Raw genomic sequence first — 236616 nt, 5'->3', positions numbered from 1 at the left:
AAGGCCAGGTTGGATGGGGCCTTGGGCAGCCAGATCTGGTGGGAGATGTTCCTGCCCATGGCAGGAGAACTGGAACAGAATGATCTTTAAGGTCTCTTCCAACCCAAACTATTCTATAATTCTATTCTATGATTCTATTTTATGATTCTAAAAGCTGATCAATCAAGCTGTACTTGTAAGACCATAATTTCCACTATAGCTTATGACACTCAAGGAGCTTGTTTAGCATCAGTAGATGTTGTCACTCACCTTTGAGTCAACAGCAACCACAGTTCCAGCTACTCTTTTTCTCACAAAATGTCCAGCCGAGTTATTATATCACTCCAGTTGTAGAGATATGCCACTTTATGACTGATGGCCAGGATAAACCAACAGGTCCAACACCTGGTATCATCTTGTATGTTATTCTCAACAAATTTTTCACGTTGCAGCAGAAAGAGATTTGGGTACTTTATTAATTTTAACATGGAAGAATGAAAATAGTTTAGAGTGAAAAACTGCACTTGCTTCTAAATGATGATGCTTTTGCTTCTATGCTCAAACCCATCAGCTGTTGCCTCATAAGAAAGGGAATTCTGTCAGTACATTTCATTTAATGAATTTTTAAAAATTACAAATTATAATATCCCAAACCAAAAAACACTCTGCTGGTAGAAGTTCTTACTCTTTCAAAGAAAGAAGGCTGTTATATATACATTGGTATATTCTTTGTAGTGAAGGCAAAGCATGAAGTGAATTTTATAAGCAATAATATATCATAAGTTCTGTGATTCTATGATTCTATAAGTATTTAACAATACTTAAATGCAAGTAATACATATATAAGACTCAAAATCATTCTGAGCATTTCTTATTAAATAGTTTCTAAATTCTGACTACCTGCAGGGAAAGAAATTTTCCTGTGATAAAATGTATCCAATAAAAAATATTCCCAAGGATCCAGTAAAGATGCAACTTTTTCCTGGCTATCAATAATACTGTGCATATAGTGAATCATTCACTGGAATTAAGACCAAGTCTATTGCTATTCATTTTTGCAGGATAATGAACTTACTCACCACAATTCATTCCAGTCATGGAAACACACAGTCGCAACTGGATTTTTTATTTCAAAAACTAACAGAGTCTTAGGAAAATTGGCTTTTCTCCGTAAAACCTGAGCTGATCCACTCAGAACAGGCAATCTGTGCACTGGAATATGGCAGTTTGAATGAGGTCTCCTCTAGAGACAGTTTCTATAATCAAATACCTGTTCATGAACCAAATGAAATTAAATTTCTGGGAAGTCCTTCATGAACACACAGCATTGGGTACCATTAGCAAGTAAGTTCAAGCATTTACTTGAATCTGATTCTCAAACTGCTCTCATAAGCACCAGGTATTTTCTCCATTACAATTACCACAGTATTATTCCAAGGCCAAACAATTCTTCCACTCAGAAGTTATCACCTTCAAACTTCTCAAGCAACTATGGTCCACTATCCAATGGGTTTGCTATATTATTTACTATTAAGTTACACCCTGCTTTGATGACATGCTTTAATGCGTAATAGTTGTCAAACTGGATCTGTTAAGTAGGTTACTAGGTACAGTTTTCATCAGTTCCTTGATGCATTATCTTGTTAAGGAAGCAATTATAAAATCACTTCTGATGGGGAACACAAATTATATTCACTTAGAAAAGGCCATTAGAGTAAACAGCATAGGATTTTAGCTGATTGCTTTCGTGTTTGTGACAAAAAATAAGATCTAGAAGGGCATTGGATCCAATGGAAAAAAAAAAGAAGTGAATGAAAAGCCCTTGCTGTCTATAGGCATATGAAAAATTGGCTTGAATATCTTTGGGATTTTGACACAGAACACCTTCTAAGACTGGCTAAGCAGCTTCCTTCTTCCAGTGGTTGAATACCTTATCAAGTTGTCCCCTAAACCAATTCCCTTGGATCACGCCATCATTTGTCAAGACTACCCAACAGCCTGAAACAATTAAGAAAAGATATGCAAAATTTGTGAAGTTACGGAGAAGAAACTTTCATTGTTTGCTAGTTAGGTTTGGTTTTTATTGTTACACCATCAAGTACAATACAATTTTAACAATCTATGGCCAGATATGAAGAGCCTAATTATTGTGGATGACAAACTGTAATTTTCAGAGTAAAAAGAGCAACGTCAGCTCTCACTGAACTCATAAAATTTACCCGTGAAAATATATAACATCATATCAGATCACAGCATCCTACATGTTTCTGAGAAAAAAAGGGTTCCTCCCTAAGGAATTTTCAGTTCTATAGAAAAAAAGAGAAAATATGTAATAATACTGGTCACTTAAGTAACTCAATTTAATAAGTCAGTGAGTAAACTCAGACATTTTCTGGGGCTTCTCACTTAAAACTGTTTGAATTTTACAGCAAAACTGTGTTAATCAGCCATTTTATTAGTTTTGCACTTTTTGAAGGAGGTCACTAAGCTACACTGTCCCAAGCTGGTGAATGGTTAAAATCTCTTTCATGGGAATTAAATATTTTCTGATTAAATAAATACATTCTGATAGTGATCAAAGACTTAAAGTGGGTTGCCTGAAAAAGAAAACAGGAAGAACTAAGCTAAGGATTGCTTTCACGCAAGAAATGTTGTATACTGGATTGAATCAATACCTATAAATTTTCTTCTTGAAGTATCAATTGTTTATTAAATGCCTAGACAGACTTCCATTTGGGAAAGAAGCAAAGAAAATTAAATCCTGAGTAGCAAAATTAGTGCTCTGACTTCACGGGAACGCTTGCTCCTGGGGTGGAGCTGGCAGATACTCCCTCTATTAGCGTCTCAAGATGTGAGAGCCGCGACACCTCTTCTGCCATTTCCCTGTTACCAAGCAGAATTCACTCTCAGAAGAGAAACTAGCCCCTGCGTTTTCAGTTAGGTTAGAACTTATTACAAGGTCCTCTCCATTCTTCCAATTAACAATATCATATATTTATCTTTATAGCTACCTGTTTGCATAATAATGTACATACATTCGTATTCTTTCATATATTGTCAAATTAACACTTGTCTTGATTTAGTTTTGCATTTTAATTTAATATGAAATTACATATAATTACTTCATGTAATAAATTTTAATTCTGAGTACTGATGAAGCTGAAGGCCTCTGGCAAAGTCTGGGTCTTAAAACTGGCCTGAGCACCTTTCAAAAGCTCTATCTTCTAAGCTAGCACATACAGACCTACTTTCAAACAGAATTCAGGTTACTTACATAGCTTTTTCACTGCTGTTTCAAACTCTTTGTCTTTGAAATCAAGTTTCAATGTCATCAGTAAATGTAGGGTGGGTTTCTTCTTGTACTTTGTCTTCTTTGTCCTTCAAGGATTTTGAAACTCAGCTGTACACACAAGGCACAAGTTTCGGTGAAACAGTATCTCCTGGTTTAATCAGTACAGACATTCTTTCCTCCTTTCTTCCTTCCATCTACCTGATCTTTATTTAAAAGATTTATTCTAAAATATTTTAATTATATTTTGTACTTGATAAAACAAATAATACAGCACAATATGCTACACAGTGAGGACTAATAAACCAAAATGAAATAAAGTCTTTTCTTCCTCTGATTAATTTAAAAATTCCCATCACCTGGGACTGGATATACAGAGTGCGTATGAAAGTCAACTATCAGGACTTCACATTATTGACAAAGAAAGTCAAAGTAATGCACATGCTGCTACAATACCTAACTCATCACAGGACAATTTAGGCTATCCAGAAATAAAGGGATCAATTAGGTTATCTTGTCATCTCTGACTTAAGAAACAGATTCCACATCGTATTTCAAAGCAATGGACGTTGCATAGGGACATACAAATCAATTTAAAAAGAGATTGATTGATAAAATTGCACATCTTCGACTGTCACTGATACCAGGGATGGAAGTTACACTGTTGACAGTGGATATTACTTCCTTCTTTTATATTATTCTTTAAGAAATGAGACATTCTAACAGGGAGGATACTCGTCAATGCTTTCCTTAATAAATATCTACAATTCAATGGTAATATAAATGCTGAAACTATTCCGTACTGGAAGTATTATACTAAACAAATACAAAATAAAAAACCCCAACAGAGTAACCAAAAGCCCTAAATACTCTCATATCACTTTGGTTCATGATTAAAAACTCAGAAGGAGGGAGAATGGTCTTGTTTTGCATGCTGTACTACCCAGTAGTACGTGCTGCACTACCCAGTAGTGTTCAGCAGTACACTGGTTTCTTTGTAGTGCGTCTTTTCAACGGCTACAAAACCACACAGCAGCTGCATTTCACAGCAGTGTGTTCTCTGACATAGTTACATTTATGCCATTGTACCTCTCTTCGGAGAACAGATTTCTTAGAATCGTAGAATCCTAGGATCGTGGAATGGTTTGGGTTGGAAGGGACCTTAAAGATTAACCAGTTCCAACACCTCTGCATGGGCAGGGACATCTTCCACTACATCAGGCTGCTCAAAGCCTTGTCCAACCTGGTCTTGAACACCTCCAGGGATGGGGCATCCAAAACTTCTCTGGGCGATCTGTTCCAGTGCCTCACCAATCTCACACTAAAAAATTTCTCCCTAATATCTAATCCCTCTTTCAACTTAAAACCATTACCCTTGCACTCCCTGATTCAAAGCCTCTCTCCAGCTTTCTGATAGGTCCCCTGTAAGTACTGGAAGGCTGCTAGAAGGTCTCCCTGGAGCCATCTCTTCTCTAGACTAAACAAACCCAACTCTCTCACTACAAGAAAGACATTGAGGTGCTGGAGCCTGTCCAGATGAAGGCAAGGAAGCTGGTGAAGGGCCAGGACCACGAGTCCTGTGAGGAGTGGCTGAGGAAATTCGGGTTGTTTAGTCTGGAGAAGAGGAGGCTGAGGGGAGACCTTATGGCTCTCTACAACTCCCTGAAAGGAGGTTGTAGCGAGGTGGGTGTTGGTCTCTTCTGCTAAGTAACAAGTCATAGGACAAGAGGAAATGGCCTTAAGTTGCACTAGGGGAAATTCACATTGGATATTAGGAAAAATTCCTTTACTGAAAGAGTGGAGAAGCACTGGCACAGGCTGCACAGCAAATTGACGGAATCTCCATCCCTTGAGGTGTTCAAAAAAAGTGTGGATGTGATACTTTGGGACAGGGTTTAGTATGCATGGTGGTGTTGGACTTGATGATCTTAGAAGTCTTTTCCAATCTTAATGATTCTAAGGTTTTATTTTCGTCTATGGAAGAGTTATGATCACGTGTGAAGAAGTAAAAGTAGTATGAAGCTAATACAAATTTGATGGCTAGAAATATTCCCCAAGCTGGATACTTGGATGGCTGGTGACACACAGTGTCTTTAGCCAGAAAGTCTAAGCATGGGTAGTTAGGAAGAAGGACTGACTCAGCAGGCAGGCCATCTCATTAGCATTTTAGATAACACTTGATGTTTAATTTTATGGTATTTTGTTGCAATGATGTTTACATGTAGTAGAAAATCTTGTGTCTTTCCTTGCATAAGCCCTCATTCTCTTTTTCTCCCTCCGGTAATGAGGTTTGTGTAGGTATCATCACTAATACTCACTGAAAACATGTAATGTCATTAGCAACGATGAAAATAGAGTTTATACATCAAAATGAGAAACGGTCAATAATAATTTAATCACTGCCTGCGATGAATCCTGCTGAAGCAGAAACACTGAGAGTTTTTTCTTTTAACTAGAGGGTGTATCTTTTCTGTGACTCTGGAAATAAAGCATCTTCTGTTTCATGAGGACTGAAATCATGATATTCAGACATTTAAAATCTCTTTATGTCACGCTTTTTTTGCTGCCGATAATGTGGATTTGTTCATTACTAGATACTTCTCCCAGTCTATTGCTGAAATCTTCCAGGATCTATTCTTGATTTTCAGTTTAAGCATTTTATTTTTCTTGCTTCTTATCTTTATTTCTACTGTTAGCAATAATTTTTATCTGTCTTAAGTAGTTATTTTCCTCCTTTTACTAGGAAATGTGTTTCCCACTTATCTTTCCAAGAAATCAAGATTTCATTCTGAAACCCTTTCTGTCAATTTGAATCTGTTCTGCTGTGGTTAAGAAATGATGCACTCCTATTCTGATTATTTTGTACCGTATATGCCTCAGTCGCCAAATGCAGCTGCTGCCAATAACAGTACTATGTCCAACTCTGTTCCAAATCAGATTTGGTGAAAATGTGTGATAGGATTTTGTATTATTTTAGCTATGTTGTTTTGCTTGTGTTTTAGTTGCAGGATTCTTGGATTCTTCTATGCCATTTTGATCTCTGGAAAAAGAGGTTCATAGGAGTGGTTTGCAAAGACGTTTAAAACTGCAAGTTGTATGCACAGCCAAACTAGTTCAATTGTACATGTAGTGATGGTGAGTGATCATAGGAATGATCTGCCTGCACTTTCAAATGCCCTTTAAAAATGAAGTATTTTATCTTTTATCCAAATGAATGGCTTTAAGTTAGAAGGGGGAAGATTTAGACTAGACATTAGGAAGAAATTCTTCACAATGAAAGTGGTGAGGCACTGGCACAGGTTGCCCAGGGAAGCTGTGGATGCCCTCTCAAAGCCAGGTTGGATGGGGCCTTGAGCAGCCTGGTCTGGTGGGAGATGTCTCTGCCCATGGCAGGGGATTTGGAACTGGATGATCTTTAAGGTCCCTTCCAACTCAAACCATTCTATGATTCTATCTTGCCTTGTATCACCTTCTAACACTTAAAAGTATAATAGGCATTAAGCGATATAGATCTGTGATACATTTATAGATGACAGGGGTTTCGTGTGGAAGTAAAATTAAGAGGTCTGTAGTACATAATTAAAGACCATATCATTATATAGAGGATAAAATAGGTTGAATTAACATTGGATGAGAAATCACGTGTATCCCAACCCTAAGGACAATCACAGACTTATTCTCAACTCCCACTGGTATCCTATGCAGCCTCAGGTCCACTGCTCATCTCCTTTCTGCTGTCTAATGATACCCAAGTCTGTTTTCTGGATCTGCTTTAGTGAGAAGCTGCGCATAGACCTGCTCTGTCTTGCTATGCTTTCCGTTATCCCTGCTTATTTCCTTCCATGTATATGTATGTCCTTCCTTTTTTTTTCAGGGTGATGTATTTACAGAGGTCTTTCTTCCATAAGTAAGGACCCCTTCTACATGCTTGCTTATCCAACAGATGACTGTGATGCATAAATGACACACATATCCTCTGTTATAGCTTAAAATCTGTATTCTCTGTCTGCAGCTTCATTCTCACTTTGTTGTCTTTGTATTCTTGATTGTTACGAGACAGAATATACCGAGGAGTGTCCTGTTGAAACCTGTCAACAATCATCTAGTCTACCTTTTACTTAGTGTCTTTGAGTTCAACATCATTTCTTAATCTATTTTCCCTCCCAGGGCAGATCTCAAGGTCCTTATAGAATTACAAAATACAGTATATCTGTAACTAAGAACTCACTGACAAGCATCAAGGGGGAGAAGAAAATCATCCAGAAACTTGAGTCAGCTACCCTGACATGCTGCGCTGCTGTGGTTTGGAACATCCTTGCTCTCTTATCAGTAGTCACAGATCAATCCATGGATCAGTGGAGTTTATGGGGTTACCTACCCTCCTTTTTGTAGTAGTCCATAGCCTGTGGTGAAGGACTAATTACAGGGACTTTGGGTACAGAGGGACAGACCTCATCAGGAGGACAGTGCTGTATTGCTGGAGGAAAGTCTTCTTCAAGAGTTACAAGTAGTTGCTGGTGGCTGGAAAGCAATTCAAAGAAGCATTTGGTTATGATGACCTGATTTTATTAAAAAACGAACGAACAAAACTAACCAAACAAGTTGGGTAGGATTAAAACTTTATTTTTGGGAGTAGCTCTGTAAGCCTAAGATGGAGGAAGAGGAGCTGAGTTTTACTCAGTGATTTTTTTCAGGACAAAGAAATTGAGAGATCTAGGTGCGCTATTGCAAGATCCTTTTTAAGTAATGAAAGTGAGACTGTACTTTATACTGACATTTATTTATCTCTGACAGCTCTTCCACCATTAACTTATTCTAGTATCAAAATAAACTATTTCTTCTAACAATGTGTTCATTTTCTTCTACATAAATACAATTTATTAGACCATTTCAAGTACTGTGATATTCTGTAAGGTTGGACATGGGAAAATCTGTTTGCAGCTTTTCCCCAGAACTGTAAAATACAGAGACTGTGGCTTTATTGGTGTATTTTCACTTCCCTACAGGATGTGCTTATATTCCAGTACACAAAGGACTTAGAAGTTTTAGAGGAACAAATACTCTTTTTGTGGTGAAGAGTGTTTAATCTCAGGAGATAAAGGCTGCACAAGTAACACGGGACAGTGCGAAATCAAATACTTAGATTTTACTAGTGGCCTCTCTCACTGTTGTGTTGTAAAACAAAGCTCATTACAGTAATAGAAATCAAACAGGATTTTTAGTTGCCCCATGTCTTTTCTGGGTTTCACAGTTATGGATGCACTGTAAGGTTGAAAACAACTGAAACTATGATTTCAGGGAAAACAAAGCTGAACATCAAAGTAAAGACAAACAAAACAAAAGTGAACAAAGAAAGGAAGACTAAGTCCACAGATGGCTGCTGTCTTTTAGAATTAATTATAATGGACTGGAACTTGTTTTCTTTCAAGCCACTTGAAAGCTGTGATAATTATAGAAGTATTTATAAGCCGAGTTGACTTCCTTTGCTTATTCCTGGGAGACCATATTCTTGCTGTATGCTTTAAGCAGCTTTGTCTTCTTGTTAGAAACCTTATTATGTTTTAAATGTTTACTAGTTTCTCTAGTAAAGGACCTAAAACTGATCAAGAGCCTGTTTCTGCCAGTACTGCCAAGTAGTTGAAACAGAGTATTCACAGTAATATACTGTTTCTGGCTTGATTTCTCCATAGGATAGAAGCGTTGTAGATTATTATTATTTTTCTACTTGCAGGCAGGGTTACTAGGTGTTGCAGCAGCTTTCATCACACTCAGACTAGATGCTCTAAGTATCATTTTGTGATAAGTCATATTCACTGTGGTATTCATTCTGGACGCACAAAATTTCTACTGCTTGAAAGTATTGAGTATATTTGCTCATACTAAAAGTTTTCAACAGGTATTCAGTAATGCATTTAAGCAAGTTGAGGAGGATAAAAATACATTCCTGAATCCACAATCTCTGTGGTCCTAATAACACAAGTCTGGGAGGAGTGTTTTGTACACCAGAAGTCTGTGCTGCCATGCAGTGAGACCTAGACAGGCTGGAGAGTTGGGTGGAGAGGAACCTAATAAAGTTCAGCAAAGGCAAGTGTAGGGTTCTGCAACTCAAGAAGAATAACACCCTGTACCAACACAGGTTAGGGGTTGACCTGATGGAAGGCAGGTCTGAGGAGAAGGACCTGTGAGTCCTGGTGGACAACAAGCTAACCATGAGCCAGAAATGTGCCCTCGTGGCCAAGAAGGCCAATGATATCCTGGGGTGCATCAAGAAGAATGTGGCCAGCAGGGCGAGGGAGGTTCTCCTCCCAACTACTCTGTGAGTAGTGAGGCTGTGTCTGGAGTAGTGTTTCCAATTCTGCGCTTCCCAGCTCAAGAAAGACGAGAAACTACTGAAGAGAGTACAGTGGAAGACCATGAAGATGGTTAGGGAGCTGGAGCATCTCTTTTATGAGGAAAGGCTGAGCAATCTGTGTCTATTTAGCCTGGGGAAGAGAAGGTTGAGAGGGGTTGTATCAATATAAATATCTAAGCACAGGTAACAAGAGGATGGGGACAGACTCTTCTCAATGGTGCCCAGCAACAGGACAAGGGGCAACAGGCACAAGCTGGATCACAGGAAGTTCCACATCAACATGAGGAAAAAATTCTTTACTGAGAGGGTGGCGGAGCACTGGAGAACAGGCTGCCGCGGGAGGGTGTGGAATCTCCTTCTCTGGAGAAATTAAAAACCTGCTTGGACGCGTTCCTGTGCAATCTGCTGTAGGTGAACCTGCTTTAGCAAGCAAGTTTGACTAGATGACCTCCAGATATCTCTTCCAACCCAAACCATTCTGTGATTCTGTAAGCACTTGTCAATCTTATTGACCCTGAGGTTTGTGGGTGTGCTCCTACTGAAAGCACAGCTGTTTTTATCAGTCTGTTTTTGTGTTGAGTTGAGTTGAGCCTGGATTTTATGGTGACTTTTAGTGGCCAGATTTATTCTACCTGTCTTTGATTACTTAGTGGAGTTGCATCAGCAAGGAGCATAGTTGGTCAAGGTCCCTGTATAGTCAACAGGAATAAATTGTTCTCTTTGCAATGCATTAATGCCTTGGCTGCGTAAAATTGCTCTGGAGAAGTACCTTTCTAGCTCTGGTAGCTACGGTGCAAGCCTGTGGTGTGTAGGCTTCTGACTTATACACTACAGTGAGTTGTGAAAAAATAGTACAAAATGCTTAAATATTCTTTTACTTGAAATGTATCTGGTACATGCATCTGCTTTGATTTAGGCATAAAAAATACTTATCCTCCAGATTCATGATATTGAAATAACTTGAAATATCATAGTCCTATTTAAATGTCTCATATTTTTACAGTATTTAATTAAGAAATAAGAATTATGGCTACAACATCTGAAATTGCTAGAAGGCATCTAATTTAATGCCCAAATTATTGCCCTGCTGCCTGGCATATTTACTCTATTTCTGCTTTTCCATAATTATTTGTTTTCTGTTCCAAACCTCTTTCTCCTTATTTAATTTTACATTATGAACAAAACACCACTGGTGTACCTCACATCAATTAAACATGAGGCTAATGAAGCATTAGACACTACTTAGACTTCTGTTCACATCCATAGAACCATTAAGGTTGGAAAAGACCTCTAAGATCATCAAGTCCAACTGTCAGCCCAACAGCACCGTGTCTATCAAACCATGCCCTAAAGTGGCACCTCTACATGATTTTTGAACACTTCCAGGGATGATGGAGACTCCAACTCTTCTCTCGGCAGCCTGTGCCAATGATTCAACACTCTTTTGGTAAAGAAATTTTTCCTAATATCCAGTCTAAACTTCCCTTGGTGCAACTTGCTTTATCACTTCATACTCGAGAGAAGAAACCAGAATTCACCTCACTACCAATTCCTTCCAGGTAGTTGTAGAGATGGATAAGGTCTCCCCTCAGCCTCCTCTTCTCCAGCTGTAGTGTAGAAGCCAGGATGAGGAGTTCATTTATTTTTCACAAGATGAACCCCTTCAGTAAAAGTTAGTATGATGTAAAGAAAGAGTACATAGGTAGGAATTAACAGAGTCAACTTCCGAGAGAAAAAAAAATACATGTACCATCCGTGCAGTGAGTTTGACTCCAAATGAAAGTCCTTACATGTGACAAATAAGTACTTATATGAGAAATATTTTATGCCAGACTCAACATTGCCAGTCACGATTCTGTATTTATTTCTGAAGTTTAGTGGTCATCGCTCCAGACACAAGTGCTGTTTATTTGTGAGAAAATAAGCAAATGCTAGTCCTTCCTACCATGTCGGTTGACAGAAAGCTGTCTTTCCACAGTGAAGTATCATATGCATTTGTTGCCATGAACACTCCTCCACAGCAATATGTAACAAGGCAATTAACCAGCTGAATCCAAAATCCTCATCATAGAATCATAGAATAGTTTGGGTTGGAAGGGATCTTAAAGATCTTTTAGTTCTAACCCGCCTGCCATGGGCAGGGACATCCCACTGGATCAGGCTGTCCAAGGATCCATCCAACCTGGCCTTGAACACCTCCAGGAATGGGGCAGCCACAGATTCCCTGTTCAACCTTTGCCAGTGCCTCACCACCCTCATGGTGAAGAAATTCCTCCTTATGTCTAGTCTAAATTTGCCCCTCTCCAGTTTATAGCCATTGCCCTTAGTCCTATCACTACAAGCCTTTGCAAACAGTCCCCCTCCTGCTTTCTTGTAGGCCCCCTTCAGTCCATTAAATCGTGGTTTGGAATATACAGCTGCTGCAGTCAGCAAGATTTGTGTATACTTCGTCTATGACTCCAAGGATTAATGATTTTTATTGTCTTTTATTGTTGGCATGTCGTTTGGTTAATCAAAGTTGTAATACAACTGCATGTGCACTTAACGTATTTTAGAAGTAAGAAGTAAGAAAAGAAACAGGCAGTCTCATAAAGGCAAATGTGTTTTTTTTGCTGTACTTTCTGTCTATATTCAGCACTTCAGATATTAGAAAATGTGTCTTATTGTACATAACAAAAAATGTCACAAAGACCAGACATCAGTATACGGCAGTGACCTCATGAATATTTCAGGAAAAAACAGATGGTTTGTATTATTTTACAAGGATAAATCACTCTCAGACCATAAAAATCTTGAGCGTTAAGCAAAAGGAAGTCTTAATTTTCTTCTTAGTGGATGATAAAGCATTTTTCAGTAAATTCTAATTACTTCATAGAGAGACTTGGAAGACCAATATCAAAATAATGAGTTATTCATAAATTGGATTTGTTAGATGCATTGTGTCAGCTAGCATTTAAAGTAAATTACTTATTTTATATACAGAACATGTTGCAATAGCCTCCTCCTCCTGTTAAGAAATCCATTAAACTCCTTGGTGTATAGTCAATTGGATCACTTGCTTACTGAGACATTCATATTTCTAATAAAGCGTAATTGGGCAATGCAGTAGGATAGAAATGTAAAAAGATGTTTTTCTTTTCTATACCACTAATTTATTAAAATCTTCTACAGACATGCAATTTCTTAAAGCATTATTTAACTTAAAAAGCTTCAAGAATGCCTATAATTAAGTGAAGAGTAGTTCTGTAGTTCTCACACAGCAGCAAACTGTAAAAAGACCCCTGAGCTACATCTGTAATGCAGATGGTGTAATGAAAACAGGAAACTTTGAGTGAAAGCTGCACCCAGTAAGGGCTTTTGGAATTAAAAAAGGGATACTTTGAAATCATCAGAACCAATACTCCAAAAATAGTGCAGGAGTGAGAAGGAAAGCTGTTGAGAAGGACAGTGAGAACAGTGCAGACAGGGAGCCCACAAGCCAGCTTCCACATTTTACATAAAGTAAAGCTGGTAATTTGGAACTGAATGATGACAGAACACTTTTGCTTTAAGTAATCATCGTATATCCTGAGGAGAACCACAATCTTAAAAGTCTGTGTTTATCTTCCTGTATATGATGTCTACCTTAACACAATACCTCATGTATTGTCATCGCTTTATGAGACGTTGTGTGTAAATGACAGAATTAAGATAAACAGATAAGAGATCATTATAAACAGATGTGTGTCACAGGAAGGTTTGCACCCATGGTGGTTTTCAAAGACCTAAATAAATTCATTTAAAGTCGGTTTTAATTATACCGGTAGGACTGCTGTGTGCTGATAGGGCATCAGTCAGGCCTCAGTTTCTGTGTTTTGACATAGCCAAGAGGCTTTTAGTGTGCATGATCTACTTATGCAACATATAGGTGTGTTAACATACATTGGCGACTGATTAAGGAAGTAAGGAAAGTCAAAAAAACCCAAAACAAAACCATATGAAGAGCCAGAATCTCTTCTCATTTACGCTTACATTATTGAAATTGTTTGATGTAATCTAGGACTTACACCGCTGTCTGGAAAAAAATTGCCCAACAAATTGATTTTGTAAGAAATAATAATTTTTAACAATAGATAGATATTAAGCAGAAATTTTTAGGTAAATAAAAAAATCCCAGAGCATTGACATCAGATTGTGTCTCACGGTTACAGAAACTAGCTTGTTAGATGTGTTTTCTTTGGGAAAATTAATTATCTTATCTCCATTTCTGTAACACAAATCCAAGTCTCTAGCTCTGATTTGTTGGTGGTGGGTTTTTTGTGGTTTTTTTTTTTTTTAGTCTTAAGTTAGTATTATAAGGATTTGTAGCAGGTATAGGGAAAGACAGTGTAATTTTAGAGGTCTAAATTATATCTTTACTTGCACTTCCGCTCTTTTTTTTTTAGATTTCCAGTTTCCTAAGTCACAACATGATCCATGTGAATTGTCTCAGATTGAACACCGTAATTTCCAAAGAACAGAAACTCTTTTTGCCTTTCATGTAAGAGAAGCAGACTTCATATCAGGAGCAGACGTAACACCAGTGAGTCCACCTTTACTCTGAGAAACACATTTCTCAGATGGTTGCAAATCCTGAATAGTAATTTTGGCAATATTTGTTTACTCCATTGGGATGTGAAGTAGAGTTAGAGTTTCAGCAATAGAAGCTGACTAAACAAGCAGTTCCTGGCAGAAAAGGCAAATGTCAGCAGCTTTACAGTAGAGTCTGCTGTTTATAATCACAAACAACAATGGAATCCAGTTCTGCTCTAAATCACATTTGCAATAATTTCCCTTTACAGAATGCATTTCTTAGAGTACAGCATAAAGCTTCTGCACACTAGATTGCTGAATTAAGCTTTATACTGAAAGCTGAAAAAGTTATGACAAAGTGATACATAGTGTTAGCACTTCTCACCAGGAATTTTAAACTTAACCTGTTTTGGAAGCATTTACTTAGATATCTTTTGCAGTCCACCTATACGCCGTGATTATTCTCTCTGTCCAAAGCCATTTGCTTTACTTCTGGTAGTTGGCAGAACACAGAAACCCTGCTCAGGGAAGGATGGTATAAGGGGATGTTTTGTTGAAGTCAGTAGAGGTTTTCACAGAATCACAGAATCACCAGGTTGGAAAGGACCCACTGGATCATCGAGTCCAACCATTCCTAACACTCCCTAAACCATGTCCCTAAGTACTTCATCCACCCGTTCCTTAAACACCTCCAGGGAAGGCGACTCGACCACCTCCCTGGGCAGCCTCTGCCAGTGCCCAATGACTCTTTCTGTGAAGAATTTTTTTCTGATATCCAGCCTGAACCTCCCCTGGCGGAGCTTCAGGCCATTCCCCCTTGTCCTGTCCCCTGTCACTTGGGAGAAGAGGCCAGCACCCGCCTCTCCACAACCTCCTTTCAGGTAGTTGTAGAGAGTAATAAGGTCTCCCCTCAGCTTCCTCTTCTCCAGGCTAAACAACTTCAGCTCTCTCAGCCGCTCCTCGTAAGACTTGTTCTCCAGCCCCCTCACCAGCTTCTTTGCTCTTCTCTGGACACACTCCAGAGCCTCAACATCCTTCTTGTGGTGAGGGGTCCAGAACTGAACACAGTATTCGAGGTGCGGTCTCACGAGTGCCGTTTTAGGGAAGATGAAGCCTAAGCACAGGGCCTGTCTGAAGCATTAACCTAAGCCCTAAAGAACCAAGTAATTCATCATGGATTTTGCTTAAGTGAAGTCTTTGTACTGCTAGAAAAGAAAGGGATTAGGCAGCATATGCAGGGGCCATGGGCCAAGCAAGCGGGATCACTGATTCTCCACGCTGTTTAATAATTATCTCATTTCTGGGCTCTATTTTGAACAGCACCAGTCGGCCTTTCCTCAGCAATACTCAGATTTAGTTTGGCAGACAGTTCATTCCAGCAGCAGCGTCCAAAAAGGGACAAGGGGTAGTACTGCATAAGGTTTGGCTCCTCCCAACTACACATTAGCCCAACAGGCTTTACATCCTCCCAGATAACCTCGTGTTACACCCCAATCATGCTACACCAGATTCATCATCAGCCTAAAACAACTCCTGCAGATTCATCTGCAACAGAGAGGGATTTCAGAAACTGATTTAAGGCAATGAATGTACATGGTACTCAAAAGAGCCCCTGACAGGGATCGATCCTTGCGATTGGTCCGTGGGTGCAGTCAGATAGTCTGCTAGAAAAAGGAAACACAAACAAATATGAAGACAAGCAGCATGAGAGATACTAATGAAGCTGATTAGATATTGCTTTGGGTTTTTTTTATGTCTGATTAGAGCAATTGACTGAATTTTTAAATTTCAGTCAAATAAGCTGATGTTCTTTTCAAAAGATTTGCATTATGTAAGAGTCATTTCAGATGTCTCAGCAAATTTAATAGAATGAAAATATTAAGAGAGGAGTACAGGTCCTGAAGTGCCAAACACTTGAACAAGGGTCAGGAACACTCCAAGTCTCTCCTCCACTAATGCATTTGGTTTGGAAATTTCCCATGGAAATACTCATTTGAGCGAAGACTCTCCTGCTGACAAGTGTTACCAACAACTTTTATGGCATGTTAGGAGGCTACAAGCAGGTCTGGAGACTTGATGACTCGAACTATAACTTTCTGTTGAACAATGATTGTGTTGATAAAATTTATGGTGTATGACCTTGCTGGTAAGAAGTTAAAACTCCCTGAAGGAACAAGACAGCAGAGGTGAAAGACGTGGTGTGGAATGTGCACACCACAAGGTTCAGCTATTGTACTCCTATGTAATTTCTGACTGTCCTTTGGCTGACTGACTGTGTGCACATTTAAGTATTGATGGGCCACAACCCAATATTGATTGACAGTTGACTGAACGTGAGCCGGCAGTGTGCCCAGAAGGCCAAGAAGGCCAATGGCACCTTGGCTTGTATCAGAAATGGCACCAGGGAGGTGACTCTGCCCCTGTACTCAGCACTGGTGAGGCCGCACCTTGAACACTGTGTTCAGTTCTGGGTCCCTCGCTACAAGAAGGATTTTGAGGCTCTGGAGTGTGTCCAGAGAAGAGCAACGAAGCTGAAGGAGCTGGAGAACAAGTCTTACAAGGAACGACCGAGGGAACTGGAGTTATTTAGCCTTGAAAAGAGGAGGCTGATAGGAGACCTTATTGCTCTCTACAACTACCTGAAAAGAGGTTGTAGAGAGGAGGGAGCTGGTCTCTTCTCCCAAGTGACACTGCAGAACGGCCTCAAGCTCCACCAGGGCAGGTTCAGACTGGGCATCAGGAAAAAATTTTCACAGAAAGAGTCATTGGGCACTGGCAGAGGCTGCGCAGGGAAGTGGTTGTGTCACCACCCCTGGAGGTATTTAAAAGATGAGGTAGATGAGGTACTCAAAGACTTTAGTGGCAGATAGGAATGGTTGGACTCGATGATCTAAGAGATCTTTTCCAACCTAGTGATTCTAAGATTCTATGAACAGTAGTGTTCAGTCACAGGGAAGCTCAGGAGTTACCATGACTGGAAGGTTTCTGGAAATTCCAGATAAGTCATGAGAGATGAAGTATAACTACTCTGTTAATTGTTTATTTTACTATAGTCTGAACTCTGTTTGGAGCACTTCTGGATAATTTCTAAAGCTGTCAGTCTCTCTGCAGTGGCACAGACTTAACAGACACCTACAACCAAGTGTTTTGTCTTATAGAAAGGAATATCTGTCTCCATGGGAAATCTGAAGAACTCTCTATCACAGATGCAGGTAGTTTGGGGAAAAGTATATGTGGAGGGGCAAAACTGGTTTTCACGTGGAAGCCAACATCCTTGGTGACAATCTAACAGGTCCTTGTCTAGGTGGAAAAAAAAATCACCTAAAAGCAATAATGTTCTCTCCATTTTCTCCAGTTAAATACTGTAAAAATGCCATAATCATTAATAAAAAGTGGAAAGCATAATGCTGCATGTTCGTATGAGGGACTGGTGAGGACTGAAAAGATTGAAATCTCTTGGGAATTAGGCCTTTGTTTCAGAGTAATGTATTTTAAGTAGATACTTCAATTATATATATATATATATATATATATATATATGCACTTATATAATGAACATCATAATGGATGTGGAAAATCTGCTTAATCGCTCATTTTTAAATGAAGCACCAAAATCACAACTGAATGAACTTTACTCAACTTCAGGAAGTGCCATTTTGGCACTTTAGGTGCCGGCATGTCACACAGCATTAAGAAATTTTACCAAATGTGAAGAAATTAATCTCGCACCTCCTCAATCTATTCCATATTGCTGATCGGGATATCACAGGCTGAAGAACTTTTTATTGTTGATAGCAGTTCAGCTTCCTATAAAACACGTTCTAGCTGTGATGCAGAAGGACTACATTTTAGGAAACTGTTTTATTTCTGCTACATCACTTGTTTTAATCTACAGAACTCAAAATTGCAAGTCTGTAAGCTCAGTTTTCTTTGCTTTTGTGAAAGCAAACGTAGTGTGTGTGTGCAGAACAGAGGCTTTGGGTGAATTGGTCAGCATACTAAAAATTCCTGCTGGTCAAACATGTTCTCTATGGCAAGATTTTCCTGCGCTTGTAGAACAGTACTCTGGGAACAGCAAAGTGATTTAGTGATGAGGATGCTAGTTGTATCACACCAGCACAGCCAAACAGCATATGCTGCAACTGGAGAATTCAAAGCTTTACTTTGCAGTAGTTAGAAAAGCATAGAGTCTCTCTCTCTCTCCTTCTCCTCCCCCTTCTCCCATCCTCACAAATTCTTTATATGAGGAGCATGCCCAGCACCATTTCAGTTCCATTTTAATCACAGAAAAAAGCTCTTGTCTGTGAAGAAAAATAATTCTTAGTCAAATTCTGCTAGTTAATAACCTTTAGGAAGCAATCCATCACCACTGAGCACCTGTACTCTAACATGGCTTCATCCTAGAAGCTGTAGGGAAGACTTGATGTGACATACCTGAAGAGATTTTAAAAGTGTAGAAGACTTCTTCACAACTCAATCCAATAAAAACAACTCCTTCAAAAGCAGAAACTTCCACAGGTAATTCCATTTTCTTATAAATCTTTCTGCTTTACATCCACCATAGGTGGCATAAAGCGACGGAGGCAACCACAGAAGCTCCAATATGTTGTATGTTCTGTGTTTGGCAAAATGGGTGCAGAGAGAGGGAGGAACGTTACAGGTGCTGCAGCAGGAACTCTCCAGGGAAGGCAAGGACATAGTCACCTTGCACCACATTTATTTGTGAACACAAATACAGCAGTGAAGAAAGAATGAGGGAGCAGAGAGAGTAGAAGCTGTGTGTGCCTTTGAAGATATTACTGACTTTATTCACTCTGCAGCTCTGACAGCTGAAGTACCTACAGTGTTAATGTGCAGAAGAGATGATGAGAGCATGTGTTATGCGAACAAGACCATAGTCTTCTCATGTAATCAGGATACAGGTAAGACTTTGAAACGTGGTGGGAAAATAACCTAAACTGTCTCAGCCTTCTCGTTGTGCTTTCATTCTTCAAACTACCTGCTGAAATGAAGAGGTTTATTTCAGTGGCAATATTTCAGTGGCATCATAAAGTGCTAGGATGAGGTAGTCTTTCCCTGACAGCTGTCTCAGGCTATCCACAGGTTCCACAAGACAACACTACCTTACCTTAGCTTTAAATTCACAGGGATGAAAGCAGCAGTAAAAACATACAGCGTCACCATCTACTGAATACACAGGCAGATTTTGGAATCTGCCTATTCACAAAGGTACTTTTGTTGATCATTTTCACTGAAGTGCTACCACTTGTGTCCAGTTCTGGAATTCCCATCTTAAGAGGGATTTGGAACTCTTGGAACAGGTCCAGACGAGGGCCATAAAGATGATTAGAGGGCTGGGATACCTCTGCTATGAGGACAGGCTGAGAGAGTTGGGGACGTTCAGCCTGGAGGAAAGAAGGCTCTGGAGAGAGCTTAGGGCAGCCTTATAGTACCTGAATGGGCTATGAGAAAGCTGGGGAGGAACTTTTGACAAGGGCATGGAGTGATAGGACGAGGGGGAATGGCTTTAAATTGGAAGGGGGAAGATTCAGATTAGATATTAGGAAGAAATTCTTCACGATGAGGGTGGTGAGGCACTGGAACAGGTTGCCCAGAGAAGTCATGGATACTCCATCCCTGGAGGTGTTGAAGGCCAGGTTGGATGGGACCTTGAGCAGCCTGGTCCGGTGGGAGGTGTCCCTGCTCGTAGCAGGGGGAGTTGGAACTGGATGATCTTTAAGGTTCCTTCCAATCCAAACCATTCTATGATAACAGGACTAAAGAAGAGCACAGTTAATAACAATATGTAATAGCGTGCATTTTCTCCTGAAAATATGAAGCCTAACATTTTAGTGCATTCAAAAACACTTAGTAGTAGTGAATACTTTTTATATACTTAAGAGTTTCCTAGTAACATAGAATTAATTCATAGTTGCTAGGAAAATTATTTCCAGGTGGTTTTATCTGCAAGGACAAGAGAAGTTTTCTGATCTGCACTCTTGAAGAATGACATCCTGGTTTTACTGAAATTGGATGGACCCCATCAGGTGGCCAGTTTCATCTGATTCCTATTCATGAGGCAGAGTTCCTTGTTGATGGAAAAGTTCAGTGAAGGCAATATAATTCAAACTGCTTTATCTGCTAACACTTAAATTTTTTACAGTTCATAATCCAAAGGACATTTCTCTAACAGATGTTTTACCAGAAAAACCTAATTTCAAATAAATATGTTGCCATTTAAAAGCTCTTTCTCACCACACTATATAACAGGCTTATTCTTCTTAGAAATTTTCTTTTCTAAATGTAAATCTTTAAAATTACAAAGATTTCAAGAAAAATAATAACGCTAAAGAGGCAACTTGTCTTCACATATTTCTAACTTACTAATATAGTGAATACATTTGAGGGTCTCAAATACTAATCTACGTGACCATCAGGAGTAGCATTTGTGACAAAGTCATTGTTGAGAATTAAACAGCATTTCTAGCCAGGTGTTATTTTTCATTCTTATACAAGGTAGGAGTGTATCTATAGATGATACATCTTTGCAAATCAAATTCAATTTCTAATTTTGACTTTTAAAAATTAAGGCATTACCGGACCAGCATGTTTGTCAGCTAACTGGCGTTTCACTGCTACAGAAGCTTACAAAGAATGTAAGCAGGTTTAAATTACTTTTACAATATTTGCATGCATTTTCATTTGTGTTTCATTCAGTTTGAACAATGAAAATGTACAGACATTCAAAAGCTACGCACTGAACATCATAACTCAATTCTTTCCTTTTAAGTTAAGACTTCCCCGGGACAATCGTATTAATATTAATGTTTCACTGTTTGCTGTAAGTAAATAACCTAAATTGCCACCCAGCATGAAGAAAATACTCCTTTTCAATTGGAGCATCAGTAACTCATGAAGGAAGGACAGGATCTGCCCATTGCTTTTATACAATATTCATTTATAAGACAGCTAGGGGTCTACTACTAAATAACTCAAAAATGCCTAAAGAACTTCCTCTATAAGAAGCATGAGAAAATTTCCCTGAAATATTACCAGATTTTTTTTAAAGTCTGTGCTTAAAACTAGAACTTTCAAAAGTGCTTTTTGTTTAGTCCTTTCCTACCTGCCATTCTGTAATTGCCTGATACTTTTCTCCCTCTCCCAAGTGTCATTTAAAATGACTATGACATGCAGAGCACAAGCTCTGTCAGGTCAGTAATTTTCAAAGAACAAATCACTGTACTGCTAGTCTAAATCTGCCCCTCTTCAGGCAATGAGGATAAACTGAAGAGGAGTAGATTTAGACTAGACATAAGGAAGAATTTCTTCACCATGAGGGTGGTGAGGCATTGGCACAGGTTGCCCAGGGAAGTTGTGGCTGCCCCATCCCTGGAGGTGTTCAAGGCCAGGTTGGATGGGGCCTTGGGCAGCCTGATCTAGTGGGAGGTGTCCCTGTCCATGGCAGTGCGGTTGGAACTGGATGATCTTTAAGGTCCCTTCCAACCCAAACTATTCTATGATTCTATGATTCTACCTCTGGATGAAAGTTCTTCAGCAGAGAAAATCCAGGACACAGTTTTGGTTCCAAGAATAAACAGAAATTTATGTCAGCTTCATGAAAACGTAACACAAACCATCTTGCCATGTGGCCGTGAACTTACAAAACAAAGATACAGCATAAAAATTGCGCGAACGCTGTACAAATAAAATCAGTGAAATGCTAATTATAATAGAAATTCTTCACTTACACCACTATAAAAACGCATAAAGTATAAACTAAGATAATGCCAAATTTTATTCTTATTTTTAAATAGAAAGATGATTCAGGAAGACGCATTAAATACAGCAGTGAAACTGTTATTTGAGAGGATTCTCCCATTATCCGTATTCATTGACTATCTAATTATAATAGGTCTTTTTATTTCAGAAGGAGTAATGTCGTCTGTAAAACTAAGGGCATCAGAATGAGATTTTTGTGTTGAAAATGCAACTGAAATGTTTCCGACAGGTGTTTATTCCTGATACAGGATAACTGCTTGCTTTAGAGGTCTATCCTGTATGCTTAGCTTCATTGTACAGTCCATTTTATGAAAGAAGTTTGAGCTACAAAAGCTAAATATTCTTTTATTGTTTTATTATATTAAAGTAATGTTATAAAGTACAAACAATTTCATTTACAACAAGAAAAAAAGCAGCAGTCCTACACTTGGCTCAAAGTCCTTATCTATATAAAGAAGCGTCCATTTAACTGAGCTGAAAAAAACCTGAAGAACCTTAAGTCCATTAAACATGAGGTTCTTTGGTCTTCTTTACATTCACTATAGGATTATCCTAAAAGTCTGCCCCTCCTTTTGAAAGGCACTTTAGCTGGTTATTTTGTGACTCCTGGTTTTTAGATCATCCATTCTGCATGGACTGGTTACCATACAGAATTATTATATGCAGGAGTCCAGCTATTCAACAGATAAACAAAAATGACAAATCTCAGGCTTTAAGAATATAAAACATCCAGCATGTACAAGCAAAGTCCTTGCAGGTCACAAGGAACATCAAAGCACTGGCTGTTGTTTATACTCTATGGTGAATATTAAGAGGAAAAGAAATGTTTTCTTTGTAACAGGTTATTGAAAAAAAACCGAAACCATCCACCAAATACTAATACATCTAAGCCTTCACAGCTGCTCCTGATATAAGTTTTGTGAAATACCAATGTGAAATGTTAAGCCGCTTGCTGCATAAAAACAGGTTTCTTCTAAAAATGCACTGGATTCTTCCAAGTCACACCCAAGCTTTCCACCCAGGGAAGAGTTGGCTCAGATTTTTCGGGTCCATGGCCTGCTGTATGAGGAGGTTCACCTGCCCTCCCACATTGAGCACCGTTCCCTCCTCAACACCTTTCAGCTTCTCCTGAAGTCTCATCAGAACACGCTCAGCCACTTTGTTAAAACTCTGGTCATCACTGCTGGCGGAATAAAAAAAGAAGTAAGAAAACAGTAAAGCAAGGGAACAGCGCAGAAAGCAAGACAGTAAGGAAAAAATCTTGCACCTGGCTTTTCTTTTATGTTCTTGTGGATCTGTACCGAGCGTAGAGCTCATGTCAGCCTCATCCTCTGGTCTCTGCTGCAAGTACAAAGCTTTCAAGGGGTTCATGGTCCAGTCGAAAAGAGGATCATAGAGAAGCACCTATATGGTAAATAAATCTCTATTTAATTTAAACTGCTAATCGCAGCTAGTCCAGTGCCATTACAGAATTGGGCTAAACTGCTTAGTAGACAAGCCAGCAATAAAACTGCATCTATCATTTGCAGCTATTTGAGTTATTCCTGCTTGACTTACTTTTACCACTCAGTCCCATCTCAGCAATGAAGAGGTCATTTTTCAATACAGTTCTAGGCACCTGATTATTTTTTAACGCATTGTATAAACTACAAAGTCAGTTTAATGCTCATCTTTGTAACTTATGCAAAAAAGATTTCATTCCATCGGCTCTACTCATGCTAGGAATCTTGCACTATGGCTAGATGCATTTAGATACTTTAGATGGAAATTTGCAAACTGGTCTTGGTTTTATTGAAGATTACACAAAACCATAAAACTGTTTGATTGGAAAATACCTTTTGAGATCATCAAGTCCAACCGTACCTGTCCACTACTAAACTATATCCTTGAGCACTTCATCTACATGTCCTTTAAATACCTCCAGGGATGGTAACTTAACCACCTCCCCGGGCAGCCTCTGCCAGTGCCCAAGAACCCTTTAGGTGAAGAAATCTTTCCTGATGTCTAATCTGAACCTCCCCTGGTGCAATTAGAAACCATTTCCTCTCATCCTATCGCCTGTCACTTGGGAAAAGAGACCAGCACCCACCTCGCTACAACCTCCTTTCAGGCAGTTGTAGACAGCGATAAGGTCTCCCCTCAGCCTCCTTTTCTCTGGGCTAAATTAACAAATCTGACCAACATATCTTAATGAATTAACAAATCTACCTACCAACACTACTAAATTAAAATTGAACAAATAACTCTACAGAAATATTTGCTATAGTAATGCATATGAAGACAAAGACAAGAAACTGAAGGTAGTCTGGCAGGTTACTGTCAGAAAGAATGAACGAATGCTTACCTCTACAATAGTCAGCAAAGCTTCTTGAGAATTTCTCATAACAGCCATTGTTTTCTCACAGCATCTAGAAAATATTTTACCATATTTTTAGGCTCCTTTCATGGAATGGTATTTTCATCATTTAAATAATGGATATTTGTACTCTTCTTAAAGGTTCATTTCTAACAAATGAGTAACCTCTCTGATGTATCCATTTGGGAAAAAAAAAAAAAGTGGAGCAATTTAGAAATGTAAGACCAGAAAGAGATTGAGTAGTTCACTTATACATTCCCTATGGGAAAGAGATTACACGTTTCACTTGTCTGAAATGTTTCTATACATAGAATTAACCACCGAGTCAACAGTGATCACCAATGTGTGCCACGAGGGCAGAATCGCTTGGCCGGATGAAAACTTGTGTGCCAGAGGAGTTCAGCAACATGAAGAATCTTGTTAGGTGTAGGAATGATTCCTTTGCATGAAATGAGCAGATCCAGTAGCTTGAGACATTAAGCTACTTCTGAAATCCATCCAATGACTCTAGACACAGAAGTGGTTCCCTACATTCACACTCAAGTAAAGTAACCTTTTGGAAGGAATATGAAGAATTCCTTATGTGAGCGATACTCCAGTGAAAGAGGGATTAGGCCTCCTCTCTGCTTCAGGATGAGAACACAAACAAGGTGACTCATTTATGCACTTACACCTATACTGTTATTACAAGACATTCTGGCTGAGGCAGAAACAGTACCTGCACCAGTGCTTTTTACACTCTATTTACTTAAGCTAGAGCCAAACAATTCATGTTTTTCTGTACCATGGGACAAAAGATTCAGAAGTAACATGAAACTGTGAACGTGACAGCCTCATGTTTACAACAGAAGTAGCAGTGACTGGACCTTCACAGTACAAAGGTATATTAGGAACTATTTATTAAAGCTAATTGCTACCTTACAAAGAAAACACTTGTGCTATGTACTTTTTTAAAGACATGAAATTTGGGGTTTGCAAGCACTACATTCTTGAACATCATGAAAGGCTTTAATGGGAGAAGTGGCCTGCTTTTTACGGCCCCCCCGGCTCATTCACAGGAGATAGAAAGTCAGCCCTTTTGTGAGTTTTCTGTTTTGCAGCTCAAATCTGTTGTGGGATTTATATTTGCCAAGTGATATTAAATATAAGATCCAAAAGAGGGAAAATACTGCAAATGATTTATATAAAGCTGAAAAGAAATTAAAGACAAAATAGCTGAAAGAAACTTAATAGCTCTGAACGTATTGGTCTGAAAGAAATACAGAGCATTCCAGGAAAAAAAATCAGCAGTCTAAAACAAGGGATGAAATTCAGCTGTGGAGCCTTTGGAAGCACTAAGCCATCCTCGATTTCCAAAGAGGGTGACAATAATCCATTAGTTAGTGAAGAATATGAAAAGCTGGGCAACAAAAATGAACTCATAATTGGTTACATAAATAACAGCGAATGGGTTAGAGGACAACATTTATGTTTGGATATCATCTGTAGAAATCAGTGTCCTTTCAAGCATCAGAACTACTTAACATGTAAGAATTGTAAAGCCAAAAGTACTCTGGTGCTTCCTTACCCCCTATGCAATACAGGAGCACTTACCTCCTGAAGACTCCTTCCACGCCAGTAATGCCCATTCCATCCACAACGTCCCTGGTTAATCTAAATGGCACAGTTTCTGGTGTTGGTAGGACTTTACCTTGCTCAAAAGCAACCCCTAAATGAGAGGATAATAAATGTTTTTAAAAACACCAAAGCAAAGAAAAACTAAGGTTCTCCTGTCTGTCGCACTTACCCAGATCTATATGCACGAGTTCTGCTGTTTGTTCATCTATCAGGATATTCTGAACGTGCCTGTCTCCAAGGCCAAGTATGTAGCCAACTAAAAGAAAAAGGTAAGTGCTGAAAGAATATTTACATGCCATAAAAAACAGGGAATATTTAATAAAGAGAAGATGATTACAATCAGTGTTAACACGTGCCAACAAATCAAAAGTGAGAATGCTTCTTCCTTAATGTATACATATTACTCCAGTAAAAAGCAAACGCCATTCCACAAATCCAAAAAGAAAAAGTTATCTGGATGTAGTTGCAAAAAGGTTGTTTTCGCACATATGCATATTGTTTTATCTACTCCACAGACTTTTTTGCCAAACAATTTCACAACTTTCAAAAAATCAAAAAAGATAAAAAGCAAGCACACAATAAAATCATAATTTGTTAGTACTGTTAAGAAAATCTTTTAACTCATGCAATCCAGAAAATAGCACTGGACATAATTCAGTCCATAAATCAGTTGGGGGAGCTCAACTATACCTAAATAATTTCTAAGGGATATTTGTCTAAGTTGATTTTAAAAATCTCCAATGACACAAATATTAAGATCTTTCATGTAGGACTATTTCAGTGCTTCACAGTACTTACACCTAGAAAATCTCCAAGTTAATTCTCCTTTGCTGCAAGTTAAGCCTGTTACTGTTTCTCTGTTAGCAAGTGGACATGGATAACAGTATTTGCTATAAAATTCTTCCATTGAATTCTGTTAAACTGCAGATTTACTTCATTTTTACAACCAAAAAAGGGAGTGTATAAAGAACATGTTAACATCTAAAACAGGATCTACTACAATGTATAAAATCTACTATCAAATATCTTCCAGAAACGCAATACAGAACTGAGTCATCCAGAAGAAATCCATAATCCAACTACATTTATTTCCTTAAGACAGGAAAATCAAAGGAAAAATGCCAAAGTTTAAACAATCATTTCAGCTATGGCTAATGATGCCACTACAAAAAAAAGATTAAACTTTTCAACTCAGTTACAATATTTGAGGCAACAGTTGAAATGAGTAAATGCTAAATAGAACAACGGAATTCATCAGTTAGATAATGTTTAAAAAATACCAGGACCTAAAAATATAAACCACTATATTAAAGAAATACAGAATTCCATTCTATCTTTCTACTGCAGCATGAATCAGAAACCTTTATTACAAACTAATGCTGGTGTTTCCTTACTGGCACGTTCGACCCCCTACTTCCCCCTTTTCTGGCACGTGACAAAATCAGAACTTCCACTACCTCTGAAATGGTATAAATTCTTTGTTTACATCATCTAGAAAGCCAATGTTAGAAACCCAATCTAATACCTATGGAAGATGTAGCCACACTGCGAATGTACGCCAACCGTTTCTCAAACCACACAGCTGGATCCAGGAATTTCTCCATGCAGAAATAACGAAAGACAGGCTGAAAGTTCTCGCAGACTTTCATGAAGATGCTGTATTTCTCTTCAGGACGCTTCTTTTGTGCATCCTTTAAACAAATAAGAGATGTTTTTCCCATGACTGACTGCTTTGGAAGGAAATTACCTCTTCCTTTCAAAAGAAATACATTCCTCCTTTCTACCCCTCTCCGCTCTGTCAAATACTGTTGTCACTCCTTTCCCTCTCTGAGCTATAATGAATTTCTTTTTTACAGTGATCATAAATATCTATTTCACTAAACAATTATATTTTCATACACAACTTGGGCTACATGCAAAAACCATACTCCCACTTTTTGGGCTTGGGAGGTGTCTGCATTTTATATGCAAATACTGGTAATACTGTATTTTCTTGGGGGATGCTTTCCCTTGCACTCTGTTCTGGTAACTTTGCTCACCTTATGGCTCATGTCACTGTGAAAAAGTCCTCAGTAATTCACAAGCAAAAGCTTCACATAGGGAAAATTAAATATATTTTTATCCTGTTAATATTATACAGATTTAAAAGGAGATAATTTCTTGCACATCATGACTATATAAAGTAACAGGTAAAGCTGTCTGTGATTTTCTAAACACGTGGTGAGGTGGTTTGTGGAACTGAAGTAAAGCAGCCACCTATCACCAGAAGAAAGAATCCTCCCCTACTTGTACCTACTGAACCTGGTGTCTTTCGGTCAGTTTAACCTAAAGTTCATCTTCTGGCTTAGCTCCCTGAACTGACTCACTGTGAGGGGCAGAGTACGTAGCTGTCACAGTGGAGAAGCCAGACCCCTTCCCACCGCCTCCCAGCAATTAAGGCAGTACAATAATCTCAGTTTCATTCTAAAATCGTATTTTTATTTTCAAGGACTAGTATTTAGAATTTTGGTTTATTCATGAAAAGAAAACGGGTTTTTCAATGCAATGCGAAACAGGACAAATATAAATTAATTATGTAACATAACTTTATACTGACTTTATTTGGTCTCTAATGACAATTTTGGAATTCCAATAGATTTATATTATAGAAAATGATGCACAGATTTATTGGAGATTCAGATCTTTATTGCAACAGTCATCCATCCAGTAACTTTTGATTTAGTAAAAACTCGCCACTGGCCATATTCATTATTATAGACTAAAAGCACAATATATAATTCTCTGTAAATTCTATGCCCCAAGAAAAAGCAAGAGCCAACTTTTTTTTTCAGTTATTTTCACTCACCATCATTATTTTCTGACACTGGGAAGCGCAGTAATCTTTTGGCCTGTATCTCTTGTGAGCTCCCTTGTGGACATTGACAAGAAACTCCCCAATGGGAGTTGTTCCCGAGCACCACTCAAGAACACCACTTCTCTGAGAAAGAGGTACCACCTGTAAAACAAACCCACTGCTGCATTGGGGAGGGTGACACACAACTACGAACATGCATGCTGCTACCAAGCACGGGGTTGTGGAAAAAGACAAAAGATCAAACCACAATACATGGTTTAAATACACATGTACACATATATAAAATACCGTCAGGATATTTCTACCTTTTCATGGTTTCAATACAGGATGGGGGATGATGTGATTGAAAGCAGCCCTGTGGAAAAGGACTTGGGGGTGTTAATTGATGAGAAGCTCGACATTAACCGGCAATATGCGCTCACAGCCCAGAAGGCCAACCATATCCTGGGCTGCATCAAAAGAAGCGTGGCCAGCAAGTCAAGGGAAGGGATTCTGCACCTCTGTTCCTCTCTTGTGAGACCTCATCTGGAATACTGTGTCCAGTTCTGGAATCCTCAATGTAAGAAGGATATGGAGCTGTTGGAATGGGCCCAGAGGAGGCTACAAGGATGATCAGAGGGCTGGAGCACCTTCCCCACGAGGACAAGCTGAGAGAGTTGGGGTTGTTCAGGCTGGAGAAGGCTCTGAGGAGATTTTAGAGTGGCCTTCCAGTACCTGAAGGGGGCTACAAGTGAGCTGCAGAGGGACTTCTTACAAAGGTATGTAGTGATAGGACTAGGGGGAATGGCTATTAATTGAACAGATGCAGATTTAGACCAGACATAAGAAGGAATTTCTTCACCATAAGAGTGGTGAGGCACTGTCCCAGGTTGCCCAGGGAAGCTGCAGCTGCCGCCTCCCTGTAGGCGTTCAAGGCCAGGTTGGATGGGGCCTTGGGGAGCCTGATCTAGTGGGATGTGTCCCTGCCTATCACAGTGAGGTTGGAAGTGGATGATCTTTAAGGTACTTTCCAACCCAAACCATTCTATGATTCAATGATTCTACCAAATACTTGCATTTTTTTCCTAGCCCGGAGAACCTTTCACTAAAAACTTCAGTACAATTTAATGATCCTACTCCACTTCCATGTTTGTATCAGTATTCTCGCTGACCTGTGAGTGCCAACAGCTTGCTGCAGTTGAATGGGACAATACACACAGTGTGCAAACTGCATGTAAACAGTAAAGTCTGGAATAAACACATGGTATGTGTGTAAACACATGAGGCTTGTCTTAGTCTGCTTCCCATCCCAGGGAAGAGTTTCTTACTTAATAATTAGCTGTAAGAGTTACTTCAACTGCAGGAGCAGACAGAACTGAACAAAACAAACAATGTTCTGTCCTGAGAGAAATACCTACAGCCTGTTTCCTTCAATCCTCTTTTTTTATGAAAGTCTCTATCTCATAATTCAACCCTCATTCTTTTTTTCTCTGCCAGGTTGGACGAGGCTTCGAGCAACCTGATCTAGTGGAAGGTATCCCTGCCTGCGTCAGGGTGGTTGGAACTAATGATCCTTAGTCCATTCCAACCCAAACCATTCTGTGATTCTACAAATTTACACACACAGAAACCTGAGTCTTTATTGTAAGTCATTCAAAAAATGTGGCTCTAACTCCACCTGAAAATTCTTAGAACTATGTTAACAATTCAGATAATCTCCTCCAGAATTTCTGGAGTGCACATTTCTCATTTGACAACAAGAACTTTTACTTAGAGAGTACTTATTCAGAGGTCACATTCATAGCTATTATTCTAAGCCTAAGCACATAAATGGAAGAAGGAGAGGGAAGTTCCTGTTCAAACACATTTTCTGCATTCACAGTATAAGTATTATTTCTGTATTCCCAAATCCAACAAAACTAACTCTGCAATTCAAATTATGAACGAACAGACTCTAGACGGGACTTCTGGATTCAATTGTAAGGAATATTGCAGGACTAAAATTTATTAATAATTAATTAAGGAATACAGCAAGACTAAAATTAATGAGAATTCATAAACAAACACATATGCTCAAGTTTAATGACTAGCAACTTGCAGTTCAAGGACAGTGCATGACAATTTCTTTTCACTTATAAGCTCATATAAAGAAAGCTTTGAAGTGTATTTTAATATATATTGAGTATTAGAATTTTTTTTAGGATTTGGAAAAAAAAATGTAATAATTGTTCTAATTGTAATAATTAAATTGTATTAATTGTTTATTACATACCTTAAAGCACAGTGACTATTTTAATAACAAATAAATTTAATGTACCTTATATGGTCTTTGGGTTAAAAAGACATGAATGGGGAAATATGCCTTATCTATAGCAAATACTCTTCTGATGCAGCAGCTGTTCAGCATTACCTTGTATCTTCGGATAGTTAATTTTCTCTTCCGTGTTTCAGTGTTTTGCTGGAGCAATGTATTGCACATCTGGAAAACCTGCTGCATAACAGCATCTTGTCTCAGGTCATCCCGCCCCTTTAGCATAAACAGAAAAAGCAGTGAAAGAACACATTTCAGTATTTAATTTCTTGTTCAACAACTTTAAGAAATAATTTTTAAAAAAATTCCAGAAAGCACAAGTTACTTCTCCACAGTAATCACCTGTAATAAAATATAATTAACAATTGTTTTTTTCTCTGCATTTGGTTTTCTAATAGTGCTCAGCTGCTTAAGCAGAACCATCATTAAGTTAAATCATCACCTTTTTCTTCTTTTTTTTTCTGACAAATGTTCTTTCATTAAGGATTAAATCAACCTGCATGCCTTAAGCATGCTTTCAAAAAACAAGACGTTTCATTCACCATATTTTGCCATCCAGTACATAGCTGAAGCAGCATCAGCTGGTACTGCAGTTCCGATTACTGGATGCAGATATTACAATTCATGCTTCTCTTAAAACACTTCAAAACTAGGCCACACTTAAAAGCAAAACAGAATTCTGCCAGCATCTGCTGCATGTTTACATTCAAACACATAGAGAATGAAATCAATTGAGTTTAAAGAGAATAAGTATTTTTAGAGATTTGTGTTTCCACGTGTACATTTTTGATTGTGTCTGAACTGTAATTCTTTTTTACATGGAGAAGAAGTTAAAAAAGGAGATATTTAGCACAAAATGCTGATGGCTTTTATTCACTGTGCACTCCAGGTCACTATGGAGACATAACCATGCAAGTCACAGGTCTGGTAGTTGTTAGGTAAGCTATTGTGTATTACACGCATTGTTGAAAAATAATGACAAAAATAGTTTATATTACGTTATGTTATGTTATATATCATATCACATCACATCACATCACATCACATCACATCATATCATTACATTGTAATTTCCTTTATTAAAGCATTTCTGAACTGAGAAAGCTGACACTGAACCGTGAAAAGTCTGTTCATGGTACAGAAGAGATACATGAGAAAACTGACACGAGATCTTAAAAAATCCCAAGCCTCTGACATGTCATCATATTAGACAGAACCTACCTTAACCAGCTGCCTCCTTTCTTTACCATCTGATCCTACACAGTCTATTATTTTAGGCAGATTCAGGCCTCCTGCTAAACGAAATTCTGGCTTAAAAGACCTTATTGTGACCAAATTTTCATATTGTCCTGTGGGATCCACCTGAAATGATAAATCAGTTTAAAAGTAATATAAATATTACCTCCATTTTACTCAGAGAAAGTGGTGATGAGTTGTTTGCAAACCTCCTTAGCAGACTACATGCTAAATATTAACATAAGCATTCCATCACCTACAAGGATAACCACAGGCTAGAAAAATCTGCTGAGCAAAGGCGAGACTTTGATTTCTTGTTTTTCACCTGGGACCTGGTGCTGCAGACTTGCACAGAACATGCTCTGAAACAATTTCAGCATGTCCCAACTAGCATTCTCTCAAGAAAATCTTCACATACAGCTAGGGGGGAATTAGGCTGCAAATGAACCTAATCTACAATCCTAAAACTGTCACAATCTACAGGATATGTACCCTCAGCCAGCTTCCATATCTTCATGCCACGATGCAGCCCTGCTCAGCTGAACAGAAACATTGCTCCAGCTGTTTATATTGCATACCTCCAACTATTTGAGATAGTATGTACTGGAGAAGAAGAAAGGCAAAGAAAAGGACAATCGAGTCGTACAATGGAGAAACGCCTGGGGCCAACAGGAGCTCTACAAACAAATGCTATTTAGTACATGTGGCAATTTCTGGCCTTGAAGTCAAACAGCAAAATGTCCCTAGGCTTGTTGTATTTAGCTTTATAGACACAGCCTGAGGAACTTAGGCATAGGGAAGTCTGGCTTCATAACATGCACATTTTAGGTGGCTGGCCCACAAAGCAACTGTGCATTCCTGAAACTGGTAAGTTTTCTAGGTAGAGCATGTGGCATGCAAGAATGAGTGCCTATGCACCCATCCCATCAATCACTTACGCTAATAAGAACTGATCATTCACCATTATTGAATGGGAAAAAGATATAGGCTGGCCATTTAGGAACAGCCAAAGAGGTCTCTCTCTCTCTTTCTCTCTCTCTCTCTCTCTCTCTCATTCTCCATCTCCATCTCCATCTCCATCATCTCTACCTCTACCTCTACGTCCACCTCCATCTCTACCTCTACCTCTTCAATTTCTATTTCTGGAAATTAAGCACCTCCCTGAAACTCTGAGCTAGCACCTACAAAATAAGATCTTCTCTGCAATTTAGGTAGTTCCTCACCCCTTTGGATAATGAAAGAAAACTCAGTGGTAACAGTGGCAGTGGCAAAGCCATCTTCCTACAATAAGCCACTACACCACAAATATAAGACTCGGGATCAAGGTCTTCCAAAGCCTAAGGAAACCATCTCATGCTGCATCTCCCACCTGACAGAAAAGTACCCCTGGTAGGCTAACCTGAAAAGAACATGGGAATTTGATGAAGAGATACATGCCCTGACTGCCATATAAAAATGTGAAGTTGATTCTAATATTTGATACTATGTTGTATATTTATTTCAATTTCAGTCACCTTAATCTCCATGGTAGGAACAACAACATCTTCCAGGTTCTTCAGTTTAATAATTGGCTGGTCAGCTGGAATACTTATTCCTTCTGTAACTAAAAGGAAATAATATTTTTAAATTCGGAAGTATAAACATACACCAAAGTTCATAAAAAAACCCAATTTATATTGCTTTTGGGACCCCAAACCTCACTGCATGCTTCTCGTCAAGCTCATGAAGATGACCAGGGGACAACTGGAGTTTTCTGAAGTTTCATACTTAGGGAGTCTGAACCTTACAGTGCAAGTACTTACTATGACTTTTTAATCCAGACTAAATTCTACATTTATTAAAAATAGAATACAGGGCTAATATAGCATCTCCTTTAACTAAATATCAATGTGTAGGAATACACTTCTTAATCCAAGAAAATATAATATATCTTCACTATTAGATAAAAAATACTTTTCCCAAGACTTACATCTATGGGTTTTCCATGGAGTAGCATCTAGATTTGCTAATGTGATGTAAGCATCACAAAGTGCTTCAATGTCTCTAACCATGCGAGCTCTCTTTTTTCTTACAATATTAATTATATTGCTAGCAGCCTCCATTCTGTCCTAAAAAACGCAATAGAATACAAATATCAGATCTTGCAAACTACACCTTGTAAGAATAAAGATGCATCACAACATGCAGTCAAATAAGTACAATTGAGATACATCTTATGAAAACAGAGAAAATGGGAATTATGGACAGCCCTTTGTGAGATGAACAGAAATAATTTGAAGCAAAGATCTGTGCTGTCTTATCGAAGATAATGAACAAAGTTCAATATCATCTTCGATGGAGAGGGAGCAAATCTGTCCCGGCAAAGTGCAAAAAACCTGCAAAAATTCTTCAGAAAAAAGGGACAGGCAGTTTTGGACGTTCATCCACTACCTTCCTGCTTTCCAACTGCAGAAAAGCCTGCAAAAATCTGAACGTGCCCCTTCTGTGCCGAATTCTCAGAAGAGTAAGCCAAGTTTAGCATAACCCTACTCCTAAGGATGGGACCACAAAAGAACTACAGGCCTGAGAGAAAGGTAAAAAAAAAAGCCACCTAAAAATGTGGTGAAAAGTTATATCAGTATGGAGGGTAGGAAGGTAATGACAACCATGCTAAGCCTATAGTGACGGGGAAAAGAAGAAGCATTAATCTAGAGATGATTCCAAATACAGGTTCCGACAAAAATTAAGCAATGATGATGCTAACATGAAGCCACAATTCAGTATCACCTATCATCATCACTTTTAACATACAGAGGTCATATAAAGGAACAAAACATACACTGCATAAGCCTAAATACTTTAATAGAAGAGATGTTATCACTCAAAGCAGGAAAAAAACCTCAATTCAGTATGTACTTTCAACAATAAATTCACTCGAGTCATTGGTGCAACTAAAATGCCTTTTATAGAATCACACATCAAGGATGTTTATCACAAAACTCTTTGATATAATTGGGACTATTTCTTGTGGGACATGTTAACCATGTTTCATGCAGCCTGATAATTCTTTCAATAACTATTACCAATGTATGCACAAAAGGAGGGGGCTTTTCTTATTAAAAATACTTTTTTCCCCTCACTCTTTCTTAACAAAAGTTAGCTGATGAGCTCTAAACTAAAATACCGTTTGACATAATTTTTTTTTTAGTTTTTTAACAAAATGAAAGGACTGAATGTGATTAATAGAATGGAATTTTTTGTAGTTACCACATCAAGCTGGGAGATTTCTTTCGGTACATTTTTAATTAACTTATTTCTTCTTATTGCATCTGGTTTTGTAAGGAGTTCATCTTTGCTAGCATTTGCCAAAGCTAGTATTATAAACAAAGAGTGATGTGGATGATCCCGTGAGACTCTAGACATCAGCTGTCAAGAAAAAGATCCCATTATTGAAAACTGTACAGAAGAAATAAAAAATTACTTAATTAACATTATTAGTTCTTTTGAATGTTTAAGACTCCCAATAAGAACTGAAAAGTAATACTTAGATGGTATTCCCACAACTAAAATACGAAGTATATTCCTACAACTGCATAGGGCTACTCTTATACAATACAAAAATCAATTAAGTAGCAAGTAAAGAAGTCCCAAACCTTTCCCCCTACTACGCAGATTTTTCATCATTAATTGTTAATACTTTATCACCTACATCACTCATTATCTATAACTGCAGAAAGGAAGACACCTTTTGCTTTCAGGTGTGCACTACTACGCCAATCAAGATACTTTTAGACACGAAAAACATCAATTACATTGTTCAGAACTTCATGAAATCCTAAACCACCCATCATCTTGGTTCCCATCCGAGCAGCCAGCTGGTACATCAGAGGCAAAAACTTGTATGAAGGGATCTTCTCTGCATTTTTCTGCAATAAGAGAATAAGCAGTTAGCAAGTTCTACTAAACACAAAGAAAATGTAATTGTAAAACACCAGGAAAAGGCTAGCAATTTGGGGTTTGCAATTTTTGTTAAACTGAAAGTAATCATTGCTGTGTGATCAAATGGCAATCCAGTAAGACATCATCTTGGTCCATGTCTCCTGAATGTTACAAGTCCTTCATAAGAGAATTACTAATTTCTACACTATTAGAGCAGAGCTGAGATACATTGACTCGGAGTTCATTTCTAGATTCTTTGTAGCAAGAGAAATCCTAATTAAAAAAAAAAAATCACAATTTAGTTCAAGACAAGAAACAATTCTGTGTTAAAAATATGAGTCAATGAACATTCTCTATTTTTCAAAGTTCATTATAACACAAAGTAGAGAATTAAATTATACAGATATCTGTTATAACCAAATCATTCAGATAAGAATTAACAGCATTCCTACACAATTCTGGAAATGACAGAACCAACCTGAGAAAGAGAACTTTACTAGTCCCTGACTGCTATGTTACATAGACAATCTCAAAGCACAACCTTTTACCTAAAAGTATATATAATATAAACTAGAATAACAACATACTAAAGGTTCTTGAAGATGCAAACTATCCAAGGTATGTAGAGAACTAGGTAACAACAGTGAAAGATCATGAGATATGCTTAATCATACAGACCTGTTAAATTAAAATGTTAAATTAAATTAAGTTAAATTAAAATGTATTGAGAATTACAGCTCTGACTGATGAAAAACTAACTGATGAGCAACAATGACTGGAATAAATGACTTTTGAGGGAAAAGATAAGGAGATACACAGGAAAGCACACTGCACAGCACTATAATTCATCTTCTAGAAAGACAGGAGAAGGAGAAGAAAGGTGGACAACTTAATGTCAAAGCATAATACGGAAAAGCAACAGCAGAAATATACCTTCATCATTTCATTGACTCTATCAACTCCAGAATTTTCAAGCCACAGGGAACAGAGTCGGAAGATCCACATATCGTGTTCTTCTCCACTTAGTAAGCAGCTGATGTAGTTCTCCACTGCTTTACACAAGAAACGTTTACGATCCTCAGTTAGGGCATGTATGGCGCACTCATCCAGCTTAAGTTCTCGCTGAACTTTCACTGTGTATCTATGTGAAGAGACATTTTTAAACAATTTCTCTCTTAATGAACTCACAAGCAAGGCTGTCTCTACTTCTCCTGCTTACTAATTTAACTTTTTTTCACTTGTGTTGTTATACCAGCACAGTAAAATAAACAACTGAGGAACCAAACTGTGGGAGCTATTTCTTTCGTGTATGTCTAAACAGATCCACCACTCTAAGTGAATTTTCAGTCAGTGTCTTTTTTCTTTTTCTTGATTTAATCTCAATACTGGTGGAAATGTGAATATCCATTAAAGATCATTGTCTAAGCATTTCAGTTTCCAACTGCTCGAGTTCAATTTTTATCTGCTCACTTTCAATTGCTTTTACTAAACCTTTAAGAATTCTGTATTAAGATGAATGCTGCTCTTTCACCGAATGCATAATGGAGAAAAATCTCAAACTCATTCATTTTTCACTTTGTCATGTTTTCGCTGTCAAATAGACTAAACAGATCCAAAGAATAAACGTGAATTCTGGCCCACGATCATTGATACTATTTAACTGTTGTAACGCTCCTTGGCTTAGCTATCTAGCACTCCCCTAGAGCATGTTCAGGCACACTTCAGAAAGTACTCGCAACACGCACTACAGACTTGGGCACTGTTTTGTGGAGGAAAATTCAGCTGTGCAGATGTGATCCACGCTGTACCACTTGCCTAGAGGGACAGAGAATTAGTAAAGATGGAACCCTTTGTGGCTCCATAGTAACACCTCTCCACTTGAATGCTCACCTGTTTGTCTGAACTCTACGCTCCATGATGAGGCCAACCTCCTCCTTGGCCTTCTTCAGTAATGCCTGCTTATTTTCAAACTCTGAGGATTTCATGTAATTCTCAATTCGCTGGTACTGATTATCTGAGAAACGAGCCAAAGATAAGAAAGCTTTCATCTTTCCTTTCTTCAGGTCATCACTGCTGTCTCCGCTGTGGCTTGCAGCAATTTCCACAGCCTAAAAGGGAAGTTACAATAATAAAAAGACTGATAATCAGATTAATAGTGCTGCAAAATACTTGATCAAACTCTATTATCACAGAAATGCAGAATGGATGAGGTTGAAAGGGACCTTGGGAGGCCATCTCGTCCACTCTCCCTACTGAGCAGGGTCATCTGCTTGAACAGGTTATTTGATGTCATCCCGATGGAATATATACGCATACAAAATAAAACTACTGAGTACTTCCCTTTGAAGTGAATGAAATCTTTGAGGACTGTTTCAGTGCCAACAGTCAAAAATATTACCCTGCATGAAACAGCTTTAATAACCATACAGGAGTCTCCTACCGATATCTATTTTTTAGAGTAACTAGGATTGAAGTTTTACCATAGTTTTACATCCTTATATCATATGATGGTGAGAAAAAAATAGAAGACAGACAAAAAAGCACCCAAAAGAGAAGGAAATTATATGTAAAAGTCATTGATTCAAAACATCAGTGTGAATAAACCACGTGGAGTGTAACTATGTAGAGTTTCACAAATTTCACTCACGAGCAAGGTCTACATGGAGATACGGTACTAGCAGCACACAGTTGATACTGCAAAAAGAAATGATGAGTGCTTGTAGTGTGTGTCTCTCTGTTAAAGGGCACTGAGGCATCCATCTGCTGACCCAACCGGGAGTCAGGAGAGGCATGTTGCCCTCCAGAAGCTAAGGTCCAAGATGTTGTTGAGAGCATGCCACAACTTGTCAAGAGCACACACATTGGTATTCACATGAGCACGAATGATATTGCAAGCTGGAACCTGGGCAGAACTAAGGAAGACTACAAAGCCCTGGGGGTGCAAATGAAAAGTGTTGGTGCTCAAGTCATGCTTCGCTCCATTTTATCAGTTAAATGAAAGAGTGAAGCCAGAAATAGATGTAAATCAACCCCTGACTTTGTGGCTGGTGCCACTGTGTACCATTGTGAGGGTTTTGGCTTTTGATCCTCCCACTCTATGATTCTATAAAAGTAGCACAAAATAAAGAAATGCAGAGTTTCATTAATAAAAATGTTTCTACTACTGACTAACAGTAAAAAATAATTCCAGTACATCAAAACACTAGTACGAGACTTTCCAGCACTTGGAAAGAGTTTGTTAACAATGCAATCCCCATATTGAAAACAAGATAAGAAAATTATTTGTCCTGAGAAGGAAAGCATGGGGATGGGTGAAAGGGAAACAGGACTGGCAGTTGTTATCACTGAACTTCTAAGCCAATATCACACAAAAGTTTCATTGTGAATTCTATAAAGTCATATTCTGACTCTTGTATAAGACTATGATGTTATATGTTACGTGAAACTATAATATAAGAATCCAGAAAAATAAAAGCTGCATCAGAAAAAAAAAAGCAACATGATCTCAATAATCTAAGAGGTCTTTTCCAACCTACTGATTCAATGACTCTATCATCATAACATATACTTGACATTTTAACAACATTTTAGCACAGCATTGTCTCAAAGACTGCACATTTTAAAGACTGGATGTACCTTTTCTAAGTATTTCTGCATGATGACTGTAGGGTTTTCCAAGCATGTTTCTGCCAGCCAGGTTCCGCATAGCCTCAGACACTCTGTATACATCAATTTCAGATGAGGATCATTCTCAACCTTTGAGAAAGCAAGTTTGGGGGAAAAAAGAAAAAAGAGGGAGGTATCAAACAAAAATACCTTTTACATACGAGGTAGGCTATTTATTCATAAAACCTGAGTACAACGTAATCACTTGGGCCTATTATACATAATGCATCTACAGAGTAATTTACAATGCACTCCTAGAGTAGTCAATAATCACCTTCTAGGTTAGACTAAAGGAGAGCATATATTTTTAAATACCTGATAGTATGAACAATGAAAACAGAACACAACAATGACAAAATGCAACAGAAATCAAATAAATTCACAGCATATTTCCAGAACTGTTATTTCTAATATCCTCATTTAATGTAAAGTACCATAGCACACTCTGTAGGAAACATTCAGTAATTGTGATAACTATGTGTCATTGTTATATATTACAGATGAAAGTCTACATGGAAACTTGGTTAAAAGTGATCTGAGACGATGACTGAACAGATTTCCACATGATTTGACTCCAGACTGGAAGCTCAGCTTTAGCTGTACAGTAGGACAAGTTTCCAAAATACTTCTAGTGTAAGGTACACATTAAGAACCACCTGGTCAAGACGGCAATGCTGACTGCGAAATACTGAAGGATATCATAGGCAATAAAACAACAAAATCTCCTTATGTGGACAGAGTATAAGTAACACTGGAAGGTCAGAGCAGGACTAAATTTTTTGAGGCCTTCATCAACCGATTAGGGAAGCAATTATGAAAATCATAGGAGGAGCAGCAACTCTTGATTTTGCAACTCTGATACATACGGAGAACTTCTCCATCTTTTCTTAAATTCCTTAATAAAGTATATGGATTAAAAGTGAACGTTTATTACTCTCCAAAGAATACCCAAAGAAAACCATTGTGGCTAAACCCAAAGGTAAAGATGGTGAAGAAATTTTTAGCACATCAGTACACAAAATAAAGTTTTGTCCAAGCAAAACGAAAATATATTTACAAAACTATAAAATGTCTTGTCAAATGAAAAACTAAAAACTGTCAAAAGCCCAAAGAAATTGAAGAAGACTCAAAAACTAAGAAAAAAACATTTTTAAAATATTTTAGGAGCAGCAAGCCAACAGACAGTCCACTTGATAAAAAGGCAATACAGTTATAAAACAAATAGTGCTCTGAGAAGCCAGGACAGAAAAAAAGTTAAGTTTTTTGTATTTGTGTTCACTACAGAGGAGATGGATGAGTTCCACTGCAAAGGAATTCAAAGGTCTATTTGCTACTGAAGGGCAAAGGCTACTGAATAAGCAGACAAATTGAGAGCTATTAACTCACCAGGATCAGAACGTGTTTTTCCAAAACTCCTGCAGTAATTCACAGAGGAAATAACTGAGCTACTAAATGAGGCATAAAAACTTTTGCTTGAAATTGCCTCAATGTAAGAGAATGGCAGGTGATAGATGTTTATACATTATATAACGTACCTGAAACCAATCTGCATCTAATTTTTTTATCATGCCTTTAAGAATATTCAGTGCAAGACTCTCTTCCTTTTTAGCCCAGAAAACCTGAGCTTCTTCTAGTTGCCATTCAGAAACTGCATATCCTGCTGGATTGTATTGTTTGATCTGAAACATAGCTCTTTCTGGAAGCTGAAATTGAACAAAACATTACAAACAATTCTTTATGTCAAATACATGTATCTCACAGCATGTTTTGTTTTTACACTCTATCTGCATTTGTTCTACTTGTGCAGCATATTCTGTCTATCCAAAGGTAAGAATTTATTTGCTGCAAAGAGATGAAGTTATTTCTCTGTATATTTGCAGAAAATCCTGATTTGCAACAAAAATAGACTATGGAATTAGAATTCATAAGCCCCAAAATAATCAATGTGTAACATTTTAAATTGCTTGAAGGTATAAAGTATTAAAATTCTACAATCAGTACTCACTGAAATACCGGATTTATAATTTTAGCTTAGTGATTATTATTACATCTTAAGATACCTCAGAAAAAAAACCCAAGAAACGTGACACCATCATACACTAATTCTTTTGTATGCCTACCTCTTCACTCATATCACTGGTGAAGTAACATTTTCATTATCAAGTAATCTATCACTACGATAGCCCAAAGAGCAAACTTCCTTTTAACCATATTAAAGATCGACACTAAATTGTATTTTCACAAGTTGTCCAACCAACAACCTAATCAATCAGACTTTTCAATAAGCAAGGTAAACTACTACAGTGTAAGAATATCTGTAAGTGGCAATGTAACTTTGGGTACTTAGTGGTCAATGAGATAACTCTGTACGGCATTCTCTTCCTTCTCCTGATGGATGGCAGTGCGCCAAAGAAGAAGAAATGCCATTACTGTCAAACTCTTCTTCCCTAATAACTTTCATCCATCCAGACACTTAGTGTTGCCAACTACTGGAGTGTGAAAGACTGATAAAGCTCAGAAGTATGACCAAAACATTGCACATGACCTACAACACGGAAGGGGTCAGAAACACACTGGCTCAATCCTTTGGAACCTTCTAAACCTCCCAAAATATAGTGTCCCAATTTTAACCTTGCTCTGTAACTAAAAATCAAAGTGAAAAAAACCCTGACTTCTCTTGAGGCCTTTACAGTGTTTGTGGCTGGGCAGGCATAAGACAAAAGAACTCTTAAAGAGTGATTTTCCCAAACAATTCCAGAGGTGCTGAGTAAGCCTTGTAAATTTACGAAATAAAAGACAATTGTTCTACTTATTTCATCATGATTCATGAAAGAGTACGAACCTTCCTGAAATCAAATTTTAATATAGTTTCACATATGTGAAGCATTAAAACATCTTTCCAGGTTATACATTTAGGGGGAACTATTTTCTGCAGAGGTTGCTGGAGGGTGTTGTTGCTGTACAAATTCTTGCTGAGTAACTTCTCTAGCTACACTACTTAGAACAAGCCAAGCCTGACTCTGGACCTCAAATACATTAGCAGGAGCAGAAAACACTGATACTGCAAATCTTATTAAATCATTCACAGAGAGAGAACTAACACCATGCAATGGTGCTTTGAGAGTATAAAACCTTGGAGAAAACACTGAATGTACAAATACAACAGAGTTCTTTCATAGAATCACAGAATGGTTGGGGTTGGAAGGGACCTTAAAGATCATCTAGTACCAATTCCATAGCCATGCAGAGACACCATCCACTACATCAGGTTGCTCAAATCCAACCTGGTCCTGAAAGCCTCCAAGGATGGGGCATCCATGACTTCTCTGGGCAACCTGTTCCAATGCCTCATTACTACCACAGCAGAAACTTTCTTCCTAATATCTAATGTAAGTCTCCCCTCTTTCAGCTTAAAGCCGTTCCCCCTCGTCCTATCCCTGTATGGTTGGACTTGATGATCCAGTCGGTCCTTTCCAACCTAGTGATTCTATGATTCTATGATTCTATCCCTGCACTCCCTGATAAAGAGCCCCCTCCCCAGCTTTCCTACGGGCCCCCTTTAAGTACTGGAGGGCTGCTACGACGAAGGCTGCTTCTTTTTACAGCTTTACTCTGGAACACTACAACAGTACAACACCAATGGACGTGTATACATCAAACTGCACCAAAATAAAGAAACAGAGCAATAACAGCATTCTACAGTAAAATTTAATTTTTCTATTATCTAATTCATAGAGTAGCTTATAGCTATGAACAAAATTCAGAGAACATGCTCATAAAAACAATTTATGAATAAGTCCTACATAGTTTAAGTCTCCAACTAACTGATTCATTGAATAAAATTAGATTACAGTTAATCTTTATTACTGTTTAAAAGTGAAGGTCTTCCATAAACTAAAATGCTAAATATCCATCACTCATCTTTCCCAAAATAAATTACCTGTGTATTTTTAGCAGTTCTTGCCAATCTAGAAAGCTCCACTAGATGTTTGGTCAGGATGTCTTTAATACATTCCCTCTTGGTATTTTCAATCTCCTTTTCAAGTAAGATCTCCAAAATTACAGTGCGCAGAGCCATGATAGGTTCCTGGAAACGGAAGTCACTGTCCTTGAGAAGCTGGGAATGTCTCTGCCATTTCAAATAAATATCGTTCAGTTGTTGAGTAGTAACAGATCTGCAATTGTTACCAAAATGAAAAAGATCTGTTGTAAATTCTTGCTAAATATTAGTGAAATGCAAGATGAGTAACAAAAGTAAACTGCTGAGGTAGTTCAAAACCTACAGTTTAAAACCAAGACACAGTCCATAAAACCCCGCAACGATTGCTATGCAGAATAAACTGTCAGACTTACAGTTTTAACTAACATGAAGATCAAGATATCAACATTAGTAAGGTCAACAACTCCACTGTAAACATCCTTGATTAAGCTTCAAACACTGTTGTATAAAAAGTCCATCAGCAAAGAGAATTGTATTCAAACATAGGGCTACTTAAAACATTAGACACCAAAGACTGCTATTTTATTTTATAGGTCGCATATGGATTAATATAAGAACAAATTCCAAACTCTGACACTGTACTTGTGTTGGTTGCCATTATATGTATTATTTTCTTAGTTAATTTATTAATTGCATATAGCAATGGTTTACAAAATCCTGGACATGCTAAATGACTGCGGGATGACAATAAGCTCCCAAAGTGACACAACTGTAGCAGAAAAAAAATTCAATGTCAATAGCTCTACAGAAATGAATACTCTCCTGTGATTAAAAAGCAATGTAAAGAATTCGATTAGAACACTCATGGTAATAGTGGCCCATGAAGAAAGAGATTCAAACATGAAGAAAGAGATCATCACAGAAATGGAAAACATTTTCAAAAAGGAAACCAGAAAAGGATGACTCAGACACTTTGGAAAACCAAGAGATACCACTGCTGCATTGGAGTATACTCCGGTATTCAAAATAAAGGAAAGAAAACATTATTGTAAATACTGGCATATCAAATAATTAAAATTAGATCATGAATAAATCCAGTCTGGATTTAAAGATAATCTAGATTTGTCTTCACATAGTAAAGCTAAAATAAAAAGCTAATTTTAAGATAAAGTTTAAGATGTTAATTACTAAAATTTGTTGAGGTTATTTTATTTTTGTGCTGGACTTGCTTAACAAATATTCTGAAAACTGAGAAAGGAGTAGAAAACAAGCTTAAAACGTACCTGGAGAATAGCAGACCTATATTTTCCAACTCTCCAATTAGTTGCAGTCTGCAAAGAGTTGGATATAATGAATAAACAGACTCAAGACTGCCTTTGCACAGCTCTTCTACTTCATTCACTCTACGGATTTAACAGAGAAACAGTAAATTATTATTTTTTTAATACCCATAAATAATTCCAAATGCTTTACGTAATTTTCACACAGTGAGCAGAATTTAAACAGCAAAACTATTCAGGTCAGAATCACTTTGTATTATCACTGAAGTTCAAAAAGTTAAGTTTGTTAATAAATGTGATAGCTGAGCTAAATAAAGAAGAGCAGCCGGCATTCAAATCCACTTAAAAAGGACTGAAAAGTAAGTGATGTACACTACAGGAAATCTGTCTTCATTTAACACACAAATTGCATACGAGGAAAAGACAAATTTTAACAACTTAGAAAGGAAGTTGCAATCCAGTAGTGCTTATTTTATTCCATGCATGAATCTTTGTTTAAGCCCATAAAATCCCATAGCACACTTTTACACATAAATTGTAACGACAAATACACGCACATACGCTCCGTCTCTCACTCTAACGGGAAATATTTGCATAGAGTTACCTGGCATCTTTAAGACTATCATAGAAAGCAGAGAATTCCTTATCTCGTAAAGACTGAAGAGCATCATACAATGATTCATGGTACCCTGGTCTTCCTGTCTCATCTCTTAAAAATAAAACAAAAGTAACATAAAATAAAAGTATCCTTCTTTACAAAGAAGTCAATTTTATCTTTATGACAAATACTTTCAGTAGTACATTTAGTAGTACAGTAATTGTCAACATGTTCAGAATACAGAGGATATGTTCGCGGTTGTATCAAAAATATGACACAAGTAATTTGGTTTACTTGACAGAAGAGATGTGGCCCCACTGCATATTCCTCCACGCTGCCTGGTAGCGTATTTCCTGTAGCTTCGCACACCACTCAGTGTTTTCATGTTCCAGTCCTTTTAAATACATTGAAAGAGTGTGGCAAAGGCCAAAATTCTGCAAAGCCTGGAATTAACAAAATTATTGAAAGTTGGTTTCCTCATTTAATAGATTGAATTGGCTTTTTAAAAGAGTTTCATTTATCTTTGTTTAAAAAGTAGCCTTTGTGGGTATGGCAGAACCATCAGTATTTCAATCTTGGCACTGTATAACATGAAAACCTATTGATAAGACTAGTGATCACATTATTGATACCTGCAACCCTGGAAAAACGGTTTCATTACTACTGTGGCAGACATTCTTTGAAATAAATTTCTATGCTGTGTATTAAACAAACTATAGCCTTACATTCCTGCATTCCATCATCCCTGGGTAGTAAGCCAAAACTGATTTTACTTCTTAATGAATTGTTGTTCCTGGTGGGGATTTGAAAACATTTCCTACCTAAAGTCCTATCCATCTGAAGACCGTAATGACTTTATAATTGTGCCAAGGTTATGTGTGCAGCTGTTATCAAGGAGAAACACAGTGGAATTTTAACGATGCTAAATAATTTGGAGTAGGAAAAGATGAGTACCACAGGAAAATGAAATTAGGGGAAACACTTATACTTCTGCTGTTATTACAGAACCAGTATAGGCAAAAAGTGACCTATTTTTAAAGGATCATAATAAAACAACATAAATTCTGTTTATTTATTTTATCAGAAGTACTGTAGCTTCAGCAAGATACCTGCCATAATGGAGAAGTTTAAAGAACGAGATGGCAAAAATAACCAATTACTTTACTTTCTATATCCTGTCATTTTAGGAGCTGCCCAAATTAAATCAAAAATTAAATATATTTATCTTGACCTATTTCACAAAATTTATTACTCAAGACAGGGGTTATGGGTGAGTGACGAGAGGACTAGAAGCCTTTGTGTTTTCAGGACAAATGTTAGAATCACCCTTAGAGTACAAAATTTCCTTCTAATATCTAGTCTAAAGTATTTACATTGAATTAACTTAGATTATGCAGTTTTACTGCCTATGACAGAAAACTGGGTTTGATGACAAAGAGATCTCTTTTAGTCCTAAAACAATTTTGCATTTACTACAAATGACTTTGAGTATGGTAGATATCAATTCCTACATTCATTTCCTATTATAAAATAAAATTACCTCTATTATTCCTGCCTGGCGAGTAGATGGAGGGAGGCTTGTCTCAAGGTCATATGTTACAAGAGCTTTCTCCCATACTGCTTCATGCTCATACGTTCTTATCCTGTAAGTCAACAAGAAGTTTTCAATTTAAGTTCCTTACTAATTAATGAAAGCAATGACTTTATATAATATAAGAACATTAATAAAATATACCGTGCTAATGGCTGCAACATTCTTCCTCCACCACAGCCATAGAGGCTATCAGGTTCTCCAATGCTTCTATATATGTCCATGAGAAGGTCCTAGAACATGCATCACAAGCCAAAAATTACCTCTTTCGGAACTAGTTCAAGTGGGTTTTACATGTATCATGTAAATTTATAAATTCAGGTCTTTCCACATAACATGTTGTTATCATTGCTTAATTTTCCCTTATGCAACACCTGAACCTGCCATTGTTACAGAAAGAAAAGTCTTACAGCCTAGCAAAACCCTTCAGGACTACCCAATTTCTCTGTTATTTAATAATACTGCTGGGCCTTAGGTGGACTGGCTGAAAAGCAAAAGGCAGGAGGACTGAATGAGCATCAGACACTGCAGCTAAGAAAGCACAATTGTGGAATAATTAACTATTGAAGGAAAGAACTTAGATAAGGCTACTAAATCAGATTTTACATATTAAACAAACTTGTAAGAATTTATACTACCATTGTTTTGGTTATTACAACTTCCTACTCCAACTCACTTGCTGATTTTTAATGAACACATCTATCTGACAAAACAAACCTGAAAGATACTTGGCTAACTACCACCATGAGATCAGTCCTTTAGGGGAACAAAATTTGATTTGCTGTGATTTAAAATTTGCCAGTTAGTTAGTGTTTCAGGTAAATGAGTCCTCAATTTAACTTGTACATCCAGGTTACTGACTTCAGTTTGAATCAGAGTATGAGGAGAACTTTCAAACATATTTCTTGAAGTCCAACTAGATCTGCCTTCAGCTCAGATGAGACCTACTTGTAATTCTACAAGGTCTGCTTTCAGATTATGAAGCACACGCAGGTACCTGTAAACTTATTCCAGTTTCTTCTTTACTTTTTTCATCCAAAATACTAATAGTTGACCTTTGACTTTCTTCTTCAAATGTCAGACTCTTAGCTGCTTTAAAGGATGACCTACAAGAAATGTATAAAATGCTAAAGTTAAATGAACTTTCATATGAAGAACTAAAGAAATGCTGAAACGGAATTTAAGAACTAAGGGGCACAAACACCAAATCAAGATCAAGCCCCAGGTTATTCAAAATGGCTCTCAGTCAAAATGATAAAAGCAGTCAGCTGAATGGAAAATAGCAACAATCAAGACATTCCAACATGAAGGGGGATTTTTTTTCTCCTCTGAAAGAAAACCCACCCTGTAGTGTCTAATCATTTATTAAATCAAATTGCTGTTGTGACTGCCTGAAGCAAGAGTATTCTCTTCCAGGAAAGAATAAGAGCAACTAAATAACAGTTATGCTTATGAGCATACTTTTATTATACATTCACTATCTGAGAGTTATTAGTTGCCAAAACAAAGCTAGTTCCATGTTTGGATCTTCCTAGACCTGAAGACAATGATAATTGTCCATTATATAAGAAAGCTCCTTCTACAAGAGTCATTCAGCTCTAGACTAGAGATTATGAAATTATAGAAGTTAAACCCACACAATTCTGGTCATCATTCTGTGGTTTCTTCCTCTCCTTGATTCACTTTTGGACATAATTTAACCACTAGCACACTATTAACATACAAGAAACAGACTGAAAACTGTTTAATTTAGAAAGTGAGATTCAACACATTTTAGTATCTACAAGCATCAGCCTTACTGAAGTTTCTCAGAATGCACACTACTAAAAACACTTTCTGGTTAGAAGTCAAAATGGCACTATTTCGAGTGTGTCACAGCTAGCAAACTAGCCACGTTGGGACTATATTCAAGGACTGGGAGAAATATCTTCTAGGTCAGTACACATGCCTAAGGACTCTTTTTTTTAAGTTTCTTTGACTTTTCATGTAACAAAACACTACAGGGACACAAAACCATGATCCATTTTAGCAGAAAAGTCAATAAATTACATTCCTTGAGCCTTGTACCTTTCTTGCTGTTTGTCTGTGTTTATCTTGTCTGCGTAGATTTCTGCATAGAGCAAGGCTGTGAAGTGAGCAGCGCAAGACTGTGCTGCTATAGCAACCTCAATATAATTCAGATCCAGCCAGAAACTGTCATCAAAGACTGTACCTGAAAGAGATCTGATTAAATAAAGACTTTAATATTGCTGTAACAGGCCTGATCTCTCAAACATTAAACAAAATAAATCCAATCTAACTACAAAGCCTTCCAAAGGCTAATTTTATCTTAGTTCTCTGAAAACCAATAGCATAAACATTTTACCAGACAAAAAGGTCTTAGATAACTCATTCAACATAGTTAGAATACTTTATGGCTAGCCATACTACTTCTATAACAAATGTAAGGTCACAACTACATCTTCATTCTTTTAACTGACATGTTCTCTACCACATCCCTCTTCCTTCATCTAGAGCACCAACGGATCTTAAAACAGTCATAATAAAATTACAGCAAAATTTTGGAAAGCTATAATTCACCTTTTTTGTCTTCTTAAGTAATCAACAACAGCAAGCATGGCTCGTCGAGATACTTTATCCAAACTTTTAAAATTATGGGTTTCTTGCTCTAGGACGTGTATGAAAAGAAAGAATATAATGAAGTTTCATCATAACACATACATTTACAAAATAGAAAGATGCATTTTAAACTCAAGAAAATAACTAAAAACTTCCTTGGATGGCATTTCCAGAATTAAATTAATAGTTCATCACAAAATGTATTCCCCCTCCTTATAGGATGTCAGTAACTTTACAATAGTTCACACCACAATTTTGTTTATCAAATTATCTTTGTCTTAATAATTTTGGATTCTGTTTCTTCCCATAGAATTCAGAGATGATCCAACATCATTGTAGAAAGCTCTATAACAGACCTCTTCCCTTAGGCATGAGGCATATAAAGTTATTACAAAGCTAAAGAAATACTTACTACTAGCTTTATTGTAGATTTTATAGAGAGTGAATGCTTGTACAAAAAGCAGCATCTCCAACAAACAGAAACATACTTTTAAAGAATTTATATTTCCATGCATTGCTCCTGGATTAGAAAAACTAAACATATATCTACAAGTTTTGCTGTGGTTGCTGGGTTACACTATTTTTCATTTTTCTGGACATTTTAGTTTAGAAATAACAAGAAGCAAGAAATAAGGAAAGCACAAGCAAAGGTTCGATCACTACTACGCTACAATAAGAAGTAGAACTGGAGATTTCCCCTAAAGAAAGCAAAAGCCACACAAAAAAAAAAAAGAAATATCTGGCATTTTGGTTGTTCCAACAAAAGAACAATGCTTACTTTTCACTGCTATCAAAGCCCTTATAGAAAGAATACCAACTCCTCCTTTGTAAATCATCTCCCACATGCTTAATTTCCAAAAGACATGCAATGGGGACATCTGATTGTCAGTTCCTAACGCATCATGACATTTTGCTGTCCAGATCCACTCCCACACGCTGCACTACTTGCAAATGCAGACACAGCGTCTCACAGACAGGGTCTGTTCTGTTAGCACTGTATAGTCAATGCCCCATGGAGTTTGCTTACTTCTTCTTACATAATTTGATCAGACGAGTATTTGAAAATTTCCAAATGAATTATTTGTGGGTACCAGGAAGTATTAAAAAGCTAGGAGAAGGAAAAGGCACTGGGTAAGGAAACTAATAGAAAAATGTTATTCAGGATTTCTTGAACAACAGATGAAATGACTACAAAGGTAACTATGAGCTGCCAGCACGATATTCATATTCACTTGAAAATAAGAAGCTTACAGACAGAAAACAAAAACGGCACCTTTTCTTTTCAGATAGAAATCCTAAATTCTAAGGAGAAATAGCTGAACATGTATTTTGAAAGATTCACTCAACCAAAAATTACAAAAAAACAGATTCAATTGACACATGACTTTGGCCAGACTGACACGCACAAAGTCAAAAATATTCTCCATTTTCGGTTTCATAGATCTGACTTTTGTCAAGCAGCTGGCAATTTACAGTGTGGTTTGGTTTCTCAGGCGGAGCAGTGACTGGCATGATGTTCACATTATTTATGCTTTAAATTTCCAAAATTAACAGCCAGTTCCTAGAACTTACATGTAAAATTGGATTGACAGGAAGACCCTCGTTCAGAAGTACTTGACTCTCTCATGTGTAACTGCGTGGTCTTTGCCACAGTTTGGATCCTGATGGATTGGAATGAAATTTCTCTAGGTTTTCTGGTAAGATTTTTACTTGTTTTGATAGGGTAACAGTTTTTCCTTGAAGAAACTGGTAGTCACCAGATGCTTTAAAATTTTTATTTTGAATACTGCTGATATTCTATCATTCCACCTTTGGAATGAATGTATCTTTGCTCTGTTGGCCAGTGCAGCTCCAGTTTATTTGTGAACAACTACACAGACAACGAGCAACATAAAACTTCACGTGGGGGAAGTTTCCTACTAGGACAGTTTTTCATCTCAAGAACTCCATTTCAAGCTTTTATATGTTATTTATGTTTCTCTTATTGCCTCAGTAAGATACCTTGCATAGATCACAATGTTTGAGGAGGACTCTATATTGTGCCCATTGCTGTCACTGAACTACCTGCAAGTTTATATATCTTGGAAAAATCCCCGCATATTTTTCATAGAACCGTTTGGGTTACTCTATACATCTGAGCACAAGTTTGTGCAGTAGTTTCCATGGCTGCTTAAAGGAAGGAAATTGTTAATTCTTTTCTATCTTGCAAAGTGGGACAGTAATGAAAATATCTGGATCACGTGAACGGCTTGTTACCTGACTACAAAAATGTGAAAGAATACTGCTCTAGTCTTTTTGGCTAGGCTAGTCAGCATCTATAAAAATCACTTTAAAAGATACCTGGTGTCACTGGGCTTATTTACACCAATTTTTGCACAAACTGCAGTACTAAGGGTTTGTTTATCTCTCTGGCAACCTGAAGCTTGCACGACTTGCCTGTAAAGAGACTGCAAGACATTGTACAGACTCATTCCTTTGGTGATTTGTCACTGAAGAAGGTAGTTGGAAGATCTAGCAAAGTAGCTACTGCACAAAAAAATATTAATCTGCAGTTACTGTATCTGTGTTAAGTAAGGGACATGCACAAATAAAAGAAATACATTATTTCAGCTCCTGAAAATAGGTGTGTATACCATTCCCATAGTCTACTAACAAAGATCTTATTTTTTACACAGGTTTCTGCTAATTTTAACCACGGTCTAATTGGAAAGGACAACAGCCAGCTTGATTAGAAGATGCACTATTTTTATTGGAATTTACTGCGCTACTCATAGTCTGCTGCAGTTCTTTTGGTTATGAATGCCTTTCATTCTGCTGGAATGGAACAGATCCTTTGAATGTACAGGGAAAACATTATCAACATTCAGCAGAACCTAAAGCAAGGGTTAATGTTTTTTCCAAGGGGAAAATCCAGGTGAAAACTGCCTTTAATCCCTCTTGTTTGAATAAGAGAGGAATTTAACTGCCAGTAAGTCATTTTAAGAGACAATCCAAGACTCGGTCTTGTAGCACATAACTTTGCATCAGATCTACATTCAGAAAGTAATTAACGATATCCAATTGTGAATAAGGAAAGAAGATACACAGAAGAAACAGCTGTAGTCCTGCCAATGTACTACTTCAAAATGACTGGTATCTCCACCGACAAAGACCAAACAATTGGACAGAACTTTCTAAAATTCTGTCTGCCTACAAATGCACATCATATGTTCGGTGTCAGCAGATAAATTTTTCACAACCAGAATCCCTCTTTCAGCTGAAACAAAAATCTTATGGCATTACCTGAATCAGAATTTGGAGGTGTGGTAGATCTACTAGGTGAGGCAAATCTGCAGCAGGCTGTAAAAAACTTCTGGATGTGAACCGACAAAAGATTTCTCCAAGATTCATCTGAGTCATGAAGAAGTATATCATGAATCAAGTATGGAAGCAGAGTTTGACACAAGTCTGTTTTCACCTAGAAAACAACCATGCACAGCAGCTGCTAAGAAAAACAACAAAAAGCCGCTCTTTCTCAGGTTATAATCAAACTGATATCTACTCAAATGAAACGTAAAGCTTGAGAAAGAACATGCAATATAAAAAAATGTAAACTATTCAATATGACTATGCTGGCATTCAGTTAAGTTATAAAGTTTATCTATTCTCAAATCTTGTATTTCAAGGGTGTACTCTATAGCTATCTGAATTATTCTTAAGAAAAACCAGTAACTCAGTAGCAGAAATTACTATTTGCTATCAAGATGAGTAATCACATATTTTTGTGCATCACAGTGCGCATAAATATATATATACGTATGTATAATTTAGGTCACCTCACATAGTGGCTTCATTAACTGGAGAACTTCATTTCGTACACCCCCACTGTCCAGTATTGAACTAGTTAGGTGCTTGATCCAGGTCTCATGACTTTCTCCCACAGGAATCCACAGATTTGCGTCATCCAGACCTTCTAAAGGAGCCTCCGTTTCCTTAGTAGGTACTACAAAACACTAGAAAGTAAAGATACACATTGCAAATATAAACAAATTCTAAGGCATTAAAAAAACCCTCATACTGCAATCTGCACTGCTTAAAACATTTTAAATATTAGCTGCGCTTCAACTGACTTTACAATACCAGTTTTGTTCATGTAAATGTAAAGGTTTCCAAGGAAATCCGAAACTATTAAAAATGAAATTTTACTGGCAACATCAACAACATCACATTAGACATTTAATTTAGGCTACAAATAAAAAGTTTCCCAATTACAAAATACCTAATTTATGGTTAATTATGCACCTTTTTTTCTGACCTATTTTCCACTAAGTTTTTATCTCAAATGATACTGGAATCCTGAGAAATAATGTATTACATTACCAAGAGGTAATCAAAAATTGTAAGTCTAAAAATGAATCTACACACAGCTTTCTAATGTCAAATTAGTAATTTCCTATGTGAAAAAGCCACAAAAGCTGAAACATAAAGGAGAAATAGATGTACAAAAAGCAATCACGTTTGCAATTAGATTGATGAAAAATCCAAATTTTGCATTCATCCAAGACTATCTAAAAATATTTTTGAATTTTTTAAAAAAAACATGTATTTTTATGTTTTTTCTACTCCCTGTGCCATACGAATAAGGTATATCAGAAGAGGTACCTTTTTTCTAGATATTCTGAAAGGCTGTAGATAGATTAACATTGGATCAGCTTTATCTTTGTAAACTTCCCAAAATTCACAGCCAGACTCGGTGGCTAATATGTTTTTCAAACAGGAAACAGCAGCAGCTCTAACATCAATACTGAAAGAGTAAGACAAACAATGTCATTATTATTACTTGCATTCAGATATTTTGTTTTCAAAATCACCGAAACATACAAGACAAATAATTCCACAATCTAATAATATGTGCATCAAATCTGAAAATTTGGACTAGGATATTCCATTGCATATTTTGTTATAATGCAAAGCCTCACTATTTACTCCACAGCACTGCTGTCTTCTACAGCGCAGAAGAGACTCTCTGGCTCGAGTCCAACTAGAGAACTTCTAGGAAACATCTAAGCTTGACTGGATAATTAATCTGAGCCTTGAACGCTGGAAATTAACAGGGGCTAGTAACACTTTCAGAGTGTTACTCTGAGATGATCTGAACAACATACAACCTAATAGCTCCTATTAAGCTTTGAACTAAATAAATTAAATAAGTAAGTATACTCACCAGTTATCTGTTAAAGCAACATTTATTTGTGTTAACATTATGAACACCCACTGAAGGTTTTTTTTTTTCAAGTAAGTCCGCTGCTTTAGAATCCAGTGCATTTTCAGCATGCTGAAGAGCTATGGTGGAGAAATCCATGGGACCTATTTCTCCCAAGCAACTTCCAACAGCCTCTGCAAATGCAGATAATTTTATAGTCTTAAGCACGTTAAAACAAGGTCTCGCAAACTAAGATTATTATGGGGTAAAATCTGCAAACAATTATAAATAATCACTTGAAGGGCTTATGATTAAATTTACATGCATACAAGTCTTAAGCTGCAGAATTTGTAAGTAATACAGTTATGTTTTCTAACTCAATTTTCTAAGAATGCCTATGGCTCTGGATTTTTGCAGTTTAAAGCTACCAAAGATTTTATTTTTGCACGTATGAGAAACAGGTAGGTTCAAAAGGTCAGAATCACAGCCACTAAGAGACACCCATTTTCACTCCATAAATACAAACAGCAGCCTGGAAACTCAGTAAGAATTAACCTACATTTTACACAAAATGATGTATCAATGTGTTCCTCATTTGCTTTCCAGATAAAATATTTTATAAAACTATACGACTACATAAAAGAAAACACAAACCAACATTGACCTTGAAAACAGTTTTAAGAAAGGAATGTTAATGTTCATCAGAAAGAAACCAAAATCTATTTCCCTGCTCTTTCCTTCATACACAGCATATATCTTGAAAGCATTTCCATTTTCTAGAACATTGTTTTAACTGCCAGAGCAAATAAAGAACAGACTGAAGATAAACAGGTTGTGTTTTAAACCAAATTTAAGTCATCTAAGGGAACACAATGCAGAAAAAGCTGAAACTCAGAGCTTGCAGAGGTGATGAAGAATGTGTCAATGTGAGCTTCAACTGCTCAGCATTTATAATTATCAGATATTAGTCTTTTAGACAAAAAAATATTTTAAGGCAAATGCTCTCATCAGTTGTATTTCTGTCTACTTCAGGCATCTAATTTCACTAAACACCACCTTCATCAGGATTCACCCGACTTGGAGAAGAGACAATTTGGATTTTAGTTTTGATGCTTTGAATCAAACACTATTCAGGTGCTCAATGTAAACAGTGAGAATAACTTTAATAAAACAGAAGAGGCTTTAAGATGAAGGACAACTATTTTAATTTCCACTAAGACATGCCTTTCAAATTTTCAGATTATTTCTCTTTGATTTTTCTTAATATTTTTCAACCTAAGAAAATGACCCATGCAACAGATGACTCTCTATTCAGTATAGAAGAGATCAGGCTATAAGCCAATGACAATTTAAATTATTAGTCAAAGCTGTAAAGTACAGTGACTAAAAATCAGATATATCGCCAATTTTAACATTCCCGATGGCTACCTCTGGCAACAAAGACAAAACAGCAGTGGGATGTAACACTGAGAATGGCCATAGCTTCAGCCCGGGGTGTGCAATGACAGCCCGAGGATGCCCGTGGGACTAATTAACTCACCGAGCACTGCTTTTTCACCTGTATGGTTAACTGCCATCTTGGACAGCTGTAGTAAGCTCACAACCAATTTCACTATTGCAGAATCTTCTGGGTTTTCTATCAATCAGAAAGAAAAATAAACGCTGCTTTATCATCTTTTATCTACAAATGTCAACATGCATTATTAATACTGAAGCAAGCTGGTATTAAACCGTACATTAAAAAATTACTCATTCTTATTCATCAGGTCTTGAAAAAATTTCTATGCATTTGATTATGCCAAAGTATCCCCAAATCTAGAATACACAAATGCTGTTATCTGCAGGTTTTTAATGTAAAAATGATAATGCAATCCATGAAATATTAGATTAAGTTAGTGTAAGAATGTTATTTGAAACAGTGAAGTTGTACTGTGCGACGCCACCGACAGCACTTAAGCTCTTATCACCGTTCTGTTCTAAATCCAAATCCAAGAAATATCCCAAAATAAATTTCTGCCAGGAATTTTGGAGAATTTCACTAGTTTTCAGTTGCTTAATTAACTTTGCCAAATCATACAGTCTCAAGATGGATATTTCCTTACATATTGTTCTAGGATCTTTTTTATAAAATAAGCATTCTAAACAAAATGGTTTTGCTGTTTCCAGGAATAAGGTCTAGGAAAAAATACGGTGACTTGCCAATGTAAAAAAATAAAAGCAGTATTTCTTTAAAAAACATGCTGCTGCCCTGTTGACTCGAATGGAAACTTGGAATCAAACTTGTTCGCGCTTTTATAAAAATGAATACACATGTGGTCAAACTGCAGTAGTTATTTCTCAAATATATCTATTTCAGCAGACAGTTTTATAGCCTTTATCAATAATTGGTTTTTTTACTTCTTTTTAACACCTACTACAATAATAATAATAGTAATAAAGTTATTTGTAGTGCTCAACAGACTTACAGAATAAGGCCAAATCAAGGCAACAGGCCCACCGAGCCTGATAGCCCACCTCCAACAAAACAAGAGTATTTCTTTTCATAGTCTGCCAGTCAGCAGATTGGGGACTTCTAGGCAGACCTTCATACCTAATGAGTTCTATGAGATATGTCTAACTGCTTTTAAGGTCCATTACGCCTCTTATCTCCACAATAAGTGGCAGTAAGTTCCATGCTGTATATAGACTATTTGAAAAAATACATGGTTCCTCTTGTATAACTGTTGCCAGGTGATTTAGTCTGTTCTTGTACTGTGCTAAAAGTGATAAGTGCTCCCCACTTGGCGTCATCGTAACATTCATCAGTTCACGCACTTCAATCTCTTTTCCAAGCTCACAAGGCTCCAACTTCTAACGGAAGTTGTTCCACACAAGCTTATTGCCCTTTTATTCTCTCTTCAAGCAGAACTTTGAAAATAAAATTGTAAATTATATTGAAGATGTGGGGATATAATGCACTTACACCATGGCCTTAGAACAGATTACAGTTCTTCCCGAAATTTTACTTTGCATTTATTTACAATTAATTACATCAGCTCTTTTTATCTTCCTGCCATGCATACAAGCCGATGAAGACCTGATGTAGAGGACAGAAGTGATATGGTCTGGCACAAGTATCTGAAAACTAAAATACAAAGGAACTGGACTGAGGGCTGAAACTGAATGCTGGGATGTGGCAAGGTTCACAACTAAACTATACTCTACTTTTTTAGAACATCCGTGAGCTTTACTTTCTAAAATATTATGCCTTTAATATAATTTATTTTCATTACTTTTAAAAGAGTAAGGAGATTCATGTACAAGAAAATTCATTAAGCAGCCATAAAGCAATACCCTCATCTTCTATGTTATCCTGGTTGTTCACAATCAATAGAGCGTTAAACTAGATACGAAGAAGGAGGGGGACAAATCCAGACTTGATAGAAAAAAGCCTGGGAGTGACACTCTAGTGTCTGAGGGATGGTGTGCTAGCGAGGCCCTTCAGTCTGCCACCTCAGAGAAAGTGGGGGACAGCACTGCAAGCGGCACCAAAGATGCAAAGGTTATTGATGGACTAGAAACAACAGTGAGTAGTCACTTAGAAATTAAAAGTCTTCCCATCAGGAGTGTGGCTGAATCAATAGCCCAACTAAGTGCATCTACACCAATCCACGCAGCATGGGCAACAAACAGGAGAAATTAGATGTCACTGTATGACAAGAAAACTATTGCCATCATGGAAATGTGGTGGGATGACTTACATAACTGGACTGCTTCCATAGTTGGCTATAAACTCTTCTGGTGGGAGAGGCAAGGAAGAAGAGGTGGTGGGGTAGCCCTCTGTGTCAGAGTGTTTTGATTACCTTGAGCATAATGATGGTGATGATACAGTTGAGTGTCTATGGTTAAAAATTGGTGGAACTCCCAATAAGGCAGATATCATGGTGGGAATCTGCTATAGACCACCCAGCCAGGAAGAAGAGGATGTGGACATAATGTACGTAGACTTTAGTAAAGCCTTTGACACCATTTCTCACAGTATTCTGCTCAATAAACTGGCTACCGCTGGCCTGGACAGGTGTACCCTCTACTGCGTAAAAAATTGGCTGACTGTGCGGGCCCAAAAAGTGGTGGTAAAAGGAGTTAAATCAAGTTGAAGGCTGGTCACAAGTGGTGTTCCCTAGGGCTCATTGCTGGGTCCAGTTCTGTTCAATATCTTTATCAATGATCTGGATAAAGGGATTGAGAACACCCTTAGTAAGTTCACGGATGATACTAAGCTGGGAGGAAGTGTCGATCTGCTTGAGGGTAGGGAGAGTCTACAGAGGGATCTGAACAGGCGGAATAAGTGAGCTGAGACCAATGGCATGAGGTTCAACGAGGCCAAGTGCAGAGTCCTGCAGCTGGAACACAACAACCCTGTGCAGTGCTACAGGCTTGGGGAAGAGTGGCTAGAGAATAACCTCAAATCCTGTGTTCAGTTTTGGGTCCTTTACTACAAAAAGGACATTGAGGTGCTGGAGTGCGTCCAAAGAAGGACAACAAAGCTGGTGAAGGGGCTGGAGAATCAGCCTTATGAGGAGTCGCTGAGGGAACTGGAGTTGTTCAGCCTGGAGAAAAGGAGGCTGAGGGGAGACCTTATCACTGTCTGCAAGTCCCTCAAAGGAGGTTGTAGCGAAGTGGCTGCTGATCTCCTCTCCGAAGTGACAAGCAATAGGATGAGCAGAAATGTCCTCAAGTTGCATCAGGCGAAGTTCAGTTTAGACACCAGGAAAAAGTTCCTGGGCACTGGCAGAGGCTGCCCAGGGAGGTGGTTGAGTCACCATCCTTGGAGGTATTTAAAACATGGGCAGATAAGGTGCTCAGGAATATGGTTTAGTAGTGGACAGGTATGGTTGGAGTTGATGATCTCAAAGGTCTTTTCCAACCAAATGATTCTGTGATTCTGTAAGTATCCTGTGCCAAAAACTTGAAGGATTTTTTATTCTCTCTGCCACATAACTCCTCATATAATATTTATAATACACTCCGCTAAAGATACATCAGATTTTGCATGAATAATAAATCCCATTTTAGACTGCTTGTGAAATTATAATAAGGTGATACTGCTAACCATAGAAAAATCAAGACATAAAATAAAACATTCAAGGTCAAATTAGAATAGGGTTATATCATTACACACCTAAAACCACATACAAAAGAAATAAAATACATAGTCAGATGTCAGTACCTTGGAAATTTTTCAGGAGATCTTTCATCTGATCTTTATATTGTTCCAACTTTTTGCGTAAATCATACAGCCCTTCAAGTCGTGTCACGGGCAGTGAATCACAAACACCAACTGAGAGAAAGTGATTAATTTCCTGCAAAACCATATTTTCTATTAAGCACATATACGATAAAAATAAAGGCTTCAAGTAAAGAAGTTGCAGTCCACAATGTAGATATTAATACATGCAAAATAAGAATAGAGGCTTACAAATATCTCAGTGTCTGAAACTTGCAATAAAAAGAATCTCCATGTCTAGATAAAATCTTTCTCAACTATTTAGATCAGACATTAGGAAGAAATTCTTCCCTGTGAGGGTGGTCAGACACTGGCACAGGCTGCTTAGTGAATTTGTGGACGCCCTCTCCCTGGAGGTGTTCAAGGCCAAGTTGGATAGGACTTTGAGCAGCCAGGTCTGGTGGGAGTGGAGTTGGAACTAGATGATCTTTAAGGACCCTTCCAACTCAAACCATCCTATGATTCTATACCTACAGAGAGAACATTAATTTTCTTCTGAAAGTTTGCTTTACAAAAATCATTTTGTCATAATGTATGTTTTACAATGTACTTACCTCCAAAAGTGAATACGGTCCTTTACTGTATTTTATTTTCTGTTGAGTTGCTCGCAAATCTTTAAAAGCAGGATATTCAGGAAAAGGATCTAAGCATTTGATTGCGTGGTACAGATTTTCATTATCCTTATTATCTACCACCAGATACTTCAACAGGCCTAAGACCTGAACGTGAAAAGTAAAGGAAAAACAAAATAGAGAAATATTTTTGAGTCATATTTCTTATTCAGGTTATAAAGTTCGTATTTCTCCGAATTCCAATAAATGAGAGCTCTGTAAAAATATTAAGATGACTTATCTATACTGTTAGAAATTATGAACTGTTCAGATTTGGCTAATAAAGGTTCACAGATTCAAAGCAGAAATACAGGACCTTACAAAAGCACTAAAGCTCTTTTAGAAATCTGATCTTTTATCGACCACGTAAACAGAGAGTTAGAAAGTTAAGTGATACAGTAATCTCAGCAATTATGATATAAACACATCTCAATCACTGCTTTAAGCCACAGGAATTAGATATGGAACACATATTTGCCCAAATAGAAGTACAAAAAGCAAAGACACTTTTAGATAAAAAATTAAAGGTAACAGTGTTATAGCGCAGAAAATATTTTTAATATAAATCTACAAAGCATTGATAGAAGGAATCAAAATCGAACATCTGTATAGCTAGAGCTTTAACAACAGTGAACACGGAATAAAAGGCTAACAGAAAAGGAGTAAGTGTAATAATAAGGAATAACTCAAAACTACCTGTTCCTGAATCTCAGGCTGGTCCATGGCATTAGGTACTAGAGGTATCAGGGTTCCTACAATAACATGAAGGTGGCTCTCTAAAGCATCTTTGCAACACGTAACCGCTATGTGGCAAACATAATGAAGAAGATCACAACAGAGTGAAAAGCTGCGCATGGATACATCTCTGAAAATAACCGGCCTGTCACAGGAAACAAAAAAGTGAAGTTCAGAAATACACATTGTCATTATCTCAAGTACTAGCTTATTATACAACAGCGAAGAATGGGGGAAAAGGACAAACAGATAAATATTGTAAGAGGAACTGATTCTAAACTTTAATATTTATCAACTCAATCAATGTTGACAGAAACAGAACAAACTGGAAAACACATCCTCTCTCTCACCTAACCATTAGTTTAAGAAAAAAGCAAAACAACAACAAAAAAGATTTAAGTTACAAAGGACACCTGGGAATTATCTAGTCCAACTTCCTGCCTGAAGCAAGATCAGCTTCAGATTCTCAGGGTTTTGTTGAGCTTAATTCTACCACATTGCTTGGATGGAAAACCGACAGCCTCTCTGAGCAACCTCCTTCAGTATTTGACTATTCTCACTAAGGAAAACCTTTTGCCTTACGTCCAACCAGAACTTCCCATATTGCAGGTTGGTGGGTGCTACCTCTTGCCCTTCGAGTGTACTTCTAGCAAAAATCTGGCTCTACATCCTCTAGAAGTTATCTTCCTCTTAAATATTTCTCCTCTAGAAACTGGAGAACGGAAATTAGATCAACTCCATTTACCCCCTCAGGGGTGTTCCACTCAGTTCATCGCAGTTTGTCATCATCTCTCACGTCCTGGCTGGAGTGGCCTCACGCTGGACACAGTGGTACTACTGCAGCTTCATATAACTTGGAGGAGAATGACTACTTCCCTCAACTTGCTGGCTACGCTCTTGCCAGCACAGTTCAGCACACAGTCAGCATTCAGTGTTGAAAGGCACGCTGCTGACTCATTCAGCTTGTCCTCCAAGACTCCTGGGTCGTTTCCTGCAAAGCCAGTCGAATTCCAAACCTACACTCAGGCATGGAGTTATTCCATCCCAGGTGAAAGACTTATGGATTTTCTGTGTTCAACTTCACTTGTACAGTTAGATGAAGTCCCCCTGAATGGCAGCCTTGCCCTCCACTGCATCAACAGCCCCTGCCCCAGTTCAGTGTTGATCCCAACATGTCTCATAACAATGGCATTGGCCATCAAATCCACACCTCTCTTCAATATTTCAGAGTATGAAATGCTTTGAACAAGCAAAGCAATCAGCTTGCACTGAAACTCAATGACATTTAGGTGAATAACTGTCTTAGAAATCCAAAGCCACACATTAAGTAAGAAAATATCTCTAGCCCTTACGAAAGATAAGAATCTCTAAACCTTAAGCCTGATGAAGTACCAGGTTTCACAATCTCAAGACAAGCAGAGATAACATGTGTCGATTCTCACTCATTTTGTTAGCTTCTTATTGGTGAAAATGTAAATGTCAATACTCTTCACTAACTAAATTAGCACATTTCATTTGACATGTGCTTGCTTTGCACTTGACCCCACAACTTGAATTTTTCTCCCATAACCTTTAAATTCCCAAACACCTCTTCTGGCATCAAAATCTCCCAACACTTCTTACTTCTACAATTTGACAGCCTACTTTAAATACAAAATTCTGCGGCATAGTCAACATGCAAATACAAGGATAGTGCAGAAATGTCCACATTTTAGTGTGGGTTCTGAATTTAAATTCCAAAAACATCACAGACAGGCAATTTAATTTTTTCTTTCAGTAAAGTTCAATTATTTCTACAAATGCATTAATACCTACTAGCAATACTGAAATGCAAAGTTATAAGAAGACAGGAAGAACAACACACAATTACTGCATTTACCTGTTGTTGATGTGGTGAATCAGGGTGTAAATTACATCTCGGAGGACAAAAGCCCATGCTCCTCCTAAACCATCTCTAATCTCTTTAAGAAGCAGACTGACAAACAAGTGATAAATTATAAGAACCCTGTGTTTCTTGTAAATGTTGTTTGTATCTGATGCATGCTTACAGAGAGCCAGAAGGATTTTCTGGAATGAATCCTAAAAATGAATAAAGTATGAGTAAAAAATAATTCATAATGCCAATATAGTTTATCAAGAAAAAACTTGAGCGATAAATATTGTTTTTAAAGTACGTCTTTGTTTTAAAGACAAAAAGGTTTATTATTTTTACTGCTTTAAACTAAAGAAGGACCTACATAGAGACCACCTCTCCAAGCAGGACTACAGCCCCATACCTCCGATTTTCTTTTTTTCTTTGCCCCACATGAGAAAAGTTATGCACATTTTCCAGAAAACCAAACAGTTATGGCAGTTTTCAGCAGCAGGAGAAATATCAAAGTATTTTATATGCCTTCATTTTTACCTTTAACAACTGAAAACCAAATGTCTAAAAATATCACAGACTATAAGACTTCATACGGTCAGTAAGGGAAGCAAACTTTAATATCTAAATTGTAGATGATATTTAGATAAAATTGTCCCAATGTAATTATTTTAGACTGTTCTTCAGACACATGGCAAAGAAATAACTTGTATTTGAATTCTGTCAGATACATGGATTTCTACAGCCTCTAAAGTATTCCTCTCTATTTATACACTATTTTAAATATATTATACAATGAATTTAATAGTTCAAGCATGTAATATTTGTAAAGGTTACTGTGTCTTTGAATTTAGTACTTGTTTCATTTCAGAAGACAAACAAAAGAACAGAAAGGTTTCTAAGGTTGTATTTTCTCATTGAATCATAGGATGGTTTGGGTTGGAAGGGACCTTAAAGATCACCCAGTTCCAACCCCCCTGCCATGGGCAGGGACACCTCCCACCAGACCAGGCTGCTCAAGGCCTCATCCAAGCTGGCCTTGAACACCTCCAGGGACTGGACATCTATGACTTCTCTGGAGAACCTGTACCAGTGCCTCACAACCTTCACAATAAAAAATTTCTTCCTAATAGCTAATCTAAACCTCCCCTCTTTAAGCTTAAAAATTACCCCTTATCTTATCCCTGTGCTCCCTGATAATGAGACCCATCCCAGCTTTTTTTCTTCATATATACATAACAGAAATGGTATCTATATAACCAAAATGTAACCGTAAAAGAAATTTTATGTTCTACAGAAAAAAAATTGATCATTACATTCTTACAGGGCTTTTAGAAAGAACTGCTACAAGACTTTTCAATTTGCTTTTATGACAGTTGCTAATATAGTCCAAGGTTGCCTTAATCACAAAAGATGGAAAATGAGGAGGATTAGGAGCAGGATCCAGTTCCCTAAATGGAAAAAAAAAAAAAGAGATTTATTTGAATTTAATCCCCAAAATCAAACCCCATGTATCAAATAAGTCTCACTAAATAAATATATAACTCCTAGCAAATATTTTCTGCTCTCCATAAGTAAGAATCACCAAAAGCATCCAGTAAAGTGACATGCATCTTATTTTTCGCTGTCTGTTGTTCCTCTATGGCTGCCTTCTAAATTGTACTTTCTTAATATTCTTTTCTTATTTGTGAAAGATCGTATTGCTAAAACCCACACATCTGCCTCACCTAAGGTACTTTGTAGGGAAATCTAATTGCAAGTCATGGATAAAGCTTTTGCATTTTGTAATTATAAGAACAAATTGGTTGAGAAAAAAGTAATCATTCATCTCCCTTTTAAAAAAAAAGGGTAATCAACTTCTCTGGGACCTTGGAAATAAAAGAAATGCACTATGACAGTAACAAATCAGCAAAAGCTAAGTTTTATGATTCTTATTCTTAACATTTGCCTCTTAGGAAGAAAAGTTTTGGTTACAAGCAGACACCACAATCTGTTAATAAAACAACTAAAACAAATTCCTTGTACAAATTTCTGAAATTCTCAGCCATTTAACTTTTGGCAGATTCTCAAAGAAATTATTTGGTTTCTTTCAACTTAATATTTTTACAATAAAAATATCTCCCTCAATAACTTCAGAAAGTGTAATGTCTTTCCAAATCGTTTGTACCTAAACACAAAAATCTGAAAAATTATTTCTAGATATGACTATCCAAATAGTGATACTTTAAAGAGTTCAACAACGACTGAAAAGCTCACAAAGAGAAGGTATTTATGGCATTAGAATACTTCTATTAATTAGGAATTTATTTGGTATTCCTTAAGCAATCTCCTTACCAAAAGCAAGAGCCGCCACTACAAGAACAGTTAAGAAACGGTTGACTTCGCTTCTCAGTGACTTCTAAATAATTAAAGACCTTTAAAAGAATCCCTTGAAGTTAGACATCAAAACCTGACCAGTTTCACAGCGAGGGCAGCCCATCCAAATTTAAACTTATCTAGACTGGCGTTGCTGTAGTCCAGCTCACCAACATACAATGGCATTCTCTTGCTCACCCATTCCTTTTTTCCATTAAGTGAAGTATTATAGCGGTTCCCCTTACTGATACTGCGGAATAACTATGTGAGAAAGTATGCCTACGATACAGCATTACTAATGACAATAAAGTCATTTAATTCTCAACTTTGAGGCCACCTCTTCTTGTGCCTGAGGGCATATTTTAATGCACAATGTTATACAAACACACTCTGCGTATAGAAAATCCACACACGCATACCTTATATATTTACTTAGATGAGCTCCTTCTTCTACTGTGTTATCAGGTGGCTCGTGTAAGGTCATCAAGAGTTCAACCACAATCTCTGGTAAGTTATTATGAGATAAATTGTCAATTTGCTACAAGAAAAAAATAGTGTTTTAATAGGAAAACAAATCTCTTAGCTAAAATAATTTAACTTATCTTTCTGAGAAAATACATTTTTTTCTGGTCTGGATTCTCTATTTGTTTAATTTTCCATGACATACAATTCATTCAGAAATTAAGGCTGGTTAAGACTTATCCATGGCAGTCACATGAAAAACAATTTATTTTCCTACGGAGAAAAAGAATCTGTTTAATTTTACTATTAGTTCTGGATATAGAGTCTGCATCTGGGGAAGACGGCTCCTCACAAAGCATTAGCAAAATATTTTAAGAGGAAAACATGACTTACTTAAACAGACAGATGACAGGGAAAGTCAGGGTTGTATAATGAATGGTAAAAAAAAAATTACATTTAAAAAATATATACTTCAAGTCAACTGTCTGCCTGAAAGTTTCTACTGAATATCTACTTGAAAACCGTGGGATAAAAATTTGTCTAGCTTGGCTTTTACATTTTTACAGAATACATAAAAGTTTCTTTCAGGTCTGTTAAATGCCATAGAACTCAATTTGGACATTTAAAATAGATACCTGTTTTCCTAAGCAGTTTTCATCTTTAAGCATGTCATAGACTTTAGAAGCTGTGTCTTGTTGCTCTGCTACTTCAATCTTTCCATGGCTTTGATAGGCAAAATAAGGGAGGATATTCACAAGTATCTTGGGAAAACAGTCTGCTAGAACCTGTCTCCAATCTTTTTCAATCTTGTTGGCAAGTGATTTCACATCTTCAAATTGACTTCTAATCACCAGGTGTGGAACCAAAACTTTATAACAAGACCTACACGCAATAAATACATTTACAGAATGTCCTTGCACTGGATTTTAAAAACAATCTCAAGCATAATATAGCAAATACCATTCCTCTACTGCATAACTAAATTTGTAGTTAGTATTTAGCTACTGTTATGCAAAAAAATCGTACCAGCATAAATAGAATATACAAAACACTCGGAATATATTTTAAATGCCTTCAATGTTATAACAAAATCCTGATGCATTACCACATTTAGAAATCTGAAACCCCATGTCATAATTGTAAATAAATCTAAATAAACTGCTTTCATATCACAAACTCACCTGTAGAATTCCTCAAGGCTAGTATAGTTCAGAAGAACATAAGGGAAAGCAGATAGACTGTATCCACTGTCATTTATTCTCAGCCACTCCATCACCAAATAGTCTAAATGGGATGTCATGAAGTCTTCTGTACTTTTATAGCCGAAAATGTCAGATACTTTTTTCAAAACCTGTGCATGAAATAATACTGCAGAGATAGCATGCAGAGTACATGGTATATGGCAAACTGACAGTCCTACAACCTCCTCCACACTTTTAACGGATATTTGTATAACACAGCTTCTATTTAGCATAAGCAATCATAGAATCATAGAATAGTTTGCGTTGGAAGGGACCTTAAAGATCATCCAGTTCCAACCCCCCTGTCAAGGGCAGGGACATCCCACTGGATCAGGCTGCCCAAGGCCCCATTCAACCTGGCCTTGAAAACCTCCAGGGATGGGGCAGCCACAGCTTCCTTGGGCAACCTGTGCCAGTACCTCACCACTCTCATGGTGAAGAAATTCTTCCTTATGCTTTTATTAATTGTATTGCTATACCTTGAAAGGCTACAATCAAGGAACAACTACCCGGTATGAAGTGATATGCAAAGAAAGGATAGCCCCACATTTTGTGCGGTAGAGACTGTGTGTTATACCAAGAGGGAATGAATATAAAGAAAGGAGAAAGAAGAGAGAGTGTGCACTAAAAAAATGACTGGCATAAAAGGCTGCAGCATAAACAGAAATTACTTCAGCATGTCCCTATGAATTTCAGTACAGAAGTCTACAAGACAAATATCATCTTCCAATATTTTGCATTTATTTTACGTATTTTCCACATTGGAAAACTCACTTTACTTCCACTGCATTCTTTTAAATGGGATCTGCAATCTTCATGATAATAATCTGTTTGTATTTGAGATCTGTGCTTTTAACATCCAAGATTTACAAGATTTCATTCAGATAAGTTAAGTCCCACATTAGTCACGCTTTTACAAATTCAGCAACTTTCAATACAAACAAAAGCATTTTTTACCATTCCAATTTTAAATTAACCTTAATTTATAACCTAAATACGACATGGAATTTTATACTTGCCTTTTTCACAAGGTGAGGTTCTAACCCATTCTCTTTCACAGACTGGCAAATAGCAAACAAAGCTTGCTTTTCACAGACCGGACTGCAGCACAGAACCATAGTTATAAGCATCAGCAAACCTGCTTTTCCATTACACTGTTTGTCCAAAAGGTCTTCAGGACTTTCATCACCAGTAACCTTCAATAAGAAACAATGAAGAACTCATACAAATACTCTCTTAAAGCAATCTCCTAATTAATAAATGAGCATGAATAATTTAAAATTAAGGGCATTGCCATGAATACTGCTGAAAATCTTCGTTTAGTTGCTTAAAAATTGCCTCCTCCACCTGTCTGCTCCACTCCTCAACCATAAGTCACTGCCTCCAGCAAGCCAGCACACATGCCCACACCTCATAAGCTCCAGTTAATGTTGCAGTATAAGCAGTTTAAACACAGGTGACACACTTAACAGAGAAATGACGGAGGCATTGACAAGACAAGTCTCCTTTCTGCTCCTCCTTGATGCATATAGGAGAGAACTGCCTTGCAATAATTCAGGTGCAGTTCTTCCCCAACTGCAACGAAAAGGCAGAAGCTAACAGACAACAGCAAGCTGAGGTGTCTGAACAGGGAGGCAAGGCAACTGAGGTACAAGATGAGACAACAAAGAGCTGGAGGCAACGATACAGAGAGATTAAATAAGATGACAGAGAGATGAGGTCTCAGCTGCAAGCCCAGGCTCCAAGACAGCAGGCAAAGGGAAAAGAGAAAATGCGGCAGAAAGATGACTTGCAGATAGACGATAGCATGACAGAAAAAAAAAAAGGGAAGATGTAGATGACTTAGCATGGTAGCAAGGAATAAAAAAATTAATAGCTAAAGAATTTCTACAGTAACATACATGGCTAGATTTCCAGTCACTGCACTGGAGTAAAACTTTTCCTTCACTCAAATTTTCTTCTGAGTAGTTTAATTTTTTAAGCAAATTCTATTTTTGTGAAAACCACTGCTAATACCACTAGAAACATCTTAGTGAAATGTACAAATATGGTTTTATAGTATTTAAACACATAATTTGAATTTACATTGCCTCTTATTTACTATTTATATGTTGCCTAGAATATTGAGGCTCCAATTATCTCTGATTTTGAAGTGTTACAGTACTGAAACTCACAACAACAAATAACGAAACAGAAACAACAACAAAAAAATGATACAGAAAAGCAGTCTAGAACAAACAGCAAAAATGTTTACAAACTTCTAATGTGGGTAAAACAAAGACTGAGTGGGTGTGTAAGGCATTTCCCAACCGCCACTTTGTGCACAACCTCAGATTATCAGAAGTCCAGAAGAACTAATATTCTCAGAAAACTAAAGATGATCATTTAAAAAATCCATTTTATGAATAAGATGAAAACCAGGCAAAATTAATAACTAGATGTTGGTACCAGATTTCTCATTCCTTCCTGGACTCTGAGATATGCATTCTCAAAAGCCTTCTGCTGGAGCTTCAGGGGAAGAGGTTTTGACATTCCAGAAGAATCTCTCTGTTTCACATCTTGAAACAAACTTCAAAATAAGAACAATAATTATTAGCATAACATTTAGGCTTACTGAACTACTGCATATTGTGCTATCAAATACTAAGATTCTGATTTTCTGAATATAATTTTTTCCTCTTAACTTGCTTGTACAGCAGTCTTTCCTTCCTCTCCCTCAAACACTATCTAAGAATATTCATTGGGCAGAATCATAGAATAATTTGGGTTGGAAGGGATCTTAAAGATCATCCAGTTCCAACCCCCTGCCATGGGCAGGGACACCTCCCACCAGAATGGAGAAGAGCCTGAAAAGATTTAAAAGTTTCCCAATCTCTGCCAGTGCAGGAAGCCGAACTTCAGTTGTTCATCATAATGGAACATTTTAAGTCACGAAGTACATTGAGAATATATTTATTGAATAGATGCATATGTAAAAAAGCTTTCTTACTTTTTGTAGATGAAGGCCCAACCCACATTGCTCTTTGTAATGAAAATGGGAACACCGTAACAGATTGGACCAAATGTCACTCCAGCCATTTCTAAGTGGCTGTTAGCAGATACCCGAGAAAGGCTACTGTATGCTTGCTTGTACGCATAATAATTCCTTGAATACTGCAAATGACCACAGGTGACCTAGGCAGAATTAGAAGTAGTGACTGTATTTAGTCACTTCAATGATTTCCTCTTTCATGAATTTTTTGCCGCATGAACCCCTGAAAACATCCAGACAGCTGAAGATAATAGGATAACACTCAGGATAACTGAATGTTGTACGAAGAAGTAAACCGTATTTTCTTAGAATCTTGAACCTGTGAGCTTCATTTGATGTCCCCTAGTCTTTAAACTGGAATAGACTGCCAAGCTTCACTCTGTTCTGCTCCAGATTTTGTAGGGTTATCTTATACCTTCTGCAATTCAACTATTTTTGTGTTGAAGAGCTCCAGTTTATGCAACCAACAGCTGTGCATAAAGTGGTTCACACTTTTGAACGTCCCTCTTCTACTCCTCTTCCAGTTCAATTACACCCTTGCCAACATACGGAGAAAGAACTATATACAGTATTCAAATCACAAGATCCTTTGAGAAAGTTTTTATTGCTACACAAATTACCAATCTGTACCTAGATGATAAACAACTATTTCCTATTCGAGTTTTGCATAATAAAATCCGTGCAACATTTGCTATCATCTATAGGTTTTCATAGATACATTGTTTATGACTCTCTCAATATATCTCTCCCTCTCACATCACAGAATAACTGAAATGTAGAGAAAGTTTGAACACTTTAAACAAATTAACTTGGTAGGCTTTTACATTCCATCAAGATTAAAAGCCCCAGAAGTATTGAAAAGAGCAGCTATGCAGTAGCAGAACTAAGATCCAGTTAAGTGAAATTAAGCATTATTCTTATAAACAGAAATGATAAACAGAAATCTACATTATCACCTGGTAATCGATTTTGCAGCAAGAATGCGAACTTGATGGTGACTATCTGTGAGAAAACGGGGGAAAGCATCACTCACAGGTAGATCTTCATTCACCACATTAAGGATTGCCCACTTGCAATGTGGATCAGCCTGAAGAAAGTTAATATTGTGGTTTAAAATGTACAAAAGACCTAAAATGGAATATACACTGATGTACACAAAATATGTTTAAATACTGTTTTTAAGTACACCTTAGGTGTATATTTAACATGCTAATGAATGTAAGAAAATCTGGGATTACCTCAAGCAGGGCTTTCATGCAGTTTAAAAGGGCCACTCTTACTGGCGCTGTGCATTCCCCTCCTTGAGATAAATACCTAAAGTGAGGAAGATTTGAATAAAGGAAAAATTTGCCAACAATTTTAAGGAAAAGTCTAACAGGCTACTTTCTGCTGCTCACAGTTGGTTCTTTTGTGCTCAACAGGCACATATGGGATGATTTGACGTTTTTATTGGTAATTTACAATTGTAAAGAATAATCATTTTTGGTTGCTGAAGTCACCACTTCTTATAATTACTGATGCCATTCAGAGTACAATCAGTTTCTCCTAGTATGTGACAGTGAGGTATTTATTGATCTAATACCATCTTAAGGATGCTATCATTCTTTGCTATAAATGTAACACAACAAAGAAAATATGGGAAGTTAAATGTTGGATCAAGATATTACAGGATACCAACAGCAAGACACAAAAAAGCACTATAGCCTTCACACTGACAGCAATGTTAAAAATTTTACACCCAACAGACTTCTGCATTAAGTAGGTAAAACATACCAAAAGGCTCCAACAACTTTTAGAAGTTGTCCTCTGGCAAGCCCTGTCTCTTCGGTGTGTGCATTGGACCGAGCCAATCCTGCTGCTATAGGAAGCAAATTATTTAGAATCACTTTACAAACTTCTTGATCTCGACGGTACAAAGAACACACAGTACTGTGAAAGAAAGAAAGAAAAAATATCTTGAAACACTAAACAGACCCAAAATCCTTTAGCTGTTGAACTAATATAGCTACAATATATGATGAATAGTTTCTCTCTTACGAAAGAGGCCTAAGAAGCGTAAGAATATCATCTTCAGGCAAGAGGTGTTCTTCAACAGGGAGCTCCTTCAAAAGGACCAAGTACTGAGGAAAAAAAAAAGAAGAACCAAAATAATACTTATGAAAATAAGTAGACAAAACCTATCAAATATTTTCAGTAACTCTTAGGTGAAATCATGCAGCGAGGATACCTATTGTCAGCTCTTACATCTTACATGCTGACCATCTTTTCATGCAAAGGCTGTCACACAATAATATGGGTCAGGAAATTTTCAGTTTTGGCAGTCAAAAGTATTTCCTTTGTATACCAAAAGACCTATTCTACTACAGACACCATTTCCAGCTATTTAACAAATTATTAGTGATAAAGGCAAGTAGATTTACTTCTCAACTCTATTTTCTGGCTTACAAATTCTTATTGCTTTTTCCCTGACCACAGTACAGTTCAAAACATTAAAAGCAGCCGTTTTAATGTCTCCTCATGTGACCGATGACAAGAGAAAGACAGAAATATACAATTGACAAGAATATATAAATTCAAAACCAGAAGAAATACAGGTGGGTCTGCTAAAAAAAACGCTCACACTCACCATGTGCAGATGCAATGGCTTAGCACTATCAAAGACGCTGCGATCAGTGAGCATTAACAGCTTTCTCCGTATATCAGAGGCTCGGAAGCTCAGTGTCTGAATTTGGACATTAGTTACGCAAATACATAAGAACCGCAGAATTTCAAGGAGAAGTAAATCCTGCTTTGTCAACTGTTCTTCAGCTAGTGGGCTCAAAGCACCTGAAAATAAGATCTTCACGTGAGAAATGCTTCTCCAAGAACAATACAGAAGTTGATAATCATAGAATCATACAGCGGTGTGGGTTGGAAGGGACCTTAAAGATGATCCAGTTCCAACCTCCCAGTTAAGTCCTTACAAAACTAATTTATGTTCTCTGAACAGAGAGAGTACTAGCAATCTTTAATTTGTTATTAAGCAGTTACTGCACCAGTAACAGATTTGGAAGTGTTTCGCACTTCTACAAAGGTCCCTTCTAAACTGGAGGCTTTGAATTTTATGTGCCCATACATATGGCTGATTTCTCCATCCAGGCTACAAAGAACTCAGTGGAACCACCTGCAGCTGTGTTCTTTTCTGTCGTTAACTGTACCCTAGGATATATTTTAAACTGAGGATTCAAAGCTTACTAAACATTGAAATTATGACAATTACTACTATGTTAATATGCTCACTGAAATTTCAATTATACGCTAAACAGAATAGTCACAAATGCTATTTTCCTGTCACATTTAGAACTCCTGTGATCTTCTGCAATTGCAAACTTTATTTACTAAAGTTATTTATCAGATGGTGGGAGAATACACTTCTAAAGGCACTTCTTCATCATGACAGGGAAAACAGACCAGCTGCTGTTTGTGTTGTTAATGTAATGCCCGATTCCTTCTCGTTGAACAATAAACAGAAGACAGTCCTGATTGAAAACTAAGATGCACACTATTTTATAAATAAGAATTTAAAACAAAAAAATTAATTTTATGAATTAAAATTGATTTTATGATTTCAATTAAAATTCAATTAGTTTTAATTGCTTAATTTATTAATTCATAAATTTAATTTAAGCAATTAAAACTAAAGAGAACATCAGTACATGAAGCTCCTAACAAGAACACACAGACAGATTCATGCTTTTGTTCCTCTGCAGGTCCAGAGAGATAAGAAAACTGATCTTGCCAAGAATTATCAGGAATTATTATTACTGTTCCCTGATCGGTAAAAGGAGTAAAGTTAAATAGGACTACTTTTAAGAAAATTAAGCACAGTGTAATGACAGAGACAGGTATCCTACAGACACACTTTCCATTCTCTTTGCCAAAATTTCTGCCTAACTTTGAACAAATTAGCTAACTTCTCTGCTTGCATTTTGCATTTATAAAATAAAAAATAAACTTCTCCTTTCCAAATGAGCTAGAACACTTCATTAATATCTTTAAAATACTAATGAGTTACAAAAGAATTATTATTTTTATTATCATCATCATCAAAGTCCCTTGTTAAATCATTATACACTTCAACTATTAACAATGCAGCACAATTTTGTAGCTCATTGTCATTCAAGCAAAGAGCATCCTGTAAAAATAAGCTTTTGCACATAGTTTTGGACACAGAGAAGACTTACCTGTTACATTTTGCATCTCACCAGATTCATTTGTATCACTGATGTCAGTCACCGAATGATCATCAAATAGATCATCAGATACCTGGTTATCTACTTCCATTATACTCTCCTCAGGATCATCCCCCATTAGATCCCCTTCTCCCAGTTCACTTGGTTTTCCAGGAACTGCCATCTGACAAAAAACACCACACCCTTTTAAAGGTGGTTTTTAAGGACAGGAGAAACACCACAGGCATAACACAAGGAAAGACACTCCAATTTCCCAGTGAACTAGAATGGGTGAAGACAATAAGGGCTACACTGAATTGACAAATGTCATCCTCTGTGATAAACCTGTCTTCTATCCATGTGAATTGTTTGATTAGAACTATTCTCGTCAGGACACAAGCTTCCTAAGACAGATACTAGTCTTTGTGATTTACATGTTGCCAAGACATTGTCAGTATCTGAAAAAGAATTCTCTCTACAAGACTTACAAATTTCTCACTACACTTCATAATTACAGAGAAATGAAAGGAAGGCATAGATTACATGTTTGAGGGCACACCAATTACTCCTTTCCGTACCAGATGACAAGTTAACAGAAGGTAAGACTCTCAGCTTCTCCTCAGCTGAAAAAACACAGGATTTTTCCTTCCTAGACCAGATTACAGGACAATGTGCCAAAAAGAGTTTTTAAGGGCTGTGCTAAACACACTATTACTATTCTCAGTGAGAAAAGAGAGTCATTTATAGTTAGGAGATTTAATATATATAACAAACACCTTCTAAGTGTTTTAAGGCACATAAATCCATCAAACTACAAAATAAAAAGAAGCTTTTCACACTTTACAAGTGCATTAAAGACAAATGTCAGTGTTACAGAAATTCTTGTTGTGGTATAAAATCTGTATATATTTCTACCTCAACACAGTGTTAAAAAAATTTCCAAAAATAACATAATTTGTTTTTTAATGTGAGGTGGCATGCTAACCATGATCAAGTGTTTTCCATCTGCTCTCATCTTTCCCTTACACCTGTGTTCAAATGCTAAACAGAAATGTTTCCAGTTAGGAATTCTCTATAAAACACAATGTATTTTGATTTTTTTTTTCAGTAATAAGCATCTCATTTGGCTTGACTCCAAATTATTATACTGTGTAAACAATCCCCTCACAGAAGACCACCACATTTAGAAACAGACAGAATGTACTTACCAGACTTTTGCAAATATCCACGAGATCATTCATAAATTTTGAACTTAATAAACGCAGGAATATACTAGAAAGCATCTTATTAGCACTGTTCTGTAAGAAAGCAAGACGTACAGATAGTTTAATTCATTTTTTTTCAGGTATCGTATGTATGACATTCAACTTTGTAATCTCATTACTGAAGAAAGAAATATAAATTCATTTATAAACCTTACCTTGGTACAATTGCATAAACATTTCGTACACTGCATTATCAAAGTCCTCAGTGAGTTGATGTGGGCATCTTCATTTAGTTTGTTTTTAGACTGAGCAATGCTTTCTCCAGCATAATGAATGAGAGACTAGTAAAAATACAACAGTTAAAATACCTCAGTTCAATTCCTTTTATACATTGGCACATATACAGCGCACACACATAGAGGCAAAAGGACAGGATTCTCATTCACAGTCATTTATACATTCTTACTCATACACATACTTATAATGTGCATCAATGAGTCTGGATTACTTTTTTTCTTTCTTGGATTTTTGTTTCACTCATTCTGTTCCAGAACTGATAAAATATGGCCTAGGCCTGCCTGAAACATTGGTATTTTCACCACAAAATAAAAATACAGCATGTGTCCATAATATGTAAATTTTGGGTTTCCTCGTTTAAGCAAGAAACCACCTCAGATAGTAGTAGTAATAATACTAGTAGCTGTCTTCATACCTGCTTAAAGGATCTTAACAAATTCCTGCATAAAAGACCTAAATATGAAAGGCCTTGTTGTCCTCTTAGTAGCTTTTTGTCCACATGTCCATGATTATTTTACTCTTCTAAGAAGGGTGACTCAGAAACGTATCAATATTTAGAATATTTTCCACTGTAAAATTGATGCATTGCTGTACTGACAGAATTTCAGTGACTCAGCCGCAGTAACATACTTAAATCTCTCTCAACTGTCTTTTTTTAAGCAGGAACCAGTGGAAACATTCATTTTCCAAGAATGTGTCAACATGAACAGAATTTTTTAAAGTACTGTGTATTTAATGGTTTATTTCACTTTTAACAGCTCCCAAAAACACAGTTGCTTACCTTGGCCTTCTGGAACAACTCAGACTTACAGGCATCCTCTTCTTTAAGTATACCAGTGTAGCAATAGCAACCAAGAACACCAATCAAGAGAGTGACACATCGGACGAGGTGTTCTGCAGCAACAAACTTAGACTAAATAAAAAACAGAGTATTTAATGATTTACCAGTTTACTTGATGATAAACCAGTGGTTTATTATTAAACTTTTTTTAAAAAAATACAGAATTCTTTAGTTTCTTTAAAACACTTTAATACATAAAGTCACCAAAATTAACAAAGATTTGCATCCTAGTGTTTTGCACTGCAGTTGCCTCAACACACTAACATGTCCTTTTGGCTCTCCATGTTATAATATTCTCTGTATGGCCCATGGCCTTACATTGCCTTCCTTCACAACACTTTGCACACACTTCCATTTCTATACAGCTTCCACATACTTATGAAAACTATAGATAATTTACCAATCATGTAAAGAAATACAGATTTTCCTATTTCATTTTTTTGGATATAGTTTTTTAAATACTTATGGTTCATTGTTAGCAGCAAAAGGAATGAAAATCTAAACACTTTGCCTTGAAAATATATTGCTTGGGAGCACAAATATAAGGATGTAATGGTAATTTCTAACTTACCTTAGGACTATAGCTGCTTAAAAGCTTTTCTGACATTGATAAAAGACAATTCTCCAGTGTTTCCCTAAGATTTTGGTTGATGGCAAGTCTTGAACCAGTCACATTTTTATCTGCAACATTTACTGCAATGTCAGTGAAAATATCCATTTCATCAAATGTTGTTTGCAGATACAGCTCTTCAACTTCAGAAAAACTGTTTTCTTCTTTCCCCTGCAAATGTTGCACACTTGAAGAAGAGACATAAGTTTTACTTTAGCAGCCAGTATACAAGTCTTTAAAACTATCACTTCAATGCAAAAAATAAACAGAAGCAAACCACAATTCAACCCTTTTGCGTCTTCCTGGTTGATCTTCAGTTTCTGAGGTGACTTTCATAGAATTGCAGAATGATTTTCAGAAGGAACCTGAAAGATCACATAGTTTCAACTCTCCTGCCATGGGCAGGAACACCTTCCACTATATCAGGCTGCTCAAAGCCTCATCCAACCTGACCTTGAACACCTTTGAGGATGGGGCATCAATGACTTCTCTGGATAACCTGTTCCAGTGCCTCGCCACGCTCAAAGTAAAAAATTTCTTCCAAATATCTAGTCTAAATCTACTCTCTTGCAGCTTAACACCATTACCCCTCATCATATCACTACACCCACTACTAAAAAGCCCCTCCCCAGCTTTCCTGTAGGTCCCCATTAAGTCCTGGAAGGCTGCTAGAAGGTGTCCCCACAGCCTTCTCTTCTCTAGGCTGACCAACTCCAACTCTCCCAGCCTTTCCTTGTATGAGAGGTGTTCCAGCTCTCTCATCATCTTTACGGCCATCCTCCGGACCCGTTCCAACAGTTCTATACCCTTCTTCTGTTGCAGATTCCAGAAACGGTCACAGGACTCTAGGCGGGGTCTCACGAGAGCAGAGTAGAGGGGGAAAACTGCCTCCCTTGACCTGCCAGCCATGTTTCTTTTGATGCAGCCCAAGATATGATTTGCCTTCTGAGCTGCAAAACATACTGCTGGGTCACGTTAAGCTACTCATACACCAGCACTCCCATGTCCTTCTCTTCAGAGCTACTCTGAATTCACCCTCCACCAGCCTGTGTTTGTGCTTGGGCTTGTTCCAACCCAAGTGCAATGTGGAATGGATACTATCATTTTAACTCTGAAAAATGAAGCCTGCACATGTATCATACGTTCTCTGTAGATCATACAGCAGCATCTGTTTTGTGTTAAGATGGCTGACCTCAACCTATTTGATACAATTACAGCAGATATGACACGATGCCCAAGGAAGTTGTGGACGCCCCATCCCTGGAAGTGTTCAAGGCCACATTGAATGGGGCCTTAAGCAGCCAGGTCTGGTGGGAGGTGTCCCTGCCCATGGCAGGGGAGTTGGAACTGGATGATCTTTAAGGTCCCTTCCAACCAGAACCATTTTATGATTCTATGATTAAGAGGACACTGGACATCATCCAAGAGCTTGAACATATGCATCAGTGAAAGATGCAGGAGACCTTCATAGACTGACCTGGACTCCAGCAATGTGTGGCTGGGGCGACAACTATACCTGGAGTGGCATGAGGACATATGGACAGGAAGCATTTAGCCAACTTTCTACTTGGCATCTATCTTCAAGAGAACTCTTAAGACATATGCTTCCTTTAGAATGGAAGGTAATGTTAAAAAGCATGAATACTTATCTGTACAAAGTTACAAATCATTCAAAAAATATAATTGGATTGAGTTACAAAATACCTAATGTACTTAAGGATAAAGAGCTGCATATTTAGCTGTACTGCTGAAGAGAGATGATACACACATTCCTTTTAAGGTATTTTCTTTTAGTACCTGAAGCTTTGACTCTGCCAGCAAGAGATTATTTTAAAATCCGCTTAAAACATCATAACAAATTGCAAACGCTTTATTATTTTTACAAGGTCTAAAACATGTACTGAAAGATACGAAAAAGCTTGAGGAATTATGCATTTCATTATCTCTGCTTGCTACAACAAAAAATATAAGAAGCTTAAGTGTCTATAAGGTTTGATTTAAAAACATACCATTTAGCATCATTTTGGAAAAAAATCATGGCAGCTCTATTGTTCTTCATTGTAAGGCTCACAAGAATGTTTTGTACAATAAGATGTGGAAAATCACTGCAAAAAAAGAGAATTGTTTTGTATTTTCTTGCAGTCAAGCGAGTTCTCGGGATTCCTGAAGTGCACTCAAACATTAACGGGTAATACAAAGAAGCTTAGGTTTTCACTTAAGATTTCTAACAGATAGTTCGTATTTCTGCTCTGCTATGGACAGATTACTAAACTATGTCCACAGAAAGACTTCCACAGTAAGCTTAAAATCCCTATAAACTCTACCAAAGCATTAACATAATACAATTCTGCAAATTTGCTTTTCCCTGTGCAATTTTCTGTGTTGTAGGGTGAGCTTACATGCAAAATTATGCCAAAAAGACCTTACCTGCAGAGCACAGGAGGTAACTCTGCACATTCTTCCATTTCTTCCTCCAAACAGCAGGATAGTATCCATTTCATTATTGTTTCCTTTAACAGAGAATTCAGATTTCTTTCACAATTATTTTGTTCCATTCCTACATCCAAATTTTCTGGCACTGAATAGGTGGACATCACTAATGATAAACAACATACTGCAGAACTGTAACAAAAATGGAACACAAGGCATTTGTGAGAAACAACATGGTGCTTGAAGATCAGCACCCTGAAATCAAAGTCAGTATTTCTGCATGCTCAAGGACAATCAAGTACATAAGCTACTGGAAAATTCCTTTATTAGAATCTCGGCATTTTCAAGAGCCACATTTTGGCTATTACAGACTTCCTGTCTACTTTAAAGACTGTTTCAGAATACTCATGTCAGAATCAAAATATATTTAAAAGAAAACATACATTTTAACTTAAAAAAAACCCCACTTCTTTCAGTCAGACTTAACATTTTTAGTCCATTTTTTTACCTTGAAGGCTTGCATGCTGGTCCTGAAAATATCTTCCAGAGATCTTTATCAGTTACAACAAGGTTTCCTTGAATCATAGCTCCAAGTAGCCCAAAGCTTTCCACTTCAGTTTGCTGGAAACTTATGCTACGAATGGTAAGAGACCAAATCTTTGCCCAGGTTTTCTGGAGCTCCAGCCTTTGTGCATTTTTCACATCAGTTTTCTGGGTTTGACACAAAGCTACCTCTGTAAGACACTTCAGCACATACGGGGTCCTTTCTCCGCGGCGCTGCTGAGGCAGTAACTGGTGAAGTACATTGAGTAAGGGAAGTAGCTCACTGTTAGGAAGACTCATGGGATACTTTGATATTAATCGAGCTGTAATCTGTAACCTTGAAAACACAAAGCGAAGCGATTTAATGTCAAACATACATAAATTTGCACCTTAAAAAGTAAATGAACAAAGTGTTCTCTGATTTATATCTTCCATTACTGAACTGATTTGTTTACTATCTAAGGTTGAAGATTCAGTATTTCTACTGTTTTCACTTGTGAAGTGTGCTTGTCTAGCCTCACTATCACTAATAATTTCTTACAAGCTGACCTCACTGATCTCTAAGTTCTTGCAAGCTAACCTCACTGATTTCTGTCCGCAAGGGAAAAAAATTTTAAGCAGGAAAACTATTTTTCTCCTTCTGGAGTAGTCTGTTACACACTCTGACCCAGGGAGTGACCTCAAGGGAGAAATTACAAAAATAGGAAACATAACAACATCTCTGCACATAACAAAAATAAAATTTATCGAATGAACAAGATGTTAAGCTGGAAACGGTAAGTTGGAAGGGTTTTGCTCACAGCAATGGTTGCAACTCTACTCACATTAGTAAATCATGGTACTCACAGTATTGCTTGGAGATTGCCACCTCTGCACAGAATCGCACGTTAACTTGTCAATTGAACCCTAAATAGCCACCTTGCCTCAATGCTGCGAGTAATAAATATATATACACACACACACACAAAGCTGCCACCCCAGCTCAGGACCCAATTCACAAGCTGCTACTCTGTTCTGCTATTTTGTACAGCAGTTTCCAAGAAAACCCAGGAAGACAGAGAGGAAGAGTAGCAGCAAAAAACACCTAGTGTAATGTATTTCAGCTAACAAGCCAACATCCTTGGGCTTAGGACTACAATTGGTAAGTTCTAGAAGAGTCTACCTGCAGTCTTTTAATGACCTGACTCCTTGCTAAACTCTCTGTTACAAAGTCCTCCTCCTGTAGCAGTAAGTGGAAGAAGACATGTAGATGTACCTCATGTCAAATAAAATACCTCTCAACCAAGGTCCAGGCTATGATCCAGGTCTCGCATTTCAACAGTTTTCAGGCCAGGTATTATGGAAAACTGAGTGAACTAGTCCAAAATGGCCAAACTGTTGATGGTTGCTGTTCAATGACACAGACAGCTTAAGACAGCAGCAAATCGCACATTAATTTGTGACACTGGAACCAGTTGCCCAGGGACGTTGTGGCTGCCCCATCCCTGGTCTGCTGGAAGGTGTCCCTGCCCATGGCACAGGGTTGGAACTGGATGATCTTTAAGGTCCTTTTCAACCCAAACTGTTCTATGATTCTATAACTGCCTAAAACTCATAAGCTGGGTCATACACACAATGCTTGCATATAGACTGGTAATATCTAGCGCAAAAGACAGTTAAAAGTTCAGAGGAAGTAATATACTACAACACAGTTTACCAGACCTCATTCGTTAGTTCTCAGGAGACCAAAGATATACAGTTTTTAAAGCAAGAGTGCCAAGAACGCTACTCACTACTTCCCGAATGCTCTAAGAATCTAAGCCTAGTGCTTAGATATATAATTACAGGATGTGCAAATACCTAATTTGGAAGCACAACATATTCAGGAGAACACTTTAATATAAAAAGATGTCTGCAGTGACATTTGTTTCATGTAAAGATGTTATTACCAAGGTATGACATCAAAATCCTTCTGGGATCTTTGCAGGTTGTCGCGAATTACTTCCCAGCCTAGTTCAATCCTCCTGCGCTTGCTTGGTCCTGCTTCGTCACTGGACTCTCTTTGTGAAATGGCATACGATTGGGTAATTTCCAGAACTTTGGTATCCTCTGCAAAAACCTTTTATAATAAGAAGTTAAAAAGTATGCAAATTAAAAAAAGCAGCCTTTAAAGGAAAACTGAAATGACAGACTAAACTAGTTCATTTTTATACTATGTATAAAGCCTCTTAACAGGCAACCAGAATTAGTATTTGTTATTCTTTACTACAAAAGAATGTCTGCTTATAGTCTAAGAAGTAACACTAACAAAACCCAGTATAATTTAGGAGTCCACAAAGTTCTGAACTGCACAAAAATTATCAACTAAACACAACAGAACTTAGACAAAACCTACTAATACTTCAGTAAATTATTTGGAGGAAATGCTAAAACCATGTTGTTTTAAAAAACAAAACATACAACACAGTAAATATATAGTCATCTGTATATTCAAAGCAAAATGTTACCTGATGACAAATATCAGCCATTAACTCAATCAAATTTTCCTTTACAGCAATATTACGTGAGCCTGAAGAATACCTTCCTCTACTACCAATGAGGTTTATTTCGTTCACCAGCAGATCATATAGGTTATGTAAGATACTTCGCCACTTTGTTGAGTCATATGCACCTGTACATGCAAAACCAATTGAAAGATAACATGTACCACCTACTTCAAACAGCATATAAACCTACCTAGACAATGCAATATGCAGCCAGAATCAGAGTAAAGCTTAACAAATGCAGGCCTGCAAATCAAGTCTTATGATGGAGAATGAAAAAAAGTAAAAGAAATTAAGAATTTAATCCACGTATACAAGTAATTAAGGTAGCTACAAAGTTTCTACTAATTCTTTATCTAACTAAAGACTACAATGAAACGGATACATTTGGACTAATTATAAAACCTTTTGCCAGTTGCGGATAAAGTAAAAGAAAAAAAAAAGTTTAAAAAATTATGCTATAACTGAAACAGGCCACAACAGACAAATACAATTACTGAGTGATGTTCTCTGACCAGTTTTATACAGTAAGTCAGATTTAGACCGTAGTAGTTAATTGTGGGCTTAAATAAACCTGGTAAGATAGCAATACATATGGCAATCTAAACTATTATTTCCCTTCCCCAAACACTTTGAGTTTTGATTAAGTAATTAAAATCACATTTGATTAAACAAAAAAATCATTCTTTACAGGCCTTAATACAGTTAATATTGCCTTAGTGCATATTATTTGAAAACTTATTTTCACTTTCATTTAATATTAACCTATAGCATAAAACTACTTACAAGGAATCATCACTCCCATTAACATTTCCAAGACTCAGTATCAAAATTCAGAAAGTTGGCACAATAATTCAAACAATCACATACAGTGAGAGAAAAAAAAAAAAAAAGCAGGGAGCTTCTTATTGTACCTTTGTCCTGAGTTTTTGCACCCTTTGGGTGATGAATATGAACTTGGAGACGAAATAACTCAATTATTGATTCCTTCAGGGAATCCTTTGGTCTATACTGAGTGCATATATAAAGCATTGTAGGCAAAATTTCTTCCCCTGCTTTACAAATCCGTATGCGACAGTTGACAGCAAACTTATTGCAAAAGATACTCATTGCTCCAACAATATGATCCAGGCCTGCAGTATTCTTCTCCTGCCTGCAAGATAAACCAAACCATCAAACTGCCAGAAGAAATAATTTTATTTCTTGCCACAGGAATTGTTTAAATGCAAATACTAGCAAGTAACAATACTCAGAATATTATTTGCCTAACAAAGGCAAAAGTTATTAGTATTTTAATGACCGTATTAAATAGATGTTAAAAGACAGAACAAAACATCTCTAAAGAAATATTACTTGCTATTACTCAAGTCGAATGCCAAATACTTAAAATTAGTTATTCTTTAAAAGTAGGTATTAGCATAGAAAAGGAGTATTTGCAACATACCTTGCGCACTGCATTGCTTTTGAAAAGAAGATGAGCATATCAGAACTCAACTTATCGGTCTGGAAGCAGTACCCTCGTGTAAGTGTGTGAATTATCCTTGCCACCAAGACTCTATTAATCTTTCCAGAAGGTTTGAGGTATAATTGGCCATACAGGATCAGCAACTCTACGAACATATTAAAAAAAAGTATATATGGTATAGTGTGTATACATGTCGTAAATATGCAAATGTATGTATAAACACATATATTACAGAGGATTACATAAAAAATGCTTGAAGCAAAATATTGCATTGAACAGACAGAAACCACCACTCTGAATTCAGCTGCATGTTTATTCACAAAAGTAAACTGGGAAAAAAGAAATAAAATGTGGTCTTGTCTATACTGGAAGTAAAGTCACATTCATTCTGAGCAGGGATACAACCTGCTTTGTGTTACGCTGAGCAAAGCAGCCACGGTCACAAAATCAACTTTCACAACTACTTCTACATTCAGCCTCTACTCTGTACTGATTGCTCAGCACGGTGGGCTCCATGTGTCGCAGAATACACAATAAAATACTCAGAAAACAACTTACAGCCACTTGTACGTGAACAAAGAACTTGGTGCAGCAGGAACAGGTAAACTGAGCAGAACAGTAGTAACTGAGGGTCCCCATATTTCCATTACATGCAGTTCAGCTACTTCACCCCAGCCCACAGATCAACACATCCCCGGCTTTGCAATCATTTACAAGTTCTCGTAAAGAAAGGCCCCTTCCTCAGATTTTTGCTTTCTTATCTCAAAGCCCATTTAGGAATCATCACACTGTCCTTTCATCAGCATCATGCAAATCATGGTAGCACATTACTGAGCCAACCATCACCATGAGTCTAACATAACACATACAAAAGCCTGGCTGCCGTTTCATTTATGCCACCCACAAGTGACACGACACTATCCCTCAGAACACCAATGGACAACATCCACTGCAAAGAACTGCAGTGGGAAACAACACTGATTCAGTCCTGTGATCTTGGCAGCAGCTCTTCTGGGACAATACTTCGAATGAATGGACATCCACCTCTCAGGGCTCCCTTTCTCTAAGGAAAATATATATAGGTGGGTGTATATATATGTAGGTAGAATGATCTTTTGAGAATTCCAGCCACTATTCCTGCACAATCAGTCATTTTTTAAGAGCATGGTCTAGTATTTTTCAGTATTTTCGTGACGGAACTGGTATTCCTAGCACCTCCCTAGAGCTGCATGTTCCTCAGCCTCTGTCAAGCCTCATCTAAGTGAACTATAAGTCCTGTCTACAAAGCCTCATGATCCTCTCAAACACAGCTTTCATGCTGTTTTCCATCTCCTCCTCCATTCAGCCCTGCAAGTTGCAGCATCCTTTCTGGGATGCCTGCAACAACATGGGGACCAGAGTGAGCGTGAAGAGGTAGGGGAAAGCAGCTGCTGTGGCATTCTCCTCTGAAGTCAGTCTGTTGGTCATTGAATATACGTGATAATGCACAATAATTCTGTTGTTTACTTACTGCCATCTTTCTCACAGTTCTTAGGGTATCAAGGACACAGCTTTCAGTAGGTGGCAGTAATACTGGGATAGATCCAGTTCTGCCTTAATTCATAGGCAAGCGAAATCAAGGTCTCAAAACCCTAAGATTTGCTAAACAGGTGGCACAGCAAATAGAGCAACTGGACATTTAGATTAAGGAAGACACGGTGTAATTTGTCAGGCAGCAACAGTGGAAAGAGGCCTTCTTGACAGTATCATTTCCTTGTGTTTTGGTGGCTGGTGTTTAATGGAAGGTGGATCGAGCATCTTCTCCTGCTTTCAGTGCCTGAGGCAGGTACTGGATGAGGTCTTTTGAGCACTAACGGACTATTTAATCCATTTTTGCTGTGAATGTGCTCTGAACAAAGGAACTACTTTCCTAGATGAAGGAACAGTTTAGGCTTGCATCCTATGGAGATCACACACTGCCCACATCAGTAAGTAGCTACCTGGAATTTCTGCTGATGCAAAAGTTTACTAGTATGTTTTGGATGGCGACTTGGCATGCTATGATCCTTAGAAGCAACAGCATACTAGCAAGAGGAATGGAACACCCTTTTCATCCTCTCTTCCTGGTGAGCCCCTATGTTATAGACTACCAGATGAATAAAAGTGCTTCTCACTTATGAACCATCAGTGCCGTGAAACACAAGTCACTGTTTAACACCACACAGGGTCACGGTAGTGGAATATCCCTGACTGGTAGAGGTTAAAGGAGCAAGACGGCTCCTCCATAGCTGACGCAGGAAAACTGAACATGCAGCCTTGGCACTATGCATATGGGCGTGTGTGGCAAGGGGGTGTCACCACAACTGCCTGCCACCTTACTCAATAACGGACACACTGAATAAATGGCAACCTTTCAACACACTGTCATGGTATAGGTCAGGACAGACTAAATGCACATGTTAATTTGCGTATTTATTGCCTCAGAAACCATTATACAAACAGAACACTACAGGGGTGCAGAAAAATGGTTCTCTCTCTTTCCCCTCTCCTTGCTGACAAGAGCAGTGGTTGTCAGTGGTCAGAAGCAGAAGGGTGTTAAGCATGCAGGTTCTGGCTATGAGGCCGGTCCCAGGCATCCCTGGAGGTCCTCCACAGTCTAAAGGTAGAACCATGCTGACAAACCACCACTCCTCTGCCCCTTCAAGCTGAGTCAGATGAGTTTTATGAGGTGGAGAGCATCTTCCAGATTGCTTTGTGTCTACCAGTCAGTGGAGTGCTCCAAGTTGCTTTTCATAGAATCATAGAATAGTTACTTCCAGTTACTGATACTAGAAGGCCGCTAAAAAGTCTCCTCGGAGCCTTCTCTTCTCCAGGCTGAACAAGACCAACTCTCTCAGCCTGTCCTCATATGGGAGGTGCTCCAGCCCTCTGATCATCTTTGCAGCCCTCCTTTAGACCCGTTCCAACAGCTTCATATCTTTCTTATGCTGAGGATTCCAGAACTAGACACAGTACTCCAGATGAAGTCTCACAAGAGAAGAACAGAGGGGCAGAATCCCCTCCCTCGACCTGCTGGCTACACTTCTTTTGATGCAGCCCAGGATATGGTTGGCCTTCTGGGCTGCGAGTGCACATTGCCGGCTCACGTCAGGCTTCTCATCAACCAGCACCCCCAAGTCCTTGTCTGCAGGGCTGCTCTCAATCACATCATCCCCCATCCTGTACTGAAACCACAGACTGCCCCGACCCAAGTGTAGGACCTTGTACTTGGCCCTGTTGAACCTCATGAGGTTTGCACAGGCCCATTTCTCCAGCTTGTCCAGGTCCCTCTGGATGACATCCTGTCCTTCTGGTGTGGCAACTGCACCACTCAGCTTGGTGTCATCTGCAAACTACCTGAGGGTGCACTCGATCTCGCTGTCTATACCACTGATGAAGACGTTAAACAGCACTCGTCTCAGTATGGACCCGAGGGACACCACTTGTCATGGATCTCCATCCGGACATCGAGCTGTTGACCACTACTCTCTGAATACAACCATGCAACCAATTTCTTATCCACTGAACAGTCCACCCATCAAATCTGTATCTCTCCAATTTAGAGAGAAGGATGTTGTCGGGGACCACGTCAAAGGCTTCACAGAAGTCCAGGCAGATCCCATCCATTGGTTTTCCCATGTTCACTGCTGTGGTTACTCCATCATAGAAAGCCACTTTTCACTGAATGATGTAGCGAGTCACTGGACCATTTAAGCAGGCTCAGCCATGAGATGAGACCAGCTAGTGTTGCTAGATCACTCATTCTTGTGTAAGTTTGATTCTGCTATTTCTGCCAATGATGTCATTTCTTTCCCTGAAACACCCACCTAACTGTGCTTTATCTGACATAAAGTTACATCCCTAATACCTGCACAGCAGCATACCAAACACCAAACTGCGGGCTCTCCAGCATTCTTCTCACTATTCAAGATCAGTAGGCCATGACACTCTGTGCCCCTTCCTCTGCATCTCCCTAATACTCATTCATTTAATAGTACATAGTGGTAGGTTACTTACATCATAAATTATATCATTTGTGAACATCTCCAAACTCGAGGCTTCAAGATAATAGAAGATATATTATATATAGTCAATCCCATATTCATCTGTCCATAATTCCATCATTTTATTTTTGAAGTAAGATCCATAACCAGATGCAGTTATTGCTGATGTACTGTATCTTCACAAAATTTCTTTTTCAAGACCCACTACAGTGCTTTTAGCAATGGCAGAAACTGGACAAGCCTCCAGGTGGCTCACAGCCATTTCTTTAAAATAGCTAGGACATACTGATTCTCCCATACTAGGCCTGTCCAATGCAGTCTACTTACTCCACGTTTCCCATCTGGTAATCTAAATGACAACTTTCACGCATCAATACCTTTTGTGGTTTAGCTTTTCTTGCTAATGAACAAATTTCAAACACCTTTATTACTTGTAGAATAGCATCTTTAGACAAAGCACTCCTTGGTTGCTTGCTCAGAGACAGATGGAATCTCACCTTAGATATTTCATGAGTACATTAGCTTACAAGTAAGTCCACTCTGCATTCCCAGTCCAGGACTCTTTTGATTGCAGTAACTTGAATAGTTCAATCTGATTGACAGTTGTTGATTTGTTCTTTGGTGGCTTTTCCTTTGGGGATGCAGCTAATGACATGGCATACCCATACAGTGAGGGTAAATCCTGTGTGATCAGGATGTCTATCCAAACAGGTAAGCCCTGCGTGATCTTTTCCCACAAGATGTCTATCCAAACAGGCCTCCCTCTTCTCTGCCAATTCCTGTTTCTACTGTGTAAGCCAGTCCTGAAGAGTCAGGTAAAACGCGCACCATTTCCTCTGTAATGCTGCATCAATGGCCACTCTCATGGCTTGGACTTTTGCATACTGACTTGGCCAGTCTTCATCTTCATCAACTGCTATCACCTGTTGGTCAGCATTCAAAATGATAGCTTTCCATCTTCACCAAAAGTCAACAATTGGGCAAGAATTGCTAGTGAATGGGGCATATTTCTAATTTTTTGAAAGCCTGTCATATGCCAGGGTTTCTTGAGCATTTGGTAATACTTTGGGTGACACCCTAAAAGTCATGATGTTTGGACATCAACTCGTCCAGTAAGCTTGTGCATCTCTGTTTCCCCTTGTGAGTCCATTTATTCCAGATCACACTTCTCGTGTGGAAATTAGAAGGCTTTTCTCCTTTCAACAAACACTGAAGTACCAGCAAGTGAGAAGCCAAAAGTATTTCCAATTCTACTGCCACTACTTCAAATGCTGCCCTGATTCACCCGTAGATGGCCAATATTTCTTCTTCTGATAGGGTATAGTTGGTAGCCTACAGTCAGATTCTGTTACTGTTGCTTAGGTTGTCCCTCAGACCACTTCCCTCGTGATTTGGTAGAGTGAGCAGACTGTATCCAGGGATGTGCATTTGCCAAAGTCTCATCATCCCAGGAAAAACTTGTGCTTCCTTTTTATTGATCAGTGGTGCCATTGCTGCAACACTGTAAATTACATCAGTAGGAATGCAGCAGCACTCATCTCGTCATGTGACACCAGGAAAATATTTCACCTTATCTCTTTTGAGCATGAATCTTGCATTTAGTAGAATTCTAATTCTCTCTCTGTTTTTGTTATGCACCTCATGGGCAGTGTTTCCCTAAATGACAATGTCATCAACATCCTATAAGTGTTCTGGGGCACTGCCCTCTTCCAAAACCTTTTGTACAAGTCCATGACAGATAGGCTATGCTTCTATCCTTGTGGCAGAAGGTTCTAGGCATATTATACTCACCTCCAGGTAAAGACAAATTGTGGTTTACACTCAGGGGCCAGGGAACTGGAAAAAATTGCATCAGCTCTGTCAGTGGTCATATACTGGCTAGCATCTCTCCTTCGAGTTCCTAGTGTAGTTCTAGTGTACCTGGAACTGCAGCGTTCAGGGTTCATCTTAGATCACTGAAATATCAATTATCTCTAATTAATCTCCAGTCCCCTTTAGATTTTCACATGAGCCTGACAGAATCGTCAAACAGCGAATGGATTTGAGCAACTACTATTAAATTTCCAGTCCTTTCGTAAGACCATGTACAGGGCTGAGTACGTTTTGATTGCTCCAACGCTGTCGCCACTGCACTGAGTTGCAAGCAGCACCAACTTGGGAGCTGGTCTCTTCTCCCAAGTGACAGAGGACAGGACAAGGGGGAATGGCCTGAAGCTCCACCAGGGGAGGTTCAAGCTGGATATCAGAAAAAAATTCTTCACGGAAAGTCATCGGGCACTGGCAGAGGCTGCCCAGGGAGGTGGTCGAGCCGCCTTCCCTGGAGGTGTTTAAGGAACGGGTGGATGAAGTGCTTAGGGACATGGTTTAAGGGAGTGTTAGGAATGGTTGGACTCGATGATCCAGTGGGTCCTTTCCAACCTGGTGATTCTATGATTCTATGAACTGAGATGAAGTCTGTCGCAGGCCTGACTTGTCCTCCTTCTGAGAGTCAACCAGTTGAGCAAAGAGGTGTCCTCATTCATTGCTACCATGGCATTACTACAGTTGCAACACCAAATGTCCACTGATGTCCTCATAGGTCCCTAAAATATAGATTCATTAAAAGGCAGTGCCCAAGGTGCAAGAGCCACATGGCCCCATGACCAATCCACAGGGTTTACAGTTTCCTTTAGTAAGACTGAGTTCAGCTTCTACTACACACAGCTTCCACTGGCCTCACGTGACTCCTCTGATAATGCTGTCAGTATATACCGATACAGCTCCTTATAATTTTTAAGAGTACAACTATCAGCATCCAGAAGCTCAGATCTTCCAGTAGATAAGAGCACGTCAGGAAGTCGGTATCTGTTTCTCAAATCTAACTGAATACAGGCAACAGCTGGAATCCATGTTCTTACTTTCAAGTCCTACAGCAGAATAATGACTCAATAATTTTTTCTCCATTGTACTCCAAGAATTATAAACAAGCGTTAAGGTGGAATTATCAAAAAAGGCTATGATAACCTTCACAAAGCTCCAATATACTTCCTTTAATAAAACCAAGTTGTTTCATTTAATGGATTGAAGTCTGACTTCCTCTAGATTTACGGCCTTTGGTCCTGCTTCACTTCAGTAATTAAATTCCACTGTGCTCCTTATGATCTAATGTCAAAATTTCTTCTGTCACATTTCCAGTTTTCATCCGTAGAAAAAAAGACTCAGCTAGCTTCCATGTTCCTAATCTGCCTAACCACCACACAGCAACTCCCACAGTCTCCTCACACAACCTGTATATACCCTTCCAGAGACATCCAGTCTATTTCCCTTCTCTGCCTTTTTCAATATCTTCAACATCCCTGGCTTCTTTTCTCATTCCCTACCTACCCACCCATCCAGTTCTTCTTCAGATGCCATTCCTGTTATTGCTTTGAACTCCAGCTTCCAGTCTCCCTATCTGATTGGTCCCTGCCATCACACTTTGCTCCAACCTGCACGCTGATAGCCCTTTTATCTTCCACTCTCCTCACTGGCTCCTAGTCTCAGGCAGCTTTCCTATATAGTTCCAGCTTCCCCTTCAATCCTCAATTTCCAGTTCTATCTCCAGGGCCAAATGGGACTTATTTCTTTAACTTCTGAAATCTCACACTCAGGCTCTCTAATTATTCAACCACATTTCCCATCATGAATGGTTCCATTTTAGTCACTCTGCTTTGCCAGCCTTCAGCAGGTTTTTTTTGCCTCATGTTTCACTCCCAGTAAAACTCAAACTTTCTCTGTTTTATTTTATATGCAATACGTGCCTTTAACAACAGTGACTCCATGTTTTTTTAGGACCTTCATAAGCCAACAAAACCCAGATAATAAAGTTTAACAGTAATACATTAACTATATCAAAACTGTACCAGCCAATACTTCATAATTTGCAAACAATTGCACACTGTCACCGGTTTTACTGAGGCTGTTTCCAGCAAATAGATTCCATGGATTTATACACGGTAAGCCCTATCAGACCATGCATACATAACCTGACTGCATAGAAGTAGATATGTTTCAGTAAGCAATAGACAAACAGCATAAAGAAAGAAAAAAATCAATTCCTAGTGTCTGCTGCTTCTTTATTTCAACTGTAATCCTTCAAGACTGCTACTGTTTTACTCCATGCCTTGTGTAGTATTTCACACAACAGGGCATCAAACAAATTAAAATGCACCTAAAAATGCTTCGGTAACAGGAAAAGACATTTGTGAACAGAGTTATAAATGTTACCTGACCATTGCTTCTGGGATATCTCACACCAGTATTTCCTTACTGAAAGGATATCTTTTAGCAGTATACTACTACAGTCAGATCCATAAGCAGCACAACTTGCTTGGTCTCTTATAATTTCCATTACGTAAATCAGAAGTTCCTGACATTTCAGTCTGGGTCCTCCTACATGAAGAAACAACATGAGACTGTAATTAACCCAAAGTGTGAAAAATAAATTTGGAATCATTTGTAAACATTTACTTAAAAACAAACCAAAACCCTACAGTTCAGAAACAGTTCTGTTAGAAATCGTCTGTTCCTAAGGAACTACTTAAGAGAGGATTTATCAGTTATATATACACGAAATAATTAGATAAAAAAGCACTGTGGACATTAACAGGGTCATAGAAGGAGCACAAAGCACTGATCCACATGAAGACATGTAAGTTGAAAACACCTGGAAGTGAGCAAGATGAACCCTACCCTCGCAACTTAATTCAGAGTAAAAATTCAAACTTGAATGCAAAGCACCAAAACAAAGCAATAATTCTATAGGAATATTACTGACTTTTATTAGCACATCTGATGAAATATTTGACCAAACTTCCAACTTCTTGCATCTTTTTCTGTCTCATAGTTTGGGTTGAAGCAGATGCATTTGGTTTTGTCAGCTGCAAGTTTTTCATTTCTTTCTGGAAATATTTCTGCAAGACACTACAAAAATAAAGAAGTATTAAACAAGGAGCTGCACATTTATGACTAAAGCAAAATAGGTAAATGTTGTTTTAGCCTAAAATGTCAGTTCTTGTTCTTCTCATATTTCTAATTATCAAAGACTAAAAATGCTGTAATATATTACAGTCTAAGCATGATAGAAATAATTCACAAAAGGAGCTACTAGTTTCAAAGATAATCCAGAAGCAACTTTAACAGGCATCAAGCTTTCCTTTAAACTTTGCATTGCCAAGCATGCAATTTATAATTAGGAAAAAAACCCAATGCTATGTCTTTTTATTTATACCGCAACATTACACAACAAAACAAAAAGAATTATTCTTCATTGTTTTTATTGGGGAAAACCTTTAAGTCCTATTTCTCAATCACTGAAAATAAGCATATAAATTAGATTTTAGATCTCAGAATAGATTAAACTTTTCACTGGCTTTGTCATTTTAGTTTGTGGCCTGTTATTTGTACTCAGTTTAGAGTCTCTATTTTCGCACTCCTGCTAAGCTATAATTGGCCATCTCAAAACTGACATATAAAAATCTATCAAATACTTTCTACAATATTTTTGGTACTGCTATGACACAAGAACTATTCCAATGCTGTCCAATTAAAAAACCATAACTGAAGGCTGACCAGGCATCAGCCTGTGAAAACTAATACCTCAGATACACTTTTAACATGAAATTTAACACTGCTCCCAGCTGTTTTAAGAAGTCATCACACTCATGCTTAGTCCAATCCTGTAATACATCTAAGCACATTTTATCAAAGATGGGCCTCTACAGCAGTTTCTTCTCTGCACAATTCACAGTCCTTCTACTGTTTTTTGAAGAACTTATTATCACAAAAAATTCCAATGAGCTATCTATAACCTACATATGACTATACACTGAAAATCAGATTCAGAAGGTAATTATCAACAAGAGAAAGTAACTATTATTTCTGCAAGGAAGAACTGACAGTTAATGATCTGTTTCCCAGAAGTTATTTGTATTCATTCATATTCAGCTGGCTGTCAACCAACACCCCCACGTCCTTCTCCGACAGGCAGCTCTCCAGCCACTCTTCCCCAAGCCTGTAGCGCTGCACAGGGGTGTTGTGTCCCATGTGCAGGATTTTGCACTTGGCCTTGTTGAACCTGACCCTGTTGGTCTCAGCCCATCGGTCCAGCCTCTTCAGTTCCCTCTCTGTAGAGCCTCCCTCAAGAAGATCAACATTTCCTCCCAGCTTAAGTGTCATCTGTGAACTTACTAAGGGTACAACCCCCTCATCCAAATCATTGATAAATATATTGGACAGAACTGAGCCCTGGAGACACAACTTGTGACCAGCCCCCGACTGGATTTAACTCCTTTTACCACCACTCTTTGGGCCTGGCCATCCAGTCAGTTTTTTACCCAGGAGAGGGTATGCCTGTCCAGGCCAGAGGCAGCCAGTTTCTCAAGCAGAATACTGTGAGAAAAGGTGCCAAAGGCTTTACTAAAGTCTAGGTGTATTATATCCACAACCTTTCCATTATCCATTAAGCAGGTAACCTTGTCATAGAAGGAGATCAGGTTTGTTTGGCGGGATCAAAGAAAGAAAAACAATAGAACTACCTAAATACAGCATCCCAGTTGACTTGTTTTCCTTGTTTAGAATCAGAATTCCGGTCCAGCTGGAGAATGGTTTCAGGATCACGGAGAAGTCGCTTGAAATTTTCAATTTCCTTCTGGAAATGTATTTCAAGCAAAAGAATTAATGATTCCATTAGTTGATAATTGAAGCACACACAGCAAAAGAAAACTTGTTACCCTTCGCTCCAAAGCTTTCTCATTTTCAAGGCGACGACAACAAACAAGCAGATCATGTAATGCAAGACTCATGGTTCAGTATAAAAGAAGGGTCATTTGTACCTGCAAACACAAGAAAAGGATAAAACTAGTTATTTTATTTAAGATAGAACCAAGTCAACCAGTCCAAGACTGCAGCAAGGTCTCATATCAAGAATGTAGTCAGTTCCAAATTGATAGCTGCAGACAGTAATGGCAGAGACCCTCTTCATGCAACTCTGACTTGCTCCTTTTTTGTAAGTGATAACTACCTTAAAGGAGAAGGGACAGGACAAGGGGGAAGGGCCTCAAGCTCCACCAGGGGAGGTTCAGGCTGGATATTAGAAAAAAAAAATTCACAGAAAGGGTCATTGGGCACTGGCAGAGGCTTCCCAAGAAGGTGGTTGAGTTACCATCCCTGGAAGTATTTAAAAGATGGGTGGATGAGATGCTCAGGGGCGCAGTTCAGTGGTTGATAGGAATGGTTGGACTCAATGATCTGAGAGATCTTTTCCAATCTAGTGATTCTGTGAGCAGATTAGAGTTAGCCAGACAACACTAGGCAAAATTATAATAAGATGAAAATAACACAGAGCCAAACACACCCAAGCAAACACAAACTTTCAGAGCTAGCGGTTAACAGCAGCTCTCTTAACCTGATCCTGCCAGAAGGTAGCACTTTGTAAACTCTCTTCCTCTCTCATATCCTACATTTTGATAGATACGCACTATCACATTGACATATCCCTCTGGTCTCAACATGTCAAAGGATGGATGTTCAAGTATCAATAATAAGAGGCAACAACTTTTTCCTTCTGTGACCACTTAAAATTATGCCTCATCATCCTTCAGCAGATGTTGGAATTAGCTAGATGTGGCATTTCTGGTTTACGTGAACTTACAGTGATGCAGATCCCAACAATGACAACGTATACAACTTCCACGTTTCTCCTTTTACCACACTAAAGCAGCCCCAAGAAAAAAAAATCTCCACCTGAGAAAGATAGGACGAGATGGAAGTCACTGCCAGATATGCTGTTGAGGCTGCAATAAGCAACTGAGAATGAGTGTTCATGATGCAAAGTGCTATATCTCGAGCACTTAAGTGCTAAATATCCATTTAGACAAGTAAAATTTCCCACACCTACTGTCTTAGAGCATATTTATTGCCTTTGCCTTCAATCAAGATCAGGCTGTGACTAAGTACGATCAGAGATGTGGTGACTGATTAGTTGTGTACAAAAAGGAAAATGTCATGTAAATGTGAAGGTTGGCTGTGCAGTACAATTCAGCTCACTGATGTGGTTAAGTGTTCTTCTGCTCACTTCCTGCTTCTGCTGAAAGTGAAACAGAAAGGAAGAAGCAACTTTTTAAACATGAATGGCTTCTAAAATGCTGACGGGCTGTAAAATGGTTGGCTGAGAACTGTGGCAAGATGATATGTTGTAGGGACTGGTTATCAAGGAGGAAGAAGTCACAGGATCATAGAATGGCTTAGGTTGGAAGGGACCTTTAAGGATCATCTAGTTTCAACTTCCCTGCCATGGGCAAGAACACCTTCCACTGGATCAGGTTGCTCAAAGCCTCATCCAACCTGTCCTCGAACACCTCCAAGTACTGGGCATCCATCATTTCTCTGCACAACCTGCTCCAGTGCCTCATCACCCTCACAGTCAAAAATTTCTTCCTAATATCAAATCTGAATCTCCCTTCTTTCAACTTAAAAATTAACCCTCATCCTATCCCTACACTCCCTGATAAAGAGCTGCTCCTCAGCTTTCCTGTAGGCCCCCTTTTAAGTACTTAAGGCTGCTAGAAGGTCTTCTGGAAGCCTCTCTTCTCTAGGCTAAACAAGCCCAATGCTCTCAGCCTCTTCTCACAGGGCAGGCGCTCCAGCTCTCTGATCACCTTTGTGGCTCTCCTCTGGACTTGCTCTAAGAGATCCATGTTCTTCCTGTGCTGAGGGCTCCAGAACTGGACACAGTACTCCAGGTGAGGTCTCACAAGAGCAGAGTAAAGAGGCAGAATTGCCTCCCTCGACCTGTTGGTCACTTATTTTGATGCAGCCCAGGATACAGTTGGCTTTTTGGGATTCAAGCACACATTGCTGGATACTGCTGAGCTCCTCATCCACCAGGATTCTCAAGTCCTTCTCTTCAGGGCTGCTCTTAACCCATTCTCCATCCAACCTGTCTTTGTGCTTGGGATTGCTCCCACCCAAGTGCAGGACCTTGCACTCAGCACAGTTGAACTTCATGAGGTTCGTACAGGCCCACATCTCAAGTCTGCCCAGGTCCTTCTGGATGCCATCCCTTCCCTCCAGTGTGTCAACCGCACCACACAGCTTGGTGTCATCAGCAAACTTGCTGAGAGTACCCTCAGTCCTCTCAGAGCCAGTCCTCTCATTTTGTTTTGACAGGTGTAACAACAACAGTGAAGAAGTTGCAAGACAGAATCCATCTACTATTTTGCTTACTATAGTTCTACAGCTGCCACGTTATTTTATTTAACACAGAAACAAGACAACCAGCCCAAGACTGCGGCAACGCCTCATGTCAAGAATGCAATCTATTCCTCAGGTGACAGCTGCAGACAGTAACAACAGAGTACACAGGGCAAAGTATCATAGAATCTTTTGGGTGGAAAAGACCTTTGAGATTACTGAGTCCAAAAATGCCTGTCCACTACTAAATCATATCCCTGAGCACCTCGTCTTTTAAACACCTCCAGCAGTGGTGACTCAATCACCTCCCTAAGCAGCCTCTGCTGGTGCCTGACAACTCTTTCAGTGAAAAAATTTTTCCTAATATCTCATCTGAACTTCCCCTGGAGCACATAAGGCATCATAGTCTAAAGGAAATTCTTCATTTGACCAACACAGGACAGTTGGCAGAATGCAATACTGACGTGCTGGAGGGAAAAAACACCAACAAAAACCCCAAACCAACCGTTTCAGCTACATTTAGATGTAATACAGGTTGTTTTTCTCTAGCTACAGTATCTAAACAGAACAAACCTTATTTGTACACTAAGAAAAACTCCACATTTATCTAAGATTCTTCTGGAAAATGAAACCGCCTCTAAGTCAGTCTGCATATGACCAACTACGTCTACATGTAGCAAAACTCTTTCAAAGAAGGTAAGGAGCGTACCACAAAACTCAAGCCAACAGCAAAAATCAATTTCAAACTGTTCCCTATTTGTTTACAACTTGATACCCTGCAGTAGCTAATGTGACCAACCTCAGGTGTGAAATCCAACATTTAAATTCATAGAATCCTAAAATGGTTTGTGTTGGCAGGGACCAATAAAAGAAGGCACTGTTACAAAAAGTGGAATATTTTTGCTTTAAGCTAAAGTTTCATCTGAGAAATGGTAATTTTTTTTTGAAAGTTAGACAGAATGTCCCTCTGATAGCATGTTTTCTTTCAAGCAGTGTTTTTCCAGACATTCTTAATTCTTTGAAGATAACAGCATCTTGTGTGAAGTATGATCTGTGCTGAACAAATGTCTCTTCTTCTGAATCACCTGTTTGCAGTGCTTCGCTATCTCAAATGCAAGATCAGGCAGAGCTGGAGCCTGTTCCAAATCAGCAAGATTTTTGACTGTTGTGAAGTTCATAATAATTAGTCCTTGGAAAGTAATAGAACATGCATAAGATCTCTGGAAAAGTTTATACACAAGCATGTAAGTGGGAAATACATTCCATCCCCAGCTCTTGTTTCTCTGTACACGACTGATGGAGATCTCTCCCTCCTGTTGCCAAGGCCTGATAAAGGATGCTTGCTCTCTAAAACTCCAAAAATGAGTCTTAGACAGTTTATTCACCAGCATTTTCAGCATCTGGACCTTAAAGGTCATCCAGCTCCAACCCCCTGCCATGGGCAGGGACACCTCCCACTACACCAGGCACACACCAAGGCAAAACAAACCAGGGAGAGGTGCCTGCGAGTGGCTGCAACAGCGCTGAGGCGGGCGGGCATCCCGACCCCCAGCCCCACGCCACGGCCAATGCCCCTCACCTCACGGGCAGGGGGGCTGAGAATCGAGTTTGCCACCTTCCCGCAAAGACCCGAGCCCAGAGCATGGGAACGAGAAGGGAGAGAGGGAGGAAGAAGGAGAGAGGGAGGAAGAAGGGAGGGAAAAGGAGGAGGAAGGAGAGAGGGAAGAAGAAGGTGGGAGGAGGAAGAAGAGGGGAGGAGGAGGAAGAAGGGGGGAGGAGGAGGAAGAAGGGGGGAGGAGGAGGGAGAAGGGGGGAGGAGGGGATGACAGAAGAGAGGAAAGAAGGAGGGAATGTGGGAGAGAGAAGAATGGGGATAAAAGGGGAGGACAAGCAGAGGAAAACCGAAGTAAAAGACTGAGAAAGGGGAGAGAAGAATGAGAAAGTGGAGGAGAAAGGGCGGAAAAGAGCAGGAAGGGACAAACAGCCGGTCGCGGAGCGGTCCCACCTCCGCTCGGGCCGTGCAGAAGAGGCGCGCACCGCCCTTCTCCCAGCGGCGCAGGGCGCACGTGGGGACTCCAGCCACAACCCGGAAGCGGAGGTACCTCCGCGCATGCGCACAAGGGGCTCTGGACAGAGCCCGGAAGCGGGTACGGCGGCCGCTCACGCGCGGACGCGAGGCTGCGCGGCAGAACCTGGAAGCGGATGAGGCGGCCGCGGCTTCCGGTAGAAGGGGCCGGGCGCGGCGCTGGCTGGTGGAGTTTCCGCGCCTTCCCCCTCGGTGCCGGGGCACCCCGCGGCCCCGGCTGGGTGTGTGTACCTCTGCCTCTTCCCTGCGGTCCCCCACGCCCCCTGCGGGCCATGTTGCTGCCGTCCGACGTGGCCCGGCTGGTGCTGGGTGAGTGAGGTGGGGAGGGCGGCGGGAGGGACTCTCGAGGCGGGGAGGGGTCGTGATTAGGCCCCCCGGGGAGGGAAGGCAAGAGGAGGTAGCGGCGCAGAACCCTAGGGGTGAGGAGGGGTCGTGGTGAGGCCCGTTTTTTCCTTCTCGTAGGCGCCCCTTTTCGTCCTCGTAGCTCCCCCCCCGCCTTTTCTTTCTCTTAGGCCCCCCCCCTTAAGTATTAAAAGGCCCCAATAAGGTCTCCTTGGAGTCTTCTCTAAACTGAGCAACCTCAGCTCTCTCAGCCTGTGCTCATAGGGCAAGGCTTTGATCATTTTAGTGGTCCTCCTCTGGACCTGCTCCAATGGGTCTATGTCTTTCTTGTGCTGCGGGCTGCAGAGCTGGGCACAGGACTCTAGGTGGGTCTGTGCAGAGCAGAGGGGGAGAATCCCCTCCCTCGACCTGCTGGCCACACTTCTTTTGATGCAGCCCAGAACATGTTTGGCCTCTGGACTGTGAGCACAGATTGCCAGCTCATGTCAGGTTTCTCATGGGCCCTCAGGTCTTTCTCTGTAGGGCTGCTCTCAATCTCTTCATCCCCTAGGCTGTATCAATACTGAGGCTTTCGCAGTCACATTCTGCCAGGTAGTCCAGGTCGAACATTATGTTTAAAGTCACAGTGGTTGTTCCCAAACTGTATTTAACTCTTAAGTTTGTTTATGTGTCTGAAATATGATCTATTTTTCTGGTTGTATTTTGGATCTGCTGAAAGACATTTCGTAGAATCCTAGAATGTTTTGGATTGGAAGAGACCTCAGAGAACATCCAGTTCCAACCCTCCTGCCCATGACAGGGACACCGCCCACCAGGCCAGGCTGCTCGAGGCCCCATCCAACTTCCAGGGTTGGGGCAACCACACCTTCCCTGGGCAACCTATTCCAGGGCCTCACCACCCTCAGCATGAAGAATATCTTCCTAATGTCCAATCTAAATTTTCCCCCTTCCAATTTAAAACTATTGCCCTTGTCCTGTGACTCCATGCCCTTGTCAGAAGTCCCTCCCCATTTATCTTCATGCAAACTTAAAGGCTGCATTTTTCTGTAGGCATTACGGAATCAAGGTGCACCATTTTGAGGGTCCATGGAAATAGATATGCTAAAAAGTATATATATATATTCTCCATTGTATAGTTAGGCACATGTTTTATTCGTTCTTTTAAACATTGCATATTTAGTTCTGTTCCAAGCAAGAAAGAAGAGATATTTTCTTTTGTGGCTCTTTGTTCTAGAGTCCTTTATTCAGATTGGTCTGTTTCTGTCTTTTAATGTTTAGGATATTTGAAGATAATAGCAGGGTTTAAAAATTTTCATTAAAGCAGAAATGTATTTGCTGAGGAATGGAATTCAGGAAAAGGAAACTTTTTCAGTATATTTCCTTTTACGTGCTGAGACTTGGGTTGCATAAGAGCACAAGTTGCAGCTGGTACAGCTGTTTGAAATGAAAATTACAGACGGTGATGGGAAAATTTTTCTGTTATTAGTATTTGTACTATGCCGACTTTTTAAATAAATCTTGAGTACACTCTTGTAACAGCTGCACAAGTTTTACCTGTTTTGAAGCAGGAGAGTTGTCGTTACATTTAATGCATTTTATTAACACAGTATTGTAGAATTCCATTTCATTATCGAACTGGGTTGCTCAGCCCATATGAGAGTTAGTTTGTCAGCCTTCTGAGCCAAGGACTTTTATTTTCTTGTCTATACTAAAGATCAATCAGAAATTGTTCATATTGCCTCACTTCCAGTATTAAATAGTTTGTAAATACAGTGTAAAATCAATATTTTGTACTTCTGGTTTTAACTGTTGAAGAAATACTTTGCAAGATATATGTTCCCTCAAAATAACTTCACTTTCCTTGTCTAACATTCAGATCTTTTCCTGATTATCTCAACTTGGCATGCAGCTGGTTATGTTAATTCTTTGATACCTATTGAGATGAAGTAATGAATAAAATATCAACATTTTCCACCTGATTGATTGCAGGGTATTTGCAACAGGAAAAACTTCTAGCTACCTGCCGTGAATTTATTTTGGAAAGCTCAGATCTGAAAGAATATGCAGAGCACTGTACAGAGGATGGGTTTATTCCAGCCTGCTTGCTGGTGAGTTTGTATTTGCAAAGCAGAAAGCTAAATTGTCTTGCATCTGTGGAAAAGAAAACTGCAATATGTCAGTGCAACAATTGCTTCTCAAATGCTGCTTAAAATATTTAGTTAGATTGTTCCCTCTGGTTTCCAGTTGGTTGTTTTTTTTTTTTTTCATCCTGTGGTGTTAGCAGCTATTTAGTTTCTAGTATTTAATCTTACCAAGAAACATTTAAGTATAAAATATGCAAATTGTTTTCAGCATGTTACTCTTACTCTGCTTTATAGCTTTGAAGTTAATTTATGGAAGGGTGTCGCATAGGTTTTGTTTTGTTGATTTCAGGGCTGCTCTTGTAATTTATTCCTATCTTAGACACAGCAGCCAGTAATGTTCCATTTCAACTACATATTAAATATTTAGATAAGATACCTCAGCTTTATCTAAGGCTACCAAATTTGGTTGAAAGAAACTGTGTTTCAGTTCATCTTCTCCTTTGATCCGTATGTGAAGTGTGAAGGTACATATGTAGATGTGTGCGTATAGTTACAGGGTAGTTGGATACTTTGCATTTTTAATATAGTATGCAAGTTACAGGTTTTAGATATTCCTTTGTATCAGTCTTTAGTGTTTATATGTGCATCTTCCTCCTGTTTTCTGTATAATTCTTCTAATATACCAGTTAATTATATGTGTGGTCTGGAATTTGGTCCACAGTATTCAAAATTTGTGAAAATCTTTTTGGAGATGCAAGGCACCTATTCAAAACAGACCATTGAACTTTTTAATTTACAAGCCTTTAGGCATCTGTACTTTGGGGGTAGGAATTGAGAACCAAACTCTGCCAGCAAAAATTAGAAAAAACAAATGTAAATAGATTATCCAGATTCCTGAAGCTTTCTATTATCTTCCTTTTCATTGTAGAAACATTAGTCCTGCTTCTCATAGAAAAGGGATTATATGGTAGCGTCTAAGAAAAAATTCTTGCTGCAGCTCAAAATCCTTGCAATAAAGGGCTGTATTTGTCATACCTTGTGGAGATCCCACTAGTAAACAAGACAAGAAGGCACAACAAATGATAGTGGTAACCTTAATTCTTTGTTTTGCCTAAAAAAATAGAACAAGTAAATATGATGTGAAAGTTAATTCTGTGTGACTGTAAAGAATTCTACTTGAGACGGAAGTTCTCTTCAAATTTTTATCTTTATATTGTGTTCCAGGATGATACATGCTCATTGCTCTGTTAAAGCTGTTCATCATCTTATTTTTGTGGTTTTATTCCATAATAACAAAGGAGAGTGGAGGTCATGCAGCTCTAACTGCTATACTAGTGTTGTGCAATGAGATCAAATACTTCAGATTTTGTTTGTAATGGCATTTTGTTCCAGAGATTGCTCTGTACCTAGTTTGAGACAACTCAGCACCAGCAGCATAAAATACAGTTCCTAGTGTTGAGGGTCAGCATGGTGTAGTCTTCTAAAGAACTGCTTAAATATAATGTGGTACAGCAGGTGAAATATGAGTTATTAGTGAAGGCTCTGATTTTTTTTTTCCAGTCCCTGTGTGGAAAAAACTTGACAACAATTCTTAATGAATATGTAGCCATGAAAACAAAAGGTAAGCCTTCAGAATGAGATTTTATTTTTTTTTTCTTACTTATCTGTTACAAACTCCTTGAGGAAGTGGTAGTATCTCTACTGTTATATGGACTTGGAGCAATCATCCTTCTATGCTGGAAGTTGAAGGTTTCCATATGATGCAGACAGAAGCCAACTAGATCAGCTTCTTGTAAGCAGAATTAATTGAGTATCTTGGTTTGGATTTGCTGTCACGTGTTTTCACTTCAAATTTGAGCAGAACTTCTAATGTAATAAAGCACAGAGGTACAATAAAGTGTGCAAAAAGCATGCGTTTATGCTTGTGAAATTATACTGTTCAGTATTTATACTATAAATAGGAGGAGGAGATGCTGATCTCTCTGGTGACCAGCAACAAGACATGAAGAAATGGAATGAAGCTTCATCAGAGGGAGTTCAGATTGGACATTAGGAAATGGCTTTTCACTGAGAGGGTGGTTAGTCACTAGAACAGGCTCCCCGGGGAAACGGTAATAGCACCAAGCCTATCAAGAGTTCAAGGAGCATCTGGACAACGCTTTTAGTCATATGGCTTAGGCTTAAGTAGTCCTGCAAGGAGCAGGGAGTTGGACTTTATTATCCTTATGAATACCTTTTAACTTGAGATATTCTATGATTCCACAAAGTAACCAGGAATAGTCCTGTGGTGTGAAATGTTTCTTGTGTTGTTTTTAAAACTAATAAAAATCATTTCAGAATAACCTAATATTTTGACAGAGTTGGAGCATTTCCTGTTTTTAAAAGCAGTTGCTGAGCTTCTGAACGTTGCCAAGTTTTGCAGTTTTCTGATGCATGTTGTGTGATCAGATTTTAGTGGTGCTTGGTTCCAAGACTTGAGATTTAATACAAATCTTGTTTGGAACACTTCTGAATGTTTTTTTTCCTTTCACGGTAGATTTAATAGAAATGGTAACTAAGGTGCAAACATATTTCTTTGAAATACTTTGTACATGGCACCTTGAAAAACTATATGAATTGATCTGCTTGCACTTTAATGGTCTGTGCTTCAGAAATACCAAGCGTTTTTACCTGTTTGGGTGAACATCTTGAAATAAGCCATTACTTTTAAAAGCATGTCTACCAGGTTACAATTTTCAAAAGCACACAAGTGACTCAGAAACGTGGATACCATTTACAGAACTGAGTTAAGTCAGGTTAACATGTGTTTGCCACAGTCACACCATGTGCAGATTCTGTTGAGAATCATCATGAATGTCTTTGCCTCCATTTCATTTAGGCTTCTAAAACTGAGAACTGTAGCCACGATATCTCTGTGTTCATATAAATCAAAGCTCTTAAATACAGATTCAAGTCTCTCTAATTAACAGAATATTAAGAAGGCAACTAGACACCTGAAGCTAAATGGTGTTTGAAACACCCCATAGTTATTATTTTTGCTTGTAGCTTTATTTTTTCTCAATATGTGTCGGTTTTAGGCATCTAAAATGTTTTTATGGTTTATTTTAGAAACAACAAATGAAGTTCCAGCAATGATGTCATCTCTGTGGAAAAAGTTAGACTATACGCTTTCTCAGATCAGGTAATATAGTTTTGAAAAATCAAGAAAGTAAACTTTCACCCTTAAGGGTGAGTCCCTGTATTGATCAACTCCTGCTATCATTGAGAATGATTTTGCTCTCTGTTGCTTCTAGAGATAGCAGAAAAGATAGATATGCGAGAGTTGATAGTTGAGTAGACACTTCACCTCTTAAGGCAGGATTAGCAGATAAGGAGGACATCAGTGTATGTGGCCTTCTCTAATGAAACAATATACTATGACTCATTGAGAATGCAATGCCATTGTAGTGACTTGATCAAAAATGTAACAGTAAGCATAATTTGAAGCATCTGTAACCATTGTTTGAAAAAATAGAAAGAACAACTAGTAGATTGAAGCTTTCTGAAGTGATGTGTGGTTGGGGTCAGACTGGTATTAACCATGTGATATAAATACTGTCACTGTGTAGGCGAGTGTTTCCATTGTGTTCCATTTATTTATGTCACCTGCTTTATTTTTTAGGAGCATGCAGAATTCCACGGGATTTTCTGCTAACCAGAGGAGTAAGTAACTGAGCTGGTTCATGGGATCAGTAGGATTTATGTTCAAATTATCTGTTTTGGCAAAAGATGGGGGAATGCTGCAGCAATTAGCAACATATCCTTACTCTTAAAATGTTGCCAGATCTCTTCTGTGGTAGTTTTTTTCAGCATGTCTGTTTTCTTCAGTGCAGTTTGTGGATGACTGTCATGATCGAGAAAGGAAAATAAGAAAAGCTGAGCTTTTTGTAAGGGGCTTAAATTCTCTGTGTAGCATTTTCTTCTCTGCTGAAAACTTTTTAGAAGTGTGCATGATTAAAACGTTTAAAAAATGCTGCTTCAGTCCTGAAATTATTGACTTAAATTTGTAATTCACAGAGGAACCAAAAACTTAACCAGTCTAATCATGATACAGTTTCGTTTCTGTAGGAGGGAAATATAAAAATGTATTACAAACTTGAAACAGTTATTTATGCATGCAAACATATATTTAAGCAAAATATGAAAAGATACTTGTTCTGTCTAGAATTGTCTTTCATTACGAAAGCTGCTGAGTATACTCTCATAAAAGAAGAGTTGTATTACTTTAAAGTATCTTTTTCTCTCTGTAGTACTTCTACTGAGTAACCTGTGAGAGAAGAGAATGCAAAATATAGGTAGTGCTTGTTCTTGGATCTGAGATTCGCTGGATTGGGTGGTGTTCTGTTCTTTAAATTAGTCAGATTTAGTCTGATAAATAAATGTGAACTTACATTGGTTTAGCTATTTCTGTTAAGGTCAATTATATGAGTGGTATATTATGTAATGAAACATCATTTTGGTATGAATCATTCCTGTAAGTATGTAAGCAGGAATACAAGCGTGGCTCCAATGTCTACGCAAGTTGGCCTTAAAGCTTGAATTATTTTGATTCAAACCTGTAAAACAAAATACAAGGAGGAGTGTTGCTTATTCTTTGAGTTTCATGATTAGTTGTTAATGCAAGAAAAAGTTTCAAAGGCGTGTCCTTAATTAGGTGTTGGAAAATCAGCAACCTTTTAAAAAGTCCTTTATCATATATTTTCATCTTGTCTTTATTATTTCCAGCACGTACAAGGAGTGGAATTGTAGAAATGAAAAGACAGAGAATGCTTCAGCAATCAGCTCCTGCAAACTCGGGATTGTTGTCAGTAGCCCATCAGTCAGGGCCGCAGAATTCCTCTTCTGTTGTATCTCCTCAAGTTATTCACAGGCCAGTGATAAATCAAAGCTTGTCACAGCCAAGACTGAATACGTTGTTTGTGCACCAATCACAAACCCAAGAAAACAAGTTTAGCAGTAAGTTACACACTTTTTTTTAAAACCCTTTTTTTCGTGAAAAATTTATAGATATAGACAGAAGTTGTCTAAAACCAGGGCTAGTCATATTCCACCAAAAAAGTTTCAGAAAATTCATGGTTTCTTCCCTTAGCTCTCAAACTGGTTAAAGTGATTAAAATAAAAGGAATGCCCCAGAGAGAAATGGCTCTTGAATACTTGCTTGCTATTGTGAGTTCAGAGATGAGAAGTGCATTAATTTGTCGTTATTATATCTTCACCCAAAACTGCTTTAGCAGATAGGAGTGATCCGCATCAAGTGGATGTTTTTCTTGGGATGTATTTAAAAGGGGTGATTCTCATTTTCATGATAATACCAAAATGATTTTGTATAAATTCCCAGGAACCAATTGGAACATAAGTGATGTGAAGACTTTTGTAGTGCTTTAACAATGTCACTGAGAAGGTGCTGGCATTGTGATCTCTATTTCTTTTCATTATAAAGCAGGAGAATTCATACACATTCAAGTTCCAGCATCACAAGAACGAAAGCTTCATTCAAACTTGCTGTCTCCAGGAAGACGAAAAAGGTAAATGTGGGAGGGTAGTGGGGTTGTTTTTAAGATCAGTTAGAGATTGTGGTGTTCTAACCTCTAGTGTAAATTTTCTTAGATGGTGATGTTTTTCACATTTAATAGGGACTGATAGTGGCCAGTGTGTGACGTTTCACAAAGGAAAGTCAAAGAACTTAAGATTTGACTGATAGGAGGCTACTTGTGCTTTATTGCATATAGCCAGTCTTTACATTATTCTAGTATTGGACATCATAAAATAATCTTGGAGCCTGAGAGTTAGTATTCCTTCCAAAATATTCTTATGAATTATGAAAATTCTCTGTATTTGTATAAGTGTGCATTTTTTTCTGTTTTTAACTTAGAAAAAATATTGGCTTCAGTGAACTTTATCAGCAAAAATTTTCATATTTGCATTAAAGGTGCCATGAAAAATTTTCTTACACTAGTTTTGCATTTCTTTGATTCCAATGTCCTTTTGGTTTTGTTGAGTTGACTGGTCTTCTTGTATTCTGTTTGTTGTCTTTATCTCTGACTAAATTGCGGTCAGTTGTTTTGCTTATCATTTTTCCAAATTTTTACTCATTTATACCTTTTCCAAGTCCTCTATCATGCATCATTTTTTTGTATGTTAGTGGTTTTAGTGCTCTGGTTATTGATGTTTTCAGAAGAGCCTACACTATGATTTCATGTAAAAATCATTGCATTTCCTATTCATCATCTAGATTCTTATAGAACCCGACATTTGTTTGCTTCTTTGGCAACAGATGCTCCTTGGGAGATCTTTATTTTCAGTGTGATACCCAAATCTTTTTCTTGTTATTAGAACATATACCACCAGTAACAGTAATGTGGACTGGAGGGATGGAAAATACTGAGTAATGAGCCTGGGTTTCAGTTTGTCACTGCGCTGTTTACCGACAATCTTTATATTTGTTTGTAACTTCTGTGTAGTCGGACACAATATATGAAACATAATGAAACAGGTATTAGCTTTTATTGTATTTCCAGTATATAGATAATTTTCTGTTGATTATCATAGAATCATAGAATCATAGAATAGTTTGGGTTGGAAGGGACCTTAAAGATCATCTAGTTCCAACCCCCCTGCCATGGACAGGGACACGTCCCACTAGATCAGACTGCCCAAGGATTAATTCTTTCATTTGTAAAGAAGAGAAACATTTGATTTACTGACCATTAGGTCTATTGTTTGCTATGGTCTCACAAAATCTATCATAAATTTCCGGGTATGTTTCAGTGAATCTCAGAAGAGGAAAAGTGTTGCAACATCTGGACCTCTTTCAGCAACTAGAAGTTCTCAAGACCCTGATGAATTAATAATAGAAAAAGAAAGTGAGCCACTTGAAGAATTCATAGATGGTAACTTCCCAGTGAGTATATACTTGTGGAGGGTATTTAAATTTAAGAAACAAATTCATACTAAGGAGGACTAGTCTTTTACATGTTGTTTGTCTTGGATATTATACGAATTTACTTTAGAAGATAAATGTATTGTTTTGTATTTGAACTAGTTCTTCTGTTTACTAAACTAGTGAGCATGGCATGGCTACATAGAGTTTAATTCCTTGATTTATTGGCTTTGCTAAGATGCCTGTAAGCTGTCAGAATACAGTAGTTTTTTAGAGAATGGAAACCAGAGAGCAGAATAAGCCTTGCTGAAGAGTTAGAAGTGCAGGATGGTTTTCTTAGCCATGTTATGCAGATGGAGTTTGATTGTCTCTGTTACAAAGGGTCTTCTCTGTGTTGAATTGATTTTTATTTTTTTCTTTACCAGTAAGTTGGCAGTTCATGCTTCTTTTGTAGCGATGATATAAATAGAAACCTGACCACTTTAAAACTGTTTTTCAGCAACTGGTTATTGAAAATGCCAGAGAGAAAATCTTGAGCAACAAATCTCTTCAGGAGAAGCTTGCTGAGAATATTAACAAAATCCTGGGCAGGTAATAAAAGGAACCTCTAAATTTCATACGTATTCTTAATTGATTTATTTTTGAGTTCTGAACTCAACTCTGACTAATGTGTTCCAGTGATGGCAATGTAGCTCAGGCTCCTAAACAGACAGACAGTGGTCCCACGGAACAGGAGACTTCAATAGATGAAATCCTCGGGCTTCAGGTAGGTGTGGATTGCCCCACTTATCTTTTTTGAAGACTGGGTACATGAGAATGATCAGTTATGGGAACTATGCTGAACCTCTGTGTGCTGTCTGATATCTGAGGTTGCTCTCTTTACTTGCTAGGCTGTACTGTAAAGCAATCTAATGGATGGCTTCTACATAGGGGCGGTTTCACAGCTTCCCTTGTATTCACTTTTAGCTCTTACAGTGTTGTATGGTAGTGGGCAGTTTCGAGAGGCTGACCTGATGGGATAGTAGTGTTTTACTCGTTTGAATTTTGGGCTGGTTTAGCACCTGGATTCATTCCCAATGCCCTGTGTAAGGTAGCCTAAGCATGCAATAGAATCAAAAGCCAAGGAAGTAGGACCTCTTCTGGCAGTGGTTAGCTGTTAATGTTATCCCTAGACTGAGATCTAAGTACCCTGTCTCACAGTCACCAGCTGCTTTCTTGCACTGTATCTTTGGTACCAGTAATTGGGTACCAACTTCTGACTGAGGGTCTGACCAATAGCATTGTGAAAAGAAAAAAGGAGTTTAAAATATCTTACAGTCTCCTAATGTGTTTGGTTTGATATGATTTTCTGATTTGCTGTGTGATAAACATGTATTGTCTGGCATAGCAGGAGAATTGTCTTTGGAACCTAAATAAGGATGCTTTTTCTTCAAATTTAATATTTCCTTGCTTTTAGATGAAATGGACATTCAACTTCTGCAAGCTAAACTTTTAGAGTTCTCCCTTCATTGTCCTACAGCCGTTGAGCTGGCAATCAGAGTTACAAAGGGCTCTTAAAGAGGGAGTTATAATCTTCACAGTCCTTATGAAAACAGCAGGAGAGTACAGGCGGTTGACTGTTTACAAAGTAGACATTTCTTTTAAAATCTATTCTGGCACTTCATGATTTTTGCCAAAATATGGAGCTGAAAAGCCATATTCTGTTTTTCTGAGCAGAATAAAATGAAAGCAGTATCTCAGTGTAGAGTAGCTGAGAAAAAAAATAATCAAGCGTATCCCATGGGATATCCACCCTTACCACCACCATATGGAAAGTTGCAGAGTGCTTAGGGGATCTCCATGAAGTCAGGAGAGTCTTTGTATTTGAGCACTTGAATATGTACTCAGTGCTTTTTCTTCCTAGGCTGCTATCAAATAAGTCAGCTTGAAACAGGAACCTTAGAGCAATATCCTGTGTAGCTGTGCCTTCCAACTGCCTTTCACAGAAGAGTAGTTGGAAGTTATATCACAGAATATGTAATGGGTAAATTAAATAAAACTTCCCTTTGTGTAGTATTCGTCTTCTAGATAATAAAACCAAGAAATTGCGATTAATTTGGGGATTTTTTTTTTTACCAATAGTTGGGTAGTGCAGGCTCGTAACATTTGTACCATCTTCATATGCTTCCAGAGAGGCCCATGGTTTAGCCCTTTTCAAACAAACAGCTCTGGTCGTTATATGGAGAACACTCCAATATGCACGTGCAGGGTGTAATGTCTGACAAAGATGTTTAGGTTCTCGGAGATGTTATTTCTTAAAATTCAGTCACTAAGATTTTAACACATTAAACTTGTGACAGAAATCTTTCCTGCATTAGTCTTTAGGTTGATGTGCAGAAGTAATAGAGCTAAAAATAATCGGAAAAGAAAAAATTCTTGTCTTTTTTTTAAGATATGAAAGTAGCTTTCTAACAGTTCTGTCTACTTTGTTTCTCAGGGTGAAATTCACATGTCAGAAGAGGCTATACAGGACATTCTAGAACAGACAGAATCGGATCCAGCTTTTCAGGCACTCTTTGACTTGTTCGATTATGGTAGGCTCTACTATTCTCAGTTGTACCATTACCATGAAGCGTCACAAATAATGGGGTTTTCCTAAGTATTGCTTGAAGAAGCAGAGGTAATCCAGTTGGCCTCTTATGCAAGAGAAAGGGACTGTCTCAATTCAGAATTAGATTTTCATGTACATTTACAGATGACTTTAAAGTACAACATTTTCTTGTGGCTGAAATTCTGGTTTTGTGCTGGATCACTGATTGTTTTGTTGCTCTTATTTTCTGGTCTAAAGGATGATAGTTCAAACTTACTTTTCTATGATGTTGCAAAATTTTTCTGTTTGTCTGATCAGGGATATCCTCACATAAAAGATAAAGATGTTTTTATGCTATTTCTGGATTAGTAATGAATATAAACAAAAAGTTCTTTGAGTTTAGGGTGGCATTTCTCGAATTTGAAATCTCCATGCTTCATCTAAAATGTAGTAATCACATCTGTGTGTAAAATGTCATATTTAATCATTCTTCATCCTTTATTTTGAAAATAGGAAAGAGCAAGGTAAACAAGAACTTACCTGCTGGTATTTCTGGCCAGAGCGGAGTGGAAAATGCAATCTTGGTGGATGAGGATAACCTGGAAACACTTGAAAGTTCCTTAGGAACAGAAGAAACTAGTAGATGTAGGTGGTTGGGTTTTTTTCTTTAAGATTTCTTTTAGTCTGTTTGCTTCTCATTATGAAAATATTTTCAGACAATTTGTTCATTTCAGATTCTTTGTTCTAAATAGTAATATCCAATGTGATATTTACATTGCATGAATATACAGATATGCCTGGTCTATAATAAAGTTTCAGTCTGTTAAATTTACAGTAGTCCATCAGTGTACTTACAAGTTGTACTTGGCAAGTTCCTAAATGAAACCAGGAGATCACAGGATGTTCAGGGTTGAAAGAGACCTCTGGAGGTCGCCTAGTCCAACCCCCTTGCTAAAGCAGGTTCATCTACAGCAAGTTGTGTAGGAACATGTCCAGGCAGGTTTTGAATATCTCTAGAGAAGGAGATTTCGTTACTTCTCTGGGCAGCCTGTTCCAGTGCTCTGTCACCCTCACAGTAAAGAAGATTTTCCTCATGTTGCTCCTGTGTTCCAGTTTGTACTCTTTGTTCCTTGTCCTGTTGTTGGGCACTTTGAGAAGAGTCTGGCCCCATTCTCCCGATACCTGCCCTTTAAATATTTATAAGCATTGATAAATCCCCTTTCAGTCTTGTCTTGTCCAGGCTGAAGAGACTTCACTCAGCCTTTCCTCATAAAGAGAGGTGCTCCAGTCCCCTGCTCATATCTTCAAATATCCATTTTCTCATTTGAAACTGAGATACTTCGCGATATTTGTTGTGGAACACACTAAGATAATATTTTACATCTAACATCTATCTTTTCTCACTGTTCTGTAATGGATTGGTTAATTAATACACAAAAAGAGTCTGGAAAAAAGGGGCATTTAGTCTGTCTACCTTGTTCGTAACGTCAGTAGCAGACACTTAGTGAAAGCAGACCCAAGAGGTCTTTATACTGAGAGATTTTTTTTGTGCTTCTGAAAATCTGATTTAGTGATTTGAGCCATTGCTTATTAGGTGTACGCTTATTATTTATGTACACACTGATTTGATGAATTGCCTAATGTGTATAACTGTATGTTTCGTATACTTTCCACTAAACTTGAAAGTAAGAATGAGTAGCATTATTCCTATTTAGCTTTCATGTGAAACAGTTGTCCATTTAACTAATAAGTTGTTTCTAAAAAGCTATAAAAGGACCATCTGTTCTAATAATTACGGAACTAATTTTTTCTCTGTTTTACAGGTGATAATTCTAGAGAATTGCTATCCTGTAAAGGTTTTCAGTTAGGAGAAGCATCATGTGCCTTGAAGACCAACATTAACGATCATGACACTACTAAGAAAAATACAAACCACGAACAGCTTCATGGAAACTGTAGACCAAGGAAGCAGACTGAAGTACTTAAAACTGTTACATCTGAACATATTGGAGAGCTTGAAATCTCTTTTGACTCTGTGCCTGGTTTGACTGAACTGAACAAGAGACAGAGTTCTGATGGCGAATGTAGTGAGCAGTGTGGAGAGTCTTATGATAAAAGAGAGTCGCCCGTGGTGGTATCTGACAGTGAAAGAGCTATGGAAATTGAAAAAGGCCCACTGAGTCATGGTGCTGAAAGTAGTCCTAATTTAGAATACACTCACTCTGGTCATTCACAGATTACTTTGGTGTCTTTGGCAGAAGGTACTACAGCCAGTGAAAACAAAACGCATTCTGGAAGTAAATGTCACTTATCACCAGATACATCACTGCCTGAAAAAACACTTGCTAAAAGCCCTTCTGATGGGAGCCCTGGCCACAGCATACTGCTGAGAAAAAACAATTCATTGGTTTCTAGCCCATCAGCAGATACAGAAAAAGAACAGGCTATAACAAATGATACCACTGCCTTAGCTGGTGTCTTACAGGAGAACTCCTGCCACCACTCTGACCATCAGGAACAGAGTATGCAGTCGGACTGTGCCGCAAGGTCTGCAGTGAAGATTTCCAATCCTGACAAAACAGAGTTGCAGCTTGAAGTTGTGGATACGTCTAACAAACCTTACTCAAATGATCAGCAAACACTTGATAAGCCTTATAAGAAAGATATTAACCTTCCTTCAGGACTGTCAAACTCAGAGGGAACGCAAGTGGAAATGCAAGAACCTTCATCTTCTACAAAAGTAGATGCTGATAATATCTATTTCTCCTCTGATGATCAAGCATGTACAGAAATTTCTGTAGTATCCACGGAAAATAATCTTACTACATCTGAAATATGCCACTCTCCTCTCCCAGAAACTGCATCCTCTACAGATGAATCGGGTACTGAGGCCAAAAGTATAAGCGGTGTTTCTTCTAGTAGTCAACCAATGGATGTGGATCCTTCTAATATAATGTCCCTCAAGATCATCATTAGTGACGATCCTTTTATTTCATCAGACACAGAGTTAAATAATGCTGTTTCCAGCATCACAGGAGAAAGTTTGCCAACTATAATATTGTCTTCTCCAGCCAAATCTCCAAGCAAAAGTACAGGGCTGTCCAAATGTCTAAGCTCAGAAGACACAGAAAAAAGTGTGGATTCAGCTTTGGCAGAGCAGAATCTTCTTTTGTTTAGACCTAAGGATCCTGTGGTCACGTTAGGTAACTCCCAGAATGAAGATGGCTCTGTTTTTTCAGTTGCAGATAAAACTAATCTTTCCAAGGAAGGGGGATTTATACAGTTGATGCCGACAACAAGCACAGCTTTTGGGAATTCAAACAACCTTTATATAGCCACCTGTGTGACGGACCCAGCTGTAACACCATCAAACGTGGTTGTATTGCCCAGCAATTCTATGCCACTTGCTGCTCAAACTCCAGCTGTACAGCAGTTACGGACTCCTCTTAGATCCAGCAATTCATTTGCAGCAAACCAGCCTGTCTCCCCAAATTTTTCACAAGGTAATCTCATTATTAGAAAAACGACTGAAAATGTGTTATTTATATAGCATTTTTATTCTTTTCTTTTGTAAGCGCATTAAAAATACACAGATTTTTAAACACTGTTCTATCTGCCCATTTGAACTAGCCAGGAATTCTGTATTCTTTGACGGTATTAGTTGCTACTAAAAATGAAATAAAAATTATGAGGAGTCATTGAGCAGGCTGCTTTGAAAAAAATAATAAAAACCAGCTTCATATTTCAGAAGCTTAAATTTTAGCAGCGATAAATTTAGGAAGCATGTTTTGATGTATCCTGGAAAAGATTCTGTTTTAGTTAAGTAAATCTGATTGTTTTGATAAGTTTCCTGTTATAAATAGAATGCTGCGTGTTGTGGGTACCCACATTTAGTTTAGATGACTAGCTGGATGTAGATGCTCCTCTCAACATTACTTCCTTTTTTGTTCTGTTTTATTTTTCCAAAGACCTCGTTTACACTAGAAATACTTTTAGACAAATACAAAAGTGTGACATTATTTCTTTCCATAATACAAAATCTCTCCTGATGCAAACATTTTTATTACAATAGCGATGGGAATTTTGAGCGCTTTTTAAAATGTTTAACCGAATTATAAACTGCTTATAAGCAACACATCGAGATTTCTTTCCAAAACTAAAAACAGTTCGCAGTTAGATGTGAATTTTGGTGTGTAGTTTTTTTGTTGTGGTTAGAGGTCAGTGCAACAGTGTGTGCAGGATTCTAGCATGCTGGCCTCTTCTATATTTGTGATTTCTTTATGCAGCTATTGGCTTCAGGCTTTGTTCACAGGGAGTGAAATAGAAATTTGCCTGATTGTATGCATTTTATATTTTTCCTGGTGGTGCTCATATGTCTGAAGAACTGTGTGGAATCAATACTTCTTTCACTTTTTGAATTTTTCTTTGACTTTACAATTAACGTGGTTTAGTAGTTTCCTTTCTTTTATAATTCCAGTATATCTGGCAGGAGGACACTTTTACAACCAATTATTTGGTATAACTATTGGTAGTGTTGGAACAGATCCAAAGGAGGGCCATGAAGATGATCAGAGGGCTGGAGAACTTCTGCTCTGAGGACAGGCTGAGAGAGTTGGGGTTGTTCAGCTTGGAGAAGCGAAGGCTCTGTGGAGACCTTATTAGTGGCTTTCCAGTTCCTGAAGGGGGCTACAAGAAAGCTGGGAAGGGACTTTTTAAAAATGCATGTTGTGTTAGGATAAGGAGCAATGATTATTAATTGGAGAGGGGCAGATTTACACTAGACATAAGGAGAATCTTCTTCATGATGAGAGTGGTGAGGCACTGGCACAGGTTGCCCAGGGAAGTTGTGGTGGCTCCATCCCTGGAGGTGTTCAAGGCCAGGTTGGATGGGGCCTTGGGCAGCTTGATCTAGTGGGAGCTGTCACTGTGCATGGCAGGGGGGTTGGACTGGGTGATCTTTAAAGTCTCTTCCAACCCAAACTGTCCTATGATTCTGTGATTATATCTGCAGGTCATGGAGTGATAGGACAAGGGGGAATGGCTTTAAATTGGAAAGGAGGAGATTTAGATTCGACATTAGGAAGAAATTCTTCACGATGAGTGTGGTGAGGCACTGGCACAGGTTTCCCAGGAAAGTTTCCCTGGTGAAGCCCTTCCCGAAAGGTGTTGAAGGCCAGGTTGGATGCGGCCTTGAGCAGCCTGGTCTGGTGGGAGGTGTCCCTGCCCATGGTGGCAGGGTTGGAACTGGGTGATCTTCAAGGTCCCTTCCAACCCAAACCATTCTATGATTTTATGATAACTAATGCAAAACTAATATTGTAATGATTTCAGTGATGAAGTGGGAAATTTTGGCCTGAATAGTCCATGTTAGTCTCATTGAGCCTTTTTTTTTTTCATTTCAACAGCTGATCTCACACCCACTGATTAATTGAAGTCTTCATGTACATCATTTAACACCTCTTACCAGCCAGGAATGTATGTTAGGTATATGCATATTTAGCCTTTCTCAGCTTCTCGTGTGCTCAGAAAGGGAAAGTGGTGTGGGTGCACTGAAAGAAAGAAAAATTCCACTAACAACTTTTGAGCACAGTAATTGTCAGGAATAGGGTGTAAATAATAGTTTATTTTTGCTAAGCAGCCAAGTGAACTATTTAATGCTGCTTTTTCTGGTTTCAGTAAATTAACTTGAAGTTCAAACCTTAACATCAGTATGTTGTCCTTACTTCAAGATTAATTAAAATTGGTTGGTTGGAAAAGACCTTTGAGACCATTGATTCCAACCATACCTGTCTACTACTAAACCATATTTCTGAGCACCTCATCTACCAGTATTTTAAGTACCTCTAGGAATGGTGATTGAACCACGTTCCTGGGCAGCCTCTGCCAGTGCCTGAGAACCCTTTCAGTGAAGAATTTTTTCCCGATGTCCAATCTGAACCTCCCCTAGTGCAACTTGAGGCCATTTCTTATTGTATCACCTGTCACTTGGGAGAAGAGACCAACACCCACCTCGCTACAACCTCCTTTCAGGCAGTTGTGGACCACGATAAGGTCTCCCCTCAGCCTTCTTTTTTCCGGGCTTAACAACCCCAGTTCTCTCAGCCACTCCTCATAAGACTTGTTCTCCAGCACCTTCACCAGCTTCATTGCCCTTCCCTGGACGCACTCCAGCATCTCAATGTCATTCTTGTAATGAGGAGCCCAAAACTGAACACAGGATTTCAGGTGTGGTCACACCAGTGCCGATTACAAGGGCACAATGGCTGTGAACTGTGAACCACTTCTTAAAAAGGAAGACAAATCGGATTATTTACTTAAAGTCTGGACTAAAATAACAGCTACTTACCCAGTTTCCAGCAGTGACATGGTAAGAACCATAAAGTATGTTTAAAAAGCCGGAGCTTTTGCTACAGGTTTGACTGTGTATATTTTTAAGTAATCCTATCTTGAAGCTTTGTTTTCTCTGAAGTCTTTTTGTTTCTGTACAATTGTAACACTGATATTTTTTTAGGTTCTGCCATTATAATTGCATCTCCAGTGCAACCTGTTTTGCAAGGAATGGTGGGAATGATACCCCTCTCAGTAGTAGGACAAAATGGAAATACTTTCTCAGCACCTGCCCGCCAGGTAATGCATCACAAATAAATATTTCAAAATTAAAACTGAAGGGTTAAGGTGTCTTTTGGTAAATTGTAATGGAATATTATGATTCTTTCAAGGTTCTACATATGCCTGTGACTAATCCAGTATGCAGTAGAAGTGTCCCAAAACTTCCCATTCCTCCCAAATCACAAAAGATTCCTGGAGCAAGAAACAAAACTAATACAGGTACTCACCTTGCATTTCTGAGAAGGAAAGTGGGGATTATAAAGATGTGTTGATTCTCACTGATGGTTTCATAAATTCCAGTGCTTCTCTGCCAGGAAACTGCTGGGATGGCTTTGAGAGAGGCCTGTAACCTGTAATTGGTAACTATTTGCTCGATTTATAAAGAAGATTCCCAGCATATTAAATAATGCCAGATTTGGGATCAAGCTTATTTTCGAAATTTAAATTTTCAGTTAAAGAAGTACTTTGCTTTATATTTCTAGTTATTTTTCATCTCATTGATTGTAAGCACAGTTTACTGTTGCCATCAAAATGAAGCCACATAGAAATATAGAGAATACAGAAGTTATTAGGAGAATCAACATTTCCACACATTTATGAGGGAAAATATTTAACAGATGTGTTGCGCATTTATAAAAAAAATACACTGTTTTATCTTTCCTATTTCAAGGATACATTTCTATATATTTATTTAGTTGTGGCCTAGCTTTAGTGAATTGAAACAAGACTGGAGTTGTTAATTTCTCAATATTGGGAAGGGTTAAAGAAAAATAATTGATAGTACAGTATGAACAGAGTTATAAGGACAACTTGTACAAGAAGAGTAGGCTTACACATGAAAATGAAAACAGAATGAAGCCGCAAAACAAGAAGAAATCTAGGATGGTGTAGGCAGTCTGCATTCTGCTTTGCTGATAGATAACTGAGAGCTCCCTGTGGTTAGTTCCCTTCTTCTTGTAAATCCCCACTGTCCATTTTTAAGTCCAGCTTAATTAGTTTTTCCTTGCCTGGACCATGTATTATCTAAAGGTAAACAGCAAGGAAACTTTCTTGTTTATGGTTACTTAGTGACCTTTGCTTAGCTGGTAATCCATACGTTTGAAAACTATGAAAAAGTTGCAGAGTTTTGCTGCTGGGTTTTTCTTTATGGATTCTCTGTCATGTGAAATGTCATAGAATCGCAGCATCGTTTAAGTTAGAAAAGATCCTTTGGATCAAGACCAGCCATTAACCTAACACTGCCAAGTCCATGGCTGAACTGTGCCCCTAAGTGCCACGTTTACAGATGCCATTGGACTGACTGTGAGGTGATTGAGTCGGAATGCTGTAGTTATTAATGCTTCATCTGTTGTTCCAGGAAAACTGGTACCAAGTGTAGCTGAGCCTCTGAACCATACAAATTCTCGAATGCAAAGGTCAGTAGTGCTGGGCATGCAAACTTGCTTTCTTTTCCCTGCTGTGCATTTCTCTGTACTGTATTGACTGGGAGGAGAACAGCCTTTTTAGCAGCAGCATAAGCATTATCTCTTTCTTTTTTCCTCCCCCTTCTGTATGCTAGGAGTATCCATGCAGATGTGTGTCAGTACTAGTGCAGCGACATCCGAGTGACAAACCTGTGCTAGAATTCTGCTGTTACTGTTCCTGTATGAGTTTTGTATGGCTTTGTGTTTATTTTCACCCATCTCAGTCATCAAATAAAAATTGTTTGAATGGCGTTCCAGGTAGCAGAAATTACTTGTTATGTTTACTGGAAGATTTTAATGAGTAAATCCTTTTTTAAAAATATACTAATGAATATAATTTAATTGCTAATCAGGATAGGCACTAGTGTTGTGTTGGGTGAGTGAGAGAGAAGAAAGCAAGACATCAGTAGTAACTCTTTATCATTAATAACCTTTGGAATCAAAAGGATGTTGGAATGAGCAAGTGTAGAAACAGAAATATTCTCTCGAAATGTAAAAGGTAAAACGTTCTTTTATTATAAAAATTAAATGGGAGGTGTCCCTGCCCACAGCAGGGAGGTTGGAGTTGAATGAGCTTTAAGGTCCCTTCCAACTGAAACCATTCTGATCCAGAACTCGGTTACAATGTTGGAAAAGTGGAGGAAAACAGGAACAATAAAGTCAACTTATTGAAAAAGAAAAATAAAACCCCAGCATAGACCAAGGTTTATAGGGTACATGCATGCAAAGATTAGTTATTTTAAAAAGCCACAAGAGCAAGATTTAGAATAATATAATTTTGATAATTCAGCCTTCTGTTAATTTTAATCAATCTCAGGCATATTTTGCATTGCGAAGAGAGCAAAATGTTCCCAATAAGGAGACGTAATTTCTCACTTCTACTCTCTGCCATCTGTCTCGTCTCAAACTGCTACTGCCTGTACCTTCTTTACCATCCCTAAGATACCACACCCTTCCTGAACCACAACCACTATTCTGGGATGGACTGTCCTGTTGTGAATGTGCTTAGTTTCTTTTAGAACTCAAATAAAAAAAAAAAAGCATCCACAAATACCCCAGGGTTAAAAAGTTACCAGGCTTAATTACATGCAATGTCCAAACCTTCTTGTTTTGTTTTGAACCTGACTCCGGTTGTGCTTGATGTCCTTATTTCTTCCACTGGAATATACAGCAAATAGTTTCCTTCTCTTTGGCTTTTTTCCCAGAGCTCTGTTGCGCTTCCCGTCAGTCATAGGGTCATAGAATCACTAGGTTGGAAAAGACCTTTGAGTCATTAAGCCCAGTCGTACCTGTCTGCTACTAAATCATCTCTCTTTCCAGGCTGAAGAGCCCAGTCTGCCTAATTTTTCTTTGTACAGACTTTGTTTTGTACCTTTTTGTGATCTTTTTTGTCATTCTCTTAGCTTTCTGCCATTATCATCTGTTATTCTTGGTCTTTGTGTGTTGATAAAATACTTTAGAGAACAGAGAGAGCTTTAAATGGATGTGTGGGGAGATAGGTGGGGTCTTTGAGCCAGCTGAAGTGACCTTGCATAGTAAGACAAGGATGTTGCTGAAGTGTTTTCATCTTATTTTCAGGACTGGAAATTCGGACAGGCTTATCACTGCAGAACTAGGAAGGAAAGTGGAGGAGAACTTACTTGTGGCACCAGGAGAGAGCACGAGCTCAAATTCAAGACCAAGTGAAAGTCATAGGAGAGTGCTTTGCTTTGATAACATCCTACCCACTTCAGGAGGGAACACTCAAATTCAGACTACTAAGAGTTTATGCCAAAAAGAAAGAAACGAAAATACTGTATTTGCTGTTGACTCAGCATCATCCTCTGCTAAGGCACAGTTGGCAAAGAGAGAGAAAGATAAAACATTGCCTCGAATTCTGTGTAAGCCGGAAGTTGGTAGCAACAGAAGCGCATCTGCAAAGGAGCCACAGCCTGAGCGAAAGGCAGCAACTGCAGCACCTCCTTTAGATCCCTTCCACAAGACTACAGCAAATAAAGAAAATGAATTGCGAAGAGATACTGATGAAAAACAGAAGAACCAGGACACTGCTAAACTCTCAAACGGCCAGCAAAGTGTTAGTTTATGGAATGAGAAGACAGTTGCTTCAGTGCAAGAGCTCAACAAAAAACAAGGGTCACTGTCAAATGGGACTAGCAAATCTTCTGTGTCTGTTTCTTTGTCTTCGAAGGAGCCAAAGCGAGAATCAGGTAAGGTTTCCAACCAAGGCCTTTGCCTCTCAAGTCCATTCACAAAACAATGTGTGGAAATGCTGCAAGACATTCAGTGGCATAGTCCGACCAGTAAAACAGTTGAAAATGGAGAACTGCCAGTTCCCCGTACACCATCTGGAGTTGGGGATAGGCATACGGATGATACTACAGATAGCGTACGGACACCGACCTGTCGGCGCTTCAACGAGGACAGCACAACGCCCAGAATAATGGTACCCCCTGCTACGCCAGACTTGCCTGCCTGCAGCCCAGCGAGTGAAACGGGGAGCGAAAACAGTGTCAGTATGGCTGCTCACACACTGATGATACTGTCCCGAGCAGCTATTGCAAGGACTAGCACTGCAACTCCCCTGAAGGACAATACTCAACAGTTCAGATCTTTACGGAGTACCGTAAAGAAAAGGAAACTAGAGGACTTGAATGAGAGCGAGAGAAATTCTCGTTCTTCAAATAGAAAAGAGCTTCAAAGCTCTCCAACACCATCAAAAAAGAAGAAAATAAAGGCAAGTACAGGCATTTCTCTTTTAATTTAAATTATAAATATCTATTAGACATCTATATAGATATTATTTGTAATGGCATGGTTCAAAGTCCTGCTTCGAATCCCCGACATCCTATTTATATTTGTCAGTTCTACCAACTTTGCCTCTTGAGCTTACCCTGAACCAACAGTTTTTTTAAGATTACTGTAGTCTTCAGATAGACACCAGTAACTCCTGCTGACTCTGCACGTACCTATGAAAATGAAATTATTTCTCTTTAAATCATGAGTGAGTTTCTAAATCTAAATTCAGACTAGGTTTCTAGGTGGAATGTAGGAATTAGGCCAAACTCAAACTAAGCCTTACTAGTATTCAAGCTGTTTATAGAATCATAGAACCATGGAATGTTTTAGTTTGAAAGGACCTTAAAGGTCATCCAGTTCCAACCCCCCTCCATGGGCAGGGACACCTCCCACCAGACCAGGCTGCCCAAGGCCCCATCCAGTCTGGCCTTGAACACCTCCAGGGATGGTGCTTCCTTGACTTCTCTGCGCAACCAGTTCCGGTGCCTCACCACCCTCACAGCAAAGAATTTCTTCCTAACGTTTAGACTAAAATCTCACCTCTTTCAGCTTAAAACCATAACCCCTTGTCCCATCACTGCATTCTCTGATAAAGAGCCCTTCGGCTTGCATCCCTGTTTGCCACCAGGACTAGGAATCCCCATTTTGCGTATTCCCTGTCTCTGTAGCATTTGACTTGGGAAGGGAATGGCAAAATAGCAAAGGTGTGAGACATGAAAATAATCAAAATGGAGACACAATATAACTTCATAATCGACCATATTTAGTTATAGTGCACTACTGAAGTGTTGTAACTGAAGAATCATGGAATAGAATGGTTTGTGTTGGAAGGAACCTTAAAGATCATCTCGTTCCAACCCACTTAACTTGTGCTGTGTATGGGACAAGAGCTACAAGGCGGTGCCTGTCTGAAGTCTGAGTGGGCAGACGGTGCTGGAGTGGAGAATTCTGCTGTCCCTGTCCCACCACCTCACTGTTTGTACCCCCGGGGTACGTGTAAGTGTACGTGCGTTTCTGTGTCTGACTTTTGGGCAGACATTGTGCTGGCATGTCTACAAGGCAGATGGAAGGATGAGGAAAAAAGTAATGCTCAGAGATGCAGCAGTATCCCAAGTTCTTAATATTTAATTCAACTGTTCTTTTCCTCTCTTACAGAAAAAGAAGCTACCAAATTCTTTTCCAGCAGGAATGGATGTGGACAAGTTCTTGTTGTCCTTGCATTATGATGAATGAAAAAAGTTGTTGAACTGTGACTGTTGAAAGCTGGGTGGTGTTGTGCTGGGGGTTTGCATGGGAAGAGAAGTTAGTTTTAAAGGTGGAGTTGCACTTTCAGTGCACTGCAGTTTCACTTTATAGCAAAACCGTGCTTTCTGAAGCAGTTTGCTAATTGTAAATATCATTGCGTTGGTATATGTTTATTTTTGAAAAAGCACTTGTGTAATTATAGAGCCATTTAATTTGCAAACTTGTACATTTGTATAAATGTAATGTAAGAAGAGTTGTATGTTTTCCTGTTCCACCACGTTGTCTGTGTTCTGCTGCGTTCTCTACTTACCCAGCCGAACCCCTTCATCGGTTTGTGAGAAGGTTGTGAATTTGAAGGCAGCGTTCGTAGTTCACTGGTTTTGGATGTGGGCAGCTAGCTCACTTGGCCACTTCCCATTGTCTTGTTGAAGCTGAAAGGGACCCAGTCTCGAGAGGTCACTGGCTTGTACTAACACTCCCTTCTCTCCTAACTGTCCACCTCCTGTTGTAAGGCTTTGAATGAGTTAACAAAAATAACTGGTAACTAAAGGTAAGGCCCATAAAACCTCCAAAGTATTTCTCATCTAGCAGAGCTTTTCCCAACCAGCCACTCATATTTGGATAGTCCTCATCTCTTTACAGTATTTGCTGTGTAGGATGGTGTCTAAATGCAAAAGCTGTTCTCAAACAACATACCTTGTTGCAGTTTAACCTCTGTATTCATACCCCAGTGTGAGTATTGGAGCCGTAACACCAGCCAGACAAGAATTTTGGCATATTCTACTGCAAAAGTCAATTCTTTTAACGGCTGTTTGGACTGAGACAGCGTTTGGTGATGTCACTTATGCCTTTAGCCACACATGGAAAAAAATTGCATCCACCCCTTCTGTTTAGTACAGAATTTATCATAGCTGCTAAACAAACTCCTTCAGAACAGGCCCAGGAGAAGCTCTGCCTATGTTTTAGTCATCATTGGTGTGGGTGAAAGTTGCCACACTAAGCCTTGCTCTATGACCACAGAATTCTCTACTGGTATTTCTGCCTTTGTTCTCAAATTGTTGTCCTAAAAAAACGCAAGTTTTCTTTTAAGAGATCTGTACAGCAACAGGGCAATGTTTCAGATAGAATACAAGGATTCCTAAGGAACCAATATTATGCAGTAGATGTTTATATTAAACCCATCCGATAACTAAATACTGCAGAGCATTTACAGCTTGAATAAATATTTTTGTTTTAATAAGAAGTTCGGTGTCTTGCTTAATATTTTCTAAGTCCCCCGAGCAGCTTTGCAGATGTTGTACATAGAAGTAGTGCTGGTCAGTCATTTTTAGTATTGAAGAGGAAGTTCTGACAGCAGTAGTTGTCAGAGTGGTGAAACCAATTGTCTTTTTACTACCTGGTGGCAGTTAATGCGTCTCAGTATTCTGAGAGTTCATATGTGGCATTTCAGAATAGATCTGCTATTCAGAATCATAGAATAGTTTGGGGTGGAAGGGACCTTTAAAGATCATCCAGTTCCCACCCCCCTGCCATGGGCAGGGACACCTCCCAGCAGACGAGGCTACCCAAGGCCCCATCCAACCTGGCCTTGAACACCTCCAGGGATGGGGCAGCCACAACTTCCCTGGGCAACCTGTGCCAGTGCCTCACTACTCTCACAGGGACGAATTTCTTCCTAATATCTAATCTAAATCTTCCCCCTTCCAATTTAAAGCCATTTCCCCTTTTCCAGTCACTCCATGCCCTTGTCAAAAGTCCTTTCCCAGCTTTCCTGTAGTCCCCTTCAGGTACTGGAAGGTCATTATAAGGTCTCCCTGGAGACTTCTCCAGGCTGAACAAGCCCAACTCTCTCAGCCTGTCCTCATATGGAAGGTGCCCCAGCCCTCTGATCATCTTTGTAGCCCTCCTCTGGGCCCATTCCAACCATTCCATATTCATCTTATGTTGAGGATTCCAGAACTGGACACAGTATTCCAGATGAGGTCTCACAAGAGAGGAATAGAGGGGCAGAATCTCCTCCCTCGACCTGCTGGCCACACTTCTCTGGATGCAGCCCAGGATAAGGTTAGCCTTCCGGGCTGTGAGCTGGCTCACGTCGAGCTTCTCAGCACCCCAAGTTCTTCTTTGCAGGGCTACTCTCAATCACATCATCCCCCAGTCTGTATTGAAACTATGGACTGCCCTGACCCAGGTGTAGGACCTTGCACTTGGCCTTCTTGAACCCGAATGAGTTCAGTCATTTGAGACATAGTGTAGCTCTTTCATGGAACAGCCAATATCCCCCCCTATCTTTTCTTTGTCAGTTCTCGCCTGGTAATACTAAAGCTGTGAATTATCAGTTCACTGCTCACTTCCAAAAGAAGCAGCATTTTCTGTTCCAATGTGCTATTATAGGATAAATAATTTTTAGAAGAACAGATGTCAGAACATGAGTGAAGGTTAATTTTCTTAGTAGCTTGCATTTACCCCCCACTGTCCATTTGCAAACCCTACAAGGAGAGTCCTTCCCACAAAAAACAGATCCCACTACATCCCAGTCAACATACTTACTCATCCTCCTTTATGGAGGAGAATGTAAGAACACCCAGCAGATAAAGATGACTTCCAGTTGAAATTAATGTCAAAATAAGAAAGTAGCTGTCCTAAATCCCAGCTAAGAAACTTCAGTGGTTGATGTTCATTCCTTTTGAAAAGGGTGAGGTGGGAATAGGCTTTTATAGTGGGGGAAAAGCCCATTTTTGCCCTCTGCTATGAAAGCCTGCCCAAGAAACTGCATGAACTTCTCACTGAAATCTTGAACAAGACTGATGGCAAGAAAGTATTTTCCTTTCTCCCCATGCTTGCAATGTGAATGCTTCACCCGTGTTCCTGAAAACTTTGCTGTGAATTTGGGAGCCCTTGGGGAGCTCTCAGTGATGAAGCAGTAGCAGTAACAGCACTCTTTTGGTCCTGACCTGGCCTCTACTTAAAAGCAGACTGACCGCACCGTACATCAGCGGTTTAAATGAACAGAAAAGGAGCAGTAGCACTTCGGAGCCATATTAGTACTTGTCTTGGTAAGTTACTTGCCTGTAGTAAGTAACTACACGAGTTACCAGAGTTCCTTTTCAAAGGCATTGGGGAAACCATACGCAAATAAGAGAGGAGCCACAGCTCACAAACATTCTTTATTGTCAGATCTCAAGACATAATAATTGGACGTTTTTTATTTGTACTGTATAAAAAGCTTGTATGGAGTAAGAAAAGCTCAGTTGTCTTTCGATAATCAATGATGTTCTAATGAATTTTAGAACAGCAGATAAGGAAGTCATCCGCTTTGATAAATAAGATGTAACAGGTACCACACATTGTCTTGATTAGAGTGTTTTTAAGGTTTCTGATGCTATTCAGGCCTACAACTTCTCTATCAAGATTGCGGAAGCACCTCCTCCTCCATTGCAAATTCCTGCAAGACCATATTGTCCTTGTTTCAATGCATGGGTCATGTGAACAACAATTCTTGCTCCAGACATTCTAAATAAAAGAAAAAAGAACATTTATAGCTTAGGTTAAAGTAAATTCTTCATTTGACCCACACAGGACAGTTGGCAGACTACAGTACTGATTTACTGGAGGTTATTATTACACAGGTTATTTTAAAATGTCTAGCTGCAGTACTTAAACAGAAAGATCCTTATCCATACACTGAGAAAAATTCCATGTTTGAGATTCCTCCAGAAAATGAAACTGCCTCTGAAGTCAGTCTGTAATGACCAACTATGTCTACATGCAGTAAGAATCTTTCAAAGAAGGTAAGGAGCCTACACCAAAACACAAATCAACAGCAACAATTATTTTCAGACTATTTCCTCTTTGCTTACAACGAGATACCCTGCAGTAGCTAATGTGACCCACCTCATGTGTGAAATCTGACATTTAAATTCATAGAATCATAGAATGGTTTGGTTTGGAAGGGACCTGAAAGATCATCCAGTTCTAACTCCCTGCCGTGGGCAGGGACACCTCCCACCAGACCAGACTGCTCAAGGCCCCATCCAATCTGGCCTTCAACACCTCCAGGGAAGGGGCATCCATGACTTCTCTGGGAAACCTGTGCCAGTGCCTCGCCACCCTCATTGTGAAAAATTTCTTCCTAATGTCTAATCTAAATCTCCCCCCTTCCAATTTAAAGCCATTCCCCCTTGTCCTATCACTCCATGCCTTTGGAAAATGGCCCTCCCCAGCTTTCTTGTAGTTCCCTTCAGGTACTGGAAGGCTGCTTTAAGTTCTCTGCGGAGCCTTCTCTTCTCCAGGCTGAACAATGCCAACTCTCTGATCCTGTCCTCATAGCAGAGGTGCTCCAGCCATCTGATCATCTCTGTAGCCCTCCTCTGGACCCGTTCCAACAGTTCCATATCCTTCTTATGTTAGGGATCCAAGAACTGGGCACAGGCTCTGGGGCGACCTTAGAGCAGCCTTCCAGTACTCGATGGGGTCCTACAAGAAAGCTGGGGATAGACTTTTGACAAGGTCATGTAGTGATAGGACAAAGGGCAATGGCTTTAAATTGGAAGGAGAAGGAATTAGATTAGACATTAGGAAAAAATTCTTCACAATGAGGGTGGTGAGACACTGCACAGGTTGCCCAGGGAAGTTGTGGCTGCCCCATCCCTGGAGGTGTTTCAAAGCCAGGTCGGATGGGGCCTTGAGCAGTCTGGTCTGGTGGGAGGTGTCCCTGTCCATGGCAGGGGGGTTGGAACTCGATGATCTTAAAAGGTCCCTTCCAACCCAAACCATTTTCTATGATTCTATGATTCATATGGCTACGGCAACAAATAAACTCTTTATAAAAGTAGGTGATGACTTAACTGTGAAGAGAAAATTGGGATCATGCTATTTTCAAGGTGCCCTGGAATTCATCACCTGCTTTAAGTCACTGTGTACTTGATAGTAAATTTCTGTTACCATTACTCCTTGCATATAATTTGCGAATAGAGCTTAATGTGTTAGCCAGCAGTGTCGAGAAAACAATGCCTCTGTGCAGAACAAAACTAAGCACTTATTTTACTTACCCTATTGGATGTCCAAGAGAGACGGCACCTCCGTTAATATTTACTTTTTGTGGATCAATACCCAGCATTTTAATATTGGCCAGCACAACAACACTGAACGCTTCATTGATTTCCCACATGGCAATATCTTCTTTTTTCAGGCCTGTCTCACTTAGAATCTAGAAATAATAAGAATAATTACTGCTATGAAAAAGACAGGAAGCTCATTGCAGGAATAATTAGGTATATTTGGAAGTCAGTGACTCAGGCTGCCCATAGTCTAAGTCAAGTCCACATTTTAGAAATTCTTTATTGGGTGGGAAAATGCAAAATTTAGGTAATGAAGCAAACTTTTTCACAAAGAAGAAATGGTGAGTGCCCTATGCCAAGCGTATGTTTCCACCACACTTAGTCTGCTGCGAAAAAGGTACATTGAAACTGATTTATAGCATGAGGCAATAGCGCACTCAGGAGTATTGTGTCCAGTTCTGGAATCCCCAACATAAGAAGGACATAGAATTGTTGGAATGGGTCCAGAGGAAGGCCATGAAGACAACTGGAGGGCTGGAGCTATCTCTGCTATGAGGACAGGCTCAGAGAGTTGGAGTTGTTCACCCTGCAGAAGGCTCTGAGGAGATGTTAGAGCAGCCTTCCAGTACCTGAAGAATGATACAAAAAAGCTGAGGAGGGACTTCTGACAAGGGCATGGCGTGATAGGATGAGTGGAAATGGCTTTAAATTGGAGAGGGGAAGATTTAGACAAGACATTAGGTAGAAATTCTTCCTGGTGAGGGTAGTGAGGCACTGGCACAGGTTTCCCAGAGAAGTCATGGATGCTCCTTCCCTGGAGGTGTTGAAGGCCAGATTGGATGGGGCCTTGAGCAGTCTGGTCTGGTGGGAGGTGTCCCTGCCCACGGCAGGGAGTTAGAACTGGATGATCTTTCAGGTCCCTTCCAACCCAAACCATTCTATGATTCTATGATCTTCAGATCCTTTTTGAACTTGTCTCTACTTGTACAGCCATATTTTTTTTGTGTTTTAGACTCTAAAGCTTCCAAAGTGTAAAGAAGCCCAGAGTTGGTGAGATCGGTATAAAAGAATATTCCCTTTCAAAACACGTGTGAGAAAATTGTTGCTTTGAAAATCTGCATTCTGGACTTGATCCTCTGAAAAACATGCCCTTTGTATTTATGACAATTATAATTTTGATCCTAATTACAAGATGATCCACTGAAAGATGAACCAATGATCCAGTACTAAGGAACTGTGTTGTTTTTCAAAGAATATTCAGTTTTAGTCCTACCTTGGGAACAGCGTATGCAGGTGCAATTGGGAAGTCAATAGGATCGACAGCAGCATCTGCAAAAGCTGTAAAAATCACAAAAGCTGTTTAAATACCTTTAGGGTTTACTTGACATGATTTTTGTTTGTGCAAGCAGCAAAGCCAGCCAAGATAGAAAAATTCTGAATATAATGGTCCATGAAATAAATAGAGCTGAGGTTTAGTGCCGTGAGCCATGCAATAACATTTTCAGATTTTTAATACTACTCCATATAGAAAACTGTTTATGATCAAAGGCCAGCTTGTACAACAATTGATATTTCAAGGACTGTATTGAGAAGATGCAACCATAATGCCTAAGAGCTCACCTTTTTCCATCCCATGAACATCAGACAACCAGCCAAAAAGGACTCCCAGTCTGGGCACATCCTACAGGAGTATTTTCAACGACCATAGTCAAAGATAAGAAAAATCGTACCTACTATCCGTGCCAATGGTTTGACTTTCAGTCTCTTGGCTGCCTCTGCAGTCATCAGCACCAAAGCAGCTGCTCCATCATTCAGAGTACTGGCATTAGCAGCTGTAACTGTGCCTAGAAAAGGCAAAGTGCTGTTTAAACAGAGGGGGAAGTGTGATACAGCTCAGGTATATCCCATTAATGATTTTTTTATTTCTTACGTTAAGCCCTTGAATGTAAGGGCTCAACAATATGGTGATATCTGTTGTGCTAAGTTAACTATAAACTAAGTATTTTTTTTAAATCAATGTGATCCAATAAGTACATTCACATGTATTCCTATCTTTATCAAAGTGGCAGTTTATATCACACCTTCCACACTAGCTGCATTGTGGGCATTAACAGAGAATTCCAGCTCAAAAAGTGTAGTGAGTGAGTGGTAACTTTGATTTTTTTTTTTTATTTTTTTTTTTAATCAATTATACATTCAGGGAAGTAACAGGCAACTATGGAAAGGCACTCCAGTTCCCACTGAACAAGAGCTTATACTTGCTGGAGACCAAGGTAATGGCTATTGAAGCCAATCTGATTCAGCCTTTTTAAATGAGATCTCCAAAACAGAGGTTTTCACCGGTTTAAGGTTCTTGGGCCATCTTTTAATCCAGGCCAGTTCATGCTGTTGTGAAGCATGTTTCTTTTTATCTTAGCAGACATTTAATTATTAAAGGACTACTGTTGGGCATTCAAGCTCTTGTGAATAGTATTCTTCACTACAACAAAGTATTACAGTACTTGGTAGAAAAATAAGCAGTTAATTTAACCATACTTACCATTTTCTTTTTGGAAAACAGCTTTCAGCTTTGGAACTTTACTAAAATCAACCCGTTTGTATTCTTCATCTTCTGACACTTCTGTATCTGGCTTTCCTGAAAGGCAGATTTGGTTCAGTATTTTATCGTATAGTTCATTCTTACAACATTCTAACACAGGACTTTGCTTAAATGCTGCCTTGTTTAAATAACTTATTGCAGAAGAAAAAATATCAATGCATGTAAAACACATGCCAAGAAATGTGCTTACGAAAACTGACAAAAAATTATTCCTTAATCCAATTTATTCACAGTAAATCCAATTTATAATTTAGCTCAAATCAGAATATTCTATTTTTCCCAGTAGTAACTACTTCTTGTATCACCTCCTGATGGCTGAATGATAGGGACAAAGACCATATCATAGAATCATAGAATCATATCTTTAAGGTAATTAAAACACTGATGTCCTCAAGCCATACTAGCTCAATTCAATAGCTTGTCTTCCATTTACATAGAAAAGAAGACAATACAGCATGTAACATCAAAGAAATATTAAAACCCAAATCAGATCAGAAGTCATCGACAGCTGTTTCTGAAAAACTTTGCGTAATAAAGTTTTTAGCTAACCTAAAATTAACGTTCATGAGATCTGCATGTTTAAACAATGCAGTTTGCACTGAACAGTGTTACAACTTTCAATGAGAAGCACAATTCATTTTATCACACCTTCCCCCAATACCTTTTTTTGAAACTGTGACAGGAACTATTTCATTTTTCAATATTCCTGAATCCCACGCTGTTTTGCTCTTTGTGTAAGAACCTATGGCGTAAGTATCTTGTTCCTCTCGTGAAATAGTAAACTTTTTCGCAGTATTCTCAGCACAGTTGCCCTTGAAGAAAACCAGGCACGTTAGGTGTGGTATTTCTGGAGATGTGAACTATCAATGTAGCTGAAAAAATTCAACCACCACATTCCCAGAACTGAATATAACTAATATTCAGTGTCCATTCCTAATTATGCAGTCATGATCAAGCAGTAACTTCTGCATGTGAAATGTCAACTCCAGATTTAGTAAATGTTTTCTGGATTCAGATTATTAAAAGCATGAAGGAACTTCCCTTACAAGGCTTTTTTAATAAAAACTGGATATAAAACTAAGTTTTAAAGTGCTTAGGACTGACACCTTCAGAGACTGAACAGTATTTCGCATCATATTATTCATATTTTCATTCCATTATTAGCTTATCTATTCCAAAGGTTACAAGAACAGGTGAACACACAGGGCATTTTTAGGCTTCGAGATCTGATATTGTAAAAACTGCAAAAATAAAAGTATGCTTGCCTTTTGTCTAAAAACTGGAATGAAATATGTAGAATGAAACAATCAAATTATTATATATAAACATAATTACGCAATCATAATTCATTATCAATACTGTCTAAATATCTGGAGACAAAATAATAATTAAACAAAAGATACTCATTTAGTCAATCTGAAAGATTTGTTCTTAAATAGCTTTTTGTTCCACATCTCATTTTTGTAAAAAACTCAGTGAATCAACATACAACCCTTGAGCACCATGTTCCTCCAGTTCTTCAAACAAGCAAGTTCACTTCTATGCAGTTAAAGAATTTCAAGTCCCCATAGCACCAGCAGCTCAGTCTATTGCCAAAACTAAAACCATTGGATGGGCCTTCCTGCGTATTCTCACACTGTTAAGGTTTTCCAAGCAACCTACAGCTACTATCATGAAGACAAAAGGGTCTAAAATATTGTCCCAATCTATTAAAATTTTGTGTGTGAACAGAACTTTGGGCATAAGAAGCATGGCCAGCAAATTGAGGGAGGGGATTCTCCCCCTCTACTCCACTCTTGTAAGACCCCACCTGGAATGCTGTGTGCAGTTTTGGAATCCCCAGCATAAGGATAAGTACCTGTTGGAACGGATAAGCACCTGTTGGAATAGGTCCAGAGGAGAGCTACGGAGATGATCAGAGGGCTGGAGCACCTCTGCTATGAGCAGAGGCTGAGAGAGTTGGCGTTGTCCAGCCTGCAGAAGAGAAGGCTCTGCAGAGACCTTAGAGCAGCCTTCCAGTAGCTGAAGGTGGCCTACAGAAAAGCCAGGGAGGGTCATTTTCCAAGGGCATGTAGTGATAGGACAAGGCGGAATGGCTTTAAATTGGAAGGGGGAAGATTTAGATTAGGCATTAAGAAGAAATTCTTCCTGGTGAGGGTGGTGAGGCACTGGCACAGGTTTCCCAGAGAAGTCATGGATGCCCCTTCCCTGGAGGTGTTGAAGGCCAGGTTGGATGGGGCCTTGAGCAGTCTGGTCTGGTGGGAGGTGTCCCTGTCCATGCCAGGGGGGTTGGACCTGGATGATCTTTAAGGTCTGTTCCAACTCAAACCATTCTACGATTCTATAACCAACTCCTCAAGGTTTTCCCCATGTACAGGAACTAGCAAAGCCACTATTTACATTTCTATAAAAAATCCTCACACTCAAAATCCATTTTGGCTAAATGTTGGAGCGGATTTCAACCAACAGCCTAAGTAGAGCATGCTACACTGCAAAAAGAATAAATTACACACCAAAGAATAAATTACACACCGAAGAAGTGAGGTCTCTATCAAATATATGGATCCCAGGAGAATATTCTTCATACATGCTTTCCTGTACAGCAGCAAGAGCACTAACTGACCCATCAATAATATCCTACATTTGCAAATTACCATATGCAAAGGTCAGAAATATTCATAAACCGAAAGCAATCATTCTCTTTTCAAACTGTTTTTCCCTGACACTTATTCTTCACTATCTTCAAATCAGTTGTTTTCCAAACCCATCCTAAGTTTGTAGTTGTTTGTCCAATTTAAGTTACTGTGCTGATGGGTAGGGACATCAGCTGACTCAAACCTTCCCACAGAAGATATGAGATATGTACATTGGAGGAGGGAAAACAAACACAAGAGCCTGCTGGACTACACACAGTAGGTAACCTCCAAGACACCAAGTCACTTGATTGCTCTCTCCCCAGAAAGAGCAAAAGAAATATATCAGTGGCAGAATTCTTTAATTTTTTGTTAAATCCCTGCTCTACGCTACTCAGACTTCAGTCAAAGACAAACAAATATTAAGATAAAATTTGCTACTCTGTTTTGGTCTTCTGTCTAGCCCCCTCCATTACAGTTACTATAGGAATCCTGGAGATGGAACACTTTCTCCTCCTCCGTTAGTGTTATTCCTCATTTCTAGGTTTGCTACATGAAGCAGTTTCATAACAATGACAAGCAAGATCTTCAGAGCTGCATCAGGTCCAAGGTCGATACCTCAGTAGAGTGCCAGAATATTTACCATATGGATATGGTTGTAAGCATCTGTGAGCCCATCTTTTACTATCAAATCTTCCAGCTTTACTCCTCCATAAGGTGTTGATCCTCTGCTCATTGTATAGGGAACGTTGGACATGCTCTCCATTCCACCCGCAATCATTACATCCTGCTCAAAGGAAACAAGTTAAAATTATTAATAACACCGTGTGTTCTCTATGACTTCTTGTAGGAACAGATATTAGCAAAAGTTTAAGTGTGAAAGCTTCATATTTCTGAGGAGTCTTAGAGAAAAAGTGAAAAAATATTTACACATTTAAAAAGCAAACAGCAGGAACGACAGCTGAAGAAAGTTAATCCACCCTGACAGAACAACCAGACTTCGTCTCATATCTGATTTCAGAATGATGCAAGAGGAACGTTGCTTCTAAGATTAAATAATAAATTTAAAGTTTCTTTTCCTGTACATTTCTCATTTTTGTTCTCCATTAGTAGCTCCATATCCCTATATACAGTTCTGGAATCCTCAGCATAAGAAGAATATGGAACTGTTGGAATGGGTCCAGAGGAGGCCATGAAGATGATCAGGGGACTGGTGCACCTCCCATATCAGAACAGGCTGAAAAGTTGGGGTTGTTCAGCCTGGAGAAGAGAAGGTTCCAGGGAGACCTTATAATAGCCTTCCAATACCTGAAAGAGGCTACGAGAAAGCTGGGGAGGAACTTTTTACAAAAGCCTGTAGTGACAGAATGAGGGAAATGATTTTTAATTGAAATTTTTAAATTTAAATCTAATCTAAATTAGATTAGACATTAATAAGAAATTCTTCACAATGAGGGTGGTGAAGCACTGGCACAGGTTGCCCAGGAAAGCAGTGGCTGCCCCATCCCTGGAGGTGTTCAAGGCCAGGTTGGGTGGGGCCTTGGGCAGCCTGGTCTGGTGGGAGATGTCCCTGCCCATGGCAGTGGGATTGGAACTGGATGACCTTTAAGGTCCCTTCCAACCCAAACCACTCTATGATTACTGTAACATGAAATTAATGCAATTTTTTAAATTAGTCCAAAGTTTGTGGATTTTCAATAGAAGAGTTCAAATCTAATGACCCAATTTCCCATTATGATGTTTTGCATTTTCCTCTTTCCATTAACATAATGCTTCCCTTTAAGTGGTAATGTAGGAAGGGATTGCATGGAGGAGGTTGCATATCTGAAGTCATGAGGCCAGGTTGGATGGGGCCTTGAGCAGCCTGCTCTGGTGGGATGTTTCCCTGCCCATGGCAGGGGGTTGGAAGTGGATGATCTTTAAGGTCCCCTCCAACCAAAACCATCCTATGATTCTACGGAATGAGCAACAGCCAGAATGTAAGATGGTCAATAAGAAAAGACAGAACAGCTACAGTTTTACATAATATTGTTTCATCTTACTATGTAAAGAGAGATGACTTATAATACAGTCTTATTTTCTGAAAAGGCCAATTAAAAAAAAGGAGTTGTTAATGATTACAGAATTGGAATTAAACTGAAGCACTGTGGACATTTAAAAATTCGTATACTTTTCAAGCTGACACCAAGCAAACAAACAGAAAGCCTACAAACAGCAAAGCTGTAAGGACCATAAGTACACCTAGTTTCATCAGGTTATACCCGCCAAATCCCAGGATCCCCACATAAGAAGAACAGACAGTTGTACATAGTGGCATATTTGTAATATGGATAAATGTAAAAAAAGAAATACAAATGCAGAACTGTGAATCTTTGAGAGTTCAATGGTGCTGTTCATACAAGTGCAAAAAGATTTCACATCAAAACAGCAATAAAGACAAAGATGCAAGCTTTTTTGTTGTTTTCAAATTAAGACTCAGAGGAAAAATGGTTCAGTTCAGAATGGATTACAAATTAGATCCAGGAACAGTGACATAAGTAATAAAGAAAATAAAGTAGGCTGGAGACAAATAGGAAAGGCAGATAAATCAGAAAGGCAGCTGAGATATGGAAGCAGCAATAAATCAGAAGAACAGGAGTCCCTGGCATATCAATTCCATAAAAGAGAGACAAATACAATTGTTTATATGATGATGTACACTGACTCAAGCCACTGGAAACCATCACTGACTTTCATGCCACAGATACCTCACAGTCCGCAGACAGGAAAGCCAAACAAATACCAACCCCTCTCATAATTTATACCTCTAAGAGACTAATAACCGGCCAAGTCTCCTTCTTGCCAAGACTGGCGGCACATCATGTATGAGAGTTGGGGTTATTCAGCCTGGAGAAGAGAAGGCTCCGCGGAGAACTTAGAGCAGCTCGCAGTATCTAAAGGGGGCTACAGGAAAGCTGGGGAGGGACTTTTTACAAGGGCGTAGAGTGAGAGGACCAGAAGGAATGGCTTTAAATTGGAGGGGGAAGATTTAGATTAGACATGAGGAAGAAACTCTTCATGATAAGAGTGGTGATGTACTGGCACAGGTTGCCCAGGGAAGTTGTGGCTGCCTCCTCCCTGGAGGCATTCAAGGCCAGGTTGGATGACGCTTTGAGCAGCCTGGTCTGGTGGTAGGTGTCCCTGCCCACGGCAGGGAAGCGGAACTGGATGAACTTCTAAGATCTCTTCCAACCCAAACCATTCTATGACTCTAGCTCAGCTGAAAACTCCAGTTCTCTGCAGAGTTCATGGCCTGTATCTAACAAACCAATCAAAGACACAACCACTGTCACAAAGTCACTGGATGTAAATTACTAAATCCAAATGTAGCTGTTTACTCAGACATGCTGTGCTCAGTTCTAAGTCCAGTGACAAGAGTTCCACTGACTTCAGTAAGCACTGGACAAAGTGCTATTCTCTGCAGTGCAAGGCCAAGGCAATAAGAAGTTGCTTAACTCAGCTATGCTGTTATTTTCACAGAAAGGACAACAAAACGTAGATCTTTTACTTTTGTTCTAAACAACCAAACCCCCCACAAAGTTTTTTCACCAACGAGACACCTAATTTTGTAAACCAAAAAAAAAGCATTGAACTGACAATACCATAGAATCATAGAATGTTTTGGGTTGGAAAAGGCCATAAAGATCATCCAGTTCCAACCCCTCTGCTACGGGCAGGGATGCCTTCCACGAGACCACGCTGCTCAAGACCCCATCCAACCCAGCCTTCAACACTTCCAGGGAGGAGGCAGCCACAACTTCCCTGCGCAATGTGTGCCAGTGCCTCACCACCCTCACAGGGAAGAATTTCTTCCTAATGTCTAATCTAAATCTTCCCCCTTCCAATTTAAAGCCATTTCCCCTTGTCCTGTCACTCCACACCCTTGTCAAAAGTCTCTCCCCAGCCTTTCTGGAGAAGAGAAGGCTCAGAGGAGATTGTATAGCGACCTTCCAGTACCTGAACGGGGCCTACAGGAAAGCTGGAGAGGGACTATTCATAGGCTTGTGGTGATAGGATGAGGGGGAACAGGTATAAACTGGAGAGGGGCAGATTTAGACTGGACGTTAGGAAGAATTTCTTCACCATGGGAGTGGTGAGACACTGGAACAGGTTGCCAAGGGATGTTGTGGATGCCCCAGCCTTGGAGGTGTTCAAGGCCAGGTTGGATGGGGCCTTGGGCAGCCTGATCTACTGGGATGTCCCTGCCCATGGCAGGGAGGCTGGAACTAGATGATCTTTAAGGTCCCTTTTAACCCTAACTATTCTATGATTCTATGATTCCTGTAGCCCCCTTTAGGTACTGGAAGGCCACTCTAAGGTCTCCTCAGAGCCTTCTCTTCCTGATACTGAACAAACCCAACTCTCTCAGCCTGCCCTCACAGTAGAGGTGCTCCACAATATTGTCACTTGAAAGAGGGATGTTGCCAAGGTGCTTTGAGTTAAAATCAAAATTGAGTTTGAATTAAAAATAAAATTGAAATGTCTTTCTTCATATTCACACTTTGCCCATATTCTTTTCTGCACAGCATTTAGTGGCTTGCTGATGTTGATGTATTCTCCCATCTTCCCGTTAAGTAATGCTATTTTCCCCCACCATATAGAGAATCTTAGAACACAGTTGACAGAGATGAGGAATTCCCCTCCATTAAGCTCTTCAATGAAATCTCTTATTCAGCAGCAATACATTCCACTTCTTCTAAAAAGAGTAGAAGCCTAAAACATCATTAATGTGCTTGGATACGACATCGCTATAGTATGTATTTAAATTATTTAAGTGTTTGAAGTGTCTGAATGTCAGGATTAAATGTGTTTCATTAAAAATGAAGATTATAAAAATATCTTCAATTTTTGAAACCAGAAAGCTTGAAAATTCCCGTCATTATTTTCTGTGGGCAGGTGGGGAACAAGCAGTTGGGAGAGGATGTAAATAACAACAACAAATTCACCTTATTTGCTCAGCTTTAAAAATACATCTGGCAATTTCCTAGCTGTAATACAATTTTTTTCTGTTTTCAACCAAAACACATCAAAGTGACTATAAAATTACAGTTGCATACGCAAAACAAAACTCTAATATCCTAAGTCAAAACACAGTCCCAAATCAAAGAGCACAGTCATCATCAGCACAGAATCTAAAAATTAGTTATGTTTTTTTTTCATAAAACAGCACTGAAGTTCACGTACCTGACTCCCACACATAAGGCTTTGTGCTGCCATCATGACTGATTTCATTCCTGAAGCACAGACTTTATTGACAGTTGTACATGGAGTGCCGATTGGTAGACCTGAGTCAAAAAAGTTGTACAAACAACTGAATTATTTAAAGGGTAAGCTAACACTTTTTTTGGTGTCTCAGCAATATTTCATAGAATCATAGAATGGTTTGGGTTGGAAGGGACCTTAAAGATCATCATTTCACATGGGACCAATTTTTGCCTAAGCCCAGAGTGTCCAGCTTCCACTATTTAGTCTGCCAGGACAATTTATCTACCCTCACCGCTAGTCTGATGGGTGATAGTATCTATCACCCATCCTGGAGACTCTTGTTTATTTCCTTCCAAGAACAGACTCACAATAAAGGAGTAAACACGTGAAGAATCCAAGAGACAGAATGTCAGGGAAGCAGCTCCAAAACTATTCCAACTCCTGACATTCCGATCCCTTCCTCCAAGAAGCATTCTAGACCAAAAAAGCATAAACAAGCTGTAGGATTCAGCAACTGGCAACAAAACAGACCCCAGAAATGCAGGAACTCTGAACACATGCAAAACTGAACAAGACCAAAAGTGCTAGGTAGGTGTCAGTGTCATTCACACAGTTACTGAGTTGTTATTGAATGTTCATTACAATAGCTTTGGGCTCTACTGTGAGCAGCTTCGCCCAAGACCATTGCGTCACTGCCTCTACTGGGTTTGTTCTCCAGTATTCTGGCTCTTCTAGCAGCACTGAAACGGGGAAACTAGCCAGAGAATAGAAAACGGACATATTCACCTCTTTGCCTCACATGGAAGCAATTCCTTCTCTTTCAAAAAACTATAGGGACACTGCCAAGAAAGTATCCAGTTCTTCCCTGAGCCACAGACTTTCTCAGACTCACACTAAGGTATGGAATCCCATCCCCAGAGCAAAAGTGATAAGAAAATAACTCCTGCATCCCAATAACATTCATGCTGCAGTTAACATTATAGAGTGAATCCTTCCACTGACAGCTCCAGACTCCATGGGAAGATAAGCGTAATGATATACCTTTATCTGCAGTTCAAGGAAACTCACTGACCTTTTATCCAATAAACCGTAAGAATAATGATACACTGAAAAAAAAAAAAAGCCTGTTCCAAGAAAGACTCCAAAAGAAGCATTCATTATTACCCTGGTCTACAAAATCATCCTCTCCAGGTTCTGCAAACGCCACCGGCAGTAACATCCACTGTGCACATGAAAATCAGTTCCCGAGGCTGCACAATTAGACACACTTACAGGAGTATAACGCATGCTCTTCACCCATCACAGCAAAAAAAAGCATACACAGACCGTCTTGACAACACGCTGGACAGCACTCTGCTTGAACTCAGCACTCAATAACCACAGAACCATAGAATCGTTTGGTTGGAAAAGATCTTTGAGATCACAGAGTCCAACTGTACCTGCCCACTACTAAACCATATCCCTGGCGCACCTCATCTCCTCGTCTTTCAAATACCTCCAGGGATAGGGACTCAACCACCTCCCTGGGCAGCTTCTGCCAGTGCCCGAGAACCCTTTCAGTGAAAAAATTTTTCCTGATGTCTAATCTGAACCTGGTAATCTACACTGTCTACATAACAAGAGAACCAAGAGAATTCATACCTGCACCCAAGACCGCTTGTCTTGTTGGAGCTTGCCCTTGTCCAGCCTGCAAGACATTGCCCATATACACTTCTTTCACTTCTGCTGCAGGGATACCTATAATAAAAAATTGTTTTGATTCAGCGTTCTTTGCATGGATGACGTAACACCCTTTTATGAACCTTCTCATTGAAGCTTTCTATCAAAGACTGACAAAATGTGTCGTGTCCAACCTGTGCGCTAGCAGCACATTTCCAAGTCTCACCAGTTACCTGAGAAGCTCAACTTCCATGGATGGTTAAATGCACTAGACTTTCTACCTGCCACAATTATGTCTAAAGAAAAAGTTTTGTTTGTCTGTTTAACAGAGGTGAGCCAAGGCCGCCCCTAGCTGCCAACAGACAGAAGAGGCCTGCTGCATCTCTTGTGTTCAAGTTCTTGTAATGTGCTGTTTCAAGAAGCCAAATTTGCAGAAAATGAACCCTCCCTTCACCCAAAAAGACTTTTGAGCTAATTTAATTCCATCAATAGACTTACAAGGGTGCCCTACAAGCGTAAGTGCTCATGTGAAAAATGGGCAAGGAAAGGAAGGGCCACTGGTTCCAGCAACAAGTAGCCTTTGCATGAGCTTAGATGTGCCACAAATCTCCACTCCAGAAAAACAATTAGCATGTTTAACCAGATTTGGATTAGCATAGATGTCCCTAAGTAACATTCTGTTCCTAGAAGGAGCACTTAATGCAGATTGAAACAAAGCCCAGCAGTCAACTTTACATAAATACCATTTGAAGATAAAGACTTACAGTTCCACAGGAGCAAAAAACCCAGGACCTTATGTTTACCAAGCAATTTAAGTCACAGACCCATACTGAGTGACTTGAGATTGTCTTTGTCACAAAAAAATATTTAGACATACCTGCTCTGTCAATTGCTCCCTTAATTGCAATGGAACCAAGTTTAGTGGCTGGCAAAGACGAAAGAGTTCCCTGGAAAGATCCAATCGGTGTCCTTACAGCACTTGCTATCACCACCTCCTAAGAGAAGAAGCATGAAGTTGAAGTCAGTCTCTCTCGCATATGCACACACACACCTGTATTTTTTAAATTTACCCACTCTTTCACTGATATCACAGTTTCCCTTTTATTCTGCAAGCGTTTCAAAGCACTAAAATGGCCTTCATTAATGCATGCAGTGTGAGGAACAAACCCAAGGAGATCAGTGCACAGCCACAGGACTACAATTTTGGGATCATGGAGCCATGGAGGAATGGCTTCCAAGGCTGCTATGCAGGTATATGGGCTCTTTAGGAAGGACAGACCTGATGCTTTCATAAGGTCACTCTCAATGATCTTGGAATGGTCACAGCAACTGTGAGAGGTACCTGAGGGCTGCAGAAAAGCAAGCATCACTCCTATCTTCAAGAAGAGCAAGAAGGACCCAGGGAACTACAGGCCTATCAGCCTCACCTTGATTCGCGGGAAGGTGACAAAACAACTAATCCTGGAAACTATTTCCAGAATCATGGACAAGAAAATCATCAGGTTTGGTAGATGAGGGGAGAGCAGTGGACACTGCCTAGACTACAGTAAGGCTTTTGATACTGTCTCTCATAAGATCTTCATACAGAAGCTGATGAAGACAGTGAGGTGCACTGAAAACCAGCTGAACAGTTGGGTCCAGAAAGTGGGGATCAGTGGCACAAAGTCTGGTTGGAGGCCAGTAACTAGAGATGTACCTCAGGGGTCAAAACTGGATCCAGAGCTGTTTAACATCTTTAGTAATGATGTGGCTGATGGAGCAGTGTATTCTCAGCAGATTTGCTGGTGACGCAAAACTGGAAGGAGTGGCTGATATGCCAGAGGGTTATGCTGCCGTCCAGAGTGACATTGTTAGGTTGCAGAATCATCCAACATGAAGCCCAACTAAACAAAGTAGATGTCATACCTGGGGACATGGTCTAGTCACAGACTTAGCAGAGCTTAATCAATGGCTGGACTAGATGTTCTTTAAGGTCTTTTCCAACTGAAACCATTCTACGATTCTATGATTATAAGTGCAAAGTCCTGCACTTGGGGAGGACCACCTCCAGCCACCAGTACAGGTTTGGGGCCAGCAAGCTCGAAAGCAGCTTGGCAGAAAATGACCTGGGTCCTGGTGAACACCAGGTTGAACATGACCCAGCAATAGAATCACAGAATCACTAGGTTAGAAAGGACCCACTGGATCATGGAGTCCAACCATTCCTAACAATCCCTAAACCATGCCCCTCAGCACCTCATCCACCTGTCCCTTAAACGCCTCCAGGAAAGGTGACTCAACCACCTCCCTTTGTTCCTTTGCAACAAAGGAAGCAAATGGAATCCTGGGCTGCATTAGGCAGAGCACTGCCAGCACTTCAAGAGAGGTGATCCTTTACCTCTACTCAGCACAGGTGTGGCCATAACTGCAGTATTGTGTCCAGTTCTGGGCTCCTCAGTACGACAGAGACATGGACATACTGGAGAGAGTCCACCAGAGGGCGAGGAAGATGATTAAGGGACTGGAGAACCTGACATACAAGGAGAAGCTGAAAGAGCTGGGACTGCTCAGCCTGGAGAAGAGAAGTCTCAGGGGCACCTCATCCATATCTATAAACACCTGAAGAGAGGTTGCAAAGAGGACCAAGACAGGCTCTTTTCCCTGCTGCTCAGCGACAGGATCACAGGCAGTGGGCACAAACTGACACAGAGGAGGTTCCCCCTGAACATCAGGAAACACTTTTTCACTGAGAGTGTGACTGAACACTGGAACAGGTTGCCCAGAGAGGTTGCAGAGTCTCCACCCTTGGAGATATGCAAAAGCCCAGGTTCCAGTGTAACATGTAAGCAGTAGTTTAAGACATCGTGTGACATTCAGCGCTATACCTAGCAGCTTCTCAAATTAGATCTACTCTTACTTTGCCTCTTAGTTTTAGTGCTACATCAACATGTTGACCTGCTAACCCTCTGAGCATTGCATGAGAACCTGGCACCAAAAAGATGCACATTTCAGACCTCTGGCTGCCCCAGGCTATTGAGAAGAAGCACGAATCCCTCCAGCTGTGCTGGTTTCAGCAGAAGTTAGACACAAAGCTTTACAAGGTCCCACCATGAGTTCTTCACTTAGAGAGACAAGCAAAGAAAGAAAACACTAGAAGAAAATTAAAGCAAAACAAGAAAAGTTATACTTCTTTAAAGCTAAGAAGGTCTGTCTGTTTCTGTAAACCTTCCTTTGTCATAATTGAGTTCACTGATAGTAACATACTTGCCCTTATCTTTCAGGTCATAATAGCAAGTTGCAGAATAACCTCAAAGCCATTAAGCTGTGTTTTCCAATCACAGGTAAACAGTTGAGTTAAGCTTATGTTAGCTGACACGATTTTAACTGATTTTGTCTCATGCTACCTAAAGATTAGCAAACCAAATTAAAAAATGAAATCTGACATTTATTCCAAATTTTGCAGTAAAGCATGACTTGGGCACAAGTCACGTGGTATTCAATGCAGGTTTTTTTGTGATAACCTTTTTAAAAATGTCAGTGATTAAGAAACAAATTTAAACAGTGACTTATTCAGTCAGATGGTGCTTTATACTTACATTTAAAGTACGCTGTGATGCATAGCCACGGCTTGTATACTTCAAAGCCTGAAAATAAGAAAGTCCTCTGAATCTCATATCAAGAAAGCCAATACCATGACATTTGAGTAATGAACCATTTTCATAGAATTCACTATTTAAAAAAATAATATCTAAAAAACACCGGAAAACATATATATTTAAAAATCATAACATGCCTTTTTAAAAACAAAAAAGTGTAGTCTAGTACAAAGTCTCATCATAACATCTGTGCTAAACTGTTTTCTGAAAAATAAACAGATACAACTTTAAAAAGAAAAGCCAATTCATTTTGGCCAACTCTGCTGCATACACATATAACACAGGTCTAAATGCGGGAGTGAATGGTGCTATCCTGAAAAAGTTTTCTCATCCCTGCCCGCTTCTCTGGACTTCAGTTCATTCATTACTATAATTAACCTGACTGTTTTTAAAAAAGAGGCCTTTTGTGTCTACATCTTCATTTCATTGTTTTTTCATGAACAAAAATGAGGATGAAGAATTCAGAATGCTACAACAAAAGTTGATAATGATAAAAACAACAACAAAAAAGAAAAGCTAGCCATGCTTCTGCATAAATAGAAGCATGGCCAGCAGGTTGAGGGAGGTGATTCTTCCCCCTCTACTCCACTCTCGTGAGACTCCCACCTGGAGTACTGCGTCCAGTGCTGAAATCCCCAACATAACAAGGACATGGAACTGTTCAAATGGGTCCAGAGGAGGCCATGAAGATGATCAGAGGCCTGGAGCACCTCTGCTATGAGCACAGGCTGAGTGTTGGCATTGTTCAGCCTGGAGAGGAAAAGGTGCCGCACAGACCTTACAGCAGCCTTCCAGTACCTGAAGGGGGATACAGGAAAGCTGGGGAAGGATTTTTTTACAAGTGCATGGAGCAATAGGATGAGGGGGAATGGCTTTAAATGAAGGGGAAGGATTTAGATTAGACATTTGGAAAAATTCTCCATTATGAGGATGGTGAGGCACTAGCACAGATTGCCCAGGGAAGTTGTGGCTGCCCCATCCCTGGAAGCGTTCAAGGCCAGGTCGGATGGGACTTTGAGCACCCTGGTCTGGTGGGAGACAATCCTGCCCATGCAGGGGGTTGGATGATCTTTAAGGTCCCTTCCAACTCAAACCATTCCATGATTCTGTCCTTATTGCTGTGATAGGCAGCAGACAAATACAGAGACTCTGTAGGGCAACAAATTACGAAGGAAGGAGCTGAAGAGGTGGATGATGTCTCTGGCTACTACACGCCTTTATGTCTGAATACCAGAATCGTAGAATTGCTTGGCTGGAAAAGCCCTTTGAGATGACTGAGTCCAACCACACCTGTCCACTGCTGAACCATACCCGTGACCACCTCATCTACCCGTCTTTTGAATGCCTCGAGGGATGGTGACACACCCACCTCCCTGGGCAGCCTCTGCCAGTGCCCGAGAACTCTTTCGGTGAAGAAATTTTTCCTAATATCCAATCTGAACCTCCCCTGGCACAACTTGAGGCCATTTCCTCTCATCCTATCACCTGTCACTTGCAGGAGAGACCACCACCACCTCGCTACAACCTCCTTTCCGGGAGTTGTAGACAGTGACAAGGCCTTCCCTCAGCCTCCTTTTCTCCAGGCTAAGCAACTCCCAAGTAGTCGATGGACACAGGGGCTCTGAAGGTACAAAGAAGGAGCTGCAGGGCCAGGCGAGGGCCCTGCGAGCCTGCTGAGGTGACAGGCGTTCCGAGGTCCTGGAAAAAGCTGCTCTCAGGATGACGGAGGGCCAAGCCGAGTGGGGAAGGTGGGAGGCACCTCCCTTCCCGCCGCAGTCGCGGGGGTGACCTTGGCCAAGCTTCTCCGCGCCCCAGGGGCTGCCCAAGGGCAGGGAGAGGGGAAGGGGCCCGCGCCGCCCGCCTCACCCGCAGCAGCTCCGCGGCTGGACGCCGCCGCCACGCCAGCACCGCCACAGCCGCCGCCATGCTCGCCCCCCGTCACCTTCAACGCCACCGCCGCGCTTCCGCCCCCGAGCGGCGAAGTCCCGCCCACCTCCGGCTCCCATTGCTCCAGAGGTGAGGGCGGTGGTGAATCAGGCTCTGCCATTGGCTGAGAGGGAAGGCGGGGCGGTGCCAAGAGGGGGAGGTCAGAGAGGAGAAGCCCCGCCCACCGCAGGCTCCCATTGGTCGCGAGGTAGGGGCGGTGGTGAATCCTCCCATACCACTGGCTGGGCGGGAAGGGGGCGGTGCTATAGGCAAGGCGGAGGTAAAGGGGGCGGGGCAGGATGATGAAGCCACGCCCACTGCCAACTCCCATTGGTCGAGAGGCAGAGAGATGGTGAATCTTGATCCACCATTGGCTGGTAGGGAAGGGGGCGGGGTCAGACGGGTGAAGCCGAGTCCACCGCCAGCTCCCATTGGTCGAGAGGCCCAGGTTAGCACTGAAGGTCCTCCTGATACAACTGTTCTCCCGCATATTGAGGGAGGTGATTCTGCCCCTCTGTTCCTCTCTTGGGAGACCTCATCTGGCATACCGTGTCCAGTCCTGGAATCCTCAACGTAAGAAGGAGATGGATCTGTTGGAACGAGTCCAGAGGAGGCTACAAAGATGATCAGAGGGCTGGAGCACCTTCCATACGAGAGCAGAATGAGAGAACTGGGCTTGCTCAGCCTGGAGAAGGCTCCAAGGAGATCTTGTAGCGACCTTCCAGTACCTGAAAGGGCTACAAGAAATCTGTGAGGGACTGTTTACTTGTAGTGATAGGACTAGGGGCAATGGGTATAAACTGGAGAGGGGCAGATTTAGACTAGAGAGTAAAGAAATTCTCCCTTATATGAGAGTGGTGAGGCACTGGCACAGGTTGCTCAGGGAAGACGTGGATGCCCCTTCCCTCAGGGTGTTCAAGGCCAGGTTGGATGAGGCTTCGAGCCCCCTGGTCTGGTGGGACCTGCTCCTGCCCATGGCAGGGGGGTTGGAACTGCATGATCTTTAAGGTCCCTTCCAATCCAAACTATTCTATGATTCTCTATCAAGGCACAATAGCCACAGAACAAAGAATCAGAGGTGATCATGAAAACAGGAATACTAGTAAGATTTATGAATAGAAACCAATATATGTTGTACTTGGATGACTTATGGATGTGGAAACCGTGAGTTTTGTGTTTTGGAAATTTCTTGATGTTTGACCCTGGAGTTTTTTGCTGGTTGTACCACCAGGGATGCCAAAGCAACCCACTGTGTCCCTTACCAGCAGCACCACCAACCAAAGGTAAAGAAGATATGGAGCTAGACTGATTGACACCCCAGATATTATCACTCCAGAAAGGACTGGGATGAGAGGAGAGAGGAGCGGGTCATAATCAGAGACTCTCACTGATGTCAACATAACATCGTGGATCCAATCCCTCTGAGCACTGGAGCATCTGCAGAAACTTTACCTGCAGCAACCTCATGGAAACCTCTAGAAAGACTTTATCACTGAACTCCGGCCAGTTCACATAGTCCCTCACAAACCCTTATAGGATGCTAATATTGGTCTAGACTTAAGCTTATACTCTTAGTTTATTACCTGTAGTACTACAATTCTAAACATTTAAGTGCAGTTCTGGGTCCTACTCTGTCTCCCTTGGTGTGTGACAGAAGTGATAGCTGAATTTCATCTGGGCCACAGTGTCTTACTTATCACATCTAACATACTTGTTTGGTGCAATAAATCCTGCATATCACCTAAGCTTGAGCTAAGTTCCACCTGCCTGCTACAGAAGATGCAGGAAGCGTGGGAATTTCCTTTGTGTCTTCACTAGTAGAAATCAATGACTGCCATGGATGGCAAATCCTGAGCTATACATTCATAATATCAGACTGTGGTCTTAAAGACATAGAATCATTAAGGTTAGAAAAGACCTCTAAGATCATCCAGTCCAACTATCAGCCCGACAGCACCATGCCTACTAAACCATGTCCCAAAGTGCCACATCTACATGCTTTTTTAACACCTCCAGGGTGGAGACTACACCACGTCCCTGGGCAACCTGTCCCAATGCTTCATCACTCTTTTGGCAAAGGCATTTTTCCTAATATCGAATCTAAATCTCCCCTGGCACAACTTGAGGCCTTGTTTTCTCATCACTTTTTACTTCGGGGAAGAAACCAGCATCCACCTTGCTACAACATCATTACAGGTAGTTGTAGGGAGCGATAAGATGTCTCCCCAGCCTCTTCTCCAGGCTAAACAAGCCCAGTTTCTCAGCTGCTCCTCATAAGACTTGAGCTCAGGAAAACCAGGGAAAGCATGCAGAAAGAAAACCTTAGTGCATCTCTTCTCGCCGAGAACAACTATAACACACTTATTTCAAAGCTGCCAATTTTCAGTTTTCTAGACTATTAAAAACAACCACACTGTGCTGGCTCTTCCTTGGCTCAGGAAGTAAAATTTACTGTGACTGTGTCTCAGATCTGCAGATTGAAGCAGCATCCTACCTGCTCCCAACTGCTCTCTCTTACAAATTGCATGCAGGGCTTGGAGCACCGTATCCAACTAAAGCAACATTGTGGATTTCCATCACTAAAGTAAATGAGGATGAAATGCAGGCACCATATCTACACTTATAGAGACAAGTTTACACATAAAGCAACAAAAGAAATAAATAAAGCCAATTTCTTTGTTTATCCAAAGAATGAAGCAGGCTTAGAACCTTTCATATTTAGGTCAATATCTCTACCTAAACTGTGATCAAGTGAAACTGGTAGGAGTTGATTCAGCTAAGCAACTCCTGTGGTAACTGACTTATTTCTAGAGAAGAATTCTACCTGGAAAACCATTGTTGCAAAAGATGACACTACTAGTTTAGAACTAATGGCAGCAGCTAGCGAAGTTCTGCCTGCAGGAACTGCCAGTTTTCAAATTGCCATGCGCACACAGTAGTCACTCAAAAATAGTTACTTATTGCATACAAATAGTTCTAACCTCTGTATATACCAGAAAGCACAAAACACTGATGTTACTTGATGCACCTAAAGAAAAAATGGAGTTGAAATGTAAAAAGATTCACATTAAAAGGCATGGACAAGGAGAGAATAAAAGCTGTTACAGTAAAAGCACTCTTTCAGGCCATCAACTTTTTCCATATCACTGCTTGTTCCCTGTGGGATCAGGTACCTGAAGGTCCCCATGTCTCCAATCTGGTGGCACCACCAGTTACTTTTCAGAAAGAGTCATCATAAATAATTTCAGAGACAAATCAGCCAAAACATTCAGCAATCCAAGCCCATTCTAGTAAGCTACACAGAGACATAACCCTTTTAATGAATGACAAAGGCAGGCACCCCTAACCACTTGTGGTGTGGCAGGCTTTGATAACATTTAAAGATGACAGTTCATCTTCAAATAGAATTTGGAAAAGTATATAGCTCTACATGTAACCTTAAGTACTTGAATAATCCTATCAAGAAAATAATAGAATCGTTTAGTTGGAAAAGACCTTCGAGATAATATATTGAGTCCAACCATACCTGTCCATTTCTAAACCACATCCCTGAGCACCTCATCTACCTGTCTTTTAAACATTTCCAGGGATGGGGACTCAACCACACTTCTGGCCAGCCTGTGCCAGTGCCCAAGAACCCTTTTGGTGAAAAAGTTTTTCCTGATGTCTAATCTGAACCTCTCCTGGTACAGATTAAGGCCATTTCCTCTCATCCTCTCACTTGCTACTTGGGAGAAGAGACCTCCTTTCAGGTATTTTTAGACAGTGATAAGGTCTCTCCTCAGCCTTCTCTTCTCCAGACTAAATAACCCCACTTCCCTCAGCTGTCTCTCGTAAGACCTGCGCTCCATCCCCTTCACCAGCTTTTTTGCCGTTCTCTGGACATGCTCCAGTGTCTCAATGTCCTTCTTGTAGTGAAGGTCCAAAAGAAATGTAAGTCTTTACCTTTTCTGTTTTGTTTGTTTGTTTGTTTGTTTCCAGGACTCTGATCATAACAGACTTTAGGACTTTGAATCAGAGGCAAATTTCATACAGTGGCATTTTTCAGGAGCACCACCTGAATTCAACTTCAAAATTTTGCTGGGTAAGACACCAAAGTACCTTGGCTAAATGAATAGTCTTTTATATTACATTTTTATTTTGCAAGAAAATAAATTATACAACTTAAAAAATAAAATTCAAAAATTAAGCAGTACATCAAAATAGTTCAGCTGGACTGAAACTACCACCATTCAAAATTGTACAGCATCATTATCTCGGTAGTGGCACACATTCAAAATTGTAAATACCATACGTAGAGAGATATTACAACTCAGGAACTCAAGTTTGCTCAACACCCCAGACTACATATAGTGTATATGACAGGAAAGCTTTCATGTATTGTTTTATTTCACAAATATGACCTCCAAGAATTACAAAGATAGCATCCCAGTCATTTGGATGAAAATAGAAAACAGTTTGTGTTTAAGATAGCAAATGTTTCTGTAAAACTATCAAATCTTTTTGCCAATTATAGTTTTAAAATTTGCATTTGACAGGACAATGGCATCCCAATGCAACTAAATGCGACACGTGAACATTCAGAACATTAAGTTTAAAAAGGTGAAAATGAGAAAGTCACATTGTCTTTTGGAAATGTAATTTCATTACAGTCATAACAAATGAAAGATAGATGAGTAAAAATAGAAGCTAGGGACACTGACTGTGGAAAGAGGAAAATGGAAGACTTCAGAATTGAAACTGAGATCCTCATCAAGTTGTTGGGACAGAGAAAGATTTAACAGTATTTCTTAATTAAACCCATTAAGAGTGATTCCCACCCCCCATCACCAGGTTTCATTCTGTTGCTATCACCGTGGCAGTGTGTGTGTGGCAACATGTTTTTCAGATGCAGCACCTCTTTAAGCTAGGTCTTTGGACATATATATTCATAGCTAAAAATTGCAGCCTTAAAAGTGCGTTGTTGCCATATTGCAAGTGAAGAATAGTTCATTTTCATCTAGATTTGAACTCTACCCTCCCCAAAAGAACAGTTAACCCCAGTTATCTCCCTGTGCCCCAGGTGATACTAGTTTTAAGTGCATATTGGTGAAAGTGACCTGATGAAGGACGCTAAACATGATTCTGTATCTTTAATAAATTTGCTGGTGTGAGTCTCATATTTAATAAAAAACCTGACCATTTCCAGTATGTATTTAAAGAAAAATGACCATGTCATAGGCACATTACCAATTATATTTCTGCACCCCAGGTGTTGGGAAATACATAGATAATGTTTAGGTTGTAGTATTTTATATTTATTTGTTGAGGGAACATGCAGCTCCTTGGCTTTCAGCAACCTCTTGCTTCCTGCATTTACTCCAGCTTCCTAAACACTTATATCCGAGATGTAGCCTCTTAAACGTCTCTCTCAAATCTAAACCAATGGCTTTAAAATCAGCATTACAATTCTAGCAGCTCTTTCTCCATGACCATTTCACATCTGTTTTTCTCTGGTTAAGGGTTGGAATTTTTTTACGTTGAAGAGTGTGCTCAGACTGTCATGTTTTCCCCGAATTATCCCAACAGAGGATTTATTACTTCCAAGTTACAAGGACTGAAAGTCTTGCAGCACAAAGTTTTTTATTAGAATTTCATTTTCTAATGATCAAATAGTTTTATGGGTTAACTACACAGAGCACCACTTGCTTTTGATTCTGAATCACAACACCACAGGGCCAACAGAAAAGATGCAATATTTTTAAACAGCATCTGCTTTGGAGTATCAATAAAAGCATAAAACACAAGCTGTGGGATTTCAATCAATTGTTAGTGGCCAGGTCTCGATTTCTCTCCATCTCTTCTTCATGAAGCCCTCACTACCCAAAACTTCTTACTCCAACAGATGTCCAAGTACGTGCTGTTCTCAGGCAGTCACACTGGCGTTTACAATAGTACTAGAGCATGCAGCCTGTTTAAGGGTGCAAACAGCCATTCGTGTAAAGTTGGCTTTGAAACCACTCTTATGCTTTACTGCAAACACGTGAAAGCAAAACTCTCCTCTTACTTACTAGAAAGGTCTTTCCTTTCTGACTAAAGTTAATTGCATCCTCTTCCCCCTTTCAATCATCTAAGGTGAGACCTTTAGATGTTGTACTTGAACCGGTTAATTAAAATAAAAATCTCACACTTGCGATTTACAGAAGAATACTCACACAGAACTGAGTAAAGCACAACTTACCTTTTGTCCCAAGACAGGCACTCTGTTCCAGTGATTCCTGTTATCACTCCAGTACATGCTGGGACATTTCAGAGTAGCAGAGAGGCAGGCAGTGCCAAAGGACTACTTCAGATGATTGAAAACAGAAGAGGTAACATTAAAAAGTTGCAATTCCTGATGTGTATTTGGCACTCTCTCTGCATACACTAAACAAGGTATTTTTCTGCAGCTTTTTACTATTTTCATTAGAATTGTATTTCCTACCCTGCCAGTTTCAAAATGAAAAGCAGAGGGTTTGTTTTTCATATAAAGATGTTGACTTCCAAGCAACAAACCAGTCCAACTGGATTAACCTGGCATGTATAGATAAAGCTACCAATGAGGAATTAGTACAGGGATCTTCAAGTGTTATTTTCTTTCTGAGGGAGTTGTGCACCAATTACTCTTTAATGCGTTCAGATATATGTAGTCATACTTAAATATTTGGAATACAAATATTAAATGTACAAGGAAATACACTTAATATTTCTTTTCGGTATAACAGACCCACCTATGGAAACAGCTTTTAGAGCAAAGTATCATTCAAGAAAGCTTTACCTTCTCAAAAAGGACTGTAGCAAATCATCTGTCCAAATAAGGTAACAAATAACATATATCCACTTGTTTATGTCAAATAATTTAAAAACAATGATCTCTTGCTTAAGGAAAAACGTCACCCATGACTTTGAATTACTTTTATGTCACTTGTGTCAATCATTGAAATCCAGTTACTAGATTGAAGCACTGCTCTAGCCAACAGGTTTTAACTGTAACAAATACATTATCAATTGTGATGCGTGTGTTTGTGTCTCTCAAATGTTATTACATAAAAAGGATCAAAGATGGACAGTACATTACTCTGTTGATCCAAAACACAAAAGTGAAAGTGCTACTTCTAGTCCTAATTGCATTAAAAAAAAAAAAACAACACAAAAAACCCAAACCCAAACTAATAGCAGTTCCTCAGTGCATGAATATTTGAATATTTTTTCCTTGTGCAAGTACTGGTCATCTAAAAACCCAAACCTGTATTCTTCCTGGTGGGTGTAAATCAAATCTACTTTAAAAAGTTCACAATGGGCTCTTCATGAATGTAAGTTTCCCACAAAACAGCATGCTGTTAAAAGTGTGCAACATGAAGGGAATGCCATCATGCTAGCTGAATGAGATTGGCAAAATATAGTCCTCTGTAAGGTAAGGCAGGGATTTTAATATGTAACGAAAGTCAAAACCAGTTCTTCTGCAGCACAAACTGGTGCAGCTGTCTGTCCAAGCACCCTTCCATTTACGTTCTCAGCATCCAGCAGAGTCCTCCATTCATGCCATATATATAAAGGTGTTGATATCAGACTCATCTCTTCTGATGTATTTGTGCTCTATAAGCCATTCAATTTGCTCTTTTATCATTTTCTTTTGTGGCAAGAACATGTTTTTCAATATTTCTACCAGTTCAGTCTGAAGCTGGGCATTAGTGATTTTCTTCCTCATTTTCATTATTTGGATGATAGCCTCCTGGTAGGGGACAAGAGAAAAACAATATGAAGTTTGTCAAAATGCCTGGGTGAAGTGACAAAAGCGAACATAGCATTAACAGGGGGCTCCTGCTAAGGCAAGACAGCAAGGAAATCTATATTTTTCCTCAAAGATCAGATATATGCTCCATTTCTTGGCCTAATTAGATACAGAATTGTTTCTATAAAGGCGTTGCTAAAGGAAAAGAATGAAGCAATGATAAGATGGCTTTAAATGGGAAGGGGAAGATTTAGACTAGACATTAGGAAGAAACTCTTCACGATGAGGGTGGTGAGACACTGGCACAGGTTGCCCAGGGAAGCTGTAGATTACTCCTCCCTGGAAGCGTTGAAGGCCAGGTTAGATGGAGCCTTGAGAAGCCAGGTCTGGTGGGAGGTGTCCCTGCCCATGGCTGGGGGGTTGGAACCGGATGATCTTTAAGATCCCTTCCAACCCAAAGCATTCTATGATTCTAAGATGCAAGAGAGAAGACAAATCCAGTCAAAGGAGAATTTGCAGTTAAATTTTGCATCTAGAGTGTGAATCACTCACTAAAACCTTACGCTCATTCACTCTCTGAGCAGAAGTTGTCATTTCCAGGGTGACTTGTAAGACACATTGTGAATACCTCATGAGATGCAAGCTTAACGTCAAGCTGGAACTCACAAGGAGTTCTCATTTCCTAAATACAAACAGGCATTAATCCTTCTGCTGGAGGTATGGCCAAGATGTTAAGGCAGATGGTACAATACATAGTGTGCATGGCCTAGAGTCTAACCTGACCGATAGAAGAGACCTGTAATTTGGGGGCAAGATGGGATTTTTGAGATTCCACTACAGATAATGGTCTCTGATGCCCACCCCCCCCCCAAGAATTCCTTTTGTTTTAGAACTGTGAGCTCAAATGATTTGACACGAGCACCTGACTAAAGAACAAAACTTTCCCTCTAAAAAGAGGGCCCCTAAAAAACTCATACTGATATTACTAAAGCATGATCCCACCTCCAAGATTAATCTGCTCTCTTCAATCAGAGTAGTCAGAGAGATCTCAATATCAACAATACAGTTTGTTCATCTGGGTGGCTCAAGTTAGTCAACTTTACCATCTGCTGCCACCTACCACTACACAGTTACGCCTTCACCACTTGCTTAATATCTGCTTTGTCATCTTTTAAAACAATAACCCGGTTCACCGGAACAGGAGGCTGATAACAACTGCACAAACACACATGCAAAATCTGGTATTCACAAAGGATATAAGACAAACAGCAAAATTTAAGTTCCAACAGGATCCAAACCCATTCATTTTATATCACAGAATCATAGAATCATTTGGTTGGAAATGACCTTTGAGATTATTGAGTCCAACCGTACCTGCCCACTACTAAATCACATCCCTGAGCACCTCATCTACCCATCTTTTAAATATCTCCAGGGATGTTGATTCAACCACCTCCCTGGGCAGGCTGTGCCACTGCATGAGAACATTTCTGGTGAAGAAATTTTTCCTGATGTCTAAAACATATCAACACAAATATATCAATAATATATCTAAAACATAAATACATTAACATCCAAGTGTGGACAGCATGCAGCAGGCAAAAGACACGGGGTAATTTTATATTCCTCTGGCAGTTTACTTGCCTGGGTTCGTAATATTCTTAGCTGGACTATTCCTTCATTTTCTTCTTCCCGCATTCTCTCTGTCGTAAGTTGCAATCGACCAATCAAATTTATCTTCCCCCTTTTTTGAACTTTAGCGTTTTTTCTGAAAAAGTTGCATTGTATGAAAATAAGCACAAAATGCATTTTCAATTAAGGAATTCCTATCAAACTCAAATTACAGCAACAAGGAGAACCACCACAAATCAGATATTTATCAGCTATTAGCATTGCAGCAGTGAGATAGCTGGCTGACAGATCAAAACTCAATGCCCACGTCTCTGCACAATAAAATCTGAATATACTAGCATTACAAAAAAAAAATCTATCAGCTGAAACTGGCAGTGTCCAACCTGGAAAAGTTACCAGTACTATTTCAAAGAATAAAATCCCAGAGAAGTCTACTTCAGTTTAACTACATAAACCTAGGGTTCTTTAAAGGAAGTTTTTATAACAAAACTCAGGAAACAGGACAAGTTAATTTTTTATCGGAACTGTCTGTCTAGCACAAGAAAAGTAACAGCTATTGTTACTGGCGAGTAACAGCTATTGAAACAAACACAGCAAAAAGCTGATAGCATTCTTTAGTGATTACCCATGAACTTTCTGTACAGGCTCTCTTCTGTCATGCCCTCCCACCACTTCCCAGAGCTCATTATCTTGATGACTGGAATAAACATCATGGCCCTAGGCAAGAAACTAAGCCCCAGGAAAACAGATTCATCACCTCTCTTTCTCCCCACAGATCCAGATGTGCAGCTGAGAATGAGGCCCAGAATCTGAGGTTACTAGCAAAAAGCCAGTTCTAATCGTAGTCATTGATAACAGAGAGAGGCAAAACCCAAAGTAAAACATGTAAAACATGCTGAATGTGGTCGATAGCATTTAGATATCCTTTCTTTAGACTATCTTATGGTCAAAGGATTTCAAAGCACCAGTAAATGAGCACTGCAGCTCTCACTGAAATAAGGACACTCCTCTAGGGAAAGCCACACCAGAAATCTTGGCTTTTGACAGCATACTATATAATTAAGCAGTTTCACTTCCTTTAAGTTATCACTCTGGTTTTGAAACTCTGTGTGTGCAATAATCAATACAGCACTAGTGCTCTGCTCACATGCTGTTCTTCCTGTATGAAATTTCAAGGGCTCATCAGTAACAGGAAGAGAGTAAAGCCTCCAATTCTGCACCTCATCCCTAGGTGAAATTTAATTTCACAGAAATCAGAATCATAGAAACATTTGTCTGACGGGGTGGCTGGAAGGTATTTAGTCCAACCTCCTACCTGAAGCGTGACTATCGCCAAAACTAAGCGAGGATAGGGCAGCAAAGCATGTGTCTAGCTGAATCTTGAAAACTTGAAAGGATGAAGGTTAAGTTAAAGTGAATTCCTTTAATCATAAAATACATCGTTATTTTACTTTTCAAACATCATCTTACATTAAACTGAACTCCTGGTTCACCGAGAAGAGGGTTCCTTCTGTAAAGTCTTTGGGTGAATTGACTTGAGGTTCATACAATAAAACCTGACGTTTCAGCTTTGGAAACGCTACAAGAGACTACAGAGAAAAGGGGGGGAAAGAATGAAAATAAAACACCAGACTTTCTAAATGGAAACAATTACTTTTTAAGAATATAGCTCACTTCACTGCTGTGCAGACTGTAGTGAGGGAACCGTGTAGCCTAGTTTGGAGCTGCTAGAGGGCAACACAAAGATACTAGTAACACCAGAGAGGGGACACAGTTTACCAAATCTCCTTCTGAAATGGGTTAGCATAAGTAAAATCACATAAGGTAGTAAAATGCACTAACTCACAGCTACAGAAGTAGTATTAAATCTCATTTATGTCATTTCTCTCTTTATTTTTGAGCTAAATAATTAAAAGTCTGATAGAGAAAACACTGAAGTTATTTTTAAGCAACATATATTTACCAGGTGCCACTGATTTTGTAGAATTAGACCAGTCCCACTTCACAAACCATAATCATAACTATGTACTTTAGGCAGCATACGGTCAAAAAAGGTCTTGCTGTTTCCAAAAGCTTAAGTGCGATAATATTGGGTAGAGAGAAAATGTTAATGTAAAGGCTGTATGTGCTCAGCAGTTGTGCAAGGAGCCAGCATTAAAACTATTAATTAGCAAGAAAGGCATTCACATTTCAGTTTCAGCGTTGTCTGACAGCGCTTTAAAAATGCTAATCCAGTATTTCAGAGAACAAAAATCAAGAAGAAATCTGTTTCAAGTGAAAGGGAAATACCCATAAAGTCCTCCTAAGTTCTGCATCAGGGAGTTCAGTTGCCAGTTTAAGATTTTCAAAGCTGATCTTCTCTCTCGGTCTTTGGTTCCATGCAAACAGCACAGCTAGCTGAAATGTCGTTACCTCCAAGTCATACTGGCCAACCTCATTCTTAAATGTTATCTGTGAACAAATTGATGGTTTTACTTAGAAGCCTTTCTGGATCACAAAAATACACAGATTTGCTATCATAAATACACAGATAGTGCAGTCATTACAATTGATACACTGCAAACTATACACTTACAATTCCATTGGACATGAGGTGATGCCAGTGCAGTTTTCTACCACTGTGATTCTTTTTATAAAATTCTTCAACTTCTGGGATGAGATCTTCTAGTTCCGTGGGCAGCGAGACAAACACCTTTTCAGAACTTCGGGACCAGGCACCAGCATTTAAAATTTTAATATTCACAGAGTCAGCTGGAAGATGTTAAGGGATATGAATCTCCAGGTATAACAGATAAACAAAACATTTTTTTCCCCTACTCTAAATACAATTATGGAGGACTGAACTTTCAGAAAGTAGCAGGATGCCTACCTACTTAAACATTAAGGTACTCTATGCACCACTGGCTTTCTGCCAGCAACGCTGATTGAAATCTCTGGTTTTTAGGCTTGTCTCTGCCCTTATGCAGCTTTATAGCTGATGCTCCTAAGCACTACTCAAGGGGTTTCAGTGGTAGCAGGTCCAGAACTGGATGTTCCTCAGCCTTTCTCATCAGTGAAATTCAATCTCGGAAATATGATTTAAACTCTTCACAGTGTGCACCCAGCTCTCCTGCTGGCAGATAAAGGAGGAACACAGCATGAAGCACTCATGAAGAATGATGAGGGTATAAAAGACAGGGATAGCTCAGGCATTCTACTGATTCAAGCCCCTGCTTGGAGTTTAACTACAGGAGAAGGGAGTCTGAATGTACAAGGTTGCTCGTAATGAAAACCCACAATAATTTACAGAATGATAGAGCTCCAGGGTCAACTGTAAGAGGAAGAGTCTACAGACACCTCCAATCTAGAGGAAACAATGCCCCGAAGACTACATTCAACCTGCAGCTGATTTTTTAACTCAAGATTCAACAGAATTATTTTTCCCTAAGAGAAATGAAAAACAGCAATTAGTTTGAAAACAATACCTGGTAAAGCAAGTTTATTGTTTTTGTGCATTTCTTTGAAGGCCTGGTTCAAGTCTTCAGACACTTTGATATCCTGGAACATTCTAGCCAGTTTGTTTACATAGTCTGCTGGCATTCCTACTTCCTGTATACATAAACACAATACTAAACTATGACAGAGACAACTATGAACAAAACCTTTATTTTTAAACTAATAAAAAAAAGAAGAGCATTAAAATATACAGGTCTCATCACCTCACAATAGTGGTTAATCTGCAATGCAACATAAAGTCTTTTTGCAGGAATTATAAGCAGTTGCCCCTCTTAAGGGCATATGATTATTCTTTTAAAGAAATCCAAGTGCTGAAGAACATACACAAGCAGTAAGGAATTACTGAATTCTGACAGCTGAAGGAATACAAATAATATTCTAATCTAGATAAAACATCACAACCAGAACACATTTCAAATTGCTTACAAACCTAAAACAAGTAAACTTAATTTTGTTCATTTGCTTATGGAATATATAAAGCCTTCAGATAATCACATGTGAAATATTTTAAAATCCATCATTATCTCTCTTAGGATCCACTTTTCTAAGAGAAAAGAGCTAAACTGTTTATCATGCATAAACTATAGCAATAAGCCATAAGACCTGAGTGGTCTGCAATTTAAGACAGAACTCATCTAAGCAAGAGGGATGTCTAAGTTCAAGAGTGAGAGTTAATACCATAAGCAAGAGACACAAAGAAAGACAGATGTTGGGCTACTTACTCTGAGCCATTCCACCATATTCTCCTCGATTTCACTATCAGCCGATATATCCAATATCAAGCGTCTAGTTAAGTGAGCTTTGTGATAGCGCATGAAAACATCTTTATTCTGTACATATTTAAGAACTAAAAGCTGTCAAAAGAGTAGATTTTAAAACATTTATTTGCATTGTCAGACAAGTATTTGAATACTGATCTAGTGCCTTCAGCAGCCTGGTCTGGTGGGAGGTGACCCTGCCCATGGCAGGGGAGTTGGAACTGGATGATCTCTAAGGTCCCTTCCAACCCAAACCATTCTATGATTTTATGATTCTAATGTCACAGTAGACTGCAAAGGAAAAAAAAGGCTTCCTGACATTGCCTGTAGAGCAACTGCATTAATACTATCACAGGCACCAGCGATGAATCTTTCATAATATCAGACCTCCAATTTCGTCATTTGTCAACCATCAAGAACCTTCTCTTCAATCAGAAAAAACACTGACACCAGTATGCAAAAGTCTCCTCCATTATTTTCTAGACTAATATTAGTCTAGAATACCCAAGGAAAGCAGTGGTTACCCCATCCCTGGAGGTGTTCCAGGCCAGGTTGGATGGGGCCTTGAGCAGCTTGGTCTGGTGGGAGGTGTCTCTGCCCATGGCAAGGGGCCGGAACTGGATGATCTTTAAGGTCCCTTCTAACCCAAACTATTTTACAATTAGTTGCTATAACACATTACAGTCTGATAGAGGCCTTAACTTAGCATCCTAATTTTGTGAACTGACAGAGACAGGAAACTTTGCATGCTTTACAACATATAAACACACACACTTGATGATATAATAAACTCTTTTTCCCTCTTATTACACGTTGCATAACTTTTTGAAAATCAAGGCCTCAACCCACATAAGGAAATAAATTCATCCTTCAGAATAATTGAGAAGTAGAAAGCAAAAACATACCACTTCTTTCAGCTTTGCTTCAATTTCTTCAGAGGTTAATTTTTTGCTTAGTGGTGTTTTTCTTAGCAACATGTCACAGTAATTAGCCAAAAGCTCAGGGCATTTGGATTCAGGCTGTGTTTTCAATCCAACACTAAAGAAAAGAAGAATAGCAGATCTTGAAACCATACAGAATCCTGCTGTTCTGGAGTAGTCACACTGCTAACAAGACAGACCGCTCTTTCCTGAACCCCTTGGCAAGGATCCTTGTTTAACTAACGAAAAATTAGGGATAAATCCATTTTCTCAAAAGAACAAAAGAAACCAAACATTTTCAGACAGATTCTACAGTTTGATCATTCCAAGTACTTTTAATTTTAGAACTCTAACAATGAAGGATTATGTTGAAACTACAGTTTGAAACACCTAAATATTGCATGGCAAGAAGTATTCTGGTAAAAAATTAACAAATGCTGCAATGAAATATTTCACTCATCTTGTCAATATGAGCTAATGAAAGTTTCAAGAACAGCCTGCATTTCACAGACTATAAACCCAACACATCTATCATGCAATAACAGGACACAATTATTTTATAATAGGTATAAGCAGCATCAAACATCTTGGAGATGAAATGCAGATTAAAGTTGAACGAGAAGATGTTACAGCAGCCAGACTGTGGTTCTTCAAAAGGTACATGATCAAAAAGTCGCATACTGAACCTGTATCTAGACTGGTAAATAAAAGACTGCCAAGGACCAATCCCCATTGGCACTACCTTGATTCCTAATATCAAGGGCCCAAAACAAAGGTAGCAAGTAAGACAGCAGCTAAGAAGCTGTGGGCATGCTCAGGAATCCAACTTTCTTGCTCATTCTCTCACCCTCTCATCAACGAGTGTAGGCAGTGCTAAACCACTTCAGATAACTTGTCCTTTTAAATTCATGAAGCAGCTTACAGGTGTCTTCTGCCCTCCTAAAGACCATTGCAGGTGTCTTCTGCCCTGGTCTCCTAAAGACCAGCTCACCAGTCTTTTGGTTATTAAAAGACAGAGCCTATATTTAATCAATATGTTCCCAGGTATTCCTGAACATGAGTCTTCAAGATCCTGACAGCAATGAAAAACTACCAAATTCCACATTCTTACGCTGAATTTATCGACAAAACTTAGGCAGAAAAAGACTCCTCTACCTTGCCTACATCTATATGAGGTATACAAAGCAGGGATCCAGTCTTTTGCAAAAGTATTCCTCCAATAACAAAGTAAGAAAGGCTAATTCCTGTTCAGGCTTACCATTAGTCCAAATGCAAACACAGAATAAGAACCAGAATGCTGAAGAGATATTTATACCCATCCACCCCTAACAAGAAGTATTTGGAAAGGGAAGCTGGCAGCCCAGCTACATAAGCTTTGTTCCTGTAGAAAATTCTACCCCCCTAAATATACAGAGATTCCTGGCAGGTGAACACATCTAACCTAAATGATACATATGTGGCACGTTGTATCTTAAATGCTACCAATCAATTAAGTGACTGCTACTTTCTCTTGACCGGGTTAGCAGAGTAAGCATAAGTCACACAGGTCTGTTTCATCTACTGGAAGTTGTTTAAACTCACCTGGTTAATCCTGCACTGAAAGAAAAATGTAATACCAGACAGGTCACACTCACAGAGGGCACACGAGAAGGCAGGAAACAGCTTGTGGATGGTTACACCTTAACCAGCCCGAGTTATTCCCATGAGGATTACTGCCTCAGTTTTCCCCAGGGCTCTTACTAAAGTTGCAGCAGAGATAGACAGCTCAGGTTTTTGGAATTAATAATCCAGCAAGGTATTATTAAATTGACTCATGACTCTACTATAAAAGAATAGATCCTCAATTCCTACAAATAACTCTGAGTTTAAATAGGCTGCTATTCACTAATCCACTGCTATGTGAAGTGCCTTACCAGAGTTTGATAAGCAATCTGAAATTCTGTAATGAAAAGGTCACAAAGCACTTCTACACACAGTGTTACATTTTGAAGAACTATTTTAAAAGAGAAGCATAATATTTAACAATTTAAAAACCTTGACATGCATAAAGTTTATCTGGCTTACCCCTTTTGCTTCAACGGCAATTCAAGTTTAAATATTGTAGCATCATTCACAACTGCCTTGTACGCCTGAAAAATAATTTCAGATTATTAGTGCTTCATGCAATTTCTCTTTTTAAATATGAATCACAAAGGTTTTATTTCGCTTTTTAGATTACTCCACTCCTGTGAGACCCTTTCTGTATCCAGTTCTGGAAGCCTCAACATAAGAAATAGAACTATTTGAACAGGTCCAGAGGAGGGCCACAAAGATGATCAGATGGCTGGAGTACCTCTGCTATGAGCACAGGCTGAAAGAGTTGTGGTTGTTCCACCTGTAGAAGAGAAGGCTCCGGAGAGACCTTAAAGCAGCCTTCCAGTACCTGAATGGGCTACAGGAAAGCTGGTGAGGGACTTTTCATAAGGGCATGGAGTGACAGGACAAGCGGAAATGGCTTTAAATTGGAAGGGGGAAGATTTAGATGAGACATTAAGAAGAAATTCTTCACAATGAGGGTGGTGAAGCACTGGATCAGGTTGCCCAGGAAAACAGTGGCTGCCCCATCCCTGGAGGTGTTCAAGGCCAGGTTGGATGGGGCCTTGAGCAGCCTGGTCTGGTGGGAGGTGTCCCTGCCCATGGCAGTGGGATTGGAACTGGATGACCTTTAAGGTCCCTTCCGACCCAAACCACTCTATGATTACTGTAACATGAAATTAATGCAATTTTTTAAATTAGTTCAAAGTTTGTGGATTTGATTTTCAATAGAAGAGTTCAAATCCTACAACCCAATTTCTCATTGTGATGTTTTGCATTCTCCTCTTTCCATTAACATACTGCTTCCCTTTAAGTGGTAATGTAGGAAGGGATTGCATGGAGCAGGTTGCATATCTGAAGTCATGAGACTACACTCAAATATGCAGTAAATTCTAAACATAAATACATTGCTGAATCAGACATTAAGGTACTCAACACAAAGATCATCTTCTGATGTGCTTTACAGCATTAAAATCTAAACACAAATGCAACCTTATGCATGGCTACAACACAAATTAAAAGCTAATCAGTTGGTAGTAGGTTTCATCAACATTTCAGTCTGCATGTTTACACGAGTAATAGCAGCTTCTAGACTTGAAATGGCATAAGGACTTCAAAGATGACATAATATGAATTACAACAATTCTTAAATTGAAAATACACGATCAGCAGAAATACATACCTTATCTCTTGCAGTAAGAAATCTTGGATCATCTTGAAAAGCTTCTTTAACCAACTTACTAAATCGATTAAATAGTGTAAGCAGTTGTTCCACGTATTTCTCAGAATCCTAAAATTAGAGAGGTAAAAATAAAATTAACAAAAACTGTACTGAATAGCTCTATAGCCTGGAAGTTTCAGCACAGGCTTTCAGGATAGTATTTCAAATATACAAAGGGGCATGTGTGTGTGTGTGTGTGTGTATATACACACAATAAAAAAAAACTTTAAAACTTCCAACTATTGTAGAACTACTTCTAAATAAAACCCAAAGCTTTTAAGGATGAATTAAAGGCAATTAATTGCTGTAGACACTCGGGCCTCCCAGACCCAGAGAAAAAGATGATAAAAAGCTGAAAAAGAACAGTGGGGAAAAACCCTTTTAATTTCCAAACTGAACAATCATTCTTTGATGGAAAGCAAATTTCACCAGGAAGTCAGAATACTGAGAAAACTAGCTATGCCTTTTTAACTAAGATGCTAACACAATCCTATGTAGTTACTATGTAACTACCCCAAGAACTTAATTTACAACTTTTTCTTTACTGCAAATTGGATTCTTGTTTAAAAGCTACAACTGAAAATCTAAGGAATAAAAAAATCATTCTGAAGATATTTAAAACTTTCAATGTATCAAAATTTGATGTATAAACATAAAATCTTAAAAAATATTTCCATTCACACTTATGTCCCACAATTAGAGAGTATTTAACTTTGGCAAAGCTGGTTTTCATTGTTATTTTATTAAAAATCAATACACTTACAGTAGTAATAGTTTCAGCAGCTGCTACCATATCTGCAAGTCCAGCACTAACAATATGTTCTTCCAAGTCTTTTAGCATGGGCTCTATGCCATTTGGAACTTTATCCATCAGTGAAAACATTAAATGCAACTCTGAAAGATAAAAATACTGATAATGCCACCAGTCAAAGACCTCTATAAAAATAAAATATACTGCATATTTGAACAGACTGGATTGATGCACTGACACCAACGGTAGGAGGTTCAACAAAATGAAGTGCTGAGTCCTGCACTTGGGACACAACAACCTTGTGCAGCTCTACAGGCTTGGGGAAGAGCAGCCAGCAAGCTGCCTGGCAGAAAAGGGGTGCTGGTTGACAGCCAACAGAATATGGACCAGCCAGCAGTGTGCCCAGGTGGCCAATGACATCTTGGGCTGTATCAGAAACAGCGTGGCCAGCAGGACCAGGAAGGTGATTATGCCCCTGTACTTGGCCTTGGTGAGGCTGCCCCTTGAATATCGTGTTCAGTTTTGAGCCCCTCACTACAAAGGAGGACATTGAGGTGCTGGAGCACATCTAAAGAAGGGCAATGAAGCTGGTGAAGGGGCTGGATGGAGAACAAGGGTTTTGAGAGGCGGCTGAGGGCAACTGGGGTTATTTAGCCTGGAGAAAAAGAAGCTTAGGGGAAACTTTATCACTGTCTACAACTACCTGAGAGGAGGTTGTAGCGAGGTGGGTGTTGGTCTCTTCTCCCAAGTGACAGGTGATAGGATAAGAGGAAATGGCCTCAAGTTGCACCAGGGGAGGTTCAGAGACTGGATATTAGGAAAAATTTCTTCACTGAGAAGGTTATCAAGCACTGGCAGAGGCTGCCCAGGGAGGTGGTTGAGTCACCATCCCTGAAGGCATTCAAAAGACGTGTAGATGAAGTGCTCAGGGATATGGTTTAGTAGCAGACAGGTACAGTTGGACCCAAGATCACAAAGGTCTTTTCCAACCAAGCAATTCTATGATGTGCTAGCAATCTCTCAAGTGGAACAATGAATATGTATGAAACAGATAATCCAATTAATCTTTTAAAAGGAAAAATGTTTTGATAACTGTTCTAATTCTGGTTCCATAAGGAGATGGTTTGGACTGGAAATAGATATCTCTATTGCAACGTAATACTTGCTTATGCATTTTTTAGCACAAGCTTGAATAAAACCCCTTAAAGTTTGCAATGGCAGTTTGGGTTAAGTTTAGGTTCTTAGTATAACAGACTTAAAAACTCTGGCAAAAGTAGATGTTTCAGTTGGAAGCTTACAGGAGTTTATGCAGGAAATCGTATGGATTCAAGATTTTGTTTTTTAAACTAGAGCCAAACAGAGCTGTCTTTGTGTATCTTCCAGTGCCTTCTAAGATGTGTTGTTTTAATTTAAAAGCATGCTGAATTCTAAAGTCACCAAAACTAAGGCAAGCAGCATTTTTTCCTTTTTATTTTCCCAAAGAGTTTATTTAGTTCTTCCGAAAGTTACCAGTTCAAGCACTTTAAGAACTCATATGGTTTATTTGTCTACTTTTAATGAAGGTATTTCAATGCTGTTAGAAAAGAAATAAAGGTACTGGAACATCAGCAACCACTTTGGCAAAGCTGTTCACAAAGGAACATCTGGACTAAGGCCACCAGATTATTTTAGAGAGACCTCAGAGATTTGAACTAAACACAGCGAAGGACTGTGCTTAATGGCCTGTGATTGTTTTTGACAGAGAATAAAACCAATAGGTTTGCTTAGTTCCTCAATGTTCTTATCTACTGTGAAGGGGACAAAAACCAGAGACCTTGTGTTTGTTTTCTCCTCTAGAGTACTTTTCAAAGACATCTGACTGGAGATCAGATTACATATCAGGAAAAACTTCTTCAGAGAAAGGGTTGTCAGGTACTGGTAGAGGCTGCCCAGGGAACTGGCTAATCCCTGGAGGTGTTTAAAAGACAGATAGGTGAGGTGCTCAGGGATGTGGTTTAGTAGTGGACAGGTACGGTTGGAATTGATGATCTCAAAGGTTTTTTATGATTTTATGATTCTATCATCTGCAAGATCCTGTCACCACTGAGGATGAAATACATGCTACCAACTTCTGTATCCCAACAATAGCTGCAGAACCAAAGAGAAAAGCGATGTGCAGAGAAGAAAAAGAAATCTTTTAGAATGTAACAATACAAATTAAATAATGGAAGCAATCAACAACCTTCAACAAGACCCTGCAATGCCACTAGAGATAACTTGCAATGGGCTAAACTGAAATTTCAGGAACCAAAAAAAAATGGAGTGAGAGGTATTTGCAGTGCAATTTGGGTGTACTGTAAATAATGGCAACACTGTCTTGCACAGGGTAAGTCCAAAACGCTCACTCAACTTTTACTGGATCTGTTCAACTGTACTTATAAAAAGGGGGAGAGGGAGGAAGAGATTGAGGAAACAAAAGAAACAAAAAGATAGATTAAGGTGTTCTGTAGCCATTTCTGTAAACTAGTGATGTCATAAATATTCAATTAAAAAAAATTCAGTGGTTTCTCCTAATAAATGGTGGAAAAGGAAGACTTCAGGTGCATCCCTAAAACTGTATGAACCCTAAAAACCAAGATTCTTCAAAGACAGATTTCAAAATAACAAACCCAAAAGGAACATTTCAGTGGAATTTCTTTCGGAACACATTAGGACACAAAAGGTAATGAAATCCATATTATAGTTATTGGGGCACTTAAACAAGGTCTGTTTTCAGTTTGTAGTCATAAAAGCCACATTTACTTTTCATTTGCTATAGAATTCTGAAGGGCACTCACAAGTTATGACATCTTTGATAGTTTTTAGTTGGCAAACATTATCATAGAATCCTAGAATCATTATGCCTTCCTTGCCTTGTAAGGCATGTAAATATTAAATACTTAATAAAAAACAGTATTTTATAGTACTGCCCAGCTCACAGCCTTCTTTGTCAAATGCTGTTCATTAAAGACAACATCATGAAATCCTTTGGGGCCAATCATATCAGAAAGACATGCAGAAGCTAAGTATAGCGGAGGATAGAATCATAGAATGGTTTGGGTTGGAAAGGACCTTAAAGATCATCCAGTTTTTATATACTAAAGGGAAACAATTTGCAACCAAATAATATCATGGAGCAGACAGAGCCTCCAGGAAAGAGAAGACTGATTGAATACTTCAACAAGTTTCTAAAGAATGATGTTTTGGCTGCTATTTATGAACCTTTCTGAAACTCTGCATTTAAATACGCATTCTGTATTCCCCCAAAGGCTGTAATACGTGTAAGTTTGGTGGCTTTCTAAATTTAGCTCTGGACTGCTGCCAGATGAACAGATCAGTGTGACATACTTTTGAGGTCAAATATTTTCTGAAATGTTACCTGTAGAAGCAAGTATTTTCTACACTGTTCTAAGTCATAAAAAAGTTTTCAAATTTGCATAGAAATGAAAATTTCACATAGACATTAGTTAACACTTCTTGGCTGCAGAATACAGAGACTTCAAAAAAATAATTAACCTGTGATTTCAGCTTTCCCCCCCCCCCCCCCCCAGTTGAATTATGGCATTTTAATGACTTTTCTAGCTTGGTTTATTATACAGAACCAACCACAAGACTTCTGAATCACACTAACCTCTCAATTTACGGCAGCAGAGTTTAAGAAAAAAATTCTGAAAACTTAAAAAAGGCATGCAAAGGTAACTTTCAATACTCACAGTGACATACAGGCTATAAAAACAGATTATGAACTTGCAGAGATTTTGTTCATTTTCCTATTGGTCCTGCACCAATAATAAGAAAAAAGTCTCTCTGCTTTTCAGAAAAATAGCTTTGTAAAAAAACGCTTCACTTTTTTTCCAGGTGGGAGAGGGTGGAATGAAGGGTTTGTATCTGAACTATTCAAATAGAACTGAAGACACACATAGCGTTTACCAGAGTTGGATGAAACAAGGAAAAGAAGTTGTAGGAAAAATAAAGAAAATGGAGCACAAAATATTCTTGCCTTTCATGTAACATGACAGCTACCCAGTCATTCAACATCAGGTACTGTAAATACAGAAGTGATATGAAAAAATAACCACCAATGATGGTCATTTTTGTGGGATAAAATTGCCCACATGCAGTTGTATTTTATCTACAAAACGCTGCCACCATCTATAAAAACCAGCAATTTGATATATCTACAAACAAATCTATTTTTATGTAGTTGATGCTGAGTTCATCCTGCACTGTTCTTGAAGCTTGACTTACTTTCTGTTTCGTTTCGTTTGATCATGCCTTGGCATTCAGCTAAAATAGTCTCTTTAAAAGATGTCACCAGGGCATTGACGCAGCACTCCATTAGCTGAAATATATTAAACACAGTATTAGCTCAGCCATGAGAACACCGAAGTCTGATCTGTCTAAATTTCACAACACAAAATCTAGCCCATTCTCAACAATTATGCTCTACAAAATAATTCATTCACTGATTCATAAAAGAATGTGTAGTTTGAATAAAATCTATATAAAAAACTAAGCCTCTTCAAAATGCGTAGGTTAGTAAATGTGGTGAACTCTCTTCCAAACCAGTAATGAGCTTAATATTTCTGTCGCCTCTTTTCTCTCAAGGGAGCCACTTCTGGAACACCAACTACCCGACTTAGTTTCCAAGCATACATCCAAGAGCTAAGAATAGTTCTCATTACAGCATACCCTATTTGGACCAGGCTGGTTGGCACGAACAAGACGCTATGGGTAGATCTTGGACAAAAACTGCTTGTGTGTGTACATCTCTTCTTTGTCAGCCTCTCTATACGGGTTATAATTTACAGCTGTGCAAACTGACTGACTTGCAGAAGACAAAATACATTTTGATCCACTACAGAAATTTCAAAGGGTATATCTTGAAAATAACCTGTTTCATGAACTAATTTCAACAAGGACAATTATGAACTACTTATTGCACTTAAAGCTTCCCCTGGAATCTGAACTGTGTAAGATACTGCTGAAGGAGGGGAAGGGAAAACAAAAAAACACCCTTTACATTAATTGGCTATATTTCACGCGAAGCAGAAATCTAGAACAGTTTTAATGGAATTTCTCTTGTTCCTTTTGATTGCAATGGACGACAACTCAGGTCCTCTAAATGAGCACTGAGAAGCCCTTTACCTACTGGATTGGCCAGCTTATTTTCAAACATCATTCTCATCCCTTGTTAAACACAGAAAAAAAAATCATACCTGACTCAAAATGAAAGAGTAAAAATCAACTTAAATAAAAACCTGTGCTTTAATCTGAACCTTTGAGCTGTATTTACTATTAAAACATCTGTAGAATATGTATATTGGAAAGTAATATGCATTTTTGCAAGAAAAAAATATACTGGCTGATGAAAAAAAATAAAACGAGCAGTTACTGCTACCAAATAATACTGTTAACACACAAAAATCAAAACTGGGATTTAATGATACCATATAAAACACATCAATTTCTCTACAAATTATACTTACGGCTTCTACAGAGTTACATTCACGCCTTGTTTCTAAGTATCGTAGTGCTCTTTTCTCCTCTTCTTTTAGTTTAGCATCTGCCTGTGCAAAAGCAGAACAGCAATCATTTTAAGTAGTAACACTTTCAGAACAAAACTACAACAGAATTTTTACTTACATATTTCATATAATTCTGTACACCGTTTTGTTGTAAATAAGAAGGAGCCTGCGTTCTATAAAATCTCTCTGTTGAATCCAAATATGCCTTTTCAAAGTTATCCCGATATATCTGAAGTTTATCTTCAGGATTAGAACAAAGGTTAACTGCAAAGAGAGAGAGTCCAAACTTAGTCTCAAGACTTTGAAACTTATAAGGCAAATAACAAGCAAATCTCTCTCATTAAAGCGAATCTTATTAAAATGATGCATTGAACAATTTGAAGAATCCTATAAAAGCAATCTGATACCTAAAGGTAATGAAAATTGTCCAGTGCTTGCTCCAAGCAGATTTAGATAGACTATAGGGAACTAGAAAGAACTGCATGCATATCTCCAGCACTTCAGAAATTCAGACATGGTAACCAGAAATTCATACATAACTGCAAAAAAGGAAAATAACCCAACAAAAATGCTCAGCATAACACCTAATAAAGCGAAAACTTCTCCACACCTGACTGAGCAAAAAACTTTTCTTAGATACTGTTCTTAGAATCCCAGTGTCTTCATTTTAGACTTTTACACAAATGGAGAAAATGAACTTACTGCAGTGCTTTGCACTGTTTGGAAAAAGGTTTGTACCTTCCTCTCCACTGTTACAGAGACATAAATAAGCAAAGAAAGCCCTTAAATGAAATATACTTTAGAAAATTTAGAATTGGACATCTATAAAGCCATCTGAGAGAGTATTAGTCGCAAGTTTAATTCAACAGACTGCAGAGCTTTCAAGAAGCAGGAGGCAATGGTGAAACATCATAAATGTTTCAAATACACAGATCTTGCAAGAAACAAGACTGGGAGTCTCAGACACAGCCTGTTAGAATTTCTTCTTCAAAGTGTCTGAAACAGCATGGAAAGGAGCACAGACTTGAAGTTATACCTGCAATCCTAGAAGGTTGAAAAATAGTTTGTTCTTTGAAAGCATTGATTTTGCAGTAAACTAAGATATAGCTAAATAACGTAAAAGTTAAAGCTTTTAAACAGAACTTAATCACATATCATCACCACCACCAAAAAAATAAATACAAAATGCCGAGATAATAATTCCATCCCTACCACCACAATTGTAAATTTTGTATGATGAAAATTAATTTAATAAAGTGAGGGGGCAATAGAGATCAGTCTGTGCAGGACATACCATATGATTCTCGAACGCCAATAACAAGCTGAGAGTCAAAAGCTTCTCCTAGTCTTTCAGCATGAACGAGCTTCATTGCACTGTCCTGAAGTCTATTTTTTATATTTGAAAATATGGATTCATTCCAAGTATCCAGCATGAGCTGTGCAGCAGGAAGAAAAAAAAAGAATCCTGTCAGAAAGGTGGATGCAGACCTAAGTTTGTGCAAAAGAAATAAAAAGATCAGAAGCAGAAATCAAGCAAATTAGAATGCAATTTTCAGGTTATATACAGTAGTTTGACTACTTTTAAATTCAGACATTAATTCCACAATTCTGTATTATTTCTATGGTTCTCAGTAATTGGTCAAGTAACTTTTCCATCAATTCAATGTGTCACAAGTCACAATATCAGTAGGTACTTCTGAGCCAAACATCCAATTATAGTTTGCTATTTGGGTTACGAAGATGATCAGAGGAATGGAAAACCTCTGCTATGAGCACAGGCTGAGAGAGTTGGGGTTATTCAGCCTGCAGAAGAGAAGGCTCTAAGCAAACCTTATAGCAGTGCCTGAAGGGGGCGAACAAGAAAGCTAGGGAGGAACTTTTTACAAGGGCATGTAGTGGTAGGACGAGGGGGAATGGCTTTAAATTGGAAGGGGGAAGACTTCCAGTACCTGAAAGGGGCCTGCAAGAAAGCTGGAGAGGGACTATTCATAAATGCTTGCGGTGATAGGATGAGAGGAACAGGTATAAACTGGAGAGGGGCAGATTTAGGCTCAATATAAGGAAGAATTTCTTCACCATGAGAGTGGTGAGACACTGGCACAGGTTGCCCAGGGAAGCTGTCCCATCCCTGGAGGTGTTCAAGTCCAAGGTGGATGGGACCTTGGGCAGCCTGATCTAGTGGAATGTCCCTACCTGTGGCAGGGGGGTTTGGACTAGATGATCTTTGAGGTCCCTTCCAATTCAAGCTACTCCGATTCTATGACTTAGATTAGACATTAGTAAGAAATTCTTCACGCTGAGGGTGGTGAGGTACTGGCACAGGTTGCCCAGGGAAGTTGTGGGTGCCTCCTCCTCCCTGGAGGTGTTCAAGGCCAGCCTGGTCTGGTGGGAGATGTCCCTGCCCAAGGCACTGGGGGTGGAACTGGATGATCTTTAAGGTTCCTTCCAACCCAAACCATTCTATGATTCTAGAATTTAGAAGGCTCAGCCTTAAACAAAACAAAAAACTCAACACCACAGTTACATAAAGAAAAAACATGATATTTTGGGATTTATCTAACATGAAAGTTTAATACGCATGTAGTGCACGTATAATTTATTAAAAACTCCAAACCACATCTAAGCACTGTGAAGTCATAAGATTAGTTATGGAGGCTCTTTACAAAATCATTCAAAATGTCCCTTCAGATTCCACTGCGCAACACTGCTGCAAACATATTATGTTACACCTGACCACAAGACCTAATGTTGCTGTAGCTCAGCAACACAAAAAGCTCAGTCAGGCCAGGCCATACTTACGCTCACCTAAGCTCACCCAGATGTTCAGTAGTAAATACTCAAAGCATGCTACGTGTTTGTTTAAATTCTTAATTTGCCTTAGAATTCAGGTTACTAGGATCACATTTTTGCTCTTTGATACTGGACCTGGATGTTTCCCTATGCCACTGAATACCTTTAAAGCTTTGGCATAATTTCATTGAGTTATTTTTACTTTTTTCTATCCAACTCATGCCATTTCATTGCTTTAGAAGAAAGCTCAAACTTGCAGTATCTTCAAACCTGACATTAATGCAATTTAAGCACACTGACTGCTAGTCTACACTGGCAGTGGAAAGCAGGTTGGAATAATAAAGTCTACCAATTCAAGTTTTACCTCCTGATTGTGAATCAGCTTGTTTAACAATGAGCTTGGGACTACTCGACAGAGTCGTATGGCAAAGCTAATATAAAAAATTAGATAGTCTTGTTCCCTTCTTCCTTTGTAAGCTTCAGATTTAAACACAGCAAGCACCTAATAAGTCAGACAACCTTTTGAGAGAGATAAGTTTATCATCCTGTATTCTTAACATCATCATAATTGTCTCTCCATTTCAGCTACATTTTCATTTCCAAAGTCACAAAGTTGGAAGACAATTAATGTTGAAGGCACTGGAACATTCTCAGAAGCAATGCTTTCTTTGATTATGCTTCCTCAATTTCTTTTTTTTCATCATTTTCACATTGTTGATATGCAGCCCCGGGTTGGATGAGGCCTTGAGCAGCCAGGTCTAGTGGGAGGTGTCCTTGCCCATGGCAGCGGGGTTGGAGCTCAATGACCTTTAAGATCCTTTCCAATCCAAATCATTCTATGACTCTATTACACTTATGAGTGCACTCTACAATTACAGAATTGCTTTACAAGAGCTGAAACAAGTGAAAAATGATGAAAAAACCAGGCAGGCACATCAACAGCTTTATCACAGTCAAACTACTTTTAAACATTATGGATAAGGAAGTTCATGGAGATACTTGAAGGCAAACATATTCTGGATGACTGTATGTGACACTGAAAATGCTGGCAAATAAAACTCTCTAAGAACAGTTTTGGAGTTTTAGATATGAGGAACTTCTCAAGCATTAGAAAAGTTTTCACAAGGTGCTTTTTAGAATACTACACAGAATAACAGCAGAAACAGGAAGTGACCAAATATGACATGACATTATATGATATAAGATGTGATAGAATAAGATAGGTTGGAGACTCTGGGCTTTGATGTGCTAACCATGAGACAATCCCAACTGAACAACATATAAGAGACAAGACATCTCCATCAGCTTCAGTCCTGAACAAAACCTGCATTTTTAAACAGCAGGTCTTTCTCCCAGTTTCTCCTCACTACTTTCTCCACCTTGTTGTTTCTTTCACTTCTCAGTTCTCCTGCCTTCTGCATACAACAGAGCTAAGAGTTTGTTTGCCACATCCTGGAGAACCTAATAAGATCACATGATTTCTCTAACAAACAATGAAATAAAAAAAAAGGTAACTTGAGGAGATGATTCCTCTCTTTGCTACTGTTTCCTTTTCTTCAAGAGGTATAGAAAATGCAATGTCAAAATATGGGAGTGAATTAAAAAACCCTTGCACAAAGTAATGCATTCATAGAAACATAGAATAGCTTGGTCGGAAAAGACCTTTAAGATCATCAAGTCCAACTGTATTTGTCCGCTATTAAACCATATCCCTAAGCACTTATCTACCTGTCTTATAAATACCTTTTATGGATGGTGACTCAACCACCTCCCTGGGCAGCCTCTGCCAGTGCCTGAGAACCCTTCGGTGAATAAATTTTTTCCCATGTCGAATTTGATCCCCTCCTGATGCAATTTGAGGCCATTTCCTCTCATCCTATCACCTGTCACTTGGGACAAGAGACCAACACTCACCTCGCTACGACCTCCATTCAGGCAGTTGCAGACAGTGATAAAGTCTCCCCTCAGCCTCCTTTTCTCCAGGCTAAATAACCACAGTCACCCTCAGCTGCCTCTCATAACCCTATTCTCCAACCCTTTCAACCAGCTTCATTGCCCTTCTCTGGACACGCTCCAGCACCTCAATGCCTTTTTTGTAGTGAGGGGCCCAAAACTGAACACAAGTGTTCAAGGTGTGGCCTGACCAATGCCAAGTACCGGGGCACAATTACTCCCCTGGTCCTGCTGGCCTCACCAATGCCGAGTACCGGGGCACAATTACTCCCCTGGTCCTGCTGGCCTCACCAATGCCGAGTACTGGGGCACAATCACTCCCCCGGTCCTGCTGGCCACGCTGTTTCTGATACAGGCCAAGATTTACCCTATTTCGTTCTTCCCATCCTGGAGATGGGGAACAGGTAAAATAACCTCCAGTACTAAATGAAAGACTGACAAAGAAATTTAATTTCCCTAGCCATGTTTTCTGCAATGAAAAGAGATCATGAATGGCATTAAACTAAAGGATTTAATGCTTTAGAGCTGAGACACTCCATATTTCGTATAATAAAAGCAAAAGCAATGACCCCACCTGGAGTACTGTGTCCAGTTCTGGAATCCTCAACATAAGAAAGATTTGGAACTGTTGGAACAGGTCCAGAGGAGACCACAAAGATGATCAGAGGGCTGCTATGAGGACAGGCTGAGAAAGTTGGGGTTGTTCAGCCTGAAGAATAGAAGGCTTCAAGGAGACCTTAAGAGAGGCCTTCTAGTATCTGAAGGGAGCTAAAGGAAATCTGAGGAGGGACTTTTTACAAGGGCATGGAGTGACAGGGCAAGGGACAATAGCTTCAAATTAGAGGAGGGAAGATGTAGCTTAGATATTAGAAAAATATTCTTCTCTGTGAAGGTGGTGAGGCACAGGCACAGGTTGCCCAGGGAAGTTGCGGATGCCCCATCCCTGGAGGTGTTCAGGTCCAGGTTGGATGGGGCCTTGAACAGCCTGGTCTGCTCAGAGGTATCCCTGCCCATGGCAGGCAGGTTGGAAGTGGATGCTCTTTGAGGTCCCTTCCGACCCAAACCATTCTATGATTTTATGATTTCAAAGACCTCATGGAACTCAGAACACTGTTCATGGAACTCAGAACACTGAGCACTCCATACTCAACCCCCTAGGTTTTCTTTATGCGTTTGATACAAAACAGTAAAAAGATCATATTCACAAGATTCTAAATGTCCAATCTTTTCACTGATATGACTGACAGTTTGAATAAAAATGAGAAATTAGGAGATCAACAGCCATATTTAACTTCAGGTGACAGTATTTAACCAGTCATTTATAAAATGTTGAGATATGCCTCAGTTAAGATGTTGGCTTACGGAAATAAACTAGAAGTAAAAAAACTACTAACATATATACTAGCACACTTACCAGTACAGAAACAGCAGGTAAATTTATAATTGTCTCCCACTCCAGGATTCAAGTCATAATTAAAAAAATCCAAAAAAAAACAACTCCCCAAACCCCCAAAGAAACCCCAAGCCCAACAACGAAGTACTAGAATCACCTGAACAAAACTGTTAACAGCCAAAGCAAAACTGGAGAAACAGAGCGGAACTATTGTGGGGTTGTTCTGACTCTCAAGCTGAAGCAAAGCGATACGTCATATTACAAGACTGGTGCAATTTCATCCCCAGCTATAGAACCGCTTCTGTACTGTTCACGTTGGCAGAACAGCATGCAACCGAACTCTTAGTACTCACCACTTACCTTTCGAACAATACTGTCTTCTACATTAGACTTCTTGTTGCTGCCCTGCTTGCCCATTAAAGTAATCTCTAATTGACAAAATGGCTTGGGCAAAATATCGCACTGTGTGAAGAACTTGCGCCACTCTACAATATATGCTTTCAGCAATGCTGTATCATCTTGATGACTCAGCACTCTCTGGAGGAGTGGGGAAAAGAGGAGGCAATTTAGAAACAAATTTCTGCACAAAATACGCATGGGCTTTGCTTATAATGAGAAGAACTCCCCATATCTAATACAAATATACATATATATCAGAATAAGTTTATGTATTTAAGTGGCATTTAGTTCAGCAAAGCAGTTACCAATCCAACAGCATACAAATAATTTCTATTATTTCTATTTATATTTCTATTATTTCCCAAAGAAAGGGAACAGCAAATGAGTTTAAATTTTCCAAGCAAACATTTTTCTTTTCTTTTAAGCCACCTGCAAGTAAAAAAAGCTTAAAACCTTTGGTCTAAAGGTATGTATTAGGATAACCATATCTAAAAAAAAAAACCCCAAACCTGTAAAGATTATGTTATAGTCTATACAGAGAAAAGTTGAATTTAATAGCACCTACTAACTTTTCATCAGACCCAGATAGATGGTTAACATGTACTGCATTGAAGACTGGAAACTATAACTACACTACACAATGGCTCTCGTAATGCCTAAAAACATGGCCCTGAAATGACAGCCAACGCAGACTATATCAAAGGCCCCAGGTCAGCACAGCAATTACGCGCATAAGCAAGCAAGCTGATGGAACTTAAAAATCAACATTTACATGCCTGGTTATACAGAGGTCTATATAAGAAACTTTTCCTTTGAGCAAAGTCTTAGTGGTGTAAATCTCTTCACTAAAGATTTCTCATTTCTCCTTTCCAAACCTTTGTCATGAGATTTTTGATTCTTTTTTTTTTTTTTAAATCTCACAACCCCCTCTTTTAAATCCCTCATTACAAGAAACATCTTTTGCAGTATGTGTAACATAAAATTTCCTTTGAATCTATTAATGACTTCAGTCATTTAGGGGGAAGCCCATAAAACAGGACAGCAAAGCTTGCTGAGTTGATAGCATGGGTATTTCCAGTACACTGTACATATGTCTTATTTTAAACCCATCCATGATCTTGTCAGCATAGCACTGAAGCTAAACAAACCAAATACTTTTGCAGACAGTAATTTCTTATAGAAAATTTTGCCTGAAGAGGTTTTCAAGTGGAAGTAGATTCCATAAGTACTGTTGAATAAACAAAAATAATGTTGTGTTTTGGTTTTTTTTAAAATACAACATAAAAATCATTGCCCACCCAAGTTTCAAGACTGTGAGAAAACAATAATGCAAGACAAATGCTCAAGGCTAAGTGCTCTTTTTGTCAATAGAAGCTTTCAGGGTAATTATGAACTCCAGACCATTACAGAATTTCAAACAAAGCAGCAATGCATTTAGATCCAATCAAAGTCAGAACTACTTGGTTATTTTTCCAACAATACAAATAGAAGTTACGAAACAGGATGAACTTACTGCTTGCGCCTGTTTAATAAAATCAAGGATGTCTTCCTTCAGAGCCTGATGGATTTTTGCTGGACCTTTATCATCCCACAAGCAAACTGCATGTACATCTCTAGAAAACAATTTATCCATCTTTTACTAACAGCTACTCAAAGTTTAATGTGGTAATGTATGAGGCTTAAACATCCATAATTTAAGTATGTCTGTGAAATTAATACACTTTTCGTCTATCATTGCTAAACAACACAGAGTTAGATCCCAGTGACACATGCAAAACGTGTTTTGAAGCTGTAAGAAAGTTTGAACAGCAAGTAACAGCAACTATCTAGGAAAAGACTATGGTCAAGAAGGAGATCTAGATGCCAACTCTGTTTTGAGTATCTATTAAAAAATCCGTATTGCCTTAGGAGCAATTTTTAAAACTTTTTGTTGACAAATAATTCATTTGCCAGTAGAAGCATTGCTACTCAGCCTGTATTATTCTAAAATACTCTCATTAACATGCAGCCTTTACTCACAGTTTCACAATCCAAGCACTACAACATCCTTGTTCTACAACGGAAATGGACCTTCCTTGTGAAAAACTTGAGCTCAGGGGCATCAGGTAATTTAAAAGATGTTTTAATCAGTTTAGGAAATTCACTTAAACGTTTCATGACAGCGGTAGCATTTTAAAGTGAAACTCTACTGCAGAAAAGCTACCAAAGAGCATTGGAAAGCAAAGTTCTTTTAATGAGTGTTAATCAACATTCAAATAAATCTGTGTTTTTCCTAGCTGACAGGCCAGTGAGTGTAACTTAATTGCCGCTTTTTTTCCATACTAAACACTAAATGAACCATACACCACATACACTGTGGTGGAGCAGGACTTTTTTTCATTCATTACCTTCCTCTGGTTCCTATTCCTCCTTGCATCAATAAGGCCACACCTCTGCAGGAAAGGAACTGTATAATCTAAAGGTACGACTTCGTTCTTATTCAATCAATAATGTTATTTCAATACAAAAGCATCTTTTCTAGTCTAATTGAAAAACCTGCAAGACAAAAAGTTCCTTTGACATGGACCAAAGGTGCTGGCCTAGCATTTAGAGAGGTTTACCCAACTCGTGAGATTTATGCAACTTCCACATGCAGTAAAGGTGTTACTGTATTTAGAATGGCACTGTTTCCTGGCAGCAGTGAAAAAAGCAGTACTGGATAATTATACTCAAAGGACAGGCAGAAGACACCTACAAACTTTGAATTTTTATGAAAAAGCTTAACAAAGAGCACTGTCCAAAAATAGGAATCTAAGAGAGTGGGATCCTCTCCCTCAATATCCTTAATTTAGAGTCGAAGTTACTTGAGTTCTATTCAAGTATTCAGTCACAAGGAAAATGATAAATGGAAAATTTCAATAGCAATCCAGAATTATCAAACTAGATATAAAAAAATGTAAGCAATGACTCAGACCTGGATTTATACATTAGCTATAGCGTGTTTCTGGCAACTACTATAGCTGTGACATCATAAGATATTAAAACTCATTACATGATAAACTACCTTTCCTTTTGGTTGGTTGGCAGAAAAGAGGGATAGGTGCAGTAAGATAGGTGTAAGAAGAATCACTGCACCATCATCATCAAAAAGAGCAATAAAGATACAGATGGCAACGTGATTGTGTTTAAATAAAAACACATTTGTGCCAGATTTTAAAAAGCAGAAGGAGAGATTGTAGATTTAAGCTACAACTGTATTTGAGGGAAAATAACTATATTGAGACAAACATACACTTCCAACATATATGCTTTAACTCACTTCCATACTATGCTGGCAAAGACCACACAAGGTATTTTAAGAAAAGAAATTATCACCTAACAGGAAGCAACTTCTGGCTTTTTGGAAGGAGCAAAATGGCAGGGTTTTTAGAAAGTAAAATAATGCATACACTGAAATGTCTGAAAAATACTATATATGTTATTCTTACGGCATAAAACTATAAAAATTATACCAGTTAAACTGCATTACCTTGTTACTTTGGTAGCATTCTTAAGATACTTCAGAAGCAAATCATTCAAATCAGAACAACATAACGTTCAGCAAACTGCCTTTAAATGAACTTACTGCCAAAGCAGGAAACAACATTTTTCTCTCCAATTCTAACAAAAGCATTACGGGCAGGTACAAAACTTGTTTACTGTGATCAGCTGAAGTCAAAAGCTCTGCTGTTCTTTCTCGATCCTATCTGCAAAGATCTCAGTCTCTCTACTTTGGCACATTTACAGTGACGTAGGTATGCTTACCACTTAATAAAGCTTAAATTAGTACTTTTATTGTGAGTTCACACATGGTCGGTGTCATACATGACTTCTGTACCAGAAATAGTACCGTAACTGCACTACCTCTATGCAGAAGGATGCAAGATACTAAAAATGTACTTACGAAAACAGATCAAACCATTGCTGTTTTGTGACAGATTCCTGACGAAGAAGTTTCAGAACAATAGGGCGCATGAAATCCCACTTGTCTTCAAACTGAAGGGAGCCTTTATTCTAAAAGGAACAACAAAAAATATTGTTAATAAAACAGTTTCTTAATTAAAGACATCTTTAAGGATTGCAGTTTCTATGGTTAACATAAAAATATCTTCCTCTCAGAGATGCCTCACAAGCTAGCATTCAAGCTTCAACAGCACAGTGGAACAACACTTTTCACAGTATTATTTTAAAAAGTGACAGAGCCATAATTTGTTTCTTAGAGAAGCAGATTGCCAACTTCTTTCTTTATTCACTGCATTAGCTATTGTGCAACAAGTTCCAGCAAGTGTTCTTCACCTGTGAATAGAGTTACACATCAACAATATGAATGACACTCACTGAGCATCACTGCCCCAACCCAGATTAATGCAATGAAAGTCACGAGGAAGAGCTGCAAACCCATCTTGATAAAATTAACATGACCAAAACAGCAGTTGGGAATCAGGAACAGTACCTATGGCTGCTGCCACGCACCTTTTTCTCCACTACATATTTGTCATCCACAGCAAAGAGGGAGGAAGGAAGCAGAGTAACACGGGAGCTGTTGTATCACAGACTCCCCTCCTGGGGGTTAACTGGCCGTTTGAGGGCCAGGACTACAGTTGGTGCAGATAAAAATGGTTTATATCACGTTAAAAAAATCTAAGCCAAGGAGAATTTCATCAAACTCATGATATAAATTAAGAGGAAAGCTCAAGAAACTGTGTTCCCATATCACTTGGATTATTCTGAAAAACCTCACTGTAGTATAGAATCACAGAATGGTTTGGGTTGGAAGAGACCTTAAAGATCATCCACTTCCAAGCCCTCTGCCATGGGCAGGGACACCTCCCACTCAGGCTGCTGCCATCCAGCCTGGCCTTGAACACTTCCAGGCAGGGCCATTCACAACTTCCCTGGGCAACCTCTGCCAGGGTCTCACCACCCTCACTGTGAAGAATTTCTTGCTAATGTCTAATCTAAATCTTCCCCCTTCCACTTTAAAGCCATTCCCCATCATCCTATGACTCCATGCCCTTGTAAAAGTTCCCTTCTTAGCCTTCTTGTAGCCCCCTTCAAGTACTGGAAGGGTAGTAGCATAACAGGCCACCTCCCGTTATTTAAAAAAAAAAAAAAAAGAAAGTACTTTACGAGAAAAACAACAGTTCTATTGCATATACTGTGATCCTATTTGCTCCTATTTGCTCACAGCTTCCACACTTCAACAAGAAAATTCCGCAGTTAAAAAACAATGTAGATTGAGAGCTCTGTGTCAGAAATACTACTGGTTATCTGCAGTGTCCTGTTCCAATGCACTGTTTACTTTTGAACATAACATTGTCTTGGTCAGTAATACTATATTTGACACAATTCAGTTTGAATACAACAAATAATACAGTCTAATTACTTGAAATTCTGACAAGTGCCCTGTTTTGCCACTAACATCTCTTCAGATGAAAAGCATGAGCAGCACTCTTTCTGATTAATTTATGCATTGAAATTTACAATTAAATTTGTTATTTAATATTCAGAATAAACAGCTTGGAAACTCTATCCCCTACTGCTGTTAAATGCAAAGATGCCTCATCTTCAAGTTATAAAGATGCAACAGGCACCATAGTAACTATTTTTATAGCAACAGCACCTGGAGGTCTCGCAGCATTATCAAACCATTGCAGTAGGTACTGAACATGGGTTTCATGGAAGCAGGCCCTGTTTGATAAAGATTACCACCCTTTCTACATTGAAAAAAACCCAAAACAGAGACAAATAAATTATTTCCCAATTCAGAGTGATAATTTTGCCTCTTCTCCTCCATACAAATACATAAACAATCTGAATGCATCATCTATTAAAATCATCAATCAAATGTTTCCACCACACAGAGCTTTATGGTGAAACTGGTCTTTATCCACAAAGGTAGAGCCTTTGGTTTTTAGTTTCAGCTTTACAATTATTGCCTAAACCTTGAGGAGTTGATCTAATCTTGCCTAGTCTGTGAAAATGAATGTTTTACTTGCAGATATTTCTGTTCCCAATCCCTCTTTGCAGCATAATGAGCATGAACAACCATCTACTGAACAATTCAAACTTGCAGTAAAAGCATTATAAAATAAGTAAAACCAGCTTCCTCAAAAGTTCTCCTTTGGAGTAAACTGCAGAGGAGATTTCATAAGTTTTGTGGAGGAGGTAAACAGCCAATTTGGAGATGGACAATTCAACACTTCACCAAAAACAGGTGAAGCTAAAAACCAAAGGCACCTACTGGTGAATAAGACCAGTTTCACTGTAAAGCTAGACAGGGGACTGCAAACACTAAGGCTTTTGTGATTTAAATTGTGATTACCTAGTTCATGCCAAGAAGTGCACATAAAACTCCATTTCAGTGGCAAAAACTGCATGTCCACTTGTAAAGAACATGGAACTTAAAAAGAACTCCTTAAAAAGAATTCCCCAAAAAAAGCTGTGCAGAAAATTATAGAATGGTTTGGGTTGGAAGGGACCTTAAAGATCATCCAATTCCAACACCCCCTGCCATGAGCAGGGACACCTCCCACCAGATCAGGCTGCTCAAGGCCCCATCCAAACTGTCCTTGAACATTTCCTCTCAGCTTCCCTGGGCAAGCTGTTCCAGTGCCTCACCACCCTCACCATGAAGAATTTCCTCCTAATGTCTAACCTAAATCTTTCCCCCTCCAATTTAAAGCCATTCCCCTTTACCGTATCTCTACATCCCCTTGTAAAAAGTCCCTCCCAAGCTTTCCTATATCCCCCTTCAGGTAATGGAAGGCTGCCTCAAGGTCTGTGCAGTGCCTTTTCCTCTCCAGGTTGAACAACGCCAACCTGCTCAGCCAGTGCTCACAGCAGAGGTGCTCCAGCTGTCTGATCATCTTCATGGCCTCCTCTGGACTCGTTCCAACAGTTCCTTCTTATGTTGGGGTTTCTAGAACTGGACACAGTACTCCAGGTGAGGTCTCACGAGAGAGGAGTAGAGGGGCAGAATCACCTCCCTCGACCTGCTGGCCATGCTTCTTTTGATGCAGCCCAGGTTATGTAGTTGGCCTTCTGGACTGCAAGCATGCACTGCCAGCTCAAAATGCCACTAGGGAAGCTTAAAACTTTGTTTCCTAAACACAGGAGTAAAACTTTTCTTTTTTTACACTTCCTCCTTCATTCCTAAATTAAGCAGAAGAGGAAATAAAACTAATGGATTAAAAATCCCACTCAACTAAACTATTATTTAAGGTCAACAAACAAATCAACGTGGTCTGGACGGATCATGGCTTCCATTACCTATCACTTTTGTACTGAAATTACAAGAAGAAACAGCACATAATACCAACCACCTACTGTGTGTCATCCTTATTTATTAATTATACTCCTATTAGGGCACAAGAAAACCAAATATTATAGTAGAAGAGGTGTCAAATACCAGTAATTCTTAGTTGTTAAAGTCACACATACACCAGTGACTCAGACCACACGAGGAACCCGTTTCCCAATTTATTGAGCCACCCACAAACTTAGACAATCTCTAAGCCGCATTTCACAGAATCATAGAATTACTCAGTTGGAAAAGACCTTTGAGATCACCGAGTCCAACCATACCTGTCCACTACTGAACTATATCCCTAAGCATCTCATCTATCCATCTTCTAAATACTTCCAGGGTGATTGAACCACCTCCCTGGGCAGCCTCTGCCAGTGCCTGAGAACCCTTCTCAGTGAAGAAATTTTTCCTAATATCCAGTCTGAACCTCCCTTTGTGCAACTTGAGGCCATTTCCTCTTGTTCTATCACCTGTTACTTGGGAGAAGAGACCAACACCCACCTTACTACAGCCTCTTTTCAGGGTTGTACACAGTGACAAGGTGCTCCCTCAACCCTTTTTTCTCAAGGCTAAACAACGCCAAGTCCCTCAGCCGCTCTTCATAACCCTTTTTCTCCAGCCCCTTCAAGAGCTTCTTTGTCCTTCTCTGGACGTGCTTCAGAACCTGGTAACTTCTGCCACTTTCTTGGGTAACTTTTCTTTCTCAGCTTGCTGCCTCAAATCACAGTTCCCAAGGGAAGTTAAGCAGGAAGTGAAGTCACACCTTTGATAAAATAAAATTACTCCACTTATCATATCTTCTCTGAAAACATGGATTACAATTGATAGCTATGCTCTGGCAAAGTAACCACTCTATGAGTTTAAAATTTAACACTTTGAAAAATAACTGTACTTACGAAATAATCTGTTTCAAAAGTCACTTTACTCAAATTGTTCACAGAGATTTAAAGTTCTACTGTAACACTAAACTTTACTTGAAATATATACTATTTCACACACTACAGTGTTTTAGAATAGCAGGTAAAAAACACTGTTGGTGAATATTATGGACAATTAGTACAATGATGCATGCAGAATAGTTCCACTAACCAGTTTTCATTATTTGGAGATTACCGCATAATCAAAGTTCTCCTCTTTATTTTTAAGCAAGTTTAAAAGAAGGAGCAGGCAAAGCAGGCAAAGAATATGGTGCCTAACAGCCTAAATAAACATGAACTGTAACAAGGCAAGGCAATATAACAAGACTTCCAGACTACCGTCCCTCTGAATCTCGAAATGTCTATTAAGCTCTCTTAAATATTTCAGGCCACATGCAACACTGATCTCCATCAGATGCTCTAAACAGCACTGTAAAAAAGGAACACCCTCTACATCTCATTGCACATCTTATCTACATATGACTAACATCTTCGCCTTTACTACTTCACCGTTTTGAGACACTGTATATATTAAGGCTAGTTCACAGAGGGATGAAGTAGGAAATGTGAGGCCCTAGACTGAAATAAGCATGACAATTCACTGCCTGATTAATCCCCTACCAGCAGCTCTAAAAGTCAGCATAATGATTGTGGTGAAGTTACTACACAAAGCGGAAAAGTAGCCACAGGGAAAGCTTTGCTATGTAACCAACTAATGTGCAACACTCCCTATGTTCTCAAGGATATCCTAATTAGAAATAGTGGGGAAGAACCAGACCAACTTAAAACACACATCTGGAAATACGTACTTTAAGTTGAAAATTCAAAAACTTGAGATACGTTTCCAGTTGTCATTGACAGAGGTATGAGATCAAAAAATAGCTGAAACGAATGCAAAGGTAAATAATGGTTCTCATTTCACTTAAGTCTGTTGAAAATCTGCTGCTTCTCTCAACACCACCAGGCTCAAGCCGCAATTCATCTTCAAGGATGGACTCTTGCATTTTGCTAGCAGCTCCAGTAAAGCTCTACAGAAGTGTCAAGACCAGCTGGCATGGATACAGCTACAGGTTTTCCTTTCTGCTGCAATTAAGCTGAGGTGCTTTGTGTTCCAGAAACTGCAGAAACACCCCTGTACCTTCATGTCACATGAATTGCTTCGGCCTACCTCATCACTGCAAAGGGAACAGGTTACAAGTCCAACACACCCTCTGAAATGAAACACCCCATTTTAAAAGTGCCAGTATATTGAAAGAAAAAAATGTAGGGAACTCATGTACTAATGGCTCAGTCATCTACAGGCAAGCCATGGCCTCAAAGGGGCAGAGCAGTTCTGCTGCAGGTAGGGTACATGCCAGTTCACCACCCAACCGCTGGCTCTCACTAAGCACTTCAATAATTTCATCACATTGCAAACAATTTGTTGTATCTCACCAGAACTCAACGTAGTACCATAGGATAGTTTGGGTTCGAAGGGACCTTAAGATCACCCAGTTCCAAAACCACTGCCATGGGCAGGGACACCTCCCACCAGACCAGGCTGCTCAAGGCCCCATCCAAACTGGCCCTGAACACCTCCAGGGATGGGGCAGCCACAACTTCCCTGGGCAACCTGTGCCAGTGCCTCACCACCCTCACCTTGAAGAATTTCTTCCTAATGTCTAAGCTACATCTTCCCCCCTCTAATTTGAAGCTATTGTCCCTTGTCCTGTCACTCCACGCCCTTGTAAAACGCTCCTTCCCAGCTTTTCTGTAGCCCCCTTCAGGTACAGAATAAGGTCTCCTCAGAGCTTTTTCCTCTCCAGGCTGATCAAGACCAACTCAGCCTGTGCTCACAGAAGCAGTGCTCCAGCCCTCATATCATCTTCAAGCTCCTCCTCTAGACCTGTTCCAACAGTTCCATATCATTCTTATGTTGGAGATTCCAGAACTGGACACAATACTCCAGGTGAGGTCTCACGAGAGCAGAGTAGATGGGAAGAATCACCTCTCTCGAGCTGCTGGCTACACTTCTTTTGATGCAGCCCAGGACACAGTTGGCCTTCTGGGCTGCAAGTGCACATTGCCAGCTCATGTCAAGCTTCTCATCAACCAACATTCCCAAGTCCTTGTCCACAGGGCTGCTCTTGATCACGTCATCCTCCATCCTGTATTGAAACTGAAGATGGCCCTGACGCAGGTGTAGGACCTTGCACTTGGCCTTGTTGAATCTCATGAGGCTCACACACACTGTGATTGGTCATTCTAATTTTGCATTTAAAGAAGGCTGTCTGAGAACATGCTTCTCACTCAAAAATAATTTATAATGAGGAAAATTAGGCACTAGTGGAATTTATGATGATTCCCTTTAAAGTTACAACAGCCAGTCAAATTTGGATTCAGCTAGTATCCATTAGTAGTAAAGGAAGAGAACATTTCACTTCATTTTCTCAACTATGTAGAAAGATCAATGAGGATGGGTGAAAACCAGAGAAAACTCATAGTTCCTGTTTATCCTAGCAAAACCAAGACCTGTCTAAACCCAACTCAGATTTGATTATGCAGGCTTATTTGGAAAAGATATAGAAAAACCTTGCAGATTTTAACACCTCTCCTTTTTTACACGGGAATTTTTACTGTGCCATGACATTTCCTTTTTTTTTTTCCTAAACATTAAAGCAGAAGTGTGTTTCGCAGTCTCCAACAGCAAGAAGCACTGCCAATCAACACACCTGGAATCAACAGGGTGCTGCTCCAAGAGCACTCCAGTGATGAGCAGACCTGGGGAACAAAAGCTCTTATCTAGTTCCAATTACTGCATTGGTTTATTGTGTCATTATAAACAAAGTTAAATCACTGCATAATCTTTCCTTTTGTAATGCAGGACCCATACTTTAATTAGAAGACTCAATAATTAGTAAGTTATAGTGCTTAAAAACACTGGAAGCCACCAGAAAGGCCTATTTTCTTTCTTCTAGAACAGGTATCCCTAGCATTTTTCCTAAAACATGCTACGCATAGAAATCTTGCTGTCAATATAAAACATTAAAGATTCAAAGTCCAGTTGCAGAAACATAAGAAGCCAACGCAAAGGCTTCATCTTGCAGAATCAAGGCCTCTGACTATTTTCACTTACTGTACACCTATTATTCTTTCAAAACAGCTGAAGTGGAATGCTGACAAACCTCACAGGCCTACGTTTCTTCTATCTGCAACGGGCTATACAACCACATCTCATCAAAGCACACACCAGAGATCCTTAAACTTACAGCAAAGAGGTGGACTAAAACATCAACAAGTAGATAAACTGTCTGAGCCCTGCTCTGAAACCACATTCTTCCACAAAAAACACATTTCTTCTTACAGGATATAATTATTTTCACCAGTGCTCTTGGAATCCCAATTTTAGATTTTTATATAAAAAAGTCTTATCTGCCCAAAAATCTGACTACCTGCTTAGGCATAAAAATGAAAAGGAAATTAATTACAATTCATTGCAATTACATTTCAATTTCAAGAAAGATCTTTAAAGAATTATCTTTTTAATACTAAAACCTTTTCTTGGATATCAGAAAGAAATGAGGCTATCTATTTCTCACTTCTACACACGGAGTGTCTCATTAACTCAACCAGCAGTTCCAAGTCACATCTATACATCCAAAAATAGGTCAGATCGCTAAAATGTAAGTAGCACTTCTTCAGGACCTCATTTAACTACTAATACATAGTGCTGAACACACATAGACTTCTATATTCACATACATTTTAATTGCTAACTGATAAAGTGAAGCTGAGAGTCTTCCCAAGGCTTTTTACTCCAACTCCAGAGACATAGAAACACTCACCAGAGGCATCAGTAACAGTTGCTTAAAGTACGCCTATCTTCCATGTCTGGCGTGGCCTCAAAGGCCACACATAGCCCTTGCCCTTGGGACAGGTAGCCCTGAGCTCGAAAGCTGGACTGGCGACCCAAATGATGACACCTGCCTACTGTGAAGACACATTTCAACCCTTGTTTTAACTGAAAATGCACTTTCCAAATGCCCAGGTCTTTTTAGATAAACAAGGGGACAACCCATGCCCTGCCTGAAAGTGTGATATGAGGCTGTTTCCCCATAGTGCCTGTTTGGGAAGGGGGAGCCTTAGGGAAAGTGAGGGAGCCTTGGGAAAAGGGGAGACCCCTTTTGAGGGGAGTGCCTTTGCAAAGTGTGTGTGTGGGGAACCCTTTGGGAAAGTGGGGAGTGGGGGGGCCCTTTGGGAAAGCGGGGAGCGAGGGGAGGGAGCCCTTTGGGAAAGCGTGGGGGGGAGGGGGCCCTTTGGGAAAGCGGGGAGGGGGGGGGCCCTTTGGGAAAGCGGGGAGGGAGAGAAGCCCTTTGGGAAGAGGGGGAGCCCTTATGGGAGGGGCGGAGCCCTTATGGAACGGGGGGAGCCCTTTAGGAAAGTCGGGGGGGGGACCTCTTGGGGAAAGGGGAAGGGGGAGCCTTTGGGAAAAGGGGAGGGGGGAGCCTTTGCGGAAAGTGACGGGGAGGAGCGGGTGCTGGCAGCCCTGGAGCCATCGGGCCCGCTCCGAGGCCGGTTCCCCACGTCCTCGGCACAAGGAGCGGCGCTTTGGGGCCGTTCCGTGCCGCGCCGCAGGGCCCCGTTCTCACCTTTAAGAGATTGGATGTCGCCATGATGCCCCCACCGCGGGGCTTCCCCGCCCGGCGGCTCCTCCCGCGGCTCCCTGGCTCGGCGCAGCCGCTCTACATGGCCCCGCGGCGGCCCCAGCCCTGCTCAGCGCCCCGCGGCGGCCTCGGCGCAGGGCGAGCGCGGCCCCCGGCGCGGGCCCGGCCCACAGGATGCGGCGCGAGTAGCGCCCGGAGCGGCCACTGCCGCCGCGGCCTCCGCCCGCAGCGCTCCCTGGCGGCGGGGAGGCGCCACTGCACCGAGGACCGCCTCCCCTTCTCCAAAGGGCTCCTCCCCCTTTCCCAAGGGACACCACCCCTTTGCAAAGGCACCCCTCTAGAGAGGGCACCCCTCTCGAGAGGACGCCCTTCGTTCTTATAAAGGACTCTCCCCTTTGCCAAAGATCCCCCTTTCCGAAATGCTTCCCCGTTTTCCAAAGCTTTCCCCTTTTCCCAAGGCTCCCCGCCTTTCCCAAAGGGCTCCCGCTTCCCCTTCGCAAAGGCAACCCCTCTCAAGAGGGGCTCCCCCCTTTCCCAAGGTTTTTCCCATTTTCCAAGGCTCCCTTCCTTTCCCAAAGATTCCCGCTTTCCCAAAGTCTTCCCCGTTTTCCAAAGCTTTTCCCTTTCCCAAAGGCTCCCCCCATCTCCCAAAAGGATCCCCCACACTTTCCCAAAGGGCTCCCCCCACCTTTGCAATGGCACCCCTCCCCACCTTTCCCAAGGCCTCCCCTTTACAAAGGCTCCCCCCCTTTTGCAAAGGGCTCCCCCCTCTCCCAAAGATTCCCCTTTCTCAAAGGTTTCCCCATTTTCCAAAGCTTTTCCCTTTCCCAAAGGGCTTCCCTGCCTCCTTCCCCAAAGGCTCCCTCCCTCCCCTAAAGGGATCCCCCCCACTTTCCCAAAGCGGTCCCCCGTCAAGAGGGGCTTCCTCCCTTTCCAAAGGGCTCCCCCCTTTCCCCCAGGTTTCCCTCTTTCCCCAAATCCTCCCCCCCTATCCTAAAGGTCTCCCCCCATTCCCAAAGGCACCCCCTCAAGAGGGGATTCCCTCTTTTCCCAAGGTTTCCCCCCTTTCTGAAGGCCCCTGCCCCCCCTTTCCAAAGGGCTCCCCCACCCCTTTCTCAAAGGGCTCCCTCCCCCCTTTCCAAAAGCAACCCTCCTCAAGAGGGGCTCCCCCCCTTTCCCAATATTTCCTCCCTTTCCCAATATTTCCTCCCTTTCCCAAAGGGCTCCCCTCCTTTCCCAAAGGCTCCCCCATTTTCCAAAGCTTTTCGCTTTTCCAAAAGCTTCCTCGTTTTCCAAAGATTTTCCCTTCACTAGAGGGCTCCCCCCCCTTCACCCCAAGGCTACTCCCCTTTCCAACTGACTGACCCCGCTTTCCCAAAGGGCTCCCCTCCCCTTTGCAAAGGCATCTGCCTCAAGAGGGGCTCCCTCCCTTTCCCAAGGCTCCCCCACTTTCCCTAAGGCTCCCTCTTCCCAAACAGCCGCTGTGGGGAAACAGCTTCATGTCACACTGTCAGGCAGGGCACGAGGTTGTCCCTTTGTTTATCTAAGAAGACCCGGGCATTTGGAAAGTGATTTTTGAGTTAAAACGAGAGTTGAAATGCATCTTCACAGTAGGTGAAGACACAGGCAAGTGTCATCACTTGGGTCGCCACCATATTCCAGCTTTTTTGTCAACTACAGTTTTTTTCTGCGAAGAAAAGTTCTCCTGGAGGCATTTGCCTCATTGATTGCAAACTTTAGGGTTTATGTGATTTAGATTGCGATTACCTATTTCGTGCCAAGAAGCACAAATAAAACTCCATTTCAGTGGTAGAAACTGCATGTCCACTTGTAAAGAACATGGAACCCCTTAAAAAGAAGATCTCCAAATAAAGCTGGGCAGAAAATCATAGAATAGTTCGGGCTGGAAGGAACCTTAAAGATCATCCAGATCCAACCCCCTGCCACGGGCAGGAACACCTCCCACCAGACGAGGCTGCTCAAGGTCCCATCCAACCTGGCCTGAACATTTGAAAAGTTGAGGCAGACACAACTTCCCTGGGCAACCTGTGCCAGTGCCTCACCACCCTCATCATTAAGAATTTCTTCTTAATGTTTAGTTTCCCTGTCCAATTTAAAGCCATTCCCCCTTGTCCTATCACTCCATGTCCTTGGGAAAAGTCCCTCCCCAGCTTTCTTGTAGCCCCCTTCAGGTAGTGGAAGGCTGCTCTAAGGTCTCTGCGGAGCCTTCTCTTCTCCAGGCTGAACAACCACAACTCTCTCAGCCTGTGCTCATAGCAGAAGTACTCCAGCCCTCTGATCATCTTTGTAGCCCTCCTCTGGATCCATTCCAACAGTTCCATACCCTTTTTATGTTGGGGATTCCAGAACTGGACACAATAGTCCGAGTTTGGTCTCACAAGAGCAGAGCAGAGAGGCAGAATCACCTCCATCGAGCTGCTGGCGACACATAGAATCATGAGAGTCATAGAATCATAGAGTCATAGTGATGAAAGAAGTAGTTGCTCTTACAAAAAGTGAAATATTTATATTTAAGCTAAAGTAGAGTTATGTTTTGTCGAAGTAGTTGTGTTCTTTGCAATTTAGACAGTGTCCCCCTGACAGCATGTTTAATTTCAAACAGTCTTTATCTCGTCACTGTTCATTCTTCGAAGATGAAAAAAATCTTGTGTAAAGTATGATATGTGCTGAACAGATGTCTCCTCTAATCACCTTTGTTTGGAGCCTCTCCCTATCTCAAATGCAAGGTCAAGCAGAGAGCTGGAGCCAGCTCCAAATTAGCAAGAGTTTTGACTGTTGTGAAGTTCTTAAGAACATTAAAATTGCTCCTTGGAAAGTAATAGAATATGCATGAGATTTCTTGGAGAATTTATACATGTGCATGTAAGTGGGAAATACATTCTGCCCCCAGCTCCTGTCTCGCTGCGCACGATTGATGGAGATCGCTCCCTTCCGTTGCCCAGGCCTGAGAAAGGATGCTTGCTTTCTAGAAATCCAAAATGTCCTAGTGAGTTTATTTGACAGCATTTTCAAAAACATACAGCTACTTGAATGAAACTTAACTCTGCTTTAGCTTAAGTAAAAAATATTCTGCTTTTTGTAACAGGAACTACTTCTTGTATCACACCTACTCATCTTTTAAGTACTTCCGGGGATGGTGACTCCACCACCTCCCTGGGCAGCCTCTGCCAATGCCCAAGAATGCTTCTGGTGAAGAGATTTTTCCTGATGTCCAATCTGAACCCCCCTGGCGCAACTTGAGGCCATTCCCTCTTGTCCTATCACCTATCACTTGGGAGAAGAGACCAACACTAAACTCACTACGACCTTCTTTCTGGCAGTTGTAGACAGTGATATGGTCTCCCCTCAGCCTCCTCTTCTCCAGGCTAAACCACTCCGGTTCCTTCAGCTGCCTCTTATAAGACTTGTTCTCTATCCAGCCCCTTCACCAGCTTTGTTGCCCTCTTCTGGATGCGCTCCAGCAACTCAACATCCTTCTTGTACACAGTATTCAAGGTGTGGCCTCAGTAGTGCCGAGTACAGGGGGACAACCACTTCCCTGGTCCTGTTGGCCACAGCACTTCTAATATGAGCCAAGATGCTATTTGCCTTCTTGGCCACCTGGGCACACTGTTGGCTCATGTTCAGCTGGCTATCTACCAACACCTCAGGTCCTTCTCTGCCAGGCAGCTTTCTGTCTGAGCAGCTTTCCATCCACTCTTCCCCAAGCCTGTGGTGCTGCACAGGGTTGTGACAGAAGTGCTGGACCGAGCACTTAGGTACATTTCAGGAGGGATTTGGAATCTTTCAGGTTTTACTTATGGGAAACAATACTTAATTTTTCTGTTAAAACATGTAGACTTCATCTAAAATGTCTCTTCAAGAAAAATTCTGTGAGCTTTTCTTACACGTTAAGAAACCTGAGAGGTGGTGCCATCCATTCAGCCTGGTTTGTTGCACATCATCTGCAAGGGTGGCCACACCACCTCCCACTGCTGGGGACAATGGCATTTCCTGTGTCTTTTCAGAGGCACAGAGTGAGAGTTGTAATTTGAAGATAAATTCATATTATAGAGCACTGGGACCCTGAAGTGTTAGAAAAGCTGTAGTAACATATTCAGCAAGTCTGTCCACTATGGAAGTTTCAATAATACTGACTAAATATGGCCTGCAGCCTTCTAAACATAATAAATTATGATAGCCATGTTAAGGCTTTCTCTTAACTGAGAGCTAAAAAGGAGGTAGGGTATAATACCCTGTTTTGACAAAGTTTCCAGCTTCTGAGAGTTTCAATTAGTCTTTAATTTTTTTCTTTGCCGTTATTATATATTATGTGTTCTATAACATAAACATTTAAGTATACAGTATTAATTGCACATGTAATGCATGCAGTCATACAGTTGTATGTATGTACGTATGTATAATTATGCAATATACATCCAATTGTATTATGTACTGTCCATTGCTTATATATTCTACAACAGTGCTGAAGTTATGAGGCCTCCAGCAGCGTCAGTAACAGGCATGTGTTGTGAATTTGTGTGTCAGCCACTCCACTTCACAGTCTGCGTATTATGTTGCAGGTATGTAAGTACTAGAGTAGCTGTGATACGGATAAATATCCTATAGAAGGTGATACAGAGGCAGTCATTTCTGGAGCCACTACCAGAGACCATGAACTGATTTATCCTCTTTTCCCCAAACCCATTTAAAATGGGATTATTTCCAATTATTTGAGACTTTTTCTTCTTTTCAATTTCTAGTATATCTATTAATTTTTTTAAATATATGCTTGCTATTAATGCCACAATTCAGTGATGTTTTTAATATGGTTTTGAGAAATAAAGTAGACATCATTCAGCCGGAAAATAAAGTAACTACAGAGAAATCAGTCTCAGTTCCCTTTGATGCAAAGCTTAGAGTACAAAATCACAATGCAAATTGTTAGAACGTTATAACTGCTAATTTTGCTTAGCCAGCACTTAGGCTACATGAAGTTGGGATGCGTTTTAAAATGCTGTGTTTTGAAATGATGGATTTCTCTATATTTGCACTTTTCATGCAAACCTACTAAATATTGCCACAGAAATGTAAGCATCCATGGGATGCGGCAGTATCTGAGTACCATCTGTGGTCTTGTCTGTTCCAGGTGTCCTTGATTATCCAGTAGCCATTGCTGTAACATTTATGGGATTGGCCTAAAAGGGTCAACAATGGAATTACCAAGTGTAAGAGTTCTTGCCTCCTGCCCAAACACAGTCTTGTGTAGTAGTTATGAGTAGTGCTAGCCAAGGAATAAAGAGAACTTAAACACTTGAGAAGCAGTGAGACCATGAAACAGCAGTGCTTTTTACAGATATAAAGAATAATGTGCATCTCATTTTGCATGGCTTACGTAAGGGCTATATTTTTTCCATAAATATCTGTTCATTAATTTTCTGGGAAGTAAAGACACCTACAAGCCTCAGGACTTGGGGGTATTTTAATACCACTGCAGGGCACTTTGAATGTACAGTGTTACACAACCTTGTTTTATTTGGTTTAATTCTGTTGTAAATGGATTATTACTGAATTCAGATGATGATGAAAATATTGATTAGTATGTGGTACTACATTGGCCCACAGTTTCGTATCCTATGCATGGATTGTAAAAGACAGAGTGAATGACTCTTAACCCCAGAGCTGTCCGTGGGTTTGAAGTGTCTTACACGCAACAGCTTATTAAGATTTGGACTATGGGTGACATTAATACCATGCATAATATCTTATATGTCTCAGATTGAATTGATGCCAGGCACAAATCTGTTGGCATTAGAGAGAAACACATACTGCTATGTTCTCTTCTGATGTCCTGAAACACATACACAAATGAGATGTGTATTATTTCTTCTCATCTTTACTTAGTCCATGATAGAAAAATGTATTTGATGGTTGATCAGTCAGTTTTAGACTCCTCTGCAATCGAACTAGATGTATTCAGTAGGAATGCTGAAAATTATGGGTTTTCCTTCAGTGTGAAAGTCTCATTTATCACTGCTGTGGACAGTCACGATGACCCTATACACAAAACATGCCATGTGTCTCTGAAGACAATCCTCTTAAGAGAGCAAGGACACACAGACACCTGTCTGGAGCTGAAAGAAGCAGCACTGTCAGTGACCAAACTTCTCACATGAAACAAGTTCTTCTATATTTGTTTCTATTTCAAATTTTACTTCTGGTGTTTATTACCTGGACTTCACATCACCCTTCCAGTTAATAACAATACTATTCCAAGGAAATTGTGTATTTGTGGGAGTGAAGATTCCTGTTGCTTTCACTTAAAATTGTTAAGATTTTGGTATCTTAGCATCACCTGAACCGACTGTCCTGTGCATCTCAGGTTGACCTCTTTGTTCTTATGCTGATATTGTCCTTTAGCTTAAATAACTTCTCTCTCCCTGGTGTTTATTCTTCTCTGATGTATTTTTAGACAACAGCACTATTACCTGGAGTTTCCTTGCCAAAAATCTTGTCTCTTTTTGCCCTGAGTTACAGTGGGAAAGATGTAGGGTTGGGCAGAGCGACTGTTTGCAAGCAGAACCTGCAGGAGGATGTTTACTGAGGCTGAATTCCTGCTGGGACACGGAGGAGCATGTGGCATGTGTTAGGCAAAATGTGGCCATTGTTCCACACCCAGGCACAAAGTTGCAGAGAGCCGCTATTGGGAATTATATCTGATCTGATTTTTTCCTCTCCTAGCCTTTTCTGGACAGCTAGATCTTTACTGTTCCATTCACTCTGTGTACTAAGGGAGTTATAGTTGGTCTGTGAAGCATGGTAGAGTGAAAGAGGATACAACATGAAAAATTATAATTTCACATACTGTTTTTCTGACAGCTGTTTACATGTGCAGGTCTTTTCAGGGCTCATTAAGCTTTGTCTTTCTTTTGTTTTAAAACGTTCTCTGAGAATAAGACTGTTTCCCATAGAGAACTTGGCAAAGAAAAATCACAATAAAATGAACAGTGTCACTGTGAATTTAAATGGTCTGATCGACTGGGATTGAGATTTATGTCTTCTAAGCTTATATCCTGGCATAGCTCTCTTTTAATGCATATAACAGCAGCTATATGTCAGGGAAAGGAGAAAAATTATCTCCACAGAGAAGTTTTTTCCCCCTGAATCAGAAGCAGTAATTGTTTTAAAATAGCAAGTTAATATAAATTATGACTAAATAACTAAACTATTTGCTTGGCATTGAAAACTTAACAAAAGCTGACAATTCTCAAAAGTGCTGAAGACCAGTGCCAGCCCTGCAAGGTTATAGCTGAAGTATTTTCCATAATTCCTCCTCTCAGTGTTATTACCTTAACACTTAGCAACTACCACTCATACTCTAAATTCTTGCCCTGCTCGCAGTCAGACCTTGGTGTCAAATACAGCTTCTGACAGTCTCTTCCTGCAAAGAAACGAAGCAGGGGCGAAGGTGAAAGGGGAAGAAGCCTGCAACATAGATGTAGTGCTGATGTAGAGTTCTACCCTACTGTTCTTTTCAGGTGGCTGTCCCACAGACTTAACTGTTCCTTAGGGAGCTGATGGAGTTGAGGAGTCAGTAGCCTGCATTTCTGTGCTGTTCCTGGGCCCTTGGCTCTTTCCTTCATGCTGCAATTCCCCTAAGAGTGATGGAAATTTCTGTAGGGTCTTCAGATCTCTGTCAGTGTTTGGTCTCACTACTCCCCAGGGCTATGCAGGGATGGAAGAAATTATCTGTGTTTTCCTTTCCATCCTTATCTTGTACATTCATTTCCCTGGTGACTGAGTTCATTGCTACAGGAGGCTCAGACTATCTCTCCACAATTTTCATGGAGCAGGAAAAACCAGTTTGCATGCAAGCAGATTTGAAGCCACAGCAATGAGGAACCACAGTAGTTGAACCATAGCTGAAACTTGATTTTATTTGCAGTACACGGAATTTCTTTCTGTTACTTCTACTCTAATGTGTCTATAGAAGCCCTTTAGCTGCCAGGTGGGTCTTAAGCAGCCTTTGAAGGTAATCAGAACTGTTCTTAGTTCGAGCTGCCTTTGTAGTCTGTGAGGCTGCTGAAAGTTGGTGTCGGCTGAATTACAGCTCTGCTCCCATGGAGCAGTAGTCTCTCAGAAGATTACATGCCGAGTATCCACCCCAAGTAGCTCAAGCCTAGATTAAATGTGACTTGCTCTGAGAAATGAGTGAACAAAATATTTTCAAAGACGGCAATCCATTCTAGCAGCTTGAGTTTGGGCTTTTCGATTCCTCAGTTTGAGTTTAAATGAAGAATTACCTATTCCAATGTACAGGGCCTGCTACTCCCCTTTCCTGTCTGGCCTCTATGGGTGATGGGCAGTTGTGGGAAGAGGTGTCATGCAAGTGCTGTGGTGGTTACTGCTGAACGGCTGTTCCCTGTTTCCTCAGGGGTAAAAAGCCAGCAGTGTGTGTATTATATTTTTGGGGGTTTGTGCTATTAAGTTCTTTTCCTGGATGCATTTTAGCTGCATGTTTGCTCTTCCATTGGTTGGTTGTGCGTGCAGCAACTTCATGAAGAAAAGCGATTGCTCTGCGGAGCCAGCTCTTTCACATTAATAGTGCTGCTCAGCAAAATATTTTAGGGTTCTCAGAACCACCCTAATTTTCTTCACGTCTGCTACGCTCCCACTAATAATGTGTTATGCAAGGCAAATTGCCTTCAGGAACCTGTACAACTTCATTGTCTTCATATTATGCTCAACCAGCACGTCTTCACTCACATTACTTTCATTAGATTTGCACATTCATTGGAATGCAATAAATAGTTCTGCTGTGTTCAAAAGTAAAATTCAGCTTTTGCACAGCTGTATTCACTTTGCAGAAGAGGAAATGTCACTGAGTAAAATGATGGCATATGTAGGTAGGTGGTTTTCAGAGATGAGCCTTATGAGAGGTAGCACTAAACCCAGATGGATTACTACTAGAAACGAGCTGGGAAATAAGTGTACATACATTTGTGAGACACAGTCATTTTTTTTTCCCTGAGGATCAGGCAGATGAATTTTTGGTTGAATTCTTCTAGTTTTAAATACATGCAATGATATCATTATTATCCTTAACAAGCCTAGTCATCGTAGATTCTACTGCATGCAGTTAAGTACTTACACAAAAGATCGCTACAGAAGTGCTTGGACTTTTGTTATTTTAGAATCTGATTATTTTGTCGTGTAGTCCTGTCCATGAGGCTTTTCAGGGAGACATATTTTACAAATTCCTCTTTTAGAATTTTTTAGAAAGTCATTTGCTTCTTTAAAAGATTGTCTCTGGCCTTGAGAAATGAGCAATGCAAATGTTTGCTATCAACAATTGTGGTTTGATATTGAAATATTTCTTAAACAGTCTAGCATGTTTATGGTATGGTTCCCTGCCCCTGTAAAGCATGAACCCTCAGCCCTCCTTCTTTCTCTTTAAGGCTGAGGAAAGCCTGCTCATATTGCTGTGCGAGCTCCAGGCAAAAGGCAAGGGTGGATATTTGGAGGACTTGATGTCATGTACTCAGAGAAAAGCAGGTTCACTGGATGTTAATTTTGTAAAAAGAGTGCCTTTTGGGTACCAGTTGCAGTTTGGCTGCAGCAGAAGGCATCTCAGCACAGAGCAACTGCAATGTACTTGGGTGCTCAGTCAAGTCTCTGTTATTTCTGTGAACACTGGACAGTCACCAGCTCAAAGTTAGGTTGGTCAGTCTATTCCAACTGAAGGCATAAACAAATAGTATGAACATCTCTTACTTTGATTTTTTTCCCTTGGTTGATTGCTAGGGTGTGCAGCTGGGTTCTGCTTCTTACACAGGACAGATGTGATTATAAGCAAGCCAAGACATCAGAAGAATCAACGTGTAAAATATTTAAATGAGTAGAAGAAGATATTTATTCTTCTTTATAAAACTTAAAATAAAATCAATGAAAATGTAAACATTTTATAAGCCCAAAACAATACTTTCTATCCATTCATTTGCCAGGCCTGTGAATCCAAATACGAACTATTTACTATTTCAGCAAATTTTTCCTAGCTGTGATTTACCAAACTTTAATTTGCAAATTGTGATGTTTTCTTAAGTAATTTCCACTTACTAATTTGACTTCCAAATGAGACTCCTCTGATTTCTGTAGTTTCTGGAAATTTCATTCTGCTATCAATATTTGCCCTTTCTTGGGAGAAAAGAAATATATATGCACTGAACTGTAATCCATTCTACAGTCTACTCAAGCTGTTCCTTATGCACTGTACTGCAAAGCATCTGAAAAAAAAATGTATTTCAGACGATTCTATTAACTCAATTTATCAGACGATTCTAGTAACTGCAAGTGTGTAGTGAGAAGGTAAGGTAGTGGTTTAATATATCACCAAGATAGACAGTGTTTGAATGTACATATTAATCCACATTTTTAGGAATTACAAATAAGACAACGATGTGCACAGTATTTTAAAATGCAGTGAACTTCTCTTCTAGTTGCATTGACAATACCAGTTCCTTACACAGCTGAACCTGGTTAAAAGCTCTACTCCCAGTGTAATAAATGTGACAGTACAGGTACAATATTGACAGCAGAGATAGGCTCTGTTCTGATGACTGTTTATTTCTCTGTGTGTACCTCCCCCCCACTCCCCTCTTCTACCGGTCCCTCCCCCTGACAAACACCCCTGACTCTTTTCATACAGAATGAAAAGCTCATTGGCTCCAGAGGATGCAGGAAGAAAAGTTTAAGATAAAAGGCTTTCACCTGAAAGTACTGAAATGTGTAATGAAATCCAGATTCAGAGTAATAGCAATACCTGGTACTTAAAAAAGTTGATTTAATATTTTTAATATGATTTTTGGTATGGCAGACGAAACCAGTATCCACATCCGATGGTGCTAAACACTCTACAACAGGTAGCACACAGAGAAGAGTCCAGGCTGAAGACCATACAGTTAGATTGTGCCTCAGCAGTCTTTGTGAATTCGAGGCAGAATGATCATCTCCATATTTGAGATACAAAAAGTGAGGCACGGAAAACATGAATGCCTTGCTCAGAAACACACAGTACACCAGTGCTGTTTACTCCCCAGCCACTGATTTACTCATTGGCCCATTCTGTCCTCTTAAACAGCTAAGAGAAGACCTTCCGAGATAAATAACGTGGGCCTAGTATCATAGGGGAATCAGTGTTAAATGCACACAACCTGATTCTGCACTATCTTTTGGTATCTGTAGTAACTTATGTTTATGCAAATAGGGCCTAAAATGCCCTCAATCAAAATTGTTTCAGTGTAAACGACTAAAATATGTAGTTTAAGAGAGAATCAGGCTCACAGGAATGACTTTGTGGCACGCTGAGACTAGAATTAATTAACTGTTTTAATTGCTAATGAATTAAGGCTGATTCCTGTTTATATTAAGGCCTCTGTGTCCTTCTATGACAGTGTAACAGTGCCTCAGTCCAAGCAAGACTCAGGCTGTTGAAAAGAATAATCTTTCAGTTCCCTTTGAAGTCAATAATTTTAGTGGCTCTACATGAATGAAATAACTGGAACCGAGCAATCTGTCTCTATGCTATGGAATAGTTACAAAAGGACTGTAACAGGACCTAGAAGTAACCTGAGGGAAAATCAATTAGATGTTGAAGAAAAAAGTTAGATTAAATAGACTTGTTGCCTGGTCTTGAAAATGGAGAATTGTGACATGATAACACACCTTGACATGAAGACAGCTGGCTTGATGCTCAGAGGTTATGAGTATGCCCACATAAACTGTAGATGCTTAACAACTCTGGAGATCAAGCCATCTTGTTATATTACTACAATACAAGAGAAGTAGACTTATTTGGTATTTAAGTGCTAGGCATATAGGGCATAGTTTGCATAAAGCTAGTGTGTGTTATATTCAGAGGAGCAGGAAGATGACCTCAAGCTCACTATAATGCTACACGATCACAGATTTCTCCTATTGTTACTGTTATTAAAAGCTATTATGTGTTGCTGTCTTAGAACAAAGTTCTCCAACTTTGCTTACTGTTAACTAAGCATTATTTTATAATTTCTCTCCTTTTCAAACAGTCTATTCGTAGAAGTTCTGGTTTTAAAACCTACAGTTTTTAGACAACAGTTTAACATTTGCTGGCTGAGAATAAAACAATCCTTGCTCTATTCAAATTTAAGGCCTGGTCCCCATAGGTTGCAGCAGTTTTTAACTTATTTTTACTTCTAGTTAGAAGTAAATTTATTTTTTAAAGCTAATATGGAATTCGTTTGTGTAAATTAACATAATTTGCTAGGCATCAGTGTGGGTATGATAATTACCCAGATGAGGATCCAGCCTCTGAAATGCTAGCTCCAGTAGTTGGGAAATACATTTTGTATACAAGTCAAATAACAGCTGGATCATATGTGATGTTATATTTAGCATCATTGGCAATTCAGAAAATACTAAATAATAAATTTCAATGCTTCTATTCTCCTTTTCAGTATACAAATAAATCATCTTTTCTAAAACATTCTTTTTCTTTAGTAAGGCTTGTATTCATAGTCATATCAAAAGTGTTTGCTGTTGGAGCAATCTTTCAGCTTGCTTTCTTTAGAGTTATCTTTATTATTAAATTCTACAGCATTCCAGACTTTAATGGTCACTAGCAACCCTGCACTCGAGTAAGGAACCCCATAAAAAAAGTATAAGGTATAATATTTTCTTGTCCAAAACTAAGGCAGGATGAACAGAAGTAATGAGCTCATCTGATCCTCACCTAGCAAGCCTTGATTTTAAACAGTATTCAAAATACAAAGCCTAAGAGAGGATGTTGTCACAATGATTATTGCGCTTTCTCAGTATCTTGCTATAGGATCCATTTTTCCTTTAGCAATATATGATTTCTTTTCCTGAAGACTACACAAAGTTATTGTACGCTGTAAAAGAAAAGAAAGGCTTAAAGTTTTATAAAGTTATGACCTAGACAGTAGGATAAAAAAAACAAATTACCGTTCTATGAGTCAGCTATGTCATGATCTAATATTGTTCCAAAATTATTATTCTGTTATTTAGGTTGGCATCATCTTCTGAACGCCCGATGTGCTCTTTGGCGTGCTACAAATTCAGCAGATGCACTGTTGTCTGGGCTTTACAGCTTCTTCTGATGAATGTACAACGTTTGGAACAAAGCCGCTCTTGACACCTTCCCATCCATCTTGAATTGTGATTTCTCCTTTTTTCACAAGTTCATAGATATCTCGCGTAAGAATGGTAAAGGACTCTTCAACATTCGTGGCATCTTTTGCTGAAGTTTCTATGTATTTCATACCACAGTCAGATGACAGTTTTTCAGCTTCTTCTCTTGTAACCTCGCGCTGTGACACTAAATCACACTTATGTCCTACTAACAGGAACACAATCTGAAAGGGCTGCACATGCATTTTTGCTTCTTCTAGCCAGTCCTTCACATGTTCAAAAGACCGACGATTTGTGATGTCAAAGACTAATAAGCCACCCACAGAATTGCGATAGTAAGATCGTGTTATTGATCTGTGAGGGAAAAAAAAAAGAAAAAGAAAAATTAAAACACATTTTCCTGCATTTTTATATAGGTTACTTTCCCATGTGGCAATGTGTTTTTATCTACTATAAGCTTTATGAAACATCTTTTCTTTTTTAAAACTAATTGGAATTTATTAATTTACCCTCTATGCACAAAAAAATGTTGCTTTTTCATTTTTTCTTACATTCAAATCATAGAATATAGAATGGTTTGGGTTGGAAGAGACTTTAAAGATCATCTAATTCCAACTCCTCTGCCATGGGCAGGGACACCTCTCGCTAGATCAGATTCCTCAAGGCCTCATTCAGAAGTAATTTTCTAAAGATTCTGGAAGCCAACTTCTCTGGAGTGAATTTTGAATGCTGAATTATTCTGCAAAGCACACTTCAGTAGCGAACAGTGGCACATAGTCACAGAATAAAATATATCCTTATTTGTCAAATACTTGTTTGTGTTAAAGTCAGAGTCCTGCAGTTTTATACAAACATGTGCTTTACTCTGTTCAAATCACTTATTTCAAACTGAACTACATAGGCAGATTTTGAGAAACCTGGGGCCCAAACTTGCCAATGTACAAGCGTGTCCTTCTGTATTCCTTGCAGAAAAATTCTTTGATAGAAAAACTTGTGTAGATAATCATAATTCTTTGTGCTTGCAGAAATCAACAGGTGACAGACTAGGAAAAGAAACTTCCTAAACAAAACTGTCCGAAAGTAACTGAGTTGGGCAAACACGTGCTTGTTGCAGCATTGGCAAGAAACACTTCTAGTCAAAAGCTTTTTATAATGACATTTACTCTTTCTTGGCATGAGACTTCCAGGACTGGAAACAGATATTTTCTGCTTTTGAGCCTCCTACTTTCCAGAACATTCACTGGAAGGGATTTTGAAAAAAGAAGACTCGTCCTCTGGTTGAAAAGATTTTTAACATGCTCTAGAAGAAGAAAAAATATTTGTTAGAATGTGGAGAGAGAGAAAGAGACAAGGAAGCGGTTGAGTCATCATCCCTGGAGGTATTTGAAAGAGTTGTAGCAGTGGCACTCAGGGACATAGTTAAGTGATGGACTTCACAGTGTTAGTTTTACAGTTGGACTTGATGATATTAACAGTCTTTTCCAGCCTAAATGATTCTGTGACTAAAAAATGATTGTAAGTCTCTAATCCTGAGCAATAGTGGAGGACGGCAAAGGTGAGAAGAGACATTTTAAAGGAAGTGGCAGCCTACCAAGGAATGAACACATACTCTCATCACTAGCATAAATATATAGGTAATGTATAAGTATTCTCCAACTGAAATGAAATGCACAAGCTCAATTAGCAGTCATTATTTGAAATTATAATTTAGCCAAGAATTAATTCAATTTTATTTTAGGATTATAAAGAGGATGCAGCCTCAAAAATTCTGAAATCAGAGTGAACTGTACACAGCAACATATCTTTCCATAACAGGAGCTCCCTCTGATTTTCAGTTCATTGCACTTCACATAGTGTTTTATAACAATTTGAACATGTAATTGTATAATTAGCAGCAGTAGTCATATTACAGATAGGTAAGTGCACAGCTAGATAAGGCTTCAGTTTCTTGGCATATCTAAATCCATTTAGCCACAGCAAATGGCACTTGAAATGGTTTTATTTAGATAACAGGGAAGGATTGCTTGTCCTAATGTTTAGAAAGATCTTTTCTACGTACCCAGCAACAGAGTCTATGGAGTGTCTGAACAGTTTGGATGTGAAGACAACAGGAACTTACCAAACTTACCCTCAGATTAATTAAAAAAGCCTGGATATTAAAAATGGCACATGGTTTTGCAAAATTATTTAAGACTATAAATGAGGGGTGTCACATTTTTGTGGATGCAGAAGGAACAACAGTGACAAGGGATGAAGACAAGGCTGAGGTACTTAATGCCTTCTTTGCCTCAGCCTTTAATAGTAAGGGAAGTTGTTCCCCTGTGTACAAACCCAAGAGTTAGAGGAGCAGAATGTGGCTCCCATGAGGAGGAGGTTAGAGACTTGCTTGCCCAGCTTGACACACACAAGTCTATGAGGCCACATGGGATCCAGCCAAGAGTATTAAAGGAGCTGGCGGATGTCCTTTCCAAACCCCTTTCCACCATCTTCCAGCGTTTCTGGCTGACTGGGGAAGTTCCACTGGACTGGAGGCTGGCTGATGTTCTGCCTATCTGTTGCAGGCAGGATCTGGGGAACTACACGCCTGTCAGTCTGACCTCAGGGCCGGGGAAATTCGTGGAACATGTAATCTTGAGTGCTATCATGAAGCACATGCAAGAGAACCGGGTGATCAGGCCCAGTCAACACGGGTTCACGAAAGGCAGGTCTTGCCAAACTAACCTGATCGCCTTCTATGACAAAGTGACTCAGCTACTGGATGGGGGAAAGGCTGTGGATGTAGTCTTCTTGAAGTTCAGTAAAGCCTTTGACACAGTTTCTCACAGCATTCTGCTTCAGAAACTGTCTGCCTCTGGCCTGGACAGGCACACACTCTCCTGGGCTGAAAACTGGTTGGATGGCTGGGCCCAGAGAGTGGTGGTCAATGGAGTTAACTCCAGCTGGAGGCCAGTTACAAGTGGGGTTCCTCAGGGCTCAGTACTGGGTCCAGCTCTGTTCAATGTCTTTATCAATGACCTGGATGAAGGCATTGAGTGCACCCTTAGCAAGTTTGCAGGTTATACTAAGATGGGTGGAAGTGTGGATCTGCTGGAGGGTAGGGAGGCTCTGCAAAGGGATCTGAACAGGCTGGACTGCTGGGCCGAGACCAACGGCATGAGGTTTAACAAAGCCAAATGCTGGGTCCTGCACTTGGGGCACAACAACCCTATGTAGTGCTACAGACTGGGGGAAGAGTGGCTAGAAAGCTGCCTAGAGGAGAAGGACCTGGGGATGTTCATTGACAGCTGACTGAACATGAGCCAGCAGTGTGCCCAGGTGGCCAAGAAAGCCAATGGCATCTTGGCTTGAATCAGAAATGGTGTGACCAGCAGGTCCAGGGAGGTTATTCTCCCTCTGTGCACTGGTGAGACCGCACCTTGAGTACTGTGTTCAGTTCTGGGCCCCTCACTACGAGAAGGATGTTGAGGCTCTGAAGAGTTTCCAGAGAAGAGCAACGAAGCTGGTGAGGGGGCTGGAGAACAAGTCTTATAACGATTGGCTGAGAGAGCTGGGGTTGTTTAGCCTGGAGAAGAGGAGGCTGAGGGGAGACCTTATTACTCTTTACAAATACCTGGAAGGAGGTTGTGGAGAGGAGGGAGCTGGCATTTTCTCCCAAGTGACAGGTGACAGGACAAGGGGGAATGGCCTCAAGTTCCGCCAGGGGAGGTTCAGGCTTGATATCAGAAGAAAATTTTTCACGGAAAGGGCCATTGGGCACTGGAATGGGCCGCCCAGGGAGGTGATTGAGTCACCTTCCCTGGAGGTGTTTAAGGGATGGGTGGATGATGTGCTGAGGGGTATGGTTTAGGGATTGTTAGGAATGGTTGGACTCAATGACCCAGTGGCTCCCTTCCAACCTAGTCATTCTATGATTCTATGATTTTCTGAAATATTAAATGAAGGTGCCATAAACATCTGTTACAAGTAATTCTTGAGCATTTTTGCTGTTGAGCGGTTGCAAACACTGCAAAATGAGTACATTTAATTAATTCAAGCATTTCTAGAGAGAGCAGAAGTGGGTAACAAAATGGGATTGGATTTGGAGAAATGGAAGCTAATACAATCTATTTTCATTTTTAAATTCTTGAAAACAGTTATGGCAAAGAAATGCGTTAGCCGGGAAAGAAAGTACATTAGCACTGAAGATGCAGTGCGTCATTTACCAAACATTTCTAGGTAGAACAGTGTTATATCATGTGTCTATGAACTGCAGTACTAAAAAACAGCCCTCTGTATGTTACTTGGTGCTTATACACAACAGTCAGTACCCTCATTGCTGCCACTCACTTCTGCAGAGATATGCTAATTTGCACTACCTGATAATCTAAGCCATTATAGTTAATTACGTGTATATGTTGCCTGTAACATAGAGGATTAAAAAGCGTCTTTAACTTTGGGCTGTACATCACAAAAACTGGGTTAATAAATGGGAGTAATTTTTTCTGTGGTTTTGCTATGTATGATTTGAAATTAGTTTTCTCATTACCAAAAAGATGTTCATAGAAACACAGAATCACTAGGCTGGAAAATACCTTTGAGAACATCATGTCCAATCATACCTGTCTACTACTAAATCATATCCCTAAGCACTTCATCTACCCGTCTTTTAAATACCTGCAGGGATAGTGACTCAATGACCTCTCTGGGCAGCCTCTGCCAGTGCTTGATAACCCTTTTGGTGAAGAAATTATTCATGGTGTCCAATCTGAACTTTCCCTGGTACAACTTGAGGCCATAACTTGAGGGTGATATATTCCCCCTCTACTGCATTCTCATGAGACCCCATCTGGAGTATTGTGCCCAGTTCTGGAATCCCCAACATAAGAAGGATACAGAACTGTTAGAATGGGTCCAGAGGAGGGCTACAAAGATGATCAGAGGGCTGGAGCACCTCTGCTATGAGCACAGGCTGAGAGACAGGCTGGGGCTCTTCAGCCTGGAGAAGAAAAGGCTGTGGAGAGATCTTAGAGCAGCCTTCCAGTACCTGAAGGGGCTACAAGAAAGCTGGGAAGGGACTTTTTACAGAGGCCTTTAGTGATCGTATGAGGGAGAATGGCTTTAAATTGGAAGGTGAAAGGTTTAGATTAGACATTAGGAAGAAAATCTTCACAGTGAGGGTGGTGAGGCACTGGCACAGGTTGCCCAGGGAAGTTGTGAATGGCTCCTCCTGGAAGTGTTCAAGGCCAGGTTGGATGGGGACTTGAGCAGTCTGAGTGCGAGGTGTCCCTGCACATGGCAAAGGACTTGGAAGTGGTCCCTTCCAACTCAAACCATTCTGTGTGTCTATGATATTAGAGTATCATAGAAAACAGTAACAAAAGAAAAAAGTAACACAAAAATTTTAAAGATATACGTGATACATATTCTACCTTATTATGTGGTTGTCTAACACCTGAGAAAAGGATGATGTTTGCTAAAACATGATCTACAAGTATTTGAATAGTTTTACTATTGAGGTGAGTTATTATTTGCTGTTCTATTTTAATAGAAAGTATTCCCAAGAAATAAGGCAAAATTTTGAAGTAGAAAATTTAGACAGTCAATTGGGAAAATGTCTGGGCGTGGTAATGTGGTAGATTGTTCAACAGTATCTGAAACATGTTATAGATATTTGACAAAATATTTGGCTTAAATATGACAATCAGAGCAGATGAAGAATAGACATTTTTCTTCTATTTCTTTGTGCCCAGTATTTCCTTGCTGACTCCCCTCTCAGCTTCTCTTTCACAGAAGACTCTGAATCCTTCTCAAAGTGACAGCTAAAGGGAGGTGCCCAAACCAATGTTTCTGCCTGGTCCTTTGTTCAAAGGCACAAACTGATGTTTCATGAGGGAGTCTGCCTGCTTCCTATGGCTACACCAAATGAAAGGAAACAACCCTTCTAGTTAATAGAGGTGACTGTAACCCCTTGATGACTAGAGAGGCCTATATGGCTGTGCTGCACCTCCTGTTTCAGGCTGCAGTATGCACGTCATTCCAGCCACTGGTGAGATGTGTGCTACAAACTCCAGTTGGTCTACACTAAATATGTGAACTATTATGCTATCTTTGCCTGAGAGTTACAAACATAGATGTAAACATTATTGAAAAGGTAATTCTTAATTTCTCCCCTGCTCCATAAATAAATAGAGGTTACAAAGCTACTTGTGTATGCTGTTGTTAAATTTGGATTGTGCTGGCATCAAGACTATCCTAAGTTATTTTTTTCAGCAAGAATACTTGTATGAGTAATATTTTTGATTATTCCATCTAGTGTTTGGCATATGTAATAAATGAGAGGTAAATACAGATAAAGGGTTGGAGAAAAATCAGGGGTTTTTTTGTATTAGAACCTGCTAAAAAGGTAAGACTGCACTAAGTATTGAAAGGGAACAACAACACTTTGATGTTGAATGCAGTAAGGTACCTCCAGATGGTTCTGTATTTGAAATTGCTGGAGATGAGAATACTCCTCAAGAAGTTCTATGTTGTTATGTGCAATAATGATACGTTAGAATGTTTTGCCAAAGGATAACTTTGAAGTTTTAATTAAAAATATTTGTTAAATGCAGGTCCCAGATTCTTTTTGAAATTATAACTTCCCATGTAGAATACATGTTGGTTCTGCTAATTAATTCTGCCTAAACTAACATTACGGAAGGGGAAAATGTTGAGTGGAACAGAAGTCATCCTCTTAGCTTAATCTTAATATTAGGTTAAAGATGTAAGACTGCAATTAATAATCTTAAGGAAAGCCTTGGGAAGATGATGGCCACTGGACAACTGTTTCTAAAAATGAATTAGATGTATTAATCACATCCAATTATGGCTTCAGGGTGACTTTAAATCAGTCACAATGTTGCTTTTTCATTTCGATCTTACTGGTCTTTACCAGATGAACCAAACTGTCACTAACTGTTTTATCTAATTTTGAAAACTCATTTTTATGCTATGACTAAAGACTAAAGTGCAATGTTATTAATTTTAAAAATACACATTGCTTACTCAAAAAGAAGAATAAGGATAGTGTTTTATTTTCAAGCCATGTGTTTAAAACTGAAGGTATATATTAATAATATCATAGTTTACTAAAACGTGAGTTAATGCCATAGAATTGTAGAATCATAGAATGCCAGGTTGGAAGGAACCTCAAGCACCATCTAGTCCAACGTTTTTAGGTGACATAGAGTTTAAATGAGATGCCCCAGAACCCTGTGAAGCTGAGCCTTAAAAGTGTCCATAGTAGAGAAATCTACCCTTTCCCTGGGGAAATTATTCCAATATTGATCTGTTCTCATGGTGAAAAATTTTCTTCTGGAATCTAATTGGAATATAACTGAGACATCCCAACAATATTTTGGCCCAATGTTTTTGACATGAACACTCAATCTTATCACATCTACCAAGCACTTTCTAGCCTTGGAAGTTTCATGGTTTAGAGATACTGTTGGATTTATACACAGGAAAAGGAAATAAACAAATCACAGCACAGAAGACTATGTGAAACACAACCAAATCAGCAGATTGCTCTAAATGACAACTAATCACTAATCACAAGACAGAAGAAATCTGGGGTGTACCCCTCATTTATCTCAGTCTGCATTATGGACCTGAGTCTATACTAAGCAAGTCTGTAGGTGCTTGTTCTACTAAAATGTTGAAAGTATTGCTCATATTGTTGGTATGGCACCTAGCACAATGGGAGATTCTGCTTAGTGATGCCTTACTGATGTCAAAGTAAATATAGTCAGTAGCTACTCTGTATGTGCTCAAAATAAGTTAATTCTCCAGCACCAGTGTTTGCAGCTTGCTCAACCTTCTTGTGGAAGTGCTAAGAATTACTTTATTTGAGAAGCATCGTGAGCAGTGCATGTTAAAGATGATTTTCTAAGACCATGCATGAAATCCAGTTCAAATAAAGCAACACCAATGAACTAGACACGTCAGTGTTTTTCCAAAACAATTTTTCCAATAAAATAAGTGCTGTCTTTTAAGAGAGTGTGTCACACATCCTTTGCCCTAGGAATTTTCCTAATGCCTAGGACCTAAAGAAGGGGATTATTAGGCAGCCAGTAGTTTGCCGTGCACATAAGGAACTCCCCAGGGCGCTTTAAAGCCAGGGTTTACCTCCTCTAATGAAACAATGCAAGTGAACCAGAGCAGAAATGGGAATCAGAACTGTGAACTGCTTGGCATTCCACAAAATTAGATTACTTCTTGGAATAATTAGTTCTTCCCCAAGACCATCTTTGCTTGCGATCTATGGTCTTCTCCATTAGCAGAGAACAGAATGTGCGAGATTTTAACCCATAGTGTATAACTTCATAAAACAGTTATAATTTACTTGAGTAAGTGTAAAACAGACTGTACAATAAATGCCGTGATATTTAGTACACTGAAAAGAAACTCTTAGCAGAAAAGCAAACACAAATATTTTAAATGAGTTCTTTCAGTTCGCATTTTCTGCATATTAGAAAAAAACTTAGATATATACTAATTGTAATTTTAAAAACAACTGAATGCATGACTCATCACTGTATATCCCCTGAGCATTCCTGGGCTAAAGGATAGCTATCATTTATATGCAAAACTCTCTGCATTTGCATTCCTTTCAGGCAACTGCCTTGTCATTGGCCATCCCAACTATTTGTCAGCAAATTCAAAATAAAGAGATTATACATTCTTAGTCACTTGTTAACAATTATTTAATGTTCTTTGCTCAAAAGCACGAGGAGGATGAAAAATGTTAGGAGCTTGCCATTATCATGGTTACTTTCTTTGCTAGCCCTAAAGAGGCCTGCCTGCAAAAATACATATAAAGTTGTGACTCATGCAAGCCCAGGAAAGTCTTTTTGTTGTTTCACTGTAATGCTTGTTATTGAAAAATAGGGTTGTTACCCCCTGGTAAGATAGTGAAATCCCACCTCTTCAGCTGAGTGCAAGAACCTGCACAACTGTTGCAGCAGAAGATAGGGAGCATAAAAGAATTTATTCTGGCCAGTGAAGATATACATTTCAACCCTACTAGTAGCATTGCAGTAACAAGTGTGTGGATCAGGTACCACACAGATAGGCTACGCATTAGCATCCTACCTGAGTTCATACTCACTGAACCCCAAGTCCAAACTAAAATCCATGCACAACTTGCACTACAGCTACAACACAGCCACAAGAGTGAGTGAATGATAGTATCAGTTTGTATGTTGCAGAATGACCGTGACTTTTTTGGGGCAGAAAAAGAGGGTAGTTTTTCTACACTTTTTTTATATAGAGAAGAAAGGAGAGGATTTAATAGTGCAGCATTTGATCTAGTTTAGCTACACTATAAACGTCAGAGATATTAGTGAAGGCTCCTGGCAACCATCAGTGCAGAGCAGGAGCAAAAGGCAGATAAAACACTAATGAGGGACTGTAGCTGGCTGGCCAGTGGCTTCCACGCTGCCAAGGCTGCCCTGATGCTTACGGTGCTGCTGTGCTGGAAGGAGGAAGAGCAGGGAGGTGACCTGGTCTCTCCAAATTGCATGGGAGGGTGAGTTATGGCAGAGGGAAATACTGCAGGGGAGGATGACTTCGGAGATGATGACAAAGTAAGAAACGTGGAGCAAAGCAGTGGCCTCTTGCCGCGAAGAAGACAAAAAAATGCAGAGGAGGGATTGCTGCTGTAGGTCCAGGACTTCCGGGCAAAGATGAAGGAGGGAGGGAGGAATAGGACAACGCCACTTGTTACCCCCTAGTGTGAGCTGGGAGGGGAAAGGCAGCTGTTCCCTGGTAGGTGTGAAGGGAATGGGAGGAGAAGGAGGAAGCTTCTAGGGGGGGAAATGGGCAATGGGGTGAGAGGGACAGTGGGACACCAGCAGGCAAAAGGGTGGAGGGCTGTTTGGGTCACAGCAGCAAGTGGGTGCAGAGAGAGACGTGCTGGGGATCAGGCAAAGTCCTTGGGACAGCAGGGGTGTTGGACGATGAGCGTCTTGCACAGGGAGCGGGGTGTGCCCGGGGGGTCGCCAGGTTTTGGTGGGGTCGAGGAGAGGAAGGGTGGGAATGGGCAAGATCCTGGGTCCCGTACCTGAAGCGCTCCTGCCCCGCCGTGTCCCAGAGCTGCAGCTTGACCCTCTTGCCGGGCTCAATCTCCACCAGCCGGGAGAAGAAGTCCACCCCCACGGTGGGGTCGGAGTGCAGCGGCCCCGGGAAGCGGCCCTCGGTGAAACGGTGCAAAAGGCAGGACTTGCCCACTGTGGAGTCGCCCAGCACAATCAGCCGGAACTGGTAGATCCAAATCGCAGCGTCCATGGCGGCCCCGGCCTGGCCCGGCTCCGCCTTGGGGCTCTTCTTGGGGCTCCTGCGCGGCCGGTGCCTGCACCGCGCTCCGATCGCCCCAACACCCGGCATCTGCGCAGCGGGCAGGAGGCGGCGGGGGGTTGTCGGCGCCCGGGGAGCCGCGGGGACAGCACGGGGGCACCGGCCCGGGCGGGACTGCGGGTGGAGGACGGGTCCCCCCGCCCCGCTCCCGGGGCGCCGCGCCGGGCTCCCGCGGCTCCGGGGCGGGGCGGGCGCTGTCCCTTCAGCACCACCGGGTTCGCCCGCGGCTGCCGAGGCGGGGCTGACGCTGTCCCTTCAGCACCACCCGCGGCTCCGGGGCGGGCGTTGTCCCTTCAACACCACACTGGGCTGCGCTGGGCGTGTCCGCGGGTGCTGTCCCTTCAGCACCACGCCGAGTCGGGAGGGTGGTGTCCGCAGGTGGCGTCCCTCCAGCACCAAGCCAGACTGGGCTGAGCGTGCCCGCGAGCGCTGTCCCTTCAGCACCACGCGGTCCCCGCCGACTGCGGCCCCGGCCCCCGGGCCCCGGCTCTGGCCGCTGGTGCCGCCTCTCGCGGCCGCTCTGCGGTTCCGCGGCCCAGCCGCCCTCCAGGGCCTCCCACCGTGCCGTCATGTGTTCGGCGAGACGGGCCCTCCCCCGCGCCAGCCGGCTGCACGCCGACCTGCTGCGGCGAGGACGCTGCCTGGTGGCTACAGCCCCAGGATCCGTCTCACCCATAGAATCAGTGACCTGAGTTAGAAGAGACCCACAAGAATCATCAAATCCAATTCCTGTCCCTGCATAGGGACAACCCCAATATTCACACCATGTGTCTGAAGGCATTTTCCAATTGCTTCTTGAATGTTGTCAGGCTTGATGCCATGACTACAGCCCCAGGGAACCTGTTCCAGTGCTTCACCACCTTCTGAGTTAAAAACCTTATTCTAATATCCAACCTAAATGTCCCTTGGCACATCTTCCTGCCATTCACTCAGATCCTGTCATTGGTCACCAGAGGGAAGAGAACAGCATCTTCTCCTCCTTCTCCCCTTGTGAGGAAGCTGTAAACTGCCATGAGGTCCCACCTCAGTGTCTTCTTCTCCAGGCTGAACAGACCAAGTGACTTTAGCTGGTTCTCATATGCATTCCCCTGGACATTCTTCAGTAGCTTGCCCTCTATAAAAGGAACAGCCAGGAGCTGCCAGAGGGATTTATGTTTATATTCCTTTTACACTATGGCACCTAAAACTGCACACAGTACTTGAGGTGGGATGGTGCATCTCCCCCCATGGGCAACAAATGTAGGGGTGGACAAGGAGAAAGGGGATGATAGGAAGAGGAGGAACCAGGCCAGCCTGGAAAATCAGGTGAGAGAAAATCAGGCTGTTAAGGCATGAGATTTGCAAAGGAAAATAGGAGCAGAAAGGAAACATGGGGGAAGAAGAAGAGGAACCAGATCAGCAGGGGAAAGAGGGGCAGGGAGCTGAAAGGAAGCTGCCAGGTGGAGTGGCGGCTCAGCAGGGACTGACCAGAGGATTGTGAGCCAGGAAAGACAAAACAAGAAGTACAGGAACAAGTGCCAGATGCTAAAGATGGGCTGGGCAAGTGACAAAATGGAAAGGGGGAGTTAGGGATCAAGATATTCCTAGAAAGAACCATGTAAACTGTCTTGGGAAAAGGCATAGTACTGGAAATGACAGGGATGTACACTTTGCATTTCCCAGTACAGCAAACTGCATGGATTGCACCTTTGTGGAAGTACCTTTACCTATGGTAATAGAACAATTCTGTCAGTAGAGTTGGCCGTTGGAGAAATGTCTTTGCTCCCCCCGGGATATTGGCTAGGTATCATGTTGTGATAAATCCGCTGAGCAATATGTTCCTCAGATTTTTTTTAAAGTCTCAGAGCCACATGGGAGAACAAACACCAACAGACCTCAGACAGGTGGTAAGGGCATTAGAGTCAAATAAGCAGAAATCCCAGGACTTCTGGTAAACAGAATTGCAGCAGCTTCTTCTGCACATTGGGCTGGGGAGAGAGAGACTGGGGCAGAGAGACTGAGAACTGAGTAGAGCAGACTGCGTAAGCTGGGAAATAGGTTGTTGCTGGGAGAAGGTCATTTGACCTAGAATACTCATTTGACTATGCACTTTGATAGAGAAAAGGCCAGGGAGAGGAGATGGGTGACAGTTTTTTTCCACACTGTCTGCTGTTTACCTCTGTTAATGCTAGGCACATATGCACTGCCTGTGGCTGGCTAGGGGCACGTCTGAAACTACATTTATTTTGCAACTCTGTGGGGCAGTTTTTTATGAAGAGTATTCTTATTGCCTGAGTCTGGTTTTGTTGTTTCAATGTGTTATGTAGTCACCAGTGTGATAAGACTAGTTTTTTTCCTCACATAGGCTTTGGTGTGGTTACTGGGAAGGGTGAAGTCAAAAGAGGGAGTTGCATGTCCTGCTCAGGAGATCACCTGCGGTTGGAACTGGATGATCTTTGGGGTCCCTTCCAACCCAAACTATTCTATGGTTCCTCCAGTCCACAAATGAGTCTAGGGATGTACAAGCATGGCTGTCCCTGGCAGTCTAATCTGGGTGACCCCAGAAGCTTCCAGCAGAGACTTGGCCTTCCAGCAGCCAGACTCGCCTCCCTGTAAAAGACAGACAGGAGCTGCCAGAGGAATTTATCTTGCTATGCACACTGAGCTGAAGCTGCAGGATGCTGCTTGTTCCAAGAATTCAGACTCTCCAGAGACTTTTTGGGCTGGCCAGTCAGTCTCCAGGACTTGGTGAATGTGTGTCTGTGTGTGTATCTGAGCCTGTTTTGCCCTGAAGCTTGCATCTTTCACCCTGAAGCTTTCACATTTCTCCCATCTTTGACAAGCTATTCTGTAAACAATAAATTGAACGCGGCTTGTACTTGACTAGTTGCTCATTAGAGTAACAATTAAAACAAAACAATATTAACTCACATAAATGAACCTTCAGAAGGGTAAATCAGTTCAGTTGTCGCAGTTTTAGGTGGGACAATGTTTACAGGTAATTCCTAGGAATCTTTTCAAATATTTTGACAAAGGTGGTGTTTGGATACAAGAAGCATTTACAGGTGAAACAGAGATGTGAGGTGTGTGATATCAGAACCTCTTACCAAATGTGAATGGGACAAAATTTTAAGTGGACTTTGCTCTTTCTGAAATAGCTGGATCCTGCATGGATCACTACCCTGGCTGACAGTCACAGGTCTTCAGATCCTAAAATATGTTCTCTCCAGCTTAGATGCACAGCAGATTGCTGTCTTCCGCACATCTGGGCTCAAGAACCTCACACTAATGAATTACACAGCTCATTTAATTCCTAACAGGTAAGCAAAGTCAATATGCCTGTGGCATTACAGTTGATCTAAATATGTTTGCAACTATTTCCAGGCTTCCAGAGTCTGGTCTGTCTAGCTAAGCTTGCTGTTGTAGAAAGACAGTGGTATACAAATTCACATATATCCAAAGCACAACCTTATACGTTCATCTGGGACCTTTTGAATGTCATATGTTAAATGCTACTCAAGGAACTTGCATTTGTCCTGTTTAATATGGACTTACAAGGTAGGGTAAATTTCATCTCTCAGCCATACTGCTTTTGTTACCTGCCAGTGAGTACAGGGGCCCTCACAGCATGCATCCATCACAAAAGTCTTCCACCAGCAGTCAGAAGAAGTGATCAAAAGTGGGTATGCTTTACAGAGCTGGATGGATTAAAAGGGAGATGTTAAAGCAGCAACATGAACCAGACCTTCCCGCAGACAGTTCCACCACTTGGGCATTGGCGGATTGAATCTGCTCTTCCCAGAAAGGCTGAATCAAACCCAAATTTTGGGAAATAATAAAAAACCCAAAGCAACCCAAACCTCCAAATGTACTGCATTATTAGCTAGATGACTGCTCTAAGCTATAAATCCAAGACCTTGCAGTCTGAAAATTGTTTATTTCTTTTCACATTTTTGACTTGGCATGGGTTATTCTCAGCCTTTGGTAAGTGAGTAGGTTACCAGGGATTACATAGAGTGCAGCGCTCCTGAAGAATTGTGCACACATGATTACATGGAAGTTTAGAGGAGCATGGGTGAAAGTAATTGATTCCCAATCCTAGTCAACCTGAGACTGAGAAACTATGCTTTCTGCTGCCACCTGAGAACTGAGGGAGCAGTCTGGAAGGAAGATACCATCCATGCCTGTTTTAAATGACTAGGCTGCTGGTCTGGAGGCCAATACAGGTGCTCATTTTATCAGTGAAAGTTTCAACAGACAAAAACTATTGGAAGATGTTCCCAACTATCTTTTTTTTTTTTTTTTGACAGAGTGGTACTGGAGATGGGATACTCTCTACTAATGAGCAATGACCCTTCCTCTAAGATGTCATCAAGCCAGCTAGGTTTCACCTGGTGGTGGGAAGGACGTTTCTTAAACCACAACATTCTGGTAATGTTTTTTCCACAGACTTCTCTGATGCACAGGTATAAATTTAATATCTGAGTAGTAGTACAGCACTATGATGATGAATCTGCCTGGAAATCTTGTAAGTGGTATAAGAACAAGCCTACTGCACTTTTTATCTTTTGCCATACATAGTATTTAATGGGTTTCATAGTTCCTTCTGTGGTGTTAATTAGTAAATCACTCCAACTCTTGCTGAAGCTAAAGCTCTTGCTGTTGGCTGGGAGGTTGGAGGGGGAACAGCAGCTTGAGGCCAAGATTTTAACACCACTCTCGGTGTAAACCTTCCTTCTGAAAGTTTCCAAGAGTGCTCGTATCTCCTCAGACACCAAAAACAATTGGGTAGGACAGAAAACTTCTGTCTGGTAGGACAGAAATCCTTAGCAGTACCAACAGGAACAATGGAATGTTTCAGCTGCCCAGGTTCAACTTCTTGATCTTGCAGCTGGGTGCCAGGGTTCACCTCTGAGATAATCATGGTTAACAGCTCTGCATAATGCTAGGGTTCATCTCACTATGCCAGCTTTACAGTGGTAAGAAGTGATGGGATAACAAAGAAGTGCAGAGAGAATATTAACCTAGCAAGATGGTGAAAAAAATGTGTTTGAAATGTCTTTGAGAGTGTTTATTGATTTGCATCATCTTAGTGCATTTGTCATTTGTTGCTGAAAGTCTATTGCTGATACTGTGTCTGGAACAACTGGAGCTCTTCAGAGGTGAAGGCGAAAGCGGTATTCTAGGAAAACATGGCAGGAGTTATAAGCTTTCTTTCAGTTTATGGTATCAGTAGATTTCAACAAAGAAATGGTTGTTGAGTATATTTTTATAGTGCCTGAAGTCTCTATGTGTTAATGTCGTTGTTCATTGAAAGGTACACTCTGGCCTCTTAGAAGATGTCCTTGTTTCATTGTAATGTTCCTTATATTTTTGAGATAGATATGTGCATTATAGGAGATCAGTATAAAATCTATGTGTGTGTGGGGAAATGGATGCACAAAGAAATCACCCAAATCCATGGATCCTAGACATACAGATCCACTTTGTTCATGAGGCATTAAAATAGCTTTCTGGAGGTGATGCAAGTGAAACCACTCCCCAACAGAATGAGCTCACAGAGGCAGTCAGTGAAAAACAGGAACACACGGCTGGGACAAGGAAAGCTTTCCCTAACTCCTCAGACCTGATCTTCCAGAAGGACCTACAATTTAACTTCAAAGATAAGCCTGGGAACTGAAAGTCATAACTTCTCAGAGTATTAAAAACCAAGGACTGAGTATTTACTCAATAAACATTTTATAAGCATTAACTGTTTCTATACTTACCCTCACATCTCACCAACTGTTAAGCCATACTTGTTCCACAGAAGCAAACCACCTGTATCTGACCTGTAGACCCATTATTGTCTCTCCCCTCTTTGTTAATGATCTCCTTCCTCAGAATGTAATATTATGTTATATTCAGAGCAATCACTTCCAGCTTGATGTTTGTTGTGTCTAGATAAAATGTACAACAACAATAGTATTTCACTCCCAAATGACTGTTTACTCCACGTATAATGGATGGTATCTATCTCTGAAAATCTTGTCATCTTAGACATCTAAGATGGTATCTCAGACAGCCACAGTTACAGAAGAACATCTGACTCAGTAAAGCATCAGGAAAATACAGGAACACGCAACTTGCTTCACTAAAATACTGAACTGAATTCATGCATATTGACATTTCAGAGTTAATGCCTAAACTGCATAAGGAACTGTCTTTAGGAGGGATTAAGAACCAAGCTGAAAATGGCAATTTATTCTAGTATGTAAAATAAGTGAAGGATTTGTTCTCACACCTTCCTTTTTGCTTCCAAACTCATTCCCATGAACACAAGGGAGCAGAGGCACAATGGCAGGCAGGGGAACCCCAGTAACCACACCAAAGCCAGCCGATCCCTTGTTGAGGTTGCTCCAATGGCTGGCATAGGGAAGCTACCAGCAACATCGTTCCCCCATCAACTCCCCATCAGTCCCATTACAGACTGAGGGAGAGTTACTACTTACAGGAACACGGGGCTTGTTATGGGAAGTTGGGAAAAACACTTGGAGATTGTGTGAGACTTACTATGGGCTGTTTAGGGGCAGAATCAAAGACAGAAGAAGGGAAAGATCAAATTAACCTGGCGAGGAACAAGCATCAAGAAATACAGTAGAAAGGGGCTAAAAGATGCTGGACATATGTAAGCAGGTTATTGGTCAGTATGCTTGTGCTGAAGTGTAGCAAGGGCCAGGGCCTTTGCCAGCTAGGTCTCCATCCCTGGGGTGGGTGCATTTGGTGTGCTTCGGGGCATGGATAGCTAAGCTGTGCAAGTGACCTGAAGTGCAAAAGCTTCCAGGAGTAACTGGAGTAAGATTTGGAAAACAACAACAAATCAGAAAGCAAATGGTGTAATAATTTAAGAGATATTCTCTAACCAATCCTGTCACTAAGGACGTGGAAAGGTAACTGGAGGTATCTGAAAAAAATTCCCTGGGGAGTCAGGACCTATGAGTCTTCTCCAGGATGCAGGACCATCTCTGCAACCTCTGGGGAACTTAGAGAGTGGAAAAGAGCCCCGAGAAACCCATGACCGTCTGCTAGGATGACACAGCATGGCGGGAACTGCCACTGACCCACGCAGCCTTCTTCCAGGATTGCACCATCTCTCATGAAGAAGGAGGAGCTTGTGAACAAAACCACAACTCCTTCCTGACCAACTTCTCTCTCTCACTGCGCCATCTCTGACATGGCAAAGGACAGTCATGGTGTTCATAGAATTGCATACTGACTTGTATAACTGACAGGGGCAGAGAGTTTTTTTGAGGGTGGCTGCAGGGACCTCTGTGGGAAGGTCATAGTTGTATTGGACACAGCAACTTCCAGCTGACCCGCTGCAGGACACAACTGAACATATCAGCCAACCCCCTGAGCCCATCAGATGAGTTTATAGCATCTCTGGAAGAGATGTGTTTAAGAAAGGGGGAAAGTGCCAGCACAAAAGAAAATACAACCAGGCTGGAGGAGGAAGAAACTGAAGACCATGTCTGATCAGGGTCCAGAGCCATGTAGCTGTCTGAGCAGGGCCTATAAGGTATGGCTTTAAAGGGACTGCTATTGATGGAGGAACCATCACTGACCTCAGCCTCCTGCACTGCCCATTGCCTCAAAATCACTGAGGGTAATATGTGATGAAGGGATAGGAGAACAAAAAGAAGGGGGAGAGGAGTGCAGAGAGAAGAAACGGTGTTTTTTCTGAGGATTTGTTTGCACACTATTATAGAACTAGCTCTCTGAAAACCCTCCCAAGAAGAGAACCTTTCACTTCCACTACCCCTTTTGAGTCATTCTGTGTTACTGTCAGAGGTATTACTGTCCTTCCAAACAAGACTGGAAATACAGACGAACCTTCCACCAGTGAAGTCCTGCTCCTGCACCCAACTAAAATGTACTTCAATTTGAAACAGAACACAACAGATCTTCTGAATGACTCTGAGGATGACAATGAAAATTATTATCACCAGGACAAACCTTCAACTTAACACCTCTATGAGATTTCTCTAAGACCACCTGAGCATCTTTGCTCTCAGTTCTTAAGCTCCAGAATGGGGGTTCAAAAGGAAAGCTCTCTGGTTTTGTAGGAATCAGTCAAAGATTTTTAGGGATTCTCAATGTCCAGATCCTGTAATGCTGCTACTCACATGCTATGACTGGTTTGAATCAATAAATTGATGGAAATGGGCGTTTTTCTGTCTTTTTATGTGCTGAAGGATACAGCGTTGAAGGAAAGGAAGCTCCTTAAAGCTGCCAGAGCAGACAAAGCTGACAAGCATCACTGACCACCGGAGGGCAGTGAAAGGCTGGGGAAATCCAAGTTGAGTCTGAAAACGCTTCTGGCTGAGTATTAGCCCTAACTAGAAACATCCTGAGTTGCCCAGGACTGAAAATAACTGGTACATTGGGCATACCTGGCAGAGAATTTGTAGCAAGAGGGCTATAGGGGTGACTTGTGTAGGAGAGGGTCATAGACTGCCCTTCAGTCACAGCTGTCTCTGTGACAATGCCAATCCACCACGTGCTGAAACTTGAGCCAGAGAAGCATCCAGCACCTCTGTGAAAACATATGCAATAAAGCAGAGCAGCTGCTGGGAGGACATGTGTGAGGATACACATGATGACACACAGAAGAAGGTACAGGAGCAGCTACATGCAGAGGGGACTGCGGCCCATGAAGGAATCCCTACAGAAGCAGGTAATACCCTGAGCGGGGGGGCTGCATTTGAACTGCATCTCTATGGGTACAGGAGAGAATACAGGGGTCTATTTATTATAATGATTTACCACCACAATGTGGGCAGATGATTCCAGGGTTTATTTCTCTACAATGCTTCTGTTTGCTCTTGCAAGTTTTTCCTAAGTTGACAATAGCAGCCTCAGGTCATTGCTGAGTGACTTAACTCTTGCTTCTGGCCTGCCTGGCTGTTGGCTGGGGCTTGTTCTAGCGAAGTCTATGGAAGAATCGGAATGGTTCCAACCACCAGAGAGGCTGCAGAGGACATTAGCAACGCTATTGTGTTCTCTGTAAAACCTGTTCCCCTGCCAAGTCTAGAAGGGGTGAGGAGCTGCTTGCTCCCTGCGGGGAAACAGCACAGACCACATGTAAGCTAGGACTGAATAGGAAGAACTCCGAGTTCTCTTCTCAGCTGTACAAAAAGTACAGTGCAAGTCTGAAGAGCTGGATGTAAGGAGGCAGAGAAAAGGATAAAACAGATGGAATTGGAAGCAAGCCATGCAAATGTTCCAGTGGGCTTACACTGCACTAGAGCCTTTGCTCAGATGGGCATGTTTGTATTGCATGTGCAATAGCCATTTAAGCCACCAACAAAAGGTCACTCTGAATGCAGAACAGTGCTGAAACTTCACTTGCAGCATTTATTTATAGAGTGGAAATGCAGAGACACAATTTGTAATTTTAGTGAGCTTGAGAAATTAAAGCTCTCTGGAGTATCTCCAACATCCTCACAGTTCTTAGATTATACCTATTCCTTAAAACAAAAGTGTGACATCTCTGTATCTGTAATGTTTCCATGCGTGAGTATTACTGTTTGGCAGAATTCACATTTTAACATTCAGAGTATGACAATAATGTTGAAGATTTTCCTGGAGAAGCAAACAATGTAACTACTTTTCCTTCCTCAAGATATACACTATGATCTGGTGTGAATGAGTGTGATATGTACTGATGAAATTGCCCTTAACTCTTTGATAATCAAACATTAACAATGCAATAGTTATTATTTACCCACAATACCAGAGAGCACTTTTTAACAGAACAGCATCTGCTTGTCTTTTTCTCACAGCAATTGTTACAGGAACTTTTGGGCTTTTATCTTCTTATCACTTAGTTTCTTTGAAACTGTTTAGGACCTTTGCAATTCCACAGTTTCATCCACGTGTATTTCACTGCCACCTCAAAATTATTGCCAGAGAAAAAGAATTCAAAATACAAGCAGTTAAAATACCTGGCTAACAATATTTTTCCTTTCTCCCTTTGAATCTCCGTGTCCCTCTTCTATTCTACACAGGCCATAGTCCAGTAGGGCTGCTAGTTTAGCCAAAGAAAAGGAATGTGACACTGTCTAGAAATTCAAATATCTTATAGAAGTATAAGATCCCAAATTTGCTGGGAGGTGGGAAGATGAAGCCCACTTTGCTTTCACAATTTCTCCTTAAGGAACTTTTGAACCTGATTGCTTCCACTTTGGTGATTAAGGTCATTGATTACTGTGGTCATCAGTACAGTATTGGTTTCACAATATTGTATACTGATATCTAACTTTCCATATACTGCTGAAGAGAGTTTTGACTATTTAGTGGTAATAATTAATAATAACTACTAGTGTGAAATGTATTCATAAATATTAATTGGATAGAGTTTTGAAATTTAAAACTTACTTATCAATTTTGTAAACAGTCTTAGTGAACCCTACCACACACAGACATGCACATTAATATGTATCATAGAATCGTAAAATGGTTTGGGTTGGACGGGACCTTAAAGATCATCTATTTCTAAACCCTCTGCCATGGGCTTGAACACCACCCACTAGATCAGGTTGTTCAAATCCTCATCCAACCTAGCCTTGAACACCTCCGGGGATGGGGCATCCACAAATTGCCTGGCCAACCTGTGTCAGTGTCTCACCAGCCGATGTTGGATTTTATGTTCAGTATTAGTACTCTGGTCACCATGGCCAGCATTACCTCAAAGGTAGCCCACTAGCCCTTGCACACACACATAAACATCTGTAATGGAAACTTGTAAAACCAGTGTTCTGCATCACGGCTTGAGATGACCTGGCACATAACGTCACTTCTATTGAACAGGGTAGCATCCATCTTCTGCACAGGAGCCTGGCTTTGCATCTAAAGTTACTTTTATCTCTTCCCTATTCAGGCAAGGTCCCTCTGAATCTGCAGGAGAACACTCTCACACCTTCAGTGCAGGACTAGGGGACAGGTATTGTGTCTGCACTCCACTGTACAACCCCTGGGGGCTGTGAATCATAGAATGCTTTGAGTTGGAAGGGACCTTTACAGGTCATCTTGTCCAACACCCCTGCAGAAGTATCAACTCAATCAGGTTGCTCAGAGTCCCATCCATCTAACCTGCTCTAGAATGTTTCCAGCGATGGGGCTTCCAATACCCATATGGGCAACCTGTTTCAGTGTTTCACCCCTCCTCCTTGTATAAAATTTCTTCCTTATATCCAATCTAAATCTACTCCTCCTTAGTTTAAAACTATTACTCCTAAAAAGTCTGTACCCTTCTTTCCTGTGGGTGCCCTTTAAGTACTGGAAGACTGCTATAAGGTCTTTCGGAGCCTTCTCTAGACTAAACAAGCCCAACTCTCTTGTAAAGCAGGTGTTTCAGCCCTCTGATCATCTTCGTGGCCCTCCTCTGGACTCACTTGAACAGATCCTTGTCCTTCCTGTGTTGAGGACTCCAGAACTGAAGGCAGTACTCCAGGTGAGGTCTCAGGAGAGCAGAATAAAGGGGGAGAATCACCTCCCTTGACCTGCTGGTCACAGTTCTTTTGATGCAGCCCAGGATATGTTTGTTTTCTGGGGTGCAAGTGCACACCACTGGCTCATGTTGTGCTTCTCATGAACCAGGGCCCCCAGGTCTTTCTCTCTAGGGCTGCTCTCAATTCATTCTCCACCTAGCCTGTATTTGTGCTTGGGATTGCCCTGACCCAAGTGCAGGACCTTGCACTTGGCGTTGTTGAACTTCTTGAGGTTCGTGCAGGCCCACCTCTCAAGCCTGTCGAGGTCCCTCTGGGTGCCATCTTTTCCCTCCAGTGTGTTGACCGTGCCACAGAGCTTGGTGCCATCAGCAAACCTGCTGAGAGTGCCCTCCTCTTGCCCGAGCTCCACCCCTCCCAACCTTAGTTCTCCCAAATGAAGTGAGAGCAGCCGCCGCAGGGAGGGGAGACCAGAGTGGATTCCCAGCTGGAGTGCTGTAAACCTGCCATAAAGTTTAGAGTTTTTTTAAAACAAACATTTTAACACATAATTGTAGAAAAAAAGTCCATATTTTACTTGCCAAAATCTATACTTTGCCTTAAAAGTGAGTTGTATTTAGCTTGTTGTGTTTTACAGAGCACAGCAGGTTTATGTGGGTGCTTGAATCACGGAATCACAGAATGGTCAGGGTTGGAAGGGACCTTTGGAGGTCATTCCAGAGGTCCCATCCAGAAGTTACCCACTATCAAGCTACTGGAGGGTATCCAGAGGAGGCCACAAAGTTTGTGAAGTGTTTAGAGGGAAAGTTGTACGAGGAGCAGCTGAAGTCACTTGGCCTGTTCAGCCTGGAGAAGAGGAGAGGAGACTGAGGGGGGCCCTCATAGCAGTTTACTGCTTCCTCACAAGGGAAGGAGGAGCAGCTCATCTCTTCTCTTTGGTGACCAATAATAGGACCCGAGGGAATGACAGGAAGATGTGCCAGGGGAGGTTTAGCTTGGATATTAGGAAAAAGTTCTTAACACAGAGAGTGGTGGAACACCGGAACAGGCTCCCCAGGGATGTAGTCATGGTGCCAAGCCTAATAATACTCAAGAAGCATTAGAACAATGCTCTCAGACATATGGTGTAAATTTTGGGATTTTCCTATGCATGGGTAGGAGTTGGACTTGATGATTCTTGTGGGAGCCTTCCAACTCAAGACATTCTGTGATTAGGTGATCCAGTTCAACTCTGCTGATGAAGCAGGTTCACCTACAGCAGGTTGTGCAGGAACGCATCCAAGCAGCTTTTGAATATCTTGAGAGAAGGAGATTCCACAACCTCCCTGGGCAGCCTGTTCCAGTGCTTCATCATCCTCACAGTAAAGAAGGTTTTCCTCATGTTCAGGTGGAACTTCCTGTGGTCCAGTTTGTGCACGTTATTTCTTGTCCTGTTGCTGGGCACCATTAAGAAGAATCTGGCCCCATCCTCCTGACACTCTCCCCTCAGATATCTATAAGCATTGATAAGATCCTCTCAGCCTTCTCTTCTCCAGGCTAAACGGAGCCAAGTCTCTCAGCCTTTCCTCATAAGAGAGGTGCTCTAGTCTCCTGATCATTTTTGTGGCCTTCCACTGGACTCTTTCCAGCAGAGCAATAATTAAACTTGGTAAGAAGTTGTGATGATGTGTTGTACTAGTGGTGCGCTGTGCCAGAGGTGTGTCTGCATGTTTGTGACCAGTGGCATTTTAAGTGATGGTGATGGAGGGGTAAGGAAGCACAATTTCATAAATATGTATGTATTTTACTTTTTATTAATAGTATTTTCTTTATCATTACCATTACCATTATAATTTATTAAAGCTTCTTTAGTTTTAGTTTCTGCGTCAGAAGTCTTTCTTTCCCCTTTCCCTGAATGGGGGGGAAGGGAACTGGGAGCCCAACTGCTTGGTTTTTGCTGCCAAAATTGGCTGGGCTGGGATTAAACAATTACAACGGATCAACCAATTTGGAGCCTGACCTGAAGACAAAAATTAGCTTAACTTGGACAATGCTTATTAAGTCTCACTATTCTTGTCAAACATTCTGGTTTTCATAGTTTTTTCAAGTAGATACATTTCTATCAAACATTTGTAGAAATATTTTTTTGTTAAATCTTTTTTTGCCTACATCCAGTAGTCACAGCTAGCCAAAGGCAGCTGTCAGGCTTAGCTGCCTGGTCCTTTGATTTATGTCATTATCCTATGCAAACTTTCATGATGATCCTGAAGTGTGACTAGGTCAAAGTTCAAGTTCAAATGTGTATTTGAAGTCTTGGAAGCTTGAATTTATTCCAGTGTAACTCTAAGCAAAACCTGGCTAGTATTGTTCAAATAGCAGAATGCCTGGTTCTTTCTTTTGTTAAAGTTCTGACTTGCTTGGAAGGAAATGAGGAAAAGTCTGACAGCTCCAGATGGGTCAAAATACAAGTAAATACATATTTGACTGCAAATTCAGAAATTTCTTTTTCTTGCGTATGCATTGTCTAATATATTGTACTGTTTACCACTCCAAGAAGCACAATGGTCTTTTCACAATGCAAAATCAGAGCTCTTTGAAAAAGTTTTAGCACACCATTAGTGCACTGCAGATAACAAGAGAGCGTACCTTAGTGTGTTGAGGGAATTGAACAGCCATTGGTTTCTACATGACTCTTACAGAAACAGAAGGTGCTTGGAAGTGATCCCTGTAATACTGAGATGTTGCAGCTGATATCACTGTCTGTTTTGGTAGGCTGGTGTTGGTGGCAAGGGGTGTGGTGGTATGAGTGGCCTGGGCGGTAGTGGCAGAGTAAGGGGTAGTAGTGGATCAAGTGTTGTTGAGGGAACACCTGCAAAATTTTTAAGCCAAAAAGACATCACACAAAAAAGACCTGTAAACAAAAGAACACAACAAAACTTACAGTTATCAGAAAAGAGTGACTTTGTAATAAAATGATGCAAGTCATTCCTGTGGATCAGTCTAGCCATTCTTTTTCTTCTTTCACAGATGTAACAATAAATCATTTTCTTGCACGGGATATTCCATTTATCATACCCAAACAGAATGACAAAGCAACAATCATAGCACTCTGTTACGTGGTTATTCGTCTTGGACACCAACTCTTCGCCTGGATATTTCCTGTGAAAAGACCTAACTTGTAGTTTCTAGGACTGAAGGCCAGGATTGTAAGGAAAAGTTGTAAGAAAAAAAAACCAAAACAGAATCTGGTCAATGTTGCAAGTTAAGTTGCATTTCTTTAGACAGGACTAGCAAATTTCATAGAGTTATTGCTACCTTAGACAGTTATAAATGAGATACAATTCTGAAATGTAGACAATACTTTACCATGAAAAAGCTAAGCTTTCAGATAAGAACGTATTTTATTTTTGGTAACTCCCCCCACAAAACTCCAAGAATAATTCCTCTATCTATGAATTTATTTTTCAACATAACATTAGTTTTACTTAGGTTGCATATAAATTAAGACTGACAGATAATGAGAATTCTGTGATCAGTCTTTGTCCTATAGTAATAGTAGTCAGAATAGTAATACTAATTGTAATTGGAATAGGAAAAGTAATAGTAATGGCTAAAACTATCTGGTAATGTTTTCTAGCAAAAATGTTTAGGGAAGCACTTCAATACGTAAAGTTAAGTAGAGACTTAACATTTTATTAACCTAACAATTAAGCTCTGCAAGTGTCTGGAAGAGTAATATCTTCTGACACTCATATTAATGAAAGAAAAATAAAAGTGAATTAACCTCACTGATTTTGTGTTTATTTAAGAGAACAACTAAACAATTTCCCTTTGAATGTATATTAAACTGTAGGTTCAAAACATCTTCCAGTATCTTCCCACATGGAGTAAGTTTGGCTAATGTAATGCTATGTTAAAGGTGCAGCTTACATCATTTACTCATTAGTGGACTGCCTTGCCAAGATTAAAACAGTGTGGAATGCTGCTCGACAGGTCTGGTTGACATCTAACCTCATTAACTTTTATTCTACTTCTATAAAATACTTTCTTCTCTCCTCATTTAAAGAAGGGGTTTAGGAGCTGTTCAGAATACAAATACCAAGACCTAAACTCCAGCCCCAGTGTTCTATAAGAACATGTATATTAAATTAAAAAAAGTCTTTACACACTCAATGCCAAAATAGAGTGTTCTTGAGAAAGGGTAATTGTTTTTCTGGGAAGGAGTTGATATGAAATAGGAGCATGTTATGTTAAAAGTCTGCATTATTTGTATAACCTTGTAGTATCTGTTTTCTACAGTATCTTTTTATATGTAGAATACTTTGATTTTATATCATTCAGATGTCTGGTATTACTCATGTTTTGTTGACATTGACAAAAACTAAAGTGAAGAATAATTTTTTCTCAATTCTACTTTAAAGTTGATACTCAATTTCTGCTTTTTTTTGTGTAACGCTTAAGGACCTCCCACAGATTTCTTTTCCTCCAAATGTGGCTTAAAGTGTCAGAAGTCATATTTTGTTTTAAGAATAATGTCTACAAACAGCAAAAAGAATGAAGGAATAATATATAAAGCAATGTAAGGCTTCAGAAAAGAGCTGGCAGAAACCATGCTTCTCTTAAAAAGCTCTGAAATTACCCTGCGTGATCACCTGAATAAGTGTTAATGTGTTGAGGTTTAGGTTTTCCAGTACAAGAAAGCAAATAGCATGTAGGAAGCTGTCCAGCGGAGTCCACCAAGATGATTGGGGGCTGCAGCATAAGATATTGAAAGAGATGATGAGGGAATGAGAAGGCTCAGGGGTTTCTTCTTGCAGTCTTCATCTTCCTGATGGGAGAACATAGAGAAGACAGAGCCTGACTTTTCTTGGAGGCCCGCAGCAAAAGGACCAAGGCTGACAATCATGATTTGCAATGAGGAAATTTTTGACTAGATTTAATGATTTCTCTTTTTGCCGTTAGGTTACTTAAACACTGAAATGGGGACCCAGAGAGGCGTGGAATCTCCAGCCTTGGAGATACTCAATCATGAAAGGAGCGTGGCCAGCAGGTGGAGGGAGTTGATTCCACCCCTCTATTCCTCTCTTGTGAGACCTCATCTGGAATACTGTGTCCAGTTCTGGAATCCTCAACAGAAGGATATGGAGCTGTTGGAATGGGTCCAGAGGAGAGCGACAAAGATGATCAGAGGGCTGGAGCACCTCCCATACAAGGACAGGCTGAGAGAGTTGGACTTGTTCAGCCTGGAGAAGAGAAGGCTCAGGGGAGACCTTAGAGCAGCCTTCCAGTACCTGAAAGGAGCCTACAAGAAAGCTGAGGAGGGACTGTTTACAAAGGCTTGTAGCGATAGAACGAGGAGCAATGTGTATAAATTGGAGAGGGGCAGATTTAGACTAGACATAAAGAGGAATTTCTTCACTATGAGAGTGGTGAGACAGGGAAGTTATGGCTGCCCCATCCCTGGAGGTATTCAAGGCCAGGTTGGATGGGGCCTTGGGCAGCCTGATCTAGTGGGAGATGTCCCTGCCCATGGCGGGAGGGTTGGAACTGGATGATCTTTAAGGTCCCTTCCAATCCGAACCATTCTATGATTCTATGATTGTATATCGGGGTGCTGGGGAAGCACAGCCAAGCTCCAGGGAGCACCTGCAGTTCTGTTAGAGTGAGGAGTTGCTTCAGCTAAAATAAGTGTAGGATCAGCAAGTAATGTGTTTGATGTTGTTAAACTTTTGTGTAATCTCATATATGCCCATATGTACTTTGGGTTTTCTTTAGTAATTTTGGCTTCCAACCCAAACTATTGTATGATTCTATGATTCTATGATAACAGGACGTGGCCCTGAACAGCCTGCTCCAGCTGACCCTGAGTTGGGCTAGGTCGCCTCCAGAGATCCCTTCCAAAATAAACTATTTTGCAATTCTGTAAATATTTTTTAATAAACCATAAGAAGCACTTTTAAAGGAACATTCATTAGGGTGGAACAGTTGGAGAACTACATTCACATGCTTGGCTTATAACAATTAGGACATTCCTGTGCAAAATAAGTAAAATTCAGAGCGTATTTTAATACTTGTAGTACTGATAATGTTAATATTGGAGACTACAGAGACTCACAGTGTGATTACTGGACATGTAATGATTTAGCTGGGTTCATATGAACAATATAAACCTCACAAATACTACACAGAGTATTTCAGGGTAGAAAGCTCTGTAAAGGGAGACCTGTCATATCTTCAATACACAAAATACACAGGAAATGTATTAGGTACTTATAAGCAAAAATATGGCAAAAATAGACAGGAATGAAAGAAGTAGCTTTTTTTCTTCACTTATTCTTTCAGATGTGACCATTTCTCTGTGTGCCAGAAACCACAGCTGCATGATATGCTGCCTCACATCCAGTCTTTCTTTGATGAGGTAAAATAAGTTGGTGCAAACTCTCTCAGAAAAACACCTTCTTAGTGTTTTTATGCTGAAGGCATGAACTGAGTTGTAGACACAACACATGTTGGTTTATCAAATCCCAGGCCTACAGTGCAGGCCAGAAGAACCATTCTGTGTGCTTTGCTCAGTCTGACAGAAGTGAGCCAAGTGCACCCACCAAATTCACATTACTAAGAGTTTCTCCCTTGAAAACAAAACACAAAGTCTTCCTTGACTTTGGGGATACTCATTGGGCTATAATGCCTAAATAATGTGGGAAGTTTTCAGGTAGGGTTGCATCCCAGTCTGTATAGAGGAAATGCTAGGCGGTTTGCTGGGTCTTTTCAAATACTATTTTCATGGTTATCAGAGTGATCAACCAAAAAAAAAAAATCAAAACTATTCTGTTTGGTCCAAAGAGCAGAAGATGCTTGTTGAAGAAGTCTTATTGTAGATTGTGGCTGCACAGTCAGAGGTGTTAAGTGCTGCTCTGTGAAACCACTGGGAGAATATAATTCTTTTAAGAGAAAGAAATCTATCAGAAGATTGAAGAACTGTTTCCTTCATTTCAGGGACAGAGTTAAAACAAAATCATATTATCAACATTTGCTAAGTAGATTCTAATTTTGATGGTCCTTGGGCTTTATTATGTCTGGCTTTCTGAGGCATAGTTCGTGGTTTGAAGCTGTAATCTCCAGTTTTCCCATTAGCTCTTTCAATTTCGTTTCTATTGGTGTCAGCACTGGAAGATTTGGGGGACTTATGTTTGGACTGGATGCAAAGGCAGTGTCCTTTGAGATTTTACTAGTTACTACTGAAATCAGTGTTCACATCAGTTTTCTTAGGCTTTTAGGGCACCATGTTTGCAATGTTGCCTGGGTACCGTTCCAAACAGGCATTCAGAGATGAATGTGAAGCAAGGGTGCTGTGTGAGACTGGAATTAGGGATGCATGAACGCTCATGTGACCTCATATTAATCACCGCCCTAATTCTGCCCTCTGTTACCATTCCTGTTGGCTCCAGTGATTTTCAGCAACAATCGAGTACCTAAATTCCATTCTTGACCTTCTATCTTAATTAAAAATTTCTGTGTATTGAAATGTAAAGCCTTCCTCATCTGATTGCTTCTGCTTAGTTAATATCTGTTCTGACATCGTCACGTGGAAACACATTCTGCTTCATATTTCCTTCTTGCTAGAGACAGACCCACCACTGCACGGCAGAGTATGTTGGCACAGCCGTAAGGTGTGTTTTTGCACTGAGCAGCTACTGTTATATTTTTCAGATTAATTTTTATGGCTAGTTTTAGACAATATAAGAATACTTTAATTTTAAAATTGTGATTTCCTTAATCTGCAAATCTTTCTTTATACAGAATAGGAAAGAATCTCTTGGCTGCATTAGAGATAATGTCTTGCTGCGAAGTAGTTCTTTTCTTGCTTCTGTTACTCCTGTGGAAAACATGTTCCAGACCCTGATGGTCCTAATAAGGACAGCTGTATTGCAGATATTAGTAAGGAACTGTCTTCTCATTTTCAGCCTAAACCTAATAATATTTAGAATCACAGAATCATACAATGGTTTGGGTTGGAAGGGACCTTAAAGATCACCCAGTTCCACCCCCCCTGCCATGGGCAGGGACACATCCCATCAGACCAGGCTGTTCAAGGCCCCATCCAACCTGGCCTTGAACACCTCCAGGGATGGGGCAGCCACAGCTTCCTTGTGCAACCTGACCCAGTCACCACCTTCATTGTGAAGAATTTCCTCCTTATGTCAAGCCTAAATCTGCCCCTCTCCAGTTTATACCCATTCCCCCTAGCCCTATCACCACAAGACTTTGTGAATAGTCCCTCCCCAGCTTTCTTGTAGCCCCTTTCAGGTACTGGAAGATCGCTATAAGATCTCCTCTGAACCTTCTCTTCTCCAGGCTGAACAGGCCCAACTTTCTCAGCCTGTCCTCATATGGAAGGTGCTCCAGCCTTCCGATCATCTTTGTAACCCTCCTCTGGACCCGTTCCAACAGCTCCATATCCTTCTTACGCTGAGGATTCCAGAACTGGACACAGTGCTCCAGATGAGGTCTCACAAGAGAGGAATAGGGGGGGAGAATCACTTCCCTTGACCTGCTGGCCACGATTCTTTTGATGCAGCCCAGGATACGTTTTTCCTTCTGAGCTGCGAGCGCACATTGCCGGCTCATGTTTAGCTTCTCATCAATCAGCACCCCCAAGTCCTTCTCTGCAGTGCTGCTCTCAATCACATCATCCCCCATTCTATACTGAAACCACAGATTGCCTGGACCCAGGTGTAGGACCTTGCACTTGACCTTTTTGAACCTCATGGGGTTCACACAGTCATAGTATCATAGTATCATAGTATCATAATATAGTTTGGGTTGGAAGGGACCTTAAAGATCATCTAATTCCAACTGCCCTGCCATGGGTAGGGACACCCCCCTAGATCAGGCTGCTCAACACCCCATCCAATCTGGCCTTGAACACCTCCAGGGATGGGGCATCCACAACCTCCCTGGGCAACCTGTTCCAGTTTCTCACCACTCTCATAGTGAAGAAATTCTTCCTAATGTCCAGTCTAAATCTGCCCCTCTCCACTTCTCCAGCTTGTCCAGGTCCTCCTGGATGATATCCCGTCCTTCCAGTGCGGCAACTGCACCACTCAGCTTGGTGTCATCTATATATTTCATATATTTGTGTTTGTTCTTGTGCTAACGGTGTCCTATATTTAAACAAGTTTCTTTCTTTTCCTAAGGTTTACTTCCAGTGCATTTTTTGACAGCAGTCCCATCCTATCTCAGTATGCTTCGCTAAACTCAGAAGCCAAGCTCCCGTGGCCTCCTATGGATCTTCCTGCATCTTTCTGCACTTTTTCCTTGAACAGGAGCAACCAGCACATACATCACATTTCGGAAGTTTCCTCCCCAGGGCTTTGTATTGTCTACCATGTCTCCCACTTGATTCCAGATGATGCCTTCTACGATTACATTTACCCTTTGTGCAGCTATTAAGCTTGTTCAGCTCATGGTCAGTCTGAGAACAGCAAGTATTTCTTTGCCTCAGTTCCTAACAATTTCCAAATGAAAAGTTTGTGCTACAATCTTTGTTACTAGTTTCCCACTAAATAACATTGTGTCCTGTAGTGATAAATTTAATCTCTGTCCTATTACTCAGTTTCCCAAGGCTCCACAGTTCTTCCAAATCTTTTTTTTCAAACACTTTTAGCTGGCTTCTAATTAGGAAAAACAAGAAGAAAATAATGGAGAAACAAAGAAAAACTACCTTACATAGTGTTTTGTTGTTGCAGTTTTTAATCCTAATTTTTCTTATTAATTTGACCTTTGCTTCCTTCTTTATTTTTCTAAGAGAAAAGTGGTTATGTTGGAGAGAAGTGTAAGATGATGACAATTGGAAATGTTAAAATGTGCAACTGTTGAATTAAAAAATAAACAATATTTTATTTCGTAGTAAAAGAAGAGATTTATTAAAGAAACTCTATTTGAAAAATTCTTATATTGATATTTTCCTAGAAAAATCATACAGAAGTAACTAATTTCACTGGTTACTGTGTCTTTTCCAGGGTGAGTGAAGGAAGACAGTAACCAGTGAAATTAATAACTTTTGTAGAGCTTTTTATATGGGGAAGAGGATGCACAGCTTTAGATCATAGAATTATAGTATGGTTTGGGTTGGAAGAGACCTTAAAGATCATCCAGTTCCAACCCCTCTGCCATGGGCAGGGACACCTCCCACTGGATCAGGTTGCTCAAAGTCTCATCCAACCTGGCCTTGAACACCTCCAGGGATGGGGCATACATGACCAAGTTTCTGCTGGTGAGAAAGCATGGGGGAGCGGCAATACCAGTTCTTGGCTGAATGGAGGGTGTCTTTGGGGCCAGGCAGCCTGGCTGGCACACACTCTGGGCAGCTGCATTGCTTCACTGTGGCACAAGGCAAGCTCAGGGGCTGACAAAAATCCTGAAACACACAGCCATGGTCACATACGAGGTGAACCCTGAATCACAGTAAAACCTGGAGCCTGGAGCAGGAGGGGCTGAACACAAGACCATGTTTAGACACCTCAGATATCTCTGCATTCAGGGAAATGCTGTCTACAAGCCATAAAAACTTCCAGAGAGAGCAAAGTTCATCATAACCTGAAATGAACTTAGTGCCCGAAGTTTAACAAAGGGCATGGTTAGAATTGTTGTTGCTGGGGGTTTTATCATATCCCTAGGCACCTCATCAACCCATCTTTTAAATACCTCCAGGGATGGTCACTCAACCACGGCCCTGGGCAGCCTTTGCCAGTGCCTAAAGATCCTCTCTGAGAAGAACTCCTTCCTAATGTCCAGCCTGAACCTCCTTTGGCGCAACTTGAGGACATTCTCTCTTGTCCTATCACCTGTCACTCGGGAGAAGAGACCAACACCTACCTCGCTACCTCCTCCTTTGTAGTTGTAGACAGTTGTAGAAAGTCTCCCCTCACCCCTTTTGTTCTCAAGGCCAAACAACCCTAAGTTCTTCAGTCGCTCCTCATAACCCTTGTTCTCCAGCCCCTTCACCAGCTTCGTTGCCCTTCTCTGGACATGCTCCAGGCCCTCAATGTCTTTCTTGTAATGAGGGGCCCAAAACTGAACACAGGATTCGAGGTGTGGCTTCACCAATGCCAAGAACAGGGGCACAATCACTTCCTTGGTCCTGCTGGCCAC

The 236616-nt window shown here is 39.8% G+C and overlaps 5 protein-coding genes and 1 long non-coding RNA gene across 6 annotated transcripts; 2 read left to right on the top strand and 4 right to left on the bottom strand.

Annotated features, from left to right (window-relative positions):
• Positions 1 to 21943: 21943 nt before the first annotated feature.
• Positions 21944 to 100150, bottom strand: ATM (ATM serine/threonine kinase). Its single transcript, XM_054058904.1, is given in 64 exon segments — positions 21944 to 23133; positions 23218 to 23354; positions 24295 to 24358; positions 25900 to 26014; positions 26093 to 26179; positions 27449 to 27614; positions 28769 to 28918; positions 31167 to 31283; positions 32289 to 32429; positions 33818 to 33906; positions 34273 to 34411; positions 35550 to 35708; positions 36095 to 36208; positions 37155 to 37362; positions 38112 to 38329; positions 39858 to 39977; positions 41423 to 41590; positions 43828 to 44062; positions 45111 to 45230; positions 45712 to 45816; positions 46000 to 46148; positions 47246 to 47348; positions 47441 to 47529; positions 48294 to 48402; positions 49364 to 49519; positions 49877 to 49964; positions 53198 to 53372; positions 53731 to 53907; positions 54557 to 54698; positions 55119 to 55174; positions 55176 to 55291; positions 56638 to 56733; positions 60307 to 60439; positions 60918 to 61082; positions 61671 to 61854; positions 63589 to 63788; positions 64898 to 65024; positions 66348 to 66466; positions 67026 to 67272; positions 67572 to 67741; positions 68651 to 68827; positions 70080 to 70200; positions 71619 to 71749; positions 71901 to 71976; positions 72436 to 72591; positions 72700 to 72782; positions 73289 to 73488; positions 74886 to 75057; positions 76082 to 76171; positions 76294 to 76419; positions 77157 to 77288; positions 77788 to 78013; positions 79836 to 79931; positions 80254 to 80448; positions 80765 to 81136; positions 82728 to 82897; positions 83286 to 83449; positions 84236 to 84474; positions 84766 to 84931; positions 93054 to 93218; positions 93604 to 93749; positions 95363 to 95475; positions 95558 to 95659; positions 100024 to 100150. Coding segments are annotated over 63 exon segments (9225 nt in total). The 5' UTR covers positions 95630 to 95659; positions 100024 to 100150; the 3' UTR covers positions 21944 to 22949.
• A 40-nt stretch (positions 100151 to 100190) lies between these two features.
• LOC104055355 (protein NPAT) lies at positions 100191 to 125374 on the top strand. Its single transcript, XM_054058916.1, has 18 exons — positions 100191 to 100413; positions 102436 to 102554; positions 104091 to 104151; positions 105639 to 105711; positions 106192 to 106232; positions 107295 to 107525; positions 108010 to 108094; positions 109338 to 109470; positions 109949 to 110040; positions 110128 to 110215; positions 111926 to 112022; positions 112532 to 112663; positions 113842 to 115521; positions 118530 to 118645; positions 118738 to 118846; positions 119985 to 120042; positions 121669 to 122824; positions 124042 to 125374. The coding sequence occupies exons 1-18, from the start codon at positions 100221 to 100223 to the stop codon at positions 124117 to 124119; spliced, it is 4542 nt and encodes a 1513-aa protein (XP_053914891.1). The 5' UTR covers positions 100191 to 100220; the 3' UTR covers positions 124120 to 125374.
• Positions 125375 to 127285: 1911 nt separating this feature from the next.
• Positions 127286 to 146938, bottom strand: ACAT1 (acetyl-CoA acetyltransferase 1). The gene is made up of 12 exons (XM_054055168.1): positions 146828 to 146938; positions 144902 to 144949; positions 142204 to 142321; positions 141309 to 141404; positions 139647 to 139747; positions 135067 to 135210; positions 132452 to 132602; positions 131731 to 131826; positions 130922 to 131035; positions 130465 to 130529; positions 129183 to 129340; positions 127286 to 127644 (listed from the first exon to the last, which is right to left on the bottom strand). The coding sequence occupies exons 1-12, from the start codon at positions 146885 to 146887 to the stop codon at positions 127524 to 127526; spliced, it is 1272 nt and encodes a 423-aa protein (XP_053911143.1). The 5' UTR covers positions 146888 to 146938; the 3' UTR covers positions 127286 to 127523.
• A 4067-nt stretch (positions 146939 to 151005) lies between these two features.
• On the bottom strand, positions 151006 to 190658 carry CUL5 (cullin 5). Its single transcript, XM_054084911.1, has 19 exons — positions 190442 to 190658; positions 181492 to 181601; positions 179083 to 179182; positions 177531 to 177707; positions 172329 to 172470; positions 171153 to 171298; positions 170996 to 171076; positions 169755 to 169848; positions 165501 to 165631; positions 164699 to 164806; positions 163507 to 163571; positions 161428 to 161560; positions 160487 to 160618; positions 159734 to 159857; positions 158845 to 159020; positions 158559 to 158720; positions 157740 to 157858; positions 156282 to 156405; positions 151006 to 154637 (listed from the first exon to the last, which is right to left on the bottom strand). Exons 1-19 carry the CDS (start codon positions 190463 to 190465, stop codon positions 154443 to 154445), a joined length of 2343 nt encoding a protein of 780 aa, XP_053940886.1. The 5' UTR covers positions 190466 to 190658; the 3' UTR covers positions 151006 to 154442.
• Positions 190659 to 201131: 10473 nt separating this feature from the next.
• On the bottom strand, positions 201132 to 214542 carry RAB39A (RAB39A, member RAS oncogene family). Its single transcript, XM_009556448.2, has 2 exons — positions 213723 to 214542; positions 201132 to 203995 (listed from the first exon to the last, which is right to left on the bottom strand). The coding sequence occupies exons 1-2, from the start codon at positions 214043 to 214045 to the stop codon at positions 203569 to 203571; spliced, it is 750 nt and encodes a 249-aa protein (XP_009554743.2). The 5' UTR covers positions 214046 to 214542; the 3' UTR covers positions 201132 to 203568.
• LOC128850960 (uncharacterized) lies at positions 213050 to 220197 on the top strand. The gene is made up of 3 exons (XR_008448231.1): positions 213050 to 213188; positions 217225 to 217314; positions 218305 to 220197. It is a non-coding gene; the product is annotated as an uncharacterized LOC128850960 (long non-coding RNA).
• Positions 220198 to 236616: the final 16419 nt, after the last annotated feature.

The sequence above is a fragment of the Cuculus canorus genome, chromosome 1, assembly GCF_017976375.1.
Source record: "Cuculus canorus isolate bCucCan1 chromosome 1, bCucCan1.pri, whole genome shotgun sequence".
NCBI classification, from domain to species: Eukaryota; Metazoa; Chordata; class Aves; order Cuculiformes; family Cuculidae; genus Cuculus; species Cuculus canorus.
This window is presented reverse-complemented; position numbering and strand designations above follow the sequence as displayed.

What these genes read in the sequence shown, in the direction of transcription:
- LOC104055355 (XM_054058916.1), top strand. Translation starts at nt 100,221, where the DNA reads ATGAGGCGGCCGCGGCTTCCGGTAGAAGGGGCCGGGCGCGGCGCTGGC. An exon ending in TCTCAGCACCTGCCCGCCAG is followed by an intron (nt 118,646 to 118,737) that starts GTAATGCATCAC and finishes GATTCTTTCAAG; the next exon opens with GTTCTACATATGCCTGTGAC. An exon ending in ACAAATTCTCGAATGCAAAG is followed by an intron (nt 120,043 to 121,668) that starts GTCAGTAGTGCT and finishes TCTTATTTTCAG; the next exon opens with GACTGGAAATTCGGACAGGC.
- ACAT1 (XM_054055168.1), bottom strand. Translation starts at nt 146,887, where the DNA reads ATGGCGGCGGCTGTGGCGGTGCTGGCGTGGCGGCGGCGTCCAGCCGCG. An exon ending in CTTACAACCATATCCATATG is followed by an intron (nt 132,603 to 135,066) that starts GTAAATATTCTG and finishes GTTTTCTTCAAG; the next exon opens with GGCAACTGTGCTGAGAATAC. An exon ending in TGTCACAGTTTCAAAAAAAG is followed by an intron (nt 131,827 to 132,451) that starts GTATTGGGGGAA and finishes TCTGCCTTTCAG; the next exon opens with GAAAGCCAGATACAGAAGTG.
- CUL5 (XM_054084911.1), bottom strand. Translation starts at nt 190,465, where the DNA reads ATGGCGACATCCAATCTCTTAAAG. An exon ending in TGGCGTTCGAGAATCATATG is followed by an intron (nt 171,299 to 172,328) that starts GTATGTCCTGCA and finishes CTCTCTTTGCAG; the next exon opens with TTAACCTTTGTTCTAATCCT. An exon ending in CAAACGAAACGAAACAGAAA is followed by an intron (nt 165,632 to 169,754) that starts GTAAGTCAAGCT and finishes TTTATCTTTCAG; the next exon opens with AGTTGCATTTAATGTTTTCA.
- RAB39A (XM_009556448.2), bottom strand. Translation starts at nt 214,045, where the DNA reads ATGCCGGGTGTTGGGGCGATCGGAGCGCGGTGCAGGCACCGGCCGCGC. An exon ending in GCGGGGCAGGAGCGCTTCAG is followed by an intron (nt 203,996 to 213,722) that starts GTACGGGACCCA and finishes TTTCCCTCACAG; the next exon opens with ATCAATAACACGATCTTACT.